At 36.0% G+C, this 288,358-nt stretch overlaps 2 non-coding genes across 2 annotated transcripts; both read left to right on the top strand.

Annotated features, from left to right (window-relative positions):
* The first annotated feature begins 94,962 nt into the window (after positions 1-94,962).
* TRNAN-GUU (transfer RNA asparagine (anticodon GUU)) lies at positions 94,963-95,038 on the top strand. Its single transcript has one exon. It is a non-coding gene; the product is annotated as a tRNA-Asn (tRNA).
* Positions 95,039-131,714: 36,676 nt separating this feature from the next.
* On the top strand, positions 131,715-131,790 carry TRNAA-CGC (transfer RNA alanine (anticodon CGC)). Its single transcript has one exon. It is a non-coding gene; the product is annotated as a tRNA-Ala (tRNA).
* The last annotated feature ends 156,568 nt before the right edge of the window (positions 131,791-288,358 follow it).

Genomic DNA, 288,358 nt, shown 5'->3' with positions numbered 1-288,358 from the left:
GAGAGGAGCACTGTATGTGGTGGCCCTCCAACGGTCTGAGGGACAGTGAACTGGCCCTCTGTGTAAAAAATTTGGGGACCCCATGACATGGTCACTTTACTCCAGTATTTGGACTGAGCCTTAATAAGCAGGCAAGACAAAATTGTGTTGTTGCTAAGGGGCCCCAGCATATAGAAAGAACAAGAAAAGAGGTTGTCTTTGTGGGCCCAGGTACTTTTGTAGGGAGAGTAGAGAGAATGCAGAGTGCTGACGAATAAGGCAGTTTTGCAGAGAGAAAAAAGGAGTGCAGATGGGCAACCAGAGGTGAGGGGTTTGGGGAGCCCTACTGAAAGTTGTGGTGAGGAGAGAACCCCCTGAAATAAAAGCCTTCAAGGATATTTTATAATTTAGGCAAAGTGTTCAGATATAGTTTGTAAATATGATTTTTTGTGTAATTTACAAAATCTCAAAATGGCTGATCCTATTCCTGCTTAGGAAGGGCTGTTATAATGTAAATAAAGAGGTTTTTATACTTAGAAGGTTTTGAATAGAAGAAGAAAGGAGGCTTGGACCCCCTTTCATCTCCACACCTGGGTGAAAGAAGGTAAAACAGTCTGGAATATAGGAGGGGGAAGGGAGACTTGAGTAGCCTTTCTTCTTACCCCTTCTTTCTCCTTAATGGGCGATTTACAAATGATTATCCTCTGGTATCCTGTAAGTCCCCTCCCATCCTGAAATCATGTAATTAACAACAAAGGAATCATGTGACCCATAATGTAAACCTATGTTCTGTAAAGGGTTATAAGATGTAAGAAATCTAATTTCAGGGAGCACATGTCTTTGGAGCTATAGTCCCGCGTGTTCCGCCGGCTTAATAAATTCTTTTTTCCTCTTATATGTTGTTTGAGTGTCAATCCTCCGAGTTTTTGCTCTCCTGCAACAGTGGGGGCCTTTGATTCTAGTAGGAACCAAAGAATGCATAAGGGCTTTGGGAACTCTGAATGAGAGGAAAGTGGTCTTCCCTGTGTGTTTGCTGGTTGGCTGGTGCAAGACTTTAATAAACGGAGTGGCCCGCCATTTTCTGGCTCCACTGTTTCTTTACCATCTGCCCAAATCCAATGTGAAACTGCATGTGCATGGCCATGACAGCAGCAGCCCCTCGCCTTAAAGAGGTAGTTTAATTAAGTAAGGTTGCCTTGAGGAGGGAAATGTTTTAAGCAAAACAACAGTTTTAATTTAACTTAAATACTATTTTAATTTAAGCAAGTGTTTAAAATTTGTGGCTCGATGATTTTGATCACATTTGAAAAGTTCATAGCCAGTATTTCTTCTATTACTGTCTGCCCTATTATTTCTCTCTCCCTCTAGTGCAAATCCAATTATAAGTGGCAGACCATTAGTTCTTTTGTTCTTTTCTGTATTTTTCTAAATATTTAGTGCAATACTGACTTCTACTTAACCACTCTTCTCTTCTGTTTGCAATTCTGCTTTTAAATCCATTCCTTAAAAGTTTAATTTTAGTTGCTGTGTTTCGCAGATTTAGAATTTCCAAAGATTTTCTAATTTTATAGATTCCACTTCTCTGATACTGTTAAGCCTAATCTGGAGGGACTCGAAACATTGAAGACATGGACAAAATCCGTTGGTTCCACACCAAAGCTTTATTGTCTAGCTTGGCCAAGCGGTGGCAACTCCAACAGAAATCTGAGGGAGGGCATGCCGGCCCTTTGTTCTACATAGTTTTTATAGTTTTGCAAGTGGGAAGTATAGAAGCAAAAATTGCAATTAGGTGTCCTTTATCACTATTGGTTATAGTAGTATGCCCTTTAACATGATAGGACCATGTTCAATTTGCAAGCCATACATCATTTTGGAGAAAACAAAATTTACAAGTCAACACAATGGTAGAAAGATGTCTCTTTACATATTAAGAGACATTCCTATATTTTCTAATGTTTATCCGCCATCTCTCTGTCCAGAGTCACACACATTAACTACATGCATTCACATGGGAGAGGTAGTTTCCTTGGGGATAAATGCCCGCAAATGGCTCATTACTATAAGAAAAGGTTTATTTTGGCTTTTCTCTTCCTGCACCTGGCTAGCCATTCACCCCTTTCCCCACAGGTGTGGTGGAATGTCAGGGAATCCATGTTTTCCTTCCCTTTGCATTTACAACACAATGCCAAGGGCCATCCTGGTTTTATGCCAATTACATAGTAGAGATTATTCACAAAATTTCTCTGCATACCTTAACCCAAATTAATAAAATGTTTTTTAAGCCTCTTAAAATATTAATATTGATTCTGTAGCTTTTGGTACTTTACACCTGCGGGTGAGGTGGCGCAGTGGCTCCTCAGGGCTCCTCATTCCCCCCTCTGAATGGGAGGATAAGATGTGATACCTACCAAGGGGAGAGGTTGGTAGGTGGGCTGAAACGTAGGTCGAAGGACCAGGAGGTTGGCGGCCCCTAGCTGGCATTTGACCAGGGTGGCCACCATGCGTAGAACACAGGGCCGATCAGGAGCACGGCAAGGAGCACCAGAATGGGACCTGCAAGGGAGGAGAGCAATGTAGTAAACCCGGGACCCAAAGACCATGTGCTTCTCTGTCTGAACTGCGTTTATCCAGGCGGTCTCCGAGGAGGTCCAGAGATTGGCGGATGACTCCGGAATGGTTGGCGAAGAAACAGCATTGTTCTTGGAGAGCTGCACACAGTCCTCCTTGGGCAGGAACAGCAGGTCGAGTCCCCTTCGGTTCTTTCTGCAGTGCAACTTCTGCCAGGAAGCCCAAGGATTTCTCGAGAACTCGGATCGAGCTCTCAAGGGCGGCAATGTCCTGGTCAATGAGTTCCTGAAGAGCCCTGAAACCAGAGTCCTGGATGACTAGGGCCGAGATACCTGTTCCTAGAGAGGCGGCCCCTAAAAGGCTGGCCAAAACTACCGCCCAGGGCCTATAGCCCTTTTTCTTTGGTGAGGGGAATCAGAGTGTGACTGGTCATAGAGAGCCTCTAAGTCCTCCTCTGATAGGTAGGTTACTCGGGGAAAGATATGGACTAGAACACAAGCCTTCTTCAAGATTCTGAGGATGAGAGGGTTCAAGCAGGAGGTTAAACCCGATGGGCAGGCCCACCAGGACCCTGTAGGGGCTAGATAGTAGGTTGAGTTATCTTCCCGGAGGGGGTACTGGCTGGCACAATGAGTCTCCAAGAATTTGGCAGTCTCAAAGCCGATACAAGTACCCTGTCCCTGGACTAAAGGCAGGGTGAGTTGGGCAGGGTTCCCTTGGCAGCTGTCTGCAGTGGAGCTGGTACTGATGGAGGCATTGAGGCCTACCCCTTCATAGTATGGGGGCCTGCTAGACAGGCATAGCCAACAGTCACTGGTGAGATTCGGCAGGGAGTTATTAAGAGCCTCATTTGCCAGGTGGATAATGGACAGGGGAGCTAGGGGTCCTGGGGAGGGAATAGTTGCTGTTTTCAGCCCTGCTGATGGCCCTGTAGTAGGTTGAGTTCCTAATTTTGGGTGGGGCTTTGGCTGCACTGGGTACAAGCCAGAGTTTGGTCCAACTGCTATAGGGGGCGCATAAGGTGTTTCTGTCATGCGGATGCTAAAGGTGAATCCGTAACGATACCCTTTCCCACCTATGGTTCTCCATGAGTTCTTAGGCCGTACTCGGAGATCCCATGTTTTTGGTGTGGCCCACAAGAGTTGTTGCCCCTCTGTAGAAATGCTAAGAGTAAGGGAATTGCATCCGTTCTTACAGTCAGAGTTGGTGGCTCCCCGACGGATCATTATGCCATCGGGTTGATAAATTATGGTGGAGGAAGGGGTAATCTCAATTGTGGCGCATTTGGGAGTATAACAGTAACACTGCTTGGGTCCTCTGCAGGCTAGCTTGCGGAAGGGGGACCCATACCCAGGGCAAATGTAAAAGGAGTGGCGCTGTAGCCTCTTCTGCCCACAAGTGTTAGGTATGCAGCTCCAGCCAACAGCACAGTCAACAAATTGAAACTTTCCACTGATTCTGCCTCCTTCTAGAGAACAAAAGTCAAAAACAAAAGTGGGCCAGTTGGCCATTGCAGGAGCCACCTTGGTGATGGAGCTCACAACCCGGTTAGTATCCGGATTTACTAGTTCCCATACTCATCTGATGGGGAGATGAGGGCTCCCTGTTGTTGTTGCTACCAGCAGGGTTAGGACCCAGATGTAGTAGGTGTGACACGAGTAAATCTGACCTTGAGTGGATCTTTGGGGTCCGGTTGAGCCCTCCATCTAGCTGTGTCAGCTTGATCAGGAATTGGCTTGATGTGAGCTCGATGAATCCACTCTGCGTGGCCAGCAACCTTTACAGCCATGGGGGTACTGAGGACCACCGGGAATGGGCCCTTCCACCGAGGCTCAAGGCTCGAAGCTGTATACCTGCGGATGAGGGCAAGATCCCCAGGATTACATGGGCGCGGGGAGGTGGCCCCTAGGGGGCGGGCTTGCCTCACTTTGTCATGGATTTCCTGTAAGTCTTCTTCAAAGGCCTTCAAGTGAGAAATAAGTTGTGATTTAGTGAGTGCTGGAGTTAGCTCTAGGCCTACATAAGGGACAATTGAGGGGTCCCTGCCAAAGAGGATTTGGTAGGGAGAAAACCCATGTGTCCCCGGGGTGCACCTAGCCCTCAGGAGAGTGTAGGGAAGCACTTCCACCCAACCTAAGCCAGTCTCCAGATGAATTTTTGTGACCATTTCCTTTATGGTCCTATTACACCTTTCTACCTGTCCTGAACTCTGAGGCCTATATGCACAGTGTAATTTCCAATCTATTCCTAACACCTTAGCAAGGATTTTTGATATTTCGGCTGTGAAGGCCAGGCCATTGTAGGACCCCAGGAAAAAGGGAAGGCCAAATCTGGGGATTATTCCTGTAGCAGTGCCTTTGCTACTGTGGATGCAGTCTCTCTCCGAGTTGGGTAGGCTTCTGGCCATCCTGTAAAAGTGTCTATAAGCACTAGTAGGTAGCGGTACCCGTATTTGCTGGGCTTCATCTCAGTGAAGTCCACTTCCCAGTGTTCCCCCGGGGTTGTTCCCCGATACCTGATTCCAGACGTCCCAGGGCCTCTGCCAGCATTGACCTGTAGGCAGGCCTGACATCAGCGAGCAACTTGTTCGGCCAGTCTGCGTACATGTGGAATCTGGAACCGGGGTGACACCAGGGTTTGCAGCTTCTTTCCACTTAGGTGCGTTGCTCCGTGGATTTCCTCGAGAAGCTTTTCACCTAGGGACTGTGGTAGAGCTACCTTACCTTGGGAGTTCTTCCACCACCCGCTTCTGAAAGTCCAACCCTCTCATTGGTATGTCTCTTTTTCTTCTTTGGAGTAAGCTGACTTTTCCTGGATGGTGGGTTCTATGGCGAGGAGGAGAATTCGAGCAGCCACCTCCCTGGTGGCGGGGTCTGCATGCCTGTTACCGTGAGCTTGAGGGGAGATCCCTTTTTGATGTCTGGGGCAATGGATGATTGCCACTTGCTTCGGGAACCAGAGGGCTTCTAACAGGCTGAGGATTTCCTCTTTATTATTGATTTCTTTTCCTGCTGAGGTGAGAAGCCCTCTGTTCTGGTAGATTTGTCCATAGATGTGGGCTGTGGCAAAGGCATATCAGCTGTCTTTGTAGATGTTGGCTACTTCGCCTCGTGATAGTTCTAAGGCCTTGGTCAGGGCAATTAATTCTGCCTTCTGGGCTGAGGTACCTTGGAGTAGGGCTGAATTCCAGAGGATTGTCCCATCTCCTGAGACCACAGCCACTCCTGCCAGTCGATGGCCCTCCCGGACAAAGCTGCTACTGTCTGTATAAATGTCCTTTCCCCCAGGGATAGCCTCATCCTTAAGGTCCTCTCTGGTTCCCTGTGCCCCATTCAGTACCTCTATGCAGTCATGTTCTGGTTGGTTCACGGTTCCTTCTGGCAGCAAAGTAGCTGGATTCAGTCCTCCTACGGTCTCGAAGGTGATCCGGGGCATTTCTAGGAGCAAACCCTGATAATGAATGAGATGGGAATTTGAGAGCCATTTCCCTGATGCCTGGGTGAGAATTGGTGCCAGCGAATGGGAAGTGATGATTGTGAGGCTCTGCCCTAAGGATAACTTGTCCGCCTCTCGCGCCAGGACTGCCGCCGCCGCTAGATGCCGCAACAGGTTGGCCAGCTTCTTGCGACGGGGTCAAGCATTTTTGAGAGGTAGGCTACGGGACGCTTCCAGGGTCCTAGCTTTTGGGTAAGCATGCCAGCAGCGGACCCTCCTTTTTCAGTCACATAGAGATGGAAAGGCTTTTCTAAGTCAGGCAGCGACAAAGTGGGGGGCTAACCAGAGCCGTTTTCAGATCCTTAAAAGCCTGGGCACACTCCGGGGTCCACCGGAGAGGCCCATTCCCTTTCGTGGCTTCGTACAGGGGTTTCGCTATGTGGACAAAACCAAGAATCCAGATTCTGCAGTACCCCACTGTGCCCAGGAATTCCCGAAGCTGTCACTTGCTCGCAGGGACCTGGAGGGCCTGGATGACTCGAGTCCTTGACTCAGCTAATGCCCGCGTTGCTTGGCTGAATACGTATCCTAGATATCGGACAGTGTTCTGGCAAATCTGGGCCTTTTTCCAAGAGACCCTGTATCCCAGGTCCTGTAGGGCCTGCAGTAGCCCCTCTGTAGCCCCCGTGTATTCCTCTAGGCTTGGTGCTGCTACCAGCAGGTCATCTACATACTGGAGGACAATTGCTTTAGGGTGTGCCACCCAGACTGGGACCAAGTCTCTCGCCAGTGCCTCTCCAAACAAGGTCGGAGGATTCTTGAACCCTTGAGACAATTGGGTCCATGTTAATTGACCAGAGTCACCCGTGTCGGGATCTGCCCACTCAAAGGTGAACAGGGCCTGGCTCTGCGGAGCCAGGGCTATGGTGAAGAAAGCATCCTTTAAATCTAGGACCAAGAACCATGCTAAATCGGGTGACAACTGTCCCAGGAGGGTGTGTGGGTTTGACACCACTGGGTGGATGGTTTCTGTCTAGGTGTTTACTTCCCTAAGATCCTGGACCGGCCTGTAGTCATTTGTGTCCCCTTTATATACCAGCAGCAGCGGAGTGTTCCAGGGGGATTGGCATTCAGTTAAAATCCCCGCCTCTTTCAGTCGGCGGATATGGACGGCTCTCCCCCGCCTGGCCTCGGGCCTAATCGGGTATTGGGTACTCGCACCGGACCGCCTGGGCTTTCAGAGCCACGATGACGGGCGGTGGTGGCTCGCTAGCCCAGGCGGGTTATCCTCTGCCCACGCTTCGGGGAATTGAGTCCTCCACTGTCCGTCCGCCCGGGCCCCGTTACCGGTTCATTCAGGCGGTGCTCCTCCACCAGCGGCAGGGTGAATGTAATTGTCTCCTGTTTTGTTGAAAGCGATGGCTCCTGTACCCCCTTGGAACGTGATGGAGGCACTCACTTTCCGCAGTAGGTCTCGTCCCATCAGGGGGTAGGGGCAGTTGGGCATTACTATGAACGAATGAGTGACTAACCCTCGTCCCAGGTCCATCGTCCGGGCCGTGGTCCAGGGATATCTGTCGGCTTTCCCTGTAGCCCCTTGCACGGAGATCATGTTCTTGGAGGGGTCCCAGGGGTTCTTTCAGGACAGAGTATTCCGCCCCCGTGTCCACAAGGAAGGATATGGGTTTTTCCCCGTACTTGGACTGTGACTATGGGCTCAAGGAGGTTTAGCGGAATTGAGCCCTGGTCCCATCAGTCCTCTTCCTCAAACAGAAGGGCTTTGGGTTTTGTCCCTGGCTGCCCGTTCCTTTTCCTTTCAACTTGGGCCAATCCTGCTTGAAGTGGCCGTGCTCGCGGCAGTAGGCACATTGATCCTTTCCTAGGGGCTCTCACGGTTATGCAGTTTCCAGCGGTTATGCTGCTTTCCATCGCCCTGCTTTGTTACAATCCCTTGTTCTTGTAGGGCCATCGCTAGGGACCAGTTTGTTTCTTTTGCCACTTTTATTGCTTCAGTCTTCCTATTGTTATACACCCGAGTGGCTATGCTTACTAATTTTTCCCTAGTTTCCCCATCAAACCCCTCTAATTTCTGTAACTTTTTTCTAATATCTGGGGCTGACTGGCTAACAAATGCTAGGTTAACCACACGCCTATTGGGTTCCGCATCAGAATTGATGGGAGTCCAGATGCGATATGCCTCTAGTAGCTGCTCTAAGAATACAGCAGGGGATTCCTGCGGTCTCTGCATTACTTCACTTACTTTGGTCAAATTTGTGGGTTTGTGAGCTGCCACTCGCATCCCGACCAGGAGATACCGGTGGTCAGCTGTGAGCGCATCCCTACCACCTCCGTCGTTGGGGTCCCAGTTAGGTCTCTCGGTGGGGAGTGCTGCTTCTAGGGCTGCCCGGCCCACCAGGGTATCTGGGGCTTCCTGACCCGCCAGGAAAGCGCATCTTGCTTCGGCACGGATACGCTCCCGCTGCTCCGTTGTGAACAGGACCTGCAACAACTGCTGGCAATCGTCCCATGTTGGTCTATGTGTGTGAAAAATAGACTCAAGAAAGGCAGTTAATGCTTGGGGTTTCTCCTCAAAGGAAGGGTTTTGGTGCTTCCAGTTGTACAGGTCAGAAGTGGCGAAAAGCAAATACACGAAAGCAGCCCTGGGGACCTCTCTAAGGGGCAGGAGGGTGGACTCCTGCCTCCCGACAGGGCTTACCTCACTGTCCCTGTCCTCCCCTTGGTAAGGGGTGCCCTGCCTAGTGTGCACGGGGGAAAGGAGGGGCTCGGGACGAGGCTCCCTGTTCTCCTCAGCTGGAGATTCCTCTCTGGCTCATCTGGGTGATTCGGGGTTTCTTCCTGTGGTGGAGGCTCCCGATACGGAGGGGGCTGCAAAAGGAGCTCATCTTCTGGTGCGCTAGGCAGGACTGCCGGCCTGGGTTCCTCTAGGGGCCTGGCCACTCTAGTTACTAACAGCCTACTACTTCCTTTCAGGGAGCATTTCTGCATCCACGGAGGGGCTTGCTCACAGAGAGCGACCCAAACGTCAATGTAGGGGAATTGGTCTGGATGCCTGGGCCTACCTGTTATTACTGACCATACCCTCTGGGCCAGGACTGAGTCCAACGACCCTTCAGTGGGCCAGCTTACCCCAAATGTGGGCCATCTGTGTTCGCACAATGTGCGAAGGCGGCCCTTGGAGAATTTCTCCTCATATACATCCTCCTGTGGAATATAAGCCAATTTAAACTGAGAAATCATACATTCAAGGGGGGACTGCGGACCTTTGCTGCTTCTGCCACCCATGTCTGGCTGTGGGGAGAATAGGACCAAGACGAATGCAGTGACAAAAACAGACAAACAGCAAAAACAGATAGACAAACAGGCGCCACTCTTCCCTTGAGCTCAGAATATCTAAACTCAAATGGAGTTCCCTAAAAGTGGGATGCCCTCCCAAATCTCCTAACCTCACGTCGGAGGGGAGACAGCCACCGGCCCCTTCCCGGCTCGTCAGCCAAGGCTTGCGTGGCAATCAAATGGTCACGACCTTGTTTTACTTACCTGGAGTTGAACAAGAAATCTCCGGTGTGCAGACTGACAGCAGTCCCTCGATCCCGGACGAGCCCCCAAAATGTTAAGCCTAATCCGGAGGGACTCAAAACATTGAAGACATGAACAAAATCTGTCGATTCCACACCAAAGCTTTATTGTCTAGCTTGGCCAAGCAGCGGCAACTCCAACAGAAATCTGAGGGAGAGCGTGCTGGCCCTTTGTTCTATTTAGTTTTTATAGTTTTGCAAGCAGGAATTGTAGAAGCAAAAATTGCAATTAGGTGCCCTTTACCACTGTTGGTTATAGTCATATGCCCTTTAACATGATAGGATCATGTTCAATTTGCAAGCCATACATCATTTTGGAGAAAACAAAATTTACAAGTCAACACAATGATAGAAAGATGTCTCTTTACATATTAAAAGGCATTTCTATATTCTTTAATGTTTATCCGCCATCTCTTTGTCCAGAGTCACACACATTAACTATATGCATTCATATGGGAGAGGTAGTTTCCATGGGACAAATGCCCACAAATGGCTCAATACTATAAGAAAAGGTTTATTTTGGCTTTTCTCTTCCTGCACCTGGCTAGCCATTCACCCCTTTCCCCACAGGTGTGGTGGAATGTCAGGGAATCCATGTTTTCCTCCCCTTGCATTTACAATACAATGCCAAGGCCATCCTGGCTTTATGCCAATCACACAGTACAGAGATTATTCACAAAATTTCTCTGCACACCTTAATCCAAATTAATAAAATGTTTTTTAAGCCTCTTAAAATATTAATATCAATTCTGTAGCTTTTGGTACTTTACAACACCTGCAAGTGAGGTGGTGCAGTGGCTCCTCAGGACTCCTCAATAGCAATCTCTATTTTTTCCTTTTTGTCTTGAGCACACTGATCACAGTAATTTAAAAATTCTTGTTAGAAATGCTAATATCTCTATCATTCTGTGTCTGGCTTTTTGTCTTTTTTTTTTTTTTTAATATTTGTTATTTCTATTCATTCTGCTGATAATCCATCAAACCATTTATTTAATGCCAGCATTGTGTTCAAAAAATTGTGGAGGTTTTGAAAGATCCTATCTTTTCTGCACTGTTTTTACTTTAATTCTAAAATGCAGCCAGAAGTAGGAACAACATTTTCTATTCAAAATAGGTATGGGGTATTTTAATCAAAATATAGGTTAGTTAGTTTTCTGTTGGCTTTTATTTAAGGAAATCCTAATTTATTTCTCTTTCCTAACATAAATGTTAAGAAACTGTCCTCTATAATTAAAAGTGTTTGATAGAGGCTTGGGGTCAGCAAAATTTTTCTATGAATATCCAAAAAGTTAATAGGTTAGCCTATTCTGGTGATATGGTCTCTGTCTTAACTACTCAATTCTACTTTTAAGTCACAGAAACATCCATAAAATTAAATAATTGAGTCTGTCTTTGTTTTAATAAAACTTTATTTACGTTAATATATTTTAGGTTGAATTTAACATGATTGTTGATATCTGGTTTAGACTACACATATAAGATCCCTCAATTTCTTAGCTTTTGTCCCATGATTTTAAGAAATAAATATACTTCAAGTTGAAAAGCAGCACAAAATGTTAGTATCATCTTTCTGCAGTTCTCTTTTCTACATATTCTTTCTCCTTCAGAATTAGAACACTTTGTGGCTTTGAAATGAAATTATTTGTCACCCTGATCCAAAGAGATCACCATCAGTTCTGGGCTTGTTTATGCTTGTTTACTAAGTTTCCTACTGTTATTTAAAAGGAAATAGATGGAAAGAAAAGTAGCAGAAAAATATCTGGATATATTTAACACTTTTGTTTCTCTCTGGGATCTTTGCCCTGTAAAATTCTGGCTTGAAAGAGCCAGGGTTTTTTTTTTTTGTATTTTCTATAGCTTTTATACTTATACTTGAAAGGACAAGTAAGTCTAACACAAACTAATTTATCATAGTGTGAAGCAGAAATCCTCAAAGGGAAAAAAGAAAATTTGTAGGCTTTTGGATAAATCACCAAAATATAGAAGTGAAAAACATGATAACAATGAAATGACATAAGAGCAAACATTAAATATGAAAGTAGAACTAAAACCAATCATATCAAGTATTATACTACATACAGAAAACTAATTAATCCTACTCAATAATGAAAAACATTTGAATAATAAAATGGCATACCATACTATTGATAGGAAGATTAATAAAATAATCAATTTCCCCTGAACTATATTATAAATTTAATGTAACTATCGATGGAATCACAATAGCGTTATTTCTTTAGTTAGGTTGAAATGATCTCAGATTCCTTTCAGAAAATTAAATGCTTAAGAATAGCCAAAACAATTATAACAAAAAAAAATAAGAATGGAAAACTAGTTTTATAGGATACTGAAACAATATAAAAATCACTAGAATTAAATACATGATATTGGTATAAGAATAAAAAAAATCAAAGACTAAAACAAAGTGAATAACAAATAAATTCCAGTGTTTACATAATTGAAATTTTATCTCACTAGTGTGCTTTACTTTTGAGGGAATATAATAGCTGATTTAATGAATGTATTGACTTAAGTGACATTCTAGGAGAATAAAATAGGAGAAAATAAATACTATTGTTTCATACTACTCTCAAAATAAATTTTAGATAAAACATAATGTAAACATAATACTTAAATATTTTATAGTAAAATATAGGAGATTAAATAACTTCCTATTCATTAAGAATGATTTTAACAATGTCAAGAGACTTGGAGCTATGAGAAAACAAAGATAGACATATTTGACACTATGTTAAAAATATGCTGCATCATAAAATGCACCATAAAGAGTCAATATACTTAATGTTAATTAGTATTAATATTTGAAACTGAGATAACACCTATAATATAGTGTAGCTGCAAATCCTGGAAATAGGCAAATGTACATAATAAATGACTTACTGACATTGCATTAACAACATATGACCCAATTATTGTTATCATGTTAGCAACACATTAATGGAAAAAAGGAAAGTATTATAATATATTACTAGTAGAAATATTAATTTTGCAGTACTTGGAAATCTTTAATGGCAAAATCCATTTAAATAAAAATGTGCATATTCAATATTGCTTCTGTGAATATACCCTATGGAAATACAAGCCTCACTAATATAACTCATATAACTACAAGAATGCTTATTGTAATTGTGTTGTGTAAATGAAATAAGATGATTTTTCTAACTACCTGCTTTAACCACCAGATTCTACCTATTTAAGAGGTTGCTTAAGACTCAGATATTTTATATTATTAATGATGAAGAAGTTTATTATTGACAAGAAAGACATACAAGGTCTTATGGAAAATGTGCAAAAATTTTTCAATAAAAGGCAGTATGTCTTTGAAACAAACTACTTCTAATACCCCTGTATATTTCAAAAACATCTATTCTATTAAATACAAGCACCATGAAAGCAGTTTTTCCCAGTTGTTTACTGCTCAATCCTAATCCTAGATGATTGCCTGACAAAAGGTAAACATAATATCTGTACATGAATAAATAAACAATTAAATTGCTTTATAATTTATAGGCAATAAAATTCTTTTAATAATTTTTAGGATGTTTTTGACAATTTAATAAGATTTTATGCTGCAGCCCTTACTTTTCAAATATTGTGTTTTTCTTTTTTTTTTTTTTTTTAATTATGTGAGAGGCTGGGAAGTAGAAACAGACTGCTGCATGTACCTTGACTGGGTTCATAGGGAAAGCCCCCTACAGCAGAATGCTCTGCCCATGTGGGACCCCTGCTGTGTTGCTTGGCAACTGAGCTATTTTAGCGCCTGAGGCAAGTCATGGAGCCATCCTCAGTGCCCTGGGCACAATTTGCTCAAAGCAATCAAAACATGGCTATGAAAGAGGAAGAGAGAAAGATAGAGTGAGAGAGGGGAGGGGTGGAGAAGCAGATGATCACTGCTTTTTCTGTGTGCCCTGACCCAGAATCAAACCCAGGACTTCCACAGGCCAAGCAGATGCTTCTCTGCCGAGTCAACTGTCCAAGGACAAATATTGTATTTTTCAAATATATTCCAGCATGATGATTTCAGTTTCTATTTCAGACAATACAAACAACCTCTTTTTATAAGGTTTACTTTATTAAACTTCATGTGATTAAAACCACATTAAAAATTAAGAGGGTTTAGTTTGTGGAGAATATGTACAAATAATTTTTAAGAAGAATATTTGGAGAAGCAAATAGTTCAGTTTACTTTTTTGCATTTTTGTCTTTGAAATGAGTCTTTGCAATTTTCTTTTCTCTCTGAAGACTGATGTTTCTGTCATAGTTAACTGGGCAGAAATTTATGAAATTTATCCAAAAATAAGTACAAAAATAAATCCTTTTTAGGGTTGTGTTTCTTCTTTGGAGCCCCACCAGATTTGATTAATATTAAGGAACTGAGACAATATTTCTGTTTTTCACACATACCACATTTGCCACAAGCGCTAAAGTAAAGCTTCACATTGGCAACAATAGAATTTGGCCTTGCGTTTCCAGCCCTGATGCTCTCAGCTGCATGGTACAGCACCCAAAGAAATGAGCAGCTATTGTTGTCTCTTGCCAAGACCAGAAATTTGGATTGTAACCAGGAAGACGTATTTTTCCCAATTATATGCGCACTGATAATTAGGCTCAAGGAAATGAAGTGCATGGAATGAAAATTGAGATTTTGTTTTCTAGTGTAAACTTGTTTGATACCAGTTTCCGCTCTTCTGACAGATGGATTCTTTTTGGCAGGTGATTATGTAAACTGTTCTTTTCATGCCTGTCTATATGAAATGTATTCTATAAACACATTGAAGCATCTTGCACCTCAGAGTCTTTAGTGCTTGGGAATATATTAGCACCGTGATGATTTGGATGACAGGATTCAAAAGTGTCTGAGAGTAGAAGCTGGGGAAATACTAGTGTGATTGCTTTGCTTCTGTCAAGGGCCCTGGTAAATAGTAATGTGGCTCCCTTGAAATTTTATATAGGGCATTGTCATGTCAAAGGAAAAGAAAGGAACTCATGGATAATAGAGGAAATTCCAAACAAGCAAATTGTAAATAGTTTTTAATAGGTGATTTAACAGATACTAGGAAACTAATGCATTTGGAAAGTAGTGCTCAGGCAAATTTAAAATGCATGTCAAGTACTCACAAGAGATTATCCTACCACTCATGATCTAATGATCAGGGTTATATTTCTTCATGATTTAACAGTTTGAGGAAGTACTCTAATATTTTGTTGACAAAGAGAACTTCCTCTATGTATTTCTGCAATCGAGCATATAAGACTTGACTCCATAGTACTTTTGCAATCCAAATTTTACCATGGGTTTTCTTTTCTTAAATTTTTATTCTTTATTAAAAATTAAATTTATTGGGGTGACATTGGTTAATCAAATTAAATAGGTTTCAAGTGTACAGTTTTATAATATATCATCTGTATTGTGTGTCCACTACTCATAGTCAAATCTTCTATCACCATACATTTGACCCCATTTACTATTTACTATCTTTCACCCCCCTTCCCTCTGGTAACCACCATACTGTTGCCTGTGTCTATGAATTTTTTCTTTTTTAATGAATTTATTGCAGTGACACTGGTTAAGAAAATTGTTTTTCTTGCTTGTTCATTTGTTGCTTTCATTTTTATATCTCACATTATCGGTGAAATCATATAGTTCTTGACGTCTTCTGCCTGACTTATTTCACATAGAATGTTATCTTAAGGTCCATCCATGTTGTCGCAAATGGCAGTATCTCATCTTTTCTTTTTTCTTATGGCTGAGTAGTATTCCATTATATATGTGTTTCACATTATCCTTATCCAGTCATCTATCGAAGGACACTTCTGTTGTTTCCTTGTCCTTTCTTGAGAAACAAACACACAAACACATCTACATTTTAAGAGAAAAAAAGGATTGCTTCAACAGGGTCATGGATAATTTGTGTTAATTAAACAAGTCTGGCTATTCACTTAGGCAGTATAGGACTGCTACATCATACTTTCAGTGGGTCAGTAGGATGCTAACTCATGTTCTGGCCTATCATCTTACCTAAAATCTTGAAAGCTAGTCTTCTTGCGGGCAGTATAAGAATCTTAATATTTTAATACAGAATTGTAGCCACTTATTGGACATTTTCTTATGATTGAATTAGGAATTTTGATGTTGTTGCTTCCAATTAATTACTACACATTCAGGAAGGCCAGTTCAGATTGCATTGGTTTGTGATAAACTGAACCAACATTACAGCTATTGGGAGTTTTGGCTTATAGGTGTAAAATGTCATTGTGACTGACTGGCGATTGAAATCTGATTCCATTAGAATCTAGTCTCAGTTTGGTGGCACAGAAACAATGAGGAAAACATTTGGGTAAACAGAATGAATCTACAAGCTTCTAGTACTTTCCACCTCTATTACTGCATAATCAGATCCTCCTTGATAGTGAAATTAGTACAACCACATTTATTTAATAAATATTTATTCAATAAGTATTGAACAAATATTTAGTAAGCACATGTATATTGAGGTGTTGCTTTAGGTGCAAAGAGATCTAATAAAAAAACAAGTCAAGCAACTTTTAAAAAATGTATGTAATTTGTAGTCTAATTTGAGTGGGATTGGATATTTACAGATAATAAACAAAGAAATAAGCAATGCAAGGATAATGTGACAGGTTTGAGAATATAAAAATGGCTAAGTCTGGGAATGCATTTCTTAATACATTGTGTTTAAGTGAGCACTACATGCTGAACATACGTTTACTCTGCAAAGATAGTGTGAAAATCATTCCCTGTGGAGGAAGCAGACACACTTTACATGAGAATAATCTGGAGTTACAATTGTCTATTCCTATGTAACAACAACAACAACAACAAAGCCAAAACTTAGTAGCTTATAATATAAATTTCATTTTACTCCTGACTTTCTCAATGAAAGATATAGGATAGATTCTATAATGTGCAAATCTCTGCTCTACATGCTATCAGCTGTGACCTGTCAATAGGGCTGCAAGATCCACTCACATATCATATAAATTTCTGCTGACTGATAACAAGGAGCTCAGCTGCAGCTATTGGTTGGGAACTCAATCCATCCTCATGTGCACCTTTGTAGGGGCTTCAGTGTCCTCAAAGCACAAACACTGGCATCTAAAAGTAAGTTTTCTAAGAGACAGAAAGTGGAAGTTCCCAGTCTGTTAACATATTACTTCTGTCATACTCAAAGTAGTCCCAGAGCCCACAGACTCAAGGAAAATGGATATAGACTACAACTGTTAACAGAAGTGTAAAGAATTTATAACCATCTTTAATCTATCACAGTTTTCTTTTCTTCCAATAATGCTTTATGTTACTTCACATGCAAAATATACTCACCACCTCCCACTTCCCAAAACCCTAGACCAGGGGTCCCCAAACTACGGCCTGCGGGCCACATGCGGCCCCCTGAGGCCATTTATCTAGTCCGCGCCACCCTTCCGGAAGTGGCCCCTCTTTCATTGGTGGTCAGTGAGAGGAGCATAGTTCCCATTGAAATACGGGTCAGTTTGTTGATTTAAATTTACTTGTTCTTTACTTTAAATATTGTCTTTGTTTCCATTTTGTTTTTTTACTTTAAAATAAGATATGTGCAGTGTGCATAGGGATTTGTTCATAGTTTTTTTATAGTCCGGCCCTCCAACGGTCTGAGGGCCAGTGAACTGGCCTCCTGTGTAAAAAGTTTGGAGACCCCTGCCCTAGACATTTTATCCCAATACAGCATTTGGTTCAGTATTAGGATCTAGGATTTCATCATTTAAATCAGGTATAGGTGTTGAGGAAGCTTTTCATCTGGAATAGCAAGTAGGTGCGGACTGCTGTCTGGGAGCACAGCCAGGCTCGTCCTCTCCAGGATGCAGCTTTGGCTTTCTCACATCGGGGTGGCCAAGTTCCAGCAGTGAGTGTTCCAAAAAACATGAAGTGGAAGCTGCCAGTCTCTCACGGCCTGCAGCCAGAAGCAGGCACAGCAAAACTTCCCGTATATCCTATTAGTCAAAGCAGTCACAGAGCCCACCCACCTATTGGGAAGGGCATCAAGGAATTTGTGGCTTTCTTTAGTTTTCACATCTGGTGTTTTCAAATGTCGGAAGATGAATATGCAGTCCTTTGTGTATGTGTCTAATTTAAAATCAAATCCTTTTAAGAACTTGGAAAATGTAGTAGTAAGGAGCAGCAGGGGAAGCAAAGGGAATTAGAACTCAGTACTGAACTAAGTGCTGAAATTAGAGAGAGTCAGCTTAAGCACCCATTGGATGAGACCCAGGCCATGTGGCTCAATGGATAAAGTGTTGTTCATATGCACCAAGGTAGTGGGTTCAATTCCCAGTCAGGGGGTTAAGCAATCAATGAATTAAGAACTAAGTGGAACAGCCAGTTGATGCTTTTCTCTCTCTCTCAATTCATGGGAAAATAATAATAATAATAATAATAATAATAGTAATAATAATAATAATAAACATTGAATGAACAGAAGGAGTAGGTTATCAATTGAGTAAAAATTACAGGTTAGGGGTCAGGTTCCACTGGGATACAACAAGAAGTGAGAATAAGGAGAGGATGGAAGTAAGAGAATTCTTGTTCATTGTCATAAGCAGGACTGTGGTAGCAGCTTTCCAATATTGCCTCCTATTTCCACTATGAATGGTTAGACCGGCTTTTAAATGCACATTGTCATGGCAGAAAGAAAAAGGAATGATTTTCTTCCTCTTGCCATTAAAAATAAATAATTGTATATTTCTTGTTGTAAAACATTTCTTCAAATATCATGTGGAAAATGTATATTCTCAAACTCTAAAATATTTACCTGTATTTTGTTTTGTATATAATGGGAAACTGATTTTATTATTTTGGTGAATACTCTTTAATCTTTTCTGTGGGATCTCCTGATGTTTGCTTTCTTGTACACAGAACTGTGCAACTGGAGAAGAAACACAAATACTAAGTACAGTAAATAGAACAATCTATTTTGAAAATAACCATGATTATTATAACTTATTTCCTTTGCAAGTGCAGCCAAGGATCTAGTTGGTTCTAACTTCTATTCATCCAATAAGACAACTGCTTTTCTCCCTTTTTAATCAGTTAAGAAATTTTCTGTTTCTTTAGCCATCCTATATGTAATATTATGTTTTTCATACTGTTTTTTAAGAATTATATTTACTTATTTTCTTACAGTATTGTGAAAATATGAGTACAGTAACTATTTCTTACAGCAGTAGGTCTGCTCTGTCCAATATGTTAGTCATTAGACACAGCTGGCTATTCTTCAGATTTAACTATAAAGTTTTAAACTTACACAAAATTCAGCCACATTTCTGGTGCAAAATAATCTCATGTGGCTGGTGGCTACCACATTGGAAGGCATAGATATTAAACATGCCCATTTTACAACAATTCTACTGTACAGTGTTGTTCAAGATTTTTAAATACTTTTTTGGAATGAAGGAAAAATATCTATTACTGAACATTATTATTGTCATTTGGCTTCAAGTAAGAAATTGTGCAAATATACACAAAATATTGTCTGTATATATTAAGCTTCAGTTTTCTTAGCATAGCATTGGTAGCTGTTCATGAAATATAAATTAAAAATTGATAATGCTAAATAGAAGCATTTTAATTCACAAGAAATCCTTAATGACCACATAAATTCTACTTGTCCGAAAAATTATTTAGGAAGTCTGACTTAGTTAGTCACTGAGATAAACTCTTGAACTCTTTAATGGCCCATACTGAGGACCCATAGTGAGGAAAACGAAATGGGATAGAGCATGGATCTATAATATCATCAACTTAAATTTTAGTTACACTGAAAGGTACTTATATGTTGTGGACCATAAATGGCAAAAAGTCTTTGTAGATTCGAGGCTTAGTAAAAGGCTAAGTTCTCCCCCCTTCACCTCCATATTGGCTATGATGCTGAGTGTTTGCACCCACTTCACTTGCTTCCTTAAGTTGCTAGAAGCAATTTACATGCCCTTCCTCTTACTCTTTGTTTGTTTAGATGTTGGTTGATTTCCCTTATGCATGGTAGGGGGATTCCTGTTTATGACTTGGGAGAGTTCCTGTTTTAGCCTTTATGTGTAACTTTGTATCAAGGACTTCCTTGATTTGCATATGGCTATATAATAAAGCAAACTGGGGCCATGGGGCACTCGGATATTGCCATCAGCTTTTGAAGAGTCCTCCCGGTCCCATTTTTTCTTAATAAGTGTGTTTCCTTAATTCTGCCCCGTTATTAGGAGCCGCACTGATCCACGGCACTTATATATTTATTTAAATCAATCATGAGAATTACCTTCAAGTATAGAATGCTTTAAAGAAGTAATCAGAGCCTTGACTGGTTGGCTCAGTGGTAAAGCATCCAACAGCATGTGGATGTTCTAGATTCGATTCCCAGTCAGGGCACACAGGAGAAGCACCCATCTGCTTCTCCATCCCTCTTGGTCTCACTTCTCTCTCTCTCTCTCTCTCTCTCTCTCTCTCTCTCTCTCTCTCCCCCCAACCCCCAGCCATGAATCAACTGGAGTGAGTTGGTCCGGGGTGCTGAGAATGGCTCCATGGCCTCCACCTTAGGCATTAAAAAATCACTCTGGTTGCAACTAAGCAGCAGCCCCAGATGGGCAGAGCATTACCCCCTAGTGGGCTTGCCAGGTGAATCCTGATCAGGGCACATATGGGAGTCTGTCTTATTGCCTCCCCTCCTTTCACTGAATTAAAAAAAAAAAGGAAGTAATCAGAGAGACAATGATATAATTAAAACTGTACTTAGAGTTATAACAGTGCTTTCCAGACAAAAAGATCTACATCATGTTAAACAGACAATAAAAATCAGAAACTTAGATAAAATAATTTTTAATGGTCTAATTTATAGCTGTTTGGAAAATTACAGAAATGATCTTATAAGCTGTTCTCTTCGTTGACCCACATAAATAAGACAATAGTGAAAAAACAGTTGAAGGAGTGGGCTCATTAGCCCTCAGTGGGGCCCGGGCTTCTCTTCAGTGATTGTTCAGATTTATGCATTTTGCTTATTCAGCTGACAAAGCATTCCAGAATCTCAATTTAAATGAAGAGGGGAGAAAAAACTCCGATGCTTTGGAAAAAATGAGAGAAAGGAAATTAAATATTGACTGAAGAGGATCATTTCTAATTGGATAGGAAAAGTTAATTCATTGTGGAATAAAAAATGAAGCTATATCTCAAAATGGTCTCAGATACAGGAGCATTTTCTGGTCATATTTCTCCATTATGGATTGACATGTATGACATAATAAATTTTTCATTTTCCCTATATTGCATGCTTTCTCATCTCTGATATTTTTACAAACAGACTGAAGAAAGTATAATCCTGCTTAAATAAATACATAAACTATCTCTAATTGTAATAATTATGCAGACTATCATACTTTTGCTTACATTTGACTAAATTCATATATTCAAATCTTTATTTTGCTTTCTATATTCTTAATTCTTATTTTATTTTAATTTCACATTTTATTTTTTGCCTCCTTGCTCCTTCCTCCTGAGCTACAAAGTAGTCATTAGCTGTATTAAACTTTTTTTGGAGTATTTGGGTGGTGAAATAATAATATCAAGGACTCTCTGAATAAAAAAGAAAAATTAAAAGCAAAAGAAGAAAATCCATGAAGTTTATCCTAACACAAAATTCAAGTCTTATCTTTTTTGGGAAAACAATATACATAATAGGACCAAAAAGAGAAATTTGTTTTTATTCTTTGCAGCAAGATTATTATATCTAACTTTATTATATCTGCTAATTTGTTAACTTTCTTAATATGACTAAGTGTTATTAAGATATATATATATATTATATATATATAATATATATATATTATATATATATAATTTGGTCATTACTTTTAGTTGATTTGCATGATTACTTGTATAATGTGCTCTATTATTAGGTCCAGAATTCTGGAATTTAACCTGGTTTGGTTCTTTCTACTTACTGCTATAGAAAGAATCAAATTCTGCATTTATCATAGATGTCATAAAATTTTAATTGGTTTTAGCCATCAAATCTGATTTTGAACATTGATGGAATGACTCTATCATAAAACCTTCTTGGCTATAACAGATTTCCTTTACATGATGATCTTATCAGAATATTTTCAAGGTCATTTTTTATTATAGCAAATTTGGAAGCAGAGGTAATTGAACATTTAGGTGGTGAACTGTTACCTTTTGGACCTTTTTACCAAAGAGTTTATGAAGTTGTCAGTATTTAATAAGAGCAGAGTAGCTCTTTGAATCTATTTTCAAACTGCAGTTTCAATGATCTTTCTAAAACACAAACAAAATATGAGCATAATACAATTTCACTTAAAAACGTCCAGGGAAGCCCTGGGCGGTTGGCTCAGTAGTAGAGCGTTGGCCCAGCATGAGGAATTGGGTTTGATTCCCGGCCAGGGCACACAGGAGAAGTGCCTATCTGCTTCTCCACCCTTCTCCCTCTCCTTCCTCTCTTTCTCTCTCTTCCCCTTCAGCAGCCAAGGCTCCATTGAAGCAAAGTTGGCCCAGGCACTGAAGACGGCTCCATGGCCTCCACCTCAGGCACTAGAATGACTCCAGTAGCAACAAAGCAATGGCCCAGATGAGCAAAGCATCACCCCCTGGTGGGCATGCCACGTGGATCCTGGTTAAGTGCATGCAGGAGTCTGTCTTACTGCCTTCCCACTTCTCCCTTAAGAAAAAAAAAAATGTCCAGGGATCCATAACACTCCTAGCATAAAGTCTCAGTTTTACAGCTTGGTTTACAAGGTTTACATGTGTTCTCTAATTATGTCTCCAACTATATTTCCCACTATTCCTTGCCTCTCATATGCTATTCCTTCCATAATAAGCAACATGTAGTTCTACAAATTACCATATTCTCTTTCTTTCTTTTTTGTCTTTTTAGGATCTTAGGTGTAGAATTCTATACTATATCATCTGTATATTGTATTGTGTGTTCACCACCATAATTCAAGCCTCCTTCCATCACTGTTTATTCCCTCCTTTACCCTCTTCTATGTCTCCTGCCCCCCTTTCCCTCTGATAATCACCATGCTCCTTTCTTTGCCTATGAGATTTCTTTCTTTGCTAATCCCTTCACCTTTTTAAGCCACAGTCTTTCATTCTTAGGCCTTTGCCCAGGTGCTTTCCCCACTGCTCTAACAATTCACTTACATATTCTCCCCATGCCCAGGCATGTACCTAGCTCTGCTCTTTTATTTGGTTTTCAGATATCTATTTAGCCTTTTTTTCTTCCTCTGGGAGAACTCCCTGATTATTCCATCCTCTATACACATCTAAATAACTAGAATTGACCCATGTGAACCAAGAATATGTATAAGAAAAGGAAAAGTATAACTTTTTAAATCAAACTATAAGCTAGAAATCTATGATTATTGTATCAAGATAATCTATAATTCCTTCCAAATAATTTGACCATGGAATATCGAAGAAGCACTCTTCCATTTATCTCCTCAAATATTCCATGTGGTAGAACAGAGATGTACTGCTCATAGTCTCCTTCAAAGAAGGACCTGCTTCAGGGAGTGTGGCCAGCACACAGCCTCCAGTTGTGAGCTTCTTCAAGGTATGACTTAAGTGTAGAAAGTCCCCTTGCCTGAGGTTGTACCTTTTCCAAAGTCATATTGTTGGGAACTTGATTGAGGAATGGCTATGTAGGCCCAGACATTTATTCAGATAACTCTGCATCAAGTAAAGGGGGATAACCAAACTAGGACATTGAGGACAAGAGGACTAGAATAGAAGCATATAATGAATATATGAGAGTGGGCGCAATGTGAGGTCTTTGTATCACATGTTCATGACCACCAGAATGCAACTACGAAAGAGGCTCTATAAATATCCAAGTGGATAAAATGGACCAATTGGATGTGTTTTTTTTGTTTGTGTCTGTCAGCTGAGCTCCCAGTGCCAGCACACACATAAAGTCTTTATGGAGGTGATTATGAAGGCCTTGCCTAATACAAATAGCACTAGCTAAGTTTGATCTACTAGAAGTCAGCATCAGATTCCAATGCTGAGTCCTTGGTAGGGACCATTTTTCGAGACGACTAACTGCTACCTGGTGTCAAGTTAACTGCACTGTTTCCTTACATTCTGACAGGACCAGTGGTTCATCAGAAGAATAAACATGTTCTGAGTTTGTCCTTTTTGTCCACAAGTTCTCAGCCAGCACTATTGTTTGAGGGGTAACAGAATATTTTAGTGACTGACAATGAATGTCACAAAATTTTATGCCAGATTAAGTGACCTATTTTATGCAAAAGAGGGAAGAAATGGGTCTATCATTTTCTTACCACCCAAGCTGCCAGCATAATAGAGCTTTGAAATGATTTACTGAAGATCCAACTGGTGGTGCAGCCTGGTGGCTATATGCTTCAATAATGGGATGCCATATTTTAATATGCAGTATATGCTTTGAATTAAAGATTTTTATTTGGCTCTGCACTTTCTTTTTTTTTTTTTTTTTTTTTTTTCATTTTTTCTGAAGCAGGAAACAGGGAGAGACAGTCAGACTCCCGCATGCGCCCGACCAGGATCCACCCGGCACGCCCACCATGGGGCGATGCTCTGCCCACCAGGGAGCGATGCTCTGCCCATCCTGGGCGTCGCCATGTTGCGACCAGAGCCACTCTAGTGCCTGAGGCAGAGGCCACAGAGCCATCCCCAGCACCCAGGCCATGTTTGCTCCAATGGAGCCTTGGCTGAGGGAGGGGAAGAGAGAGACAGAGAGGAAAGCGCGGCGGAGGGGTGGAGAAGCAAATGGGCGCTTCTCCTGTGTGCCCTGGCCGGGAATCGAACCCGAGTCCTCCGCACGCTAGGCCGACGCTCTACCGCTGAGCCAACCGGCCAGGGCGGCTCTGCACTTTCAATAAAAATACATGGCTTCAGGAACCAGGGATGAATATAGGAACGGCCCCTTTAATTTAGTCCCAGTAATTCGTTGAGTGTTTTTATGATGGGGTATGGTAGATGTGGTGATGTGCAGCCCACATTCCCTTTAAAATTAAAGTTGCTCTCCAGAAGCAAGGAGTACCTTCAAGGCAGTGTCCATGTGTCAGATGTTCAGTGGCCGCCAGGCTACAGAGAGCACCCTTGTCCAAGGCTACATGCTTTCTTATGCAGCCTGCATCTAGTGACCGACTGAGGTTGAAGTATAAAGGCTTGGCTGTATCACTTCCAGGCAGGACTATGATGGTCAGTATGTGCTCCACAGCTCTACTGAGTGGGCCAAGGCTTTGATGACCTTTATTGTAGTTCGACTTCCTCCACTGGTGAGCAAATCCTGATAAACCATTCTCTTTATTTCACAATTTTGGTTCCTCATAAACAACTTATACTCTAAAGTCTGTCTCAGCATATATACCTGGAGAGCCCAATTTGTGACAGTATTATAGTAGCTTTTTATTATTTGTAGAGGATGTACAGTTGTGAAGGTGAAGTTGCATGTTTTTTACTCTTTTATCTCTGGAAACTATTGCAGTGTTTGGCATGTCATATGTTGTCAGTGAGTATGGAAAGAATGAACAAGTTTAAAATATGCATAAAGATGAACAAACATGTATGTGCTGCAGAGTAACACTTAAATTAAAATTCTAAGGAAATTGCATTATATTGGTCCAAATAGAAAATAACTTTTAAAATGATGACATTACTTACTATATAACTTACTTTACATGTTCATGTGTATTACTCCATAATTTTCTTCTATCTCTACTGTAATTACATAAACAATAGATCTCTCTAAAATTCATAATGCTTTAGTGATAACTCTGCTATTTTTCTTGAGATCATTTTACTTTTAAATAATTAATAGCCAGAATTGTCGAATTCCAATCCACAAGTGGAAAAGGATGTGATAAAATCATTTTAAATTCTTGCTAATTTTTCTTGTTTTCAAATACTTTAGTTTTGGGTGCCTTATATAGCAAAGAAAACAACATCTTCTATCACTGTCAGAAAACATGAATTTTTGCATTGGATTTGAATTTGCATTTAATGTAATTTTGCATGGCATAGATTACTACAGCAAAATCTATTCATTGTAGGAAAAAACAGGTATAATTATGCCTTGAAAATTTTTCTTGTTAAAAAAATATGAGGCCTGACCTGTGGTGGCGTAGTGGATAAAGCATCGACCTGGAAATGCTGAGGTCGCTGGTTCGAAACCCTGGGCTTGCCTGGTCAAGGCACATATGGGAGTTGATGCTTCCAGCTCCTCCCCCCTGTCTCTCTGTCTGTCTGTCTCTCTCTCCCTCTCTCCTCTCTAAAGTGAATAAATAAAAATAAAAAAAATTAAAAAAAATTCATTTAAAAAAAAAAAAAAAAAATATGAACACAAGAGTGACATCAGAGAAATGGCACTGTGAGGAGTGCTCCTGATAAATCTCCCCAAAATTTCAACAAGTTCTTCAACCAGAGACAGAAAAAAATCTATCCTTGGAGCATCTGGAAGTCCCATACACTAAAAACGAAAGTATGATCGAGTGAAAAATTGACTAAATATATAATCAACCCTGTAGGAAAAAAGATGGAGACAGGAACACTCTGCCTTCGCCACTAACCGGAGCAAGGGCTGCTTTCACTTGGAACTGAGATAGAGGGCTAAGGGTGTGGAGGGAGCCAGGCTGCGGCACAGATGTCTAAGCTGAGGAAAGAGTGTGCCTGTGGTGACTCAGCCAACACGAGCTAACGCCCACGCCAGACCCCGGCAAAGACAGGTGAGCAGAAGCCGCCATTAGCCCTGATATCCTGGTCAGCAAGTGCGGATAGTGTGCAAGAGGTTCCTCCTAGCTCCCCGGGAGTGGGCACTCATGTTCCTGGATAGAGGAGCAGGGTCAGAGGCCTCTGTGTGGGCTGTGACCAGAGTATCGGTGTGGTCCCTGCACCCTGAACAGCGGTGCACAGGGAGTGCATGAAAGTGAACTTTCCTACACCCGAACTTCTCTAGGCAGGTGGGGCACCTCACCCAGCCATTCAATCTAACATCCCCGGGAAGAAAAAATAGAAAAGCGTTAGGGGCAGGGGTGCACAAGCAGCTTGCAGTCTGTCTCTGGGGCAGATCTGCGGATCCAATCACTGAAATTAGCTTAACCCACAGTCTGCTCTCCTCCCAACTGACCTACGCTGCTCTAACTGAGAAGATCTCTCTCAGTTCAATGATCTAAGACAAGAGGCGTGATATGTTTGAGTGCCTCTTGCTATGCACGTAGGGGTGGGGGAAACCTCTGATTGGCAGAGCTTTCATACTCAGGGCTATACATTAAAAAGAGGGACTTGGAAGCTTTTAAGACCTCCTGTTCCGCAGACAGCAACTAGGGCATCTTCTTCCCAGCCAAAACAGGTTAAAAAGTGCAAAAAGCCTAGGGATAGTGGTCCCACAGAGGGTTGAGGCATACTGGACATGCCTGGAGGCTCATAGAAAGGCACCTTGAGAGCAGTTGGCTCCCTGCCCCTGCCTGATTATGCTGCTGGCTCTGACTGACAGAGCCTTACCCAGAGCCCTGTGCAGAGTGGGGATAGAGTGGGGATTTGCCAGCTCTTTGAGCCTCTTACTCTTCAGGATCCTCATAGCTGGATCATCAGGCTGCTAATTCAGGAAGGAGAAACTAAGAAACTAGGAGAGAGGCTCCAGGAAAACAGACTCTCTCATTGTTGAAGCCTGCAAATGCTAAGAAGCCTTGACTACCAATGAGACTGAAGCCTAATATATGAAATCACCATAAAGACTTATCAACTGCAAATCTTTAACTAAGCATGCCACAGGGGCAGAGTCTGGGGTACAGAGTCACTGACCAGGAAGAGGGAAAGGAAAGAAAAAGTAAGAAGATAAATTATCAAAATCAAGAAAAATCCACAGACTTTATAACTTTTTCCATTTTTTTTGTTTCTTTCATCTTCTTGTCTTTATTATTTTTTTTCCTCTTCCGCATTGGTTCATTTATTCTCTGCCCATCTTATTCTTTCTCCTTCTTGAACTACACTACCCATAAGTGTTACATCTCCCATTTTCTTTCTTTTCTTCTTCCTTTCTCTCTGTGAGGGTTATACTCCAAAACCCTTAACTCTCACTCTCTCTCTATCTTTTTGTTCTTTTTTCTTCTTTTCCTTTTTCTCTTTCTCTTTTTTCTCCCTCTCTTAGTTTCTTCTTTTCTCCTTTACTTTTTCTCTCATTCAATCCTCAATCATGAACAAATTATTTTATTTGGGACTCAAATTTTTTTTCTTTGTGGCATTTTGGGTGCTTTTGACCTTGCTTTTTAACTCATTAGCATTCCCCCTAACCTCAGCTCTCCATTCTACCTAGTTTTTGCTCCACTTAATAAAATAGTATTTTTCCCCTTTTTCCTGTTTCCCTCTTATCCCTCTCATTATATCTTTTAGTTCACCATCACTTACAAGCAAATCATTTTAATCTTGACCCTAATTTTTTTCCTTTTTTGCATTTTCTGGGTCCCTAATTCATTTTTTGCCACTTTATCACTTCTCCCAACTCAGGCCCTCCATTATAGGTAGTTTATGTTCCATTTAACAAAATATAATTCACAGTTCATCACAATATTTTCTCAAGGAGGAGGGGAGAGGAGAAGAAAAAAAGAGAGAAATAATACATTTTCTTTTTTTTCTTTCCATTTTTCTCTTTTTTTTACTTTTTATTCTTTATTAATTCTCATTAATGCTATCAACAAAACCACCCTCAGATGCCATTATGGAAAAGGAAATCGAATATCATAGATACAAAAGACAGACATGTAGCACAGATAGATGAGAAAAAAATCTATTAAAAATTTTTATATATTGGAAACCTTGGAGCTATATGACAGACAATTTAAAATAGAAATCATAAAAATACTCAGAGATATACAAGAAAACACAGAAAAGCAATTTAGGGAGCTCAGAAAAAAACTCAATGAATACAAAGAATATATTACCAAGGAAATTGAAACTATAAAAACAAATCAAAAAGAGATGAAAAACTCAATTCATGAACTGAAAAATGAGGTAACAAGCTTAGCTAATAGAACAGGCCAGATAAAAGGAAGGGAGGATTAGTGACATAGAAGACAAACAACTTGAGGCACAACAGAGAGAGGAAGAGAGAGATTCAAAAATTAAAAAAAAAATGAGAAAGCCTTACAGGAACTGTCTGACTCCATCAAAAAGAATAACATAAGAATAAAAGGTATATCAGAGGGAGAAGAGAGAGAAAATGGAATGGAGAACATCTTCAAACAAATAATAGATGAGAACTTCCCAAGCCTGAGGAAAGAACTAAAGCCTCAAATTCAAGAAGCTGAGTTTTCTTAACCCCACAAACCTACTCCAATGCACATCATAATGAAATTGGAACAAACCAACAACAAAGAAAAATTCTCAAGGCAGCCAGGGAAAAAAAGAATACAACATATAAAGGAAGGCCTATTAGATCATCATTGGATTTCTCAGCAGAAACTCTACAAGCTAGAAGAGAGTGGACCCCAATATTTAAAGTCCTGAAAGAGAGGAACTTTCAGCCTAGAATACTATATTGAAATACAAAGGAGAAATAAAAACATTCACAGATACAGAAAAGATGAGGCAATTTATCATCAGAAAACCCCAACTCCAGGAAATACTAAAGGGGGTTTTCTAACTCGATACAAAGAACAAAACAAAAACAAAACCACAAGTGAAAGTTCCACCAAGAACATAATAAAACCAAATTTAAACTGTGACAACAAAAACAAAAAATTAAAGGGGGAGAGGACAGAGATCAATAGTAGCAAGGGATGATGGAGTGCAGAAGCACTCATAAGATAGTGTACTACAATGAACATGGTAGGTACACTTCTCATTACTTAATGGTAACCACCCTTGAGAAAACCACCACAGAAGCACATGACTTAAAAATGGTAGGAACAGAGGAAAGAAGTATGGAATACAACCAAACAAAATCAAATGAATCAAGTGATAGAAAAACAAAAGAGAAGAATCAAACAAGATAAAAAACTAACAGAAAGCAATTTATAAAATGGCAACAGGGAACCCACAAGTGTTAATAATTACACTAAATATAAATGGATTAAACTCACCAATAAAAAGACACAGAGTAGCAGAATGAATTAAAAAAGAAAATTGAACTGTATGCTGCCTACAAGAAACACATCTAAGCAACAAGGATAAAAACAAATTGAAAGTGAAAGGCTGGAAAACAATACTTCAAGCAAATAACATCTCAAAAAAAAGCAGGTGTAGCAATACTCATATCTAATAATGCTGACTACAAGACAGCAAAAGATCTCAGAGACAAAAATGGTCATTTCATAATGATTAAGGGGACACTGACTCAAGAACACATAAAAATTCTTAATATATAGGCACCAAACTCAAGGAGCACCAAAATATATAAAACAGCTACCTATTGACCTAAAAACAAAAACTGACAAAAAATACAATCATACTTGGAGACCTCAATATGCCACTGACAGCTCTAGATCATTCATCCAAACAGAAAATCAATAAAGATATATATGCCTTAAATGAAACACTAGAGCACCTGGATATGACAGACATCTACAGGACATTTCATCCCAAAGCAACAGAGTATACATTTTTATCTAGTGTATATGAAACATTCTCAAGAATTGACCATATGTTGGGCCACAAAAATAACATCAGCAAATTCAGAAAAATTGAAATTGTACCAAGCATATTTTCTGAACAAAAAGTCTTGAAACTAGAATTCAACTGCAAAAAAATGAGGGAAAAAACCCCCACAAACTGTGGAAACTAAACAACATACTTTTAAAAAATAAATGGGTCAAAGAAGAAATGAGATCAGAGATCAAATAATATATACAGACAAATGAAAATGACAATATGACATATCAGAATCTCTGGGATGCTGTAAAAGCAGTAATAAGAGGGAAGTTCATATCACTTCAGGCCTATATGAACAAACAAGAGAGAGCCCAAGTAAACCACTTAACTTCACACCTTAAGGAACTAGAAAAAGAAGAACAAAGACAACCCAAAACCAGCCGAAGAAAGGAAATAATAAAAATCAGAGCAGAAATAAATGAAATAGAGAACAGAAAAAACTATAGAAAAAAATAAAACAAGGAGCTGGTTCTTTAAAAAGATCAACAAAATTGACAAACCCTTGGCAAGACTGAACAAGGAAAAAAGAGAAAGGAATCATATAAACAAAATCCAAAATGAAAGAGGAGAAATCACCATGGACACCATAGATATACAAAGAATTATGTAGAATACTATGAAAAACTATATGCCACCAAATTCAACAATCTAGAAGAAATGGATAAATTCCTAGAGCAATACATCCTTCCTAGACTGAGTCATGAAGAAGCAGAAAGCCTAAACAGACCAATTAGCAGGGAAGAAATAGAAAAAAACTATTAAAAATAAAAATAAAAGTCCAGGCACAGTCATTTATACTAGTGAATTCTATCAAACATTCAAAGAAGACTTGGTCCCTATTCTACTCAAAGTCTTCCAAAAAAATTGAAGAAAAAGCAATACTTCCAAACACATTTTATGAGGCCAACAGAACCCTCATACCAAAACCTGGCAAGGACGTCACAAAGAAGGAAAACTACAGACCAATATCTCTAATAAATAAAGATGCTAAAATACTAAATAAAATACTGGCAAATCGAATACAACAACATTTAAAAAAAATAATACATCATGATCAAGTGGGATTTATCCCAGAATCTCAAGGATGGTTTAACATATGTAAAACAGTTAACTTAATACACCATATCAACAAAATAAAGAACAAAAACCACATGATTTTATCAATAGATGCAGAAAAGGCATTCGATAAAATATAACACAACTTTATGTTTAAGACCAGCAGTTCTCAACCTGTGGGTCGCGACCGCAACGGGGTCGCCTAAAGCCATTGGAAAATACATAATGCATATCAGGTATTTACATTCTGAATCATAACTGTAGCAAAATTACAGTTATGAAGTAGCCACCAAAATTATTTTTTGGTTTGGGGTCACCACAACATGAGGAACTGTATTGCTGGGTCACGGCATTAGAAAGGTTGAGAACCACTGTTTAAGACACTCAACAAAATGGGTATAGAAGGAAAATATCTCAACATGATAAAGGCCATTTATGATAAACCATCAACTAATATCATATTAAATGGCATAAAACTAAGGACTTTCCCCCTTAAATCAGGAACAAACTGAGTTGTCCACTCTCTCCACTCTTATTTAACATGGTGCTAGAAGTTCTAGCCAGAGTAAACTGACAAGATAAAGAAATAAAAGGCATCCATATCGGAAAAGAAGAAGTAAAGGTATCACTTTTTGCAGATGATATGATCCTATACATCAAAAACCCCAAAGACTCCGCAAAAAGATTACCAGTAACAATAAACCAATACAGTAAAGTCGCAGGATACAAAATTAATATACAAAAGTCCATAGCCTTTCTATATGCCAACATTGAAAAATTAGAAACTGAACTGAAAAAAATAATCCCCTTCACGATTGCAACTAAAAAAATAAAATACCTAGGAATAAACATAACAAAGAATGTAAAGGACCTATATAATGAAAACTACACAGCATTGTTAAGGGAAATCTAAAAAGATACAATGAGATGAAAAAATATTCCTTGTTCTTGGATAGGAAGAATAAATATAATCAAAATGGCCATATTACCCAAAGCAATATACGAATTTAATGCAATTCCCATCAAAATTCCAATGACTTTTTTAAAGAAATGAACAAAAAAATCATCAGATATATGGAACTATAAAAACCCCAAATAGCCAAAGCAATCCTAAAGAAAATGAATGAAGCTGGGGGCATTACAATACCTGACTTCAAACTATATTATAGGGCCATGACAATCAAAACAGCGTGGTATTGGCAGAAAAATAGACACTCAGACCAATGGAACAGAATAGAAAGTCCAGAAATAAAACCACATATATATAGTCAAATAATTTTCAATAAAGGGGCCAAGAACACGCAATGGAGAAAAGAAAGCCTCTTCAACAAATGGTGCTGGGAAAACTGGAAAGCCACATGCAAAAGAATAAACTCGACTACAGTTTGTCCCCTTGTACTAAAATTAATTCAAAATGGATCAAAGACCTAAATATAAGACCTGAAACAATAAAGTACATAGAAGAAAACATACATACTAAACTCATGGACCTTGGTTTTAAAGAGCATTTTATGAATATGACTCCAAAGACAAGAGAAGTGAAGGCAAAGATAAATGAATGGGACTACATCAGACTAAGAAGTTTTTGCTCAGCAAGAGAAACTGACAACAAAATAAACAGACAGCCAACTAAATGGGAAATAATATTTGCAATCAACAGCTCAGATAAGGGCCTAATATCCAAAATATACAAAGAACTCATAAAACTCAACAAACAAACAAACAAACAACTCAATAAAAAAAATGGGAAGAGGACATGAACAAACACTTCTCCCAGGAAGAAATACAAATGGCCAACAGACATATGAAAAGATGCTCATCTTCATTAGTTATTAGAGAAATGCAAATCAAAACTACAATGAGATACCACCTCACACCTCTTTGATTAGCTATTATCAACAAGACAGGTAATAGCAAATGTTGGAGAGGCTGTGGAGAAAAAGGAACCCTCATTCACTGTTTGTGGGAGTGTAAAGTAGTACAACCATTATGGAAGAAAGTATGGTGGTTCCTCAAAAAACTGAAAGTAGAACTACCTTATGACCCAGCAATCCCTCTACTGGGTATATACCCCAAAAACTCAGAAACATTGATACATAAAGACACATGCAGTCCCATGTTCATTGCATCATTGTTCACAGTGGCCAAGACATAGAAACAACCAAAAAGCCCTTCAATAGATGACTGGATAAAGAAGATGTGGTACATATATAGTATACTATGGAATACTACTCAACCATAAGAAATGATGACATCGGATCATTTACAACAAAATGGTTGGATCTCGATAACATTATACGGTGTGAAATAAGTAAATCAGAAAAAACCAAGAACTGCATTATTCTATATGTAGGTGGGACATAAAAACGAGACTCAGAGACATGGACAATAGTGTGGTAGTTACCCGGGGGAGGGGGAGAGGGAGGGACAGTGGCAGGGCAAGGGGGAAGGGCACAAAGAAAACTAGATATAAGGTGACAGAGGACAATCTGACTTTGGGTGATGGGTATGCAACATAATTAAATGACAAGATAACCTGGACATGTTTTCTTTGAACATATGTACCCTGATTTATTGATGTCACCCCATTAAAATTAATAAAAATTTATAAAAAATATGAACAAATGCAAGAAACACCCATTACTTAATATTCTGTTGAATTTAAGAAAATTTACAAAGAGCCTCATTTGATTTCTTACATGAAAAAATTTCCCATATATATATATATTAGAATTCTGTATAATTTTATAATGAAAGTTCTTTTGAAAGAATGAGTCACTGTATTAAAATTTATTTAATCATTTAATGAAATGTGATTGCAAAATATTTTTAAAATGCACTATCAATATCAAAATGCTAATATAAAAACTTATGAAAAAGCAACATAATTAAAAGGTATATCTGGTTAAAGCTATTGAAAAGAAAAATATCTTAATTCACTATGGCTTTTATGAAATAAAACTGTGTCCCTTTAAGTACATATTATGTAGTCACATTTTGGGATATTTTAGAGTATGTTGGAAGTAGAAAACATAATCTTTATATATAAGAACATTATTATTTATTTGGCATGGTGGCTTCACAAGATACTGGAAAGAGCACACTTTTACGTCAAAAGTACCAGGGATCAAATTTTGGCTCAGACTGTCCCTAGCTATAATATTTTGGGCAAGTTGCATTTTTCTGGTGCTCAGAGTCTTTCACCTGAAAAACATTACAATAAAATTACCTAACTGTCAGGGCTATTTTATTTCTTCTCAATCTCTCTTTTTATGGTTCCTTGTTTTGCCCTATAATCTAAGCAATAGAGTTTGTTTCTTAAACATTTATACTTGGTTCATTTATTTTCTCTCTCTCATGTTTGTGCTGGTTGATTCCATTTGCTCAAAAGTTTTTTTCTGTGTATTTGCTGATGAGTTGCCAAGTGATGTCACCAAGTTGAACGACTCCCTGACTTTGAAAACTCTTTTTCACTGCACCTTATCACTTGATTGATTCCACAAGAACCTCATATTGAATCTGCTTAAATCAGTTTTTTTTTAAAAAAATTTTTAAATTTAATTTATTGGGATGACATTGATTCACAAGATCAAACAGGTTTCAAATGCACTACTCAACAATCCACCACCTGCCCACAGCATTGTGTGCCCTCCGCCCTTAGCAATGTCTCTTTCTGTCCCCATCCCCCTCTGTCCAATTTATGCTACACTTCATTCCCAAACTTTCTCCATGCTATAGACACCATTATCATCACTTTACCAGGAAAATCTCTCTAAATCAAATGGTATCCCTTATAGCTCCAGGAGTTCCAGCTGCTCCTTTACTCCTCACCCACCTTGCTTTCATGGACTGTCAAATGCCATCCATCACTATAGCTACCCATGTAAACTAGGAATCAGGCTGTCACACTCCAGGGTAAAGCTTTGAAAACATCCTGTTTCACTAAATTCAGGTACTGTCACTTAGTTTGGCCATAAACCCTTGTATGAGCTAATCTCTACTTCTGTCAGTAGCTCTTGACTCTCATCCTCTCTCTTATGCAATCTGGTAACATAAAGTTTATAAAATTATTTTGTTTCTTCTCACTGGCCTTATTTCATACCTGTATATGTGCCTGTGCTTTTACCTCTACATAGAATATTTTTTTCTAGGATTCTTTGATTAATCCTTTGCAATTTAATTAAAACATCTTCTCATTCAGAATGCCTTCTCTGAATCTCCCAGTTGTGCTTAGATCTCCTCCTTTTAACATATATTATATTTAATGAAATCATTTGTTTATGAATTTACTCTCACCCAAGTCCTCACATATGAGGGTTTGTATTTGATGTACAGTTATGTGTCTCTTATTTCATGTCTACTCAGCATCTAGCTAACTGCCAAGTAGTAATTGGTACCATGTAGGGAGCTCAATCATTGACAGAGTTGCAACTCTAAGAAATGATAGAGTGAGAGATGGCTGAGGTGAGAAACTTTATCTAATCCTATCTTCATTAATTTCTCTCAAAAATCACCCCAATAAATACATTAACTAAGAAAAAATAGTTGTTTCCAGACAATAATTGATCATAGAGAAGTCCTGTTGCCTTTAACTTTCAACCAGAATGTCATTTATGCACCTTTGAAATAGGAATTGAGGAGATACCACTGAATATTTACTATGATAATTACTTGACATAATTCTAAAATAGTTGATAAAACAAAGATTAGCTGCTCTTATAATTATCACACTGAGAGTTTCCATTGTTCCAAATCACAAATTATTTTTAATCAAATATTTTAAGGCAAAGAAGCGACACTATAAAATAATAGGAAACATTTCTACTCACAACACTTCATCTGTTTTAGACAATTTATTTCTGAGGATATTTTCTCACTTCATTATTTCAATAATGCTGCATCACCATGGAAGTGCTCTATTATTTATGGATAAGATAGTAAGACAAAAGGGAAGAAAAATAAGTAATTTAACAGCTTTAAAACTTTATTACAAACTTAAATTACTTTCTGTTTACCTTATATTTTGACTTATATTTTGCACAATTAATCTGGATTCTGGAAAAATTAGTAACATGTTATAATCTTTTTTTTTTTTTTTTTTTTTTGTATTTTTCTGAAGCTGGAAAAGGGGAGAGACAGTCAGACAGACTCCCGCATGTGCCCGACCGGGATCCACCCGGCATGCCCACCAGGGGGCGATGCTCTGCCCATCCGGGGTGTCGCTCTGTCGCGACCAGAGCCACTCTAGTGCCTGGAGCAGAGGCCAAGGAGCCATCCCCAGCGCCCGGGCCATTTTTTGCTCCAATGGAGCCTCGCTGCGGGAAGGGAAGAGAGAGACAGAGAGGAAGGAGAGGGGGAGGGGTGGAGAAAGAGATGGGTGCTTCTCCTGTGTGCCCTGGTTGGGAATCGAACCCGGGACTCCTGCACGCCAGGCCGACGCTCTACCACTGAGCCAACAGGCCAGGGCCAACATGTTATAATCTTAATAAAAGTTTACATTCATCAGTTTCAATCAATCCTATTTTGGTTCACTGTGGCAGGATATAAACAAGAGAATAAAAATAGCCTCTATTTTCTTTTTAGTTGCTTTTTAAAGTCTCATCAAAGAAAAATTTTCAAAGCCTCAATAATTTCCAATGGATTATTTACTTTGCTAAGTAAAAGTATTTTTACACAGCCTTCTGCAACTTTTTTTAAAGCTAGCCCTTAATGAACTCACAGCTTACACTTCAGCTATTTTTAGAGATATTTCTTTACAGAAGGACAAGGCTTGACCAGGCATGTGGTTCATGCAGCTCAAGATTCCAATTATAAGATGTCAAATACAATCTCTTAATCAATTAGTTGGAAAAAAGAAGCAGAATAATTTTAACAGTACTTATCTTGATTGTAAAGGACAATTTATTAGCTGCAATGAGACAGCATACCTTGTTTATCTCACTCTTAATGGGAACATGTTATTATATTGCAATTGTTACCAAAGTACACAATCCTAATAATACTGAAGTAAATGATAATTTATTGACATTAATGACTCTACTGAAGACACAATTATTTTATTTCAACAAACAAATCACTGAACTGATTATAAAAATAAATATCAACATGCTCACTTATATAGATAATTTTGATAATTTCTTACTCAACATATTAGTTCCTAGTTAAACTTTTAGATATAACATTCATCAATAGCTATGCTTTTAAAACATAAGTTTATATTTAAAATGATAATGAGATCACATGTTAAAAAAAACATTATACTATATACCATGGCAAGATTTTAAACTTATTTTCATAAAATTAAAATGTGATTTAAAATGTCAGGCTTTAGATGTATGAACAAGCTTCCCATAATCCAAATAAATTACATCCAAATAAATTACATGATTTAGAAACTTTGTGATGGAAGACAAATTAAAATCACAATTCATTTATGAAAGGGGTTTTAGTAAAGTGTTAATCTGTCAAAAAGTCAAGTGAGTTTTAAAGATGCATATGTGGGCTGGTGTTTCTTGTTTAGTGCTAATTGTAAGGTATTTTTCCCCACCAAGGAAGAACGAAGGGCATAGCCATGAAGTGTGGAATAATTAAAGATTTATTCAGAGCGCTTCCTGGACGATGCTCTCTGTCTGGGGGCCAGGGGCCAGAGAAGTTGTGCGGGGGGGGGGGGGGGGGGTCCACATGGGGGTAATTTATAGTGTCTGTAGGGTGGTCGGGTTAGTATGACATGGCAAAAATCTCACTGGCTGACAGACAGTTGCTCTTTTCCACAGGATTCCTGGGAAGTTTCTTTTGGCACGTGTTAGGCAGATAAAATATATTATGCTCACTTTGTTAAAGACGTTGCTGCCCACGAGGAGGCCGTCGCCCAGGTGATATTAATGTGTGTTGGCGGTGGGCTAAAGGCAGTCAGAATCCTTGTAGCCTGGGGCTTGGTTTTAGGATTAAGCCTTTCCCACCCGTCTTGATGTGGGGTGGTACAATCCAATCATGCCTCAGAGAAGTGACTTTGTATTAGAGACTTCCCTATTTTGTATATTGGATTAAGGGTTTGGATTTCTACATTATAAAATGGGGATGGAGCGGGAGCTTGCGCTCTTGGTTCCTGGGATTATTAGAGGAGAGAGCAGAGCAGAGAGCAGAAGGAGGCCACGTGGAGTAGGCCAGGAGAAGCAGCCAAGATGGCGGAGTACTGAGTGAGATGCCAATTTGTGTAGAGTTTGTATCTGGGATAAGGAAGGAGATGGGGAACTGAGGAGAATAAGGCTGGTGAGCTAGAAACCTTTGATTCTAGGAAACTCGGATAAGTCAGTGGCTTTGTGAGCACTGAGTGTGAGTGGGTTTTGGAGCCCAGTGTGTGTTTTTACTTGCCCGCCGGGTGCAAGCTAGAATTAAAGACTATGGCCCACCAGTTTGTGGCTCCGTTGTTTCTTTACCGACTCTCCGAATCCAATGCGAACCTGCAAGGGCTGGGCTGCTCTGATGGTGGCCCTGGCCGTGGCTACTGGCTTTACAGCATGCATGGGTGTGGGCGGTTTCACCCAAAGTTCCTGGGTCTGGTTCCTAATGTGACGTTCTCCCATTGCCGACCAACCTCACACTAACAAAATGGCACCATACTTTCAAACTCTTGCTCCCAAGGCCTACTCTGGTTTCTACTAAAATCAGAGGTAGGTTAAATAAATTTGATGGGAATCTGTATAAACAGTTTTGATAGGGGAGAAAAGAAAGTTATTGAGTAGTATATACAGGATTATTCTATATTGAGGAAGTTGGTAAACAATATACAATTTTGAATTAAAGGCCTCTTTCATGTTTTATGTTACACATGCCCATGGTGTTTGAAAATTTTCGAGAAGATTGTAAAGCCAGGAGCTGCCATTATGGCCATTCATTTGCATTGGATTCGGACAGACGGTAATGAAACAATGGAGCCAAGAACTGGTGGGCCATTATCTTTAATCCTAGCTTTCACCCGGCAGGCAAGTAAAAACACACTTGGCTCCAAAACCTACTCATTTAGTGTTTTCAAAGCTACTGATTTATCAGAGTTTCCTAGAATCAAAGGTTTCTAATCTTACCAGTCTCATTCACCTCTGTTCCTCATCTCCTCTCTGCACAAACTGGCTTCTTCTTCAACACTCCGCCATCTTGGCTGCTTCTCCTGGCCTCCTCCCCATGGCCTTTCTCTGTTCTCCTTTTCTTCTCTCTCCTCTAATGCTAATCTCAGGAACTAAGAGAGCAAGCTCCCCATCTGCCTCACTTCATAGTGCAGAAATCAAAACCTTTAATCCAATATACAAAATAGGGAAGTCTCTAATACAAAGTCACTTATCTGAGGCATGATGGGATTGCACCACCCCACATCAAAAAGGGTGGGAAAAGCTTAGTCCTAAAACCAAGCCTCAGGCTACAAGAATCCTGCCTGCCCACAGCCCGCCCCCAACACACAGTAATATCACCTGGGTGACAGGCCTCCATGTAGGTAGCGCCATTTTTAACAAAGTGAGCATAATATATTTTATATGCCCAACAAAGATCAATCTAAATTACTTCTGAAATTAGGAAATTTAGTACTCCAGCCCACTGGGAACTACCAGTGTCGCGTGTAAAAGACCTACTCAAGACACAAACTTAAGTCAAGAGGAAGAGGGGGAGGCCTGCCAAGGGAGCCAAAGAGAGACCTCCTGAATCTCCTTCTCCCTCAGCTTTTATTATCAGAAGCAGAACAGATGTAGCAGAATTACAAGGGAGGGAAGCCAGGTGATAAGGGGAAGAATGATTTATGGATTTCTTTGCTGACATGGAGAAAGGACTAATTTGGTCAGAACGTTCCTTTTCTTTTGCTAATTGATAAGCACAAAGGAAGGAGCAATCTAGGACCTCTAGGGTAGGCTGATTTTCTAAAGCTCTTCACATACATTCCTTTGGGTCTGCACAAAGGTCACTCACTCATACTTTCTTGGTGTTCACATCCAAGAGACATTCACTCAGGGCTTTTAATTAAAGTTCCCCAATCCAAGGCATAAAGGGTTTAAGGTTAAATGGGTTGTTGGGCAGATAAAATATATTATGCTCACTTTGTTAAAGATGGCGCTGCCCATGTGGAGGCCAAGTGATATTAATGTGTGTTGGGGGCGGGTTATGGGCAGGCAGAATCCTTGTAGCCAGGGGCTTGGTTTTAGGACTAAGCCTTTTCCACCCTTTTTGATGTGGGGTGGTACAATCCAATCATGCCTCAGATAAGTGACTTAGTATTAGAGACTTCCCTATTTTGTATATTGGATTAAAGGTTTGGATTTCTACACTATAAAATAGGGACAGAACCAGAGCTTGCTCTCTTGGTTCCTGAGATTAGCATTAGAGAGCAGAGAGCAGAGAAAGGCCATGTGGAAAAGGCCAGGAGAAGCAGCCAAGATGGTGGAGTGTTGAGTGAGAAGCCAGTTTATGCATAGTTTGTGCAGGAAGAAGGAAGGAGATGGGGAACAGAGGTGAATAAGTCTGGTGAGCTAGAAACCTTTGATTCTAGGAAACTCGGATAAGTCAGTAGCTTTGTGAGCACTGAATGTGAGTGGGTTTTGGAGCCCAGGGTGTGTTTTACTTGCCCACCGGGTGCAAGCTAGGATTAAAGATGTTGGCCCACCAGTTTTTGGCTCCATTGTTTCTTTACCGATTGTCCGAATCCAATGCGAACCTGCATGGGCTGGGCTGCTGTGATGGTAGCCCTGGCTGCTGGCTTTACATGGGTGATTCCTTACAAGGAAAAAAACCACATTTAAAAAAAAAAGAAAGCTCTGGCCAAACTAGTGGTGGTGCAGTGGATAGAGTGTTGACCTTGGATGCTGAAGTCCCAGGTTTAAAATCCTTAGGTTGCTGATTTGACCATGGTCTCAACAGCTTGAGTGTGAGGTCTCTGGTTTGAGCAGGGTATCATCAAAATGATCTTGTGGTCACTGACATGAGCCCAAAAGTCACTGCTTTGAAGCCCAAGATTTTGACTTGAGCAAGGGGTTACTGGCTCAATTTGAATATTCCCCCTTGTCATCAAGGCACCTTTGAGAAAGCAATCAATGAACAAATAAAGTGATGCAACTATGAGTTGATGTTTCTCATCTCTCTCCCTTCCTCCCTTTTTCTCTCCCCCCCTCTCTCTCCCTCTCTTGCTAAAAAAAATAAATAAAAAAGAAAGCTCTGTATATATGTAAATATTAAAATTCACTCATATGAAAACATATATGTTATATAGAAAGTATCTTGGTCTCTTGCTTTTGTGTAGTCCCCTAACTGCCTTTTAAAGGAGATAAAGAGATACAAAACCCCCAAACTTCCAAACACGATGAAGAACACTGTCTATGTAAATAACTGCTATTTTTAGGATATATAACAAAGTTGAAAGAGAGCTCTGTGAGAACATTTGAAAAATAATCTTTGAAAAAACATAAGAACAAATGAGGCATTTGATATATTTATGATTGCAGGCATAATTGTGGCTGCCAAATATGCATAGATCTGAGTTTTTAAAATTCATTTCATTTCTATTACAGTCTTGGAAAATAAATCAATTTTCCATGATGCACTGTTTGCATCCTGCTGAGGACAAATGTGTATACAGAATGAAAAACATTTCAAACATCAGGAAAGTTGCCCTTTCTCAGAATCATGAACCTTTTGAAATTAAACTGTGAAATTAATTAACAAACACTCTTTATATACCAACAGAAGTAAAAAGTTAAGATGAGTTTGTTGAAGTCAGAATCACACGCTGACCTTAATAAGAAGATGCTACCTGGTTATCTCTTCTTGCTAGAGTAAATAATTTAAACACTTTCATAAAAATTATTATAAACCAACCATATACAAGACACCACAATAAACAATGGAACAAAAAGATGAGAACCATATGATCTTTTCCCAGTGATACCACCACCAAGCACAAGTGTTGCTGCTTACTGAACACCTCCCATTTACTGGACACTGTAAGAGGCATTTTATTTTTACAAATAAATTTCTTGAAACATCCTTTTAAGCAATGTGTGGTAATTATTTTATAGAAGAAGAAATTTGGATTCAGTGACGTTAAGTAATTTGTTTCAAAATTACCAGATATTAGTCACTTTTTTGGAATATGTCCCTATTGTTTTGAGAACTTCTTCCTCACCCATAACAGATTTGAGTTACACTTGCCATGATTATAATGTGTGTTCCTTTCTCAGCTATAATTTGTTGGATCAGGAATAGACACTAAAACCCATGTATTAATATTCTCTTAGGAATCTAAAGTTGTGATTGAGAGAATCCAGTTCAGTTGCTCAGAATACTTAAACTCAACTGAAATAAAGTCAGGATCTGTTGGATGACACTTCATCTGCAAATCCATAAGGAGGAGAATGAAGCAACTATGTAAAGGAGAGGTGGGATACCTTTGAGGATATTTTTTATTAAATTTATTGGGATAACACTGGCTTACAAAACCATACAGGTTTCAAGTGTACAACTAAAAAAAAAACCATCTGTCTAATGGGCTGGGTGCCTAAGACAGAGTGGTGTCTCTTTGGTCTTCATTTCCTCCCCTCTTTTCCCACCTCTACTTACTCTACACTCTCTTTCTCTCTTACTATTACCACGTTGTTGTCTGTGTCAATATGTTTTATACACACACACACACACACACACACACACACACACACACGGGTTCCTTGGGTTATGACACAGTTCTGTTCCTATGAATGACGTAACCCGAATTTTGGTATAAGTGCAAACACACCCTAACCTAACACAAATGAAACATTTGCACTTTTAACAATCCAAAATGGCGTAGGTAAGTGTACTGGGGGATGCCAACTCCCTCACCCATATACCACATTACTGCGGTTTCTTCTGCTGTGTGCAGCCAAACTAGTTCACCCACAAAGTTCGTAGTACCATGCTACCTAGAGGCGATTTAATGGCAGGCCCACCGGGCTCGTGCCCTGGGCCCCGACTTCTGAAGGGCCCCAGAAAACCCCAAATTTATGCTTTTTTCTAATGACAAGGGGCCTAATATTTTCCTCTGCGCCCAGGGCCTCAACCTACCTTAATCTGCCTCTGATGCTACCGCAGAAACTGAAACACTCATCTCTCAATTTTTTAAGTTTTTATGGAAGTGAGCATCATAAACTTGAATCAAAATGTTGTATGTCAAAACTGTTATAACCTGAGGACCCTTGTATGTATGTATATATGTTCATATACATATATATGTACATACACATATACATATATATGTCTTTTGCTTAATTTCTTCACCTTCTGTCATCCAGCCCCCGTAACCCCCCCTCCTGACAGCTGTCAATCTGTTTCATATATTGATGTTTCTGTTTCCATTTTTGTTCATTTATTTTTTCCATTAGATTTCACATATAAGTGAGATCATATGGCATTTGTCTTTCTCTGACTGGCTTATTTAACTTAGCATAATTTCCTTTGGTCAAAATAAGGTTCATTTGATCACTTGAGTACTTTCTTATGTTGAGAAAGGTCCAAGAAAATTGTTACACTGTTCAAAAACATCTACAGCCGTGTGTTAGTGATTTGCTAGTATATAAAAAAAGCTTCCAGTCCAGTGTGCTATTGCTTTTATTTCTAATTACTGATCATTTTAATAAGGAATTAAATCATTTAGCATGATCAGTAATTTTTCTCCATGTTGATACATGTTCATCATGATTGTTTATTTAATTTATAAATAAAAGCATTCATGAGTACTGAAGAGTTTATTATAGATCAAATTGGGATCCTTCTAGCATATAATTATAATATTATATCATCTTTAATTCAATGCTATCACATGTATAACCTACCTACCCATACTGTTATGAAATAGAGACATTTTTATGGTGCTGAATCTAATTAAAAATCAGTAGCCCTAACCAGTTGGCTCAGTGGTAGAGTGTTGCACTGGTGTGTGGATGCCCCGGGTTTGATTCCCAGTCAGGTTACACAAGAAAAGTGACCATTTGCTTCTCCACCTTTCCCCTCCCTTTTCTTTATCTCCCTGTCCTGCAGACATGGTTTGATTGGCTCTAATGAATTGGCCCTGAGCAGGGAGGATGGCTGCTTGGCCTCTCCTCATGCACTAAAAATAGCTCAGTTGCCAAGCAACAGAGCAACACCCCAGTTGGGCAGAGGATGGCCTGATAGGGGCCTTGTCCAGTGGTTCTCAGTTGGTCCACATGCAGGAGCCTGTCTCTCTACCTCCTCTCTTTCACTTAATAAAAAATAAATTAATTAATAACTAAAATATACTTTTAAAAAAATATATTTGGGGATGGGAAAGATGGCAGCAGAGTAGGCGGTTGCACAGATGCCCAGCTCTCACCACCAAACTGGAATACAAATCAATTTAGGAAAAATCAGCATGAAAAACCAACTCTGAACTGCAAGAATGGCTCTCAAAAACCAAGGAGCAAAGAAGAAACCACAGGAGTCCTGGTAGGCAGCCCCTGAACCTCCTCTGCTTGCCGGAATGGAGGGTGGGGGGTGGGGCTGAGAGCCCAGAGAGGATCTCCGAGGGAGGGGAGCAGAAACTACTGCTCACAGCCACTTGCCTGGTGACCAGGGAGCTAGGTGCGTTGAAAGGACCAGCTTATCTCCCAGGTGGAGAGGACAGGGAGAGGGACAGACTGTGAGGGGCTAAGGAATGCAAGAGACGAGCTAAAAGGGCTGACTCATCCATGCTGGAGGCTGCCATAGCTGGGGGAGAGCCTGAACCTTTCACAAAACAGAGCTGAAGTGCTTCTGGATCAGAGATCTCTGGACATCTCTCCAGCTCCAATCAGCGCAACAAGACACAGCTGAAAACAAGAAGTGGGGAGGAGGGGCAGTAACTCAGGGCTCAATGGAGATCTGAGATACACCTCCCCCTACTGAAGCTGAGAAAACACCCTGTCCCCAGTGAGTTTAGCTGGCTAAAGAGGCCTTCAGAGTCTCAGGTTACACCCATCGCATTCCTGGATACAGTTTCAAGGAAGCCCCCTGCTGAGATCAGTAAACAAGACTATCACCTGTTAAGAAAACAAACAAATCAAGACTTCAAAGCTGCCCAAATCCGAAAGTGGATTATAGATAACAACTGATACCAACCCAAGAAGACCTAGAAATAACACAACCGAAAACTGGAGGCAGACAACACTAAGCCTAGACTCAACCAATTCTATAAATAAAACACCCAAAAAAGAGGATGAGAAGACAAAGGAGTGCAATCCAAATGAAACCACAAGAGACACCTTCGAGAGATGAACTGAGTGATATGGAAATAATCAAACTTCCAGATGCGGAGTTCAAAATAATGATTGTAAGGATGCTTAGGGATCTTAGAACAACAATGGAGGGTCAGTATAAAAACCTAAATAAAGAAATAGCAAATATAAAAAATAATCAGTTGGAGATGACAAATACAATATCAGAAATAAAGACCACAATGGAAGGAATTAAAAACAGGATAGATAGAGCAGAGGATCGAATCAGCGAGTTAGAGGACAACTGGAATGAAGGCATGAAAGCAGAGAAGAAAAGAGAAAAGAGACTCAAAAAGTCAGAGGAAACTCTTAGAGAGCTCTGTAACAAGATGAAGAGAAATAACATCCGCATCATAGGAGTTCCTGAAGAAGAAAAAGAACAAGGGATAGAGACTTTGTTCAATCATATCATAGCTGAAAACTTCCCTAAATTAATGCAAGAGAAACTCTCACAAATCCAAGAAGCACAGAGGAATCCATTAAAGAGAAACCCAAAGAAACCTACACCAAGACACATCATAATTAAAATACCAAAGCTAAGTGATAAAGAGAAAATATTAAAAACTGCAAGAGAAAAACAAGTCATCATCTACAAAGGAGCCCCCATAAGGATGACATCTGACTTCTCAACAGAAACACTTGAGGCCAGAAGGGAATGGCAAGAAATATTCAAAGTAATGCAGAACAAGAACCTACAACCAAGACTACTTTATCCAGCAAGGCTATCGTTTAAAATCGAAGGAGAATTAAAAAGCTTCCCAGACAAAAAACAACTCAAGGAACTCATTACAACCAAACCAATGCTGCAGGAAATGTTAAGGGGCCTGTTGTAAACAGATCAAAGTGGGAAAAGAATACAGCAAAAAAAGGAATACACCTTTAAAGAAGAAAATGGCAATAAACAACTACATATCAATAATGACCTTAAATGTAAATTGATTAAATGATCCAATCAAAAGACATAGGGTAGCTGCGTGGATAAGAAAACAGGACCCATACATATGTTGTCTACAAGAGACACACCTTAGAACAAAAGACACACATAGATTGAAGGTAAAAGGATGGAAAAAAACGTTTCATGCAAAGAGAAATGAAAAAAAAAGCTGGGGTAGCAATAATTATATCAGACAAATTGGACTTTAAAACAAAGGATATAGTAAGAGATAAAGAAGGCCACTACATAATGATAAAGGGAGTAATCCAACAGGAAGATATAACTATTATAAATATCTACGCACCGAATATAGGAGCACCTAAATATATAAAGCAGACTTTGATGGATTTAAAGGGAGAGATTAACAGCAATACTATAATAGTAGGGGATTTTAATACCCCACTAACATCACTAGATAGATCCTCAAGAAAGAAAATTCACAAAGAAACAGCAGACTTATTGGACACACTAGATCAACTCGATTTAATAGATATCTTCAGAACCTTTCACCCTAAAGCAGCAGAATATACATTCTTTTCAAGTGCTCATGGTACATTCTCTAGGCTAGACCACATGTTAGGGCACAAAAGTGCTCTCAACAAATTTAAGAAGACTGAAATCGTATCAAGCACTTTCTCCGATCACAACGGCATGAAACTAGAAATGAATCACAACAGAAAAGCTCAAAAATTCTCACAAGCACATGGAAACTAAATAGCAGGTTGTTAAATAATGAATGGATTAAGAATGAGATCAAAGAAGAAATAAAAAAATTCCTAGAAACGAATGACAAGGAGCATACAGCAACTCAAAATTTATGGGACACAGCGAAAGCAGTGCTGAGAGGGAAGTTCATAGCACTACAGGCACACTTTCAGAAGCTAGAAAAAGCTCAAATAAACAACTTAACCCTGCATCTAAAAGAATTAGAAAAAGAACAGCAAGTAAATCCCAAATGTAGTAGAAGGAAGGAAATAATAAAGATCAGAGCAGAAATAAATGATATAGAGGCTAAAGAAACAATACAGAAGATCAATGAAACTAGGAGCTGGTTCTTTGAAAAGGTAAACAAGATTGATGAACCTTTAAGTAGACTCACCAAGAAAAAGAGAGAGAGGACTCAAATAAATAAAATTAGAAATGAGAGAGGAGAAGTAACAACTGACACAACAGAAATACAAAATATTGTAAGAAAATACTATGAAGAACTGTATGGCAAAAAACTAGACAACCTAGATAAAATGGACAAATTCCTTGAAACATACAATCTTCCAAAAATCAATCTGGAAGAATCAGAAAACCTAAAGAGACCGATTACAACAAAGGAGATTGAAACAGTTATCAAAAAACTCCCAACAAAGAAAAGTCCAGGGCCCGATGGCTTCACAACAGAATTCTACCAAATATTCAAAGAAGAACTAACTCCTATCCTTCTCAAACTATTTCAAAAAATTCAAGAGGAAGGAAGACTTCCAAGCTCCTTTTATGAGGCGAGCATAATTCTGATTCCAAAACCAGGCAAAGACAACACAAAGAAAGAAAATTATAGGCCAATATCTCTGGTGAATATAGATGCTAAAATCTTTAACAAAATATTAGCAAACCGGATCCAACAATATATAGAAAAAATCATACACCATGATCAAGTGGGATTTATTCTGGGGAGGCAAGGCTGGTACAATATTTGCAAATCAATCAATGTTATTCATCACATAAACAAAAAGAAGGAGAAAAACCATATGATAATTTTAATAGATGCAGAAAAAGCATTTGATAAAATCCAGCACCCATTCATGATCAAAACTCTCAGCAAAGTGGGAATACAGGGAACATACCTCAACATGATAAAAGCCATCTATGAGAAACCCACAGCCAACATCATACTCAATGGGCAAAAATTAAAAGCAATATCCTTAAGATCAGGAACAAGGCAGGGGTGACCCCTTTCACCACTCTTATTTAACATGGTCCTGGAAGTCCTAGCCACAGCTATCAGACAAGAAGAAGAAATAAAAGGAATTCAAGTGGGAAAAGAAGAAGTAAAACTATCATTACTTGCAGATGATATGATATTGTATATAGAAAACCCTAAAGTCTCAATCAAAAAGCTACTGGATCTGATAAATGAATTCAGCAAAGTAGCAGGATATAAAATCAATACTCAGTAATCAGAGGCATTTTTATACACCAACAATGAACAGTCAGAAAGAGAAATTAAGGAAACAATCCCCTTCACAATTACAACCAAAAAAATAAAGTACCTAGGAATAAACTTAACCAAGGAGACTAACGACTTGTACTCAGAAAATTACAAAGCATTGATAAAAGAAATCAAGGAAGATACCAACAAGTGGAGCATATACCGTGCTCATGATTAAGAAGAATAAACATCATTAAAATATCTATATTACCCAAAGCAATCTATAAATTCAATGCAATACCAATTAAAATACCAATGACATACTTCAAAGATATAGAACACATATTCCAAAAATTTTTATGGAACTAAAAGAGAACACGAATAGCCTCAGCAATCTTAAAAAAGAAGAATAAAGTGGGAGGTATTACACTTCCTGATATCAAGTTATACTACAAGGTCATTGTACTCAAAACAGCCTGGTACTGGCATAAGAACAGGCCTATATATCAATGGAACAGAACAGAGAACCCAGAAAAAATCTCACAGTTCTATGGACAACTGATATTTGACAAAGGAGGCAAGGAAATACAATGGAGTAAAGACAGCCTCTTTAACAAATGGTGTTGGGAAAATTGGACAGCTACCTGCAAAAAAATGAAACTAGATCACCAGCTTATACCACTCACAAAAATAAACTCAAAATGGATAAAAGACTTAAATGTAGGCCGTGAAACCATAAGCATCTTAGAAGAAAACATAAGCAGTAAGCTCCCCGACATCTCTTTGAGCAATATATTTGCTGATTTATCTCCATGAGGAAGTGAAATAAAAGACAGGATAAACAAATGGGACTATATCAAACTAAAAAGCTTTTGCACAGCTAAAGACAACAAGAACAGAATAAAAAGACAAACTACACAATGGGAGAACATATTTGACAATATGTCTGATAAGGGGTTAATAACCAAAATTCATAAAGAACTCGTAAATCTCAACACCAGGAAGACAAACAATCCAATCAAAAAATGGGCAAAAGAGATGAATAGACACTTCTCCAAAGAGGACATACAGATGGCCAACAGGCATGTGAAAAAATGTTCAACATCACTAATCATTAGAGAAATGCAAATTAAAACCACAATGAGATATCACCTCACACCAGTCAGAATGGCGCTCATCAACAAAACAACACAGAATAAGTGCTGGCGAGGATGTGGAGAAAAGGGAACCCTCCTGCACTGCTGTTGGGAATGCAGACTAGTGCAGCCTCTGTGGAAAACAGTATGGAGATTCCTCAAAAAACTGAAAATCGAACTGCCTTTTGACCCAGCTATCCCACTTTTAGGAATATACCCCAAGGACACCATAGAACGGCTCGAAAAGGAGAAATGTACCCCCATGTTTGTGGCAGTATTGTTCACAATAGCGAAGATTGGAAACAACCCAAGTGTCCATCAGAGGACGAGTGGATTAAAAAGCTTTGGTACATATATACTATGGAGTACTACTCAGCCATAAGAAATTAAGACATCGGATCCTTTACAATAACATGGATGGACCTTGATAACATTATACGGAGTGAAATAAGTAAATCAGAAAAAAAACTAAGAACTATATGAATCCATACATAGAAGGGACATAAAAATGAGACTCAGAGATATGAACAAGAATGTGATGGCAACAGGGGTGGGGGGTGGGGGGAGGGGGGATGGGGTGAAGAAGGAGAGAGGGGTTGGGGAGGGGAGGGGCACAAAGAAAACCAGATAGAAGGTAACAGAAGACAATTTAACTTTGGGGGAGGGGTATACAGCACAATCAAATGTCAAAATAATCTAGAGATGTTTTATCTCAACATATGTACCCTGATTTATCAATGTCACTGCATTAAATTTAATAAATAAATAAATAAATATATATATATATTTGGAAAGAAGTTCATAGTCATGTATTTCTCTTGACTGGAAAATTTAAGGACATAAAAAAACTTTTCCTTTTTTTTTGTTTTACTGTTTATTATTTTTGAATTATCTACTTTCTTTGAGCTGTGGCTCTTTTTAAAATTTAACTTTCTTAAATTACAGTTGATATTCAATATTATTTTACACATCACAAACAAGTGTACATCTTAGTGGTTAGACATTTATATAATTTATGAAGTGATCTGCCCAATAAATCTAGTAACTCACCTGACATTACATATAGTTATTACAATATTATTGTTGACTATATTTCCTATGCTGTTCTTTAAATCTTATGGCTATTTTGTAACTAACAATTTGTCCTTTTTCATTCCTTCACCTTTTCACTCAGCCCTCCAATGTTTCTCCCACCTGGAAACCATCAGTGGCTTCTCTGTCTGTGTCTGTTTCTGTTTTTTTTTTTTTTTCTTTTACATTAAATTTATTGGGATGACATTGGTGAACAAAATTATACAGATTTCAAGTGCTCAGTTCCACAACATATCATCTGTACAGTGCATGGTGTGTTCAGCACCCAAGTCCAGTTGCCTTCCAACACCATGTATTCCACTGTATCCGCCTGCACCTCTTCACCACACCCCGGCCATCACCACACTTTTTATCTGTGTGTGTGACTTATTTCTCTTTTTCTTCTTTATTTGCTCAATTCTTCTACCAATCCAATGCCTTAACTCCTCCCCCCAAAGTTCTCAGCCTGCTCTCTCTCTGTGAGTCTGTCTCTGTTCACTTGTTAGTTCATTTTGTTCATTAGGTTCCACATATGAGTGAGATCATGGTACTTGTCTTTCTCTGATTGGTTTTTTTCACAAAAAGCTTTAAAATTGCAGTTCTATGTTTTACAATACATATGGGAAGTGATGCAGTTGAACATTATACTATTATCTATTACTTACTGTTAGTACTATTACTAGTAATAATAAAACCATTCTACCAACATCATCATCAGCACTACAACTATTACCGTCACCATCAAAATCACTGCTGCTAGCATGCCAACATTTCGATAACATTTATCAGCAGTGTTACAAAAATTAGCTCACAGCTCTGGATATAAAATCAGACAATATTAGTTTATGTAGTTCTTAGTGTTGGTAATGTGTTATCTTTGATTGGGGCAAGTCATTAAAATTATTGAGAGAAATCGTTTCACCAGTATAATTTCAGAAGTTTTAAAACAATCAAATGAGATGAAGGACATGAAAGTGCTGTCTGAAATGTACATTATACACATTTAGTTATTTATACTATACTTTAAGTAAATTCCTACTATTGGGGTTATTCATTTTAATTAATAGTAAAAAAGTTACATTTGTGATAATTGGGAAGTTGTACACTAATGATATAATTTATGTTTCAGTAATTGATTATGAACAAAATGTTCCACCACTTATGTCTCCCAGTGTATTTATTTTTAATTCACTAAAATGTTGAGAAAATCAGTCTTGCCATATATTGAATAAATACTATTATTTTAATGTCTTTTATATGTGATAGCACATTTAAATCTCCATTTCTACCAATGTACTTTTGGTGTAACAGATCCCTGAGTTTCTTCAATATGTTTCACATCTATTCACATGAAATGAGCAACTCTGTTTCATAATTAATGAGGCAATATGCTCCTTTCAAATAAAGGTTTTATCAGCCTACATAACTAATGACAGAGTGGCCTAGATGACCAGCTTGCATCACTAAATTTACCAAATATGGTGATGTCTTTAATTCCAATAAAATTCTAAGTATGTCTCTCACTAACATGTATTGTATATACATTTTTTAATTAAGAAGTACCAACATGAGTGAATTCAATGGTGCTAAGTTGGGCATTTAAGTGATTTAATAGTTTCATGGGAAATCATTTGGTTGTGAAGGTATTCCTTTATCTAACCCTCACATTTATTGCAGTTGGGACTATCCATGCGTAAATGACTTCTAGACAGACTGAAACTAGTCTCATACAAAGCAAGTTTATTACATTTAGCAGAGATCTGAAGTAGGATGTGTTAGTACAACAGCTGAATTGAAGTTATGAAACCCTAAAGGAAGATACCGAATAGTTAATATGAGTATTTGGAACAAATGAAATTATAAGGGGTTTGACTGGCAATAGATCCTGCAGAATTATTTCTTCACATGAGGTATCAAAAATAAATAAATAAATAAAAGTTGAACAACCATCGGGCCTTTACTTATTGGCTTGTTTATCCTCAGCACCTAGAATACTGTCAAATACGTAGCAGAGGTTTGCTGATCAAAACTGAACCGTAGAAGTAGCTCGGTGTCATTTTCTGTGTTTAAGCATCTAAGTAGAGGATTGTCAATAAAAACAATAGCATGTAAAATGTACTGAGCTAATTATGTTTTGAGAATTGGAAGAAGAACGTTTCACTTGCTGTTTATTTTGATGTTCACAATAACCAAAAATGGAATCAGCCAGGATTTGGGACAGAAACCAGAAACCATTCCGGATCAGTGATCGTCAACCTCTTTCATATCATGGCACACATAAACAAATTACTAAATTTCTGAGACATGCCAAAAAATGTATTTTTTGCCAATCTGACCAAAAAAAATAGGTATGATTTTTATTAGTTTATACCAGATGGCTATTGTTGCTTCGGTGTTGTCATTTTTTTTATTTTTATTTGACAATATAAGGGAAAAGAGGTCAGTGCTCTGATCTCTTTTCAGATATTGCATGTTTTAAAAATTCTTGTGGCACAACTGTTTAAAATTGCTGTTCTAGATATTTGAAGTAAAAAAGAGTTAAAGTAAAGAATTAGGTTCTTCAAAACATTGTTAGTGTTTAGCTGTGGGCTCCAGGATGGCTTCCAGGAACAGTGCCAAGCCTGTAACTGAACCCGACCATTAGAGCAGAGAGAACTCTGCACAGCTGCCTTCAGCAGCCTCAGAGCTGGAGACAAGCACGGACACCTCCACATCTTTACTTGTCAGCAGAAAACAGTCACGGCAGCTGGGAGATAGCTTATGCTCATTTATGCTTTCTAACTCTCAGAGAAGTATATTTAGTTTATAGTAATTTTTTCATCCAGGACTTCAGCTGCAAGGAAGAAATGTTTTTTTGCTTTACAGCCTTTTTTTTTTTTTTTTTTTGTATAAGAAGAAATGAGGGAAGTAGGTAGGAAAAGATCCTGAGTACCACCAAATATATTTATCACAAACTTTCTTTTTGCTAAATCCAGATATGCAAATTAAGAGTCAAATAGTTTAACTTGCTCATGATCATAGAGCTAGCTAGCATGCAGTATAGTAAGGATTCAAATCCAGGCATATTAGTTAACATTTGCTCACATAAGATGTGTAAAGAACAACATAAAGATTTCAAAATATCAGAGTCCTATATTGACAGATAAATTCTCTTCCTTATTTTGGAATGGCCACAGCCTGGAAACTTTAGGTCACAAGGATGGGAGGAAAAAAAAATGTGGTGAACACACTGTTGTCTCTTAAGTTTCTTCCCAGAAGTGACACACATTATTATTTTCTCTCATGTTTTATTGACTAAAGCAAATCCCAAGGCCATGTCTCAGTTCACTAACACAGGATTGGGAGTGTACAACTCTTCCTCAGCAATGGAACCAAATATTTGTGAACAAGACAGTCTATCATGACAGATCTGTCTGACTGTAAACCCTATGCCCTTGTCTACTGAAAATCCATTCTTCTTCCCTAAAGACACTGTAAAAAAGATCCAGATAAATAGAAGTCCTGGCTTCATAGGGAGATACCCACATTGCTATTGGCCATTTCAGTCTGGTATCAAATGTTTGCAGTGAGGTGATGCCAGCAGCTACTTTTCTTTCTCCTGGTGCCAGCACTTTTCTCACAGACTCTCTGGAAACAACAAAGATTGGTGAAAGTTACTTTCCCTAGAATATTGAACTACAACAGGAGAAATCACTGTGTGGTTCTGTGTGTGTGGGGGGGGGGGAGTGTGGCATACTGAAAGTATAATATCACAACATGGAAGGCCGGTGAAAAATTATGTTGACATTTGCAGATCAGACACCAGTGAATATGTATGAGTTCCATTGTGTCACAGAGACAATAATTACCAGAAAGGTAATTTCACACTGAGCCTAGTGTAGCCATCATAGAATTGTAAATAGGGTGATGAGGGAAAGAGTAGAGTTAGATTAGACATAACCAATAGAGTTTGACCAAAGCAGTAATTCATTTTTCTGGAGCGCTGCAAATAAGTAAGATTTGGTGAGGAGGAACCAGAGGCAAACTTTTAACTAAAAATGGCGACATTTGCTTTCTTTTCAGAAAAAGAATTATTAAACTGTTAGAATCAGACCCCAAATGTTAAATTAGGATTACAAACTGCTCTATTTTGACTTTTGTGAATCCACAAACACACATTTGCCTATAGTTCTTGCCAGAAACTATGTCTTTGGCTTGAGTTATTTTAAATGATCTCCTCCTCTGAATTTTGGTTGCCCATAACATGTTTTGGTAATTGTTTTTAGCTGAGGGGAAAGAATGAAGTTATTGGAAAATGGAACTCAGGAATAATTATAAAGTCAACACCAAGATGGCATGAAAGCAGTTAAATCTCAGGAACACCTGGAAGCTAGAAATCAGAGGCCACCAGGATTTAGTTTGTTTCTACTTTTCCCCCCACTGATTTAAAAGAGAGTAAGGGAGAGAAGAGGAGATGGGAGAGAGAAAGAGAAAGAGTGAAAAAGAGAGGGAGAGGAAAGGAAAGCCTATACTCATTGTTCCACTTTTTTTTTTATTTTTTCTTTTTGTATTTTTCTGAAGCTGGAAATGGGGAGAGACAGTCAGGCAGACTGCCGTATGTGCCCGACCGGGATCCACCCGGCACGCCCACCAGGGGGCGACGCTCTGCCCACCAGGGGGCAATGCTCTGCCTCTCCCGGGCGTCACTCTGTCGCAACCAGAGCCACTCTAGCGCCTGGGGCAGAGGCCAAGGAGCCATCCCCAGCACCCGGGCCATCCTTGCTCCAATGGAGCCTCGCTGCGGGAGGGGAAGAGAGAGACAGAGAGGAGGGAGAGGGGGAGGGGTGGAGAAGCAGATGGGCGCTTCTCCTGTGTGCCCTGGCCGGGAATCGAACCCGGGACTTCTGCACGCCAGGCCGATGCTCTACCACTGAGCCAACCGGCCAGGGCCCATTGTTCCACTTTTGTTGGTCCATTTAATTGTGCACTCATTGATTGTTTCTCTACATGCCCTGTGCCCTCACCGGGGTCAAACCACGACCTCGGTGCACCAGAACAATGTATAGCTTTCTTCCCTAAGCCACCTGGCCAGGGCCTTAACTTCCTTTCTTAGTTGCTGATCTCTGTTCTCAGATTGGCTTTATTAACTTGTCAGGAAATATGGCCAATAGCTAAATTGTATTATATTTCCATCCAATTCTAACCACAGGAAATCTTTCATTGCTTTATGATGACAAATCTCAAAATTTGGGTGAAGGAATTCATCAGGTTGAATCATTGCTGCTAATCCTGACCATGAGATCACAGTCACATGTATCATAATGTGACTCACAAATATCCATGTGAATGGTATTTGTAGTGAGAGAGCTTTTAGCTGTGAGAAGAAAGAGGCTCCTCATCAGAAAAATATATAATTTTTCATTTGACCAAGATATCTCTTTTTCATCTTTCTTATTTTTCATCCTTGCTAAGACATATTATCTCTCTCTCAGCAATCAAGATTAGAGTACATATCTTTTCTGTTGTTCCCATACTTACCCCAGCCTTACAAAATAATATGTTTTTTTTGAGGGCAGAGACTTTATGTTGATAATCTGATAACATAGAAACAGGCATTGACCTTTATTCTAATTGGATACATTTTTGCAGGGAGTGCGCTGATAAATTTTTATGGAGATTATCACATTTATTTCTGGCACTAACCTTGTGAATCAATTAGTATTATCATCTCCATGTTACATACAGGAAAATTTAGACTTTGAGAGGGCATGAAGTTCAAAGTCATGACTAAAGTATGTTATAGCTGGCATTTGAATCCAAGAAATCTGACATTAGAGTGCTTACTTTTAATCATGATGCTACAACTCATTTTTTCAGCTTTGGAAAACATGGACATTATATGACATAAATCTGAAACATCTTATTTTGTTTTATGGCAGTTTTAATCATGAAAATATATTATTTATTCAAGGAAGATAACTTGAATAGCTCTAAAAAATGATGGAAAATAGCATCAGTTTAGACATAATGAAGAAAAAAATAATTATGTGCATAATATAGGGGAAAAAAAACAAAATAACAAGCAATGATTTTTTTGGAAGTTTATGTCATTCACTGAAATTTAAACATATGTTAGAAATTTAAACATGTATTTAAATATATATTCTCCTTATTCTTTCCAACAAAACTGTTCACTAAATGATGGTTAAATTAATGTTAAGATAGACATAGAAATGAATCTAAAACAACAGAGCTAAACAATAACATTGCGATTATATCCACATTTTGTCATATGATAATGATAATTCATAATCAGTTTCCTCTACCACACTAGTTATGGAAGTATAAGATACACTTATTTGCAGAGTTAAAATAAAATAGATAATTTCACTTGGCTACAAGAATGATAGATAACAAATGTATATAGTAAGTCTTACTGTGGTTTGGCCAAAATATTCTACAGATAATATGTATGTCTCTATAGTCATGTATTTATAAGCTCTACTGATTGCTAAGTTACTTAGAATGGATATAGCTGCAGTGCCAATGGTCATTGATCTCCAGGAATAAGCATAGAAAAGTCATCACATTTTTAGCTCACTTAAATTGTAAACACAGTATTTTAAATCGATACAAGTAACTCTTATAATAATGCAACTTAAAAGTTATATGTATTTTTGAAGGTAGTAAGTTTCCCCAATAATAGCAATTTCTGTAATTGGAAGACAAAATAATTTTGATTAATAACCCATAGGTCATGAAATATACTAACACTCAGTTTAATCTATAAATAAATCCCTCAGTTGGAATTCACACTTTCAGATAACAAAAACAAACTATTTCTTTGGATTATTTTTCTAGCATTTTACCACAATGATGTAAAAAATTTTGCAGAAATTTTTAAAATTGACTAAATTTAATTGGAGAGATTATAAATAGAAATCAGGAATTTTTAAATTTTTTAAACAGAAAGGAAAAGAACAAATGAAGAACTGTTGGAATATCAGAAAAAAACAGAATAGAAGGGCAAGCAAAACTCAGGCTGAATACAAAAGATTTTTCATCTCCTTGTGAGTTTTAAAATTATGTTTTATGGCTCAAGCAATAATTTAAACACTGTCCAATATGATTCAAAATATCTGGATAGAAATATTTAATATATTTGCATTAAAATGGCAAAAGGTAGAGGCATATAAAAAGAGGTAAGATTTTGTTACTTTACTAGAATTAGTAAAATGATGATACTAGTAGACTTTAATATATATACTATATAATAAATTTGATATTTATAAATATATTTACATATAAATATATTTAATATATATAATATATGATATAGATATAATACCTAGAGTAATCCTAATAATGCTATATAAAATGACATTCAAAATCATTAGAGAATATTAAAAGTGCAATTCTGAAAAATCACTGCCATAAGTAGGAAAAGTAAAACACAAATGAACAAAAATAACTAAAAAAAAATCCCAAAATAAAATTGCACACTTAACACCTAATATATCAATAACTAAGATATATGGTCAAACTGCACCTATTATAAAACAGAGATTGCTAAAGTGAATGGAAACAACTGTTTACTGTCTATAAAAACTCATTTAAATATTTTTTAATTTTTATTAAATTTATTGGGGGGACACTGGTAAACAAAATTTACAGGTTTCAGGTTTACAATTCTAAAATACATGATCTGTCCACTGTATTTTGTATTTACAACCCCAAGTCAAGTCCCTGTACATGTAACAACATAGGCTGAATGAAAGCAACAGGATGCAAAGTCCATATGGAAACATTAATTTTAAAATGTTGTAGTGGCTATATAATTGTGAGACAAAGTAAACTTCAGAGCAAAGAAAACAGTGGGACGTTGTACAATGATAATGCACAGAATTTTGACAACTTAGATCAAATGGACCATTTATTTAAAAATTACAAATTAACTGCAGTTCACCAATATGAAATAGATATTTTTAATAGGTTTATAATTATCAAGGCCAAGTAGAGCAAGTGAGTGCTGGAATCTCCAATGTGAAAGTCTTATATAGAGGCCCTCTGGAAGGATGATGTAAACTTTAGTTGGTGGATACAGCCATCCTAAGCTGATAATAGAGGGAGACAGCCAGAGGAACATACATCTAACGGTGCTCATTTCTCCCTCTGTCTACTGATGATCCCATTAGCCAAACCCAATGGAAAACCAGAGCACAGGGCCAATTGATAATAACAGACAATTCTACCTCTTGTGGCAGAAAACATAAGGGCAAATTGAGATATTTAGTAAACTCATTGAGATAAAATATAAATATTATTTCTAATTTTGCTTCCTATTGCTATTTGTATCATTATCTTATTCATATTGTAGAATATAAGCACCCCATTTTGTATACAACTTTAAAATATAATATTCTCTCTTTAATTATACTGAGAGTTACCATGTAGCATATGTTGGAGAAAACATCTAAGCAATACATATTTCATTATCAAACCTGAAAATAATATTTTCTACAGAAATATATGGCCTCCTTGTGTGTCTCTCTCTCATACATATATAATATATTGCAAATCTATCTATCTATCTATCTATCTATCTATCTATCTATGCACATTATATTGGTTTATATACACAGGAAGGAAGTAAAATATGCAGACTTAGCAATGACAGGAAAAGACAGGAGTATAACAAATATAATTTTTTACATCTTGTTAACTCCTGTCTTTCTTAGGAAAAGACAGGAGTATAACAAATATAATTTTTTACATCTTGTTAACAGGTAAATTTAATTGTGTTTGTTTTTGTGAGTACAGGCATGTGTGTGTAAAAATGCAAATGAATGCATGCTTTCTATAAAGTATATTCATTTCTATTAAGTTATCTTAATGATCTAATTAAAGGTGTGTGCAAAGATTTAATTACAAGAATATTAATGACTGCCATTTATGATAAGGAAAGATATGAAACAAGTTAAAAGTTCTTCTACAATACAGGACCAGTGTAGGATGTTTGCATATCTATGAATTGAAATATTAGTTAATTGTAGAAATTATACTTCAGTGTGTTGTTTATGGACAGCAAGATGATTGTACTATGTATAGCTGAATCTGTTAAAGTAATATGATTATTTATTACAGTGTCTAAAATCATGTCTTTCTGAAGTTTACATTTCAACTCTACCACTTATTAGCTCTTTAACCTAGGCTATCTATAAACAACATAAAATAATAGCAGATATAGTATAGATTTATTTTCTATAAATAAAATAAATGAAAAAGTTTAATGAAAAAGTGAATACAAAATGCTTAGTGAGCAACTGCCACATGTATGCAATAAATCAGCAAGAAAACTGATCAGGAGATACTATTTGTTCCTTTTTAAATAATTTCTTTTTTAAAAGAGTTTTATTTATTTATTTTAGAGAGAAGAGAGAGCAGGAGAGAAGGGAGGGGGAGGAGCAGGAAACATTAACTCCCATATGTGCCTTAACCAGCCAAGCCCAAGGGTTTTGAACCAGCGAGGATAAAAATGCAACAATTGGATTGATTGGTTGTTTTGTCGTGTTACATGACTGGACTTACTAGTATTGATGCTAGGTGTTGAGCTAAATGAGAGCTGGCAGACAGAGTAGAAGCTAAGCTAATGTTTAACTCAAGTAAGTATTTAATATAAGGTATAAATACATGTGCTCACGTTCTGAGAAAATCCAGAGCATATTGATTCAGAAGAGAATTACCAAGTCATCATAATACTGCAAAAATATCTTTTAGCCATAAAAATATATTTTATGTACTTCATATTGCAGACAATGATCCTGATTGAAATTATAAATTGTTATTTAACAGCCAATCTGTAAGGTGGGTAGAGCAGACATCTATTTTACATATTAGCAAACCAAGTCAACAGAAAACCAGAATTTTGTCCAAAGTCAGACACTGATTTACTTTTGGGGTTATGTTTGAAATGAATTTCCAGACTCCCCACCCACCATTCTATCTTTTATATTATGTCCCATATCAATAGTTATGATGATAGCCATATGATGAACCTATGCTCTTGCTCAAATGATTATATTAATATAAAATTTATGTACAAATATACATAATTAATATAAATTTATGTAGAAATATTTTTCTTTGCTAAAAATAAAACATTTTGGCCTTAATAGTGCTAATACTTTTTGTAATACTGATTCTTTTACACTGCACATGACTTAGCTTGTTGTTCAGCATAGTAAACAGACCATTACATATTGTATATAATTGAATTTAAATAAGTTGTTCTTTATCCAAGTTTCAGTGGGTAAGCATGATTGGCTTTATTAACAAAGACAATTTATGATAATAGTTAAGGATGATGTGTGTAACCTAATTTTTCACCATAAATATTTAATCAATGCTTTAATTAAATATTTTGATTTAATGAGAGAAATAATTCAGGGTAAATGTATAATTATCTTATAAATATTCAGGTAAAATTAAAATAACAGATGATTTTAAATGTTTTCATTTATAAAATATATAAATGAGTGACCCTCTGAGGCATCTTTGCATTAAAATATACATAGTTATAGATACATGGAATTGACAGAAAGTAAGTGAATAAAAAATGATGAGAAAAACCTGCAGACACAGTAAAATCTATGTAAAGAATGGGATAGATGAGACGTAGGATGAGAAACCAAAAGTGTTCTCATTACTAATCTGCCCAAGTTTAACTGAGTGAAGAGGAGACAGGGCATTAAAGCCACTTCAATTAATAGTAAAAAAAATTCTAAGGACTTTACTTTTCAGCATTGTGGGTTATAAATAGTAGCATTCAATCAATAAATTGTTTTATCAATTCTCTTAACATAAAAACTTCAACTGATATAACAATTAAATAAGATCAAAATGAATTTATTGAATAGTATAAATGTCTAATAAAAAGGATCAAGTTGAGTTGAACTGAAGCATCTCTTATAATGACAGGAAAAAATACATTATCTTACTAACGTAGTAGAAAATCACTCTAGAGTATCAGCCCCAGATTAGATTATTGAGGACATCTTAAAAAAAAAGACCTTAAAATGTAGTAAAATGACTTAGAGAAAAGATTAAGTTTTTGCCAGGTATAATAATGACTTTCTAAAAAATGTGTGGTTAATCAGAGTAATTGTTATGTAAAAATTATCCTTTGGGTTTATTTATTTTGAAATTTTAATTGTATATCTTTGGCTATTCTTATTTTGATATTTCAATTACATTTTTAAATCATATTTCAATATAAAATATTCAATAGCACAAATTTATTTTGACCTATTTTTCATATGATGGAACAAAACTAAGAATGTATTAAAAAGGCTTGAAAATTAATTTAAGAATAACTTTTTGTGTGTGTGTGTAACAGAAACAAAGAGAAAGACAGTAAGAGGAACAGATAGGGACAGACACACAGGAAGGAAGAGAGATGAGAAACATCAATTCTTCATTGCAGCACCTTAGTTTTTCATTGACTGCTTTCTCATATGTGCCTTGAGCTGGGGGCTACTGCAGACCAAGTGACCCCTTGCTCAAGCCAGAAACCTTGGGTTCAAGCTGGTGAGCTGTGCTCAAACCAGGTGAACCCGCACTCAAGCCAATGGCCACAGGGTTTTGAACCTGGGTCCTCTGCATCCCAGTCTGAAGCTCTAGCAACTGCACCCCTGCTTGGACAGGCAAGAATAACTTTTTGATAATCCTCTTTTTATTCTTTTACTTAAAATAATCAAATTATATAAACATATTTTTACTTAAGATGTCCTTTCTCAGTATGTAGGTTCCTCAAAAAATTAAGAATAGAATTACCATATGACCCTGCAATCTACTGGGTATCTACCCCAAAACTTGAAAACGTTGGTACATGAAGACATATTCACTCCCATGTTCATTGCAGCATTGTTTACAGTGGCCAAGACAGTGAAACAACCAAAGCCTCCCTTGATAGAGGATTGGATAATGAAGATGTGGCACATATATACAGTGAAATACTACTCAGCCATAAGAAGTGATGGCGTAGTGATATTTATGACAACATGGATGGACTTTGTGAACATTATACTGAGAAAAATAAATAAATCAGAAAAACTAAGAACTCTTATGATTGCACACATAAGTGGGATATAAAACTAAGATGCAAGGGCATAGATAAAGGTGAAGTGGTTACCAGGAGGAAAGGGCCATGGGGGAGGGGGAAGCGGTTGGGGGTGTAAAGAAGGACATATATAAGGTGATGGAAAATGATTTGATTTTGGAAGATTGGTATACTACATAATCAACCGTTCAAATGCTATAGAAATGTTTATCTGAAACCTGTGTAGTCTTATTGATCAATGTCACCATGTTAAGTTAATTTTATAAATAAAATTTAACTATTAATAAAAAAAATGTTTTTTCTCAAAAATCTGTCCCCAACTATTAAAAAAAGTCACTAAGAGCTATATTATAGTTCAGCATATCTTTTTATTTACTAAGGTTTATTGATGATTTATAAAGTTGGTGTATTATTTCTTCAAGTTCTGTTGAGAGAAATTTTTTTATCCATTTAAGCCCATTTTGTATCAGTAATTTATAAGTAAAGACAAACCAAAAAATATTGTGACATTTAATAAGGTTTTTTTCATGTTATATTAATATATATTACTAGAATAATTAGACATACCAAGGTTTCTTAACCTGGTTATTATGGATAGAATTCATAGATTACTAAACATGGATGAGAAATATACTGTATTCCATATTTATTTTCAGTAACTTCTAGTAAAAATTAGCATTTCATTCAATAGCAAGTGTAGACAAAAAACCATGATGGGGTTAGCAGTACTGTACCTTTATCTTTCAAGTTACGATTGTGGCAGATACCTTCTAATAATATTTATAATCACCGTATATTCACAGTTATTCACCTAATTGCAAATATTTCTCTCTTCAAATACTTTGTCAAGCTACTGGGAAAATCTGAAACTAGATCACCTTCCAAAGTTTCTGGCTCCCACACTAAAGATTCAGCTATTTCGGGGATTTTTCTCTTCTTTTTATATCTGTCATTGTTTGTTAACTAATATATGTAAAGAGAAAAATCATTGGCTGTGCATATTTATTTATTTCAAGCCTAGATAATAAAAATGAGAATTACTCATACTCTGTAACAAGTTTTGTTACCTGGATAAGTAAATATAACTTTTAGACTGGGAAAATTCAAATATGCCTAATTTTTGAGAAAACTATGTTTGTTAATACAGTATTTAATTTATTTGAGTTTATTTTTTAACTTTACTGAGGTATGATTGATATACTATCAATGTATATATTTAAGTACAATGTGATATTTTAACATACATATACACTGTGAAATGATACTCCAGTGAAGCTGACTTACCTATCCATCACCACACATACTTACCTTTTTATGTGTTTTCATGTTGAGAACTACAGTTAGTATATGTTAAATACTTGAAATATTCTAGAAGGGAATATGTTGAAAAAATTCATTATGAGTTTGCTTTAAAGTACTGTAATATGAAATAATTGATAATACATGATGCCATATGAGTTATTTATTATGCTGTAAGTTCTAAGGGTTCTTTTTAGCATTTAGTCCTTGGCTTCCATTTTTTGTTTATCATCTATGTTATGAAATAAAGGGGGTTTTATTCAACATAATATGTAAATAGTATCTTTGCATTATAATTTGAAAACTTAAACATTAAATGACTTTGTAAAAGGAGCTACAGAAGATATCAGAAATTATAATTATTATAGCCTGACCAGGCAGTGGTGCAGTGGATAAAGCATTGACCTGGGATGCTGAGGCCCCAGGTTCAAAACTCCAAGGTAGCCAGCTTGAGCGCAGGGTCACCGGCTTGAGTGGGGGATCATAGACATGACCATTGGTTGCTGGCTTGAGTCCAAGTTCACTTGCTTGAGCAAGAGGTTACTGGCCCTGGTCAAGGCACATATGAGAAGCAATTGATGAAAAACTAAAGTGTCACAATTATGAGTTGATACTTCTCATCTCCTTCCCTTCTTGACTTTCTTTTGCTCTGTCCTTCTTTCTAGGAAGAAAAAAGAAAGAAAAAAATTATTATTTATGGCAAAGCACAAAACATATATTTATCTGTGTAACTTCTTAATCCTAACAACATAATTTCATTTATATTGAGCTTTACGTGACTTTTTTCCATGTTATATAATTTTGGAAAGAATAATGTAAGTAAATGAGGGTCATTTCATCTAAATATAACCTACATGTATACTTAATAACCTTAGTTTTAAGGAGGCAACAATAGTGAAAAATGCACTGTAATGATAATACTATCTTGAAATATAATACTATTAAAATAAATTAATAATTTGGATGATTTTATAATTTTAAAGTCTTGATGTAATGTGGCTGATACATTAAATCAGTGGTCCTCAACCCCTGGGCCGCAGACCGGTACCAGTCCGTGGGCCATTTGGTACCGGTCCTCAGAGAAAGAATAAATAACTTACATTATTTCCGTTTTATTTATATTTAGGTCTGAACGATGTTTTATTTTTTTTAAATGACTAGATTCCCTCTGTTACATCCGTCTAAGACTCACTCTTGACGCTTGTCTCAGTCATGTGACACATTTATCCGTCCCACTCTAAAGGCCGGTCTGTGAAAATATTTTCTGACATTAAACCGGTCCATGGCCCAAAAAAGGTTGGGGACCACTGCATTAAATAACAAAAGATGAAAGAAAAGGACACATTGATAAATGATAATATGTTGAGAATTTTAAAAGACATAAAAATAATAAGATTTTCATAAAATTTGAGCTTTAGAAATACATAGGTTTTATTTGGTATGCTTAAAATATATTGAACTATTCTTTTGATATACATCCTGTTATTTACTCTAAGATAGCACTTAAAGAGTAAGAAGCCATAGGGTTGATATCTAATAATCATTCATCAAGTTCTAGTGTGACTATTATTAAAACAAACTTTTTTGTATATGTAGGTTGATTCAATTAGTTTCAATTAACAAAGTCTGTCAGTCAACTAATAAAATACATGGAAAGGACATTCTTATATTATTTTAATAATTTTACTTAGAAGTCAAGATTAAACAAAGAAATTTAGTTTGTTCAGATCCTAAGTAAGCAAAATAATGCAATGAACATACAAATAACTGGTGATATTATAGCATTTTATTATTTGGCATATTTGATAATGCATTATATTACTTATCATAATGCAAGACTTACTATTTCAATAATTGACAAGAGATAAAAGACTATTGGCATATGGAAATGAGATTTGGATCAGGCAGAAGAATGCAGTTCCAGTCCCAGCTCTGTTTAATTGTGTGACAAGGACAAACTCATTTAAGTATAGGTCACTTACCTATCGAGAGGGAGAGAGAGAGAGAGAGAGAGAGAGAGAATGTGAGTGTGCTATATAATAAATGTGTTTTTTATTCTTTTTGGTCAAGGTCTTTTTACAGAGTCTGATAAAATACTATAAGCCAGTGGTTTTCAACCATTTTACACTTGAGGACTGATGACTTAGCCAGCTAGAAACAGAAACAGGCAATAAAGTTTTATCTTACTTTCATAACAGTGCAACATTGTAGAAACTGAAGCTTGATTTCTGAAATCCACATGTGTGTTGCATTGGTTACTACAGAAGTTTGTCCAAATGATTTTTGTCTATTGCACATGATTTGTAAATGCTGTGTGGTGCAAAATGTGTTCAGAAAATATCTAAGACAACCTCAATAGTATTCTCATTGATAACACAGGCTGATAAATGACAATCACTATGAGCCTAAGAAAATTTGACTAAGATCATTTGGTCTATAACTTTCATACAACGTCAGGGTGGTTAACTCTTTCATGGGCACGCACAAAATTTCTGGCACCCCAGAACCAGTTCACAAACCAGCAGTTGAAAAACAGTGCTAACGGCCACCTGCCTACAAAAATGCACCCATGTAGACACACAGTCTTGCCTATAATTTTAGAAGTTCAAGGACACCAAGAAGATTTCCATGGATCTCTAGTTAAAAGAAAGAAAGAAAGAAAGAAAGAAAGAAAGAAAGAAAGAAAGAAAGAAAGAAAGAAAGAAAGAAAGAAAGAAAGAAAGAAAGAAAGAAAGAAAGAAAAAACCCTCTGAACTAAATTATAACATTATTTCTATTGGAGACTTATAGTCTTCCTATGTCAAGTTCTAATATAAATGTATTAATAATTTACAGGCTATTTTAGTCAGATATCCTAGTGTGACCCATGTTTATTTCATATGCATCAGACTTTATGTCTTTATTTATAATACTGTACTATCATAGAACTAATGATGCTGGAATACTTTTCTCAGAACCCAAGAATGATGGTGACCCCTAAAACGGTAAGTCAATTAGTTATTTGTATATAGTATGCAGATTGGTTTCTATTTTAAAAAATCAACATTAAAAGTAGTTAGTCTGGGCCAGCCCCTTTGGAAAACAGTATGGAGGTTCCACAAAAAATTAAGAATAGAGTTATCATATGATCCAGCAACTCCTCTCTTAATAACTACCTCCAAAATTGAAAACATTTATTTAGAATCATGTAGAATATTTCCCTAATTATAGTAGTTAGAAATTCTATTCCTGTCATGTGTTTCCAATTATCTGCAAGAAAATCAGTTTCATTTTTCCTTTAATCATAACTCATAAATTATAATGTTACAGTACAAAGGTGCATAATCATAAGTTGTTTTCTATTTAAAAAATGCAAGTGAGCATGCACACAATCAAAACCTAACAATATTAGTCATAGATGAATTATTTTCCACACCGTCTCATGCCTTGTTCATAGTCTTCATCAGCCTAAACATTGCCCTCTTATTCTTCAATAGAGAATATCAACTTTCTCAATCTAATCTGAAGAGTCATAAAACACATTCAAATCTATCCTTTTCTAGTGAATTGTTGGACTCCTCTCTAGAATTTCAGGAGCTTTTTTATAAATTTATTAAAATTTTCTGCATCACATTTTCTAAAAAGCTTTCAAAACATAAACATCTTAATACATATAGTATTATTCCAAAAATATTATTGCAGACATATTGGTGAAATTCTTCAGTAGCAAAAAATCAGCTTGTATTGTCTAGAGACAATATATCAGTGAATAGTATTAAAGAAAGTATTAAGAAAAGTCATGGTTCCATATGTGAAAATATCAGCTGCAACATTCAAAGCCATCTTTATGTAATTCACCCAATAGTGTATCAATAAGATCAACTAACATATTGACCTAAACATTAAAAAGTCAAAATGAGAGGTAACAAATATTTATTTGAGATCAAAGAATTGCAATTTTGGGTCACAAATTTAGGTAGAAACCCAAACTGTGTATGTCCTGATTACTGAGTGATGGAAGGGGTTTGCATGAGGAAGGAACAGACATGATTACATAAATAGAAGAAAGGAATTTCTATCCATGTTAACAAACTGAGCTACTCTTTAGTTATACATGACTGGTACTGATTCTATCTTCCAAAAGATAATTAATAATTATCAGTTTTTGTGGTAAAGATGTCTGCTTTCCTGTTTGGTTTTATAAACAATTGTAAGGCAATGCTGCTTTAGCCAAGTACAAAGTTTATTTTACCCACTTTAAACATTCCAAATGTTGAAGGAGCAAGACAAGTAAGCAGTTCCTCTGGAAAGACTGCTCTGCTTCTATTTTTAAGTGGCTCCACTTAAGTCAACTCTTCACAACAGAGATTAATCTAGAAAGTTACCGAAGCAGGGATTACAAAACCAGGGAGTAGGTAAAAATAACAGAAAGAAAAGATATTACAATTTACAAAATCATTAATAATTAAATGTTTTTCTAAATATGTGTGTATTCCAAACATTAGTTGAATTAGAATGGAAAGCCCTAAATCATATGAAACAATGTTTTTACCTATATTTTCATTCATTAATCCTGGAAGGAAAACTAAATAAGTACCAGGTTTGGGAGTAAAAATTTTTATTAAGCAAACAGTATTTGTTGCTTTTGTTGTTGTTGTTGTTTATTACAGAGTCATGAAATTCAGATAGAAAGATACTCAGTTAATATTCATTTTCAACATTGCCACATGCATGATTTTTATTGCTTTATTTTGTATCTCCTCTATCTACCACACTCAGTTCAATTTTTATACTTTACTCCTCCTGACTCCAAATAAACAATTAGGAATAGTATATTTACATGCCTATTTTCCATTAAAGGTGTAGGCTAAAAATATTTTTCCTTGTTTTTTGCCTAAGATGATGTTTTGCAAACTATTAATGTTGCATTATGTAGATAGATATATTTCTTTTAGCACTGCAGAATAATGCATCATCAAATATGTCATATTTCAATTAAGAATTACTTTATTAACAGATACATAGTGTCTTGTGTCAAGCTTCTAAGAAGCAGAGCTTGAAATAAAAATTTTTGTGTGAATAATTTATTCATGGGATGCTCCTAAGAGAAACTATGAAGGAGTGAGAAAAGCTAGTATAAAAGGGATTTCAGGACTCATCTAGCTACACATTGATCCCAAGGGAACTCTTGAATCAATTACACTTAAGAAATTGTCTTGCCCAGAAGCAGAGTCTAGGTTATTTATCTCTACATTAGTCCATCATACATAAACTTTTGGGACAGAATTAGGGCAATAGGAGTGAGAAAGGTGGGTGTGAAAATCTTAGTTTGATGCTTCTGTCAACCAAGGTTGATCGTCAGGAGAAAAAGGCAGGTGTGAAGCTAGAAGCCTAGAAAAGAGGAGATGTTAGGGCATCAATACCCTCTGCTGCAATTAGGTTACTTATATCTCTTTATTATCAAAATAATAATAGAATGGATATTTTGTTCCTGTTCTATTTTGTACTGTTGAAAGCATTTTATACCTAGTAGTGAAATAGCAAAAGAGCATTTGAAAGTGATCCAAGGAAAGTGATTCAATGTCTAATAATACATTGACTGTTGAATGGTTTACACTACTGCCAACTTGGTATGAGGAGTCCTACCATTTCCTACATCTTTACTTGCAATTCATATTATTCAATTTTTGAAGTTTGAGAAATAATGAGTGTTAAATTTCATTATGAAATATGCATTTTATATGAAAATAGCAATTTATTATGGTTTTAATTTTTCCAATTACTACTGAAGTTGAACATCATTTCATATAGACAGTGGTTTACCCTTCTGTTAATTATATATTCATATTTGACCATTTTTTCTTCCAAACTTGTGGGAATTCTTTATATTTATATAAATTTTAAACATTGAAGGCAACATAGGAAACATGTAATTATTGTGTCTCCACTCAAATATTTAGGTGGTTATCAGTCAACATAAAACATTCATGTAACAGAATATCAATACCATTGTTAATTTTCTTTTTTACATAAGATTGATATTACTATTTTCTAATGGAAGCTATCTCTTAGTATTGCAAGTTGAAGCTCTATTGTATCTTCTCATATCAAAGAATTATATCCATTTTTGTGATAGAAATGAAAAAAGTGATTAATGGACCATTTTTATTTGGCAACAGCCTCAGCTTACATTAACATAGAGAACTTTAATCAGTCTAGAAATGATAGACTTTGATCAAAAAATATATGACCCTTTGGTAAGTGTATGGCTCAAGGATTTAAAATGTATTTGTTGACAATGTACCAATTCAATTCTTTTAAGAATTACCTGACATATAACTCATTTTTACATCAAATATTAGGTGGAGATACGGTATCTTTGGATTCCTTAAAAAACATAGCAAGTGAGCCAAATGCTTCTCTTAAATATTTCACTAATCCTTGACATGAAAGGCATTTGTCTGAATATTAGTTAAATATACATTTATACAGCAAAGTATTTTTATTACATTCTACATTAGAGTGAACTGAGTCTTAGAGAGGTGAAATCAGGTTTGTAATATCAAAGTCATGTGCACTGTTCCTCTCCTTTCAGAGGACTGAGATGTGTGGATCTGGGCTGAGTGGAAGAGAGCACTGTTCAGAAAGTACTTTGAGGAAAGAAAATTCATTCATCATCTATCCTTTTTGGGATTCTGGGTACTAAATCTTTATAGCTTGAACAAAGATATATATATATTGCCTCAGATAATCTAAGAGATTCATTTTTATTTTTGTAACTTTAAAGCAACTCATTTCTTGTCACAAATTCTCAGCTAGAGAAAAGAAAAAGTTTGAAGACTATTAGTTCTTTCCAGGGCACTTGCATAACTCTGAACCAAATTTGAAAATGGAAACATGTAAAAGTGGAGTGTGGATCTATTTTATTACTTCATTACTTCATATTCCTTCAAAATAATCACATCAGCTTCAGCAGAACTTTTGAGAGACTAATTTACTACGGTACGATAGAATGCAATAATGTGCCAATGTAAAGATACATTATAAATCTCATCTCGTCTTTATAGATGATTCAAAAGCTATTTTCAAAATTTAAAAATCAAAACAATAAAAGCTTATAGTAAACTAAAATACCAAATAACTATTACATAAAAAGTAATATGTATATGAAATAATGATAAAGATATGACTTTATTTTTGAAAACTAAAAGGTATCCCCAATAACTCCACAAAAAAGGAGTCACTTGTTAACATTACTTTACATATTTTGAAAATTTTAAGTAATAAAATACAAAAAGATCTAGAAACACTGACATAAGTTTAGACAAAATTTTAACACAGAAGAGAAATTTTAGTCAGATTCATATTAACATCTGTTAGAGAAAGGATAGATTTCTCTTTCTCTCTCTTTTATTAAGTGAGGGGTGGGAGGCAGGGCGGCAGGGAGGCAGAGACAGACGCCCACTAGTACTCCAGTCAGTATCCACCTGGCTAGCCCCTAAGGGCGATGGTCTGCCTATCCAGGGCCGCTGCTCTGTTGCTAGGCAACTGAGCTATTGCAGTGCCTGAGGCAAGCCGTGGAGCCATCCTCAGTGCCCAAGTTCCCAAGGCCAAATTGCCCAAAACATTCAAATTATGCAGAGGGGAGGAGAGAGAGAGAGAGAGAGAGAGAGAGAGAGAGAGAGAGAGACAAGGGAGAAAGATGGGGCATTCAAATTATGCAGAGGGGAGGAGAGAGAGAGAGAGAGAGAGAGAGAGAGAGAGAGAGACAAGGGAGAAAGATGGGGAAATGGGAGGGTTGGAGAAGTAGATGGGCGCTTCTCCTGTGTGCCCTTACTGGAATTCGAACCCAGGACTTCCACATGCCAAGCTGACGTTTTATTGCTAAGCCAACCGGATAGGGCCAGATTATTCTCTAAATGGAGCAGTAGTTACTGATTTTCTACTTTACTTAATTTACTTATTTATTTATTTGTTATTATTTATTTTTTAAAGAGAGAGAGTCAGAAAGGGAGAGAGTGAGGGGGAGGAGAGAGATGAGAAGCATCAACTCCTAATTACTTCAATTTAGTTTTTCTTTTTTCTTTTTTTATTAATTGATTGCTTCACATACGTGCCTTGAGTGGAAGACTTAAGCCAAGTTAGTGATCCCTTAATCAAGCCCATGGCCTTGGGCTCAAACCAGCAACCACTGACAAGATCTCACACACAAGCCAGCAACCCTGTTCTCAAGAGACAACCTCAGGATTTTGAACAGGGGACTTTAGCATACTGAGCTGATGCTCAACCCACTGTGCCACCACTTTTCAGGCAAAAATTATTTATTTTTTAAAATGCCAAAATTTTTCTCAATTTATACAAAATATATTTTAGAGGGATTTAATATTAAAACAGGAATGAATTATAAAATAATTAGAATGTAGCTGAACGGTTCACATCTTTTTTATTTTAATTAATTTATTTTTAATTTAGTGAGAGAAGGGGAGGCAGAAGGACAGTTCCCACATGCACCCCACCTGGGATCCACCTGGCAAGCCCACTAAGGGGTGATGCTCTGCCCGTTTGGGGCATTGCTCTATTGTTCAGAAACTGAGCTCTTCTTAGTGCCTGAGGTGGAGGCCATCAAGCTATCCTCAATACCTGGGGTCAACTCACTTCAATCTAACCATGACTGTAAGAAGGGATGAGAGAGAGAAGTGAGAGGAGGAGGGGTAGAGAAGCAGATGGCTGTGTGTCCTGACTAGTAATTGAACCTGGGACATCCACACGCTAGGCTCACTCTCTACCATTGAGCCAACCAGCCAGGTCCAAATGAGAAAATTATCTCTAAGCATAAAAGCAAGCAACTAAACAGTAGAGCAGGGGTCCCCAAACTATGGCCTGAGGGCTGCATGCAGCCCCCTGAGGTCGTTTATCCAGCCTTTGCCGCACTTCCAGAAGGGGCACCTCTCACATTGGTGGTTAGTGAGAGTAGCTGGAGTACTGTATGTGGCGGTGCCACAAAGCATGGTATCGCTCACGTATAGTACTACTTCTGGTGATGCCAGATGCACGTCATGGCTCCAGAAGCGGGTCATATCACTTGTTCCAGCTAGCAGTGACAAATATGGAACCAGACATTGACCATCTCATTAGCCAAAAGCAGGCCCATAGTTCCCATTGAAATACTGGTCAGTTTGTTGATTTAAATTTACTTGTTCTTAGGCCCTGGCCAGTTGGCTCAGTGGTAGAACATCGGCCTGGCATGCAGGAGTCCCAGGTTCGATTCCCGGCCAGGGCACACAGGATAAGTGCCCATCTGATTCTCTACCCTTCCCTTTCTCCTTCCTCTCTGTCTCTCTCTTCCCCTCCCGCAGCCAAGCCTCCATTGGAGCAACATTGGCCCAGGTGCTGAGGATGGCTCTATAGCTTCTGCCTCAGGAGCTAGAATGGCTCTGGTCGCAACAGAGCAACAGCCCAGATGGGCAGAGCATCCCCCCCTGGTAGGCATGCAGGGTGGATCCCAGTTGGGCGCATGCAGGAGTCTGTCTGACTGCCTCCCCGTTCCCAACTTCAGAAAAATACAAAAAAAATAAAAATAAAGTTGTACTTAAATTTACTTGTTCTTTATTTTAAATATTGTATTTGTTCCCGTTTTGTTTTTTTAATTTAAAATAAGATACGTGCAGTGTGCATAGGGATTTGTTCATAGATTTTTTTTTATAGTCCGGCCCTCCAATGGTCTGAGGGACAGTGAACTGGCCCCTTATGTAAAAAGTTTGGGGACCCCTGCAGTAGAGATTGACAAAATTATTTTTTCAATTTCTTTACATCAAAAGATATGATAAAATTGCAATGCAAGTAATAACCTTGCATCTAACTGCCCAAGAGATGCACATAGACTTGAGTATTCTGGCTAATAAAACAGTCCCTAGAGGCATCCACAAAACAACAAAGGCAAAGTAACTAGACCAGACTTATTCTGAGACAGTAGTTTTTGACATTGCTTAACAATTCAGTTGCTCTCAAATGTAACAATCACCATGTCTATAGTAAGTGCATGTCTTTTATTACCTAATAGCTGAAATTTTTAGAAGAAAAAAAGTTAACGGCCAGATATTTACCCTGCTAATTAGAGAATCGGATCAATTAACAGCTACAATTCCCTAATCCATCTTTTAAATCACCATTGAAGTGACTGTGCCTAGAATTACAATGTACAAAGCAAAATCTATTTCCTTACTAAATATGCTGAATTTTACTAATTTTACAATAAAAATGGATCCAAAACATGTTAAGACTCCCAAAATTAATGAGTATAAAAAGCGTAGAAAAATTTGACTTGGTATTGGGAACAAATGCTAAATCTGCAGAAAGTCAAGTACAAAAATAAAGTGAGACAGACATCAAAATTACATAGTCAAAATCTACATACATTAAATGTTGCTTGAGATAGATAAAGTTCTAAAATGTTATTTTGGAAACAAAAGTATAAAACTTACCTTTATCTTACTTAGGATTATTTTTTAAAAAGAGAAGAAAGGAATATATAGAATAGGCATACATTTTTACTTTGGCCATAAATGCTTAGACAATATGAAAAAGTCTTTATTTTATTTATATATATTAAAATTTAATGTAAATCTTGTAGGAATTTTTTCAGCATTACTAAATTAATATCAATATATGATACTATAAACAAGTCATAATATCTCAATGGTTCTCTGTTTTTCTTTGAGCTTAATTTTTCTCAGGTTCTTAATTTAACATTTTGTTTTATTTTCTATATAATAATTGGTATGTGCTAAACCATGGTTTTAATTAGAATCTTACAAATTCAAAGATAATTAATAAATTTGCCATAAACACTATAGTGCCAAAGGGTAGTTTGCATCTAACAAAATTTTGTTAAATTCATTGAGCTATCATGTTTAATATAACCACAATTAATTTAATTCAAATTACTTCTAAATGCTGCTTTTATTTCAGTATATACAATAACTAGTATTTTTAAGATAGTCCATTTTGCAGATGAATTTGAATTTTTAAAATGAGGTAACAATTGAAGGAGTCAAAAATTAGCCAAGGCTTTACAAATAGATTATCTACAATGGAAAATTTACTCTATTAATCAATATTTTTAGATATGTGAAACTTAGAACAAAAATAACTAAAAACAAGAACAGAGAATGTAGGCTAAAATATGGTGGATTCTGAAGTAAAACATCATGTTTCTATGCACAAGAAACTTAAAACTGCATGTTCCATAAAGATATTGATTCATAGAGCTCCAAGTTGATGTTTACATATTCCAGTGGTCAGTGTGTGCAGAATAGTTTTAAATTCCTAAAGGAGGGTGATATTTTTCATCCATAAAGCCAACCTAGAAATAATTAAATCATGTGATTTTCAAGTTCTTGTCTATAATGATCATTCCTTAATGCTTCATATTCAGTGCTTTAAGTTTATCTGTTTTAGGTTATACATTGTGTTTTTCTATGTATACTATTATTTTTTGAAATTTCACATTAAATTATTTTATATCACAAAATATAATTTTAAAAAGCAGCTGAAAAATTTAAATGACATACTAGAATAAATTTGTAACATATTTGACAGATAAATAGTTGAAATATTAAAAATATTTATTTATATGGAACTATAAAAAACCCCAAATAGCCAAAGCAATCCTAAAGAAAAAGAATGAAGCTGGGGGCATTACAATACCTGACTTCAAATTATATTATAGGGCCACGACAATCAAAACAGCATGGTATTGGCAGAAAAATAGACACTCAGACCAATGGAACAGAATAGAAAACCCAGAAATAAAACCACATATATATAGTCAAATAATTTTTGATAAAGGGACCAAGAACACACAATGGAGAAAAGAAAGCCTCTTCAACAAATGGTGCTGGGAAAACTGGAAAGCCACATGCAAAAGAATAAAACTGGACTACAGTCTATCCTCCTGTACTAAAATTAACTCAAAATGGATCAAAGATCTAAATATAAGACCTGAAACAATTAAGTGCATAGAAGAAGACATAGGTACTCAACTCATGGACCTGGGTTTTAAAGAGCATTTTATGAATTTGACTTCAATGGCAAGAGAAGTGAAGGCAAAAATTAATGAATGGGACTACATCAGACTAAGAAGTTTTTGCTCAGCAAGAGAAACTGATAACAAAATAAACAGCCAACTAAATGGGAAATGATATTTTCAAACAACAGCTCAGATAAGGGCCTAATATCCAAAATATACAAAGAACTCATAAAACTCAACAACAAACAAACAAATAATCCAATAAAAAAATGGGAAGAGGACATGAACAGACACTTCTCCCAGGAAGAAATACAAATGGCCAACAGATATATGAAAAGATGCTCATCTTCACTAGTTATTAGAGAAATGCAAATCAAAACTGCAATGAGATACTACCTCACACCTGTTAGATTGCCTATTATTAACAAGACAGGTAATAACAAATGTTGGAGAGGCTGTGGAGAAAAAGGAACCCTCATACACTGTTGGTGGGAATGTAAAGTAGTACAACCATTATGGAAGAAAGTATGGTGGTTCCTCAAAAAACTGAAAATAGAATTACTTTATGACCCAGCAATCCCTCTACTGGGTATATACCCCCAAAACTCAGAAACATTGATACGTAAAGACACATGCAGCCCCATGTTCATTGCAGCATTGTTCACAGTGGCCAGGACATGGAAACAACCAAAAAGCCCTTCAATAGATGACTGGATAAAAAAGATGTGGCACATATACACTATGGAATACTACTCAGTCATAAGAAATGATGACATCGGATCATTTACAGCAAAATGGTGGGATCTTGATAACATTATACGAAGTGAAATAAGTAAATCAGAAAAAACCAGGAACTGCATTATTCCATATGTAGGTGGGACATAAAAGTGAAACTAAGAGACATTAATAAGAGTGTGGTGGTTATGGGGGGAGGGGAGAGAGGGAGAGGGAAAGGGGGTGGGCAGGGGCACAAAGAAAACTAGATAGAAGGTGACAGAGGACAATCTGACTTTGGGTGATGGGTATGCAACATAAGTGAATGACAAGATAACCTGGAGTTGTTATCTTTGAATATATGTATCCTGATTTATTGATGTTGCCCCATTAAAAATAAAATTATTTAAAAAAATAAAAAAATAAAAAAAATAAAAATATTTATAAGAATTTGCCCTGGCCAGTTGGCTCTGTGGTATAATGTTGGCCCAGCATGTGGAAGTCCCGGGTTTGATCCCCAGCCAGGGCACACAGGAAATGTGCCCATCTGCTTTTCCACCCTTCCCCCTTCTCTTTCTTTCTATCTTTCTCTTCCCTTCCTACAGCCAAGGCTCCATTGGAGCAAAAGTTAGCCCGGGTGTTGAGGATGACTCTATGGCCCCTGCCTCAGGTGCTAGAATGGCTCCAGTTGCAACAGAGCAATGCCTAAGATGAGCAGAGCATCACTCCCTAGTGGGCATGCGAGGTGGATCCCAGTTGGGTGTATGCGTGCGGGTGTCTGCCTCTCTGCCTCCCCACTTCTCACTTCAGAAAAATACAAAAAAATTATAAGAATTTAAATGAGAACAATTTGTATACTTGTACTAGGATACAGGCTAAGATCACAGATGGGGAATTTAAAAATAAATATTAATGTCGAAAGAGATTTTGAAAAACTATCCAATTTTATTAGACAACAAAAATTCAAATGACTATAAAACACAATTTTTTTAGCCATTATATTGGAAAAGATTCAAACTCAATAATTGTGCCAGTATATGCAAGAAAGATCTAAAATTGCCATTTTCACATTGAGTAATGAGAGTATGAAAAGAAAATTTAGGTATATATCAAAAAACCAAAAGAATATTGTTTATAATTTTATCTACTTATTTTAGTACTAATAACTTTTTTTTAGAAAGGCAGGAAGAGAGAAATAGGAACATTGAGGGGCTCCTGTATGTTCCCTGACCAGGGAATCAAATCAAACCAGCAACTTCCATCCTCCAGGAGGATGCTCTAACCAACTGAGCTCTATGGCCATGACTTATTTTTTTTCTTTTCTTTTTTTAGAGACTGAGATAAAAAGGGACAGAGAAAGGAGGGTGAAGGGAAGCACCCATATGTTCTTCCACTCAGTCACGCATTCATTGGTTGCTTCCCATGTGTGCCCTGACTGGAGATGGACCCCACAACTTTGTTGGTTTAGAACGATGCTCTTAACTAACTGAGCTAATCAGCCAGGGCCAATAATTTTCTTAAGATATAGAATTAGAGATATAGGGAGTCCTTGGGTTTGATACATTTTTGTTCCTACGATAATGATGTAACCCAAATTTTGGTGTAAATCAAAACAAACCATAGCCTAAGTCACTTACCTATCCTAACACAGTTGTAAAATCATAATATAGAACATAAAAATACAACTATGCCACAGGAAAAGGTAAAGAACATAAATATAAGAGCCATGACATGGGCCAAAATGTCACCAAACAAAGCAAAGCAAACAAAACACGTGTGCTTTTAACAGTTTAAAATGGCATAGGTAAGCATACTGGGGGACACTAACTCCCTCACTCATATACTGTATTACTGCGTATTCTTCTTCTGTCACATGCAACCGAACTAGTTTGCCCAAATAGTTCTTAATGACAATACTAACAACGTAAGCTGAAACACTCACATCCCATTTTTTTAAAGTTTTTATGGAAGTGAGCATTGTAAACTTGAAATGTTATAAGTAGAGACTATCGTACCCTGAGGACCCCCATATATAATATATTTTTTATTTAAAATTTTTTTTAATTTATTCATTTTAAAGAGGATGTAGAGGGATAGTGAGAGGGAGGGAGGGAGAGAGAGAGAGAGAGAGAGAGAGAGAGAGAGAAAGAAGAGAGCAGAATCATCAACTCCCATATATGCATTGACCAGGCAAGCCAGGGGTTTTGAACCGGCAACCTCAGTATTCTAGGTTAATGCTTTAACCATGGTGCCACTATAAGTCAGGCTACAATATATTTTTTAAATGCGCTTATTAAAAATATTCTTTCAAAGAGATTCCAAGATGGCGATGTAGTAGATGGACATTCCAACTGCCACCTACCTGGACCAAATAAGATTACAACTGAATTTAAGAACAATTATTCTGAAAAACCAACTTTGGACTAAATGAAGAGAAGCCCATAACCAAGGAGTCACAGAAGCCACACAAGACTGAAGTCTCAGTGGGAAGATCAGACAGATGCAAGAAACGTGGAGCAACTGAAAAGTGGAGGCAAATCTTCCAGTCCTTGGGGCATTTATGGAGCTACCATCATCTTTAAGCAGGAGAAAACTGATTCTTATACACAGGTTGGTCCCTCCAACAATATCCAGGCACAGAAAATGCAGGCACAAACCGTGAACAGAGCAGAAGCTCCAGATAGGTAGCCTGTGGCAGGTTGCAAACAACAGCTGATGCCAACCCATAAAGACTCAGAACCAACACAACCAGTGGTGGGTGGCAGACAGCACCAATCCTAAACTCAGCTAGCTACACAAGCAGCACACCCAAAGGAGAAGTACAGAAGGCACCAGACATTGTGGAGTATAGATACACCCAACAACACAGACACTGCACAGTGTCTAATACACATGATCAAGGTTGACCCTTTAAGCCAGTCAGCCAGAAGGAATAACTGCACCCATGAAAGAACCATTGCATTCAATACTCACCTATAACAGGAGGGTAAATACCACACTCAAGAAGAATTCCTAGAGTAAGGAATTCAGGTGGCTTGGAGGTCAGTACCACCAAGTCCATCTTCTTCATAAACTCACCACAACAAATTTCTAAGTAGAACAGTGATACCTAATACACAGACAAAATGGGCAGACAAAAAATACAACCAAATGAATCAATAAGAGAAATTGACAGAAAAAGAACTACCAGATGCAGAGTATAAATAATGATTTTTATGATGCTATAGGATCTTAGAGCAACAATGGATGGTCATAATGAGAACTTAAAGGAAGAGATAGCATGAATCAAAAGGACACTGAAGTCATAAAAAAGAACCATTCAGAAATGACAAATACAATATCAGAAATAAAGACTGCACTAGAAGGTATCAACAGCAGGCTAAATGAAGCAGAGGATTGAATCAGAGATTTACAGGACAAGATAAACAAAAGCACAGAAGCAGAGCAACAAAAAGAAAAGAGGCTTAAAAAGACTGAGGAAACTCTAAGAGAGCTCTGTGACAACATGAATAAAAACATCCACAACATAGGGGTTCCTGAAGAAGAAGAAGAGAATGAACAAGGGATAGAGAACAAGTTTGAAGAAATCATAGCTGAAAATGTCCTTAAATTGATGAAGAAAAAAAGTTACACAAGTTTAGGAAGCACAGAAAGTCCCATTAATGAGGAACCCAAGGAGACCTCTACCAAGACACATCATAATTAAAATGCCAAAGTTAAGAGACAAAGAAAAAATACTAAAAGCTGCAAGAGAAAAGCAGTTAATTACCTAAAGAGGAGCTGCCATAAGGATGACATTTGACTGCTCAACAGAAACACTTGAGGCCAGAAGGAATAGGCAAGAGATATTTAAAGTGAGGCAAAACAAGAACCTACAACCAAGACTACTCTTTATCCAGCAAGGCTATTATTTAAAATTGAAGGAGAAATAAAAAGCTTCCCAGACAAAAAACAAAAACAAAATCCCCAAGGAATTCATTACAATCAAACCAGTACTGCAAGAAATGTTAATGGGCCTGCTGTAAAAAGAGCAAAAAAAAAAAAAAAAAAAAAAAAGAAATAATAGAGAGAAGCAAGATTGTATATTTAAAGAATAATATGGAAATAAGTAAGTTACATATCAATAATAACTTTAAATGTGAATAGATTAAATGCTCCAATTAAAAGATATAGGGTAGCTGCATGAATAAGTAACAGGACTCATATATAGTCTGTTTACAAGAGACCCACCTCAGAACAAAGATACACATAGATTGAAATTGAAGGGATGGAAAAAATATTTCCTGCAAATGGAAATGAAAAAAAAAAAAAAGCTGGCGTAGCAATACTTATATCTGACAAAATAGCCTTTAAAACAAAGGCTATATATAGTAAGGAATAAAGAAGGTCATTACATAATGATAAAAGGAGCAATACAACAGGAGGACATAACCATTGTAAATATTAAGTGTGCTTAATATTGGAGCACCTAAATATATAAAGCAAGTTTTGATGAAAATAAAGGGCGAGATTAATAGCAATACTATAATAGTAAGGGATTTAACACCTCACTAACATCAATAGATAGATCCTCTAGACAGAAAATTAACAAAGAAACGTTGGCTTTTTTCTTTTTTAATATTGACCTTAAACAACATACTGAATGAACTGTATTTAATTAATGTCTTCAGAATATGTCACCCCAACTTCATAGAATATACATTCTTTTGAAGTACTTATGGTACATTTTTGTAGGATAGACCACATGTTGGGACACAAAAGTCTCAATAACTTTAAGAAGATTGGAATTATATCAAGCATCTATTCTGATCACAATTGCATGAAATTCAAAATCAACTAAAATAGAAAACTGAAAATCATTTTAGCACTTGGAGGCTAAAGAGCATGTTATTAAATAATGAATGGGTTAACAACAAAATCAAGGAAGAAATAAAAGTTTCTTTAAAACAACTAAAAATGAACATACAAGAACTCAAAATTTATGGAACACAGCAAAAGCAGTCTAGACAGATAAGTTCATACTATTTCATGCATACCTTAAGAAGCAAGAGAAAGCTCAAATAAATAACCTAACCCTGCACCAAAAAGAACTAGAAAAAGAACAACAAATAAAGCTTAGGGGAAGTAGAGTAAAGGAAATAATAAAGATCAGAGCAGAAATAAATAACATAGAGGCTAAAAAAAAAATACAAATGACCTATGAAACCAAGAGCTAGTTCTTTGAAAAAGTAAATAAAATTGATGATCCTTTAAATAGACTCATCAAGAAAAAAAAAAAAGAGAGGACCCAAATAAATAAAATTAGAAATAAAAGTGGAGAAGTAATAAATGACACCACAAAAATACAAAGGATTGTAAGAAAATACTATGAAGATTTATATGCCAAAAAATGGACAATTTAGGCTAAATAGATAAATTCCTAGAAACATACAATCTTCTAAAACTCAATCTGGAAGAATCAGAAAACCTAAACAGACTGAGTACAACAAATGAAATGGAAACAGTTATGAAGAAACTCCTAGCAAAAGTTCTGGATCAAATGGCTTCAGAGGTGAATTTTACCAAATATTCAAAGAAGAACTAACACCTATCCTTCTCAAACTACTCCAAAAAATTGAAGAGGAGGGAATGTGGGTGGAGCGCAAAGCGCATTCCTTGCGGCTGTGGCTGATGCAATGCTGTGAGAATACTCCAGTTCCCAGAAGCCTCCTGGGCACACCCAGGAAGGAAGCTCACCCGCTTTAAGGAAGTGACTTACTGCCAACCACGCAGCTCCCTGGTCTTTCAGTCATGGGCTATGAAGGACATGCTGTAACATCCTATTGGCTGAACCCATGTATATGGTTCAGCTCGCTTACTTCCTGAATAAAGTGGATCTGCATCACTGAACCTGGTCCCTGGAGTCGGTTCTTTGCATCTCCATCATCCTCACGCCTGGCAGGACTTGTCCACAAGGGAAGACTTCCAAGCTCTTTTTATGAGACAAGGATTACCCTTATTCCAAAACCAGATAAAGACACTAACTACAATTAAGAAAATTCTAGGCCAATATTGATGAACATAGATGCTAGAATTCTCAACAAAATATTAGAAAACCAAATCCAGAAATACATTAAAAGATCATACAGCATGATCAAGTAGGATTTATTCCAGAGAGGCAAGGCTGGTACAATATTATCAAATCAATAAATGTGATTCATCACATAAACCACATGAAGAATAAAAATCACACAATTATATCAATAGATGCAGAAAAAGCATTTGATAAAATCCGGGACCAAGTCACGATCAAAACTCTCAGCAGAGTGGGAATTCAGGGAACATACCTCAACATAATAAAGGCCATATATGACAAACTAACAGTCAACATCATAGTCAATGGGCAAAATTAAAAGCAATCCCCTTAATATCAGACATGACAAAGTTTCCGCCTTTCACCACTCTTATTTCAGCATAATTCTGGAAGTCCTAGCCACACCAGTCAGACAAGAAGAAGAAATAAAAGGCATCTAATTTAGAAAAAAAGTAGTAAAATTGTCATTATTTGCTGACGACATGATACTGTACATAGAAAACCCTAAAGTCTCAGTTAAAAAACTACTCGACCTAATAAATGAAATCAGAAAGGTTGCAGGATATAAAATTAATATTCAGAAATCAGTGGCATTTACTTTGTGTGTGACAGAGACAGAGAGAGGGACAGATAGGGACAGACAAACAGACAGGAAAGGAGAGAGATGAGAAGCATAAATTCTTTGTTGCAGAACCTTAATTGTTCATTGATTGCTTTCTTATATGTGCCTTGACTGAGGGGCTACAGCAGACTGAGTGACCCCTTGCTCAAGCCAGCAATGTTGGGTTCAAGCTAGCGAGCTGTGCTCAAACAAGATGAGCCCATGCTTAAGCTGGAGACCTAGTCCTCTGCATCCCAGTTCCACGCTCTATCCACTGTGCCTCCACCTGGTCAGACTCAGTTGCATTTTTATATACCAAGAATAAACTGTCAGAAAGAGAAAGTAAGGAAAAAAATTCCCTTCACTATAGCAACAGCAACCAAAAATAAAGTACCTAGTAATAAACTTAACCAAGGAGGTAAAAAACTTGTACTCAGAAAATTATAAGACATTGGAAAAAGAAATCAAGAAAGATACAAAAAATTGGAAATATATACCGTGTTCATGGATAGGAAGAATAAACATGATTAAAATGTCTATACTACTCAAAGCAGTCTATATGCTCAATGCAATTCTTATTAAAATACCAGTGGCATATTTCAAAGATATAGAACAAGTATTCCAAAAATGTATATAGAACCAAAAAAGAACCCAAATACCCTCAGCAATCTTGAAAATACAGAGTAAAGTGGGAGATATCACACTTTCTGTTATCAAGTTATACACTACAAGCCCACTGTAATCAAAACAGTTTGGTACTGGCATACAGATCAATGGAACAGAACAGAAAACCCAGGAACATACATCTTTATGGTCAATTGATATTTGACAAAGGAGGTTTAAATGGATTAAAGACAGTCTCTTTAATAAATGGGGTTGGGAATATTGGACAGGTACATGCAGAAAAACAAAACTAGACCACCAACTTACATCATTCACAAAAAACAAATAAATAAACAAAAAAAACAACAACCCCCCCCAAAAAAAAACCACCAAATAGATAAAAGACTTAAATGTAAGTTGCAAAACCATAAACGTCTTGGAAGAAAACATAGACAGTCAACTCTGTGATATCTCTTGTAGCAATATTTTTGCTGATGTATCTCCACAGTCAAGTGAATTAAAGGACAAAATAAACAAATGGGACTGTATCAAACTAAAAAGCTTTTGCACAGCAAAAAACATCATTAACAAAATAAAAAGATAACCCATAAAATGGAAGAACATATTTGCTGATACATCTGACAAAAGGTTAATAACCAAAACTTATAAAGAACTTTTAAAACTCAACACCAAGAAAGTAAACAATCCAATTAAAAAATGGGCCAAAGAACTGAATAGACATTTCACCCAAGAGGACATACAAATGGCCACCAGGCATTTGAAAAAATGTTCAAAGTCAGTAATCATCAGTGAAATGCAAAGTAAAATCACGATGAGATACCACCTCACAGCTATCAGAATAGCTCTGATTAACAAATCAACACAGAACAAATGGTGGCCAGGGTGTGGAGAAAAGAGAGCCCTCCTGCACTGCTGGTGGAAATGCTGACTTGTGCATCCACTGTGGAAAACAGTATGGTACTTACTCAAAATATTAAAAATGGAACTGCCTTTTGACCCAGCTATCCCACTTTTAGGAATGTATCTTAAGAATCCCTAAACACTGATTCAAAAGAAGATATGCACCTCCATGTTTATTGCAGCATTGTTTACAATAGTCAAGATTGTGGTACATATACACAATGGTATACTAGGCAGCCATGAAAAAGGAGGAAATCTTACCTCTTGCGATGGCATGGACAGACCTGGAGATTATTATGCTAAGTGAAGTAAGCCAGGCAGAGAAAGACAAATATCATATGATCTCACATATATGTGGAATCTAACAAACAAGGAGAACTGAGGAACAGAATAGAGGCAGAGGTGGGGTCACAGTGAGCAGAGGGACAGCTATTAGAGAGGTGGGAGATGAGGGGATGGAATTAGAGAAGGTGAAAAGATTAATGAAATTATATATACATAACACATAGATACAGATAACAGGACAGCAAATCGCAAAGGGAAGGGGGGGAAGGATTTAGGGGGAGGGAGACAAAGAGGGTGTAGTAGGGGGCACATGGCTGGGGGGGCGAGGATGTTATATTGAATAGGACACTTGAATTCATGTTAACACAATAAATTTTAAAAATTAGTAAAAAATATTTTAAAAAGTCACAAATAAATGAATAAATAAATAAAAATGTCCTTTCATTAAAGAGAAACATTGAAAATATAGCATGAATTTAAAAGGATTTCTACCACTTTACAATGAATAGAATAAAGGCTATGTATTTTTTTATGAAGTTGATGTTGATATTTTCATTTAAAATTACAACTGCAGAATACTTTACTGTGAATGTAACATGTTTAATTCATTAGTTCCCATTGAGGGTCAATTTATGTTACCTTCAAGCTTTAATTACTTAAGATAATGCAGAACGAATATCTTTGTGTAAAGGCCATTTTGTATTTTTGCAATATGATAAAAATTTCTAAAAATGATATTGTTGGATTAGAGGTCAAATACACTTATTTTTAAACATTGTGTAATCTCCTTATGAGTTACACAGTTTGAATTCCAAACAGAAAAATATGATACTTCTTTTTTCCCATTATTTTTTTCTAAAACATGTTTTTAAACTTTAAATATTTATAACTATGAAGACTATTTCTTTTATTTTTTCTTTCTTTTTGTTTTTGCTTATGAGCAAGATTTAGCATTTAAAAATATGTTAAAGTGATTTGCATTTATTGTTTTTTGTTCATTTATTTTGCTAGTATTCTTAACAAATTCTTGGTCTTTTCTATGACCTTTTTTTTTTTTTGTATTTTTCTGAAGCTGGAAATGGGGAGAGACAGTCAGACAGACTCCCACATGCGCCCAACCGGGATCCACCCGACACGCCCACCAGGGGTGATGCTCTGCCCACCAGGGGGCGATGCTCTGCCCCTCCGGGGCGTTGCTTTACCGCCACCAGAGCCACTCTAGCGCCTGGGGCAGAGGCCAAGGAGCCATCCCCAGCGCCCAGGCCATCTTTGCTCCAGTGGAGCCTTGGCTGCGGGAGGGGAAGAGAGAGACAGAGAGGAAGGAAGAGGGGTGGTGGAGAAGCAAATGGGCGTTTCTCCTATGTGCCCTGGCCCGGAATCGAACCCGGGTCCCCCGCACGCCAGGCCGACGCTCTACCGCTGAGCCAACCGGCCAGGGCCTATGACTTTCTTTACAGTAGGTTTACAGTTGTTTGCATAAAAAAGAATGTAGTAATTAATAAATAATAATATAAGAATAAACTCTGTGTACTCACAATTGTTAATTTACTTTTGCCACATCCTGTATATTAAGTGCACCTACATTTTACCTCTGAGTTAAAAATATTTTTTGTTTATTTTTTAGAGAGAAGCAGGGAGAGAGAGACAGAGAAAAAGGAATGTCAAGCTGTTTCTGTGTGTGCCCTGACCAGGGACTGAATCAGCAACCACTCTGCTTCAGAAGGACACTCCAACCAACTGAGCTATCTGGACGGGCTTATTATTATTATTTTTTAATTTATTGATTTATTTTTAGAGAAAGGGAGAGATAGGGGAGAGGGAAGGGAAGCATTCATTTGTTGTTCCATTCAGTTGTGCATTCATTAGTTGCTTCCTGTATGTGACCTGACTGGGGATTGAACCCTCAACCTTGTCAATTCGGGATGATGCTCTAAGCAACTGAACTGACTGAGCTAATGAGCCAGGGCCAAAAAATATATTTTTTCTTTTTTTGTACTTGCTTGTCAAACCAAAGTTTTCTTTCCTTATTCTTTTTCATTTCTATGAATCTACTACCAATAATTTCTTTATTTCTTCTGAGTTATGAATCATAGTTAAGAAGATTTTTCTCTAATTCTACATTAAAAGGAATTTACCTGTTAACTTCTTCTAGTACATATTTGTCTTTTGAATTAAACATACATTTGAATTTATGCTGATTTTTGCTGGGAAGAATGGATCTTCTTTTAACTGTTCTCATGAAGATATAAAGTTGTTGCAATATGGTTTGTGTAAACGTCTATATTTTTCCTACTGATTTGAAATGTCACCTTTAACATATTCTAAATTTCCTTCTTCCTTGGGTCTGTTTTTAGATGTGTGTGTGTGTGTGTGCTTTATGCTGCACATCCATATTCCAAAACATAATGCTTCCTATGTTCCCTTTGTTAGAGGTAGGACAGGCCTGTCCTCATTGCTTTATTTAAAGGTTTTCTTGACTATTCTTCCTTCAAATCTCCTTTTATAGAAGTCTTTTAAGAGGGATGTGATAGTTTTCCTTAAATAAACATTTACTTATACACATATATTTTAAGCTAATGCCTAGTTATTTTTTTTTCCAATTTCAAACAGTGTTTCTAGCATTTCTCTAATTGGCTATTTGTCTATTTGAAGGTTATTGATCATATATATAAGACATTATTTTGATTATTTATTGATTGATTTTAGAGAGACAGAGAGGAAGGGAGAATGATAGAGGAGCATTCATTTGTTATTCCATTTAGTTGTGCAATCACTGGTCACTTCCTGTGTGTGCCCTGACATGGGTCCAACCCACTGGTGTTTCCAGACAATGCTATAACTGATCAGGCAGGACCTGAGACATTCTTAAGTACATTTCTTCTGTGTAACAAGAATAGTACCTGGTTGTAATATTACACTATAGTTTTGCAAGATGTTATTATTGGGGGAACTGCATAAAGGATACATGTTATCTTTCTGTATTATTTCTTACAACTGCATATAAATTTATAGTTGTCACAAAATAAAAAATAACTTAAAATTTGATAGTTGTATTAGACTTTAATTTTGATATAAAGACTTGTTATCAAGACTAATTTAGATAATGAATGTTTAAGTAATTTTTAATATAGAAAATTTTATAGAGATACAAGACACAATTATTATTACATACATTTTTTTTACAACCTAATTTTTGTTTGCATTTACAATAATGATTTTATTTCCTTCTTTTGTGTTATGTAAAGGATAATTGAGCCATAAGTCTACAACTTAGAGAAAGACCTTTACCTACCTATTAATGTTGGCTCTTCCAAAGTTGCTTTTCTCTCTAGTATTCCTTAGTTATGTATGCAGTGAATGGAGTAGGAATGTCTACTGGTATAGTTTCATTACTTCTTAAGATAACACTATGGTGATTTAGAAAATTAAATATTTATAGATAAAGGAAACCAAAAGTGTTTTGTGGTGAAAATAATATTTATAAACAACATGCAATTCCTAGAATCTGTGAAAAAAACTATTCAGGACATAAAAATTACTGTACAACAAAAATACTATAAAGTGATAATATAAATATAAAATAAAGGGAAAACGTCAGTATAGTTACAGATCACAAAGAGAAAAAAAACCTAACACCTATATATAAAATATAGAGGATGTGATTTGTATTAAAATGTAGGTAAGCTAGTGCTGTTTTTCTTTCACATTGTTAAAGTCCAGTGTTTGTTCACACAGTGTTCCAAGGGTGTAAAAAAAACTATTACTATAAATGCAAATTGATTTGACAAGTTTGGAAAGTAATTTGGCAATACTAATAAAATACATAATCACAATATCTTTTGATCTAGTGTTTTTGTTTTTGTTTTTAGAGAGAGAGGCAGACAGACTGGAAGGGAGAGAGATGAGAAGCATCCACTTGTTGCACCACTTTAGTTGTTCATTGATTGCTTTCTCATATATGTTTTGACAGAGGGCTTCAGCTGAGCCAGTGATCCATTGGGCAAGACAGTGATCCCTTGAGCAAGCCAGTAACCATGGGGTTATGTCTGTGATCCCTTATGGGGCCCCATGCTCAAGCTGCTGAACCTGCACTCAAGCCGGCAACCTTGGGATTTCGCACCTGGGTCCTCAGCATCCCAGGCAGATGCTTTATCCACTAACTTCCTGGTCAGGCCTGGCTGGATGATGCTCTTAACTGACTGAACTAACCTGCTAGGGCTGATCTAGCTATTTTAATTCTATTTTTTATCATATAATATAAATGTATATGTACTTGATAATACATAAAAATCTTTGTTGCTTCAGTGTTTATAATATTAAAAGACTAAAAAGCATTCAAAACCCTGTAATAGAGGATTGATTATAGTCCTACATGGAAATATCATGTAGCCAATAAAAACTGAAAAAAATCTCTACATACATACACATTTATATAAAACAAAATATATCTTTGACGAAAACATGTTCCAAAATAATGTATCCATAACATATTTATTTGTAGTTTATTCATTTGTGTGTACCTGTACATATAGAACACAAGAAATTATTAAGAGTTGTTATAAATGGGGAGGAAGATTTAAGGCTCTGCAGCCCAGGAGGGGAGCAGCCCTGCCAGCAGGGGAAGGAGTGCCCAGCACTGCCTCAGCTCACACAGCCACACCCGGACTATGACACCTGCTGCCCTGGTTAAGCCTCCTTGAGCCTGGGCCATCCCAGGTCCCACAATCAGGCGCGAGAAGATGCTAATGGACACATGCGCTGGAGCACCTTGTTGTGGGAGCAGGGGTTTCCAGAGGGTCTGCGAGGTTCCGCGCTGGCCTTCACGCTGAAGTTTTCAGGAAACCGGTTTCTGGGAGCTTGCTGTGCAACTGTCTGCTCGTTACTTGGCTCTTGCCCCAGCAAGGATGGTATTGTACTTTTGATTTGATTTCCAAGTACTCCTTTATAGGATCTAAAAATTTAACAGATGTTGATTTTGTACCTTGCTGATTTAACTTTAGTTCTAGCTATTTGTTTATAGATTCTTCAGAATTTTCCTGTGAAGACCTTCTTGGCCCTGGCCAGCTGGCTTAATGGATAGAGCTTCGGCCTGGCATGAGCTGTTTCAGGTTCGATCCTGGGTCAGGGCACACATGAGAAGCAACACTAGGCTTCTTTTCTCCTCTCTTTCCTCCTTCTCTCCCTTTTCCCTTCTTGCAGCCATTGGCTTTATTGGTCTGAGCATTGGCTTCAGGCACTGAGGATAGCTTGGTGGATTAGAGCATTTACCCAAGACAGGGGTTGCTGGGTGAATCTGTTGGCGGGGGGGTGGAGGTAGGGTGGGATCTCTTTATCTTCTCTTCTCTCCAAAAAAAAGAGACCTTCCTTATGTTCTGTTATCTTCCTTCATATGTAATCTAATTGTCTTAAATGTTTTCTTTACATATATTTAGATATACATTAGAGCAGTGTTTTTCAACCAGTGTGCCGCGGCACACTAGTATGCCATGAGACATGGTCAGGTGTGCTGTGGGGAAATTAAACATGGGTCCCCAAACTACGGCCTGCATGCCGGATAAGGCCTGCGGAGGCTATTTATCCAGCCTGCCGCCAGCTGCCTCCATCTGAACATAAACATTCCCCTCACAATCCCTCCAGCTATCAACGCTCACTGACCAATCACCTTCTAGGATTCATCCCGACAACTAGCGATGAACCAATAGTAGGCCACCTCTCCTCCACACCCAGGAAGGTCCCTGCTTGGGCTGCCGCTCACTTGTCATTGTGTGGCTGAGGTGAGTAGTTAAAGCTGGTACTCCTCCCCATAGTCCTGATTTCTAATCCTGGTCAGGACTGGAGGTAAATGTTGCCACCACTAGATGAAGCCTCAGCCTCAGCTGGTTATATCTATCCTGATGGTGTATATAGATATTTGACCTTTTTCTTTTTAAAAGAGGCCCCCACGGAGGGTGATATACAATGCATCACAATGTTATCTAACTTTAAAGCTAAAGTTTGCTGATCTTCCTTTGGACAGTTTTTGGTTATCTGTTGCCAAGGAGTTCCCCATTCCCCATTCCAAAATACCAACAAAGGTATTTTGACATTGCTCCCGTTTTCAACCACATATCTATGTGAGCTGGACTTCTCAAGCTTGACTGCAATAAAAACTAAAAACAGAGAAAGACTGAGAACTGTTGAGGAAGAGCTTCGTGTGTGTCTTTCTACCATTCCTGCCAGGATATCCCTTTTGTGTTCATCGAAACAGGCCCAGGTTTCACACTAAGTGAGTATAAATACATTTAGAAACTATATTATTAACTATATGTATAATATGTACTGTGTTAAAGTGTCATTTTGTGTCATTTTGGTAGGTGGTGTGCCCCAGGATTTTGTAAATGTAAAAAATGTGCCGCGGCTAAAAAAGGTTGAAAATCACTGCATTAGAGTATTGTAAATTTTTTCTGTAATCATCACACATATTTAGAAGAGTAAAAAATAAAAATAAATAAAAAGTCACCCCGCCTGACCCGTGGTGGCGCAGTGGATAAAGCGTCGACCTGGAAATGCTGAGGTCGCCGGTTCGAAACCCTGGGCTTGCCTGGTCAAGGCACATATGGGAGTTGATGCTTCCTGTTTCTCCCCCTTCTCTCTCTCTGTTTCTCTCTCTCTCTCCTCTCTAAAAATGAATAAATAAAATTTAAAAAAATAATAAAATGTGTTTTAAAAAAAATTAAAAAAAAAAAGTCACCTCACCCCCCCAAAAAAAGAGAAATATTTATTGTATGTACTCATACTTTGCTCTTTTCCTTATTTTTTATTTCTTTCTGATGTTCCAACTTTCTTTTATTGTTTTCTTTCCATTTAAAGAATTTTTAGGCATTTTTTAAGGATAGGTTTAAGGGCAAATATTTAGTATGTTGTTGTTGTTTTTTAAGGTTTATTTTATTGATTTTTTAGGGAGAGACTGGAACATCAATTAGTTCTTGTATGTGCCTTGACTGGGGATATAACTAGCAACTTCTGTGCTTCAGGACTATGCTCTAACCAACTGAGCCATTTGGCCAATTGTTATTAAGTTTTCTGTACTTGCAAATGTCTTGATTTACTGCCTCTCCCCCTTTTCTTTCTTTCTTGCTGCTTTCATCAGTTTTTCCTGGTCTTTAATTTTTGGAAGTTTGACTATGATGTGTAATGGCCTGTAATTTCTTTTCTTTTCTTATGACTGCCAGATGTAATTAGATTCTAGGTTTTCTACTCTCCCCCCTTAACATCCAGGGTAGAGCAGAGAGGAACTCCCCAACTTGGATGCCATGCTGGTTTGCTAGTTTAGGCATCTAGGGGACCTCTGTTGATAGTATCCTACCTGAGAGGAAGAGGTCACCTCATAACTGCTGAGCAGTGGTGGAAATCCTGATTTTTCTTTGACTTGGTCTGAAGCTACCTCTGTGGAGAAAGAAGGGAGACTTTCTCACTGACACATGGGGCTAGAAATATAGGCTCCCTCTGTGTTGTCCCCTGATGTCACATTAGGGGCAGTAGGGGCAGTTTCCACTCATTTGGGATAAGCATCCCAGCTCTATACTCTGACACCACCCTGGTGGATTTTTGGAGTGGATTATTATAGCCTGATTAGTGTGAATGTGTAGGCTCTTGACTTAGACTTTCCAGGGGGCTAGTGGCAGGGCCGCAGTTTTTCTTTGGTGCTTGCCTGAAGTCAAGGGTTTATTGTTAAAAGTCTTCTGTTTTGCTAACCTGGTATTTTCTGGTCTTTTGATAACATAGAAACTTTTGTTAGATTTTGTTTGTTTGTTTATGTCTACACCCATTGATGTTCCTGGAGCCTTCACCAGTACCCAACTACACAGTCTGATATGAGGCAAAATCCAGAGAAATCACTACTGTTCTCAGGTCCTGAAGACCTAGTTTACCCTATTTTCTCCACTTTGTCTTATGATTCTTAAAAAAAAGCAAAGAAACAGAATAAAACTCAAACATAGTAAGGAAAGAAGATAGTTCAATTAAATAATGGGTAAGGACATGAGAGAGATTTACTAAGGAGGATATATGGATGGCATATAAGCACATGAAAGGTTATCCAATATCACTAGTCATGAGGGAAATGCAAATTAAGACCGCAAAAAGATAGCATTACTTATCTATTACATTAGCTAAAATAAAACATAAGACAATATCAAATGCTGGCAAGGATGCAGAGAAACTGCATCTCTTATGCATTCCTGGTCAGAATATAAGGTTTTGTAGTCACTTGAAAAATAATTTGCCAATATCTTTAAAACAAATATTAAATATAGACTTGCCATAAGACCCAGGAGTCAGTCCTAGACATTTATTCCAGAGTACTTAAATTACACAGAATACCTGTCCATGAATATTCATAGCAGCTCCATTTGTCATAGCCCCAAACTAGAAACAATCAAAATGCCTAGATATGTGAATGAACTGTTGATACATGAAACATTGTGGATGATATCAAGGAATTATTATCAGGGAAGAAGCCTATTTCAAAAGATCACATAGTACTTGATTTTATTTATATAACATTCTATGAATGACAGATTTATAAAGATAGAAAGCATACTGCTAGTAGTCAGGATTTAAGGATGGTCTATTTCAGGGGTAGTCAACCTTTTTATACCTACCACCCACTTTTGTATCTCTGTTAGTAGTACAATTTTCTAACCACCCACCAGTTCCACAGTAATGGTGATTTATAAAGTAGGGAAGTAACTTTACTTTATAAAATTTATAAAGCAGAGTTATAGCAAGTTAAAGCATATAATAATAATTACTTACCAACTACTTTATGTCGGATTTTTGCTTAATTTGGCAGAATAAATCTTTATAAATAACTTACTATAGTTAAATCTATCTTTTTATTTATACTTTGGTTGCTCCAATACCACCCACCATGAAAACTGGAATGCCCACTAGTGGGTGGTAGGGACCAGGTTGACTACCACTGGTCTATTTAGTTTGTTAAAGTTGCTGTAACAAAAAGTCCCACAAGACAGATATCTTAAAAACAGCAAAAATTTACTCTCAGTTCTGAGGGCTAGATTTGAAATCAGTTGTGGGGAGTGTTTCCACAATGGACTGAAAAGAAATAATTTAATGCCTCTTCTAACTTCTGGTGCCTGTGACAACCCTTGGCATTCCTTGACTTATTGCTGCACAACTCCTGTCTCTGCCTGTATTTTTGCATGACCTTCTTCTCTGTGATTTTGTGTATTTTCTAAACTTCATATCAGGACAACAATCATTGGATTTAGGTTCTATCTTAAATATGGGCTGATTTTTATCCCAAGAGCCTTAACTCTTTCTGCAAGGACCTTATGTCTAAATAACATCACTTTCTGAGGCTCTGGATAGAACTGAATTTTTGAGAGATGCTATTCAACCCACTCTTTATCATCAGGGGCAGAATGTGAAAGTGGCCATAAAGAGTTAGCCAAAGACCTTCACACTGGGCCCTGGCTGGTTGGCTCAGTGGTAGAGCATCGGCCTGTTGTGCAGGAGTCCTGGGTTCGATTCCCAGCCAGGGCACACAGGAGAAGCACCCATCTGTTTCTCCACCCCTCTCCCTCTCCTTCCTTTCTGTCTCTCTCTTCCCATCCCGCTGCCAAGGCTCCACTGGAGCAAAGTTTGCCCGGGCGCTGAGGATGGCTCTGTGGCCTCTGCCTCAGGTGCTAGAATGGCTCTGATTGCGGCAGAGCGACGCCCCAAGATGGGCAGAGCATCGCCCCCTGGTGGGCATGCCAGGTGGATCCTGGTCGGACGCATGCGGGAGTCCGTCTGACTGCCTCCCCATTTCCAGGTTCGGAAAAAATACAAAAAAAAAAAAAAGACCTTCACACTGATGGAATAGAGCTGTATCTGGATTATATTGAGCATTACATGAGCAACATTTATGATGATAATATAAAAATTTAAATATTTATTGTACCAATATCAATATTCTGGTTTTGATATTCTAGTATAATTATGAAATATATAACCATTGGGGCAAAGGGTAGAGGGTACATTTAAACTAATTTAAACATGTCCTGACTGGTAGATCAGTTGGTTAGAGCTGGTCATCCCAATACCCCAAGCTTTTGGGTTTGATTCCTGATCAGGGTGCATACAAGAATCAACCAGTGAATGCATAAATAAGTGGAACAGCAAGTTGATGTTTTTTTCCTCTCTCACTTTTTCTCTCTCTAAAATCAGTTAATATATAAAATTTAAAAAAATAAGGGGTGAAAATATGTTATTGTCAAAGAATCATTTGAAATAGATTTTTCTTAGTAAAAAATGTTTAAATAGATAAAATATGCAAAAGGCTTTCTTCATGACATAAATCCATAGCATAGTTATATTTAGGTAACTGACTGGCAGGTATATATTCTGTTAGCAATGAGATTCCTTTTCTTTTGTCCATGTCAAATATATCACCAAATATGTTATGAAGAAGAATTTGGACCTGGTTAAGATTGACACTTTTGTTCAGAGAAAAGCTCCCTAGGTGAAATCAAAATGTCATAAAGGAAATAAAGCTGTAACAAAAAAGAACTGCAAAGAAAGGAAGAAATAACCGCAATGCTGGCTACAGATGTCTGTAAGAATGATGATGCTATGTTTTAATTCAACTTGACTTTCAAATTTTGTATTTACAGAAAGAAATAAGACATGAATTATTATTTTAAAAATATTCTTCTTCTCAATGATAGCAGCAGGCTTACACTGAATTTTTAATGATATAGTCCCATCCATAGTGTTATAGCATAAATATTAATATCAAGAATAGTATCCTACACTTACCTAGTAACTTTAATGTCAAAACATCAAAAGATATTTTACAGATTAATTGCCTCACCTATGTGGTAGAACTCAATAGAAATTTAAAAGTAGTTATAATACATTGCAACTTGCTCTCATATGTGAAGTACATAATTTATTTTCAAAATGAGGTTAAGTTTAAATGACCAGGATAAAAAAATAAAATAAGGAAAAAATTTAAATAATTTTAATAAATATTTACCAAAATATGAAAACCATTGCATTAGATAGACTATTTCAAATTCAGGGTATTATTCAGGATTTAAATATGTTTCAGTACAGTGGTCCCTCTTCTATTGCGGAGGTTAGGTTTCAGAACCCCCCCCCCCGCCCCCCCGCCGCGATAGGCAAAAATCCATGAAGTAGCAACCTTATACAGTGGTACCTTGAGATACGAACAGACCAACATGCAATTTTTTTTAAAGATATAAGCTACGACTCGGTTTGTATTTTTTTTTTAAATTTTTTTCTTATTTTTTTTTTCTGTATTTTTCTGAAGCTGGAAACGGGGAGAGACAGACAGACTCCCGCATGCGCCCGGCACGCCCACCAGGGGCGATGCTCTGCCCACCAGGGGGAGATGCTCTGCCCCTCCAGGGCGTCGCTCTGCCGCAACCAGAGCCACTCTAGCGCCTGGGGCAGAGGCCAAGGAGCCATCCCCAGTGCCCGGGCCATCTTTGCTCCAATGGAGCCTTGGCTGCGGGAGGGGAAGAGAGAGACAGAGAGGAAGGGGGGGGTGGAGAAGCAAATGGGCGCTTCTCCTATGTGCCCTGGCCAGGAATTGAACCCGGGTCCCCCGCAAGCCAGGCCAACGCTCTACCGCTGAGCCAACTGGCCAGGGCCCGGTTTGTATTTTTGTTCGAGATCCAAGTGAAATTCTAAGATAGGAGTCGTGACTTGGGAGGCTGCCGCTAGTTGGCGCATTGGTGCATTGGTCCTGTATCGGCAGTTTGATATACGAGTTAACTGACTTATGAGCTCGGTTACAGAATGAATTAAATTTGTATCTCAAGGTATCACTGTATTTATTTTATTATTTATATATACAGAACACAGTGCTCTGGTTGGTCACCTCCCACCCATCGGCCAATAGTGTGCTGTGTACAATCTCACGTGGGCGAACTAGCTAAAGCAGAAGCAGCTGTAGCTGCATTTTACATAGGTGTGAGTCTTTGTCTACTCATCTGCTATACGCTACATATTTTATTTTTATTTAATATTTTTAATATGTTTTAATTAATATTGTTTATATTGTTTTCAATTAGGCTAGAAAATGCTTATTTTACCACAAAATTAATAAATATACAAAAATACCTATATATCGCAAAATCCCATGATATAATAAAAAATCCACAATACAAAATTAGATATATACAATTTAAAAATCCATGATACAGTGAGACTACAAAAAGTGAGCCACAGTATGGCAAGGGATGCCTGTACCTTATTATTTATATTGACCATCTTAGTTAATTCTGGCTGCTATAAGCAAACAAATGACCATAGACTGGTCAGTGATTTAAATAACACATATTTGTTTCTCTTGATTCTAGAGGCTGGACAGTCCAAAAACCAAGTACTGACAGATTTAGTCCTTCATGATGGCCTTTTTCCTGGCTTGTATAGAGAGCCAAACCTTTCTCTGCGCTCATATGGCCTTTTCTTAGTACTCACACACAGAGAGTTAGATCTGTCTTCTTCCTCTTAAAACATTGAACCCATTATGAGGTTACCACTCTCATGACCTAATCTCACCTCCAGATGCCAACACATTGGGGGTTAGGGGCTTCAACAAATGGGTTTTGAGGTGACACAAATATTTAGTCTATAACATTGACCAGTACACAGTGTGATGTTGAAAGTGATATGATGAGTGAGTTAGTCAGAAATGAGACTTTGCAGTTTCTGAGCTTTTCTTTGTGAATTATATTATAATGCAATAAACTGAGAGGGAATGTTTATTTTGAAAACAATGTTTTAAGAGGACTGTGCATATTAACTTAAATTTTAGGCTGCTCCAAGCCATAGGAAAAGTTAATAACAGAATTCAGAGTATATTAAAGCCAGACTCTGTGTTGTGTCATTTTGGCCCCTTTATTCTTATTAACTACAGTATTTGTACTTTATTCCTAACCTTCAGCCCAAACTCTCCTCCTATCTAAAGTCCTTTTTGACTTTCCATTACAGGATGAATCTCTCAATTCATAATACTCTGTATAACAATTAAGTTATTGATTGTAATAAACTTATTTAAGTATTGATCTCCATCGCTAGTTAGTTAGTGCCCATTGGCGCAGCTGACAGCCTTTTGTTCCAGATCGCTTTCTCAAAGACGTTTTGTAGCAAACAGAAAGAGCATAAATTTTTACTGTTCAAGATAATAAAGATAATGTCTCTCTCTCAGGCAAAGGACAGATTTGGTTATAGTTCATTATAAAAAATTTGACTCCCCTAAATCTAGGGTTCTTCAGCTATGATTCAAACCCACTACATACACAGTATCTATCTGGACCACATAATGTTGTACCCATGGGATTTGGGGTTTAAGAAAAAAATGATACAAATATAATGTCCATGCAGTTCTTTGTGCCCCTGTGTAATCAAGTGCTTTGGCTCTGTCCTGGGAATCTCGAGTCTCTTCTGACGGCATCCATGAAACTAGAGCATGCTAACTTATTAACATTCAAGTAGAGTAAACTCTCAGAGCCTGAACACTTATTGATATTAAGTACTCAATAGTTGTAAGTTAAATACATTTCAGTGAGTTATAGATGGTAAAATAAAAAAGTAAAAGCCTTACCAATTATCTAGCCTAAAACTTTTTTTACCCATGTAGTACATGAGGAATCTGAGGTCACAGAAATTAATTGACTCATTCTCTGAGGTGATGATTAAAATATTTTTATGTAAATACTCAATCCATGTGTATTTATTAAATTTTATCATTTTTGTTTTATTCATAACATTTAAGAAAATTTATGATCATTAGATAATGACTATAAATGCATATTGCCATGTCATGTCAGTGGTGATATTTACTACTTGCATTTACAGCCACATTGGCATGATGATGTGTGTCTTTAATTATTCAGAATGATGAAAAATAAAAATAATTCCAATTTCTTTAGAAGGTTAGTTAGAAAAATAAACTTGAATGAATTTTTCAAAAAATCCCTGGTAGAATAAACACATACATTTTGGCAAATCTGTATTATCCAACACATTAAATCAAAGTTAATGATTTAAATTTTATTGATTTTTAAATTATGATCATATATAATTGGTAATTCTGTTTTTTAACATTTTATGAGCTAAACATAAGATATCTATACTTATATTTTTATATGTAAATAATATAATATCCAAATAATCTAAATTAACAGGGAAAACTCATAAGAACATTTATTAAAGAAATCTGTACATGTGCATTAATTTACTTATCAGTAACTTTGCACCAAGCCATAAAGCCAAATAAAGACAAAATATAGATTATCTTAAAGCCAAGATCATTTAGATCTCCTTTACTGTTTTTCTACAGAATAATAAAAAAAAACAAAACTTTTCTCCTGTTTATGAAACATTGATCAAGTAAAACTTTTACTTTTGGTTCTAAAGGATAGTAAGTGATCCGATAATTGTAATTCAAATATTTAAGTTTCCATTGGCAAAAATATATGCCAAAACTATAAATCACTGCCATATTATTACTGATTCTGTACTGCAGTATACTTAAAAGCAGCTTTGTGAACAAAAATGTTTAGCTAAATTCATACAAAGTATTTTCTTATGATAAAATCATAACAAACATAATGTTCTCACGTCTTCTCAAGCACTCAAAATATTAACATCAAAAGTGATAGTTTTGCATATAATCTCACCCTCTAGTAAAGTTTGTATAGTTTTCCTTTGGTTTATTTATTTAAATTATTGTTTTTCAAGCATCATTTAGTTACTCCATGTTCAGTTATTATGATACAAGTTATTTATCCTCAGATGTCTTCCTGCATGTCTCTACTGTCCTCTTCTAAACTTTTCTTGTTACTGTAATTATAAAATGGCAGTATAAAGCTCAACAGTCCCGAAAGTGAGTCTTAATTTATATAAAATGGATAAAAGTATAATTTCAACTTCTGTGTATTTTAAATTGATTTTACATTTTGAAATTTAATTCGAGTTGTTTTAATCTGACCTAACCCATAGTAGTTATGACTCTTCTCATTGACAGAGCCAGAATTTTGGTTTTTTTGCCAAATATTAAACTTTAATATTTATTTTTCTTATAAAGTAATTAAAATACTTTTTTCTTTTAAATACTACAGATTTTTGGAACAGACCTCTGAGAAAGAATGCCAGATTAACTTCACGTTGTGTGGAGAACTAATCTGACACATACTATATTGGACTAAATCTGGGTTTCTTAAGGGAATATGTATTGGTAGCAATAAGAAGGCATTTAAAAGGAGCAAAAACTAACTACATCTTTTTTTGAATAAAGTGGTATAATACATTAACAACCCAAATTTTAGTGTTTGTGATTCAGAACCTATTTAGTGCTCCTTATTATGGCAATCTTTTTTCAACAGAACTGATAGAAATAAAATTTAATAATTGCTAAATTCTGGAATGTGGGTAGAGGAATGATCTGAATTGCTCTGGGGCTCATTTTCTTTCTCATTTTGAGAGTTTAATGGAGAACCTGGTCAATAGGTCTGAGTTAGCTCAACAGGAGAATAGGCTGATATTAGTCTAATCAGGCCACTTTTTTTTATTTAAAAAATATTTTTATTGATTGCTTTTTTTTTTGTTATTTTGACATTTAATTATGTTGCATACCCATCACCCAAAGTCAAATTGTTTTCCATCACCTTCTATCTGGTTTTCTTTGTGCCCCTCCCCCCCTTTCTCTCCCTCTCCTCCCCCCATCCCGTAACCACCACACTCTTGTCCATGTCTCTTAGTCTCATTTTTATGTCCCACCTATGCATGGAATTATACAGTTCTTAGTTTTTTCTGATTTACTTATTTCACTCAGTATAGTGTTATCAAGTTCCATCCATCTTGTTGTAAATGATCTGATGTCATCATTTCTTATGGCTGAGTAGTATTCCATAGTATATATGTACCACACCTTCTTCATCCAGTCATCTATTGAAGGGCTTTTTGGTTGTTTCCATGTCTTGGCCACTGTGCACAATGCTGCAATGAACATGGGGCTGCATGTGTCTTTAGTACCAGTGTATTTGAATTTTGGGAGTATATACCCAATAGAGGGATTGCTGGGTCATATGATAGTTCTATTTTTAGTTTTTTGAGGTACCAGCATACTTTCTTCCATAATGGTTGTACTACTTTACATTCCCACCAACAGTGAATGAAGGTTCCTTTTTCTCCACAGCCTCTCCAACACTTTCTATTACTTGTCTTGTTGATAATAGCTGATCTAACAGGTGTGAGGTGGTATCTCACTGTAGTTTTGATTTGCATTTCTCTAATAACTAATGAAAATGAGCATCTTTTCATATATTCATTGGACCAGGCCACTTTCTTTTCAAGTAAAAGGAAGGAAGATAGAGAGACAGACTCCTGGTTGTACTTCCACCCGGATCCACCTGGCAAACCCCTTTAGGGGCTGACACTTGAATCACCCAAGCTATATTTAGCACTTGAGGACAATGCTTAGACCAACTATGCCACTGACTGCTGGAGGGAAAGAGAGAGAGAAGGGGGAAAAGGAGGGGAAGAGAAGCAAAAGGTCACTTCTCCTGTGTGCCCTGACTGGGGATAGAACCTGGACATCCATATGCTGGGCCCATGCTCTATCCACTAAGCAATCGGCCAGGACCACCAGGCCACTTTTTTGATGAGGAAACTTTCAGTCTCATAATTCACATACATTCCCCTCCTCCACCTGTTCCTATAAATATGTAAAATAGTATGGGAACAGGATTCTTTTCCACTGGGACACTGGCCATGATGCATGTGGATTACTTTTGGCCAGCATAATGTATAAGGTAGATTTCCTGGAATACTCTATATACTTCTATTTTAATCTGATAAAATTCTTTCATAGCTGCATCATACACAAGTAACACACGACCACCAACAAATACAAATTGGTGTTAGAATAGAAAAATATTATAAATTTTTTCTTTATATACATAAATAAAATTATATGTTGCTTTTATCTAACTTTATTAAAAGAAGGCATAACAATTGATATGTAACTTATTTCAATCCTGGAGATGTCCAGGCAAGGGAGAAATTATGAGGTCAGATCTTATAAACATGCTAATCAGAATTTCAGATATTATTAATTGTGGAAATATTACTTTATCCTTGGAATTCTTTTATTTGAGTATTTCTAGATTCCTCACAGTAAATATTTGGAATTAATAGATTTATGGAACATGACCTATTAGAAAATATTGGTGTGTATTTTGTAATTGTCTAAGTACAAAATAAAAACATTTTATGGCTGAAATAACTCTCTGTGGATTTGATGCCCTGAATGCACTACTTAGAATTTCAAATATTAAATCTTGGCCAGAGCTTATCTTTATGTTCCAAGAAGGATCTTGACAGTCCCAGATTTCTATATGCTTTGCCTGTGCCTCATTCTTTGCTGTATGCTTTGCATTTTTAGTCAAGTTTGATACTAGAAAACATAATCTGATTCTTATGAGTGTAATTTGACAGTCTGACCCTTTGTACTATTTCAGTTATATTTTGAGAGTCTTTCTTTCAAAGGATAATTGTTCTTTATTAGAGAAATGATTGCAATGTTGGTATTCTAACTACTATGGCATCCTAAAGGGATGCCTTACTAAGGGAAGTATTTTGATATACAGGAATGGAAACTACTCAATATTGTAACCATGCATGTCTTGAAAATCCTCTAACTTTTGGAAAAAAATATCTACAGTTTATTGAATCCTTATTGAGTAGAGCATAGGCCAAGTCTTTTCCCTGTATTATGTCATTAATTCATAATATGAATACATGAATCATATAAAAATATCCCCTTTTGAGGGTTAAGAAAACTGAGGCTTAGAGAGGCAAGAAAACTCTCACTGGGAAGTGTTCATTGCTATCAATGAATCTGAGGCACTTCTATTCAATGACATTCAACTTCATGTGTCAACTTGACTGAGTCATTGGGTGTCCAGATACTTGTTTAAACAGTATTTCTGGTTTTGTCAATAGGCAGTATTTACAAATTTTATTACCTTTACACAAAAAAAATATATAGTTCATATAATGTGGACTTGATTTTTAGCAAAAATTTAGGTCTTAACAAATTTTTTATTATTTATTTTTCCTCTCTTCTGTACATTTCTAACTTGGACAAAGTAGCATTTTACAGTTACTGTTTATATAATTCCAATTAAGATATAAATTCTGCAGTAAGAAGAAAAATAGTAAATTTTTTGTTGAAAGATAAATTTCAATCTTGACATTTTCAACATTACTAAAAAACCAATAAAAATTCCATATTGTAAATTATAATGAACCTTTTTATTTATAACTACTCTGATTGGATGGTTATAAATTTTATAGAAATAAAACTGTATGAATGATTCATCTGTCCAAGAAGAATGTCAAATGATCTAACAATTCTTTCTAAAATTAAAAAAATTGAGAGTTTCAAACTGAATCTTTAAAAATTCTACTTAAAATGAAATGTTTACATTCTAGCTATTATTCTTTCTTTGTCTAATAGAGGGCATAAATTTAATACATTAATATTAGCCTTCTCCCTTCCAAAGTAAAGGCAAACAAACACTCTCAGATGTAGGAAAGAATCACTAACAGGAGAAACCATCTGAATTATGTATTTTTTTCTCCCTGAATATACTAACTTTCAGTGGCTTTTGTGGCTATTAGCTTAAAACATACTATATGTGGTCAAGGTACATGAGGAACTGCAACATGTAAGATGCATGAATAGTAGTGTGCTCATATTTCATGCAAAGTAAATCTTAAAAACAAAAGGAAAAATTGGTGCATTGTATATTGAGAACATCTGACAAGCTTTTAAAAAGCCCCTGGGATTTGATTTGATTGGTCCTGGGTGTTGACTGGACATCAGGACATATAAAAGGCTTCCTGGTTATTCTACTTTGTGTCAAGGTTGAGAACTACTGAAGTCATATTTAATTTGTATTATTTCAATTTCAGTCTAAACATTTTTTTTTCAGTCTAAACATTTTAGATGAAGGATAATTATAATTGTAAATGGAACATATCTCATTTTCACATGTAATTAAGTTTCAGCTTAAACCTAAAATATGATTAAAAATAAAGTCCCAAATAAATAATATTGTGTCTGTTCAAATAAATTATATTTAATAAAAGATCACTCAGATTTTAAACATATTAATTTATACATAAAAGCAAATATGATCTTATTTATGATAATTTCTTTCTAAATGTTGAATATTGGTGGGTAGTAATTTATAGTTCTTTAGGTGAAAAGTTATTTGTGGCATACAGTGGGAAAAAAGGGACTATAAAGCAAAGGAAGAAACAAGGTTCAATTGGTTATTGTTAACCATGTTCACAGGAGAGATCCTTTGTAGTTTGGTTTATGGCAGTGTATATAACTAGTTAAACCTCTGTCAGAGCCTGGAAAAATACAATGCATTTTAATTTTGACTTATTAAAATAAGTTGGTATATTTCCTTGCAGTTCTACTTTAATTTTATACTCTGTATACAATTTGCAGCCCAATAAAATAATTTATATTAAATAGTGCAGTTAACAATAATGCTCTAGAGAACTATAGCACAATTTATTGAAATGGTTGGGTCATAATTTAATATGAAATCAATTTACCAACTATTTACACTTGATTAGATGACTTGTAGGTCATTTTGAATATAAAAACATTTTTAAAGGATAGTTTTTAAAAGTTTTTTTTCTATTGCTTTTCATATATTCACTATTATTTGCAATATATTTAGAACAGAAGTAAGTGATCAATAGAAATAAAATCAATAGAAGTTATGGAAGAAATAAATATACTTAGTTCTTAATGATCCATGAACCATACCAAATAACTTGGCTGTCTATATTAGAAAAGTGTTTTCCATAAAGATGAGCTCCCCACTATCTCCCTCTGGCAGAAATGTATGTATATATATATGCATATATACATTTATATGTCACATACATTAAACATGAAGGATTTAAGTAATATGTTATATTTTATGCATGTGTTTTGGTATTGATTGATTGATTAAATGGAAGCATATGATTATACACACATTACTATGCATTTTGTGTAGCTTAGCACCAGGTAAATATATACATATATAGATAAGTACTACAGTGTGTCTGTAAAGTCATGGTGCACTTTTGACTGGTCACAGGAAAGCAACAAAAGATGATAGAAATGTGAAATCTGCACCAAATAAAAGGAAAACTTGCCCAGTTTCATAACTATTCAGTGCAGTTTGATGTGGGCTCACGCATAGATTTTTTATGGCTCCTTAGGTAGCTATCCCGTATAGTCTACAGATTCGTCACTGACTGATGGCCTACCAGAACGGGGTTTCTCCACCAAACTGCCACTTTCCTTGAACTGCTTATCCCACCGAGTAATGTTATTCCTATGTGATGGCACTTCATTATAAACGTGCCAATATTCACATTGCACTTTGGTCACGTATTCGAATTTAGCAAGCCACAGAACACACTGAACTTTCCTCTGTACCACCCACATCCCGACTGGCATGGCCGTGGGCTGCTCTGTTGTATACACGGTGTTATGTAATCATCTGCACATGCACACATGCTGCCACATCATCCTACAGAAACTGGGAGGGTTTTCATTTTATTTGGTGCAGATTTCACATTTCTATTGTCTTTTGTTGCTTTCCTGTGACCAGTCAAAAGTGCACGATGACTTTACAGACACACTGTATATTAAGAAAACACAAGGCAGTCAAAGAAACAAGATTGGAGAAATAAAATAATTTTTGAAAGAAATGGAGTAGAAGAGGAGAGCAAACGAGAGAGACTATGTAAAGTGAGTAAGGGAAGTGAAGAATATTTATGTAGTGAAAATGACAATAGTTTACTGAGATGCTTCGGGCCATCTGGTCTTGAAGCAGATTCCATTCTGACAGATTTACTTGTTTTAAACACTTTAAAAAATGGGGAGAGGACCTGAACAAGCACTTCTCCCAAGAGGACTATACAAATGGTCAAGCGATATATGAAAAGATGCTCATCTTCACTAGCTATTAGAGAAATGCAAATCAAAACTACAATGAGATACCACCTCACACCTATTAGATTGGGTATTATCAACAAGACAGGTAAAGACAAGTGCTGAAGAGGCTGTGGAGAAAAAGGAACCTTCATTTGCTGCTGGTGGGGATGCAAATTAGTACAACCATTATAGAAGAAACTATGGTGGTTCCTCAAAAAATTTAATAATAGGACTACCATATAACCCAGCAATCCCTCAACTAGGTGTCTACCCCCCCAAAAATAAAAAAAATTGGTATGTAAAGACACATGCACCCCCATGTTCATCACAGCATTATTCACAGTGGCCAAGACATGGAAACAACCAAAGTGTCCCCCTATAGAAGATTGGATAAATAAGATGTGGTACTTATATATAATGGAATATTATTCAGCCATAAGAAATAATAATGTATTGCCATTTACAACAACATAGATGGACCTTGAGAACATTATATTGAGTGAAATAAATCAGAAAACATTAAGAACTGTATGATTTCACACATAGGTGGGATATAAAACTGAGATTCATGGACATCGATAAAAGTTAAGTGGTTACCATGGGGAGGGGGACATAAGGGAGAAGGAGCTGGGGTGAAGGGTGTGAAGAGGAAAAATATAAGGTGACAGAAAATAATTTGATTTTGGGTAATGGGTATACAACATAATAGGTCAAATGAAATAAAAATGTTTACCTGATACCTATGTACTCTTATTGATCAATGTCATTGTTAAATTTAATTTTCTAAATAAAACTAAAACAAAAAAAATCATAATATTTTACCACCAACTCTGGGTTCTCAAAACAGCAACATCCACTTAGATTCCCATGACCACTGATCAGACACTTTCCACATTTTACTGCCATTATCCAAACAAATAAATGCTCTATGGATATTAGTCATGCACTGCATAGTGATGTTTCAGTCAAGGACAGGCTGCGATATGATGGTGGTTTCATGGATTATAACGGAGCTAAATTTTCTCTAAGGAATAGGATATGTAGCTCAGGAGGAATATATTTTTTCTCTGATGGAAGAAATATGTTTAGAGCTTGGCAGTAGATTCCCTTGGACTCACAGCACCTCAATTTTGAGTGCACAGATTACATCCCGACTGCTGACCTGTTCCAGCATGGAGGAGCAGTCCTCCAGTGCTACATATTCAGATGGCACTACAGCCCTTTTAGATCTAGCTTAATGGTCAGAGTATATTGCTGTAAATTCTTTCTTGAGGACCTATGATCCTGTATAAGGACACAGGTCCACAAAAGCTACCTTAATAAGTCTTCATTGCCATTGCCACTTTAGTTAAGGCTTTCTGTGGTAGTATGGAGCCAGCCTGTCCTGCCTTGGAAAATGTTTTCAGGTGTAATGATGTAAAACATAGTAAGTTTTATTTCTTCCATCAGCTGATTTAATGCCAGAGAGAGCCCTTTGGCTTGACAGGGTCTATGGAACCAAAACCAAATTCCAAAGACAAAATATTGAGCCCTCAGTCTTACACCTCATTCATTTTTATTTTTATTTTTATTTTTTGTGACAGCTACAGAGAAGAGGGACAGATAGGGACAGACAGACAGGAAAGGAGAGAGATGAGAAGCATCAATTCTTTGTTGCAGCTGCTTAGTTGTTCATTGGTTGTTTTTTCATATGTGCCTTGACCGGGGGGCTACAGCAGACCGAGTGACCCCTTGCTCAAGCCAGTGACCTTGGGCTCAAGCTGATGAGCTTTGCTCAAACCAGATGAGATCTCTTGAGTGAGATCCTTGAGGCTGGCAACCTTGAGGTTTTGAACCTCTGCATCCCAGTCCAACACTCTATCTACTGCGCCACTGCCTGGTCAGGCCGCCCTCTTCACATTAAACATTCTCTCTCTCTTTTTTTCTTTTATGAATACACAGTTTCTTAATCTGACCACTGCTCCAACAAGCAAACAATAGGCAAAACAATATTTCCATGACAATTTCTGTGATCCTTTATCTTGCCATCTTGATGTCTTATTCTTTCTGATCTTCAGGCCACCTTTCACCCTCGCTAGACAGTCACTACAATGTTCATTCATGTCTTACCCAGCCAGTTTCTCTTCAATGTCATCAATCAGTTCTGCTCACTTGTTCAAGTGGTATTGACAGCTTCAGTGTCTGACCCTGTCAGAAGGAAGCTGGGGGAGTGTCTTTGGACAGTGTTTATAAAGTCTGCAGTAGTGTACAGGAATATCTTCAGCCTTTGTAATCCCTCACCAACTCACCCAGAGCAAATGCCAGTCCTGTAGGCTCTGTTCATGATAAGTGCTCTATGCAGGTGTACCATTTGTTATCTTTTATACTGTATTTTTACTATACCATTTAAAGTTCAGGTAAGTTTAGATACATAAATACCATAGTGTTAGTTATCTATAGTATTCAGTTCAGTAACCTGCTGTGCAGGCTTGTAGCCTAGATGGTAGGTTATACCATCTAGATATGTTTATGTGTACTCTGTGATGATCACACAATGATGAAATCACCAAATGATACATATCTCCGAACATATCCCTCTCACTAAATGATGTATGACTGTACTAGAATATTTATAGGATGCTTGTGAAAAAAAACTTACAGTAAAATAGTTTTAGTTCTTTTCCACTGTGAAGGAGAGCACTTAAGAGGATATGACAAATTTATTAATATTTTTAACTTGGCAAAACTACAAGTGACTATGGTAGATGATAATTATGTTGGAAAAATAGCAATAGAAAGCACAAAGCACAAAGTTTAAGTTATAAGACAGAACCAGCTTTATTCATAATTTGTGCAGCTTGTAATTAATTTATTCAAATCTTTTAGAAGAAATTATAACAAAATATTTCCATAATTAATAGATCCTTTATACTATTTAATATATCTAAGAATAGGTACAGTAGGTACACATAAATATTGATATTACTCATACTATTCTCAGACACTAAAGTTAGGGTATAATTTTTTATGGAAGAATTTGCATTCTTTAACTTATGCTTGATTTTTGTCATAATATTTTGTATTTCAGACACTTTTAAAATAAAGTACATTTATCTACAAAGAAGATCAAAAAGTAATTTAACTACAAAATTTATACTATGCTTACTGTGTGACAAACACTATGGCCTTTGTATTGATTTTCAATCTTTTATACAGCATTATAACAATCTCCTTAATACCTGTTTAAAGGTCATTAAAATATGAGGGCATTACATAATTAGAAAATAAATCATATGAAGCTTGTCAATTCCAAGAAGAAAAGGATTATATGTATTTTTCATCTAGATATACTTTATTTTTCTCCTAAGATTTGATCATTAGTATCAGATGCTGTTTTATACACATCAAAGTGAGAATCTTGTCTGTGTTTATAAAGACATATTGAATTATACTCTAGAACTGTAAATTACGATTTAGACAAAATGTCTGACAAGGTTTCCTTTCATTGGGGAGATGTAACTTCAACTTTATGAAAATGATGAGAATTAAAAACAAATAGGAGACATATTTTTATTTTAAAAACATAGAAGAATGATTTTAAATTGAATAAAATTCAAGTAGAAGAATTACAGCATTTTCTACTCAGCTTTCATTTTTTCACTTATATTTATAATTCTTGATGTAAGAACAATGGGAAGATGTCAAAGACAGTTGACTAAAATTTATAAGGCATGAATTTCACACCTGAAATTTCAGCCACCAGCCACTATTAGGCTCCATCATGGACAAGGGTGTAGATTCTGAAGAAATCATTTTCCTCAAGTGTAAAAAGAGAGGATTGAACAATGACTCAAATGATCTTCACGAGCTATTATAGTTATACTATAATTATTTTATGTTTGTCTTACCAATGTGCTAGAGTGATCATTTAAATTATAATTTTTTTAGTTATACATGAGAGTGACTTTTTCAATGCCCTAAATATTTTATTTATTGTATTATTAAAGTGAAATTAAGGGCTAATTAAAACCTGGCAGCATATAAATGGGAAGATCTCTAGTCAGTGAACAGGACAGAGTATCACATGGATATATTAGTGGTGCACAGTGTTGGGCTCATAGACACTCAATAGGTATTTTTAATCATTTGAATAATCCTAACTCTATGACTCATTTGTACTGTGATCCATCCTGTTTTTTTATTAATTTTTTATTGAATTTATTGAAGTGATACTGGTTATAAAATTGTATAGCTTTCAGCTGTACAATTCTATGATACACCATCTGTATTGCATTTTGCATTTACCAGCCCGGTCCAGTCTCCCTCCATCTTCATCTATCACCTCTCTTCCCTCTTCCACCTCCCCACCCTTCCTTTTTCCTCCGTCAATCATAACACTGTTGTCTGCATATTTTTTTCTTTGCTTAATCTCTTCACCTTTTTCACCCAGATCCCTAATACTCCTCCTTTCTGACAGCTGTCAGTCTGTTCTCTGTGTCTATGAACCTGTTTGTATTTTGTTTGCTAGTTTATTTTGTTCATTAGATTCCACATTTAAGCGAAATCATATTGTACTTGTCTTTCACTAACTGGCTTATTTCACTTAGCATAATAATCTCTAGGTATACCCATGCTGTCACAAAAGGTAAGATTTCTTTTTTGAGGAAATGAGTTATTTTATTTGTTGCCACAAAATGTTAAACATGTCACTGAGTGATGACTTAGATTAGGTCTGAACTGATGACTTAAAGCTAAAAGGCTTAATATCCCACTATAAATCAACCCGAGTCTTCTTTCGTTCCATTTGTGTTTTGTTTTTTAAGCTATTATGTGCATGTTTGAGTAGTTATTTAAAGATACATTATGCTCTAAAGCATTTACTACTAAGCAACTCTACTTGCTTTTTTGTTTCCAGGAGGATATATATTAAATATTTATAATCAGAATAAATAAAAACTGCTTACCCTGTAATTGTTATTATCTTAAAATAAATTGTATCAAAGGAGTATACTGAACCACCTGTCAGCACTCAGATTTATGTTTTTATCTGCAGATTTAAAACAAAATTGACAATAGTGTAACATTTTTAAAATGTTATTTTATTTAGGAAACAAAATTTTGTCATTTTTTAACTAAATTAGCAAGGAAAAGTTGGGATATCTCTATTTGCCAAGAGTAAAATCAGAATGTAAAAATGTTTTGAAAGGATCCATCATTTGTCTCTCTATCTATCCATCCACTGATCTAAGAAATATTTGTTCATATCTGCCATGTCCCCAAGTATAGGAACAAAATAAAACCTTGCTCATATTAGAACAATATGTTTCCCATAATTTTACTTTTAGATTGATTAGAAAGAATAGGCATCTACTCCTTTCAATATAAAGAATTCTAGGTAACTCACAAGGTTATTGGATATCCTGGATTTATTTTACTTATCTTTTTATCTTTTCCCTTTCTTTTCTCTAACTCTCCTCCTATGCCACACCATTTATATTTTTCTGCTGCCCTCTGATTGCATTATTCTAACTTACCTCATATTTCACTAATTTATTATACTATTTATAGCCTCTATCATTTTATTTTTACTTTTAGCAACTTTTTAATTGCCATACAAAACTTTTCTTATTATAAATTTTTTATTTTAATTTGATTTCATTTTATTGAAAGTATAAATTGATTATAGTTAGGGATGTTGAGGTAAAAGAAGTAACCTTTTCTGTCTTCTCTTAAAGTAATTGCTAATTTTCAAAGCATATTAAAATATAGAAGAGAAAACTATAATAAAAATACTATATATTAGTTTTTAAAAATAGAGGGACAAATACAGCATGGTATAAAGTGTTTATCTAGAGTTGTACAGTTCTTACAAGACTGTATTGTTAATCATGCATAGAAATTTTCTCCAATTTATGTACTGATGTCAGATAACTGTGTATTTTGGAACACTGAACTCATATGTCTTTGCAGTTGACCTTGAAGGCAAGCTTAAATATGACATAAATTCCATCAGTCATTTTCAGGACCATATTTCCCTGCTGAGAATGTTTCAGCCAGGGGTGACTTGATACCATATGGCATTTGATTGTTTGTTGGAAAACAAATGGGGAGATTCTTTTTCTTCTTCAAAAGAAACATTTAAAATAGTTTCTCTTGTCGTTCATATGGCCATTCGAACCACAAGTCTTAATATTGCTGCTCAGTGCATACATCTATCATTAATAACTATGAACAATATTTCCAAAATTTACTACTATGTATATCCAAGAAAAGTGTGATGACCTAGTTATGTTTTGCAAAATTTGTGAGAGGAGACCTTACAGGGTAAGACTCAATAAATCATTTAATTCTAATTTTCAAAATGTAATGCATAGTCATTTAAACATTTTTGGTTTGTTTGTTTTTAATAGAAACATACATCTGCCCTGACAAGATAGCTTAAGTGGTTAGAGCATCATCTCAATAGACAAAGTTTGTGGGGCTGATCCTTGATCAGAACACATATGGGAACATATTGACATTTCTGTCTTGCTCTCCTTTTCTTTCTCTCTCAAATCAATCAATAATAATAATAATAATAATAATAATAAAAAGAAATATGTCTGTTTTTTAGTGTTATTCAACAATCTTTTACTGACTGTCTTAGTTGGGATACTTATTTAGTCTTGAAAAATTCAGGTGTTTGGAGGCATCAGTAACCTTTAATGATTAGGATGAAGCACAAGTACTTCATATTTAAAGCTGTAAAACAAATTATTTTTAGGAGAATTGCATCTTTTGGTATCAGTGCATTAACTCCTGCATAGCTCTTTTTACCTAACTTAACACACCATTATATGATGCTATATTGCATTTATATGGTCTCTACTTGCCGATGTGTCTACATGGAGCAAAATATTTTCATTTAAACTTAAAAAGATAAAGAAGTTGTTAGTAAAAGTCCATGATTTGCAGGAGAGAACTCAAACAACATATGAAATCACTATTGAAATGAAAAAAAAAAATAAAAAAAAAAATTTGTCCAAATACTCATTTATATTAATGTAAAATAGTTTATATTCTGACAAAGTATAAATACCAGCATTTGTCCATGTCTCAATCCCTAAATTTGGTAGTCTAGCCTAGTTTCTGTAGATCAGATAATGGTCAACTCTAGAACTGAATTTTGCACTAAATTAAGCAGATGAGCATTATGGCTAAATCAGTTTTCTCTTCTGGACATGCAGTTAGCCAACATTTTTTTACTTTCTCTGTAGTTAGATATGAGCATTTGACTGAGTTTTTGTGTTTGCAATATGAATGGAAGTGGCGATCTAAAATATCTATTAGAGTAGATAGATTATACTATCTGGTAAAAAAAATTTTTTTCACTTTTTTAAAGTTAAGGTTACTGATATAACATTTATGTCTCCCAAAAGCTATAAAAATTTAATGTCACTGCAAAAACCTCATACATACTTTCTTTTTTTCTCTCGTCCAACTTAGTACAGATAATGACGACGCAGGGGATGTTGGAACCTCACTTGAAAAAAGCATACTAAATTTCTTCATGGAGAAGACCCTCTCAACAATTTATAACACCTCTTTTGTACTGTATTTTTTTAACCTTTTGTTTTTATTTAGAAAATTAATTTAACAGGGTGACATTGACCCACAAGAGTACATAGGTTTCAGGGAAACATTTCTATAGTATTTGAACAGTTGATTATGTTGTATACCCATCACCCAAAGTCAAATCAATTTTTGTTGTCTTATATACTGTTTTTAAATAAACAATCGTCCATTTTGTTTGAGTCATTGTACATTTTATGAGATATTTGAAATAATAATTTTGCCAACCTTGATGAATACACACCATTTTGGCTAAAGAGAGGTTTCATTACAAGTTCAACTTCCTTTTATTTTAGTCAGCTTCCATAATCCTAGTTGTTTTTACCAGTTTTTGGCCTTGTAAGAGAGCTTGTTCTGTGGAACATTCTTATCTGTTTTCTGATAACTTTTCTGGTTCTTAAAAAACTGTCTCACCTCATGTCTTTTATGTTTTTGACTGTCTTCTAGTAATTGATTAATGGTCTGTTTATACATTAATAGCTTGACTCTTGATTCTTTAACTAGATTCTTACTCTGAACTCCACAGTAACTGCAGACTACAGGGACTCTCCACAGTCTGGCCAGTTTCTAAACCTGGGCTGTATATTTGTAGCCCACTTAGCTCTGTGTGGAAAAATGTGTCTAGAAAACTGCTTTAGTCACTAAAGAAATATTCATTCAAAGAGTTCACAGATATACAAGTTCTCTTCTAGTTCAGCATTCTTAACTATATTTAATTTGAGCCATTTTAATGATTTTTAATGTTATCTTTTTAAGAGTAGTGTTTATCAGCTCCTCTAATATCTTATTAAATGTTTGGATAAAATAAAAACATAGTAATGAGAAAACAATATAAAAAGAATTGAAAATGCATATTTTTATTGATATATAATTGACATCTAAAATTATATTGCACATTTGTATTTATAATCTTCATAATATTATTGCATCTCCTTTGGAGTCATCCCAAATGTTTAAATGAATTAATAATACATTTGAAACTTATTAGGAAATTGATTGGCATGTAATTGGTACCTGTTAGAAAGTAAACTACCTTGCTGAGCAAAAAGTAAAACAAAAACATAAATAAACAAAAACAAATGTCTACAAAGTGGTTTGAAAGTAATAGAAGTTTATTTCTAATACATGTAACAGTGCTGGGCAAGTACAAAGGTTGGCAGAGTGGTTCTCATTCCAGTGATCATGTGTGGCTAACATTGGCTTTCAGGGTCACTTTCAGAGTTATCTCCGTTCCAGTTACTGAGAGGGCAAGTGATCTTGTAAAAGCTTCCAAAGAAGTTGTTTTATGTCTAGCCTGGAACAGGTGCACATTACTTCTGCTCACATTCCAACTGGCCCGAAGTTCTAAAACCTTGGAAACCCACTCTTATCTTCTTCCAGAAAAAAGAAAATCTGGATTTTGGAGAGTAGCTAACAATTTCTGCCAAAAATATCTTTTTTACGTTTAATTTATTTTCTAGTGAGTCCTACTCCACAGAGAATTAGTCCAATTAATTTGCATGTTAGTAATCTAAGAGTTGTCAAAGAGTTCACAACATGTGAATCCAGTAATCAAATGGAGAACTATTTAAGCAAATTAGTATGGTAAACAATAATGTCCTCTTTGTCATTAAGAATCTATTCATATATAATCTTTTAATTATAATCATAATTATTGAGTGATAATTTAAGCATATCTCATGTATTTATTGTTTAACTATTTTCAATTATTATAAACAATTTAAATTATAAGATACTTTAAAAGATTTTAAATCTTTTTTACAATTTTGATGAGAGATTCTTCTGCATGTCTAGGTGGTATTTCAATTTTGTGGAGAAATAAATTATTTAGTAAAAGTTACTGACACAAGTGGTTAGTCATCTGGAGAAAATATACTTAGGCTATTGTCAGACATATTAAAAAATAAATTTTGATGGATAATATACAAGTTAACAAAACCATAGAGGAAACTTTGGAAGGGAAATTATATCTATGTTAAAATAAAAATTAAAAAACCTGAACCTGTGTAAAAATGTTTTCATAAAAAGTATACCATTAGCTGGACCAGGTGGTGGTGCAGTGGATAGAGCATCGTATTGGGACACAGAGGACTCAGGTTCAAAACCCCAAGGTCACCAGCTGGAGTGCAAACTCATCTGGTTTAAGCACAGCTCACCAGCTTGAGGCCAAGATTGCTGGCTTGAGCAAGAGGTTACTCGGTCGGCTGTAACTCCATGATCAAGGCATATATGAGAAAGCAATCAATGAACAAGTAAAGTATCACAACCAAGAATTAATTCTTCATATCTTTCTCCCTTCCTGTCTGTCTGTCCTTATCTATCCCTATCTCTGACTCTCTGTTTCTGTCAAAAAAAAAAAAAAGTGAGGGGCAATGTCAGAGAAATGGTGCTGTGAGGAGCGCTCCTGATACCTCTCCCCAAAATTTCAACAAATTCTACAACCAGAGAAGAAAAATCTATCCCTGGAGCATCTGGAAGTCCCACACACTGAACAAGAAGGTATGATTGGGTGAAAAGATGGCTAAATATATCATCAACCCTGAAGGAAATAAGACGGAAAACGGAACACTCCGCCTTCATCACTAACCTGAGCAAGGGCTGATTTCACTTGGAACTGAGAGAGAGTGGGGGTTGGGGGCATGAAGGGAGCCAGGCTGGGGCACAGATGTTCAAGCCAAAGGAAGAGTGTGCCCATGGCAACTCAGCCCACGCAAACTAACGCCAGCACCAGACCTCCAATATCCTGGTCGGCGAACGCGGACAGTGTGCGAGAGGTTCCTCCTAGCACCCCAGGCATGGGCGCCCATGTTCCTGGACAGATGGGCAGGATCAGAGGCTTCTGCGTGGGCTGTGACTAGAGTATCAGTGTGGTCCCTGCTCCCCCAGCAACAGCATGCAGGGAGAGCAGGAAAACAAACTTCCCTATGCCCAAACTTCTCCGGGCAGGCAGGGTGCCTCAGCCAGCCATTCAGGCTAACATCCCTGGTAAGAAAAAAAACAGAAGCGCTGGGGGAGGGGCATGCAGGCAGCTTGCAGTCTGTCTCTGGAGCAGATCTGTGGATCTAAACACTGAAATTAGCTTAACCCACAGTCTGCTCACCGCTCAACTGGCTTACGTGGCTCTAGTAGACAAGGTCTCTCTCAGATCAGTGATCTAAGACAACAGACATGATATATTTTAGTGCCTCTTGCTATGCACATAGGGGCGAGGGCGACTTCCTGCCAGCTGATACAAGGTGAAAAACACATTCCTACAGAACAAACCTCAGAGGACACTGAAGAAGTTAGGCTAGGCTGTAGGCTTTTTAACAAGGAAGAAGCCTGCAGAAAGCAATCCCACAGAACAAATTTAACTAGATATACCTGGGTAACTGAACAGAAGTCAACACACCCCTTACCTGTTTAAGCTGGTGGCTCTGATTGGCTGGGCTTTCATACTGAGGGCTGTGCACTAAAAAGAGAAACTTGGCAGCTTTTAAGACCTCCTGTTCTTCAGGCAGCAAATAGGACATCTTCTTCCCAGCCAATACAGGTTACAAAGTGCAAAAAGCCTGGGGAGAGTGGTCCCACAGAGTGCTGAGGCATACTGGACATGCCTGGAGGATCATAGAAAGGCACCTTGAGAGCAACTGGCTCCCAGTCCTGCCTGATTACGCTGGCGGCTCTGACTGACAGTGCCTTACCCAGAACCCTGCACCGAGTGGGGATAGAGTGGGGATCTTCCAGCTCTTTGAACCTCTTAATCTCCAGGCAGTGGCAGCAGTAACCTCATAGCTGGATCATCAGGCTGTTAATTCAGGAAGGAGAGACTAGGGGAGAGGCTACGGGAAAACAGACTCTCCCATTGTTGGAGCCTGCAAATTCTAACAAGCCCCGACTACCAATGAGACTGAGGCCTAGTATATGACATCGCCATAGAGACATATTAACTGCAAATCTCTACCTAAGCGTGCCACAGGGGCAAAGCCTGGGATACAAAGCCACCAACCAGGAAGAAGGAGAGGAAAGAAAGAGAAGAAGAGAACATCTCAAAATCCAGAAAAATCCACAGTCTTTATAACTTTTTCCACTTTTTTTGTTTATTTCATCTTCTTATCGTTATGTATTTTTTTCTTCTTCCACCTTAGTCCTTTTATTCTCCACTCATCTTATTCTTTTCTCTTTATCTTGAACTACATTACCCATAAGTGTTACATTTCCATTTTTTTCTTTTCTTTTTTCTTTCTAATAGGATTACACTCTAAAACCCTTAACTCTATCCTTTTTTTTTTCTTTTTTATTTTTTCTCCCTCTCTCCTAGTTTTCTCTTTTCTCCTTTACTTTTCCTCTCATTCGATCCTCACTCACAAATTATTTTATTTTGGATTCAAATTTTTTCTTTGTGGAATTTTATATGCTTTTTACTTCACTTTTTAACTCATTAGAATTCCTCCCAACCCCGGCTTTCCATTTTATGTAGTTTTTGTTCCACCTAATACAATACTATTTCTTTTCTTTTTCTTGTTTCCCTCTTATCCTTTTCAGTATACCTCTCAGTTGACCATCATTTACAAGCAATTATTTTATTTTTGACCAATTTTTTTTATTTTTTGCATTTTGTGGGTTTCTACCTCCTTTTTTCCCCTTTATCACTTCTCCCTAACTCATGCCCTCCATTATGGGTAGTTTTGTTCCATTTAACACAATATAATTTTCAGTTTTTCATGGTATTTTTTCAAAGAAAAAAAAAAAGGGAAAAAAATAAAATTTTTAATTATTTTTTATTGTCTATTTTTTTTACTTTTTATTCTTTATTAATTCTCATTAGTGGTATTAACAAAACCACCAACAGATGCCATTAAGGAAAAGAAAATCGAATATCATGGATACAAAAGATAGAGATGTAGCACAGATAGATGAGGAAAAAATCTATAAAAAAAATTTAATAGATTAGAAACCTTGGAGTTAAATGACAGAGAATTTAAAATAGAAATCCTAAAAATACTCAGAGATATACAAGAAAACACAGAAAGGTAATTTAGGGAGCTTAAAAAACAACTCAATAAACACAAAGAATATATTACAAAATAAATTGAAACTATGAAAACAAATCAAACAGAGGTGAAAAACTCAATTTATGAACTGAAAAATGAGGTAAAAAGCTTAGCTAATAGAACAGGCCAGATAGAAGAGAGGATTAGTGAAATAGAAGACAAGCAACTTGAGGCACAAAAGAGAGAAGAAGAAAGAGACTCAAAAATAAAAAAAAATGAGATAGCCCTACAAGAATTATCTGACTCCATCAAAAAGAATAACATAAGAATAATAGGTATATCAGAGGGAGAAGAGAGAGAAAATGGAATGGAGAACATACTCAAACAAATAATAGATGAGAACTTCCCAAGCCTGTGGAAAGAACTAAATCCTCAAATTCAAGAAGCAAACAGAACTCCGAGTTTTCTTAACCCCAACAAACCTACTCCAAGGCACATCATAATGAAATTGGCAAAAACCAATAACAAAGAAAAAAATTCTCAAGGCAGCCAGGGAAAAGAAAAATACAACATATAATGGAAAGTCTATTTGAATATTATCGGATTTCTCAGCAGAAACTCTACAAGCTAGAAGAGACTGGACCCCAATATTTAAAGTTCTGAAAGAGAGGAAATTCCAGCCATGAATACTATACCCATCAAAGCTATTTTTCAAATACAAAGGAGAAATAAAAACATTCACAGATGCAAAAAATATGAGGGAATTTATCATCAGAAAACTGCCACTTCAGGAAATACTAAAGGGGGTTTTCCAACCAGATACAAAGAACAAAACAAAATAAAACCACAAGTAAAAGCTCCACAAAGAACACAATTAAACCAAATTTAAACTGTGACAATAAAAACAAAAAAAAGGGGAGAGGATGAAGATTAACAGTAGCAAAGGACTATGGAGTGCAGAAGCACTCATAAAATAGTGTACTACAATGAACATAGTAGGTACCTTTTTCATTACTTAATGGTAACCACCCTTGAAAAAACCACCACAGAAGCACATGAGATAAAAAAGATAGCAACAGAGGAAAGATGTATGGATTACAACCAAACAAAAACAAAAGAGAAAAATCAAACAAGATACAAAACTAACAGAAAGCAATATATAAAAAGGCAATAGGGAACCCTAAAGTGTCAATAATTACACTAAATGTAAATGGATTAAAATCACCAATAAAAAGACACAGAGTAGCAGATGGATTAAAAAAGAAAATCGAACTGTATGCTGCCTACAAAAACACATCTAAGCAACAAGGATTAAAACAAATTGAAAGTGAAAGGCTGGAAAACAATACTCCAAGCAAATAACATCCAATAAAAAAGCAGGTGGCGAGAGACAAGATGGCACTGGAAAGGCAGACGTACCAACATCTACCTCCCAGAACCAAAGTGGATTACAAACTAATTCTAAGAACTATCATCTGGAAAAACCAACTTTGGACTAAACTAAGAGGACTCTTCAACCAAGGAACACTGAAGAAGCCACACCGAGACTGGTAGGAAAAGCAGAAATGTGGAGAGGGCTGCCTAGCTCCCCGGAGTGAACGGCAGCAGGGAGAGACTCGCGTGGCGGGAAGTGAGTTTAGCAGAGGGGGAAGGGTCCTGAGCCCCAGGAACAAAGCCCCAGCCTGCAGCCCCAGAACCCAGAAGAGGCGTAAGGACAGTATTTAGCTGGAAACAAGTCAGGATACTGTTTGTGAGAAAGAGTCTGATTTCTCATACCCAGGATCCCTCTTAAAGGGACCGCGCAGAACATCTATCTCACAACTACTCACCTGGGGCTCCTGGGGACAGGGAGAGAGGAGAGGACCAGAGTAACAGGAAGAGAGTGTAATCTAGGAGGCACAGGGAGAAACATTTTGGGAGATAGCCACCCTAACCCCTGGGACGAGTCACTCCCCAAAGCTGAAGTGAATATTTCCTCTGGAAACAGCATTAGCAGCAAAGGGAAGCAGGAGAGCAGCCAAAAAAGCTCCCCCACGGCACTCAGAGCAGAGTCTCATAGAAGGAGGGAGCTTTTGGGTCTACAGTAGTGAATCTTAGGGTCCGAGCTGCAATGCCCCCACCAACGCGGCTAAGGGCTCGCCAAGAGACAAAAGCGTGGTTCTGCTGGCAGGGGTGAAGCCAGCTGGCCACCACTGGGCTCAGGTGTGAGCTCAATCTTGCCCGGCTGGGGAGAAGAGGACGTGCAAAAGCGGTCAAGCTGAGCTGCCAGCAGCCTGTAATCCAGCCTGCGGGAGAAGGGCAGGAACCCTGGAAAGGGTGAAGACTAGCCCCTGAGCAAGGGCACAGGAGCACAGCCTTGCCCCGCCCGTGTAACTAAGGCTTGCGGTCTGACTTAGTAGCCAGCTCCTCCCATGGGGGTGGAGCCAAAAGCCCAGAAGAGGCGGAGTTCCGCTACTGAGCTGAGCTTGGGCACAGAGTCCTGCCCGGTGGTAGAGCCAAGGCTAGCAGCCATCAAGGAATTCACTGCAACCAAACCAAGGCTGCAAGAAATGCTAAGGGACCTGTTGTAAACAGATCAAAGGAAAAAAAGAATATAGCAAAAGAGAAATACAGTTTTAAAGAAAAAAATGGCAATAAACAATTACATATCAGTAATAACCTTAAATGTTAATGGATTAAATGATCCGATCAAGAGACATAGGGTAGCTGCATGGATAAGAAAGCAGGACCCATACATATGCTGTCTACAAGAGACACACCTTAAATCAAAAGATGCACACAGACTGAAGATAAAAGGATGGAAAAAATATTTCATGCAAATGGAAATGAAAAAAAAAGCTGGGGTAGCAATACTTATATCAGACAAAATGGGCTTTAAAACAAAGACCATAGTTAGAGATAAAGAAGGTCACTACATAATGATAAAGGGAGCAATCCAAAAGGAAGATATAACCATTATAAATATCTACGCACCTAATATAGGAGCACCTAAATATATAAAGCAGACTTTGATGGACTTAAAGGGCGAGATCAACAGCAATACTATAATAGTAGGGGATTTCAATACCCCATTAACATCATTAGATAGATCCTCAAGAAAGAAAATTAACAAAGAAACAGCAGACTTAAAGGACATATTAGATCAACTCGATTTCATAGATATCTTCAGAACCTTTCACCCTAAAACAGCAGAATATACATTCTTTTCAAGCGCTCATGGTACATTCTCTAGACTAGACCACATGTTAGGGCACAAAAGCGATATCAACAAATTCAAGAAGATTGAAATCATATCGAGCACTTTCTCTGATCACAATGGCATTAAACTAGAAATCAACCACAATAGAAAAATTGAAAAACATTCAAACACTTGGAAACTAAGTAGCACGTTATTAAACAATGAATGGGTTAACATTGAGATCAAAGAAGAAATTTAAAAATTCCTAGAAACAAATGATAATGAGCATACATCAACTCAAAATTTATGGGACACAGCAAAAGCAGTCCTTGAGGGAAGTTTATAGCATTACAGGCATACCTCAAGAAGCTAGAAAAAGCTCAAATAAACAACTTAACCCTGCACCTAAAAGAACTAGAAAAAGAACAGCAAGTAAATCCCAGAACTAATAGAAGGAAGGAAATAATAAAGATCAGAGCAGAAATAAATGACATAGAGGCTAAAGAAACAATACAGAGGATCAATGAAACCAGGAGCTGGTTCTTTGAAAACGTAAACAAGATCGATGAACCTTTAACCAGACTCACCAAGAAAAAAAAAAAGGACTCAAATAAATAAAATTAGAAACAAGAGTGGAGAAATAACAACTGACACAACAGAAATACAAAATATTGTAAGAAAATACTATGAAGAACTGTACGCCAAAAAACTAGACAACCTAGATGAAATGGACAAATTCCTTGAATCATATAATCTTCCAAAAATCAATCTGGAAGAACTGGAAAACCTAAGCAGACCAATTACAACAAATGAGATTAAAACAGCTATCAAAAAAACTCCCAAAAAAGAAAAGTCCTGGGCCTGATGGCTTCACAAGTGAACTCTACCAACTATTCAAAGAAGAACTAACTCCTATCCTTCTCAAGCTATTTCAAAAAATTCAAGAGGAAAGAATACTTACAAACTCCTTTTATGAGGCGAGCATAATTCTGATTCCAAAACCAGGCAAAGACAACACAAAAAAAGAAAATTATAGGCCAATATCCCTGATGAACTTAGATGCAAAAATCCTCAACAAATACTAGCAAACCAGATCCAGAAATATATGAAAAAAATCATACACCATGATCCAGTGGGATTTATTCTTAGGAGGCAAGGCTGGTACAATATTTGCAAATCAATCAATGTGATTCATCACATTAACAAAAGAAAGGAGCCTGACCAGGTGGTGGCGCAGTGGATAGAGCGACAGACTGGGATGCAGAAGGACCCAGGTTCAAGACCCCGAAGTCGCCAGCTTGAGCACGGGCTCATCTGGCTTGAGCAAAGAGCTCACCAGCTTAGACCCAAGGTCGCTGGCTTCAGCAGGGGGTTACTCGGTCTGCTGAAGGCCCGCGGTCAAGGCATATGTGAGAAAGCAATCAATGAACAACTAAGAAGTCGCAACATGCAACGAGAAACTGATGATTGATGCTTCTCATCTCTCTCCATTCCTGTCTGTCTGTCCCTGTCTATCTCTGCCTCTGTAAAAAAACAAAACAAAACAAAAAACAAAAACAAAAAAAACAAAAAAAAACGTATGTCAAAAGGTAGTTTAAAAAAAAAAGAAAGGAGAAAAACCACATGATAATTTCAATAGATTCAGAAAAAGCATTTGATAAAATCCAGCACCCATTCATGATCAAAACTCTCAGCAAAGTGGGAATACAGGGAACATACCTCAACATGATAAACGCCATCTATGATAAATCCACAGCCAACATCATACTCAATGAGCAAAAATTAAAAGCAATCCTCTTCAGATCAGGAACAAGGCAGGGGTGCCCCCTTTCACCACTCTTATTCAACATAATTCTGGAAGTCCTAGCCACAGCAATCAGACAAGAAAAAGCAATAAAAGGCATCCAAATTGGAAAAGAAGAAGTAAAACTATCATTATTTGCAGATGATATGATATTGTATATAGAAAACCCTAAAGTCTCAGTCAAAAAACTACTAGACCTGATAAATGAATTCAGCAATGTGGCAGGATATAAAATCAATACTCAGAAATCAGAGGCATTTTTATACACTAATAATGAACTGTCAGAAAGAGAAATCAAGGAATCAAGCCCCTTTACCATTGCAACCAAAAAAATAAAGTACCTAGGAATAAATCTAACCAAGGAGATTAAAGACTTGTACTCGGAAAATTATAAAACATTGATAAAAGAAATCAGGGAAGATACAAATGAGTGGAGGCATATACCGTGCTCATGGTTAGGAAGAAAAAACATCATTAAAATGTCTATATTACCCAAAGCAATTTATAAATTCTATGAAATACTGATTAAAATACCAATGACTTATTTCAAAGATATAGAACACATATTCCAAAAATTTATATGGAACCAAAAGAGAACACAAATAGCCTCAGCAATCTTGAAAAGGAAGAATAAAGTGGGAGGGATCACACTTCCGGATATCAAGTTATAGTATAAGGCCATTGTACTCAAAACAGCATGGTACTGGCATAAGAACAGGCACATAGATCAATGGAACAGAATAGAGAACACAGAAATAAACCCACATCTCTATACACAACTGATATTTGACAAAGGAGATAAGGAAATACAATGGAGTAAAGATGGCCTCTTCAACAAATGGTGTTGGGAAAATTGGACAGTTACCTGCAAAAAAATGAAACTAGACCACCAACTTACACCACTCACAAAAATAAACTCAAAATGGATAAAAGACTTAAATGTAGGCCATGAAACCATAAGCATCTTAAAATAAAACATAGGCAGTAAGCCCTCTGACATGTCTCACAGAAATATATTTGCTGATTTGTCTCCACAAGCAAGTGAAATAAAAGACAGGATAAACAAATGGGACTTTATCAAACTAAAAAGCTTCTGCACAGCTAAAGACAATAAGAACAGAATAAAAAGAAAAACTACACAATGGGAGAATATATTTGACATAGCGTCTGATAAGGGGTTAATAACCAAAATTTATAAAGAACTTGTAAAACTTAATACCAGGAAGACAAACAATCCAATCCAAAAATGGGCAAAAGAAATGAATAGACACTTCTCCAAAGAGGACACACAAATGGCCAATAGGCATATGAAAAAATGTTCAACATCACTAATGATTAGAGAAATGCAAATTAAAACCACAATGAGATATCACCTCACACCAGTCAGAATGGCGTTCATCAATAAAACAACACAGAATAAGTGCTGGTGAGGATGTGGAGAAAAGGGAACCCTCCTGCACTGCTGGTGGGAATGCAAACTGGTGCAGCCACTGTGGAAAACAGTATGGAGATTCCTCAAGAAATTAAAAATAGAACTGCCTTTTGACCCAGCTATACCACTGTTAGGAATATACCCCAAGAACACCATAGCACTGTTTGAAAAGAAGAAATGCACCCCCATGTTTATGGCAGCATTGTTCACAATAGCAAAGATCTGGAAACAGCTCAAGTGTCCATCAGAGGACGAGTGGATTAAAAAGCTTTGGTATATATATACTATGGAGTACTACTCAGCCATAAGAAATGATGACATAGGATCTTTTACAACAACATGGATGGGCCTTGAAAACATTATACTGAGCGAAAGAAGTAAATCAGAAAAAACTAAGAACTATATGATTCCATACAGAGGTGGGACATAAAGATGAGACTCAGAGACATGGACAACAGTGTTGGGGTTACAGGGTGGGGGGAAGAGAGGGAGGGGGTTGGGGGAGGGGAGGGGCACAAAGATCATGGCTTTTCAGCATTTGCCATATTCCCCCTTTAATCTATAGTCAGACAGCAAATATTTACGTATGGTGTTTCCACTATAAAGACTGCTGTCTTAGGGACAAATGGTGATGAACTATTTCAGCAGTTCTTCAAAGACTTATATGTCAACATAGAGCTCCATGTTTCATAGGACATACTCAAGCTCACTCCATGCTCCCTGGAGCTTTAACACAAGTGAATGCCGTTATTTTTTTCTTTTCTTTTCTTTTCTTTTTTTTTTTTGTTTTTTTTTTGTTGTTGTTGTTGTATTTTTTCTTTTATTTATTTATTTTTGTATTTTTCTGAAGATGGAAATGGGCAGGCAGTCAGACAGACTCTCGCATGCGCCTGACCGGGAACCACCTGGCATGCCTACCAGGGTGGAATGCTCTGCCCATCTGGGGTGTTGCTCTGTTTCAACCAGAGCCATTGTAGCGACTGAGGCAGAGGCCAAGGGGCCATCCTTAGTGCCTGTGGTGGCTTTGCTCCGGTGGAGCCTTGGCTGTGGGAGGGGAAGAGAGAGACAGAGAGGAAGGAGAGGGGGAGGGGTGGAGAAGTAGATGGGTGCTTCTCCTGTGTACTCTGGCCGGGAATTGAACCCAGGAATCCTGCATGCCAGGCAAATGCTCTACCACTGAGCCAAGCGGCCAGGGCCTAGGAATGCCCTTGTTGATCAAGCTACCCAAAAGAAAATTATATAGAGCAACCATGACAGACCGAGCAAGTCAGTCTTATATTATTCATCACCAGAACGCTGTAGCCCGGTGTAAACTGTTTCAACTTTCTCAGGAAGCAGCATGGCAGATTGGGAAATCCTGTCCAAGGGGTCCTATACTGCCCCTTCATTTGGAGTTAACCCTCAAGGACTCCTACCAGGACAACTTTGGCAGATGGAAGTCACTCATATACCTTCATTTGGCAAACAGTCGTATGTCCACATTACAGTGGATACATATTCCGGATCTATAGTAGCCTCTGTCAGAACAGGAGAGGCTGCTAAGCATGTTATAGCTCATGGTCTGTATGCATTGTTCTATTATTGGATTTCCTAAACTGGCTAAACTGAAAATGCTCCTACATATGGAGTAAAAGCATTTACTGTATTTTGTCATGCTTACAATCTTTAAAGTTAAGGTATTATTAAAGTGTGCTCAGCAAACATTTTAAGGTCAATTTAAAAAACAAAATTTAAAAGGGGGTAGTCATAGCCTGGAACTCCTACGGGTCTACCATATCATGCTTTTTACTTAAAAAAAAAATTTACATTTCTTTTGAATGCTGATGAACAGGAGACACCAAATCTTTTTCGCCTGCAAACTACTACCTTCTTTATTAGATCCAGCTAATAACACTATTTTGTCTTTTTCCAAATAGCTCCAGATATATGGAAAAGATTTATATAGGCAGATGGGGATCCTCAAACCCCTCAGTGAGATCTTCTGAGCATGGGTTTTAAGATACCTAGAGGCAGAAAAAGCCCAATAGAGATCAGGGGAACTACCAGCTTTTAGGATACACCCTTAAAGGCTCCAATGCCCCAAAGGGGTCTCATAGAATGCCATCTGGGTCCTGCTTCAATAGTGGAAAGGAAGGTCATTGAGCTAAAGCCTGCCAGGCTTACATGCCTCTGCTGTGAGGAAACAGGGACACTGGAAGGTAGGCTTCCCCCTTGCTCCTCTAAGGGAGGGTTCAGTCTCTTCCAGCCCTGCTCCAGCCACCTATGACCTAACCTTGCCCAGAAAGCTGGGGTTTGCCACTAAAGGCTGAAGGTGCCCAGGGCCGTTGGCCCCATCTACAACACTGTGGATGAGCCTAGGGTATTTCTTCCAAGAAGCAGGTAAACTGATCTCATTCGCACAAGGGCCACTTAACTATGTTTTGCCTGAATAATCAGGTTTTTTATTCTTCCCTCAAAGATCTCTGTTGTGGGTGTTGATAGTCCTATTTTCTGCTGCTTTGCTTAATATATAGTGTTTTCTTTATCTCTCCTACCTCAATTCCCCCCTCATACTTCAGGCTGGGACCTACTCCTAATTTAGAGCTCTCCTTCTCCCTCTTGCCAACTTCTATTATGAATCTACCTTTGCCACCCAGCTTAGTGTATCCCAAGGTTCTCTTTTGCCACAGTCACAGAGCTCCAGAGAAAAAGCAACCTGGTCTCATCTCTCCAGGCAGAGGAGAACAGAATCTCCATATCCATGCATGCTGCAAATGGCTTTTCCAGTCTACCTGAATCATCACCAGCTAGAAGCAGTGGTCACTGGGACTAGGACATGAGCTGCAAAGTATAGAATGGTGACAACCATTCCAGTGCCATGCGGACTTTTCATGGAGGTGGACTTTTCCTGGACTCCTGTTCCCTGTGATAGCTCCTAACAGACTGAACTGTGGTTGGCTTGCATTTTCATGGGTTTGGCATGGTGATGGGGCAAACTTGGACTTGGTGAACATGTTAAGGCACTTCTCTTTTATGGATTCTTGCTGTATTGGCCAAGAGTTTGCTTAAAGGCTTTTAATCATTGTAAAAAAAAAAAAAATAGAAGACTGGATAAAGAAGATGGGGCACATATACACCATGGTATACTATTCAGCTAGAAGAAATGATGACATCAGATCACTTACAGCAGAATGGTGAAATCTTGATAACATTATGCAGAGTGAAATAAGCGAATGAGAAAAAAACAAGAACTGCAGGATTCCATACATTGATGGGACATAAAAGCGAGACTAAGAGACATGGACAGGAGTTTGATGGTTATGGGGGGTAGGGTGAGAGAAGGAGGGAGAGGGGGAGGGGGGGGAGGGACACAAAGAAAACTGGATAGAGGGTGACGGAGGATGATCTCTCTTTGGGTGATGGGTATGCAACAGAACTAAATGAGAAGATAACCTGGAAATGTTTTCTTTGAATATATGTACCCTGATTTATTGATGTCACCCCATTAAAATAAAAAATTTATTTATAAAAAAAAGCAGGTGTAGCAATACTCATATATAACAATGTTGACTACAAGATGGCAAAAGTAATCAGAGACAAAAATGGTCATTTCATAATGATTAAGGGGACACTGAATCAAGAAGACATAACACTTCTTAATATATATGCACCAAACCAAGGAGCACCAAAATATATAAGACAGCTACTGACTGACCTAAAAACAAAAACTGACAAAAATACAATCATACCTGGAGACCTCAATACACCACTGACGGCTCTAGATCGTTCATCCAAACAGAAAATTAATAAAGAAATATTGGCCTTAAACGAAACACTAGAGCAATTGGATATGACAGACATCTACAGGACATTTCACCCCAAAGTGACAGAGGACACATTTTTCTCTAGTATACATGGAATATTCTCAAGAATTGACCATATGTTGGGCCACAAAAATATTATCAGCAAATTCAGAAAAATTGAAATTGTACCAAGCATATTTTCTGATTATAAAACCTTAAAACTAGAATTGAACTGCAAAAAAGAGGTAAAAAAAACCAACAAAAAATAAAAAAACTAAGCAACATACTTTTAAAAAATGAGTGGGTCAAAGAAAAGTAAGCACAGAGATCAAAAGATATATACAGACAAATGAAAATGAAAATATGACATATCAGAATCTCTGGAATGCAGGAAAAGCAGTAATAAGAGGGAAGTTCATATCACTTCACGCATATATGAACAAACAAGAGAAAGCCCAAGTGAACCATTTAACTTTACACCTTAAGGAACTAGAAAAAGAAGAACAAAGACAACCCAAAACCAGCCGAAGAAAGGAGATAATAAAAATCAGAGCAGAAATAAATGAAATAGAGAACAGAAAAAATATGGAAAAAAGTAATAAAACAAGGAGCTGGTTCTTTGAAAAGATCAACAAAATTGACAAACCCTTGAAAAGACTCACCATGAAAAAAGAGAAAGAACTCATATAAACAATATCCAAAATGAAAGAGGAGAAATCACCACAAATATCAAAGATATATAAAGAATTATTGTAGAATACTATGAAAAACTATATGCCACCAAATTCAACAATCTAGAAGAAATAGATAAATTCCTAGAACAATACAACTTTCCTAGACTAAGTCATGAAGAAGCAGAAAGCCTAAACAGACCAATAAGCAGGGAAAAAATAGAAAAAACTATTAAAAACCTCTCCCAAAATAAATGTCCAGGCCCAGATGGCTATACTAGTGAATTCTATCAAACATTCAAAGAAGACTTGGTTCCTATTCTACTCAAAGTCTTCCAAAAAATTGAAGAAGAAGCAATACTTCCAAACACATGTTATGAGGCCAACATAACCCTCATACTGAAACCTGGCAAAGACGGCACAAAAAAAGAAACTACAGACCAATATCTCTAATGAATACAGATACTAAAATACTAAACAAAATACTAGTAAATTGAATACAACAACATAATAAAAAAATAATAATTCATGATCAAGTGGAATTTACCCCAAAATCTTAAGGATGTTCAACATACATAAAACAATTAACATCATACTCCATATAATAAAACAAAGAACAAAAACCACATGATCCTATCAATAGATGCAGAAAAGGCATTTGATAAAATACTACACAATTTTATGTTTAAAACACTCAAGAAAATGGGTATAGAAGGAAAATATCTCAACATGATAAAGGCCATTTATGATAAACCATCAGCTAACATCATATTAAATGCATAAAACCGAGGACTTTCCCCCATAAATCAGGAACAAGACAGGGTTGTCCACTCTCTCCACTCTTATTTAACGTGGTGCTAGAATTTCTAGCCCAAGCATTCAGACAGATAAAGAAATAAAAGGCATTCATATCGGAAAAGAAGAAGTAAAGGTTTCACTTTTTGATGATTTGAACCTATACATTGAAAACCTTAAAGACTGTACAAAAAGATTACTAGACACAATCAACCAATACAGTAAGGTCGCAGGATACAAATTAATATACAAATGTCCATAGCCTTTCTATATGCCAACAACAAAATATAAGAAAACAAACTAAAAAAAAATAATCCCCTTCACGGTTGCAACAACAACAACAAAATACCTAGGAATAAACATAAGAAAGAATGTAAAGGACCTATATAACAAAAACTACAAAGCATTGTTAAGGGAAATAAAAAAAGATACAATGAAATGGAAAAATATTCCCTGTTCTTGGATAGGAAGAATAAATATAATCAAAATGACCATATTACCCAAAGCAATATACAAATTTAATGCAATTCCCATCAAAATTCCAATGACTTTTTTAAAGAAATGGAACAAAAAATCATCAGATTTATATGGAACTATAAATAACCTGAATAACCAAAGCAATCCTAAAGAAAAAGAACAAAGCTGGGGGCATTACAATACCTGACTTCAAATTATATTATAGGGCCACGACAATCAAAACAGCATGGTATTGGCAGAAAAATAGACACTCAGACCAATGGAACAGAATAGAAAGTCCAGAAATAAAACCACATATATGGTCAAATAATTTTCGAGAAAGGGGCCAACAACACACAATGGAGAAAAGAAAGCCTCTTCAACAAATGGTGCTGGGAAAACTGGAAAGCCACATGCAAAAGAGTGAAACTCTACTACAGTTTGTCCCCTTGTACTAAAATTAATTCAAATGGATCAAAGACATAAATATAAGACCTGAAACAGGCCCTGGCCGGTTGGCTCAGTGGCAGAGCATCGGCCTCGCGTGCAGGAGTCCTGGGTTCGATTCCCGGCCAGGGCACACAGGAGAAGCGCCCATCTGCTTCTCCACCCCGCCCCCTCTCCTTCCTCTCTGTCTCTCTCTTCCCCTCCCGCAGCCAAGGCTCCATTGGAAAGATGGCCCGGGCACTGGGGATGGCTCCTTGGCCTCTGCCCCAGGCACTAGAGTGGCTCTGGTCACGACAGAGCGATGCCCCGGAGGGGCAGAGCATCGCCCCCTGGTGGGCAGAGTGTCGCCCCTGGTGGGCGTGCCGGGTGGATCCCGGTCCGGCGCATGCGGGAGTCTGTCTGACTGTCTCTCCCCGTTTCCAACTTCAGAAAAATACAAAAAAAAAAAAAAAAAAAACCTGAAACAATAAAGTACATAGAAGAAAACATACGTACTAAACTCATGGACCTTGGTTTTAAAGAGCATCTTATGAATTTGACTCCAAAGGCAAAAGAAGTGAAGGCAAAGATAAATGAATGGGACCACATCAGACTAAGAAGTTTTTACTCAGCAAGAGAAACTGACAACAAAATAAACAGACAGCCAATTAAATGGGAGATGATATTTTCAAACAACAGCTCAGATAAGGGCCTAATATCCAAAATATACAAAGAACTCATAAAACTCAACAACAAACAAACAAACAATCCAATAAAAAAATGGGAAGAGGACATGAACAGACACTTTTCCCAGGAATACAAATACCCAACATATATATGAAAAGATGCTCATCTTCTTTAGTTATTAGAGAAATGCAAATCAAGACTACAATGAGCTACTACCTCGTACCTGTTATATTAGCTATTATCAACAAGACAGATAATATCAAGTGTTGGAGAGGCTGTGGAGAAAAAGGGACCCTCCTCCACTGTTGGTGGTAATGTAAAGTAATACAACCATTATGGAAGAAAGTATGGTTGTTTCTCAAAAAACTAAAAATAGAACTAGTATATGACCCAGCAATCCCTCTCCTGAGTATATACCCCCAAAACTCAAAAATATTTGTACGTAAAGACACATCCAGCCCCCTGACCATTGCAGCATTGTTCACAGTGGCCAAGACATGAAAACAACCAAAAAGCCCTTTAATAGATGACTGGATAAAGAAGATGTGGCACATATACTGTGGAATACTACTCAGCCATAAGAAATGATAACATTGGATCATTTACAACAAAATGTTTGGACCTTGATAACATTATACGGAGTGAAATAAGTAAATCAGAAAAAACTAAAAACTGCATGATTCCACACATGGGTGGGACATAAAAACGAGACTAAGAGACATGGACAAGTGTGTGGTGGTTATGGGGGGGGAGAGGTTGGAGAGGGGGAGGGGACTGGCACAACAAAAACCAGATAGAAGGTGCAGAGGACAATTTGACTTTAGGTGATGGGTATGCAACATAATTGAATGACAAGATAACCTGGAGATGTTTTCTTTGAACATATGTACCCTGATTTATTAATGTCACCCCATTAACATTAAAAAATTTATTTAATAAATGCAGTGTGCCATTAAACAAAGTGAAGTAAAATTAGATTGATATATCAAAATATTGTAACTCTAGGTAGATAGCTAGATTACAATGTAAAATTCTTTGAACTTAATTAAACAAAAAACAAATCTACAAGATGTTGATGGAAACAAAACAAACTCAAAAGATAGGTATTTAAAGAACATCAAATATAAGTGATCAATAATTATAAAATCATATACAACAATAACAGGGATATCTATTGTGAAATAATTTATAATCTCATAATTTAGAAAGTTCAGGTGTGAAAATACTTAGAGTTCTAATACTTTGTAATAATACATTCTCCTAAATGCATAAAGTATACATATTTAAATTATACTTAGTTTGTGGGTATTGTGGCAGACTGTACCTATAAGCAACAAAATAAGATAAAAATTATATTCATGTCAATATTGTATTAATTTTCTGCATAAAAAATAAATCACAAAAAAATTAATGGTTTAAAATACCATATTTGTATGATCTCACAGATTCCATGGTTCAGTGGTTTGGGTAAGGGACAGCTATATCCCTTGGTTGGAGTCTCACCAGGCTACAATTGAGGTTTTGCGTTGTGCTATGCTAACTTCTGGTGTTTGGGTTCTTTTCAAAGCCATGACTACTGACAGGATACAATAACTTGTAGCTATAGGACTAAGGTCCTTGTTTAATTAATTTATTTGGTTTTGTTACTTTGCTGGCTGTCAGCTGGGTACTTACTCAGGCCTTGGCTGTCATCTATGTTTCCTTGCCAAGGGTCCCCATAGTCAGCTCATGATATGGTGACAAGTTGATCCTTCTTTTAGACCTGTAGGACAACATCTTTCTGATGTTCACTTTCTTCCAGACAGTTCACATTATTATGTTAGACCCACTCAGAATCTCTCTCTTTTGCTTCACCTGAAATCAACCATCTTAATCATAAAAGTGATATCTCATCATATTCACTGGTCTTGCTCAGATTCAGGGGGAGGGGATTATGAAAGGTATGTATAACAGAAGGCAGGAATCATGAGGGCCGTCCTATTCTGCTTACCACAACTACCCACAATAAACTATGTTTATATGATCCAACTTTGATAGCAATGCACATAGATACACATATAATTAAATAAAAATGCATGAAAGAATGGTCATTAAATGTCATTGGTAATTGATTTGAGGTAATGAGTTTTTGTTTTTGTTTCCAGATAATTGTTATATTCTCCGCTAAGCTGTAGTATATAATTTAAATTTTTATTTTGATTTATAGTGAGTATATATTATTTATATAATCAGAAGAAAGCTATTTTTAGTATTAAGATAGAAAATAGCCTTGTGTGTTATGATTACATTTAAGTTACAAATATTGTTTTAGGAAAACATTTCATTGGTATAAGTGGACTATTTTGAGTAACATACTTTGGTAAATTGTAATATTATATAATTGTGTTTTTATTTAATTCAGAAGAAATGAAGAGTTCTATTTAGTTTATTTCTGCTATTTAATCATAGTAGTTCTCCTCTACATCTAAAATTCTGATCCTTATTCTACATTAACAATTATGACATAAGATTCAAGTACCATTTAATATAGTCTTAGTTTGTTTTGATATTTGTTGGCAAAATAGTGCTTATATATTGTTTTTCTAAAATTGTGACCATTTAGTTATTTCTCAACAGATGGCAGTTTAGACATGATTATATATAGAATTTTGGTCATACAATTTATTATTTACTTGCAGGTTTAGTTTGCAGTACATAAAACGTTTATCATTATAAAGACATTATATTTATTAAAATTAGACCTCTTACAATATTTAGTAATAGATATATCTATATATATATTTAGGATGCCATGTATATAAAGTAAACTTAAAAAGTAAAATATTTTTTTCTGAGATAAAAGTATTCATTTTCCTGACATAAATAGATATGTGGTTGTATTTAAATAGAAAATTATTTGTACCAGAGCATATGTATGTGTGTTGGGGGTGTGGGGGAGAGGTATGCACACAAGCTGTATTCCTAGGTGGAAATAGATCAATTTTTAAAACAGAGTTAATTTATATATTGCAGTTAAAAATTTGGCATGAATCTTTTCTTATATTATTTTCAACCTATATTTAAATTTTTGTTTGCTTCTGTGCTGATCTAGAAAGGAAATGACCTGAGGAGTAGAAGGATTTCTAAACATCTATTGTTTTCATCTACTGAAGAGCCCTTCTTCACACTTTTGGTCCTAATATCCTAAGTCATGCTTTGGGGAAACATCTCCCCATGGATGTTTTGGAAGGGAGATAAATCAAAATTCACAGTCCTCTACCTCTCAAGGGATGCAAGGGACCAAACTGCCACCCTATGAAATTTACCTGGAATACTCATTGCAGGAATGGAAGATCATGAGAATTTAATCTCCCAAACACAAGGGTCACAGCCTATAACTTATTTCTTCTCTAGTTTCTTTATTTTTCTGTAGAATCAGGCTCCTTATCTCTTCCTTCAATGACACTAAATCAATAAGTTCTATTTTGCTTATGTTTCATAGTCCATTATTAATAAAGAATCTTGTCTGAAATAAGATGTGCAGAAGATACTTTGAGTTCAAATAAAACATATCCAGTCAGAAAAACTTGTGTACTTCTGAACCGAAAGAGATCCAGGGATCAGTTATAGTTGTCATGCTCTAAGTGTACCTCCAGTCCTAAATGAATGTTGCCGTAGGATTCTTTCTTCAAAAGATAGTCATTTGTTTCTTTATTATATATAGAGATTAACAAATAAAATACTAGGACTGCTTTATCTACAAGCATTGCTGTTATCACCATGTGCATGTGCAACAGAATTGATTGCATTAGGGTTCTGGTTTTTGGTTTTGTTTTGTTTTTTTTAGCTATGCTTTGGGATATTATATAATCATTCAACAGCATGACAATCTTCAAATGAGTCCCTTAAGGATACTTTCAAATAACATGTGTTATCTTTTACATGTCATAATTCCCTTAGATGTAGCACTTAGTAAAATTCATAGTGCCTCATTTTATGTTAGAATACTGAAAAGAATAAGTGCAATTTGGAAAAGAATTTTAACTTCATTCAACTAAGGGTATTTCAGATTTTTCTCAGGAGGCATACCAATAGACATAATTATTTTAAACAATTATTTACACAAGTAACTTCAAGCAGTTTTATAATCAAGTCACACATAGCAAAAACTATTATTTAAGTAAGAATTAAACCATGAAGACAAGCTCTTTTGAAAATCAATTTCTCAGTAACTCTCTAGTGAATCATTGTTTTTGCCAGATTCAACTGTAGAAAGGAATATGAACATTTCAGCTTAAAGTCCTGGAAGATATATCTACTAACAAGAGAATGTTAATTTTGTGTGTTATGAAAGAAATATGAGTCAAGCAAGTCTTGTCACAGAAATTATAGAATAATTTATTTTTATAATACTGTATTTCATTCATTTGTCAGTTACTTTTAGAGGGTCTCATAAGTCATTGGATCAGTTGATTAAAGAAAGGAGTTGATGTTGAGATAGCTAAGCTGCAATTCAAGTCCAGACTTTTATTGATATACTTAATCTTATTTGAGATACTTTTCTAATATATAGAATATTTTTGTATGCATCTTTCTGAGAAAAATCTCTTTCAAGAACTATAAATCATAAAACAAATACAATTTGGGTAGAGAAAGTAAAATTAAATGCATATATCAGTGCATTTTTAAGAGTATGTTTGTTTGCTTTGGGAAGAATAATAACTCTATTTTACACTCTGCATTTCCTCCTTATGTCTTACTTCAAAGATTACTCAAGAAAAAAAGAGCAAAAAAAAAAAAAAAAAGAGCAAAGAGCATTCCCCAAAATGGGTTTTTAGTATATTTCAAAAATGCCATTTAACTCATGCCCTTAATCTTTAGTTGTAAAATGAAAAAGTAGAAATAATCTATGTAGTGTAAATGAACAGCTAACACATACCATGTTTTTATTTAATTTAATTTTTAAGTTATTACTAACTTTTTAATTTTATTGGGGTGACATATAATAAAATTATATGTTTCATATGTACAGTTCTATAATAAATGGTCTGTATATTGCCTTGTGTATTCACCACCCTAAGTCAAGTCTCTATATTTTCAAAACAAGAATGCTGTCATATTCAGAAAGGACACTTATTCACTCACATAGTCATTTTCCATAAGCCTGTCCTGTACCCTCCTAGAATGATAATATTTTTAGAAAACCATGGCACAAAGCAAGAGATAAATAACAAGTACTAAGTAAACAGAGGTGATAAAAAGGTGTGGACATTTTAAGAACTCACTATAATGACATTTTCTCACTCTGGGTAACTGAATCTATATTTCTTGTGGGTTTAATATTTAGACAGTTATATTAATTTTTTGGAGTTATAATTCTAGAATAATAAATAATAATGTGAAATGAATTCTACCTACCTTTTAAGTTAAATATTTAAGTTAAATATTTAAGTTAAATATAACATAATTATATTTAGTAATTATCATATAAACCCAATATTTGTGGCTAATTAAACAACCTTCCATTTTCTATACACTATCCAGAAAAGACTTGCTATCTTAGGTGTGTTTAAAGCACTTTTGAATGCAAAATTTACTGTTTTATTATTCAAACCTAAATAAAGCAAAATCAAAAAATTTAAATAAGTAGGTTGTCAAAATTAGGAGACAATTAGATACCACAATTTCCTGTTTTCAGGCTGTTTATGTTAGTAATAATTTTTACTGATAAATATTCAGAATGCTATTCTAAAACTTGACCCTACTGTTGAAAGGGCAAAGTGACTGCAGTTATCTTAGAAAGGCCAGATTATATTATAGCTCATGGTTCTTCACTGACATGACAAAGCACATCTTCTGCCAACCTGAGCTACACCAGGAAACAGTGATTAGAATTGCCATCAAAGAAGTCTTTCAGTCTTAAAGCCACAACATGGACAATTCTTTAATGTCTTGCTAATTTTTATAAAGGGCACAAGTATTGCCCTGCAGCATAATGGAAACCACTAATATAGATTAGTAAGTACTAGTTAGAATTAGAAGCAAAAATTTAGGGAACAATGGAGTAGAGAAACCTGACAAATGAGTCTCTCTTACATCCTAAATAAATCATGTAGGATTACCTCCCACTGCACTATATATGGTCCTTTATTCTAATATTTAAGTCCTCATCAGTGTACAATGTGATATAAAGAGCTAGGTTGATGAACTAGATTAATTTCATGTAATATACTGGGAATATGCGTTAAAAGCAATTAAAATAGGCCCAGGCGCTGGGGATGGCTCCTTGGCCTCTGCCCCAGGCACTAGAGTGGCTCTGGTCGCAGCAGAGCAACACCCTGGAGGGGCAGAGCATCGCCCCCTGGTGGGCGTGCGGGGTGGATCCTGGTCGGGCGCATGCGGGAGTCTGTTTGACTGTCTCTCCCCGTTTCCAGCTTCAGAAAAATACAAAAAAAAAAAAAAAAAAAAAGCAATTAAAATACACAAAAGCTTTGAGCATCCTTTCATCTTTTCTATGATTTATAGGGAATTCTTTAAAACTATTGCTATCTCAAACTGCACAACATAGTAGTAAATACAAAGTGGTATGAAATTCCTGTGGGTTCAAGAGCAGATATCTAAAATATTGCTCAATAACTTTTTGTGAATATACATTAATTTTTACATAGTCAATACTAAGTGAAAACAAGTTTTTAACATACTATAACAATAACACTGATTTATCTGTAATAATTTTAATATTTTTATGCAATTTTGCTCTAACAAAATTATTCCCTCATAACCACACAAATGGCCAATTTTCAACCTTCACTCTAAATACAGATTGAAAATGTGGCCGAGAATTCACTCTTTATATGCCTGTCCAGTACAGTTTTATATGTGGGTACATCTCAGGAAGAATACCAGAAAGAATAAGTCTGATGACTATCTTTGTAATTGTATCTCTAATCTTGCTTCATATATCTCTGTGACACGTGAAGCAACATTAAAATGTAAGCTATCAGAATTTTAAAAAATAGATTAAATAAAAGGAAGTAAGTTATAATAACAAATTGCTGTTTTGCTTTGAGAAGTGGTTCTGGAGTCTGTGTGTCTGAGAACTGATTTTAAAATTTGTTTAAAAATTTTAAAATATGATGCTTTGTAACCAGCATAGTTTTCCAGAGGGGAGAGACTGTTTTAGAGTTTTCATCTTTTGTGAGCAACGCTTTGATGCCAGGGACTCTCTTACTGCTTCCTTTATATTTTTTTAGTGAACAGTCTCCTGGCTGCTGTACCCTAGTGAGATGGGGGCACACCTCCTCTGCTTTGCCACATAAGCCAGCCAGGAAATTAGGTCAGAGTTATTATGCTGCATCTCTCATTTAGGCCCAGAAGAATATAGAATATAGAACTAAAAATTTAGTTCTATAAATTTAGTGTGGAAGAATATAGAAGTAAATATTTAGCCTGAGGCACAGATGAAATTGATTTCAGTTTTGTAAGGAATTAGAAATTGCTTTAGGATAGATAGATTTTATCCAGATAAGAAATAAATGTCCTTAAAGAAAAACTAGCCTACAGAAGGATAGGGTGTAAAGCATGAGGAGAATGCTGGCAGAAGGATGAGCACACAAGCAGAATGAGAATGACGAGGAGGTGGATATGGAAAACTATTAAGGCAGATCATGAATGTGTGCATATTACAACAAACAGCAAATGCAGTGCTAGCAGTTTGAAGGAAAATAATGCTCGTATGTCTGGCAAGAACTGCAAAAGGAATTAAAGATAATTTATTAATTTTGTAATAATGTATACAGTAAAATATGTGAGATTTGTAATCACATGCTGCACTTTTTTATAAGTGTGATTGTGTGAGAGTAACTGAAATTTGAAGAAAAACAACTAGAGTATCAATATAGCAAATATAAGCTATTTTGGAAATACTAGGGAGTAATGGGAAGATAATTCAAAGAAACTTACTCTTCTCGTGGCTATTGCTTTCATATAAGAAAGGATAATATATATATATTATATATATAATATATTTCATTATATATATATATTTCTTCTTTTCCAAGTGAGAAGAGGGGAAATAGACTCCCGCATGCACCCCAATCAGTTCAGCCAGCAACCCTGTCTGGGGTCAATGCTCTGCCCATATGGGCCATGCTCACAACCGAGCTAGTTTTAGTGCCTAAGGCAGAGGCTCCATGGCGCCATCCTCAGTGATGGGCTCATGTGCTCAAACCAATCAAGCCTGGCTGAGGGAGAGGAAGAGAGAGAGAGAGAAAGAGAGAGAGAGAGAGAGAGAGAAAGAGAGAGCATGGGAAGAGGGAGGCATGGGGAAGCAGATAGTGCTTTCTCTTGTGTGCCCTGACCAAGAATCTAACCTGGGACATCTACATGCTAGGCTGATACTCTACCACTCAGCCAACTGGCCATGGCTATACATATGTTTTATACTCAACTGATTGCCTTATTAAATAAAAACTAGAGTTAAATTAAATTGATATTCTTGGTCAAAGTTAGATAATAAAAGGAACCAATACCCTCAGGATACATTTAATGGGAATGCATTTTGAGTGCTTCCTAAAAAGCGCATTGCAATTTTTCTATTCCTGTAATTTATGAATATTTCTTTTTCCTTTCTTTTTTTTGCCATTTATTTATCATCATTTTACAACACATAACATGGCGTGGTAAACTCTGGTTTAAAGCTTTCAATCCATCATTTTCAGTTTGAGTGAAGGAAGTAACTTCACCCATCTATATCTCAGGTTTCATTATATGTAAAATAGAACATATAATAAAAACTATCTTGAAATATTTTTAGTAAAATAATAAATGTTTTTAGCACAATGCCTACAATGTAAAAAGTATTCAATGAAAGATAGCTATTATTATTATAAGATGATATACATATATATAATTACAAAGTATACGGTATTTTATCTTAAAAATTTAGAATATTTCACTTAGAAGTAAGGGAAATGTTGAGGATGTTTACAGACATTGGCAGAAAGCTGTCTAGAAAGCAGGGTAGATGAGATTGGTATAGTCAGAGAAGAATGTGGAAGGTATTCTTAGCAGAAATGAATACAAGGTGGAAAGTGCCACAGAGACAGTTTCATGTGCTGAAATTCTAAAAGAATGAGTATGCAGAGTGTTTTGGTTTTGCAGCTGATTTGATTGCTTTAGATAAATTAAGTTTTTGAGTTTAGTGATTGTATGTATTCTGACAATTTTGATTTTTTTTCTTTGGGTGAGCCCAGCTGAAATCTTTTGTAGCATGGTCAGTAGTGTCTTTTGACCTGAAGGACAGATGAAACAATTTTTCAATTGTAGTAGTAAGATTTTCTTTTCTTTAACAATTTTCAGTCTGGCCATATTTTCCAAAACAGGTTATTTGTCATCATAGTATTGTCCACCCCAAAATTTAAGTAAAAGGTCACATTTAAGCTTTTTGCTTACTATACTTTTTTTCCTGTCTTCTTGAAACTCCTCCAAGGCATGTCTTAGGGTTTCCTTGAAATTTTCTGTATTGTGAAAAGTGATCTTTGCCAGAAGTGAGACTCAAGAGGTTAAGCTGTGTGTTAGAAAATTCTTGGATATTTATAATCTCGTCAGAATTTATAGACACTGTTGAGAAAAGGTGTAAGCAATATTTCAATTAAAACCACCCTGAAAATTTCTCCTTTTTTTGTGGTATGAAAATGGTTTCTCGTTTCGTCACAATAGTGATAGCATTAACCCTTTCTCTAAACTCTGTATTTAAAAACCCTTTCTCTGTGGTTTGCACTCTGGTGTGGCATTATTTGTGAAAACCTTAATGTTGAAAGCAGATCGAGAAGTATTGATTCAGCATAGGCTTACAAAGAGAGTAACTTATAAAAATAAAATTCATTTGATTGAATTATAGATCTTTGTTAAAATGCAGTAAGTTCTTTTTTTTTGAACTAATTTATATTCTAAAACAGGTTTGAAATAATTCTTAATATAGACTTCATAGGCTCTGTTTTTCTAATGTAGAGACACTGTATTATATTGATTAAATTACTAATGTTTAAGTACAGTATTCAAAAATTTTAAAGCAATTTCTATTTTCTCTTTAAAATGAAAACTTTTTATATAATATATGGTGGCCAGATGTAACAGTTTGCCTGACACAGAGAGATTTCCAGGACTTGGGTTTTATTGTCAAATGGGATAGTCCTGGGTAAACCTGGATGGTGGTTTACCCTAAATGTATTGCACAGAAAACAGGTGGAGTATATAAAATAAACATCTATGCGGCCTGCATCTGCCTTATAACCACAATTTAAATTCAACCAATAATAATTGTTTCAGATTCTCAGATAAGACTCAATACATTCAGATTATTTTTTTCTGCATGAATACATTTCTATGAAGAGCAACTACTTGGAGTATTATGTTCATTTTTAAATGAAATATATATGCCCTAAGAAAATGACCATTTAGCATTAATGGTGATATTCATAAAGTTTTATTTTAATTAAAGTGAGATAATTATTGAGTTATAAATCAGATTAAAGGGGAAAGCAAATGCAATATGTAATCTGTGGTTACAGATACCAAAGGGAAAAAAAAAGTAATAAAGAAAATAATACAGTTCAGATTTATTTATTTTCTGTTTATTTCTAAACTTTTATTTCTTGAGTTCATTAAAAATTTAAGGTAGCAATTTAAGAAAAGCTAAGACAATCAGATGGTAATCTAGGATAATTTGTCTCAGGTGAAATATTGAGCCATACAGTATTTGTAGGTAAATACTTTGCATTATTTATGAGCATTTGTTACTAAGCATTTATGTATTGCTTCAACTACATTAACAGGAAAAAAAATCAGAACTACACTAACAACAGTTAACAGATCCTGAGAAAGTTCTGAAAGTCATTTGAGATAGAAATTTTTAAAAAAATAAATCTCCCTTTGACATCAATTAATATCTATACATTGCTCTATTTCTTTGCTTTCTATCACAACAAAATTTTGTATATATTCATAGATAAGTCAACATTGTAAAGATAGCAGTTCTCCCTAAGTTACTTTGTAAATTAAACATGATCCTAAAAAATATACCAAAATTTTTTCCTAGAGTTAGATAAATTGATAATAAATTTTATATTAGAAAACAAGAATGAAAAAGTAGATAGACTACTCAAAAAAAAGAGAAACTTTGAGAAGGAACTAAACCTAGAAAATATTAAAACACACTCTGAAGCCTTTATAGTTGGAAGTTAAGTAGTGATTTATAAAAAGAAAATAAATTATTGGATTTAAATAAAATGGCCAGAAGTAAACAAAAAAGTATGAAAATTGTGTATATCTTATACGTAAATTCTCAAGTCATTGGAGCAAAAAATTATTTTTAATAAATTTTTTTTAATTTATTTTATTTTATTTATTCATTTTTAGAGAGGAGAGAGAGACAGAGAGGGAGAGAGAGGAGAAAGAGACAGAGAGAGAGAAGGGGGTAGGAGCTGGAAGCATCAACTCCCACATGTGCCTTGACCAGGCAAGCCCAGAGTTTCGAACCGGTGACCTCAGCATTTCCAGGTTGACGCTTTATCCACTGCACCACCACAGGTCAGGCTATTTTTAATAAATTGTATGTGATTTATATCTCATATCACATAAAGGGATAGAGATCTAAGGTAAAAAAATTAAAGTATACAAAATCCTGGGTGAGTGTCTCTTTAACGTAAATGTAAGAAAAAGATTTTTGAGTTATTACTCAATGTTCAAGAACAAGAAAATAAAATATTGATATATTTTGCTACATTAGAAAGTTACATTGCAAATAACACCAAAAATAAAATCAAAAGACAACAGAACACAGGGAAAAATAATTAGAATATTAACCACAAAGTCTTCATGTCTCTAAAATATAAAATCTTTTTTTAATAAGACTTTATTTATTTTAGAGAGGGGAGAGGGAAAAGGGGGGAGGAGCAGGAAGCATCAATTCCCATATGTGTCTTGATCAGGCAAGCCCGGGTTTTAAACCGGCAACCTCAGCATTCCAGGTTGATGATTTATCCACTGAACCACCACGGGTCAGGCTATAAAGAAGTCTTAAAAACTGAAAGACATAGGAACAAAATCCAAAAATAAAAATAGGGAAGGAAAAAGACATGAACAAGAAATTTATGTTTACCCACAAAAAAAGGTGTAGAAATGGTTCTTAAATGAAAAAAAAATCTCAAATTCTTCTAACAGAATAGATTTCAAAGTATGTCAGTTATGAAATTGTAGGCAAACAGTCATACTCATATTTTTCTACCAGCAGGTGAAAATGAACTATAGTAGACCTTTCTGGAGGGAAATTTGTAATACTAAACAATCTATATATGTCCTTATATAAAGGAACTAGACATGGAATCTCACTTGCATAGCAGTTATTGTTAAAACCCTGGTCATGTTCCCTACTTTTCATATAGAAATAATTAAAATCAATAAGGATGAGAAAAAGGATTTACCCAGAATTGAATATATATATAGTAACCAAAGAACCTAATTACATTATAAGTGAATAATAGAGCATAATGGAGAGTTGGGAGAAGAGCTAACCTATGTAATTTTGTGTATTTTAAGGCTTAACATTTAACATATTAAACTCAGATATTTTACTGTAGTTCATAAATTCATTTCGTACAGGGGATGTTGTTTGTGGTTCTGAAACACCCTCATGTACATACTACATGTTTACTTATCTGTATTACTACAATAACTTAATATTGTGCATAATGATAGCTAGGTTTCCCACTATGAGAAAAAAACAGTACAAATAAAGAAAGGAGAAAGGATAGAATGATCTTGGTGATTATGGATTGGAGCCAGAGCTAATAACATGATATTTTCATATTTATAAAACATCTATTATAAAAATATGTATATTATACAGACATAGAGGCTCACAGCGTATGTATTTATTTATGTATTGTATTTTACAGATATCCATGGATGGGTGGATGTAGAAATACATAGGTATATTTGTCAATATACAAGACCTAGTACCTAGTAGCAATGAGTACAACTACTATCCAAATTTTGGTTTCCAAATAAAAAAACAAAACAGAGTTATTTAGAAAAATATTTTATTCCAGGATAAGTTTAAGGAAAGTGGAAAATGAGCCTGGAACATCTTGTGATACTACTTAATGAAGTGCTCAAAAATATGCTATATTCATATAAAAACATAAACACTAACATAAAGAAGCTTCCAATAGCCAAATATGGGCTGATTTGAGCAGGAAAATAAGTAACAATATTAATTTATGGATAGTTTGTGATGAATTATGGATATGTAAATTATAGATAAACTGTGGAGTAATTTAAATATTCATCATTATTCTTATAGAAATTAATACTTGAAAAAAATTAATAAATGGAGAAGAACATCTTTTTTTAAAAGTAAAATGGAGACAAAATTACCATTCAGCAAACACCAGAGAAATAAATATTGCAGTTAAGATTCATTAATGATGCTAAAATTAATGGGTGAAAATATGATATAGAACAAAATATTGCATACTATTGTATTCAGGGGCCCTGAAAATTTTACTGAGGGAAGAATGAACAAAGCTAAAATTTAAGTAGAAGATATTGTGAAAATTATTATGAGGAAAATGTTTAATCAATTATGTGATAATGTCCTAGTATAATTAGACATGTATATTTGGAAATATTTAAGTAGAAAAATGGAAACACCCTGGTATGGAAATATCACTTAAAAATATATACCATTTTTATTCATGGGGCTGGACAAAAAAGATTTCATACTCAAATATCAAAGGGTAAAAGAAAATGCTATCTACCTTTAGCTTTTCTTAGGTCAACACTGCTATGAGGAACTGTGAAGTGATAAATACAAGAAAATTGTGAAACAAAATTTTAACATCTGCTTTCCATATTTTGTTTAACAATCTTTGAATATTTGGTTCTTCTTTTGTGTGCAATGTATTTTTGTAAGAAACTGTCACCTTAATTTTTTAAGCATTGCAAATGAAAAAAATAAAAGATGTATATAGACAATTGCTCTCCCTTTCATAAAAACTATCTGAAATAAAAATGCATTGGAATAAAATTACTTAAGCGTATCTGAAAGTTAAAACACAGTAAATCATTCTTTAAACATATGAAGATAACTTCATTTACAAGAAAAATAAAGAAGTAAAGTGGAGATAATATTAATGAATTTATCTCATTCTCTTCTGACAAGTAAAGTGAAAATGATTATAGGGAATTTGTTTAAAAGGATATAGTTTATTTTTTTCCATATTAAAAAAATACTTATCAATGAGTTAAGCCCAAAGTAAGCTCTATTATAATATAAGTCTGCCAAGGTACTGTAAGAATGATACGTCAGAAGACTGGAAGGGATAAGACATAAATTTAAAAAAATCAATATTAAAATATTACACCCAATTTCCAGTAGGAAAGTCCAATACCTGAAAATCCTATTGAGTATATAAATAGTAAGACAATTTCTTATAGAATTAAACTACAATAAGTCCTACTAGAAGGGAATAAAAATGAAAAGACATATAAACTGAGCAAATAAATATAATATTAAAAAATTAAGACTAAATTAAAATGGCAATAAGTAAAATAATCAACAGATACAAAACAAGACTGAATATGGCATATTTGTTTAATAGAGAATATTTATTTATATTTCATTTAAATGATTAGATTTTCTTTATAAACTATCATAGTGCATTCAGTATCTCTTATCAACCTCCTACCATAAAAATAGCTAAGTCACAGATTTAATGCTATTAACTCCCTAGTGAAAAACTTGTAAAGCCTCATCTTGTCCTGAACAGCCATGTCAAAAAGGTTTCTATTTGGGGGTTAATTCCATTACAGTATTTGTTCAGAGACCATCTTGGCTCAGTGTGAAAGTGTACTTTGATCAGTGACAAATAGTTAAGCCTATGTGGTAGACTGGAGCAGGCAGTGATAGCATGAGTAAAAGTATATCATCTTTATCCTACAGGAGTGGATTTTCAGCTCCTTACCCAGGGACACATAGCCTATGACATTTTGGTGTACACCTTGTCCACCTCTCTGTCTTCATTTGCAGGAACGCCATGTCAGGAACTATATCACCCTCAACAACTCCCACCTCTCCTGCTTCACACCTTGGCTTGTGATCTTTACTCAGTCTGATGTAGCTTGTCACAAATATCCTACCTTGTCCTTCTTTCCCTCAACCTTACCCTTCCCAGAAAACATTTTTGCCCAGTTAATTTAACATCCTTGCCCAGCTGATCACAACTTAGGCAGAACTCATATTACTTGTGATGTATTTAATTAACAGAGTTAGTTAAATACCATACTGGACCCTGGAGGTAAAACTGTCAAAATAGACTTTTTTTGCTGTCTTCATAGACCTTGCAATCTGAAAATAATAAAATTATGTAAGTAATTATACATATATACCTGAGATAAATTTTACTAATGAGAAAAGGTCATATAAAAATCATTTTGAAACCTTCCGGGGTATGCGAAGAGTGTCTCTTCTCTGCTCACATATTTCTCTGTTTTCTCACTAGAATGGACTTTTCTGGGGCAGGTATACAGTACTGAGTACAACACTTCATCACTAACAGGTATTTAATAAATGTTTGTTCAATTTAAATATGTGAAATGATCATCAATTAACCACATGTAAATTAATTTCCTCAATGTCTTTCTAATAAAAATATTTATACCTTAAAAAAATCTTTGCAGATGACACATTCAATTTCACTTAAGTGGATTTTCACTCTTCACTGAGTCCTGGGTGGAAAAAAAAATTGCCAGTCTCCCCTATGGTGTTTTCCCACTAAATGAAACTTTCTATCAAAGACAGACTTAACACAATTCTCAAGATATGGACACCTGGAGCATTACAGAAACAAAAAAGCATGTCAGAACATAGCAATATTTATAATAGCTTTAAAAAATTATTTAGATGCAATTTGGTTTATTGCCTGTGGCATTAGAGACAAATATCTGAAAAAACATGAAAAAACTCTGAACATTTATTGAGTTTTTCTTTACTAATTCATTAGATGATGTCACAAAATGAGCTTCACTATAATTATTAAGTCTGTGCAGGGTTGTCACTGGCTATTCTCAGTTTACATACATGGAAAATAAAGAACACTATATACATTTGTACATTTCTCTAAAAAAATTGGTCCTAACCTCCAAGTGCAAGTTCACAAATGCATGCGTACAACTGACTAAGAGAATGAAATAAATTCAGCTTGTTACCATGGTTCAGATATGATAAAATATTTGCCTGATATTTGATTGGTTCTTGCATCCATATCCATATTTGAAAGAGATCTCAGACTAGAAGTACATATGATCTCTTACAATAGAGTATTGGCAGAAACTAATCATACAGTATTGGGACATTTCCCACAACCATAGGGCTGATTTTCTATGGTGTTTTTATTTCAATGTAAAACTGAACTCTTAGGACACACCAGAATTTGATACAGCAAACAATACAGACTGCAACAATGATGCAAAATGTACACTATCAAATATAGCTATAATTGCAAATTTTTAAAGTGTATTGAGTATTAGGTGAAAATGTTATATAATAAGTTTAGTGCATTCTGATTATAGGTGTGATAGTAACATTTAGGTACTATATTTGTAGGTTCCATTTATAATCTTACTTTCTTATGTGTATGTTCTTATATACATTTATTATATATTTTTGTATAGATTTAGTTGTTTTAATTATAGACTGTAATACAACATTTCTATTTTAGAACTAAAATAGGTGGTATTACATTATTGTGGAATTGGTTCATTTGTGTTAAAATCCATTACCCACCTAGATTCCTAGTGTCTTTCAGGAGAGAAAATTGTTCATGCTACTGAAATATCTGACAAAAGTTATCATTCTATTTTATCTTTAGAATTTTTTTGATTGATTGATGCATTCTTCTTAACAATTCTTACATTAATCCTCCCACTACTTTATCAAGTTTCTCTCCCAACTGGACTCTCATACATAAAGAATAACACTCCGGAGAACAAGGGCGTATTGCCTCGTTAATTAATTCCAGGCAAATTTTCAGGCAGAAGAGAGCAATGGCCCTTGATCACCCTTAGAATATCTCTATAGTTGATAACCAAGTATTTTGAAGACATGCTGTCCCTCCCCCTCCCCCTTCCTGGTAGGGGCACAAAGAAAACTAGATAGAAGGTGACGGAGGACAATCTAACTTTGGGTGATGGGTATGCAACATAATCAAATGACAAGATAACCTGGACATGTTTTCTTTGAATATATGTACCCTGATTTATTGATGTCACCCCATTAACATTAATAAAAATTTATTTATAATAAAAAAAAGAAGACATGCTGTAAGAAAACAAAACTATGGTTCTATCACTATGGTTTAATTATACTAGGTAAAATGTTACTTTTGATACTAGTGAATACATAAGAAATATATCCAAGCTCTAAAGTGCTTTTAAGACTTTAAATGTCCTCTTTCCACTAAGGATCAGGCAGGCAAGGCAGCTCCAGAAGAGTTTGCAGATCTTCATTCCTTTGTGGTTACTATTACAAAATGACTTTCAATAATAAACAATAACATTAATTTTAAGTTCAACTATTTAATGTAAACTTCAAATATCTAAGTATATCATAGGCCAGGATTGTGCTAAGGGCTCTACATGCATTATCACATTTTATTCTGATACCATGTGGTAGGTACTATTAGCTTTCATGAGTGTTCAAATGTGACATGGACCTAAATTTTATGAGAGTAATTGGTCATAAAACATAGATTTCTTGAACTCATTCAACAAGCATTCAATGAATGAGTCCTTTTATATATAATGTACAGAAATAATGATTCTAAGCTCTTGAGGCAACCTAAAATATGTTCAAAACCTTTTATCTCACCAAATTAGTCACTGTGACAGCCACAATGCTGTATTCATAAAAGACAAGGAGAATGGTGACTTATGTTGACAAATGCAGCTGACCTCCTTAGTTCAGTCCATTAAGAAGAACTCAGAATTGATATGAAAAATGAACATAATGATACTTATAAAAACTCACAGATTGAATGATAGGATACATAGTATAAATCATTATCCAAATAATCAGGGCAGGGATTTAGCTGAAACAGGATTGGCCATGATTTATTATTGTTGATGCTGGATACTTGGTATATTTATATAATTTTCTACACTAAAATGTTAAAAATTAGTAAAAAGATAAATAATTTTGCAATTTAAAACTGATGAATTCACAAGAAAGCAAATATTTTTTGTGTTAATATTATAGTTCAATTCATCAAGTACATAAATTTCTTTCTCAAACAAAATACATTTATCACTTATAAAATTATACAATTTTCCGTTTGCCTTTGCCTACCTAAAATAATTGTGGCTAACGGCCACATAAATTATTCATTTTATATTGTGAATAAGTGATTATTCTTAAAACAGATTCAGTGCTCTTTAAAGTTGCTTTTTTTCATTCTCTAGTTGGCCCAGACCATTACTGAGTAAAATGTTCCTTAATGAAGAATACTACCTTACTGAACTTGGTTTTGTCTGCAAATCGGAGGAGTAATTTGAAATTCCTAAAGTCCAGAAATGAAGTTCAAAATGAGACAGCAAAATGCTATATTTATTTTTTAGTTCAGCCTTGTTACAAAAGAAATCAAGACGTTACAAAACAAGTTTAGTCAAAAAGACCAAAGCCCTGTTGTCATCACTCTCCTTAGATTCTTCTTTCCTTGTTTCCATTTTTTCCTCCTCAGCTGGGGCAGCAGAGGTGGAGGGGGTGGGACCTCCTGCTGGTGACCAGCTGCTGGGGCAGGTCCACCAGTCTCTATTTTGGAGGTGAGGCTCCCGATGCTGACAATGGCCAGAGCCTTTGCAAACAAGCCTGGACAGAAAAGTTCAACATTTACACCAGCTGCTTTAATCAGGACATTGATTGTATCATCGTTCACTGTCCCCTCACCGTTGTGCAAGATAAGGGCCAAGTAGCTGTGGTGAGCTTCAGACAAAGGCCATGGGCGTGGGGGCGCTGGGCAAGCAGAGGACTTTTCTCAGGGAAGGAAGGCCCGCCCCCGAGGCAGCCTTAGGCTCCTGGGAGGGACGTAGCCCCTTAGCTGCAGCTGGGGAAAGGCAAATGCTAAAATGTGCTTATTTCTTTGCTAAGGGCCTTTTTTCTGAAGTGCTTTTTTTCTTTTTCTTTAGAAACAATGCATTGTCAGAGGACATATTTTAAATCTGTGAACCTGGACATAAATAATCTGCACGCTGACTATTCTATGAAAATTGATTTCATCAATTAAGACAAATGAATTGATGAAGAGAAAAATATCATATTGGGAGGAGAGGGTCAGAGGAGAAGGTCAATAAAGAAATTGAATAGTGTTTCTGCTTTCTACCCCCCACCCCAGCACTTTCTGTAGAGAGGAGAAGCTGCTAATCAAGTTACCCGAGTCCAAGGCACTGAGAGGGTTGTTCTCGGTAGGTGAGATCACTGTCCTAAAGCCACTCACTTTGCTTCTTCCATTCGCCTCTAGATTCTTCTTCCTTTTCACTTCCATATCATTAAGCTTGGCTGACGCTGGCTGTACATAGTTGATGGTCTCCCTTGCCCTTTTACTTTGATTTCCATTAGGGAAGCAGATGAAAAAAATAAAGCCAAAGTTTAAGAAGACGGCAAATAAGAGGTTTTCCTTTAACTATGTATTACATCATATTCTTTACCGGACGCTGTGTCATACTTTGGTTTTAATCTATATGCTAATAATTTGGAATTTTAATTTGAATATTTTTCTTTTTATATATCCTACTGTTGGGCAAACAAGTGTGTTAGGCTTGCTTGCTTGTACTTTGTTGCCTACTGCCATTGTGAAGGGCCATTTTTTGCTATTGTTTGCTGAAGAAGGAATTTTTTCCTCAGCCTGTTTGCTAATCAGCCTTGAGAGAAAGGAGCGGTCTTATCTGCCTGCTTGCTCATGCGCCCTTGTGAGACTCTAATAAACAGAATGACCCACCATCCTCTGGCTCCACAGTTTCTTTACCTACAGTTTGCCCGAACCCAATGGGAACCTGCATGGCCAGAACCACCAGTTTTACGCCCTCTCTTCATGGTGTGTATGTGTGTGTGTGTGTGTGTGTGTGTGTGTGTGTGTGTGTGTGTGTGTATTTAAGTGAGGGACATCAGATGTGATTGTTGAAATGTTCCTGGTATCCAGGGTCAAAGTACCATAAAACTACCACCAGAAACCTTGACTATAAGAATACACTCAGCAACGGCATTAATTTAACATTATGTTATTTTTTGATTTAATGGCTAAAAATTTGGATTATTTTACAGAATTACTTTGGTGAGCAAATAATTATTTTTAAATTTGTGGGCCTGACAATGGCTGTATAAATAGTTGGTGCAAACATACCAAATTAGAAGTTGAAAGTTACAGAACCCAGAGGTATTTAATTTCACCTGTGTTTGCTTGAGCTTCTGGTTGACACGGCCTTTCTCGAAGACATGGAAATCCCTTTCCCTCCCTGCTCCCCACAGCTGCCAGGATTGATTTTGCAGCCACAGGAGCACCGTGCACAGCTGTGCCCTTCTTCACTTCAGCCTTTACCTTACACTTAATCTGAAAGCGGTTGCATAACCTCACCAGTGTCAAAACTTTAGTATTCTTAGTGTCTCTGCTATGCATCTTCACATTTCCCCAGACCTCCTGACTCTTTCTATGGTGAAGGACCCATATATGCTTAACCAAGTGCCTTCATACAGAAACACTCATTTAGCTAAATTCCAATGTATTATAAAAGAAACTGATTATTTTAATGCAAAACTTCTCACTGTAGTGCTAACATAAAGATTGATATATTTAAATATAAAGTAAAATTAAATAAACATGTGGACACATTTATGATAACTGATGAGTATGATAAATTAGCATTCTTCAAATATACAATTTTTAAAAGAGGTTTTTCCTCTACTTTGGTTATACAGGTAATGAATTTAAACTTGGTTTACAAAAATAAATGTGAAGGCATAATCAAGTATAAAGTTTGGGTTCTAAATTTTAGAGTTCTTTTATCCACATTCATTGTCACTTATTTTTAACCAGAGCAAATACCTGAGTAAATAGACCTGAAATAAACAATTTATCAGCTTATATGGATAATAGTACTGAAAATCCTGTGGTGGCCAAATGTACTGCATTGTCTAAAGTATTTTTAGACTTATATGGAGAAGGATGTATTTTAGGATTGTGGATACAGAAATCAGATTTTGTAACTCTCAGATTAAACCAGGTAAATGAAGTGTGCTGGTGGAAGGTATAAACAGAAGGCAAAGGGGGCCACAGCTGCTAATATTGATTCTTCAAAATATATTGGTAAGTCTTCTTCTAAACCCTCTAGAGTTGCTGAGTAGGAATTCATTGTCCTGTTTATATGTATTCTGATTAAAAAAATTAAAAAGCCAGAAGTCTGCACTTTACAATTGTGATACCAGAGTATGCCTACCAATGACTTGGATTGTGAGAGTATTCTCAGTGTGATAGGTGTGATGGAAAGTAAGAGAACTAACGTGTAGGGAATATACAAGGCTGGGCCCTTGGTTTTATTACTGGGAAGTAGTCAAGTTGTTTTTAATTTATAGGTTGAGTTAAAGCAACTGCTGTACTTATGCTTTAAGAACTGATTGATCTTCCAGGAACTCTCTATTAAAGAAATGATTCTTAATATATGCACCTCATATCTGTTCATTTACATATTGCCATACCTATGTGGTTAGCTGTACCCTTAAAGTGTTAGAGTGACGACTGTTGGCTGTCATATGAAAAATATAGGTTCTCCTTGGTTATTTTTTAGTAGTACAGTACTAAAAGAATTTTATGCCTATTGTTTGTGAAAGGGATATTATCCCAGAGAATCGTGTCTTACTCCATGCTATAACTGATTCGGACTCCAATAGCTTCCACCAGATCAAACCACTTACTTCCTGTCTAGCATCCTTCCTGTCTAGCATACTCCATGTGCAGACTCCAGAATCATCCTTTAAAAATAAATATTGATCATGCTACTTCTCTGCACTGAGGCCTCTCGTGGCTTCTCATGAATTTTAGAATGAATTCCAGTTCCTTACCAAGGCATTTAAGAATCCAATAATATGAATCTAATCTACCTCTCTATCATTATTTTTCTCCTGCAATCCCACTCTGTTGGACAGATTCGTTGTCTTATCAAAAATATTTTGAAAATTTATCAGTCAGGGTTTAAATCAAGTAAGAGAATGCTCTGTAGGTATTTTAATAAGAAAAAACATTCAGTACAGGGAATTAAGTGACTGTAAAACTGATGAAAATGCTGAAGGCCAAAAATCCAATTCTAACTCAAGGTTCAGTACTAATATTCACAGTAACGATGACATTCACTAGGGCAGCCACTTCCTCTGATGCCACACCACAGGAACTATGTTAGGATCAAAAAGCCTCTACCAGAGATGACAACTGATTCAAGAATACTGAAAAATGGGCTCTGGAACAGAACTGCAGAAACATCACCACTGAAATTGGGATGAAATGTGGTTTCTGCTTCATTTTTTTTCTTTCGATTGTCATTTCCATTATCACTCTGGGGAAAATCAGCTTCTTTCTTTGGGCAAAGAACAGTCTCTGGAACACAGTGGTTGTTCTTTTCTAAACTTTCCTATTTTATTTAGAGAGTTTCTTTTTCAGATATATCAACATTTAATTGAGAGAGGTTTCAAAATTATTTATTTACTTATTTATTTACAGAGACAGAGAGAGAGAGGGATAGACAGGGACAGACAGGAATGGAGAGATGAGAAGCATCAATCATTAGTTTTTTGTTGCGCATTGCAACACTTTAGTTGTTCATTGATTACTTTCTCATATGTGGCTTGACCACAGGCCTCCAGCAGACCGAGTAACCCCTTGCTCCAGCCAGTGACCTTGGGCTCAAGCTGGTGAGCTTTTGCTCAAACCAGATGAGCCCGTGCTCAAGCTGGCAACCTCGGGGTCTCAAACCTGGGTCTTCTGCATCCTAGTCCGATGCTCTATCCACTGTGCCATCGCCTGGTCAGGCGAGGTTTCCAAATTTTTATTTTTTTGTATTTTTCTGAAGTTGGAAATGGGGAGGCAGTCAGACAGACTCCCGCATGTGCCTGACCGGGATCTATAGCATCCACCGGGTATGAGAACAAACGTCAGAGACTTTCAGGAGTTAAGATGTTACTTTATTGGCCAGTTTAACCTGCGCAGGGGTGAACTCCCAAGATGTCCGGAGACACCGTGCCCACAAGGAGCTGCAAACGGAAGCCGCACCTGGAGCTTACAGCCAGGCCCTTATATATCCTAAGTGAGCAAGCATAGTACATAAGCAGATGTGGCAGTTTAGCTATTGGCTAGGGAGGTCACACGCAGCATAGCAACAGGGGCCGGTTTTAGCTTAGTGGCGAATTTCAAACAAACTTCTGATAAGGGTCTCTGACCTTCTTTGTTCTCAGCCTCACAGGAGCCATATCAGCACTTACTGTTCCTTCAATAGTTACACTCTTTGCAACACTCCCTGTTCCTTCAATAGTTACACTCTTTGGCAGCCCCAGTACTCCCTGAATCTAACAGGATCCACCCAGCACGCCCACCAGGGAGCGATGCTCTGCCCATCTGGGGCATTGCTCTGTTGAAACCAGAGCCATTCTAGCGCCTGAGGCAGAGGCAATGGAGCTGTTCTCAGCACCCGGGCCAACTTTGCTCCAAATGGAGCCTTGGCTGCGGGAGGGGAAGAGAAAGACAGAGAGGAAGAAGAGGGGGAGGGGTGGAGAAGCAGATGGGCGCTTCTCTTGTGTGCCCTGGCCGGGAATCGAACCTGGGGCTCCTGCATGCCAGGCTGACACTCTTATCACTGAGCCAACTGGCCAGGGCTCCAAATTTTTTATTATATATTATCATTATTTTAAATGGAGAAAGTATTCTCTGGTGAACTCATTAAAAGATAAGTAAAGATAACTTAGGAGACTGAGAGATCAAGAAACAATTCATATATGAAAATTTGAACTTATTGTATGGATTCTATTTATGTTTGATAATAATTGAGTACTATAAACGACCATCTGTGACCTAACCACTTTATACATGTTACTTCTTAATATTTTTAACCACTTCCTATCCACCAATGTTGTAGTGATTCTTATTCCAATTTAATAGATAAAAAGATAAATGTTAGTGCTGTACTGCGGTCACTCATATATTGTGGGGATTAGGTTCCAGAACCCCCCGCGATAGGTGAAAATCCGCAAAGTAGCTGCCTTATATTGATTTTATTATTTATATATATTTTAAGGCTTTATAAACTCTCCCTACACGCTTATAAACCTTTTCATTTTTTTAGGCTAGAGAATGCTTATTTTATTGCAAAAATACTTAAAATAATAAATATATAAAAATACCTACATACCACAAAATCCCATGATATATCGAAAAATCTACGATACAATAATAGATATATACAATACAATTTAAAAATCCGCGATATATTGAGACTGCAAAAAGTGAACTGCGATATGGTGAGGGATGAAGGGAGATATGTGTATCTGAATAATTAAGGTTAGCATTCAAAACTAATTATGATTGCTACCAAGGCTTTTTTTTTTGTCTGTAAAATAACACCAAATTTTTGTTTAAAATTTATGCCCATAAGAAACATTAAAAACTTATAGTTTCCATTGTTTAAAACTATGGAAGGAAGGTAAATAGAAATAAACATACTTCAGTTAAGCTTAATTTAAAGTAATTCTAAGTACATATTATTGTGAATAATTTAAATTATTTTATTTTGTAATATTAAATAAATATTTAAATGATGTAGAGAGCATTATTTGGCAAGTATGCAAGTTACTCACAAGGGAAAAGCAATAGTAAGTCACATTGTGGACAATTATTGGCACAATGGGTACTTTTCTTTCCTTAATAAATTTTATGTTTCTTTTGTCACATCTGCACAAGACAGACTAATTAAAGTACATTAGCTGCATTGTAGAAGGGACATTTGGCTTTAATTAACATTGGACAGTAAGAAAGACAATTTGCTTCATATTACCATTCATTGTTTGATGCACACATACACAGTTTAAGTCAATTTTTTATGCAAAAAAAAAAAAATCCTTCTCTTTGACTTTTTAGTCAATTGTATGGCATTCCATTATAAAATGATTTAAAACCAGAAGTCAGTTTTATAATGATAGTTTCAAAGGAGAATTGGACAATCAAAGCCACCTAGAGTTCATATATTAGGAGCAAAATCCAGAAATCACTGGAGATTAAAATCACATTGTATATTTATTTTATGATAAAGCATAAAGTTGCAAGACTCAAACTATAGACTTGACTAATACATTTGGTAAATAAGTTTTTTTTATAATTGAGTAAGCTTAATTAAACCTATTTTAGGCCCTGGCCGGTTGGCTCAGCGGTAGAGTGTCAGCCTAGCGTGCGGAGGACCCGGGTTTGATTCCTGGCCAGGGCACACAGGAGAGGCGCCCATTTGCCTCTCCACCCCTCCGCCGCGCTTTCCTCTCTGTCTCTCTCTTCCCCTCCCACAGCCAAGGCTCCATTGGAGCAAAGATGGCCCGGGCGCTGGGAATGGCTCTGTGGCCTCTGCCTCAGGCACTGGAGTGGCTCTGGTCGCAACATGGCGACGCCCAGGATGGGCAGAGCATCGCCCCCTGGTGGGCAGAGCTTCGCCCCTGGTGGGCGTGCCGGGTGGATCCCGGTCGGGCGCATGCGGGAGTCTGTCTGACTGTCTCTCCCTGTTTCCAGCTTCAGAAAAATGAAAAAAAAAACAAAAACCTATTTTATATAGGGTAAAAATGTATTTAGATTACAGTCATCTCTTGCCATATTATGGTTCACTTTTTGTAGTCTCACTGTATCACATATTTTTAAATTGTATATATCTAATATTTTTAAATTTTTAATTTATTGTTTTTACATAGATTCAACTGTCCTTCCGAATGCATCACTCCTCCCCCATGTTCCCCACAACATACTCCTTACCCCTCTCCCCACAATGCCTTCCTTTTTTCCCTCCAGGATTAGCTTTTCTGCCTTCTATAATGTTGTGTTATATGTGCATAATTTCAAGAATTGCTTTCCCTTTTCTGATTTCATCCTCTCATCCCTCTGTCTGCTTTACCTCTGGTCCTTTTTTTTTTTTTTTTTGTATTTTTCTGAAGTTGGAAATGGGGAGGCTGTCAGACAGACCCCTGCATGCGCCAGACTGGGATCCACTGGCATGCCCACCAGGGGGCGATGCTCTGCCCATCTGAGATGTAGCTCTGTTGCAACCAGGGCCATTCTAGCACCTGAGGCAGAGGTCAAGGAGCCATCCTCAGTGCTTGGGCCAACTTTGCTCCAATGGAACCTTGGCTGCGGGAAGGGAAGAGAGAGACAGAGAGGAAGAAGAGGGGAAGGGGTGGAGAAGCAGATGGGCGCCTCGCCTGTGTGCCCTGGCTGGGAATCAAACCCAGGACTCTTGAATGCCAGGCCAACACTCTACCACTGAGCCAACCAGCCAGGGCCCCGTCTGCTCCCTTTGATACTGCCTCTGTCTCTCCTCTGTCCCTCAGTTCATATTGTTCATTGGATTCCTCAAATGAATAAGGCCATGTATTTTTCTTTCTCTGCCTACTTATTTCACTTAACATAATAGTTTCCAGGCCCATCCATGTTGTTGCAAAAGGTAAGATTTCCTTCATTTTCATGGCCGCATAGTATTCCATTGTGTATTTGTGCCATAGCTTTTACCACCAACTTACATCATTCACAAAAATAAACTCAAAATGCATAAAAGACTTAAATATAAGTCATGAAAGCATCCTAGAAAGAAATAGTCAATAAGCTCTCTGACAATATATTTCCTGATTTATCTCAACAATATATTTCCTGATTTATCTCCACAGGCAAGGGAAATAAAGGAGAGAATAAACAAATAGGACTATATCAAACTAAAAAGCTTTTGCACAGCTAAAGACAATATGAACAAAATAAAAAGGCAAATCACACAACGGGAGAACATATTCAATAATAAGTCTGATAAGGGGTTAATAACCAAAATTTATAAAGAACTTATAAAACTCAACACCAGGAAGATAAACAATCAAATAAAAAAATGGGCAAAAGGGTCCTGGCCGGTTGACTCAGTGGTAGAGCATCGGCCTGGTGTGCAGGAGTTCTGGGTTTGATTCCCGGCCAGGGCACACAGGAGAAGTGCCCATCTGCTTCTCCACCCCTCCCCCTCTTCTTCCTCTCTGTCTCTCTCTTTCCCTCCTGTAGCCAAGGCTCCATTGGAGCAAAAGTTGGCCCGGGCACTGAGGATGGCTCTGCGGCCTCTGCCTCAGGCGCTAGAATGGCTCTGGTTGCAACAGAGCAGCACCCCAGATGGGTAGAGCATTGCTCTCTGGTGGGCGTGCCGGGTGGATCCCATCGGGCACATGCGGGAGTCTGACTGCCTCCCCGTTTCCAACTTCAGAAAAATACAAAAGAGGAAAAAAAGGAAAAAAATGGGCAAAAGAAATAAATAGATACTTCTCCAAAGAGGAAATACAGATGGCCAATAGGTAGATGAAAAAATGCTCAACAGCAGTAATCATTAGAGAAATGCAAATTAAAACCACAATGAAATATCACCTCACACCTGTCAGAATGGTGCTTATCAACAAAGCAACACAATAAGTGCTGGCGAGGATGTGGAGGAAAGGGAACCCTCCTGCACTGCTGGTGGGAATGCAGACTGGTGCAGCCACTGTGGAAAACAGTATGGAGATTCCTCAAAAAATTAAAAATAAAACTGCTTTTTACCCAGCCATCCCACTTTAGGAATATATCCCAAGAACACCATAGCACTGATTCAGAAGAAGAAATGTACCCCCATGTTTATGGCAGCTTTGTTTACAATAGCCATGATATGGAAACAGCCCAAGTGCCTGTCAGTGGATAAGTGGATTACGTATCTAATTTTGTATCACGAATTTTTCACTATATCATGGGATTTGGGGGTATATAGACATTTTTACATATTTATTATTTTAATTATTTTGCAGTAAAATAAGCATTTTCTAGACTAAAAAATTGAAAACAATATAAAAATATAAAAACTATTAATTAAAACATTTTAAAAGACTATTAAATCAAAATAAAGCCTTAATATATATATAAATAATAAAATAAATATAAGGTCGCTACTTCACAAATTTTTACCTGTCAGAGGGGATTCTGGAACCTAACTCCCACAATAGATAAGAGACCACTGTACCTATGTGATAAACTAAGATAACTTTATCCATCTGTCAAGTGAATGTATTTTTTAATTTATTTTTTTATCTTATTTTTATTAATTTTAATGCAGTGACATTGATAAATCAGGGTACATATGTTCAGAGAAAACATGTCCAGATTATTTTGAGATTTGATTATGTTGCATACTCCTCATCCAATGTCAAATTGTCTCTGTCACCTTCTATCTGGTTTTCTTTGTACCCCTCTCTTCCCCCACCGCCTCTCTCCCCTTCCTCGCCACTTCCTCCCCTCCCCACCCCGTTACCATCATATTCTTGATCATGTCTCTGAGTCTCATTTTTATGTCCCATCTATGTATGGATTCACATAGTTTTTAGTTTTTTCTGATTTACTTATTTCACTCTGTATAATATTATCAAGGTCCATCCATGTTATTGTAAATGATCCAATGTCATCATTTCTTATGGCTGAGTAGTATTCCATAGTATATATGTACCAAATCTTTTTAATCCACTCGTCCACTGATGGACACTTGGGCTGTTTCCAGATCTTTGCTATTGTGAACAATGCTGCCATAAACATGGGGGTTCATTTCTCTTTTTGGAACAGTTCTATGGTGTTCTTAGGGTATATTCCTAAAAGTGAGATAGCTGGGTCAAAAGGCAGTTCGATTTTCAATTTTTTGAGGAATCTCCATACTGTTTTCCACAGAAGCTGCACCAGTCTGCATTCACACCAGCAGTGCAGGAGGGTTGCCTTTTCTCCACATCCTCATCACCACTTATTCTGTGTTGTTTTGTTGATGAGCGCCATTCTGACCAGTGTGAGTTGATATCTCATTGTGGTTTTAATTTGCATTTCTCTAATGATTAGTGATGTTGAGCATTTTTTCATCTGCCTATTGGCCATCTGTATGTCCTCTTTGAAGAAGTGTCTATTCATTTCTTTCTCCCATTTTTGATTGGATTGTTTGTTTTCCTGGTGTTGAGATTTACAAGTTCTTTATAAATTTTGGTTATTAACCCCTTATCAGACGTATTGTCAAATATATTTTCCCATTGTGTAGTTTGTCTTTTTATTCTGTTCTTGTTGTCTGTGGCTGTGCAAAAGCTTTTTAGTTTGATATAGTCAGATTTGTTTATCCTGTCTTTTATTTCACTTGCCCGTAGAGACAAGTCAGCAAATATATCACTGCAAGAGATGTCTGAGAGTTTACTGCCTATGTTTTCTTCTAAGATGCTTATGGTTTCATGGCTTACGTTAAAGTCTTTTATCCATTTTGAGTTGATTTTTGTGAATGGTGTAAGTTGATGGTCTAGTTTCATTTTTTTGCAAGTAGCTGTCCAATTTTCCCAACACCATTTATTAAAGAGGCTGTCTTTACTCCATTGTATACCCTTACGTCCTTTGTCAAATATCAGTTGTCCATAGAGCCGTGGGTTTATTTCTGGGTTCTCTGTTCTGTTCCATTGATATATATGCCTGTTCTTATGCCAGTACCAAGCTGTTTTGATACAATGGCCTTGTAGTATAACTTCATATCAGAAAGGGTGATACCTCCCACTTTATTCTTCTTTTGCAAGATTGCAGAGGCTATTTGTGTTCTTTTTTGGTTCCATATAAATTTTTGGAATATGTGATCTATATCTTTAAAGTATACCACTGGTATTTTAATTGGTATTGCATTGAACTTATAAATTGCTTTGGGTAATATAGACATTTTAATGATGTTTATTCTTCCTAACCATGAGCATTGATTGTATCTTCCTTGATTTCTTTTATCAATGTTTTATAATTTTCCTAGTGCAAATCTTTAGTCCCCTTAGTTAAATTTACTCCTAGGTACTTTATTTTTTGAGTGTAATAGTGAAGGGGATTGTTTCCTTAATTTTTCTTTCTGACTGTTCATTGTTTGTGTATAAGAATGCCTCTGATTTCTGAGTTTTAATTTTATATCCTGCCACCTTGCTGAATTCATTTATCAGGTCCAGTAGTTTTTTGACTGAGACTTTAGGGTTTTCTATATACAATATCATATCATCTGCAAATAATGATACTTTTACTTCTTCTTTTCCAACTTGAATGCCTTTTATTTCTTCTTTTTGTCTGATTGCTGTGGCTAAGACTTCCATGACTATGTTGAATAAAAATGGTGAAAGGGGGCACCCCTGCCTTGATTCTGATCTTTAGGGGATTGCTTTTAATTTTTGCCCATTGAGTATGATGTTGGCTGTGGGTTTGTCATAGATGGCTTTTACCATGTTGAGGTATGTTCCCCATATTCCCACTCTGCTGAGCGTTCTGATCATAAATGGGAGTGTTCTGATCTGGATTTTATCGAATGCTTTTTCTGCATCTGTTGAAATTATCATGTGGTTTTTCTCCTTCCCTTTGTTTATGTGATGAATAACATTGACTGATTTGTGAATATTGTACCAGCCTTGCCTCCTAAGAATAAAATCCACTTGATCATGGTGTATGATTTTTTTCCATATATTGTTGGATCCAGTTTGCTAATATTTTGTTGAGGATTTTAGCATCTATATTCGTCAGGGATATTGGCCTATAATTTTCTTTCTTTGTGTTGTCTTTGCCTGGTTTTGGAATAAGAATTATGTTTGCCTCATAAAAGGAGCTTGGAAGTCTTCCTTCCTCTTGTATTTTTTTAAAGAAAGCTTCAGAAGGATAGGAGTTAGTTCTTCTTTGAATATTTGGTAGAATTCACTTGTGAAGCCATCAGGCCCAGGACTTTTCTTGGTTGGGAGTTTTTGATAACTGTTTCGATCTCATTTGGTGTAATCAGTCTGTTTAGGTTTTCTGATTTTTCCAGATTGATTTTTGGAAGATTGTATGTTTTAAGGTATTTGTCCATTTCATTTAGGTTGTCTAGATTTTTGGAATACAGTTCTTCGTAGTATTTTCTTACAATTTTTTGTATTTCTGTTCTGTCAGTTGTTATTTCTCCACTCTCATTTCTAATTTTATTTATTTGAGTCCTCTCTCCTTTTTTCTTGGTGAGTCTGGTTAAAAGTTCATTGATCTTGTTTACCTTTTCAAAGAACCAGCTTCTATCAATAGTTTCATTGATTCTCTGTATTGTTTCTTTAGCCTCTATGTCATTTATTTCTGCTCTGATCTTTATTATTTCCTTCCTTCTACTACATTTGGGCTTTACTTGCTGTTCTTTTTCTAGTTATTTTAGATGTAGGGTTAAGTTGTTTATTTGAGCTTTTTCTAGCTTGTTAGAGTGTGCGTGTAGTGCTTTGAACTTCCCTCTCAGTACTGATTTTGCTTTGTCCCATACATTTTGAGTTGTTGTATGCTCATTATCATTCATTTCTAGGAATTTTTTTTTCTTCTTTGATCTCATTCTTAATCCATTTGTTATTTAACAACTTGCTATTTAGTTTCTATGTGTTTGAGAATTTTTGAGTTTTTCTGTTGTGGTTGATTTCTAGTTTCATGCCGTTTTGATCAGTCAAAGTGCTTGATATGATTTCAATCTTCTTAAATTTTTTGAGACCACTTTTGTGCCCTAACATGAGGTCTAGCCTAGAGAATGTACCGGAGCACTTGAAAAGAATGTATATTCTGCTGCTTTGGGGTGAAATGTTCTGAAGATATCTATTAAATCAAGTTGATCTAGTGTGTCCTTTAAGTCTGCTGTTTCGTTGTTAATATTCTTTCTTGAGGATCTATTTAGTGATTTCAGTAGGGTATTAAAATCCCCTACTATTATAGTATTGCTGTTGATGTCACCCTTTATATCCATCAAAGTCTGCTTTATATATTTAGGTGTTCCTATATTAGGTGCATAGATATTTATAATAGTTATATCTTTCTGTTGAATTGCTCCCTTTATCTTTATGTAGTGGCCTTCTTTATTTCTTAGTATATCCTTTGTTTCTTTGTTTTAAAGTCCATTTTGTCTGATATAAGTATTGCTACCCCAGTTTTTTTTTTCATTTCCATTTGCATGAAATGTTTTTTTCCATCCTTTTACCTTCAGTCTATGTGCTTTTGTTTTAAGTTGTGTCTCTTGTAGACAGCATATGTGCATATGTACATGTCCTGTTTTCTTATCCATGCAACTACCCTATGTCTTTTGATTGGATCATTTAATTAATTTACATTTAAGGTTATTATTGATATGTAGTTTTTTATTGCCATTTTATTCTTTAAAGCTGTATTCCTTTTTTGCTATATTCTTTTCCCACTTTGATCTGTTTACACCATGCCCCTTAACATTTCCTGCAGCATTGGTTTGGTTGTAATGAATTCCTTGAGATTTTTTTTCTGGGAAGCTTTTTATTTCTCCTTCAATTTTAAATGATAGCCTTGCTGGATAAAGTAGTCTTGGTGTAGGTTCTTGTTCCGCATTACTTTGAATATTTCTTGCCATTCCCTTCTGGCCTCAAGTGTTTCTGTTGAGAAGTTTGATGTCATCCTTGTGGGTGATAGCCTATTTTTCTCTAGCAGCTTTTAATATTTTCTCTTTATTGCTTAGCTTTGGTATTTTAATTATGATGTGTCTTGGTGTAGGTTTCTTTGGGTCTCTCTTTAATGGAGTTCTCTGTGCTTCTTGAACTTGTGAGAGTTTTTTCTGCATTAATTTAGGGAATTTAATTTAGTTGTTAATTAATTAACTAAATTTAATTAATTAACATTAATTTAACTAAATCTAATTTAGTTTTTCTTTGGGTTTCTCTTTAATGGAGTTCTCTGTGCTTCTTGAACTTGTGAGAGTTTTTCCTGCATTAATTTAGGGAATTTTCCAGCTATTTTATGATTGAACAAAGTCTCTATCCCTTGTTCTTTCTCTTCTTCAGGAACCCCTATGATGCAGATATTATTTCTCTTCATGTTGTCACAGAGCTCTCTAAGAGTTTCTTCTGACTTTTTGAGTCTCTTTTCTTTTTTCTTCTCTGTTCTCATACCTTCATACCACTTGTCCACCAATTCTCTGATTTGATCCTCAGCTCCATCCATCCTGTTTTTAATTCCTTATCTTGTGGTCTTCATTTCTGATATTGTATTTGTCATCTCTGACTGATTCTTTTTTAATATTTCAATATCCTTTTTATACTTGCTTTTTCTTTATTTCGGTCTTCATATTGACTGTCTATTGTTGTTCTAAGATCCCTAAGCTCCTTACAGTCATTATTTTGAACTCTGCATTGGAAGTTTGGTTATTTCCATATCACTCAGTTTATTTCTTGGATGTTTCTCTTGTGGTTTCATTTGGATTGCACTTCTCTGTCTTCTCATTATGTCTGTGTGTTTGGTTGTTTTGTTTGTAGAGTTGCATGAGTCTAGGCATGGTGTTGTCTGCCTCCAGTTTTCAATTGTGTTATTTCTAGGTCTTCTTGGATTGGCATCAGCTATTATTTTTAATCCACTTTCGAATTTGGGCCACTTTGAAGTCTTGATTTGTTTGTTTTCTTAATAGGTGATAGTCTTTTTTACTGATCTCAGTAGGGAGCTTATTTGAAACTGTATCCAGGAATACGGTGGCTGTAACCTGAGACTCTGAAGGCCTCTTTTACTAGTTACTCTCTTTGGGGGCAGGGTGTTTTCTCAGCTTCAGTAGGGGGAGGTGTATCTCAGATCTCCATGGAGACCTGAGTTACAACCCCTCATCCTCACTTCTTGTTTTCAGCTGTGTCTTGTTGTGCTGATTGGAGCTGGAGAGATGTCTTGAGATCTGTGACCCGGAAGTACTTTAGTCTTTTGTTTTGTGGAAGGGTCAGCCCCTCCCCCAGCTATGGCCACCTCCAGCACTGGATGAGTCAGCTTCTCAGGTCGTCCCCTGCATTCCTCTGCCCCTCACCATCTGTCTCTCTCTCTCCTCTTTCTTTTTGGAATGCAAGCCGGTCCTTTCCACAGACCTCGTTCCCTGGTCGCCAGGCATGTGACTGTGAGCAGTATTTTCTTCTCTTTTCCTTGAAGTGAGAGCTACTCTGGGCTCTCAGCCTCACCCCTTCCTTTGTTTCTGTAAGCAGAGGAGATTCAGGCGCTCCTTACCAGGTTTGTTGTGGCTTCTTCTTTGCTCCTTGGTTTTTGAGAGTTGTCTTGTAGTCCAGAGTTGGTTTTTAATGCTGTTTGTTCATAAATTAGTTTGTAATCTGTCAAGTGAATGTTGACCATGCATATCAGTTAGCTTTTGCTGCATAACAAACCACTCCATATTTTAGTGGTTTAAAATGACAAGCTTTATTTAACTCATTATTCTGTGATTTGACATTTGGTCAAGCCTTATTTGGGCAGTTTTTATCTCACTAGGGCTCACTCAAGTGTCTGAGCCCAACAGTGTAGCCAGCCAGGAAGTGGTTATATGGAATGACTGCAGCTGAGAGATGTCTCATCTCTCACTCTTCGGAAAGTCAGCCTGGCCTTGTTTACATGACAGTTGGGCAGAGTAGACTTGACTCTGGACTCCTGAGCTCTAGGCTCAGCATTGGCATGCTGTCATTTGCACTACATTCTATTGGACAAACAAGTCACACAGCCAACTCATATTCAAGAAATGAAAAGAGTAACTCCACTCCTTGATGAAAATGAATTCAAAGTCACCTTAAAGGGCATAGAAATAAGGAGACCTGAAAGACTGTGGTCAGTTTTTTCAATCTACTATACCGCACTAGGATACACATTTTGTTGGTGAGGTAATTCTCTTGATAATGAAGGGTCCTACAAACATAAATAGGCTTCAGAAAAGGGAGGTATATATAATATATTGCTCTTCCAATTCCCAGAACTTTTCTCAGTGTCACTCTGGCTTAACATAAGTATCTCCTATAACTCCTCAGTGAGATTTCATTCCAAGTACTATAGGCTGTTGTGCAGTTCTACATTTTATCAGTTTAACTTGTTTAACATTCAAATTTTCAACCTAAACATTTTAAGTATTTTTTTCTTCCCCGCAAACATTGATTTCCCTGAAAGTGTCTTATGAAAACCTAGATTATTATGTGTGTTTCATGTGTTATTTTTATGTAGTATTATGTTTCTCACATCTGTAGTATTCTCAAATTTGTTTCATACTTTGAGTTATATTCTCTACATCTAAGGTCTTCCCAACATAAGACTTATTGTCTTGAAAAATGTCTTCTTTAATTAGCTACACATAATTGATACATTCATTTGAATTCACTTAAAAAGTATATATATAATATATAAATAATGTGTTTTAAATATGTGTTGATAGCGATGACTTTGTTATCTTTTTAAATCCATTATTATACACTATAGGCAAGGATAACTTTGTTTCCATTGTAGCATTTATATAATTTACTACACTAGGTATCTAATTCTTATTAGAGCAAAATTAATGTCTGTCATCTCCCTCTGTCAATATGTGTATGTATATACACACTTGTATTCAGATGTAAATACTTATCTACATACATGCATACACCTATAAATTATGATATATTATGTATGTGTGTATAAATGTTCAGATGGTTATATAGTTAAATAGGAAAATAAGTGTATGTTGACATTTAAATCACCCATTTGAATGTCATAAATAGCCTACATAATCTTAAAATTTTAATATATTTATACTCATAAATTATTTTATTTTTCTCTTTTTATATCTTGTATATTACTGAATAACAGTAATCAGTTATATGTGTGTGCATAACTGTCTTCATGATGAAATTTTTAAAATTGTTTTTGATAAGGGTGGCACTAAAATTTACATTCTGGAATAGGGAGTTAATAAAGGACAATGAAATGTGGAATTAAAGTAGTAAGATTCTCAAATATTAATGTACTATTTTATGAATTTTTTTTAACTTAGTGCTCCAGACATAAATGAGAATAAAAATGAAACTTATATTCATTCAGATTCTTCCAGAAAAAAATGTTTTCAGCTAATTTTGAATCTCTATAATAACAGAAAATAGGTATTATAGTAGTCATGACTTTATTATACTTCAAAGCATTAGGAGTTCAAATATTGTTTATTAAAAAATCAGAGATATTAATTCATTTGTTTTAAGATTGGAAAGGAGTCTTATTTTTATCTTGATGATTTGCAGTTATATTGATCATGCTTAAACTGTAACACTTGCCGCCTTCAAAGATATTAATAAAGATGTTTTTAGGAGTTGAATATCTTGTGTCAAGTGATCCTGGGGTTAAATCCTTCTTCTACTACTTAAATATTTTGGGGGGTGATTTTGGTTAATAAAATTACATAAGTTGTAAGAATATAAGTCTATGAGACATTTGTGTACTTTTAGTAATAAGATACTTAAACTCTCTTGTGCACCATTTTCTCATTTGTAAAATATGAATAAAGATCACACCTATTTTACTGGTTATGGCTAAATGAAAAAATTGTATGCTTTATAAAAATGGTGAAAATTATACAACTCAAGATGATGATATAACCATCAGATGAACTCCCTTATTTTATCTATGTAACAGTGTGTGTGTTTCTGTGTTATAAGAAAAATCAGTAAATTTTTCTTAGGCTTCTTTTATTTGAAAAACAGGAATTAAAAATAACTACTTTCTGATATTATGAATATACCTTAATAAATAATATGTATGTATGAACCTAGAATGGTTTCCAGTAAATCAACATTCAATAAAGGTTAGCTTCCTAGTAACAAAAAAACTTGAAGCCAAATTGTAATGGTAGACTATATAAGCAGAACACATAGTGAGGACAAGGTCAGGTGACCATGAACAATCTATGGCATTCATTATAAATATCCACGTGCCACAAGAGCCATGAGAACTGGAACATAGTATGCTTGGCCAGAGCCACACAGATGGATAGTAACATTAGTGAGTAAGTATTTTACCATTTTAAAAGTGAAAAATCCAAGTTCACAGAGCTCAGCATGTCCAAGGGCATCCAGTTCTGATTCCAAAACTTATATTTTCCTTCTATTACCCTACTCTCCCTTTTATACACACACACACACACACACACACACACACACACACCTTAGTTAAAACAGTTATGTTTCAAAATGACAAAAACAGGTTAGTTTAACCTCTATGACTACTGATTTTCATATTGCTGATCTATTTTTACCTACCAGTATATGACAAAAGATATAATTGGAAAGTTTTTAATTTTTTTTCCTTTTTTTTGTATTTTTCTGAAGTGAGAAGCGGGGAGGCAGTCAGAAAGACTCCACATTCTCCTGACCAGGATCCACCCAGCATGCCCACCAGGGGATGATGCTCTGCCCATCTGGGGTATTGCTCCGCTATGGCCAGATCCGTTCTAGTGCCTGAGGTGGATACCACAGAGCTATTTTCTGCGCCTGGACCAACTTTTCTTCAGTGGAGCCTTGGCAGTGGGAGAAGATGAGAGAGAGAGGAAAGAGAGGGGGAGGGGTGGAGAAGCAGATGGGCACTTCTCCTGTGTGCCCCAGTTGGGAATCAAACCCAGGACTTCCACACGCCGAGATGCTGCTCTACTGCTGAGCCAACTGGCCAGGGCAAAAGTTTTTAAAATAAGCATATTTCAAAGAGGACTCATAAAGTAAAACATCTACCACAGACCCTTGCTGGGTAGATCAGTGGTTTAGAGCATTGCCCCAATTTGCCAAGTTTGTGGGTTTGATTACCTGTCTGGACACATAGAAAGATCAACCAATGAATGCATCAGTGGAACAACAAATCAGTTTCTCTTTCTGTTTCTCTCTCTACCCCCATTGTTCTCTAAAAATCAATAAATTAAAAATAAATAAATTTAAAAAATTTATCACTATATTTACAAACTCACATAAAATAAAAAACTTTTATCACCCAAATATTATAGCCCATTCGCAAAGCAAAGAATTTCTGAGAATTAATGCATACTTCTGTATATTCAAGTTATTTTATTTTTTTTTGTTGTATTAGCTTTTCTTTGATGATAGATTTTTTTATTTTTAAGAGAGGAAGAGAGAGAGAGGGACAGGAGCATCAATCTCTTCCTCCCATACATGCTGTGACTGGGGAGCAGGTCGGCAATCTCTGCTTTGGTTTGATGCTTAACCAAATGAGCTATTCAACCAGGCTTATACTCAAGTTATTTTTAAATTACATTTTAATAATAAGCCCTGTTAGGCACTTGACTTCAAATGTTATATGGAAGAGTCCATCCTTTCTGGTTTTAAAAATTATTTTTGCTTCTATTTTATTTAATTAGTATAATAATTTTTGAAAGAGTAATGCATATATATATACAAACATGCGTTTTGTGGAAAACTCCATCTTCTCTAGACAGTCTTCTGTTATCATCCATCCCATCAGTACACAGAGCAAAGATTTTCTGTCTCCTCAACAGTGAGCTCTCACATCACTATGCCCTCCTCTGCATCCCTATTTTTCTGCAGCCCTTTTCTGGTTCCAACCAGAGCCAAAGTGTTACAGCCACTTATAAGCAGTCTGATGGCAGCTTCCTTCACTGCATATTGTCATCACAGCATGATGGCAGCAGCAGCAAAAGTCCTTCCACTGTGGACTTTAACAATCATGAGTACATGATAAGCCAGCCCAAACTGCACATGCTAGATCAATACCAAGGACTCCTAATCATGAATATACAGGACCCAGAACAAAAAAGAAGTTTTGATTGAAGATTAAGATTTAGAGGGGCCTTGACCAGTTTGCTCAGTGGATAGAGCGTTGGCCTGGCATATGGATGTCCTGAGTTTGATTCCTGTCAGGGCACACAGGAGAAGCAACCATTTCTTTCTTTCTCTGTCCCTCTCCCCCCTTCTCTACCTTTTCCCCTCTCACAGCCACTGGCTCGATTGGTTCAATCATCAGCCCTAGTGCTGAGGATAGCTCAGTTGGTCTTAGCATGTCAGCCTCAAGTGCTAAAAATAGCTCATTTAACTCAAGTATCAGCCCCAGATGGGGGTTGCCAGGTGGATCCCATTGTGGTTCATGTAGGAGTTTTTATATCCCTTCCTCTAAAAAAAAAAATGAAGAAGAAGATTTGGAGAGAGCTGAAATATAAACGCAGCCTTCTTCTAGGAGAGAAGATAAATAACATTTTAATATTTAGGGTTGACATTATGATGCTTTTCATTTATTATCTTATTTGGCTTTCAAAATATTTTGCAAGATAAATATCATCCCCACTTTACAGATGAAAAACTAAGATTTAGAAAACTTAAGTCACTTTTTCTACAGGATGAATCTGTCACTGGAAGTGCTAGGATTATTTCCTACTTGGCATAATTCAAAAATGAACGTTCTGATGTCATACAGCCTTTTTTTTAAAAAAAAAATTCCATTTGAGAGAGAGAAAGAGAGAGTGAGAAAGAGAAAGAGGAAGGGAAACAGAGGGCGGTGAGGGGTGAAGAGAAACATCAACTCACTGTTTCTCTTAGGTGTTCCATTTAGTTGTGGACTGATTAATTGCTTCTCATATGTTGCCTGACTCGGTATTGGATCCAAATCTCAGCAAGCTGGAACAATGCTTTATTCACTGAGCATCCTGGCTAGGGTCTCATACAGCCTTCTTAGTGCATACTTTAAAATTTTTATTTTGGTTCTTAAAGTCATATTTTCAAAATATGGTTATGATAGTCCCAGTTGAAATTCAAAGGGCATTGACAAACAAGAGATTTAGGCAAACTCAGTGAACACTGAACATAAAATCTGGTTTCTTTTTAAATTACCTTCTTGAAGTTTCTTTTAATGTTTATGAAACCATGTCTACATACATCTGTTATAAAAATGAATGGTTTTAACCAGTCACATTCTGTAAAACTTTGACTTGTTTGAAAAATTATTGTACTCTTTGGTCCCACAGTATCTTCAATTTATTTGACTTTCCCTCATGCTTATGATAATAATATCTTATTTTTTATTGCAATGGAATGTTATAGGTACTTCTACTTGTAGTTATATCACTGTGATATAATTATTTATGTTTTTCTGTCACTTTTTTTCAGGGTGTGCTTATTGAGGGCAGGGGCTTTATGGCATTTCTTTAATGTATTTACTTTATGGACAAATTGAAATGTACCTCAAGACTTTTTTATTTTTCCTAAAGAATTGTTGATCCACAATAAGTGCTCCGTAAATATTTATTGAATTGACTCTATCTCTTTTATTTTTATTGAAGAAAATATAATGAAATTTGGAGCAGTTGACTACAATGGCTATAAATATTAGATAAGAGACAACCTTCTTCTAAGGGAACACTTTTTCCAGCCTGTCTTTCAAGATACTAACTTCACATACACTTGCTTTCTTTGAAATTTTTAGTCTCCTGTATTCTATAACAGAAATTATTTGCATAAATTATGTTCATTTTCTTCTTTTTTTATTAACACCAAGCTATTGTGGAGAAGGATGCAATGTATCTGGATAAGTTTCCCAATTTCTCAACTTTTCTTGCAACTAGGGGTGGCCTGTACTGCAGTATTGCCATTGGAATACGAGCAGGAATTGTTAGAGCTCATGAAATCATTTTAAAGGAAGACTAAGTCAACTGGTTTGGATTTTTGTTTCTGTAGGTAAATATATTTCAGTAGGAAGATAAAAGCCTGCAGCGTGAAGCTTCCATTTCACAATTGAACTGGTCTAAATACTTGGTAAACCAATTATACCTAATCAGAGTAAAATGTTTTATATTTTATAAAAATAACCAGAAAAAATATGTTGTAGTAAAAAGCACATTTACTAGAATGATAAATTCCAAAATCTATTTTACAGTTAAAAATTTTTACCTCTAAATAATTTCAACCTGATAGTAAATATAATCTTGAGAGAAATGCTTGCAGTTATGCTTTTATATTTGATAATAAAAGACTATCATTTACATTCTCAAGAATATTATTCATAATATTTAATAAGATTTACAATTAGCATAGAATATATATTAGAAAACATTTAAAATGAATATATAGATATTTAATATATTGAAACAGTTTAGCATAATTAATGTCAAAAGGATAAAAGTGACTTTATTTAACAGAAAATACCAATAAAGCACTAATTGCCGTTGTAAAATTAAGTTGTGCAAAACACTACAATGGAGAAGCTATTCCAATAGCTGTAGGGGGCTGAAACTATTATAACAAGAGAAATGGCAAAAGACCCAGGAATGAAAGGGGGAACCTATGTAGATATCATATTAGATGCTATCTGAAACATAGATAACCTGGTGATTCTCTAAAACAGCCCAGAGACATAGTACCATCATAAAAGATGCCCTGTGGCTCAAGTTTTACAACCTCTCTGACGCCTATCCAGTAAATTAATAGAAGTCTATTAGTCTATCTGTTCTATCAAAATATCCTTTATATTTTTTATTTCATTGTCATAGAGGAAATATGAATGACTCTTTGTTCTCAGAATAAACCATTTTAAAAATTATAAACAATGACCATATTTCCCCATGTATAAGATGATCCCATGTATAAGACACACCCTAATTTCGGAGCCTAAAATTTGAAAAAAAATGTATTATATAAAGTTATTGAACTCAAGTTTTATTCATCATAATATTCATACAACTCCTCATCGCTGTCAAAACTCCCATCCTTGTCCTCGTCAGCGGACGCTTGTCCTCGTCAGCGTCTGATGACGAATCACTGTCTTCACCAATGAGTGCAAAAACAAGCACCAAAAAGCAGGAAATGTAATTTACAACCATTGTATAAGACTCACTTAGTTTTTAGACCCCAAATTTTTTGAAAAAGAGTGTGTCTTATACATAGAGAAATACAGTATTTGGTCTCATATATATCAAGAAATATGAATCAATTTTCTATTAAAAATTGTTACATTATTCTTTCTGTCAGTGTTCTCTTCTGATAACTTTTTAAACATGTCATTAGTAAAAGACTATAACACTATAACAGAATATTATAATTCTAGGCTTAAATATATCATGAATGGTTATTTGAATTTGTCTCTCATTCTACCACTGAGAAAACATCAATTAATAGTTTTTACCTTCTTCATGGATTATTTAATGAAAGATTATGTACTGTTCTCAATTTTTAATTAATCGAATAAACTTTTTGCTTCTCGGTTTCTGCTCTTACTCCCTTTTCACATTAGCCCTCTACCTACTTCAAGAATTGCCGTGATCCCTCTGAGGACTTCCTTCTATTCTTTAAATCTCAGGCACCTAAAATAGCTCTAATATGAAATGGTTTAAAATTTTTTCAATGTAACAGTGGCCCTTCTGGAACAAATATGCATCACTACAACTTTTTTTAAGTATGTCCCCTCCCACCCCCAACACTAAAAAACTGCATGCTTACAGCTGATTGCTTGACCCCAAATATGGTACTTTACATGAATCACACTTTTGTTTTTTGAGAACTCTATATTTTTACTGTTAGCAGCACATGGAAAGCCTTCAAAAAACATTGCTGAGGCCCTGGCCGGTTGGCTCAGCGGTAGAGTGTCGGCCTGGCGTGCAGGAGTCCCGGGTTCGATTCCCGGCCAGGGTACACAGGAGAGGTGCCCATCTGCTTCTCCACCCCTCCCCCTCTCCTTCCTCTCTGTCTCTCTCTTCCCCTCCGCAGCCAAGGCTCCATTGGAGCAAAGGTGGTGCGGGCGCTGGGGATGGCTCTATGGCCTCTGCCCCAGGCGCTAGAATGGCTCTGGATGCAACAGAGCGACCCCCCAGGGGGCAGAACATCTCCCCCTGGTGGGCATGCCTGGTGGATCCCAGTGGGGCGCATGCGGGAGTCTGTCTGACTGCCTCCCCGTTTTCAGCTTCGGAAAAATGAAAAAAACAAAACAAAACAAACAAACAAAAACATTGCTGAGTAGAGAAATGAATGGGTAGAGGAATTAAAAAGATACATTAGTTTTCTATGACCATCTGCACATAAAACCAAGTTGGCTGCTCTTCATAGTTTTAACCCTTTCTAAGGAAAAGATTATTTTGAATTATTCACTACAGAATTCTCCTTGAGAATAACAAAATTTCAAAATTTGTTTTTTGGAGGTTACACTTTTTTGTGTGTATTTTTCTGAAGTGAGAAGCAGGGAGGCAGAGAGACAGATTTGCACATGCACCCAACTGGGAATCACCCGGCATGCCCACTAGGGGGTGATGCTCTGCCCATCTGGGGTATTACTCCATTGCAACCAGAGTCATTTTTAGCGCCTGAGGCAGAGGCCATGGAGCCATCCTCAGCACCCAGGCCAACTTTGCTCCAATGGAGCCTTGGCTGCAGGAGAGGAAGAAAGAGAGAGAGAGAGAGAGAGAGAGAGAGAGAGAGAGAGAGACAGGAGAGGGGGAGGGGTGGAGAAGCAGATGGACGCTTCTCCTGTGTGCCCTGGACGGGAATTGAACTTGAGACTTCTACATACCAGGCTGGCGCTTTACCACTGAGCCAACCGGCCAGAGCCTACACTCTGTTTTAATCAGGATTCTCTTCAACTCTAGTCTTCATCTAGCTCTCCCATTCCCTAATGTCGTCTTAGTTCTCAGTTCAGGCATCTGATCTCAAGATAATAATGATATTGTGGGAATGTAATTTGCCCAAGTCAATATGTCCAAATCCATATGTCTCTTTTTTAAAGCCCTTTGGAGACTCGAGCTCCCCAAATAATATTTGTTATCTCTTTTACAGCTTTATGAATATTCTTCAGGAATGAAGAGGCAAATAAAATGGGAACTGAGGAATTATTGTTTTCTCTCCTGTTTCCTTTAATTACAGCATTTATTCTAAGCTGTAGACAGATAATTCTGTGAGAACATGCTGTGAAAACATGCAGAGTTTGGGTAACAAAGACAGCAGGGCACTCTAGGGTGAAAGCCCTGAGCAGATAAGAGTCCAGGGGCCTCTGTGACCCTGTACTGGAGACAGCGCGTGCTGGAAACAGCAAAACAGCTGGATAAGATTTAGTAACAAAAAATGTTTAGGGTCTCAGAACAGAGATTAGGAGTCAGTGTGTTTCTTGCCCTTTACTTCACCCCTTGAAAACTTCTTTCTACTTCCTTGAGTTATTTGTACTTTCTAATAAACATCTGAGTAAGGCTGGAGACAGGGCTTTTGTCCTTTGATCTGCTGACCAGGACTGTTGTCTTCCCTCAGCTCCTCGGTACGTTTCATCTGGTCTCTGAAGTTTTTTTCGTGGAGACAAGTGGTGCTCCTTGTGAGGAACCAGAATAAACGACCTCCCAAAGGCTGGCAAATGAAAAGGACGTCTGCTCATCCCATTTGGTAAGGGACATAAGCAGCAGGGGAAAAGCCCTTGAATGCTTGCAGCAAGGTCACTTTAGGGATCAGGCCAGGGGATTTCCCTTAGGTTTTTCTTCATCTTTCATTCATCATGAGGGATTTCCTTTCCCCTGAGCAGCAGAGTCACAAATTATAGCTATAGGAACTCCTCCCCCTTCTCCCTCTCTCCTTTCTCCCTCCCTCTCCCTCCCTCTCTCTCTCTCTCTCTCTCTCTCTCTCTCTTCCTTTTCCACAGCCATGGCTCAAATAGTTTGAGCAAGTTGGCCCCAGGCACTGAGGATGGCTTCATGGCCTCGCCTCAAGTGCTGAAATGACTGGTTGCCAAACAATGGAGCAGTGGCACCAGATAGACAAAGCGTCTCCCCATAGGGAGCTTGCCAGGTGGATCCTGGTCAGGGCACATGCAGGGGTGTAGCTCTGCCTCCTCGCCTTTCACTTAGTAAATAATAATAATATAATTTCTGAAAGTTATTTCTGAATAGATAAGAAAGTTTATAGAAGTTGCAGAAGGTTTGTACAGGTTGTAGAAGGTTTATACATAGCAAAAGAAAACAAACAAACAAAAAAAAACAAAAAGAGAAGGAACTAAGAAAGTAGACAAAGGTGAAAAAAGGAGAGAAAGAAGAACTTTAGAAGAAAAGTTTTACTGAAATGAAAATACAAAGAAACATTAGAACATTCTTAAGGTTCTTAGAAACTTGAGAAACTCGCCCATATTTACAGGTATTAAAGAGCCAATAACCTTTTTAAGCCTCAACTACACACAAAAAAATGGGGAGTCAGGAGGAGAGACTCACCCCACAAGAACAATTGATTAAGGCTTTTTTTACTTTTAATTTTTTGAACATTTTCTCATCTAGACTTACTATAGCTGAGTAGCATTTTATATCAGCTGAGCAATGGCCTAAACCTATTGAGTTTTACTGGGATATATTAGCTGACCCCGGGTGGCAGAATGCAGTCAAATTGATAACCTGGGGGCAAGGGTATGTTATAATTTTGTCATCAACAGGTCCTATTGGATACCAGCGAGAATCATGAAGCCTTATCATGAGTTGGCATCAGCCCCTAGAAAACAACCTGGTTTTAGAAATCCAGAAGGTGTAGTGAATTCATCTCAGGAAATGAACCTAGCTCGCTCCCAAACACTCAGGCAACACCTGACATCACCTATGGTGCTTTGAAGTATCTAACTGGGCGTGGTGAAGTTTTGCAAGAGCCCTGGCCAGTTGGCTCAGTGGTAGAGCATTGACCTGGCGTGTAGGAGTCTGGGGTTTGATTCCCGGCCAGGGCACATAGGAGAAGCTCCCATCTGTTTCTCCACCCCTCCCCCTCTCCTTCCTCTCTGTCTCTCTCTTCCCCTCCCGCAGCCAAGGCTCCATTGGAGCAAAAGTTGGCCCAGGCACTGAGGATGGCTCCATGGCCTCTGCCTCAGGCACTAGAATGGCTCTGGTTGCAACAGGGCAATGCCCCAGAGGGGCAGAGCATCGCCCCCTGGTGGGCATGCCGGGTGGATCCCTGTTGGGCGCATGTAGGAGTCTGTCTGACTGCCTCCCTGTTTCCAGCTTCAGGAAAAAAAAAGAAGTTTTGCAAGATACAGACACACTTGTGACCCCTGAAAACCTGTTTATCTCTATGATTGCCCTCATTTTCCACTACCCACCACCACCCGTTGACAAACCTCTCATCACTGAACCACCTTACCATCTTACCCTTTGTTAATCTTTACTAAAACACAAAAGGGGGATATGTGAGAACATTCTGTGAAAACATGCAGAGTTAGGATAACAATCAGAGACAGGAAGGCACCCTAGGGAAAAGCACTGAGCAGGCAAGAGTCCAGAGGCCTCTCTGACTATATGGGAGACATTCCATGATGGAAACAGCAATATAGCAGGATAAGAGTTAGCAACAAAAAAATGTGTAGGCTCTCAGAACAGGTATTAGGAGTCAGCATGTTCTTTGCCCTTTACTTCACCCCCTAAGGACTTCTTTCTACTTCCTTGAGTTATTTGTACTTGCTAATAAATATCTGAGTAAGGCAGGTTACGGGACTTAAGTCTTTGATCTGGTGACCTCTTTGTACATTTCATCTGGTCTCTGAATAGTTTTTGTCATTGCAACAGAATTCTTTATGTTCTCCTTTCTAGGAGGCTAACACACTGCATACTTCAGCTTTCTTGTTAATTTTCTTATATGTTAAAGACAATCATCTCTTTTGTACCTGAGATTCACCATCTCTTTTGATATTTATTCAAATTGCTCAACATTGATATGCTATGCCAGGTTGCTCATCAATAAGAGGAATATAGTGTATAGGATTTCCAGCTTACCCTTATATTATGAATTTACTTCTCTTTCTACTTTTATTTTAACTCAAATAGTGTTTGACATTTCTTCAAACTCCTATTTTTGACATATGTCAACATTACTCGTAATAATTTTATTTAACATAATATACTTCTTAATTGCTTCATTGCTTTTGTTTTCAGTCTCTTTGATAATTTGCATTTACATTTAATGTCTTATTGAGTGAATAAATTTTTGCATATGTGAACATTCAGTGACTAATAAGATGGGTTTATTTAATATTTAATTTATTAAATAATCTTCACTGAACACCAATCATGTGTTAGAATTTTATAAAGTCAGAGTCATAAAAATAAAAATGACAAAATTTCTGACCTTAATTATCTATTACAATAAGATATAAAATTTGAACAAATATAATAAGTGGCTTCTTTCTGTTGAAAGAATGTTTTCTTTCCATTCTAGGTTTTATTCTTATTTTTCTGACTTGACTCAGTTTTAGTATAAATTCTTAGAATCCATTTCTCTCTCAGACTGAGTTTAATGGTAGAAAAAACTGACAACATCTAATGTATAATATAACTAAGCTACTTATTATGAAATATTTTAATGTCTGCCTTGCTTGTCTATCCCCCTTAGGGCTGTGGGCTCCTGGAATACATAATATATCTCTGTATTCCCAGTGCTTAGAGTACAGAGAAGATACTCAATACATTACAGATGGCTAAAATAAATGAATGACTATCTACTGTAATAAAGGTTTTAAGTACACACCATTGGGAAGATGAATCAATTATTTTCATTTGCACAATATTTTTATTTGCTTTTTATTAGAGTAAGTTTTTTATTTAGCTCATGATCATACTTTTACTTATCCATGTTAAATTTAAGAAATATTTTTTTCAAATTTAAAAACTACATTTTGTGGAACAGAGATTTGAAGATGATTTATATTCTCCTTAGAGTTATAACATATTTTAGATGAATTAATCCTTAGAGATTTTGAATGTTATTCTATTATTCTACAAAATTATGATTTAAATTAGGTGTCTACATTTACAATTATATGAGCCCCACTCAAATAAAACTCTCTCTGTTGTTTAGGTGGGTTTCAAGACTGTTAGTCAAAGATAAATGGTGATTGTATATTAATGTCATCATATTAATTTCCATTTAAGAAAACCCTTTCAGCAATTATTATAATAACCCTTAACCAAGCTCATCTTACTCTGTCCTGAATTATATAAATGTTTCTTGCATATTTTATATCCCACTAATGTATCATTAAGTTGCTGGCTCAAAATTAACTTGTTGCTAAGCATTATACTAAATGTCCATTGCAAAATGTGCTTTTGTGACTTTCTGTCAAGATATCTGAATGTAAACTCTTAAGAAACATAAGGGGCTCCATGGTCTGATGTTTATAGAGGTCAGAATGGAATCTTGCTAGGATGAACAAATTAATTTTAGGTTTTTATAAAAAGGAATATATTTTAATTCCCAAGATTTAATTTTATCACTTAAAGTGTAGGTAATGAGTAAAGTAAAATGATGGTGATTCATCCTAACTCAGTTGTACCTCAGATTTAAAAAGTAAAGTTATTAAGATAAAACAATCTATGTATTGTATCTTACCTCTTCAGATATTTAGTTATATATCTAAATATTGTTTTTTGCAAAATGAAGTATCTGGATATCCTGAAGCTATCACTGAATTAACTTAGTTTTCTGCCTTGCTACATTGAAAATCAATATCTAAGTTAAAAATTAGTAAAGAAAGGTAACTCAGGCTCTTGACAGAATGATTTTCATTAGCTCAAAGGTTCGGAGGAACTACTAGAATACCAACAACTCTTGAGCACTTGGTTCACATGTTAGGCACTGGGACTTTTTCTTCTGCTATCACTAACCCCTTGAGAAAGTCAATAGTATTTTAAGAGAGCAATAGCAGGAGAGTTAAACTGCACATTAAGTTAAGAAGAAGAGCTGATGTAAATAGATTGTTTAGAGTCCAATTCTTTATCCAACTCTGAGCACAATGTTCTATCTAACAGAAATGGGAGACCAAGTTTGAAGATAATTAAATATTTTTTTCTGCTAGGGAAATCATCAATTAATGGGACAAAATGCCAGAGAGCGTGTTCCTGTCTTGAGGTTTTCACAAATATAAGAAACAAGAAAAGTAAGCAAATTTCCTAAACTTTAATTTAAAATAAGCATGAATAAAATTGGATATTATTAGCCTTTCTGCCCTACTACCTAGAAAATAGAACTAATATTAATACTACTCCTAACAAAAAAATTAATTATACTATACTTTATAATTTATGTCAGAATTATATGAAGCCATAGTTTTAGCTTATGACATTTTGCTTGATAAACTTATAAGCACAATAATTTTTATTCATTTGAGTCATAAATTTTAGTAATAACTTTTTAAAAATTTTATATAGAAAATTAACTTTAATATGGTGACATTGATCAATAAGAGTACATAGGTTTTAGGTAAACATTTCTATACCATTTAAACTTCGATTATGTTGTATACCCATCACCCAAAGTCAAATCATTTTTCATCACCATATATTTGTTCCTCTTTACAGCTTTTCCCTCACCCAAATAACTTCTATTAGTTCATGTGTTTTTATTTATTTTTTTTTTATTTTTTTTTATAATAAATTTTTATTAATGGTAATGGGATGACATTAATAAATCAGGGTACATATATTCAAAGAAAACATGTCTAGGTTATTTTGTCATTAAATTATGTTGCAAACCCCTCGCCCAAAGTCAGACTGTCCTCCGCCACCCTCTATCTAGTTCTCTGTGCCCCTCCCCCTCCCCCTAACTCTCTCCCTCCCTCCCTCCCATGTCCTCCCTCCCCCCACCCTTGGTAACCACCACACTCTTGTCCATGTCTCTTAGTCTCATTTTTATGTTCCACCAATGTATGGAATCATGTAGTTCTTGTTTTTTTCTGATTTACTTATTTCACTCCTTATAATGTTATCAAGATCCCACCATTTTGCTGTAAATGATCTGATGTCATCGTTTCTTATGGCTGAGTAGTATTCCATAGTGTATATGTGCCACATCTTCTTTATCCAGTCTTCTATTGAAGGGCTTTTTGGTTGTTTCCATGTCTTGGCCACTGTGAACAGTGCTGCAATGAACATGGGGCTACATGTGTCTTCACGTATCAATGTTTCTGAGGTTTTGGGGTATATACCCAGTAGAGGGATTGCTGGGTCATAAGGTAGTTCTATTTGCAGTTTTTTGAGGAACCACCATACTTTCCTCCATAATGGTTGTACTACTTTACAGTCCCACCAACAGTGAATGAGGGTTCCTTTTTCTCCACAGCCTCTCCAACATTTGCTATTACCCGTCTTGTTGATAATAGCTAATCTAACAGGAGTGAGGTGGTATCTCATTGTAGTTTTGATTTGCATTTCTCTAATAACTAATGAAGCTGAGCATCTTTTCATATATCTGTTGGCCATTTGTATCTCTTCCTGGGAGAAGTGTCTGTTCATGTCCTCTTCCCATTTTTTTATTGGATTGTTTGTTGTTGAGTTTTATGAATGAAACTCGACTACAGCCTGTCCCCGTGTACTAAAATTAATTCAAAATGGATCAAAGACCTAAATATAAGACCTGAAACAATAAAGTACATAGAAGAAGAAATAGGTACTAAAATCATGGACCTAGGTTTTAAAGAACATTTTATGAACTTGACTCCAATGGCAAGAGAAGTGAAGGCAAAGATAAATGAATGGGACTACATCAGAATAAAAAGGTTTTGCTCAGCAAGAGAAACTGATATAAAAATAAACAGACAGCCAACTAAATGGGAAATGATATTTTCAAACAACAGCTCAGATAAGGGCCTAATATCCAAAATTTATTTTTTAATATGTAAGTTTCATATTTTTATCTATAAGATATATTTTATTTAATTAATTTATTTTAATTGAATTTATTGGGATGACATTGGTTCACAAAACAAGTCAACAAAAAATCACCTGCACACTGCATCAAGTGCCCATTGCCCCAAGCAAAGTCTCCTTCTGTCCCCATTTATCCTCCCTTCCCCCACCTCCATCTACCCTAGCCCCCTTTACTTCTGGCTATCACCATGCTATTGTCTATGTTATGTTTTATATGTGGGTTTTTATATATGGGTTGTTTTTTTTTTTGCTTAATCCCTTCATTTCTTTTTCTAACCCCCCACTGCCTTCCTTCTGACAGCTGTCAGCTCCAGGTATCCATGCTACTTTTCCTCTTTTTCTGTTTTATTCATCAGTTTATTTTATTTTGTTCATTAGTTTTTATGTGTAAGTAAAATCATATGGTATTTGTCTTTCTCTGACTGGCTTATTTAATTTAGCATTATAATCTCTGGGTCTATCCATGCTGTCACAAAAGGAAAATGTTCCTTTTTTTTTTTTTCAGCTGAGTTGTATTTCATCATGTAAAGGTACCACAGCTTTTTTCCCACTCATCTACTGATAGACACTTAAGCTGTTTATAGATCTTGGCTATTGTAAATAATGCTGCAGTGAACATAGTGGTACATTTATTCTTTCAAATTAGTGTTTCAGGTTTCTTTGGATATCTTCCCCTAAGAGGAATTACTGGGCCATAAGGCAGTTTCATTTTTAAGTTTTTGAAGTAACTCCATACTGCTTTTCACAGTACCTGCACCAGTTTGCATTCCCACCAACAATGTATGAGGGTTCACTTTCCTGCACATCCTAGCCAACACTTGTTTGTTGATTTATTAATGATAGTCATTCTGACAGAGATGAGGTGATATCTTATGGTGATTTTAATTTACACCTCTCCAGTGAGTAGTGATATTGAACATTTTTTCATGTTTATTGGCCATCTGTATATTTTCTATGAAGAAGTATCTATAGGTCCTTTACTCATTATTTAATTGGGTTGTTTTCTTGGTGTTGATGTAGGTAAGTTCTTTATGTATTTTGGAAATTAACCTCTTATCAAAAAGTCATTGATAAATATGTTCTCCTATTCAGTTTTGTTTTGTTTTTCATTTTGTTAATGGTCTCTTTTGCTGTGCAAAAGATTTTCAGTTTGATGTAGTCCCATTTTCTTTATTTTTATTAAGTGAGAAGCAAGGAGGCAGAGACAGACCTCCAATGTGCCCCCACCAGGATCCACCTAACAAGCCCCCTACCAGGCAATGTTCTGCTTGTCTGAGATGCTGCTCCACTGCTTGGCAACCAAGCTATTTTAGCACCTGAGGCAAGGCCATGGAGCCAATCCCCAACTTTGCTTGAGAACCATTCAAGTCATGGCTGAGAGGGAAAGAGAGAGAGAGAGAGAGATGGGGAAAAGGGATGGAGAAACAGATGGTCACTTCTTCTATGTGGCCTGAATGGGAATCAAATCCAGACTTCTACACACTGGGCTGACTCTGTGCCTATGAGCCAACCAGTCAGGGCCATCCCATTATTTTTTTTTCCTTTGTGTCCCTTGCCCAATGAGATAGATAAGCAAAAATATTGCTATAAGAAGTATCTGAGATTTTACTGTCTTATGTTTTCTTCTAGGACTTTTATGGTTTGGTGGCTTACATTTTATCCATTTTGAGGTTTTTTTTGTATAGTATAAGTTGATGGTATAGTTTCATATTTTTCTTGTATCTGTCTAATTTTCTGTAATGGGATATACATTATAGCAAGTTGGGAAAAGGAGAATATCTTAATGCAATTAAGGTGATAATTTTTATCTACACACCTTCACAAACACTTTCCATCTTAGCTCGTAACTACTTTTTGAACATTCTTCTTTTCCCTAAATATTATTCCACTTCTCACTTGGGCTTATTTCCTTTTAATTTTACCTGACATATGTACGTGTGCGCACATGCACGCACACACACATACACACACACACGCATATATATAGATAGATAGATATATAACAAAATCCTTTAAATTTTTTAAAATAATTTTTATTTATTTATTCATTTTAAAGAAGAGAGACAGAGTGAGAGAAAGAGCGAGAGAGAACGAGAAGGGGTTGAAAAGCAGGAAGCATCAACTCTCATATGTGCCTTGACCGGGCAAGCCCAGGGTTTTGAACCAGAAACTTCAGCATTCCAGGTCGATGCTTGATCCACTGTGCCACCACAAGTCAGACCTAAAACAAAATCTTTTAGAATAAAAAAGATAAATCTTTAATTAAACTTTAATTATAAAAAGTTTCCATGTTCTTTTCTATTTGTTAAAGGAATATAAATCACTTTTTCGAGTAAATCACATGACAAGCATTGATAAGTGATAAATTTAGTACATAATTTATTCTGAAAATATTTTTAAATATCTATCAAAATAACAAGGATTAAAGTGATTCTCAAATCTGTTTTTGATGGAATTATATACAGCTGCCAATATTTGATAACTTTTAACTTACAAAAGTAGCACATTTACTTTATTTAAAGTAAATACATTTATATTTAGGAAAAATAATAAACTTGATATTTCAAAATATAATAGGGGACCCTAGTAATTTTTTCAGAGTGTAATATAACTATTGCAATGAGAATACTGTGTAATTTCTTTTACTATAAAAGTTCTCCAATATTTAAACAGAAAGTTTACCCATCTAAAGAAAACTCTGTTACCAGTTTCACACATTTCTGAGCATCTTGGTATAAAAGAAAGGGCTTGGTCTCTGTCATCAGAGAAAGACAGGATAGGATGCTTCTTCTGCCATTTTGTACATTTCGTCTCCATAGTCTTTTTTTTTTAATTATTATTATTAGCTTTAGAGAGAGGAAGGGAGAGAGAGAGAGAGCAAAAGAGATAGAAACATTGATCTGTTTCTGTATGTGCCCTGACCGGGGATGGAACCAGCAACTTTGCATACCGGGACAGCATCCTAACCAACCGTGCTATCTGGCCAGGGCTGTCTTCCATAGTATTGACCTCTCTGAATTGCATTATCTCCATTATTTGTTGAAAAGATACTGGAATTTTTCTCTGGGATTAAAAGAAAGAACAGATATACAATACCTGGTCCCATGCCAAGGACAGTATGGACACTGCATCCCACTGACTGAATTTGTAAATGTGTTTTTGTTGTAGTCCATGCCTTCTATCAGATTTTGTTTTGGCAAGCTAGGATCACTCTGTGTATGGCTTTCTTTATAATAGAATACATATAAAATTTTCTAAACTGGCATTTTTTGTTTTATTTTTGTCTAATTTATTTTTTTACTAAGAGCAATTACCCCTATTGCAACTAATAGCAAATACTATCAAGTAATCACTATGAGCTAACTTCTATATTAAGGTATTATCCCACTTAATCATCACAAAAGACTTAGGAATTAATTACATTATTATTATGTTAAAGAGCAGAAACAGAAACTTAGAGAGTTTAATCAACTAATAGCATCAGAATTTTAGCCCAGGATGACCTGACATCAAAATAACCAGCTCTTAATTATATTCACTTTCTTAATACAATTGCATTTCTGGATCATAGGTAGAGAAAGAGTATTTCTCTTCAGGGATGGCTTCAAATTAATCAGAAGAGAATAGGTTTTGCTTAGTTTTATTCTTTTAGGAAAAGTTTAAAAAATAAATTTATACTGGGACCACATTTTCATATTCCAAGAAAAATAATGAATTTGAATGTTGCTTAGAAGAAGCTATGGTATAAGAGAGGCAATGTGTTTAGCCTTACTCCATTTTACTTAAGAAAACATAATTTTATTAACAATTTGGAAATTTAAGTAAGTTTAGCAAAGAGGAAAACTCCCCCATGTTTCTAGTCTGTTCTCCCAGATAGCTTTCTAAATAATAGCTGCTGAAGCAACTCACCTTAAATATGACAGCTACACCACTTTGCAACTCTCCATATTGCTAAATCTTTTAAGCCAATAGTTTAAAAATTTATGTGTGTTATTTTTAATAGTGATCATATCAGAATGTGTTAGAGTTTGGCTAATAGATATCCCTTCAGAAACTATATAATACACATATTTTTTGGTTCTCTAGGAATTAACTTGAATGTATAACAGCTTGCCCCTCGGTGTTCCGAGGAACCAAGATGAAAGGGATGGTGTGTATTTTCCAGGTCCTGACACAGTGGTGAGACAGGCTTCCTTCCCAGTGCTGACTCTGGAATCCTGTTAGCGGAGAGCTTCTTGGAGAAATTCTAGATCAATAACCTTTGCTCTTCTCTGTGCTTGTAAGTCAATCTTCAGGCATAAGGTGATCTGTCACTGTAACAACAGAAACAAAGCCAATGGAAGTGTGAGGAGACAGATATATATGATCCAGGCTAGTCCTGCCATTTGTTAGTGGTGTTCTTAGTTTTCTTATCTTTAAAGTGATGATAATAGCATCAGCCTTACAGGAGTGTGGTGGGGAAAGATAGATAAAAAAGGTAGCAAGAAGTTAACAAACAGCAAGTGTTAGTGAGGATGTGGAGAAAAGGGAACCCTTGTACCCTGTACGTGGGAATGCAGACTGGTGCACTCACTGCGTAAAACAGTATGGAGTTTCCTCAAAAACTTAAAAATGAAACTGCCTTATGATCCAGAGATTCCACTTCTGAGACTGTATCTAGAGAAACCTGAAACTCTAATTCAAAAGAATATATGCACCCCTATGTTTATTACAGCATTATTGACAATAGCCAAGATCTGGATCAGCCCAAGTGCCAATGCTGGTGAGTGGATGAAAAACTGTGGTACATTTACACAATGGAGTGCTACTTGGCCGAAAAAAGAAGGAAATCTTACCTTTTGCGACAGCATGGATGGACCTGGAGACTATTGTCTTAATTAAATAAGCCAGTCTGAGAAAGACTGCACCTTATGATTTCAACATGTTGAATCTAATGAACAAAATAAACAGACAAAACAGAAACGCTCATAGATAGGGAGAACAGACTGACAGATGTCAGAGGGATGGGGCTTGTGAGGCTAGGTGAAAAGGTTCAAGGGATTAAGCAAAAAATAAAAACAAAACAAAAACACTTATAGACCTAGACAACAGTGTGGGGATTGCAGGAGGAAAAGGGTGTAGAGGGAGGTGGAGGAGGGTAGATGGGGGTCAAAAATGAAAGAAAGAAAGAAAGAAAGAAAGAAAGAAAGAAAGAAAGAAAGAAAGAAAGAAAGAAAGAAAGAAAGAAAGAAAGAGAGAAAGAAAAGAAAAAAAAAAGACCAAAAGAAAAAGGTAGTAATATTTATTGATTAGATATACACTCCAAGTAATTTTTCATGGATTATGGATTATATCATTTTTATAACCGCCACATTTGGCAAACACTATTGTCACCCACTTTTATAAACAAAACTGAAGATCAAAGTTATATAGAGTCTGTTTCTGGTCATATGCTAGCAAGTAACAGAGGTAGGATTTAAACCCAAGTCTTTGAGACTACAACTAATGTTTTCATTGCTAGGCAGCATAGGGAATTATTGTTAAACTCTGTGAGCAAAGGCTGCATTTCTGACAGAGGAAAGGGAGTAATACTTTTGTGAACAGCTAAGATCCTAAAGTCTTTGTCAGGACTGGAGCCAATCACAGAGACCACTGGATTCTTGTCTGAGAGGTTATGGCTTAGGGAAAAGTTTAAAAGTATAATTTTAGGGCACTAGTTATGTAAATCTCTTTGTAATCTGTTTAAAGCAAATATTTTAAATTTTAATCTGCTTTTTAAGCTTTAATAAAACATCTTCTTTGAGAGAGTGCCTAATTTTCAAAAAACAAATCAGTTAACATTATTCAGTGACTGGCACCAGTAAGACTTATGCCTTGTACATATTTGTTTCCATAAAAATTCCGGACTCCCATTTTATCTCCCATCTTTATAGGGCTCTGAGAAACCTGTTTTCTCAGCCCTCATAGTCTCTAACTTCTAGAATGCTCCTCTGTATGATCTAGAAGTCAGTAAACTTCCAGAGATCACCAAAGCTCTAGAAAGTTTTGGACCTACCCTAGGAATAGACATCATTTTTTCTTACTCCTCTTTCTGTCAAATGTTTTGGTTATTGTGTTTATTTTCCCCACATTCCTCAGTCCTCAGTGTCGACAGTGGAGTAAGAGACCCTTTCATTTCTCGTTGATGCCCTAAGCCATTCTCTATCTTGCGTATTCCAAAAACAAAAACAAGACCACCCAGCTTTGAATCGATTGCCATCAATTGTAAATTTACTAACTACCCACCTCCGGATCACTGATCTGCTTTTAGAGCTGGATCATTTCACCCTGGCCAACATTTGTCCTGTTATAATTCTTGGTGCTTTTAAAGTCTCGTTAGATACGGAACTGATTCTCTGGTCTCAGTTTCTACATGATTTCAACCTCCATCTTACCCCTGCCATTTATTCTCGTGATCATATGCTAGGATAGGTTTTCCACTTAATGAGGATATTTTTTTGGGGGGGTTGTTTGTTTCTGATGCAAATTTGAATAATCTGGGAGCAATTAATAAATAATTATTATTGTTGCCCTGACCAGATAGCTTGTTTTGTTAGAGCATCATCCTGAAGTTTGATGGTTTGATCCCTGGTCAGGGCACATACAGGAACAGATCAATGTTTCTGTCTACCTTTCTCTCTTTTTTCTCCCTTTCTCTTTCTCTAAATATCAATAAAATGAACATTAAAAATATTACAAAACCAATTATTATTTTTATAATTTACCCAAAAATAATAATCACTGCCATTCATATTATCATCATATACCTCTAGTTTTTCTTCTAAAGCATTCTGTTTTCATATATCAGACAGAATTTTATAAATATGATTCCTTAGAGAAGTGGACAGTTTATAAGAAGGAAATGGAGATTGCTTCTGAAATTTCAATGGGACATGATGTTGGCATTTTAAACTGGAGCTGGTCAGAAAGCAGACATAGTTTTAGAATAAAAAAAAAGTGGGTCTGAGAAACAGCAGATATCAGCAGGATTGGAGGAGGATGTTAAGTATCTGAGGGCTTTCAGCACATAGCCACTCGAGGAGAGTGTAGAAGGTGAGTCCTTGAAGGCTGGACTCCATATCTAGATAAAGGATGAGCTTTTCTAATAGGGACAGTGTGGAAAGATGAGGGACAAAACAACACAATTATTTATTATTTGGGTCTTTTTGTTGGTTTAATGCTAACAGTGGATATTATAATATTTCATATAATGATTCTTTTGTGACTTGTTAAAAAAGCAACCCAATACACTGCCATGAGTTTAGGCTGGTAAAGAAAGAAGTTTGTGATGGTCAAAAGAATCAAAAGCAGTGTGTATTAGGGAAAATCTTGCAAATAAAAACATTATTTTCACAAACTACATCTGTCTTTAAAGTTCAGTAATTTCCGAGCTTAAATATTTTTGTTACCAACTTTCATTCTGGGACAGTGCAGGTTATAATAACAAGGATCTCAAATTTAATATCATTCTGGATATTAATTGACCAGCAGTCTGTTTGGTCATGAAGAAAACTAACATAATATTACAGTAATAATGATCACAGCAAGAGAAAGAAGACTAGGGAGAATATTAAATGATTCTGAGAAAACTCATTATAATTATATTTAAAGAAGATTAAATTTCCACCAGTTAACTTATTTATAGAGCAAAAATTATTATTTTCACTTTACCTCATATCATGGTGGCAAACAGTTATTCTCAATTTTCAATATACATATATTATTTAACAGCAAGTACAATTTGGTTCATGCTTTGTTTCATGTGCAAAACATCTATATGTCTGATAAATAGGCATTTGGATAGTTGTGCTTTGATAATTTAGAATTTTTATATTCATTGGAAAAAGAAAATATCATTTTTAAAAAATAGTATTAATTATCTCAAAAGACATCTTATTGTATGGGTATATATTGATTTATTTTCCTTATCAGCGTGTATTCTTATACGTGCTTTTTCTTAGCTGAGGAAAATCTTACTTGATCTGAATATTACAAGTTATCCTCAAACTCATATCTTATTTTACCTAAAGATTACATTCTCTTGAACAATTTAGCAAATCTTGTATTGAATATTAAATATAACATTTGCAGGATTATTTAGTTATGCAAACTAACATTATTGAAGTACAAATGAATATGTGTATTTATTATCCTGGAGAATTATTGGTGAGTTTATATCCAGCTATATCTATATTTCATCATATAAACTTTCCCTGGCCAAAAGCCACTATACCAAATCCTTACAGATACCTGGCAAGAAATATGTATGTGAGATGTGGTCAATGTTCAAGAAAAATCAAGCAACTCTCTCACTATAACTTTTGTTTGTCTCACTTTTGGTAAAGATGTGGATATAGAAATTGTTATGCACATTCCAAAATTGTGCCACCATCCAAAAGAAAGTCCTAACACCCAGTGCCTTGAAATGTGGCCTTATTTGGAAATAGGATTACTATTGAAACAATTAATTAAGATTCAGTTATACTGGATTAATCTTATACTTTGATTTCAGACTTCTAACATGCAGAACCACAAGACAATAAATTTTTGTAGTTTTAAGACACCCATTTTGTGTCACTTTGTTACAGCATTCCTAAAAATACTAAAAAGATTTTGGTACTAGGAAGTGGAATGCTGTCGTAACAAATACCTAATAATGTAAAAGTGTCTTTGGAAATGGGGTATGGGTAGACGCTGAAAGAATTTTTATTTGCACGATAGAAAAAGCCTAGGTTGCCGTGGTGAGACTGTTGGCAGAACTATAGATGGTAAAGGTGGTTCTGCTAAAAGACCAGATGGAATTTAAGAACATGTGTTTGGAAACTGGAGGAAAAAGTGATGCTTGTTATAAAATGGCAGAGAACTTGCAAGCAATAAACTTGGATTTAGAACTGAGAGAAATTCCAAGCAAAACTTTGAGGGCAGAGCACATTTTTTTTTGTTTGATTGTTTTTGTTTTCTTCCTGAAAAATAGTAAAATGCAAGAAAAAAGAGATAAATTGAAGAAGGAACTGCTAAGCAAAAATAAGCCAGCACAGGATGATTTGGAAAATGTCAGCTTACCCAGAGAGTAGGATCTGGAAACAGTGCAAAGAATATGGCTCGACAACAGTTCCCTAAAGAGACGAGGTTTGTGATTTATGGATCCTATCAAACATTTCAGCAGAACCCAGGAATGGAGTTGGGAAGCATATGTGAAAAATCTCTCTTGTCTGATAGCTGGGACTCTCAAGAATTACACAGAAGGCTGACATGAAATTTTGAGAATGTTTTATCAGAAGACACGGAGCTGGATGAAAGGAAGGAAGGATGAAACCAGGGCAGCTGCTGCTATGGAGGCCCAGGCTGTCAGGACCTCTGGCTTCCGGGTGATGAGCTGCTGACCAGGCACAGAAGGGCAGGGCACCCCTGCAGGTACAGAGAAGGGCTCATCCAGCCACAGATAATTATTTTTAAGCCTTAAATCTAAATGAAATTTGACCTGCTGTGTTGGCAAGTTGCTTTAAACCAGTGATATCTTTTTTTTTTTCTTTTCTAATTTCTCCCTTTTGAATGGAAGGGTCTGGTTTAACAGGTTTTGTTTTTTGGTTTCAGAGGTTTACAAATGGAGTGGCATTTTGCCTCAGGATAGTGCATACAATTAGACTCACCCACCTGATTTTTATAATATTTGGTTAAGGTTTAAAGTTGATACTGGAATGAGTTAAAACTTTGGGAGTTACTAGGACAGGATGAATGTATTTTGCAGGTAGGAAAGACATGAACTTGGGGAGGCCAGAGAATAGACTCTTACAGGTTGAATTGTGTGTCCCTCACCCCCAATACACAAAAAAGAAGATATTGTGAATTCTTAACCTAAAGTACCTCAGACTATGACTTTATTTAGAAATAGGATAATTGCAGGTATAATTAGTTAATTAAAGTCTTACTGGAGTAAGATGGGCTCCTAAGCTAATATGTCTAGTGTTATAAAATGATGACCCGGTGAGAACACAGTCACCTAAGGAGACTATTGTAGGACAACAAAGCAGAGTGATTGGAGTTCTGCACCTGCAAACTAAGGAATGCCAAAAATTGTTTGCTACTCACCAGAAAATAGAAGAGGAAGGAAGGATTTCTTTACAGGTTTTAGAGGGAACACAGTCCTTGATCTCGGATTTGTAGCTTCCAGAATTGTGAGGTGATACATTTCTCTATTAAGCCACCCAGTTTTGTAATACGTTGTTACAGCAGCCCTGAAAAAGTCATACAGAAGCTATACTCTTCTGTTATAAACAAATTCATACAAGAAAGGTGATGTATGCCAACAACAGCTAGTCTTAGTGGGAGGAACCTATAGGAACAGACATAGACTGTGGCAATGAAGAGAACAAACTCTTTGGCTAATGGGTATACCCTTTATTAATCTCCTAGCACATGAAGGTTTGGGTATCAGCTCTCCTGTTTGTCAAGAAAAATTGAACATTTGGGACTTTTAAATGAGATCTTTTAAATTGTAAATCATCAGTTAAAAAATTATTATCAACCAGATTAAACAAAACAGGACTCAATATTTAGGTCATAGATGATTGACTGGCAACTTCCAAAACTAGTGTTTAAGTAATAGATCATCAAAACAGTTCTAGATCGTGACCATGGCTATTATAATGTGCTGGTACTATACAGCTAGGATCATTTTTTCCATAGAAGGCAAACTATTTTTTAGCCAATAAAAAATACACAGTGGTTGGCAAGGTGGTTTTCAGCAATGGGATAATGTTTATAAATTGTAAATCTGTAGCTCTTCAAACAATTAACATTCAAACTAGTTGTAGAAATGAAAGGTTAAATATTAATTCAATTTTCTTTGAATTTTTAAGGAAAAGTCCAGTGGCTGGCAAGCATTTTATTTGATTTGGTTTCAAATACTTCTTCTTTGTTTTTTGTTTTTTTCATTTTTGCAAAGCTGGAAATGGGGAGGCAGTCAGACAGACTCCCACATGCGCCCGACCGGGATCCACCCGCATGCCCACCAGGGGGTGATGCTCTGCCCCTCTGGGGCGTCGCTCTGTTGCATCCAGAGCCACTCTAGCACCTGAGGCAGAGTCCACAGAGCCGTCCTCAGTGCCCGGGCCATCTTTGCTCCAATGGAGCCTTGGCTGCGGGAGGGGAAGAGAGAGACAGAGAGAAAGGAGAGGGGGAGGGGTGGAGAAGCAGATGGGTGCTTCTCCTGTGTGCCCTGGCCGGGAATCAAACCCGGGACTCCCGCACGCCAGGCCAACGCTCTACCGCTGAGCCAACCGGCCAGGGCCTCAAATACTTATTCTAATAAATCAACTTTTATTCATGAATATTGATTTGGGCTTTGTTTTTGAAAAGGGAGAAAATGCATTTAAGTGAGAAAAGCAAAGAATTTACAACCCATACAAAGGGAGAGAAAATAAATAGAGCATAAAACCAAGTCCCAGTGCAAAAGCCATTTATACTATGGTTGAAACATACTTTGTAAGTGAAAACATTCTATTTATGACACCTGTAAAAAGAGAACAAAGCCCTGGCTGGTTGGCTCAGTGGTAGAGCGTCGGCCTGGCGTGCAGAAGTCCCGGGTTCTATTCCCGGCCAGGGCACATAGGAGAGGCGCCCATCTGCTTCTCCACCCCTCCCCCTCTCCTTCCTCTCTGTCTCTCTCTTCCCCTCCCGCAGCGAGGCTCCATTGGAGCAAAGATGGCCCGGGCGCTGGGGATGGCTCCTTGGCCTCTGCCCCAGGCACTAGAGTGGCTCTGGTCGCAACAGAGCGACGCCCCGGATGGGCAGAGCATCGCCCCCTGGTGGGCAGAGCGTCGCCCCCTGGTGGGCGTGCCGGGTGGATCCCGGTCGGGCGCATGCGGGAGTCTGTCTGTCTCTCCCCGTTTCCAGCTTCAGAAAAATACAAAAAAACCCAAAAACCAAAAAAAAAAAAGAGAACAACATTTGTAGAAACTATTTATTAGGCATGTCTTAATACTTACTGGAGGAGAAAGGTTTATGGATTTCTCTCAGAAGGGGCAAACTCCTCTCTATCTGTCCTGTTATAAACTGTTGGTAATTAACAGGTTGTCAGTAACTCCTCTAACATTTCCATTTCTCTGGTTCCCATGAGTACCACTCAGTATAATTCCCTATTTCAAAGACCCAGATCCCATTATAAAAAGAGCCATGTTTACTTGCCTGTATGCTGGTCTCTGATTATCAGCTCTTCTAAAATAAATTTTGGAATATAATTTACAAATGATCTTTTGCTTTGATTGCAAAAATGTATCCACAGAAGTAATATCCTTTTAAAAATTAGTAGTTACGTATACTCTAGGCTCATGCTTATGACAAATCATGATATATTTATTCTATAACTATAATAATAAAAAGAGGATCATTCTCAAAATTCTATACTATTTACTTTCTTTCCATGGTAATTTTTTTCCCATCCCACCTCAGGGTATAGCTATAACCTAGCAAATAACTATAACCTTAAAGTATCTTTAGGAACCCACTACCATCATCACCCAGTGACTCTTGCAGTAGGATTCTAAGGAGTACTTTTGCCCTGCCTAGCATTTTATACAGAACTTAAACAATTCAGACTTTGAAAGTATCTCTGAATGAGGCCCAACTCTGCATGTTTGCATGTGTGCTTGGGTTTGCATGCCATTAAATAAAAGTTAAGATAGATTACAATATATACAATACTATTTGACAGATGATAGATGATAGATAGAAAGATAGGTAGATAGATGATAGATGAAAGATAGATGATAGATAGATAGATGATAGATAGATAGATAGATAGATAGATAGATAGATAGATAGATAATAGATAGATAGATAATAGATAGATAGATAGATTATGGATAGATAGATAATAGATAGATGATAGATAGATGATAGATAGATAGATAGATAGATAGATAGATAGATAGATCAACTTTCAAAAAAGGAAAGGAGGGAGGGAGGGAGGGAGAGAGGGAGGGAGGAAGGAAGGAAGGAAGGAAGGAAGGAAGGAAGGAAGGAAGGAAAGAAAGAAAGAAAGAAGAGTGTGTGGAAGTACATAGCTCAGGTCATTTTGACTTATTTGAGCTCCTGCCCCTTATATTAATTCTTTCTTGATATTTTGTTTGGTATCAGCTTTTGTTTGTCAGGGAGAAAATTTTAAGAATTAAATTGACATTAAACAAATTAACAGAAGAAAATCAGATCTAATTTTGCACATACAGGGGCTCCATAAGAATATGGGGTCCCGAGGTAGTCAGGTAACTGAGGCTTATCTGCCATTCTGAACTAAAGAGAAAGGCTAGGAATCTTGGACTTCACCAGGAGAAAGGTAATTCACATGGAGATGGAAAAACAAATAATCGGTAAGTGACGTGAGCTGCACCATGCAGAGACATGGGGCACAAAGAGAGATTTGGTCTCCCAGCCCTGCCGAGTTCTCCCTCCCACACCTATCCCATATTTGTTGAGCTCTCGTGATAGCTCATTTTCCTCAAACAAGCCCTTTGTCTAAATTATTTTAGGCAGTTAAGAAGAAGTCAAAGAGCTCTTCCTGAGTTTTTTATTTCTTGAAAATAAGCATCCTGGTACAATCTTCATGTCAAAGAGACATATTTTGGGGTGGAAAAAATACTTCTCCGTTATAGTTTCATACACAAAGACCCCTACTTTCCCAACCACTTTGGAGAGATATTTATGTTTATAGATAGGCTCTGAATTGTTGCAGGAGTTACTTCCCAAGCTGTTGCTTCTCAGAAATAACAATTTATCTATTAACTCAAAGCAACATATCATGAGCTGGTGGCATGTTCTTCCCTTGTGTTGTCAGAAGGCTTTCAAGAAATTGCACTGGCCTTGAGCCTTTCACTCCCATATAAAGATGGAGATTTGACAGTTTACTAAAAAATAACAATAAGAATCAAACTATAAATCAAATTTTAGTTTAAAAAACTATCATTCTATCTGAAAAAATTACAGCAGAAAACTAAAATTTCATTTACTCTTAAATGAGAAAGAAAATTGAAAGCACTTAATGCAATGCAAGCACACAAAAATTTTGTTCCATCACGTTAAAGCTTATTCTTTAGGGGTTCAAGATGTAAACATCAAGAAACAAGAAACCTATTGCATGGCTGTAAATGTAACCTTCATCTTTGTTTCAAGTGTCAATCATTCCAGAAGCTATATAGCAGGGGTCAGGAACCTTTTTGGCTGAGAGCCACGAATGCCACATATTTTAAAATGTAATTTCGTGAGAGACATACAATATGTTTAACACTAAATACAAGTAAATATGTGCATTTTATGTAAGACCAACACTTTTAAAGTACAATAAGTCTCTGAATTCTTTTTAATAACATTGTTATGCTGTTGCTAACCAATGATGAATAAAGTACTTCTTACCATTAATGTGACTTCTGGTGCTGCATGGTTTTGCTGATGGCTTTGTAGTCTGGTTGATATGTGGTGAGGTTAAGCTTAATGCAGGCATTGAGACTTCCATCCATTACATGTGTCTGTAGGTTGGTCTTAACATTCTTTAGATGTGAGAAAGACTGCTCACATGCATACATAGAGCCAAACATTGTCAGTACAGCAATACTCACATGCTGCATTGTGTGGTATATGATGGGAAGCGCATTCCAAGTTTTGACAATCAGCTGGTTTGTGGGTTGAAGTTTTTTCATTTCTCCCTACTTATGTTTGCTTGCCAACTCTGCTTGCTGTCATGCAAGTCTTTCCAAATCTTCATTCAGTGACTTGAACTTATTCACCTACATGTTTCAACAGCTTGTAGCTCAAAATCTCTGACGGAGACACCAGGGATGTAACTCAGGTCGGTGCTGTCCATTGCACATTTGTGTGGATGGGAGCTGAACTTAAAAAGATGGGTGCTCTCAAGAAATTCTCCAAAACGTGCTTTGAATGACTGCAGGAGATTAGATGTGAAGCCGCTAGCTGCTAGAGATCAAGATGTTGAGCAGGGTCACTTGCTATGCATGCATCTTTAAACTCTCCCAGTTTTTCAAAGTGTAGTAAAGGACCTGTTTCAATGTCGGCAATGAAGAGTTCCAGCTTGTTTTCAAATGCAAACACTGCTTGTTGAAGGGATAAGACTGTATTTCCAACGCCTCGCATTTTCACACTGATCTGGTTCAGATGTTCAGTCATGTCCACGAGATAGTAGAACTTCAGGAGCCACTCAGTGTTAGCTATCACAGGATGCTCAACATTTTTTATTTCAAGAAAAGTCTGGATTTTGCTCCGACAAGACATGAAATGGCTGAGCACCTTCCCTCTTGCAACCAATGCACATTGCTGTGCAGAAGCAGACCGGGATAATTATTCCCAACTTCATCCAGCAGTGTTTTAAACTGGCAATCATTTAAAGCTTGGGCAACAATAAAGTTGACCACCCAAATGACAAGCGACATCTCTTCACCAAGCTGCTTGCCACACATCTGAGAACAAAGTGCTTCCTGATGTAGGATGCAGTGAAAACTTAGGATGGGTCTCTTTTCATGTTCATGAAGAAGCACTACAAATTCTCTGTTTTTCCCCACCATGCACGGAGCACCATCAGTACACACCGGAATAAGTTTATCCATCGGGAGATTTTTTTTCTTTAGCGAACTCAGTGAAAGACTTGAATAAATCCTCCCCTCTTGTCTCTTTCATACGCAAAACAGCAAGACTTTCCTCACATAGTGTGTCACTGACAGCATACCTTGCAATCACGCTGAACTGGGATAAATGGCTTACGTCTGTTGACTCATCCAAAACGAGAGAAAAGAATGGTGCTACATTTATATTCTTCACTTGTGTTGTTTCAATTTGATTTTCCATCATGATGGTACAATCGTGAACAGTTCTTGCCAACAGAGGCATATCTTTTATTCATTTGATTATGTTGTCTTTATCCAAAAAGTCATCCAAAAGTTCATTGCCAACATCAAGCATGAATGTTTTGGCATACTTCCCATCTGTGAATGGCTTTCTGTTTCTCACAATTGCTAAAGCACCAGCAAAGCTAGCTGAATTCCAGTTGGGTCCAAACACGAAGTTGCTGCTGACTAGCTTGCACTCTGCACAGTAGCTCTTGACATGCTTTCTTCCTGCTGTCCCCCGCTGGATATTTCGATGTAAATGTAGTATGGCGTGTGTTGAAGTGCCGCTTTATATTTGACTGTTTCATCGATGCAATTTTATCATTGCATATTATACACACTGCAGAACCTGCTCTCTCCACAAAGGTGAATTTCTCTGTCCATTTCTGCTGAAAAGTACGATACTTCTCATCTGTTTTTCTTTTAGCCATCTTCTTCGTCAAAAGGGTTTCTGCAATTAGCTGCTGACTACTTGATTAAAAGGAGTTAAGTTTACTTCCTGACCTCACAACGACCTGTGTATGTTATGCATTATTCAATAAAAATTTGGTGTTGTCCCAGAGGAGAGCTGTGATTGGCTCCAGCACATGCAACCATGAACATATGCGATAGGAAATGAATGGATTGTAATACATGAGAATATTTTACATTTTTAACGTTATTATTTTTTTATTAAAGATTTGTCTGTGAGCCAGATGCAGCCATTAATAGAGCCACATCTGGCTTGCGAGTCATAGGTTCCTAACCCCTGGGCTATAGAAACAACACTGGGTAGGGCCACAAAGCAAATACAGTATGTATAGAGGTTACAGGTCAAATAGAGATCAATTAACAGACTACCCTAAATTAATCGGTGATTTTTTGTTTCACTTTCATTATGTTTTATGAATATGGACTGCAGTGCAAAAAGCAGCTCTTGATATGATGAGGCAATCCTCTTAAAAACAATTAAGCAATGGAATAAAACTCAAAATGTGGACATAATGGCATAATTATACATCCAGTACATTGTCAAGACTTGACATGCACTAATATGTTCTAAACCTTAGGAGAGTGATTAATATAATTTACTTGATAACCTTATCCTCTACTGTTCAAAGATAAGGAATGTAATTACTAGAGACAAATATTATACACAAAGTTAAAGAGTTAAATGTATAGAGGGCTACAGGTCTGCGTAAGAATTTGAGATCTTCAGTATAATATTGCTGGATGGATAATGGATTTCACTGATTTGGTGTTATAGGATACACCCTCCCATTTAATTGAACAGTGATTCACATTCATAAAACATGTGAAAATCCTGCAGAAATTGTTTTATTAATATCCTAGAATTCTACCTTTGAGAAACACTCACTTTCCCTATAATAGCATGCTATTATATGCAGTTACCTTAGGTTTTAGAGTCTGCACACTGAGAAAATTGTAAATTTCCTCCAGTTTCCTTGTTACAAATCTTTTCATCCTATATAAGTATTTCTCATGCCTCTAGGCTGTAAAGCACTCTTGAGCACAGGTAGAAAACCGTGTAAACAAACATATGTTTTTCTAAGAGTCCCTGAGGTTTTGTAAGCTATTTTTCTACTTGTTTGTGCAGATTTATCCTTCACTCTTACTAAATAGTATAATTCACAAGAAATAAAGTGGTTTAGTTCTTTTAGTGTATTGGACGTTTATCCACAAGCATGCCTTTATTTCTACTGCTCTATGTAACTGTAAATATTAAATAATAATTATGATTAAAGAATGTACCCTCAAATGGATAGTACCTATGGATTTTGGGAACCTAGGACTGAAGTCAAGCAGTTGCCCTGTTAGAGAAATTATGGGTTATAACAAACTGTAATGTCTAAGACTGTTTTCAATACATACATTTAGAATGTATACCTTTTGAACAACTTCCCATTTCCCCTTCCCCCAGACTTTGGCACCTATCATTCTACTCTCTAATTCTATGGGATGAATGTTTTAGATAGCTCATGTATGTGGGACCCTACAGTATTTGTTCTATGACTGACTTATTCACATAGCATGATGTCTTCCAGGTTCATTCATGTTGTTGCATGGCAAGCTTTCTCTTATTTTTTTTAAAGGATGAATATTAGTCTATTATATGTATACACTACACTTTCTTTATCCATGTATACACTGATGGAAATTCAGGCTGTTTTGCCATGACCAGATGGCTCGGTTGGTTGGGCATCATCCTGAAGCACAGAGGTTGCCAGTTCAATCCCCGGTGAGGGCACATACAAGAACTGACTGATGTTTCTCTCTTTTTCTCTCCCTCTCTTTCTCTAGCCCTTCCTCTCTTGCCATCAAAAATAAATTTTAAAATAAGAAAGAAATTTAGGCTGTTTCAGTCTTGGCTATTTTGAGTAATGCTGAAGTGAATATGGGAATATAGATATCTCTTAGTGCCTATAGTTAATATTACTGCATTGCACACTTACAGTTTTGTTAAGAGGATAGATCTCAATTCAAGTGTTTTTATAGCAAAGCAAACAAATAAACCAAAGGGGTAAGAGAAAACTTTTGGAGGTGAAGGATAAGTTTAATACCTTGATTGTTATGTTGGTGTTATAGGTATATACATATGTCAAGGCCATCAAATTGTATAAATTAAATGTGCATTTTTGGGTATACCTCAGTAAAGCTGATAAATACATGTAACACTCTACTTATCATTTGCATAATGTATAACTAAAATTTTTTGAAATTTGTCATGACTCATTTCTATTCACTCAGTTCTTTGTTTTTGGGATTAGTTGGTTTTAGAATTGACAGATAAGAAAAGAAAAAATAAAGAAGTCACTTAGGAGACATGTGAATTAGGATTATTTTAGTTATAAACACATGATTCAAGAATGAAAAAACTTGATAAAGTGGACTTTATGCCAATTGAGAACTTCTGTTGTACAAAAAACAGTTATTTTTAGGAGAATTAAAAGATAAACCAGAAACTAGAAGAAAATATTTGCAAAACACATATCTGATAAAAAAAAAAACTGTTATCCAAAATATACAAAGAATTCTTAAGATGCAACTATAAGAGAATAAACAATCCATTTAATTTTTTTAAAAGATCTGAGCAAATACCTTACCAAAAAAGATCAACAATATACAATATTTGAGAAGATTACATGTTGTTACACAATTACAAATTATGACAACAGTAAGATGCCACTCTGTACCTATTAGAAGGCAAAACTCCAAAACACTGACAACAAATACAGGGGAGGAGCACCAGGTACTCTTATTTATTGCTAGTGGGAATAAAAAATGGCACAGCCACTTTGGAAGATAGTTTGTTAATTTTATACAAAACTTGCCTGACCAGTGGTGGCATAGTGGATCGAGCATCAACCTGGGATGCTGAGGTTTTAGGTTCAAAACTTCGAGGTTCACCAGCTTGAGCACAGGGTTGCCAACTTAAGCGTGGGATCATCAAAATGATCTCATGGTCACTGGCTTGAGCCCAAATGTCGTTGGCTTGAAGCCCAAGGTTGCTGGTTTGTGTCCTCTCTTAGAATGTCATGTAGTTGGAATGACTTAGAAATATGCATTGAACTTTTCTATATCTTTTCTTCCCTTCAAACTGATTATTTTTTTTATGTGTGTGGATAATAGTAAGATGTATTTAAAGTTCTTTCAATACATATTTTTACTAGGCTTAGTAGATCATTTCCTTTTAGTGGTAAATATTTCATGGTCTGGATGTAACAGTTTATTTATCCATTTCCCTACTAAAGGACATTTTGGCTGCTTCCAAGATTTGGCAACTATAAATTAAGCTGAAATAAAACACATGTGTGCCAATTTTTAAGAGCACATAAGTATTCAATAGAGTTTTTGATAAATACCCAGGAGTGATATTGGTAGATTTTATAGTAAGAATATGTTTATTTTGTTGTTGTTTGTTTGCACAATAGAGATAGAGGAGGGGGAGACAGACAGACAAAATGGCAGAAAGATGAGAAGCATCAACTTGTAGTTGTGTCACTTTAGTTGTTCATTGATTGCTTGTTGTACATGCCTTTACCAGGAGGTTCCGCCAAACCAGCAACCTTGGGCAGGCACAAATCAGCAACCTTGGGCTTCAAGCCAACGACATTTGGGCTCAAGCCAGTGACCATGAGATCATTTTGATGATCCCACGCTTAAGTTGGCAACCCTGTGCTCAAGCTGGTGAACCTCGAAGTTTTGAACCTAAAACCTCAGCATCCCAGGTCGATGCTGGATCCACTGTGCCACCACTGGTCAGGCAAGTTTTGTATAAAATTAACAAACTATCTTCCAAAGTGGCTGTGCCATTTTTTTATTCCCACTAGCAATAAATAAGAGTACCTGGTGCTCCTCCCCTGTATTTGTTGTCAGTGTTTTGGAGTTTTGCCTTCTAATAGGTACAGAGTGGTATCTTACTGTTGTCATAATTTGTAATTGTGTAACAACATGTAATCTCAAATATTGTATATTGTTGATCTTTTTTGGTAAGGTATTTGCTCAGATCTTTTAAAAAAATTAAATGGATTGTTTATTCTCTTATAGTTGCATCTTAAGAATTCTTTGTATATTTTGGATAACAGTTTTTTTTTATCAGATATGTGTTTTGCAAATATTTTCTTCTAGTTTCTGGTTTATCTTTTAATTCTCCTAAAAATAACTGTTTTTTGTACAACGGAAGTTCTCAATTGGCATAAAGTCCACTTTATCAAGTTTTTTTCTTACTATTATCCACACACATAAAAAAATTAATCAGTTTGAAGGCAAGAAAAGATATAGAAAAATTCAATGCATATTTCTAAGTTATTCCAACTATATGACATTCTAAAAAAAGAGAAACTTATAGAGTCAGTTAAAAGATCATTGATAGCCAGGGGTTGTGGGAAGGGATTAATAAATAGGCAGAGCATAAAGGACTCTGAAAATACTATGTGCATTTTCATAATGATGGGTACATTTCATTATATATTTTTTGCAAATCCAAAGAATATAAAATAACAAGAGTGAACAACTATGGACTTTGCATGATTATGTTTTCTTGATGTAGGTTCATCAATTGTAACACAAACCATTCTGGTAAGTGATATTGATAATGGAGGAGTCTATCTTCTGAATTATGCTGTTGCTAGCATTGCTCTAAAAAAATAGTCTTAATTAAAAAAAAAAACCCTGCTTTTATAGATCTGACATCATATAGTAAAAAAATGTTTAATATTTATTAGGAGATCATTTTTATACACGGAGCAGTGTTACAAAGATTTCACTAACTTAAGTCAAAGAAAACATTTGTGAGGAGATGACATCTGAGTTAAGACGAGAAGCGTATGGAAAATCTGGCCATGATATTATTTAGAGAATATCATTTCAGGCATGGAAATTGAGAATCACAAAGTCCTAGTAGAATGAGCAGAAATAATAATTCATGTACAAAAAGCTAAAGAAATCTAGTTTTTAAGTACAGTTATTTATATGAAATATGAAAGTTTTGCAGCTTATTCTATTTCTGATAACTGTTTTCAAACTGCAATAGTTTTTAAGAAAAAACTATTGTGGAGGCAATTCCATTTATTTGTTCACTTTATTTGGTGATATTGGCAAGCTCAATTATTGTACTTGGTAAAGGTGTATTAAGAAAGGAATATTATCTGACTTACTGGAGATGAATTTAAGACATATACAAATTGGTACAAAGAGAAAAATGTAACTTGTTGAACTTATAATTTAACATTTTTGCTTCTGTTTATATTTGTCTATATTATCTGTCCCCCCCCCCCAATTATAAAATAGGTGAAATGTGAAAGTTAATGAAGACTTAGACAGACTCTGATATTATTTACTAACTGGGTTATATTCAGAATTTTCTGCGGGGGATTTTTGGGTTCACTCTTTTCTGAAATGAACTTCAAGGCTGTCTTGAATCTCAGGCAGGATAAATGAAGTCAGTACACTTGAGAAATAGATAGATGACAGCAGGTATTTACTACCTGAGTAGTTAAATAGATATTTGTAGACCAATTTTCTTTTCACTGTGCTTCACCAACAGTAATTTATAAAGTGTAGCCATTGATTAATTCAAATTGCACATGTCAGGTTGAGAAAAATATTATTTCATCAGCTTCTACCACTGACATCTACAATGTGGAACTGTCTCTTAAGAGGCTAAAATGGATTGTAAGACTATTTTAAGGGTATTTTAAACAAAAAAGCAATACTTTTAAAACAAAGTGTTTTAAAAAAGAAATTCTAACCATTTTTTAGACTTTAAAAGGGTTTTAAATATTATAGACAATAACAAATTATATAAAATATGTAGTCTGATTATGCTCACTTCTCTTTTAATATATTAAATCAGTAGCCTGGTATACAGTAAGTCATATGTATTTATATGTGTATGTTTGCATCATATACATTCTATAAATGTTTTAAATGTTTAATATTTTTATTCATATTTAAATATTTAAAAATCTAGTTATGTTAAAAAGGCTCCTACTGATCATGTATTAATTATTCTGCTAGAAATTACTTGTAAACAAGTATGAGGAAGAGATGGATTAAGTATAGTAATAAATTTTGAATGGATGGATGCAAAAATAAATAGATTTCTAGAATAAAAAATAGGTTGCTTTGTATTTTTTTTTTGTATTTTTCTGAAGCTGGAAACGGGGAGGCAGTCAGACAGACTCCCGCATGTGCCCGACCGGGATCCACCCGGCATGCCCACCAGGGGGCGATGCTCTGCCCATCCAGGGCGTCGCTCTGTTGCGACCAGAGCCACTCTAGTGCCTGGGGCAGAGGCCAAGGAGCCATCCCCAGCGCCCGGGCCATCTTTTGCTCCAATGGAGCCTCAGCTGCGGGAGGGTAAGAGAGAGACAGAGAGGAAGGAGAGGGGGAAGGGTGGAGAAGCAGATGAGCGCCTCTCCTGTGTGCCCTGGCCGGGAATCGAATCCGGGACTTCCGCACACCAGGCCGACGCTCTACCACTGAGCCAACCGGCCAGGGCCTGCTTTGTATTTTTGATTACTATTTATAGATGGAATACAATTCTGAGATACATACAGTAACCATGTAATTTTGCTAATTTTTCTTGTTGTTTTCATTTAATTATAATAACTAAAATTTTTACTATATTTGCAATAGTAAACAAATATGGTAATAAATATTATCATATAGAAAAAAAATTAAATTATGAGTATGATATTTTTAATGTCTTATATTTATATAGAAGCTTGATTGATTTAATATCAATAATTTTATTTGTTTTTTATTTCTAGTATTTCTACATTAATAATCCATGTACAAAATTAGTATGTAAAATAGTAAAACACATACATAAAAAATGTTTAGAAAATATTGAAATGCATAAATGATTTGTTAAATAATTTAAAATTATAGTATTATAAATCATTTTCTATAGATTACAAATAGTGAAATTGAAGGAGGTATCAAAACACTCTCAACAAACAAAAGTTCTAGACTGCATGGATTCACAGTTGAATTTTACCAAACATGCAAAGAAGAACTAAAACCTATTTTTCTCAAACTATTCCAAAATATTGAAGAGGAGGTAAGACTCCCACAATCATTTTATGAGGCCAACATCATCCTAATTACAAACTAAATAAAGACAATACAAAGAAAGAAGATGAACATAGTTGCTAAAATCTTCAATAAAATATTAGAAAAACAAATTTATCAATATATTAAAAATATCATATACCATGATCAAGTGGGATTTATTGCAGAGATGAGAGGTTGGTACAGTAACAGCAAACCTATAAATGTGATACATCACATAAACAAAATGAATAATAAAACCACATGATCATATCAATAGCTGCAGAAAAAACACTTGACTAAATCCAGCACCCATAAAATATCAGCAAAGTGGGAATAGAAGAAACATATATCAATGTACTCAAGGCTATAAACCCAAAAGCCAAACCCAAAGCCAACATTATACTCAATGGGAAAAACTACATGCATTTCTTTAAGATCAGGAACAATTCAGGGATGTTCATTTTTACCTCTCTTATTCAACATACTGCTGAAAGTTGTAGCTACAGAAATTAGACAAGAAGAAAAGATAACAGGCATCCAAATTGGAAAGGAAGAAATAAAAATGTAACTATTTGCAGATGATATGATGCTGTATATAGAGAACCCTAAAATTCCACTAAAAAACTACTAGAATTGATAAATGAATTCAGTTAAATAGCAGGATACAAAATAAATATCCAGAAATCAGTTGTATTTTTATACACTATTAATGGGCTATTAGAAAGGAAAACTAAGAAAACAATCTCATTCACAATTACTTCCGAAAGACTAACATACCTAGCAATAAATTTGACTAGGGATGTAACAGACCTGTATGCAAAAAATTATAAGACATTGAAGAAAGAAATTGAAGAAGATGCAAATAAGGGGAAGCATATATCGTGTTCATGAATAGGAAGAATTGACATCCTTAAAATTTCCATACTACCCAAAGGAATTTCTAGATTCAATGAAGTTTCTATTAAGATACCAATGGCATCTGTCACAGAACTAAAACAAATATTTAAAAAATTAAATAGAACCACAAAAGACCCCGAATAGCCATGGCAACCTAGAGAAAAAGAAAGAACAAAATGAAAGGAAACATGCTTCCTAATATTAAACTATACTGCAAGGCCATAGTAATTAAAACAATGTGGTACTGGCACAAAAACATATATATCTTGATGGAACAGAATAAAAAGCCCAGAAATAAATTTATAACATTATACTTAATATTTGACAAAGGATTCAAGAACATACAGTGGGATAAAGATAGTCTAGTCAGATACTCTGAGAAGAGTAAAATGTGACAGAAAATAAACATAAAAATAGGTGGGACATAAAAGTGAGACTAAGAGACATTGATAAGAGTGTGGTGGTTACGGGGGGAGGGGGGAGAGGGAGAGGGAAAGGGGGAGGGGGAAGGGCACAAAGAAAACTAGATAGAAGGTGACAGAGGACAATCTGACTTTGGGTGATGGGTATGCAACATAATTGAACGACAAGATAACCTGGATATGTTATCTTTGAATATATATATCCTGATTTATTGATGTCACCCCATTAAAAAAATAAAATTATTAAAAAAAAAAAGATTTTGTTGTTCAAAGGGTTTATCCAAATGTTATATATATATATATATATATATATATATATATATATATATATATATATATATATATTGTATTTTTCTGAAGCTGGAAACGGGGAGAGACAGTCAGACAGACTCCTGCATGCACCCGACCGGGATCCACCTGGCACGCCCACCAGGGGCAACGCTCTGCCCACCAGGGGGCTATGCTCTGCCCCTCCGGGGCATCACTCTGTTGCGACCAGAGCCACTATAGAGCCTGGGGCAGAGGCCAAGGAGCCATCCCCAGCGCCCGGGCCATCTTTGCTCTAATGGAGCCTCGGCTGCAGGAGGGGAAGTGAGAGACAGAGAGGAAGGAGAGGGGGAGGGGTGGAGAAGCAGATGGGCGCTTCTCCTGTGTGCCCTGGCTGGGAATTAAACCCAGGACCTCTGCACGCCAGGCCGACGCTCCACTACTGAGCCAGCTGGCCAGGGCTAAATGTTATATTTTTGAATCACAAATAAGATAGCAAATTTTATCACATTTTAGGCATAATTAATTCACTTCATTTTAAATAAAATAAAAATTCATTAAATATTTATTTTAATGATAATATAGTTTTAGAAAATGAGGAAATGGCTAAAGATGAAATTGAGAAAAATTTCAAGAACTAAAATTATTTGTAAAAATAAATGCCATTCTTATTTCTTAAGACAATAATAATTAAATATATATATATATATTGTGTTACTTTTTTTTCTTTCTTAAGTGAGAAGCAGGGAGGCAGAGAGACAGACTCCAACTATGCCCCAACTAAGGATCTACCCAGCAAACCCCCTACAAGGAGATGCTCTGCCCATTTGGAGCCATTGCTCTGTTACTCCACAACCAAGCTACTTTAGCACCTGAAGCAAAGCCATGGAGTCATCCTCAGTGCCTACGGCCAACTTGCTTCCACCAAGCCATGGCTGTGGGAGGGGAAGAGAGAGAGGAAAAAAAGAGAGAGAAGGAGGCTGGAGAAGCAGATAGTCGCTTCTCCTGTGTGCTCTGACTGGATATTAAACCCAGGACATCTACATGCTGAGGAGACACTCTACCACTGAGCCAACTAGTCAGTGCTGTGTTACTTTCTATTCTTGCCATAACAAAGTAACACAACAAGTTTGGTGGTTTGAAAAAACAGAAATTTATTCTCTTACTTTTTTTGAGGCTAAGTCTGAAATTCAAGTCTTTTCAGGGCCCATGTTCCCTCTGAAAAATCTAAACAAGAATCTTTCCTTGCCTCTTCTCGCTTCTGGTTGTTGATGGCAGTCAACATTCCTTGCATTGTAGAAGCATCATTTCAGTATCTGCTTTTGTATTCACATAGGTGTATACCTTGGGCACCTGATTGTCTTTTTGACACCAGTTATTGTATTTGGAGCTCAACCTAATCCAGTAAGATGCCATTTTATCTTGATTACATTTGCAATGATGCCAATTCCAAATAACATCAAATTCATAGCTATAAAGAATTAGGACTTCAACATACCTTTTAAGGGAACACAATTCAAATTACTATGCATACAAAGGGCTTAACTTTCACATTAATGCATAACATAAATAATGTTTAAAATATATTAATGTGTGATATATATCACACATATATAATATATATATGACACACATATATATATGACAAAGTAACTGAATTTTTGGAAATATTGGCATGCATTATTAAGGTAGTATACTATTTAGTCTTAGGAGTGATTCCATTGGTAGCCTAACATTACACTTGTCATGTAATCTCAGGTTAATCAACATTTGTGCTTCAGCAATGAAAAAAAAAGTAACCAAATAAAACTACCACTATTTCCCATTTATTTATTTGTTGATTATGGCTGCTATTTCAGTACTGACAAAGTCATTATTTGTCTTACTTGAAAAAAGAGTAGATACTGTGAAAAGTTCAGAAATAGCTGAAATAAAACCAATGAATCACTGAAATAGCAGTTAGTAGAAGTTATGTCTACACAGCAAAGGGACAATTTGCTAACCAGAAGCACTCAAACAAAAACATGGAATGAAGTTCAGGGTATATTGGTATAAAATAGATTATATAATGAGAAGGCAATGACTGTCTATTTTTTAGAATGATTGGTTATAATATTAGAATTTTTAGTGGTTACCTTTGGTCAACCTTGAAGACCAGTTTGTTTTATGATTTCCAGAGGTATAAGCAAAAAATGACCCAGGTCAAGCTTGTCTTGCAAAATAAGATAAATTAAACTTTATTGTATGACTAAACTGGTTTTGTCTGCTAAGGGAATTTTTTTTATTTAATTATATTGTAATATATGGCTTATTTAATATTATAAATGATGTGTAAAATATATTTGACAGATTACAATATATATTTTCAGAATTTTTAAATAGAAACAAAGTGTCTCACTTTATTTAAATCACACATGTACATGCCTTTACATTAAACTTTTTTTCAAGAATATCAACAGAAAGATTATGAGTCTCTAAGTAACATTAAGACCTAAAACTTAGGTGACAAGATGGCGCTGGAGTAGGCGGACGTACCAGCATCTACCTCCCAGAACCAAAGTGGATTACAAACTAATTTTATGAACTATCATCTGGAAAAACCAACTTTGGACTAAACTAAGAGGACTCTTCAATCAAGGAACACTGAAGAAGCCACACCGAGACTGGTAGGAAAAGCAGAAACGCGGAAACGCGGAGAGGGCTGCCCAGCTCCTCGGAGTGAACGGCAGCAGGGAGAGACTCACGTGGCGGGAAGTGAGTTTAGCAGAGGGGAAAGGGTCCTGAGACCCAGGAACAAAGCCCCAGCCTGCAGTCCCAGAGCCCAGAAGAGGCGTAAGGACAGTATTTAGCTGGAAAAAAGTCAGGATACTGTTTGTGAGAGAGTCTGATTTCTCAACCCAGGGTCCTTCTTAAAGGGACTGCGCAGAACATCTCTCTCAAAAATAATCACCTGGGGCTCCTGGGGACGGGGGGGGGGGGGGGAGAGAGGAGAGGAACACAGTAACAGGAAGAGAGTGTAATCTAGGAGGCATAGGGAGAAACATTTTGGGAGATAGCCACCCTAACCCCTGGGACGAGTCACTCCCCAAAGCTGAAGTGAATATTTCCCCCAGAAACAGCAATACCAGCAAAGGGAAGCAGGAGAGCAGCCAAACAAGCTCCCCCGTGGCATTCAGAGCAGAGTCGCATAGAAGGAGGGAGCTTTCGGGTCTACAGTAGTGAGTCTTAGGGTCCGAGCTGCAACGTCCCCACCCACGCGGCTGAGGGCGCACTGGAGAGCGGGCAGCAGTGGGAGACAAAAGCGCGGTTCTGCTGGAAGGGGTGGAAGCCGGCTGGCCACCACTGGGCTCAGGTGTGAGCTCAATCTTGCCCGGCTAGGGAGAAAGGGGCGTGCAAAAGCGGTCAAGCTCAGCTGCCGACAGTCTGTAATCCAGCCTCCAGGAGAAGGGCGGGAACCCCGGAAAGGGTGGAGACCAGCCCTGGGGCAAGGGCAGAGGAGCACAGCCCTGCCCCGCCGCCCGTGCAACCCAGGCTTGCAGTCTGACTTGGTAGCCGGCTCCTCCCGCGGGGGTGGAGCCAAAAGCCCAGAAGAGGCGGAGTTCCACTACAGAGCTGAGCTTGGGCACGCAGCCCTGCCCAGCAGTAGAGCCAAGGCTAGCCGCTGTTCCTTGAGTGGGATCCTCCAGCAAGGGCAGGGCGAAAGCTCGGAAAAAGGCGGAGACCCGCAGCTGAGCAAAGGTGCTCGCCAGTGCCCTCAGGACTGAGCATAACGTCACACATGGGGGCAGGGTAAAGGCCAGGGCCACCAACATTTGTGCACCTGAGAACATGATCACAGCCACTCCCGTGAAGAGAAAATGCGGAGGCAGAGAAATACAACACAAATAAACCAAGAGAAATCCCCAGAAAAGGACCTAAGTGAATCAGATATAACCAAATTACCAGATACAGAGTTTAAAATAACGATTGTTAGGATGCTCAAAGAGATTAGAACAACCATAGATGGCCATTACGAAAACCTAACTAAAGAGATAACAAATATAAAAAAGGACATTGAAATAATAAAAAAGAATCAGTCAGAAATGACAAATATAATATCTGAAATAAAGAATACAATGGAAGGAATTAAAAGCAGAATGGATGAAGCAGAGAATCGAATCAGCGAGTTAGAGGACACGATAAATAAAGGCACGGAAGCAGAGCAGAAAAAAGAAAAGAGACTCAAAAAGTCTGAGGAAACTCTAAGAGAACTCTGTGACAACATGAAGAGAAATAACATCCGCATCATAGGGGTTCCTGAAGGAGAAGAGAAAGAACAAGGGATAGAGACTTTGTTCAAACATATTATAGCGGAAAACTTCCCCCAATTAAGGCAGGAAAACGTCTCACATGTTCAGGAAGCACTGAGAACTCCATTAAGGAGAAACCCAAAGAAACCAACATCAAGATACATCATAATTAAAATACCAAAGCTAAATGATAAAGAGAAAATATTAAAAGCTGCTAGAGAAAAAAAGACTATCACCTACAAAGAAGCCCCCATAAGGATGACTTCTGACTTCTCAACAGAAACACTCGAGGCCATAGGGAATGGCAAGAAATATTCAAAGTAATGCAGAACAAAAACCTACAACCAAGACTACTTTATCCAGCAAGGCTATCATTTAAAATTGAAGGAGAAATGAAAAGCTTTACAGACAAAAAAAAAAAAAACTCAAGGAATTCACTGCAACCAAATCAAGGCTGCAAGAAATGATAAGGGACCTATTGTAAACAGATCAAAGGAAAAAAAGAATATAGCAAAAGAAGAATACAGTTTTAAAGAAAAAAATGGCAATAAACAATTACATATCAGTAATAACCTTAAATGTTAATGGATTAAATGATCCAATCAAGAGACATAGGGTAACTGCGTGGATAAGAAAACAGGACCCATACATATGCTGTCTACAAGAGACACACCTTAAATCAAAAGATGCACACAGACTGAAGATAAAAGGATGGAAAAAAATATTTCATGCAAATGGAAATGAAAAAAAAGCTGGGGTAGCAATACTTATATCAGACAAAATGGACTTTAAAACAAAGACCATAGTTAGAGATAAAGAAGGTCACTACATAATGATAAAGGGAGCAATCAAAAAGGAAGACATAACCATTACAAATATCTATGCGCCTAATATAGGAGCACCTAAATATATAAAGCAGACTTTGATGGACTTAAAGGGCGAGACCAACAGCAATACTATAATAGTAGGGGATTTCAATACCCCATTAACATCATTAGTTAGATCCTCAAGAAAGACAATTAACAAAGAAACAGCAGACTTAAAGGACATATTAGATCAACTCGATTTAATAGATATCTTCAGAACCTTTCACCCTAAAACAGCAGAATATACATTCTTTTCAAGTGCTCATGGTACATTCTCTAGAGTAGACCACATGTTAAGACAAAAAAGTGGGCTCAGCAAATTTAAGAAGATTGAAATCATATTGAGCACTTTCTCTGATCACAATGGCATTAAACTAGAAATCAACCACAATAGAAAAATTGAAAAACATTCAAACACTTGGAAACTAAATAGCACGCTATTAAACAATGAATGGGTTAACATTGAGATCAAAGAAGAAATTATAAAATTACTAGAAACAAACGATAATGAGCATACATCAACTCAAAATTTATGGGACACAGCAAAAGCAGTCCTGAGAGGGAAGATTATAGCATTACAGGAATACCTCAAGAAGCTAGAAAAAGCTCAAATAAACACTTAACCCTGCATCTAAAAGGACTAGAAAAAGAACAGCAAGTAAAGCCCAAATGTAGTAGAAGGAAGGAAATAATAAAGATCAGAGCAGAAATAAATGACATAGAGGTTAAAGAAACAATACAGAGGATCAATGAAACCAGGAGCTGGTTTTTGAAAAGGTAAACAAGATTGATGAACCTTTAATGAGACTCACCAAGAAAAAAAGAGAGGGGACTCAAATAAATAAAATTAGAAACGAGAGTGGAGAAATAACAACTGACACAACAGAAATACAAAATATTGTAAGAAAATACTATGAAGAACTGTACGCCAAAAAACTAGACAACCTAGATGAAATGGACAAATTCCTTGAATCATATAATCTTCCAAAAATCAATCTGGAAGAATCAGAAAACCTAAACAGACCAATTACAACAAATGAGATTAAAACAGCTATCAAAAAACTCCCAAAAAAGAAAAGCCCTGGGCCTGATGGCTTCACAAGTGAATTCTACCAAATATTCAAAGAAGAACTAACTCCTATCCTTTTCTCAAGCTATTTCAAAAAATTCAAGAGGAAGGAAGATGTCCAAACTCCTTTTATGAGGCGAGCATAATTCTGATTCCAAAACCAGGCAAAGACAACACAAAGAAAGAAAATTATAGGCCAATATTCCTGATGAACTTAGATGTAAAAATCGTCAACAAAATATTAGCTAACTGGATCCAGCAATATATGGAAAAAACCATACACCATGATCAAGTAGGATTTATTCTTGGGAGGCAAGGCTGGTACAATATTCGCAAATCAATCAATGTGATTCATCACATAAGCAAGAGAAAGGAGAAAAACCACATGATAATTTCAATAGATGCAGAAAAAGCATTTGATAAAATCCAGCACCCATTCATGATCAAAACTCTCAGCAAAGTGGGAATACAGGGAACATACCTCAACATGATAAAGGCCATCTATGACAAACCCACAGCCAACATCATACTCAATGGGTAAAAATTAAAAGCAATCCTCTTAAGATCAGGAACAAGGCAGGGGTGCCCCCTTTCACCACTCTTATTCAACATAGTTCTGGAAGTCCTAGCCACAGCAATCAGATAAGAAAAAGCAATAAAAGGCATCCAAATTGGAAAAGAAGTAAAACTATCATTATTTGCAGATGATATGATATTGTATATAGAAAACCCTAAAGTCTCAGTCAAGAAACTACTGGACCTGATAAATGAATTCAGCAATGTGGCAGGATATAAAATCAATACTCAGAAATCAGAGGCATTTTTATACACTTATAATGAAGTGTCAGAAAAAGAAATCAGGGAATCAATCCCCTTTACCATTGCAACCAAAAAAATAAAGTACCTAGGAATAAATCTAACCAAGGATATTAAATTCTTGTACTCGGAAAATTATAAAACATTGATAAAAGAAATCAGGGAAGATACGAATAAGTGGAGGCATATACCGTGCTCATGGTTAGGAAGAATAAACATCATTAAAATGTCTATATTACCCAAGCAATTTATAAATTCAATGCAATACTGATTAAAATACCAATGACTTACTTCAAAGACATAGAACACATATTCCAAAAATTTATATGGAACCAAAAGAGAACACGAATAGCCTCAGCAATCTTGAAAAGGAAGAAAAAAGCGGGAGGTGTCACACTTCCAGATATCAAGTTATATTATAAGGCCATTGTACTCAAAACAGCCTGGTACTGGCATAAGAACAGGCACATAGATCAATGGAACAGAACAGAGAACCCAGAAATAAACCCACAGCTCTAGGGACAACTGATATTTGACAAAGGAGGTAAGGAAATACAATGGAGTAAAGACGGCCTCTTCAACAAATGGTGCTGGGAAAACTGGACAGCTACCTGCAAAAAAATGAAACTAGACCACCAACTTACACCACTCACAAAAATAAACTCAAAATGGATAAAAGACTTGAATGTAAGCCGTGAAACCATAAGCATCTTAGAAGAAAACATAGGCAGTAAGCTCTCTGACATCTCTTGCAGCAATATATTTGCTGATTTGTCTCCACAGGCAAGTGAAATAAAACAAATGGGACTTTATCAAACTAAAAAGCTTCTGCACAGCTAAAGACAATAAGAACAGAATAAAAAGACAAACTACACAATGGGAGAATATATTTGACATAGCATCTGATAAGGGGTTAATAACCAAAATTTATAAAGAACTTGTAAAACTTAATACCAGGAAGACAAACAATCCAATCCAAAAATGGGCAAAAGAAATGAATAGATACTTCTCCAAAGAGGAAACACAGATGGCCAACAGGCATATGAAAAAATGTTCAACATCACTAATGATTAGAGAAATGCAAATTAAAACCACAATGAGATATCACCTCACACCAGTCAGAATGGTGCTCATCAATAAAACAACACAGAATAAGTGCTGGCGAGTATGTGGAGAAAAGGGAACCCTCCTGCACTGCTGGTGGGAATGCAGACTGGTGCAGCCACTGTGGAAAACAGTATGGAGATTCCTCAAGAAATTAAAAATAGAACTGCCTTTTGACCCAGCTATACCACTGTTAGGAATATACCCCAAGAACACCATAGCACTGTTTGAAAAGAAGAAATGCACCCCCATGTTTATGGCAGCATTGTTCACAATAGCAAAGATTTGGAAACAGCCCAAGTGTCCATCAGAGGACGAGTGGATTAAAAAGCTTTGGTATATATATACTATGGAATACTACTCAGACATAAGAAATGATGACATAGGATCTTTTACAACAACATGGATGGGCCTTGATAACATTATACTGAGTGAAAGAAGTAGATCAGAAAAAACTAAGAACTATATGATTCCATACATAGGTGGGACATAAAGATGAGATTCAGAGACATGAACAACAGTGTTGGGGTTACAGGGTGGGGTGAGGAGAGGGAGGGGGATGGGGGGAGGGGCACAAAGATCATGGCTTTTCAGCATTTGCCATATTCCCCCCTTAATCTATAGACAGACAGCAAATATTTACGTATGGTGTTCCCACTATAAAGACTGCTGTCTTAGGGACAAATGCTGATAAACTATTTCAGCAGTTCCTCCTTCTTCCAAGACTTATATGTCAACATAGAGCTCCATGTTTCATAGGACATACTCAAGCTCACTCCATGCTCCCTGGAGCTTTAGCACAAGGGAATGCCCCCCGTTTTGGGGGGTTTTTTTTGTAGTATTTTTTCTTTTATGTATTTTTTGTGTTTTTCTGGGGATGGAGATGGGGAGGCAGTCAGACAGACTCCTGCATGCGCCTGACTGGGATCCACCTGGCATGCCTACCAGGGGGCAATGCTCTGCCCATCTGGGGTGTTGCTGTTACAACCGGAGCCATTCTAGCGACTGGGGCGGAGGCCATGGGGCCATCCTTAGTGCTCGGGGTGGCTTTGCTCCGGTGGAGCCTTGGCTGCGGGCGGGGGGAGAGAGACGAAGAGGAAGGAGAGGGGGAGGGGAGGAGAGGTAGATGGGCGCTTCTCCTGTGTGCTCTGGAATCGAACCCAGGAATTCTGCACACCAGGCCAATGACTCCGACGGGTCTACCATATCATGCTTTTACTTAAAAAAAAAAAAATTTACATTTCTTTTGAATGCTGATGAACAGGCAACACCAAATCTTTCTCGCCTGCAAACTATTACCTTCTTTATTAGATCTAGCTAATAACACTATTTTGTCTTTTTCCAAATAGCTCCAGATATATGAAAAAGATTTATATAGGCGGATGGGGATCCTCAAACCCCTCAGCGAGATCTTCTGAGAATGGCTTTTAAGATACCTAGAGGCAGAAAAAGCACAATAGAGATCAGGGGAACTACCAGCTTTTAGGATACACCCTTAAAGGCACCAACACCCCAAAGGGGTCTCATAGGATGCCATCTGGGTCCTGCTTCAATAGTGGAAAGGAAGGTCATTGAGCTAAAGCCTGCCAGGCTTACACGCCTCTGCTGTGAGGAAACAGGGACACTGGAAGGTGGGCTTCCCCCTTGCTCCTCTAAGGGAGGGTTCAGTCTCTTCCAGCCCTGCTCCAGCCACCTATGACCTAACCTTGCCCAGAAAGCTGGGGTTTGCCACTGAAGGCTGAAGGTGCCCAGGGCTGTCGGCCCCATCTACGACACTGTGGACGAGCCTAGGAAATTTCTTCCAAGAAGCAGGTAAACTGATCTCATTCGCACAAGGGCCACTTAACTATGTTTTTCCTGAATAGTCAGGTTTTTTATTCTTCCCTCAAAGATCTCTGTTGTGGGTGTTGATAGTCCTATGCTTTGCTTAATATATAGTCTTTCCTTTATCCCTCCTACCTCAATGCCCCACTCATATTTCAGGCTGGGACCTACTCCTAATTTAGAGCTCTCTTTCCTCCTTTTTCCAACTTGTATTATGAATTTACCTTTGCCACCCAGCTTAGTGTATCCCAAGGTTCTCTTTACCATGACACAGTCACAGAGCTCCAGGGAAAAGCAACCTGGTCTCAACTCTCCAGGCAGAGGAGAAGAGAAGCTCCATATCCACGCATGCTGCAAATGGCTTTTCCAGTCTACCTGAATCATCACCAGCTAGAAGCAGCGGTCACTGGGAGTTGGACATGAGCTGCAAAGTATAGAATGGTGACAACAATTCCAGTGCCATGTGGACTTTTCCTGTGGGGAAATTTCCTGGACTCCTGCTCCCTGTGACAGCTCCTAACAGACTGAACTGTGATTGGGTTGCATTTTTCAGGGATTTGGCATGGTGATGGGGCCAACTTGGACTTGGTGAACATGATAAGGACACTACTCTTTTATGGATTCTTGCTGTATTGGCCAAGAGTTTGCTTAAAGGCTTTTAATCACTGTAAAAAAAAAATAGAGGACTGGATGAAGAAGATGGGGCACATATACACCATGGTATACTATTCAGCTAGGAGAAATGATGACATTGGATCACTTGCAGCGGAATGGTGGAGTCTTGGTAGCATTGTGCGGGGTGAAATAAGCGAATCAGAAAAAAAACAGGACCTGCAGGATTCCATACATTGGTGGGCCATAAAAGCGAGACTAAGAGGCATGGACAGGAGTGTGGTGGTTACGGGGGGTGGGGGGAGGGAAGGAGGGAGAGGGGGAGGGGGAAGGGTACAGAGAGAACTGGATGGAGGGTGGCGGAGGACGATCTCTCTTCGGGTGATGGGTATGCAACAGAACTAAATGACAAGATAACCTGGAAATGTGTTCTTTGAATGTATGTACCCTGATTTATTGATGTCACCCCATTAAAATAAAAATTTATTTATAAAAAAAATTCAAGTAGATTGACTTAAAGGGGAAGATGTACAATCAAATCATTGAAGAATGGAAGCTTGTGCCTCAGTAAAATTATTCAAATATTTAGATATAAAATTATTTGATTTTTCCTAAGTACAATATCTGAGTAAATATCAACTTGGAGTAAAGTGATAATCATGAAAAATGTAATCATAAACTTCAAGAAAGTATTTTAATAAATACCTAATTATCCTAGAGATTATAATTTTTTCTATGTATAACTACAATGAAACAATCACTAAGCCTAACTATTGATATATTTGGCTAAATGAAAACTTCAAACATCATTGTGTCAAAATAACAAACATGATTTAAAATGTAACATATGAGCTAGAAAAAATTGATAAAATTTGAGATTTAAAAATTTTCCATCTTAATCAGGAAATTATTTTACACAAACCAAATTATAAAAGTACAGTTTAAAAAGGAATTAAGTATGTGGATGGATAATTTACTTCAAAAATACTAGTAGCAAATGGAGGTTTTTATATTTTCACTAATACACCAAGAGATGAAGAGTAAATAAATAATATAGCATACACAGTGTTTTTTACAAAAGCTTATACTCTATTGGAAATCATGTTTTAAAAGCTTTAAGGAAATAAATTTTCTGTACAGAAAATATGTTCATATATACCAAGGATTTTAGACAAGGTCATAGTCAGGAAATCCCCTTATAAATATCCTTTATTAGATTCTTTTAAAATTTCCCATGTTATGATGTTCTCTAATGACAAAAAAAATGTATTAAAGTAACAGGTGAAAATAAATAATACAAACAATCCAATAAACTGTTGTATACTCATGAGATAACAAACTATGGTAAGAAAACAGGCATTTCAAATAAATTAATGAAATCAGAAATGAATTTCTATATCATGGTAAATGGAACATGCTGAATAGAAAATATTACTAAGAAACTAACTACATAATAAATGGTATGTTGTTTCTACAAAAAAAAAATTAAACTATTTACATGATTAAAAAAAAAAAAAGACCTAAAACTTAAAGGAGAATCTGAATACATGAATAAAGTTCCTCCCATGAAAACACAGGGAGATCTTTTCTAACGTTGTTTTAAAGCAATAATCTTAGATGAATTCATCATGAAGAAGTGTCAAAATTATATTTCTTTTTTTCATATTTTTTATTTTTAAATTTTTTAAAATTAAATTTATTGACATGACATTTGTTAAAAGTATATATGGATTTCATTTATAAATTTCAATGATCCATGATCTGCATATTGCATTGTGTGTTTAGCAACCTAAGTCAAATCATCTTCTGTCACCATGTGTTTGACCTCTTTTATCCTATATTACCTACCCACTACCCTATACTCTGTAAACTACCATACTAGTGCCAGCATCTATTAATTTTTTTGGTTTGTCTTTCTTGCCTGCTCATTTGTTAATTTCAGTCTTATATCCCACATATAAATAAAATCATACGGTTCTTAAGTTTTTTCTGACTCACTTAGCATATTTTCTTTCTCTTTTTTTTTCTTCTTTTTCAGGTGAGAGGAAGAGAGCTAGACAGAATACCGCATACACCCTGACCGAGATCTACCCAGGAACCCGCATCTGGGTCCTATGCCCTGCCCATCTGAGGCCATGCTCACAACCAAAATAATTTTTAGAGCCTAAGGCAGAGGCTCCATGGAGCCATCCTCATCACACAAAGCCAATGATCTGGAACCAATCAACCCATGGCTGTGGGAGGATAAGAGAGACAGAGAGAAAGAGAAAGAAGGGGAATGGGAAGGATAGAGAAGCACATGGCCTCTTCTCCTGTGACCCCTGACCAGGAATCAAACCTGGGACATCCACATGCCAGGCTGACACTCTACCACAGAGCAAACTGGCCATGACCATGCTTAGCATATTTTCAGCATTCATTCATGTTATCGCAAATGTCAGCATTTCATTTTTACTTATGGTTGAGTAGAGTTCTGTTCTATATGTATATATAATATATATACCACATTTTCTTTATTCAATAATTTATCGAATGTCACTTTGATTGTTTTTATGTTTTGGTCACTGTGAATAATGCTGCAATAAGGATGCTTATATCTTTGTGAATAATTTTTTTCAGCTTTTGGGGGTAGATACCATGCTGTTTTTTGTAGTGGCTGTAACCAGTCTATATTCCAACCAGCAGTGAATGAGAGTTCCTTTTTCTTCCCAACCTGTCCAGCACTTGCTATTACATTTCTTGTTGATATTAGCTATTCTAACAAGTGTGAGGTGATATCTCATTGTAGTTTTGATTTCCATTTCCCTAATAGCTAGTGAAATTGAAAGTATTTTCATATATGTGCTGACCATTTGTATATATTCTTGAGAGAAATGTCTGTTCAGATCATCTTCCTATTTTTTAATCAGATTGTCTATTTGTTGAGTTGTATAAGTTATTTTAATAGTTTGGATATTAATCCATTTTTGGAACTGTTATTTACAAATATCTTCTGCCATTTGATTTTCTGCTTTTGTTTTGTTGGCTGTTTCTTTTGCTGTGCAAAAGCTTTTTATTTTAGTATAGTCTCATTCATTTACTTTTGCCTTTACTTTTCTTGCTGTTGGGGTTAAATTCATAAATTCTTTTATAAAACCAATGTTCATAAGTTTAGTACTATCTCTGTATGTAATTTATTGTTTTAGATACTATATTTAAACATTTGATTTATTTGAATCAATTTTTGTAGTTGGGGACAGACTGTAGTTTAGTTTTATTCTTTTTCATGTGGCATTAATTTTCCCAGGACTATTTATTAAAGAGGCTTTCTCTCTCCATTGTGTGTTTTTGGTTCCTTTGTCAAAAAAATTTGCTCATATACATGTGGTTTTTTTAGGGGGGCTTTCAATTCTGGTCTATATGTCTGTTTTTCTGCTAATACTTGCTGTTTTGATTGTTGTATCTCTGTAGTATAATTTGAAGTCAAGTGGTGTGATACCTCCAGTTTTGTTCTTTTTTCTTAGAAATGCTTTGGCTATTTGAAGTCTTTCATGATTCCATACAGATCTAATGATTATCTTATTTTATTTCTTTAAAAACTATCATTGGGTTTTGATGGAATTGTATTAAATCTGTATATTGTTTGGGTAATATGGGTATTTTAACTATGTTAATTATTTCTAATGCATGAACACAAAATATCTTTTCATTTCATTGTGTCTTTTTCAATCTCTTTTAATAATTCTTGTAGTCTTTAATATATAATTCTTTACATCCTTTTTTTCAAGGCTGGTCTCTGTTTATTTATTTGATTTTATTTTTACTTTTTATATTTTGTGTGACAGAAACAGAGAAACAGAGAGAGGGACAGATAGGGACAGACAGACAGAAAGGGAGAGAGTTGAGAAACATCAATTCTTCACTGCAGCAGCTTAGTTGTTCATTGATTGCTTTTTTATATGTGCCTTGGCCAGGGGTCTACAGCAGAGTGAGTGACCCTTTGTTCAAGCCAGTGACCTTGGGCTCAAGCTGGTGAGCCCACACTTAAGCCGGCAAACTTGGGGTTTCAGATCTGGGTCTTCTTCATCCCAGTCCGACACTCTATTCACTGTGCCATCACCTGATCAGGCTGTTTATTTTTTATTTTAAAAATGTTTAATACTTGAGTTTTTGAGAGTTCTACATTCACAGGATTTGTGCATGTAAATGAGACATTGCTCTTCAGATATCCTAGTTGAATCTCCGAAGTTAACTGTGCTCTCACTTCTTATGGTTCTTTTAAAAACATTTTTTTTGCATGTCTCAGTCCCCATCAAAAAAGTTTACCCTGAGTAGCAAACATCTAGCATCAAAGTACCAGAGAATATATGCTACCAACCCTTTCTCAGATTATATGTTTGCTTTCAGATTGGGTTGTGTTAAAATTGTGCTACTGAGACTATACCAGTGATACTGATGCAATCAAACAGAAAAAAATAGTTTTTAAAACTTTTGGTAGAATACCTTTTAATATACACATATTTTTCTTCCTTTATAATATTTTTGTAATTTTCTAAAGAGGAAAGCTATCTTAAACTATATATTAGTACCTGTGTTGGAGAAATAAATGCAGAGGAATATATTCTACATATATTTAGCCAATATTCTATGGTATTTTTTATTTTATTTTATTTTATTTTATTTTATTTTATTTTATTTTATTTTATTTTATTTTATTTTATTTTATTTTATTTTATTTTATTTTATTTTATTTTATTTTATTTTATTGTATTGTATTTTTCTGAAGCTGGAAACGGGGAGAGACAGTCAGACAGACTCCCGCATGCACCCGACCAGGATCCACCCGGCACGCCCACCAGGGGGCGACGCTCTGCCCACCAGGGGGCGATGCTCTGCCCCTCCAGGGCGTCGCTCTTTTGTGACAAGAGCCACTCGAGCGCCTGGGGCAGAGGCCAAGGAGCCATCCCCAGCACCCGGGGTCATCTTTGCTCCATTGGAGCCTCGCTGCAGGAGGGGAAGAAAGAGACAGAGAGGAAGGAGAGGGGGAGGGGTGGAGAAGCAGATGGGTGCTTCTCCTATGTGCCCTGGCCGGGAATCGAACCTGGGACTTCTGCACACCAGGCCGACGCTCTACCACTGAGCAAACCGGCCAGGGCTTGTTCTATGGTATTTATAATAATCCTTTGTATGTATTCAATTTCATCCACAAAAACAAATTTATACAATAAACTATCTAAAGTGGTAATTCAACAAAATAATATTTAAACAAAGTTTAAGTTAGTATTCATTCTTAATAATTCATGTGGTCATAAGCATTAGGAAGATATTTATATAGATTTTTTTTATTAGGTTTATTATATATTTTATCAGGGCAATATTAATACAAAATAATTTACATATCTTAGTGTTAAGTTAATCTAATAACAAATATAAATTAGGTAGTTTATATTCCCTGGTAAACACCACTCAAATCAGGTGAGATAGTATTTTTGTTACACTAGAAATGTTCCTCTGTGTCCCTTTCCAGGCAATTCCACTTCAACCTTGGATCCCAGCAAATATTTTCTTTGTGATTTCTATCCTGATGGATTAGTTTTGTCTGATTTTGGTTTTCATATACCATAAATGAACTCATAAACTATGCACACTTTATGTATTTGACTTTTTTGCTTAATATAATGTTTTGAGATTCTTTTTTTTTTTCTATTTTTTTGGACAGAGACAGAGAGTCAGAGAGAGGGACAGAGAGGAATAGACAGATAGGAAGGGAGAGAGATGAGAAGCATCAATTCTTCATTGTGGCACTTTACTTGTTCATTGATTGCTTTCTCATGTGTGCCTTGACCAGGGGGCTATAGCAGAGTGAGTGACCTTTTACTCAAACCACCGACCTTGAGCTCAAGCCAGTGACCTTGAGCTTCAAGCCAGTGACCTTAGGCCGAGCCAGTGACCATGGGATCATGTCTGTGATTTCACACTCAAGCTGGTGAGCCCATCCTTAAGCCAGATGAGCCCGCTCTTAGGCTAGCAACCTTGGGATTTTGAACCTCGGTCCTCAGTGTCCCAATCTGATGCTCTATCCATTGTGCCACCACCTGGTCAGGCTTGAGATTTTTAATATATGGTTATTTGAGATGACTGTTTTATCAGTAATTCATTATTCATTATTGACTAGTATTTTATTATATTATTATATTATAATTTTTCTATTCTCTTATTGATAAACATTTCTTTTTCAGTATTTTTCTATCATGAGTAAAAATGCTATGGACATTCTTACATAAAGATTTTCCTGAGCGTAAGATGTCATTTTTACTGAGTAAGAAATTTGTGGGTCATGGGGAAGATTCATGTTTAACTTCATAAGAAACTACTGACCAGTTCTTCTGAGTGGTTATATCATTTTACCTTCCATCAATAATGTGAGTGAGTTCAAGTTGGTGTATATCTTCACCAAATTTTGATGTTACCATTGAGATATATATATACAGAGAGAGAGTTTTTACATATTTTGAATAATAACCCTTTAGCAAATATGTCTTTTGCAAATATTATTTTCCAGTTTGTGACTTCTTTGGCTTGTTTTATCATTGTCTTGACAGTATCTTTTACAGAACAGAGGTTCTCAATCTCTGCAATAAATTGCATTTCTTTAGATGTTTAATTCTTTGTGTAGTGAATGCATCGTAGCATAGTGTCAGTCTGTCAGTGTTAACCCTTTCTGTATTTGTTCACATATTCAGTAAATGACTTATTATGATGAAGCTTTTGATTTCCACCTTTCTGTGTAATCTTTTTTTCTAAAAGAAAACAGGATAAGGAAAATATCTAACAAACCTGTTCCCTCATGATGACATACCCTGGGCTTATTTTACATGAAATCTACAGTATAAAAACCTACATTTTGTCTGTGAGCATAAGAAATGGAAAAATAACAATGACCAGAACCTCAGAGGAAGAAAGCATAACAACGCTTTCTGGAAAACTGGTTCAAACAAGTAGAAAAATAGATGTTGGCAGTTTCTGACTTAATGGCAATACCAGGAAACCAATAAGCCCAAACTGGTTCTCCCAAGCTTAAATTGGCCATGAAATGGGCTGTGGGTTTTGGCTTTAAGTACAAAGTAATCTCTCCTTTTCCTAAAGGCTCCAACATGCAAAGCCTAAGTTCTCTCTGTCAGAGCACGTTTCTCTTCTCTGGCAGATGGTAAATACTGCTTAGATCTTTCTATGTATCACTCTTCATTTTCATAATCAGTGAGCCATGGCAATACTGATATATACATATCAGTATATATCAAATTAAAGGTTTATCTACTTAAATAATTATAAGGGATTCTTATATAAATGACATTATATACAACTGGTCAAAAGTTTGGAATGGTATAGCGAAAAGGTGACTATAATAATTTCATTTTTGTTTACTACCTTTGTCTCCTACTATTTGTTAAAATTTCTTCTGAACCTGAAATATCTTAAATTCTATTCCATAAATAATAATTAATAAGGAACAATAAAAGCAATGATATTGTCTATAAAAGAGTACTAAATTATTAGTAATTGTACAATATACAAAGGAACCAAATACATTTTGGAGGGAGACAAAGCATTGATATAATATAGACATTTTACAAAACAAAAAATTACTTTGTTTTTTTTTTATTAAATTTAATGAAGTGACATTGATAAATCAGGGTACATATGTTGAGAGAAAATATCTCTAGATTATTTTGACATTTGATTGTGCTGTATACCCCTCCCCCAAAGTTAAATTGTCTTCTGTCACCTTCTATCTAGTTTTCTTTGTGCCCCTCCCCTCCCCTAACCCCTCTCTCCTTCTTCACCCCCTCCCTCCTCTCCCAACCTCCCGCCCCTGTTGCCATCACATTCTTGTTCATGTCTCTGAGTCTCATTTTTATGTCCCTTCTATGTATGGATTCATCTTAGTTTTTTTTTTTTTTTCTGGTTTACTTATTTCACTCCGTATAATGTTGTCAAGGTCCATCCATGTTATTGTAAATGATCCGATGTCATCATTTCTTATGGCTGAGTAGTATTCCATAGTATATATATACCAAAGCTTTTTAATCCACTCATCCTCTGACGGACACTTGGGCTGTTTCCAGATCTTCGCTATTGTGAACAATGCTGCCACAAACATGCGGGTGCATTTCTCCTTTTCGAGCCGTTCTATGGTGTCCTTGGGGTATATTCCTAAAAGTAGGATAGCTGGGTCAAAAGGCAGTTCGATTTTCAGATTTTTGAGGAATCTCCATACTGTTTTCCACAGAGGCTGCACCAGTCTGCATTCCCACCAGCAGTGCAGGAGGGTTCCCTTTTCTCCACATCCTCGCCAGCACTTATTCTGTGTTGTTTTGTTGATAAGCGCCATTCTGACTGGTGTGAGGTGATATCTCATTGTGGTTTTAATTTGTATTTCTCTAATGATTAGTGATGTTGAGCATTTTTTCATATGCCTATTGGCCATTTGTATGTCCTCTTTGGAGAAGTGTCTATTCATCTCTTTTGCCCATTTTTGGATTGGGTTGTTTGTCTTCCTGGTGTTGAGTTTTACAAGTTCTTTATAGATTTTGGTTATTAACCCCTTATCAGACGTATTGTCAAATATGTTCTCCCATTGTGTAGTTTGTCCTTTTATTCTGTTCTTGTTGTCTTTAGCTGTGCAAAAGCTTTTTAGTTTGATATAGTCCCATTTGTTTATCCTGTCTTTTATTTCACTTCCCCGTGGAGATAAATCAGCAAACATATTGCTCCGAGAGATGTCCGAGAGCTTACTGCCTATGTTTTCTTCTAAGATGCTTATGGTTTCACGGCCTACATTTAAGTCTTTTATCCATTTTGAGTTTATTTTTGTGAGTGGTGTAAGCTGGTGATCTAGTTTCATTTTTTTGCAGGTAGCTGTCCAATTTTCCCAACACCATTTGTTAAAGAGGCTGTCTTTACTCCATTGTATTTCCTTACCTCCTTTGTCAAATATCAGTTGTCCATAGAACTGTGGGTTTATTTCTGGGTTCTCTGTTCTGTTCCATTGATCTATATGCCTGTTCTTATGCCAGTACCAGGCTGTTTTGAGTACAACGGCCTTTTAGTATAACTTGATATCAGGAAGTGTGATACCTCCCACTTTATTCTTCTTTTTTAAGATTGCTGAGGCTATTCGTGTCCTCTTTTGGTTCGATATAAATTTTTGGAATATGTGTTCTATATCTTTGAAGTATGTCATTGGTATTTTAATTGGTATTGCATTGAATTTATAGATTGCTTTGGGTAATATAGACATTTTAATGATGTTTATTCTTCCTAACCATGAGCACGGTATATGCTTCCACTTGTTTGTATCTTCCTTGATTTCTTTTATCAATGCTTTGTAATTTTCCAAGTACAAGTCTTTAGTCTCCTTGGTTAAGTTTACTCCTAGGTACTTTATTTTTTTGGTTGTAATTGTGAAGGGGATTGTTTCCTTAATTTCTCTTTCTGACTGTTCATCGTTGGTGTATAAAAATGCTTCTGATTTCTGAGTATTGATTTTATATCCTGCCACTTTGCTGAATTTATTTATCAGGTCCAGTAGTTTTATGACTGAGACTTTAGGGTTTTCTATATACAATATCATATTATCTGCAAATAATGATAGTTTTACTTCTTCTTTTCCAACTTGAATGCCTTTTATTTCTTCTTCTTGTCTGATTGCTGTGGCTAGGACTTCCAGGACTATGTTAAATAAGAGTGGTGAAAGAGGGCACCCCTGCCTTGTTCCTGATCTAAAGGGGATTGCTTTTAATTTTTTCCCATTGAGTATGATGTTGGCTGTGGGTTTCTCATAGATGGCTTTTATCATGTTGAGGTATGTTCCCTGTATTCCCACTTTGCTGAGAGTTTTGATCATGAATGGGTGCTGGATTTTATCAAATGCTTTTTCTGCATCTATTGAAATTATCATATGGTTTTTCTCCTTCTTTTTGTTTATGTGATGAATCACATTGATTGATTTACGAATATTGTACCAGCCTTTCCTCCCCAGAATAAATCCCACTTGATCATGGTGTATGATTTTTTTTATATATTGTTGGATCCGGTTTGCTAAAATTTTGTTGAGGATTTTAGCATCTATATTCATCAGAGAATGTGGCCTATAATTTTCTTTCTTTGTGTTGTCTTTGCCTGGTTTTGGAATCAGAATTATGCTCACCTCATAAAAGGAGCTTGGAAGTCTTCCTTCCTCTTGAATTTTTTGAAATAGTTTGAGAAGGATAGGAGTTAGTTCTTCTTTGAATATTTGGTAGAATTCCATTGTGAAGCCATCGGGCCCTGGACTTTTCTTTGTTGGGAGTTTTTTGATAACTGTTTCGATCTCCTTTGTTGTAATCGGTCTGTTTAGGTTTTCTGATTCTTCCAGATTGATTTTTGGAAGATTGTATGTTTCAAGGAATTTTTCCATTTCATCTAGGTTGTACAGTTTTTTGGCATACAGTTCTTCATAGTATTTTCTTACAATATTTTGTATTTCTGTTGTGTCAGTTGTTAATTCTCCACTCTCGTTTCTAATTTTATTTATTTGAGTCCTCTCTCTTTTTCTTGGTGAGTCTACTTAAAGGTTCATCAATCTTGTTTACCTTTTCAAAGAACCAGCTCCTAGTTTCATTGATCCTCTGTATTGTTTCTTTAGCCTCTATGTCATTTATTTCTGCTCTGATCTTTATTATTTCCTTCCTTCTACTACATTTGGGCTTTACTTGCTGTTCTTTTTCTAATTCTTTTAGATGCAGGGTTAAGTTGTTCATTTGAGCTTTTTCTAGCTTCTGAAAGTGTGCCTGTAGTGCTATGAACTTCCCTCTCAGCACTGCTTTCGCTGTGTCCCATAAATTTTGAGTTGTTGTATTCTCATTGTCATTCATTTCTAGGAATTTTTTTATTTCTTCTTTGATCTCATTCTTAATCCATTCATTATTTAACACCCTGCTATTTAGTTTCCATGGGTTTGAGAATTTTTGAGCTTTTCTGCTGTGATTCATTTCTAGTTTCATGCCGTTGTGATCGGAGAAAGTGCTTGATATGATTTCAGTTTTCTTAAATTTGTTGAGAGCACTTTTGTGCCCTAACATGTGGTCTATCCTAGAGAATGTACCATGAGCACTTGAAAAGAATGTATATTCTGCTGCTTTAGGGTGAAAGGTTCTGAAGATATCTATTAAATTGAGTTGATCTAGTGTTTCCAATAAGTCTGCTGTTTCTTTGTTAATTTTCTTTCTTGAGGATCTATCTAGTGATGTTAGTGGGGTATTGAAATCCCCTACTATTATAGTATTGCTGTTGATCTCGCCCTTTAAATCCATCAAAGTCTGTTTTATATATTTGGGTGCTCCTATATTAGGTGCATAGATATTTATAATAGTTATATTTTCCTGTTGGATTACTCCCTTTATCATTATGTAGTGGCCTTCTTTATCTCTTACTATATCCTTTGTTTTAAAGTCCAATTTGTCTGATATAAGTATTGCTACCCCAGCTTTATTTTCATTTCCGTTTGCATGAAATGTTTTTTTCCATCCTTTTACCTTCAATCTATGTGTGTCTTTTGTTCTAAGGTGTGTCTCTTGTAGACAACATATGTATGGGTCCTGTTTTCTTATCCACGCAGCTACCCTATGTCTTTTGATTGTATCATTTAATCCATTTACATTTAAGGTTATTATTGATATGTAGTTGTTTATTGCCATTTTCTTCTTTAAAGGTGTATTCCTTTTTTTGCTATATTCTTTTCCAACTTTGATCTGTTTACAACAGGCCCCTTAACATTTCTTGCAGCGTTGGTTTGGTTGTAATGAATTCCTTGAGTTGTTTTTTTGTCTGGGAAGCTTTTTATTTCTCCTTCGATTTTAAACGATAGCCTTGCTGGATAAAGTAGTCTTGGTTGTAGGTTCTTGTTCTGCATTACTTTGAATATTTCTTGCCATTCCCTTCTGGCCTCAAGTGTTTCTGTTGAGAAGTCGGATGTCATCCTTATGGGGGCTCCTTTGTAGGTGATAACTTTTTTTTCTCTTGCAGCTTTTAATATATTCTCTTTATCGCTTAGCTTTGGTATTTTAATTATGATGTGTCTTGGTGTAGGTTTCTTTGGTTTTCTCTTTAATGAAGTTCTCTGTGCTTCTTGGACTTGTGAGAGTTTCTCTTGCATTAATTTAGGGAAGTTTTCAGTTATGATATGATTGAACAAAGTCTCTATCCCTTGTTCTTTTTCTTCTTCTTCAGGAACCCCTATGATGCGGATGTTATTTCTCTTCATGTTGTCACAGAGCTCTCTAAGTGTTTCCTCTGACTTTTTGAGTCTCTTTTCTCTTTTCTTCTCTGCTTTCATTCCTTCATTCCAGTTGTCCTCCAACTCGCTGATTAGATCCTCAGCTGTATCCATCCTGTTTTTAATTCCTTCCATTGTGGTCTTCATTTCTGATATTGTATTTGTCATCTCTGACTGATTCTTTTTTAATATTTCAATATCCTTTTTTATACTTGCTATTTCTTTATTTAGGTTTTCAAACTGTCCCTCCATTGTTGTTCTAAGATCCCTAAGCATCCTTACAATCATTATTTTAAACTCTGCATCTGGAAGTTTGATTATTTCCATATCACTCAGCTCATCTCTCAAAGGTGTCTCTTGTGGTTTCATTTGGGTTGCACTCCTTTGTTTTCTCATAATGGTGTTTTATTTGTAGAGTTGGTTGAGTCTAGGCTTGGTGTTGTCTGCCTCCAGTTTTCAGTTGTGTTATTTCTAGGTCTTCTTGGGTTGGTATCAGCTATTATTTGTAATCTACTTTCGGATTTGGGCAGCTTTGAAGTCTTGATTTGTTTGTTTTCTTAACAGGTGATAGTCTTGTTAACTGATCTCAGCAGGGGGCTTCCTTGAAACTGTAACCAGGAATGCTGTGGGTGTAACCTGAGACGCTGAAGGTCTCTTCCACCAACTAATCTCACTGGGGGCAGGGTTTTTTCTCAGCTTCAGTAGGGGGAGGTGTATCTCAGATCTTCATGGAGACCTGAGTTACTGCCCCTCCTCCCCACTTCTTGTTTTCAGCTGTGTCTTGTTGCGCTGATTGGAGCTGGATAGATGTCCGGAGATCTCTGATCCGGAAGCACTTCAGCTCTGTTTTGTGAAAGGTTCAGTCCCTCCCCCAGCTATGGCCGCCTCCAGCATGAATGAGTCAGCTTTTTTATTTCGTTTCTTGCATACCTTAGCCCCCCACAGTCTGTCCCTCTCCTTGTCCTTTCCACTTGGGAGATAAGCTGGTCTTTTCAACCCACCTTGCTCCCTGGTCACCAGGTAAGTGGCTGTGAGCAGTAGTTTCTGCTCTTTTTCCTCTGTGAAATCCTCTCTGGGCTCTCAGCCTAACCCCTCCCTTCCGTTCCTATAAGCAGAGGAGATTCAGGCACTCCTTACCAGGATTATTGTGGCTTCCTCTTTGCTCCTTGGTTTTTGAGAGCTGTTCTTGCAGTTCAGTGTTGGTTTTTCATGCTGATTTTTCCTGAATTGATTTGTATTCCAGTTTGGTGTTGAGAGCTGGGTGTCTGTGCGTCCGCCTACTCCACTGCCATCTTCAAAAGCCCATAAATTACTTTGTTTTATAGTCAATATTCTTTTTACCTCAACCCTAAAGTCTTGCATTGTACATGAATTTATATTGGTATTTAAAGTATATATATTTATAGGAAATAAGTAAAATAATATGTGATCATGTCAAAGACTGAGATATATATTAAATGTTTTAGTCACTTATTAAAACATTTTAAGTAGATACAATTATGGTATTAAATAAACTAAATATTGACTTGACTGGTGAAATATTTTATTTTTCAGATTGAAGATGGTTGGTCTATACTAACGGATCAACAAAATACATTATCTTAAAGATTATTCCACTAAATGTAAAGTAAATAGGTACATATACATATTTCTGATGATTTGACAGTTCACATAAAGTTATTCATTATTGTTTTATAGAAAAATACATATTCATGATCTACTTTAGAGTCATTTAGAGGAATCAGTGATTTAGAATACTTCTTATTGGAACAGATTACATGCTATAAAATAATATTTGTGTTAATATAGGTTATTGAAGTGACCAATAGAGAAATGCTGGTAAAAATCCAACATTAAACATAAAATCAACAGGCATATAATTTTTCTCATATATTACAGTGGTTTTCTTTCATTTTATACTTATTATCAGAGACTGTTAAACATATAGTTATGTCTATATTTTAAGAACATATCTGAAAGGTAAATATCTTATTTAACAAAGAAAGTTGGATAATAAAATCATTGCTTTTCCACAAAAGTACAAAAATTATCTGATTTTATTTTAACCAGTTTATGTAAATCATCCTCGAATCTTTTGGAATGTTAAATTGGCAGGTGATTTTACCAGTATAGAAAACTATTAACTCTATCAGCCTTGGAGAATATACCTTACTTGGGGGGAAAAAAAAAGACTACTGAGTCCTGTTATGGAGATAAAGGAATTTTTAACACAGAGATTGCAGTAGTTATTCATTTTGTTCCAACATGTGTTTCTACCAACCAGCCATATGTGATTGTTAAATGGGAAATGGTATTAGAATGACAAGAAAGTTTGTTGAGTCATCAACATTTTGATTTAGGCATAACAGAGCATTTAATGATTTCTTTTGGCAGTCAATAAAAAAAATCTTTGACTCTATACATAGACATGAATCCTTTTAACTAGAATGGGAAGAATAAATAGAAATTTTTTAGTTCTTTTCTTTTTAGAAAATTAAAAATTGTTGTCTGATATATCCAATTCCAGCTAGGATCTGAGATTTTGCTCATCATCCAAAAATAAAAAGTAAAAAATAAAAGAAAGAAAAACACTGGATAAAAGAAAATATTACTTGACTTTAAGGCCATCTAAATGTATTGGATGCAATATATAAAGTACACAATTCCAAAGAGAAATGAGCCTTTCATAAATGACAAATGACCAGGGGCTACAAGCTAAGGGAGGGTAAAGAAAGGGGCATGCCATGAAGGAGAAACTTTTCTGGGATGAGGAGCAGCAAGTTAAACTTTTAATGAAAACTTGGGCTAGTATTACTGCTTGGAAACTGGAAGAGCCCCAGTGCAAAAATAAATCACGTGGCCAGACAGTTATAACCCATAAGAATCTGCTAAGTAAGCATCTGTAGGTATAGAGTGGAAAACATAGAGAGATATCAAATTGTTATCAGAAGCTTAGGTTCAATGGCCTAGCTGGAATTCAATTCAAGTTGAATTGAAATTAAATAAAACTTCAACCCAGTTCCAGCTCAGCTAGAGTTATGATTAACTTCTTCTTAACTGTCTGAAAAAGGAAAGGACAAGCCCTTACTGGGAAAAACAAAACAGAATAAAGCAAACATATTAAATAGTTTAATACTTCTTACACTGTTATTTTAAAAAGTTGAGAGTATTAAAAATTAAAATGTATGTAAAAATGCAAGAAAACGTGAACATCTGATGAAGATAAAATAATAATTAGTAGAGGGATTCTCAGTTCAGCATAGGATATAGAAATATGGAAAGAATGCTGCTGTCATTTTTATAATGTGTAAAGGTAAGATGTTCTATAAAATATAATATTTTTTAACACATCAGAGAACTGAGGTCACAGGACAAGGAACTTATCTCAAATCCAAGGAAAGACAAATGTTTCCATGGATAAGTGGGACATGAGAACTTCCTTTCCTGAGGAGGTTGAAAAAATTAATAATTGGTAAGAATTCTGTAATATCCTAACACATTGCCAATGGCAATTGTGGTGCAGTGTAAAGGCATAGACTCTCCAGGAGCAATGGACACAAATAAAGGGAGTTTGCTTCCACTAGCAGGCTCTGCTCCACAGATCTACTGGGTACTCAGGAGAAAGGAAGGGGTCATCAGAGAGCTTGGAAAAGCCTTTCCCCAGAAGAGGGGTATTAAAAAGGCACGATGTCCCATCTGAATCTGTCTCCTGGACAGCATTACATCCAGTGCTCTTAGATATCTTTTTTTGTTCTTTTTGGGGGATGAGGGCATAGGTGAAGAATAGATGCAAGTAGAGAAACAGAAGGGACCAGAAATCTCTTCTATATTTGAGGGACAGAGGAAATTTTCATGGTCCCAGAATATTAAAGATACTTTACAAGTAGGGGGAAAACAGGATAACTGAAATGCTCCCTTTGAGAGTCAGGAACATAGTGCCTTCTTATTACTGATAAGGACCGGAACAGAACATGCACTGTGTCTCAGCCCAGCACAACCAGGCTAGCAAGAACTGAGGAACAAATGACACCAGAATACTACTGTGGTAGGGGAGAGTGTGTGGAGAGAGACCTCTCTGAGGCACAAATGTAAAGAAGTCTTTAGTTGTGGGACAGCTGAGTAAGAAAATACTAACAAATGATCAGACCACGATTCAAACTCAGGATTGCATGAGAAGAATATGAAGTCTTTGGTATACTCAGTGTAATTATAAGAAGAGTAAAAATAAAACAGCTCAATTTCTGGCTATATTGACTAAATTCTCCTAACCAAAGGGAAATTCTAGGATTGAAAAAGAGAATATCTCAACTGAAGAATTTATCAGATAAATTTAATAGCAAACAGATCTCACCAGAATTATAAGGCCCCTAAACTCAAAGACAGGTCAATAAAAATGTCCAAATTGAAGCACAGAAAGAGAATGATAACAAATAGATTCATCAAGCCTGACCAGGCTGTGGCGCAATGGATAGAACATCAGACTGGGATGTGGAAGACCCAGGTTTAAGACCCTGAGGTCGCCAGCTTGAGCGTGAGCTCTTCTGGTTTGAACGAGGCTCACCAGTTTGAGCTCAAGGTCGCTGGCTCGAGCAAGGGGTCACTTGGTCTGCTATTAGCCCCCGGTCAAGGCACATATGAAAAATCAATTAATGAACAACTAAGGAGCCGCAGCAAAGAATTGATGTTTCTCTTCTCTCTCCCTTCCTGTCTGTCTGTCCCTATCTGTCTCTCTCTCTCTGACTCTCTCTGTCTCTGCCACACAAAAAAAAAATTCATCAACATCCATTACCTTTAATATTTAGATCTACTATTCAACTGGACTTAATTTTACATAATGCATTATAAGGTCAATTTTCACTGTTTCCCCCATGGATATTCAATTGACCTATTGAAAAGATTCTCTTCCCTATCACACTCTGCTGTGATGCCTTTACATTAACATATGCATGGAACTGTAATTTATAGTGAACTTTTAAAATTATACTACCTGCAGTTCTAGATATTAACAAGTAGAAGAGAGTAGCTTAGAAATTTATAGGACCCTTTACTGTTATTCAGGTACTGACTTGCAAACCATTGTCACAATACTGATTAAAGAAAGCCGATCTGAGACTCTCAGCTAATCAAAGTCCTATGTGTTTTTTATAGTAATTGGTTTTTATTTTCCTGGGTGCATATGTCTCATGATTCAGTTTATGGATTGGATAATATAAGGGGATATTAAAAGATATTAAACAAATTTTTAAGAACACTATTTCCATTATAGTAGTCCATGCATTAGGCTTTAATTTTTATTGTTTGAGTAGGTATAACAGAAGTTAAATTGAAAGTCACATGTGAGAAATTTTATGAAGACATGCAACAGAGAATAATATTGTTGACAGGAAAGCTCAATATTGTTAAGATATTAATTCTTTAAAATTTTTCCACAGATGCAATGCAATCTTTTATTTTTATTTTTTATTTATTCAAATTTTAGAGAGGGGAGAGAGACAGAGAGACAGAGAAGGGGAAGGAGCAGGAAGCATCAACTCCCATACGTGCATTGACCAGGCAAGCCAGAGTTTTCAAACCTAGCAACCTCAGTGTTCCAGATCGACCCTTTATCCACTGAGCTACCACAGGTCAGGCCATATGCAATGCAATCTCAATGAGAAATACAAAAGTTATTTAAAATAAAAATTTATAAATTGGTTATTTTATATGGAAATTCAAAAAATTACCTATAATAGCCAATAAAATATTGAGAAGAACAAACTGAAGGTGTAACATGACCTGATATCAACAATTATTTTATAACTAAATCTGTAATAATCAGGAGAGAATGGTATCAGAGTAAAATGATAAACCTAGATGAATGAAACAATAGAAAGTCCAGAAACCTATACATTAAGCACCACTGATTTTTGACAAAAATGCAGATAGTAAAAAACAAGATTAGTCATTTTAAAATGCCAGGGCACTTATACATTTATATATACAACCAATCAAACCAAGATTTAGATTTGTACCATACACCAGACATAAAAGTTAATTCAAAGTCTATTGTAAAACAAAAGTGAAAACCTGTTATAAAAATTCTAAAAGCATGTATAAGAGATAGTCTTTGTAAAGTTAGGAACAGATCATATACATATATGACACCATAAGCATTAATCATAAATAAGAGGACAAATTGGACTTTGACAAAATTCTGAACTTCTGATGTTTTATCAACTGTTTCTTTTCAAATGTTCTTATTGTAGCACAATTTCATTCAAAACATTTCACTCATTTTTAAAACAGTGATTTTAACTTAGATTAATTGTTTTTTCCTCTTTAAATAGGTGTTTGCACCATTTACTGACAGTCACTTTTCATCATAATGTAGGTCAGCAAATTTAAAACAGCTGTTTTGAGTGGAATACTGAACAGAGAGCTGTGCAGTGCAACCATTTTATGTTTTGTCCCCTTTTCATAGAAAGTTTTTCCAAGATTGTATTTCATTCTAAATGTCTTGAGCATTAAAAATTAATCATGATGAAAATGTGTAACACACCAAGAACAGTGGCTCATTGTCTTAGAAGTATCATTTCATTATGACTCATTTAGTGAATAACTGACAAAGGCAGTACAAACTCAGTACATTTATCACTGAGTCATTATAATGCCAGTCAAATCAACCAATACATCACTGTTTATATTTTTCTAATTTTTATAGGCCATTCTATTATTTTTCAAAAATAATTTATTATTGGCCCTGGCCAAGTATCTCAGTTGGTTAGAACGTCATTTCAATATGCCAAGGCTGTGTGTTCAATCTCTGGTCAGAGTACATTCAAGAAGCAATCAGTGAGCCTAACTGGTGCTGGTGTAGTGAATAAAGCATCGACTGGGAATGTTGAAGTTGCTGTTTCAAAATTCTGAGCTTGCTCAGTCAAAGCACATAGGAGAAGCAACTACTACAAGATGATGTTTCAAATTGATGTTTCTTTCTCTCCATTCCCTTCTATTTCTAAAATAGTTTATTGTTGAGTATATGTCTCTTATGAGTTGTTTTCTTTCTGTAACTACTAAAAATTACAACTTTGGGATATTTCATTTTTTTAAATAGTCTGCAAAGATTTCCATAATATTCCTGGTGTTTGACATTTTTGTGTCTTTTAACATCATTTACTTAAAGAGAAATGCATTTTAGTTTATATTTATATTTCTATATATTTTATTTATTTTTGTATAGTTATAATGCAAAAATTTTTCTCAATTGTATGTATTTATTTGGTCATACATAACAAAAAGTTTTCAAATATTTAATTTTAAAATATGAAGTATTAAAATATTGCTAACTGTAGTGAAATTTGTAAAATATTGGAATACAGAATATACTTCTTTGAATATCAATGAAATAAATGGTAGACATGTGTCTTCACCTTCTAACTGCAAACACATATCTTAAAGAACAATATCTAACAGGATAACATTTATTATAAGTGATAGTGGGTTAAAATAATTATTTCCAATAGTTACTACTTTAATTTTAAATATTTTTGCTGGCTTTTTGTCATATCTGATTTGATTTTATTTATTTTGACTTCTTAATATAAATTATGGTATACTCTTAATAGGATTAGAATAAACATTAAGTTGCCATGTTTTCATTCTATTGAATATTTATTAGTAATATTTTAATATATATAATTTCAAGAAAAAATTTAAAATTATTTTATATTTTGAGTATTTAACTAAAGTTAGACATACATATTAAATACACATACTAAATATAAAATTATTTATATAAAATATGATAGATATAAAATAATTATATATTAAAATATATTTTATGTAAAGTAAAAATGCACTGTGTATAATATAATAAATATAAAATTATTATGTAAATACTAAATATATTTTAAATATATAAACATATATTTTAACCTCACACTAATGTATCTAATATGCCTAAATTAATATATATTTCTAATTTCAAATATATACAATAATTTGTCCATATATTTAATTACATAAGTATGTATATTTTTAAGTTTAATTATTTGGGCATGGGTACATGACAACACATATTAATAGTATCACTTTTAAGATGAATATTTGCACTGTTTTTACATAATGGGATTAACACATATCATACTATTATATGTAATAATTATTCCGTTGCTTCACAATATCAACCATACCTCTAGACCCCATTCAATCTGGCAACTGCTAGGTTTTTTTCTGTACCTATGAGTTTGTTTCTGTTTTGATTGTTTATTTTGTATTTTAGATTTCACATATAAGTGAAATCGCATGATATTTGTCTTTGTCTGACTTATTTCACTTAACATAATACAGTCTAGGTTTTTATGTCGTTGCAAATGGCAATATTTCATCATTTTTAAGGCTGAGTAATATTTCATTTTTTTAAATTCATTTACCTATCAACAGACGCTTAGGATGCTTCCATATTTAAGCTGTTGTAAATAATGCTGCAGTGAATCTAAAGGTGCATCTATCTTTATGAATTATCATTTTAGATTTCTGCAGATAAATACCCAAAAATGGAATTAATGCATTATATGGTAGTTCTATTCTTAATTTTTTTTGAAGAGTCTCCATACAGTTTTGCACAGAGGCTGTACCAATTTACAGTCTTACTAACAGTGCATGAGGGTATCTTTTTCTCTACATCCTCACTTGATTTATTGATGAAGGCCATTTTGACAGGTGTCAAGCGATATCTCATTGTGATTTTAATTTGTACTTCCCTAATGATTTGATTAGTACATGCTCTCTGCTAGATACTACATAGCAATTAATAAAAGACAAATTTTCTTTCATAATGGAGCTTACATTTTAGGAGTTCATAGGAAATAAAAAATAAATATATTATAAAATATCAGAAAATCTTAAGTCTTATGAAGTGAAATAACACAGATAAGGAACACAGAATGAGGTATAATCAGGTATTTTTAATAAGATAGGTCAGGGAAGACTTTTCATATCAAGTGACATTTTAGCCTGCATCTGAATAAAGTGTGAATAGGTGCTAAGCCAATATTTGGGAGACGAGTGGAAGAAAGAGCAAGCTCAAAACTTTAAAGCAGGTTTGGCTTGGTCCATTTAAAGTACTGTTAGAGATGCTATCTTGACTGAAATGACATGAGCAAGGGAAACAGATATAATCCAGGAGCATTGGGGATGCAATTCATTATAGTGAGGTAATCATTGTAATGTTGTCACATGTTATTCAATGTGTTATAAAAATCTTTTGGAAAAGTTTAATGGAGAAGTGATATGGTAAGACTGACATATTAAAAAAGGTCACTGAGATTCTGTGGAGGAGACTATAGCTAGGAAAGAGTGAGAAGAGTGTGGTAAGATGGTTATAAAAGTAGTCCAGGCAACAAAGGCTATTGACTGGAATCTGTGACTGAAAAGCAAGATGTGATAATGTTTTTGATATGAAACAAAGACATGGTTCAAGAATCGCATTAATTTTGGGGGGCAAGCATGTGAATGGGGATGAGGAGGGCACCAGGTAGAGAAGAGCAGATTTGGAGGCAGAAATGTGTATTACAGCTTGAAGTAATATCTGGATACTTATTATTCATTTAGGTGGAGATATCAAGCAGTTACATGGATAACTGATTTAAGGTTTCAGGAGAGCAAGCAGAGCTATAAATAAAATTTCAAAGTTATAAAAGTAGGAATGGTGTTTAAACTTAAAGAATGAATAAGTTCACCTAGAGAAAGATACAAAGAAAGAAGTTACCAAGAACAAGTAAAAAAGGCACAACATTTAGAAATTAGAAAGAAGAAGAGCTAGTAAATGAGAATGAAAAGTAGCAAAAATGGCAAACCAGGACAGTGAGGTGGAGGAGAAATCAAGAGCAGAAAGTGTTTAAGAACTAAGCAATGGCCAGCTATAATTATTGCTGCAAAGACTGTAACACAATGAGGATTGAAAAGTGATCCATGGAATCTGGTACTGTGCAAGTTGTCAGTGATCTTGTTAAGAACTATTTCAGAGAATTTTGGGCATAAAAGTTTGATTAGAGTGAGTTTTTTTTAATTACAATATATTTTAATAAGAGGATAGAGATTCAACCCAGTGTGTGGACATCCCAGGTTCAATCCTTGGTCAGGGAACATGAGAAACAACCATCTGCTTCTCTTCCCCTCCCTCTCCCTCCCTCCTTCCCTCCAAGCACCCAGTGGCTCAATTGGTTCAAGTGTTGGCTCCAGGTGCTGAGAATAGCTTGGTTGATTTGAGCATTGACCCCAGATGGGGTTGCCGGGTGGATCCTGTTTGGGGTGCATGTAAGAGTCTGTCTTTCTATCTGCCCTCCTTTCACTTAAAAGATAAAATAAAATAAAATTTAAAAGTTATATTTTCTTTCTACACCACCAGGGATCATTTGATGCCATCCTTAAATATATAGGAGTGGGCAAAAGGTAGGTTTACATTGTATGTATGGAAAATAATACAATAATAAATAATAATACAAAAATAAACTCTGACCTCGAATGCTGAGGTTGCCAGTTTGAAACCCTGAGCTTGCCTGGTCAAGGCACATATGAGAGTTGATGCTTCCTGCTCCTCCCTCTTTTCTCTCTCTCTCTCTTTTTCTCTCCCCTCTTTAAAATGAATAAATAAATAAACTCTGATTTTCGTGTGCTCACAACTGTTAACCTGCTTATGCCGCACCCTGTATACTGCCTTGTACTCACTGAGATGCTTTCTTCACATGAACAACATCTATATCTAATTTTATTAACTACTATATATACTCTATTTCTTGAAATGTTGGCAGTTACATTAATGTTTGTTTAATGAAGTTACAAAAAGTATCAATGTTAAGTAAGGTTTTACATTTTCTTTTATTAACTAAGAAATTATGATGTGGGGGAAAGTTGAAAAGACTAAATTAAGTAGGAATTTGGACAACATTTTGATCCAATTTTCCATTACATAAGAAACTATATAAATTTCTTGCCCATTTCTTGATTATCTTCTAGGAACTAAGAGTGATTTATTGTTCCTCTGAGTTGAACTTTCAAGTTAGTAATAAGAATGTAAGTAATATTTACAGCTTCTCATACATTGTACCAATAGAAACATCAATAAGCTTGAATTTATAACTCTGGTTTAATAACAAATTTAATATTTTCGTAATAAGATGTCAAAAGAGTGGGTTGGTTTTTCTAACCCCTAATATAGGAAAGAAGTGATTAACAAGACTTCATTCAGTGTTTTTATAAAGTTTTCAGTTTCACAATTCCATGTGAAACTCATTATATTACATTGCTTGAACTCTTGTGATTGTTGTGAAACCATACAGAAAACACATATATACATAAGACTAAAAATCGCTTTAACTTCTACAAAAAGTATTCTGAAGAGCAGCTGCTTTGATTCTAGCCTTCTCTAATTTTACTTTTCTTCTACATTGAAAAGCTCTATTACCTAGAAATATTCCTGATATCATGAATATATTTGGTAGATTTTGATTTGTATTATAAGGCAAATTTAGGATTTCTGTCATTAATGTTTGTTAGCCAGATAAGAAAAATAATTTAGGTTAGGAGAGAAAACCAACCTATTTTGTATTAAAAATATTTTTCCCTTAAAATATTTATGTGTATTTTGATACCCAAATATTTATTTGTATTTTATTTTCTATTGTAACCAACACATTGAACAAGCATGAATCATGGAATATCATTAAAAAAGCTTTATTATTCTTTCTCATTGACCATTTAATATTTATTTAATACACACAGTTTTTGTTATGACAGTGCTAGAAAACTGTGGGACAAATCATGACTTTCTTCATTTTTACTAAGCTATATATTAGTTTCATGTTTATAGTATGATTTAATATTTGTATAAATTGTGAAATGATCATTGCAATAAGTCTACTTTACATCTATCACTATACAAAGTTACAATTTTTTTCTTGAAATGAAAATTTGAAGATTTATCTTCTTAGCAACTTTTAAATATGCAATACAGCATTATGTATTAATTATAGTCACCATGCTGTATGAAATCATGATTTTTATGGTTACTCTAAAGTAATAAAAACAAATTGCAATTAAGTACTTAAAATCCCTAGTTTTTGTAATGAATCATAACTACAATCTTAGTTTGAGGTTAAGTCTTCTCCAATCTTCCCAATGAGTCATATTCACATAGGCTATATACCATCTGCTAAGGTTGGATGGATTGAGGGTTATGGACAGTTACCTCTTCCTCTGGCTTGCTTATCATGTTTTTTACCCCTCTAGGGTTGAGAAGAATATGGGTAGAAAATAGGGGAAAGTAAAGACTTCTTTGACTTTGTAGTAACTTAAGATGACCTCAAATACTCTGTCAAGGCTAGAGCTTAAACTTGATTCTAATGTGAAACATTTATGATTTGTAGAAATTTCTTACTGTTCCCTTCCACCAGTAACTTACATTTCACAGACAATAAAGATTTTATTGCTCTAGCTGTTGCTCATTCCTCCGCTCCTTAGTAGTTTTTGCATTCTCCCTTGTCATCTGGAGATTTGGGGAGATTGAATATAAATTCTAAAATTTTTCTTATACAACTCATGTCAGTCCATAGGAAATACAATTTGCCATGCTGCTGATAATGCTGCTTTTTCAAACATTCCATCTCCTTTATCTTCCTCCTTCTCTCTCTCCCTCACACTCTCTCCTTCTCCCCACCCCCTTCCATATTACCACATGCCAATAGTGGTAGAATCTAGTCCTAGATTCTTCTGGCACAAGGCCAAAGCATCCCACTGAATATGGGAGACAAGTACCACTCTTTCTGACTTGTCTCACTACTGCAGTTCTCATTAGCTCTGAGGTGAGCACACATACCTCTTTCTCCTTATGAATGTTGAAACTCAACAAAGTAGCAATTTATTGCAAATACATTTTCCTTTAACTTTTTTCCATAAAATCTCTTTTAAATGCTTTGTATATGCATAGAGTTAATGAAAGAATTCAAGTCATCTAAATAGTTCTAATTTATTTTATTTATAATCTGCATGTTGGTTCACCTCCCATCTCACTTTGATATCTTATATATAACACATCTCAGATACCAGTTGAACTTTAACATCGAGTAAGATTGTCATGATAATTCTTATGTTTATGCTGTCATTTCCTTATCATTTGAAGACATAAAACATAGCTGTGTTGTGTTTGTTTGCCATTCATGCCACCACACTTTTTATGTTATCTTCTATTATATTATATTTTAAGTAAAATTATTTTACCATTAACCTAAATTTATTTTTATAAATTTTAATCATTTAAACATCGTAATGTAAAAATGGACATTTTAGGTCATTAAACAATTACAAATTACTGATACTAGGTATATAAGCAAAGAATATAAACTTAGGATATTTAAGAAATGATTACAACTTTATTTCATGAAATCCAGTATTACTAATTAACATATACAGCACATCATGCATCTAAATTCGGGTGTTTTGGCTGATAAGCAGGTGGACATGACTCTTCCAGGAAGCTTTTTCCCAAGATATTATACCACTTTGAAAATGTAAAATTTAATATGTTACAATGGAAAAGATAGTTCCTGTAAAGCTTCCATCATTTTGTGAACATTACTTAATGGTATAAAAATCTGAATAGAAATGCTCCAGTGAAGAGAACAAATGTTCAAGGAGAATATTAAATATTTTCCATCTTTATGTGGATATTATTCATTCTTAAAATATTCTCATTTCTGTGAGGCTGTGGTTTTCATAATAAATGCATCTTTTTATTATTAATTTTAATGGGGTGACATTGATAAATCAGGGTACATGTGTTCAGAGTAAATGCATCTTATGTGAGATAAGAACAAACTTGGGCATTGTCCTTAGGTGAGGTCATCAACTTGTTTGTCGTTATTGGTTTGGGTTTTTTGCCATTTTTAGGCAAAATAATTTGTTTTCCTAAAGTATATTTCATGGGTGAAAATAACTAATAAACTAAGAATTATCTTTGGCATGGAAATAAACAGGAATGCATCCCCAAGTAAGGGGTATATCGATTTCAAATGGAAGAATTTCTCTGCAGAAGAAAGGATTTATTATTCTAGTTTGCTTAATGTAAAATTTTGACTAAAATATTTATTTAAGTAGGACATTCTGGCAATTTTTGTGTATATCAAAAATAAATAATGTGAGCTATTAATTTGTTTTTGCAGGTGGGGTTCTTTAAGGCAATTATAAGTTTATTAAATAATAGCATATGGTAGATATTAATATTTAAAATTAAAAAAATAAATTAGAATATTTTAAATGAATATTAAAATTACATTTACTTTATATGATAATAAAGAAAAAAATAAGAGTGCCTGAATAAAATGGTGTCTAAAATTGTGCTTTTAACAAGATGAAAAAATTATTGAATTATGAAACACATATAGTAAGTCACTAATCTTTAAGTGCTATCAATCTGTGACCAAATAAATCATTTTAAAAATGTAAATTCTATACTTTTAAGGGATCATTTAATATATATGTTTTAACAAGCTGATGCACTTAAAGTTTTAAGGAATTTAAATATAAAAGTGAAATTACTTGTATGTGGTTAGCTTTGGCAACTTTGAATTTTCCCAGAATTTATTTTATGTAATTCATATTGTGAATCTTATTAATGACTTTGTTTATGAAATATAAAACCTGTTTTCACTAATTTTGACTTTGTTCCAAAGAAAATGATAAGTTATGAATGTTGCTTTTTGTTAATAGCTTCAATTTGTTGACTATTAATTATTCCCTAGTACTGATGCCAAGTACATTATAGGCAGTAATTAAGATTCTCCTATTTCACCAGATACACTAAATATTGAAAATATAAGAGTAGTTTTTATCATTGAAGGGGAACTCTTGCTAACTGAGTTGTCCAGCCAAGTTATTATTTGGTCAGCTGAGATACATGTTTGGTGCTATGGCTTCAAAGAAAAGTAATTCAAACACACCTTTGGGTATACTTTCATTCTTGAATACTTTTTACCTTTTCTAATTTTATGTTATTGTATCATTCTTTCCTCATATCATATATTTTAATTTATATATATATATGAGAGTTATAATAAATTAAACAGCAAATGGTGCTCCTTTATTATTTTAAAGGAAACATGATTCATACAAGGGCATTTATAAAAAATACTTTTTTTTCAATAAAATTAAAAACAAGAGCCAGATATTCAAAGTTACCAATTTTAGGTATTTTACATGCAACTGTAGTCAAAGAGATGAATCACTTTATTACTACACAAGATAACTTACTCCTTTTTCAAATTTGTGAGGTATTTTAAAATAGAGCTCTAAAATCTAACCTCACATATAATGATCTTATACATATTGTTTTCACTAAGTCCTAAGATTATTTCAAGTTCTAATAAATTGTCTTTCAAGTAAAAGACGAAGGCTGATTCTTCATGCATATAGACATCATAATTATCTTTCTCATATGTTTCAGTTTTATAAATACATTCAGTTGTTCCCAGTTAAATTGTCAGAGGGATTTAACACAGGAGCTCTTGGTAGAATTATGCTGTAAAATTTACTTTGACTTACATTTCAGTCTAGAATAAATTATTTCCTTTTTAATATGCAGACACCTTCAGGGTATAAGAGTCTTGGGAGAAGAACACCAAGGATATTTCTCTGTATTTTTTCTTACCTGTGACGATCAAGTTTCATTCTTTTTTGTATTCTAAAATGTTAATAACAGCTGATTTAGATTTAATTTTATATTATCTTTCAATTGAATTTTAAATTTTTCTTAATATTTATGGACTATAAAGAAATCAATATATAAAAGAGAGATATTCATTATCCAGAATCTTCACAGATACAGCCTGCTTCAAATTCATATCGTTGTGCAATTCACATTAGTCTACTTTAAAGGATGTCCTGGTGAGAAGTTCTGAAGAGTTGTAAGCTCCCTCCTTCAAGATTAACATTGATGAACCCAAGTAAGTGAAGGAAAAGTCTGCAAAAGATAATTACGAAAATGACGAAATATCAGAAACCTCTGGGAAACAAATCTCTTGTGAACTAGCGTGTGGGGGGGGAGAGGGGGTGTATTCATGGTTACAAACCAGTCTGAAACACATCTAGGGGCAGCAGTGAGATTATTGACTGACGAGAATTCTTGAAGATTGGTTCTGCCCATTTCCCCATACCACCATTGTCTTCTAATTATAATTTCCTGCCTCCTTACCACAGAAGTTGCAAACAGCTGTTCAGGTCTCCAATATAATACCTACCAGGTAGGTAAAACCCTGAAGAGATGAATAATTTTTAAAAACATTTGAAGACTGATCAAACTGACTTGAGTTCTTGTTTCACAAGTGCATTATTCCCCCTTTATCTTTAACCCTTTGTACTCAAAGGGTTCACGAGTAGTTTTTTGTACTCAAAAAATTACTGTGAGGGCCCTGGCTGGTTGGCTCAGTGGTAAAGCGTCGGCCTGGCGTACAGAAGTCCCGGGTTTGATTCCCGGCCAGGGCACACAGGAGAGGCACCCATGTGCTTCTCCACCCCTCCCCCTCTCCTTCCTCTTTGTCTCTCTCTTCCCCTCCCACAGCCGAGGATCCATTGGAGCAAAGATGGCCGGGGCGCTGGGGATGGCTCCTTGGCCTTTGCCCCAGGCGCTGGAGTGGCTCTGGTCATGACAGAGCGATGCCCCGGAGGGGCAGAGCATCGCCCCCTGGTGGGCAGAGCTTCGCCCCTGGTGGGCGTGCCAGGTGGAACCCGGTCAGGCGCATGCGGGAGTCTGTCTGACTGTCTCTCCTCATTTCCAGCTTCAGAAAAATACAAAAAAAAAAAAAAATACTGTGAGTTTTTTTCATGCTCACTGACCCCTGGGAGTGAGTTGTTTTTTTTCAAAAAATAAAATTAGTTCTAGTTACAGTTTTATTAACCTAAAATCATGTTTGTTTGATAACCAATTTGTGGAAACAAGAAGAACATACATTTGCCTTTTTTTAATGTTGCCTTACACATGTAGGATCATACTCTGGATGGTCAGGAGGCATGAGGACGTACATGAACTTTCGTACTACTCAAAGGGTTAAGGATATTGGTTTACAATATGAGGTGACTATTTACTTCTAATTCTTCATGTTTCTAAGTGGTAAATAGAGACAAAAGTGCATGAGTAAATATACATAAATAAAATTTAAAAAACCAAAAATGATATCAGCCTTGAACAAAATAATGATTATAATATTCCATGAACTGTATGATTTACTCCATCCTTTATACATACATGAAAATAATAAATTTAAAAAATAAAATATTAATTGTCCCCACACATTCAGCAGTTACTGCTGTTATAGACCTGGTCAAAGCCATTATAAATCAACTAAAGGTATATTAGCCTTATTTTACTGGTTCTATTTGATGCCATTTTTCAGTTGTTTATAACCCCAGATTTAGCAAGGCAGGTGAGTTTACTTAGAGTAAGTAGAGGAGTATGAATAGTCTGTATTCTAAGAAGTCCCCTTGTTAGGGAAACATGCTAGGACCAGATAAGGTCTTGTATAAACACCCATGAGATTAACAATTCTTTCTAGAATTTTTCAAGAAGTTCCTATTGTTTCAAGAAGCAACACCTGACAGAGGATAAAAGACACTCAGACAACTTAATAGAGGAAGGAGAATTTATTAGTAGCTGGCAGGGCACGTGGAGTTAGTAGCACAAAAGAATGAACTCCCTGAAGTTAGATTATTTACTTCTTATATACTTTTTACAGTGTCCATGCAAGGAGCATGCATTCCTTTGTCTCAAGTCCTATGTGCAAAGTCCTATGTGCACCTCATGACTCAAGGTGGTCAGGAGGAATTTCAGTGGGGCAGCAAGGGGTAAGGTTTCCAGACCACTGCTCCTAGCTATATACAGATCCTGTTTTACTTGTGAGTGTTATGAGTCTCCAGGAGACCAGATAGAGATCTATAGGATGGGGTATTGCAGGAATCAAAGGAGGACAAAAACACCCAGATAACTTGATGAAGGAGGTAGGATTTATTTAGCCAGTGGAGCATGACCCCCAAAAAGGCAACCAAACATGTACTCCCCAAAGTTAAATTTCTTGCACCTTTTATACCTTTATAGAATACAGATTTTCATGCAAGGGACTTGTGATTCCTTTGTCTATAGGTATATGTCACTCTCATGACTTCAGGATGGGAGGGTGAGTTTAGGTGGGTTCAAAGAATAAGTGTTGGAATTTTTTAATTAAGGTATGTAAACATTGTTTCTTAAAAGCTTTTGAGAAAAGAAAAGTAGAAGGGGTTTTCAGATAAGTTCTATCTTCTTTGTGTTGTGTAGCCAGCCAGTGGCCCCAATCACCCTTTCAGAGAACTATAGAAAGTAGTTCATCTATAACTGGCTGGCACAGTTGCCCTGTAGGCTCCCTTCCCTTGAATTCTTCTTGTCTCTTCCTCCTCAGGGATGAGAGGTAGGGTGCCTAGCTTTTCCTTCCTTAGTGGTTAATCTTTAACTGGCTGAGTCAGTCATTCCTGCAGGCTCCATCTGCATTTTTTGGTTTCTCCTCTCTCACTATATCTGGTGCAGCATATATTCTTCTCAGAAGGACCCAGATGCAAGAGAAGAAATCTTGGTATAAATAAATGCTTCAAACAAGAAATGTGCCTAGAGAAGGAGATAAAAATCAGGGAAGCTGGAGGTTTAGAACAAAAAAGCTTTCTGCAGTTTTCCCCCTGTTGACTGCTGGGACATGGGAAAATTAGAAAGAGCAGGTAAGATCTCAAACTCAGTTGAGTTGTGCCAAACTCACAAAAGTCTGAGGAAACACAGAGAGAATGGAGCTCTTTTTCTTTTTTTCCATTGGCTAGATGAAAACTCTGACGACTGAGTGTAGTTTTTTTGCTACTGTGTCACAGCTACTATTGATACTTTCAGTTAAATATCAAGGGACATAACTGAGCTGCACAGGGATTGTGATAGGCATTCAGAACTCCTGGCAGTGTTCTGTCTTTCACCTGCTTCTTTACCTCCAGATGTCCTTGATAAAGGAGATAAAGGACAGAGCTTCTTTACAAAAGGCTCTCCATCTAAGAATTCTTTAAAAAGTAAAATCTTGTATATTGTCAGCAATGTCTCCAAAAATGAGGAACATGGAATAGATGCCAAAGTCTTTAGGAATAAGAATAGGATGATAGTGGAGGAGAGTGACTGCAGAATTAAGGGAAAAAGTTTCTCTGTGCTAAGTTTCCCTGAAAAATGGGCTAAAATATAAGCGAGGTATAGGAAATTTATTGAGAGGGGTATAAACCAGTGTTGGGTGTGTTTCATTCTGGTGTTTGAATGGTGAGTAGATATGCTATGACAAATGCATGCACTAAATCTCTTTTCTTACAAGTAATGGTATCCTGAAGACTTCAAAATGTGTGGAAGTTTTGAAAGCTGATTTGTTGATAGTTATCATTCAGAGAGGTCAGAGAGTACAGCGTACTTAGATGTAAATAAGGCTTATTACCAAAAAGTTCCTGTTAGAAAAATTCCTTCATAAATATTCTCTTACAACATGTCAGTGGGTGTGCTAAATAAAGTGGTGTAAAGCCAGTAGCCATGGCCACCATCACAGCCGCCTGACCCATGCAGGTTCGCATTTGATTTGGACAGATGGTAAAGAAACAATGGAGCCAAAAACTGGTGGGCCATAGTCTTTAATCCTAGCTTGCACCCGGCGGGCAAGTAAAAAACACACACTGGGCTCCAAAACCCCCTCATTCAGTGCTCACAAAGCTACTGACTTATCCGAGTTTCCTAGAATCAAAGGTTTCTAGCTCACCAGACTTATTCACCTCTGTTCCCCATCTCCTTCTCTCTGCACAAACTCTGCACAAACTGGCTTCTCCCTCAGCACTCCATCATCTTGGCTGCTTCTCCTGGCCTCCTCCACATGGCCTTCCTCTGCTCTTCTCTCTAATGCTAATCTCAGGAACTGAGAGAGCAAGCTCCCGGTCTGTCCCATTTTATAGTGTAGAAATCAAAACCTTTAATCCAGTATACAAACAAGGAAGTCTCTGATACAAAGTCACTTATCTGAGGCATAATGGGATTCCTCATGAGAGTGCACCACCCACATCATGCAACAGTCAAGGGTGTGGGGAAAAGCTTAGTCTTAAAACTAAGCCTTAGGCTATAACCACCCTGCTTGTTTACAGCCTGTCCCCCACACCCAGTGTAAACTATAAGCAAGCAAACATATATCATATTTAAAAACTTATTTGACCAACAAGTGGGATATTTAATAAAGATATATGAGAAATCTAAAAATAATAACTTGTGTTAATGTAAGAAACATTCTAACATGCAGTGAATTTTTATGAGTTTTTGAGCCAAACTGACAACAGTTGTTGGGAAGCAAAATCTCAAGAGATTGAGAAAGTGCTCCAGATAATGGCAGTTTTACCACTTATTTTATACACGAGAATCAAAGGGGAAAACTTAAGATGGTTACATGAAATTCATTGGTGATAGATTAGGGCAGTGGGAGAAAGCAAAGTGCGGACATCTTTGGGATGGATAAAAAGTAAAAGAAAAAGACCTGTATTCTTTTACAAGGATGAGTATAGGATAGTAAAGAGTCACAATTAGCATGATAAAGTAACAATGTGGGGATTTGTGGTCTCTCTTCTGGTGCTGTGCTTGTGCTTTGAGGGGTCCAGAAAAAAGGAAATTACCCTGACATTCCAAGGGTATGTTATCACAGATGCAAAGACAACAGATAGGCTCAGTTAAGGTAAAGCTTTGTTAGGGAAAATACCGGCCTAGGACATGACTATCTGCCATGAACTGCTTTTAGTTCGAGAATTTTCATTTCGGATCATCCTCTGTGGTTACTATTGGTCTCTGACTTTGTAAGGCTGCCATGCAGGCCTCCCCTGAGCTTGTCAAGTTTTAGTATGTCCCCCTTTTTTTTCATTCACATATGTATTATTTTCAGGTTGTTTATAGTTCACAGTATCCTAACACCACTTTTACCTCTATTAAATGAGCTGGCTACAATATAAACTGTGTATATATCTATGCATGTACCTGAAAAAGCCATTATTTTTATAACAATAATTAAAAATATTAAATTAGTCAAATGCAAACAAAAGTTCTTTTTAAGAAAGACATTCTTTTAATGCAAAAAAAAAATGACTTTGATGCTTAATCTGTTTTTCTGGTCATTACTTTTTAGAAATTTACAGTATGAGTATGTTGGGCAGATAAAATGTATTATGCTCACTTTGTTAAAGAGGCCGTTGCCCAGGTGGTATTAATGTGTGTTGGGGTGGGCTAAAGGCAGGCAGAATCCTTGTAGCCTGGGGCTTGGTTTTGGGATTAAGCCTGTCCCACCCTTTTTGGTGTGAGGTGGTACAATCCTATCATGCCTCAGAGAAGTGACTTTGTATTAGAGACTTCCCTGTTATGTATATTGGATTAAGGGTTTGGATTTCTACACTATAAAAGGGAGGCAGAACGGGACTCAGCCCTTGGTTCCTGAGGTTAGCATGAGAGAGCAGAGAGAATAGAGCCAGCAGCGGGAGGAGGCCACGTGGAGGAGGCCAGGAGAAGCAGCCAAGATGGCGGAGTGCTGAGTGAGATGCCAGTTTGTGTAGAGTTTGTATCTGGGATAAGGAAGGAGATGGGGAACTGAGGAGAATAAGTCTGGTGAGCTAGAAACCTTTGATTCTAGGAAACTCGGATAAGTCCGTGACTTTGTGAGCACTGAATGTGATTGGGTTTTGGAGCCCAGTGTGTATTTTTACTTGCCCGCCGGGTGCAAGCTAGGATTAAAGACTATGGCCCACCAGCTTGTGGCTCCGTTGTTTCTTCACCGACTGTCCGAATCCAATGCGAACCTGCATGAGCCGGGCGGCTGCTGTGATGGTAGCCTTGGCCGTAACTACTGGCTTTACAGAGTACTAAGACAATAAATTGAATTATTAATCTACAAGTTTTAGCCTACCTCTTCAGTTGATAGTCTGATATTTCCTTATTTAATAGGACTGGGGTACAACAAATACTTATTATAATGAAGCATCTTGAGAGTTTTAAAACACAGATATGACAGAAAAATATTTACTTTTTATATTTCTTTGAAATTATCCAAGCAGCTATTGCCACTTTGCCCAGGAATAGATCAATGAATTCTTCTCATTAACAGATCTCTATATAAACACATTAATTATTTTGGCTAGGTGACTTTGTGCCAATGTGTAGGAATCTCAACATAATTTAGGTTAGATCTATAACTGGTTCACTACTTTTTCTTCCTCTGTTTCTATTTAATAAGTTTTTCATACTTGGAATATCCATTAAGTTTCTCTGTGGATTATTGCTATGATTATGTCTAACCACTGCTGTGTAGTGATTCTGATAAGATTATCTCTTGTGTCTGCTATAATGATAAATCCAGTTCACTCTAAGCAATGTTTGGAAGTTTCAGTTTAAAATGTTTTATAATTACTTGTAATTATTTACATGTCATCATAGCAAATAATTCTTAAGAAGCATATAAAACTGTCACTTGTTATGTAAAGTTTGTAAGATAAAACTGCTGCCTCTACCTGCTATTATACTATCTAGTTACAGATGTAGATATATAAATACACATATAGTCATATATGTAAGTCTTCCCTTAATGTCTTTGATAGGTTTTTCAACTTTAAGGGAAATGTATATGAAAACCACTTTTACCAAAAACTAATTGACATAATTAAGTTCCTACAGCCACTCACCTATATTCTAGTGACAAGACTTTGACAAGGTGACATTTTTGAGGCCCTGCTGTATAGATATGTAGATATATAGTCTTTATTCCTTTTCTCTGGAGGACATTTGGGCCTATTATTGTTATCATATAATTTACTGCTATATCCTCACATTTTAAATAATTCCTGGCATTGGATAATATGTTTTATTGATGGGTACTGAATTAATTATTTAACTAACCTAGTATCTGCTAGCATCTTTCAGCAATAGTTACACAAATGAAAAAAATAAGTTTGAGGTAATAAAAAGAAGGGTGCTAGCTTAGTTTTCCAGCCTAAGATTGCTGAGATATCTCTGCTAAATGAGGAGAGAAAGAAGGAAGAGAAAAGGGGAGGAAGGAAGATGAGGAGTACAAATAAGCAATGGAGGAGAGCTTCTTTATAAGGGCAAATCAAAGACTCCTCAAGTACCTGGCTCTTTTTCTGACTTACCTACTTTCTTCTTCCAGGGCAAATTTGATATTATAGTTGCTACATATGTTCATAGGCAAGCTCTGCTTAATTCATGGTATATCACTTTGGGCACATTGCTTAACTTCTACAAGCTTTTTCTTATTTTCAAAATAAGGATTTTAATAGATTCTACCATCTAATAGAAAAGTACTTAGTACAGAATAATCATGAAGAGAGTGCTTAAAAATGACTACACATTGTTAGATCTACTTGGGAACCTTAATTCAGATAGATCAGGAAATCGTGCAGGTCAGAAAACATGTGCAAAATAAAAAAAAAAAAGAGGGGGTAATAGAATTTCTAAAAGACAACAAGGATGTGGTGATAGAATATAATAGAGATCTAAGAAACACTTAATAGGCAATGATGCCTATCATGAGCATCACAGTGGAGCATGACCTAACTATTTAAAATTAAAGGAAAATAATTGCAGCTCTCAAAAAAGTTAACAGTCACCAGGAAAGTGTCTTTTGACCAGAGTAATTAAATGAAAAAGTAGAAACTAGAGCTATATATTCATGTTTTAAAATTGTGAATATGATCCTCTTAAATGTTCCAGACTTGATTCTAAGCATTTTACAACTAAGAATCCATTTCATTTTCATATAATCCCATGAACTAGAGTTAATATGACTATCCTTACTTTATGAATAAAATAACTGAGTTACAGAGGAATTAAGTGACTTGTCCAGGGCCACACAGCCAGTGAAAGAAGGAGCTGGGGTTCAAATCCAGCTATTGATCTGCGGAGTCAAGAATCTCTGTCACACTACTTGTTGCTTCTTCTTTTGTTGAACTATAAATAGAACTGGATTCCAAAAGCAAATACAATTGTATTGTGTTAAATTACATTGCATTGTGTCAAAATTTATTTTTGCCTCTCACGACTGAGTTTAAAGATAGCAGACAGAGGTGATTATATTTTGAAGGTCACAGATGTGTGGAGAGTGTTTCAAGAATGTGTAAACTGTGCAAGACCAGAGGATTAGATTGTGAGTACATTGAAGAATATTACTACATTACATAGGGAATTCTATAAGGCAAATTTAGAAATAACTGTACATAACATTTGTATTCTCTATATTAGCAAGTATTGTTTTTAAAAAATAACTGATAATATTTTCTACCACAAATACTTTTATAAATACTAACATTCACAGTTTATAAATACTTTATTACCTTTTATGAGCTGTGGACAATTGCACCAAAGTCATAGATACCAAAATAAAATTAAATAAATTAAATGAATTAAAATTTATAAAGAAGTCCAATTGCAATGCATCAGCATGAAATGAATCATTCATTACTATCATTCACATAAAGCTCATCATGTTTTCTGTATATTCATTATATGTAAAAAGGCACATTACAAATTAATTTTCAAAACCCCATGTGCTTGCATTTCTATGAGTTCCAAGGTTAACTAGACATATAAAATAGTCTGTTTTTCCCTACCCAGATTCTTGGTAATGTCCAAAAAAAAGTAAGATTTCTAAAAATTCCCTGGTAATTTGTAAAATAGATACATGATAGTGCTTGCCATAAAGTAAACTAAAACTCAGTACATTATAAAAAGAAACTGAAAGTTCGCACTTAAATGTGAGTTTAACATGAGGCTTTCTGTCAAGATGGTGGCATAAGAAAATGCAGTACTCTGAACCTCTCACAACCACATCAAAATTATAATTAATTATAGAACAATCACCATTTAGAATGCTTAAACTATAGCTAAACAGACATTCTACAACCAAGGATATAAAGAAGAAGCCATTTGGAGATGGGAGGAGAGTTGGAGACATGGAACCAGCTGGTCCCACAGCCATGTGTGGTGGATAAAAATTGGAAGGGATCTCTCAACTGTAGAGATCCCCTTTGAGGAAGAAGGGGGTCCCAGCCCCACTCCCAGGCCCCCCCCCCAACTGCAGGTTTCAGTGTCAGGAAACAAAGTCCCCTTAACTTCTGGCTGTGAAGACCAGCAAAGATTGTCACTGAGTGGGACAGAGGGCTACTAGAGTCCCAGGTATTCCTCTTTCAGGGCCCACACATGGACTTACTTGGACTCACTGGCTCTGAGTTCCAGCAATGGGGTGGCAACTTAAAAAGAACCAGGGACATAGGGGAGGAACTGAATTGTCAGGCTTCAGAAAGAGTACTAGAGGGGCAATTTTCTCCCAGACAGAAGCCATTGTTTCTTTGGCTTCCCCTGGCAAAAGCCATTGTTTCTTTGTTCAGCCCTTTTCCCACAGAACCTGCAGGCAGGTGTCATATCTGAATCTCCATAAACTTTTCTAACACTGTTCTGCCAACCCTGATGATTCCCTGAGACCCTGTTACACATAACTTTCAGGTACACTGAAGCCATTACCAGTGGCTTTTAAAATTTTAGTATATGCACTGCTGAAACAAGAACCAGTGGCTCTATCACACAAACAGCCTATCTTGGCTCATGCTGAAGATTTTCATAGAATTTCTCAAAAGTTTACAGACCACATGCAAGAAGCATCAGGCCTTGGCATTCCCCATACCTCTTTCTAAGTGGCCCTAGACCCAGAACTACCTGCATCTGACTATGGTTTAAGCGTGGTCTCTTCTGGATACTTCCAGCTCAGCATAGTAGCAGCCACCTGTAGATCAGTTTATAGCCATGCCAATGGCCTTATGAAGGTCCAGGTAGAAGCTAACTTGTCCTGCACTGACTGGGAGGTCCCAGAGCCAGTGCACCTGGTAGACAGCTTCTGACTTCACTCAACCACCTCAACAATTGACACACTAAAAAGGTGGACTCAGTGGGCACCAAAGCCCTGCTGAAGCTAGTCTTCCTCCATGTAGTCAGTCTCTGCACAGCAGGTCCTCAGCTGTGGCCTCCACTGGTCCTCATAGCCAATTGGCCTATGGGACTAAATACTTTCCATTGACAGCAATTAAGGCTCAACTGTAAGAGAAGGGTGTACAAGCATACAGAAAGGGTGCTCCTGAATGACCATCTCTTATGACCATGGAGACACTGCCACTGGGCCCAACAGAGCACTTACTACATAAAGCCATTCTACCAAGATGGTAGATGTAGCAATTCTACCTAATACATAGAAACAAACACATGGGAGCAGCAAAAATGAACAGAACATGTCCCAGATTAAAGAATAAAACAAAACTTCAGAAAAAAATAACTAAACAAAATGGAAACAAGCAATCTACTAGATGCAGGGTTGAAAACACTGGTTATAAGGATGCTCAATGATCTCAGTAAAAACTTTAACCAAGATATAGAATACATTTAAAGTGTACTCATCTGAAATTAAATATAGATTACTGGAAAGAATACATTACAGAGAATCAACAGTAGAGTAGAAGGAGTAGAGAGTTGAACCAGAAGTTTGAAAGATAAGGAAACAGAAATCACCCAATCAGAACAAGAAAAAGAAAGAATTTTTAAAACTGAGGATAGTTTATGGAGCCCCAGGGGCAACTTTAAGCATACCAACATTCATATCATGAGATTACTAGAAGGACAAGAGAGAAAACAAGAAATTGAAATGTCTTTGAAAAAAATTATGACAAAACTTCCCTAACCTGTTGAAGAAATAGACATACAAGTCCAGGATGTGCAGAAAATCCCAAACAAGATGAATACAAAGAGGCCTATACCAATAAACATCATAATTAACATGCCAGTGGTTAAAGACAGGAGAAAAAAGCAGCTAGATAAAGAAAATCAGCTAGTTGCTTACAAGCCAGCTCCCATGAGACTGTCCATTGATTTCTCAACAGAATCTTTGCAGGCCAAAAAGGATTGGCAAAAATATTCAGTGATGAAAAGCAAAGGCCTACAATAAAGATTATTCTACCCAGCAAAACAATCATTTAGAATCAAAGAACAAAGAGCTTCCCAAACAATCAAAGAAAGCTAAAGGAGTTCATTACTGCCAAACCAGTATTACATGAAATATTAAAGGATCTTTTTGAAGAAAAAGAAAACAGAGAAGAAGAAGAAAAGATTAAAAAAAATATGAAAACAAAATGTCAGTGAATACATATCTATCATCCATATGTTCATTGAAGTATTATTTACAATAGTTGAAATATGGAAGAATCATGTTCATTATTAGATGAATGGATAAAGAAGAAATGGTGTATATATGTAATAGAATATGACTCAGCCTTAAAAATGAATGAAATTTTGCCAGCTGGAACAACATGGATGGACCTAAAGGGTATTGTGCTGACTAAAATAAGTCAGAGAAAAACAAATGCCATATGAGTTCAGTTATGTACAATATAAAAAACAAGATAAACAACAAGAATAGAAACAGAGGAATAGATACTGAGAACAATTTGATCATTTCCAGCTGGGAGAGGGATTGGGGGAGGGGTAAAAAAAGTGAAGAGATTAAGAAGTACAAATTAGTAGTTACAGAACAAATATGATACCTAAAGTACAGCATTGTGCCTGACCAGGCGGTGGCGCAGTGGGTAAGTGTTGGACTGCCAAGGACCCAGGTTTGAGACCCCGAGGTTGCCAGCTTGAGCGTGGGCTCATCTAGTTTGAGCAAAAAGCTCACCAGCTTGGACCCAAGGTCGCTGGCTCGAGCAAGGGGTTACTTGGTCTGCTGAAGGCCTGCAGTCAAGGCACATATGAAAAAGCAATCAATGAACAACTAAGGTGTCGCAATGCGCAATGAAAAACTAATGATTGATGCTTCTCATCTCTCCGTTCCTGTCTGTCTGTCCCTGTCTATCCCTCTCTCTGCTCTCTCTCTGTCTCTGTAAAAAAAAAATAAAAATAAATAAAGTACAGCATAGGGAATATAGTCAATAATATTCTAATGACTATGCATAGTGTCCAATGGGTACTTAGGATCACTTCCTAAGTTATATTAATTTCTAATCACTGAGTTGTATACCTGAAATTAATATAATATCAACTGTAATTGAAAAATAAAAAAATTATTTATAAGAAAAAATTAATAAGTGTGAATTTAGGAATGCCTTTTGCCATGTTTTATTTATTGAAATTCCTGGGGATCTTCAATTTGTCTCCTACATTGATTTGCATTTCAAACTTCTGTTCTTTCAAATTCTCCAGGCACTTAATACTCTGCATCAACTGCTAGCTGAGTGAAATGGGAAAAAAGTCTACTTCTCTGGCCCATTCTAAATTATATCCTGGTCCTGAATATTACTGGAAAACAAAGCAAGACAAAACAAAGTAATTGTAGGTGCTTTCTTGAATTAAATCATTTTCTTTTTAATGTTGTGTCTTTGCTCACTTCCCTATTTTATGGTAGAGTCACTTTTGCTTTGTGTTAGCTTTCATTAACTAGTTGCTTATTTCCCATTCATTTGCCTTTGAACTTCTGACTAATGCAAATAAAAATATAATCTCTATTAGAGTGATTTTCTAAATCATATTTCATTTAAGATATACCAAGGAGGCATTTGTTTATCAAACCCATGGCTTTGTCATGAATTAAAATTAAAATTTTATTTTATATATATATAAATTAGCATTGTAATTGTTATATAAAGGGCATTGCAGTGCTTTGTTCGTTTTCCTGATGCTCTTGATCCATAAACTAAGGAAAGATTGGTTAAATGTGTTTCCAGTTCAAGAGGATATCATTTCAAATGCAATATATATTTCTCAGTTAACCTGATTCAAATACTTTCACTTTCTATGTTTAGAAACAAAGTATATGTTGTTAAGCATGCACTTAAAATACTAAGAGCATAAATCCAACCTTTTAAATTATGTGAATTTTCACCTCATTTACATGATCTGTATATTGCATGTGTGCCCACCACTCAAAGTCAAATAATTTTTCATCACAATGTATTTGGCCCCCACAACCCCTGACTGTTTCCTAACCCCTTCCTTCTGGTAACAACCATACTGTTGTCTGTTTCTATAAACCTTTCAATTTTTGAACATCTCAAGTTATTTTTCTAATTCATCTGTTTTCACCACTTTAATTTTAAATTCTAATATACAGTAAACAAGTGCAAAATAATATAAAAGATTAATTATAAAAAAAATTGAGGCACACATTTAAAATTAAAATATATTTGCCTTATTTGGCCCAGTTTTGATCATTATAAGAATATACAGATAATGCTGGCCAGTTGGCTCAATGGACAGAGCATCAACCAGGTGTGCAGACATCCAGGGTTCAATTCGCAGTCAGAGCACATACAAGAAGTAACCATCTGCTCCTCTTCCCCTCCTTTTTTCTTCACTCTCTCTTCCACTTTCCGAGCTAGTGGCTCAATTGATTCAAGCGTTGGCCTGGGTGCTGCGGATGGCTTTGTTGGTCTGAGCATTGATTCAAACACTGCCCCAAACTGGGGTTTGCTGGATGGATCCTGGTCACAGCGTAAGTGGGAGTCTGTCTCTCTATATCCCTTCCACTCACTTAAAAAAGAAAGAATATACAGATAATAATTTAAAGATATATTACTCTTACCTTCATATTCTTATTAACATTTACTATATTTATTGTACTAATGAATTTAATCACATTAATACCTTCTAGTTTCACTGTTAATTTACTCATTGCTTTTCATTTAGTGAATATTTTAATTATATATGAATTTTTAAAAACTGGCATATATGATAAATTATAATATTTAAAATATAAAGTTTTTATTGCATTAATGCCATTTATTACACTATGGTATCCTAAATTTAATTGGTACATAATGTCATTGGACTGATTTTAAACTATTTTTTTTCAAGAGAAAGTGAGAGAGAGAGAGTAAAAGAGAAGCATGAACTCATTGTTCCATGTAGTTGTACATTGATTGTTTCTCATACATGCCCTGTCCAGGTCTTGAAATGGCAACCTCAGGGTCAAGCCAGCACCTTAAATATTAATTTGGCAACCTGGGGATCAAGCCAGCAACCCTAGATTTAGCTGGTGACCCCACGATTAAGCCATTTCCTTGGAGCTCTGGGATGATGGATGCTCTATCCACTCTGCTAACGGCCAAGACTAAACAGTTGTTATGATTTATAATAAAGTATTGTCTTTTATATGCTTGCAAGTAAATTAATTTACTGAGTTTTTTAAAAAAATGATTTATTTGCCCTGATGGGTTGGCTCGGTAATAGAGCACTAGCCCAGGTGTGGAAGTCCAGGGTTGGATTCCCGGTCAGGGCACACAGGAGAAATAACCATTTGCTTCTCCACCTCTCCCATTCCCTTTCTCTCTCCATTTCTCTCAACATTCCACAGCAACAGTCATGGCTTGATTGATTTGAGCAAGTTAGCCTCAGGCACTGAGGATGGTTCCATGGCCTTGCTCAGGCGCTAAAATAGCTCGGTAGCCAAGCAACAGAGCAGTAGCCCCAGATGGGCAGCCCATTGCTCCATAGGGGGCTTGCTGGGTGGATTCCAGTTGAGATCATACAGAAGTCTGTTTCTCTGCCTCCCTGCCTCTCACTTAATAATACTAATAAAAAAATAAAAAGAAAAGAATTATCAACTTATACAAGATGTTTAGAAAATATAGACATATACCAAAACATAAAGAAATGTTTATCAGCTGCTCATCCAGTGACCATCATTATTAAGTATTGGTACATTTATTTTAGTTATTATGGATTTCTTAAAATTTTCAGTAATAAAATATTTATTTAAAATAACATGTTTTTTTTTTCTTAAAGCACTTAACTTGTCTAAAAATCTCCTGAAGTTGTAAACTATTTCTTTTTTGAGCTATAATTTTTAAAAGAACCCAAGAGTATGCGTTGAGATATGAAATACTTCTTCTAAATTGCTTTACATGTACTTCTAATGTATCTTAAAACACATTGTCTTACTTTTATACATAATATGATTTGAATTTTTGTATTATGTAGTTTAATAACATCTGCTAAAAACTAATGTTTAAAGTGGATTGTACATGTTAGTTTAATCAGATTTAGTATAATTATCTTTTTCAATTCTGAAAATCTTGGATGTTTATGTTTTGTCTGATTTTTAGGTTTTAAAATTTGATTTGCAATTTATAAAGTTTTTCAGCAATTTATTAAAATGTGGGCAAGTATGACAAAATGAATAGAACATCTTTTTTATTTATTTTAATTTATTGTGTTTACATAGATTCTAGTGTAGCTCTGAATGCATCTTCCCCTCCCCCATATTTGCCTCAACATCTCCCTTGCCCCCCTCCCCACAGCGCGTTGCTCCTTCCCTTAAGGTTTATCCCATCCTATCATCCCCTTTTCCTCTGTCCTTTTTTCCTTTGGTCCCTTTCATCCCTCCTCTGTCAATTCTGTTTCTCAGTTCACATTGTTCATGGATTCCTCAAATGAGTGAGGTTATATGATATTTTTCTTTCTCTGCCTGGCTTATTTCACTTAACAAAATAGTTTTCAGGTCCATCCATGTTGTCGCAAAAGGTAAGATCGCCTTCTTTTTCATGGCCCCATAGTACAGTGTTACCTTAAGATACGAGTTTAATTCGTTCTGTAACTGAGCTTGGAAGTCAGTCAACTCATATATCAAACAAATTTCTCCCACTTAAATTATCTGAAATAGATTTAATCCATTCCAGCCCTGTAAAACATCCCTAAACTATCCTAATTATGAAAAAAGACATGTTTTTAATTAAGAAACATGCATGTATACTTTACCAATGCATAACAAAATATATGAAATAAAAGAAAAAAGTGTTATTTATTACTGTATTCTTACCTTGGAGACAGACGAGTGCAACTAACAAAGGTGAATGGTGGAGGAGGAGGGAAGGAGAAAGAGATGCAGGCACTGTAAACATGTAAACTAAAACTGCACTTTCTTAACACTGAATAAAAACTAAAACTGCATTTTCTTTAAACAAAACTAAAATTGCACTTTTTTTACTTAAAATAAAACCACAAAAACTTAATTGTAAAAAAAAATGCACTTTATTGCCTGACCAGGCAGTGGTGCAGTGGATAGAGCATCGAACTGGGATGCAGAGGACCCACGTTCGAGACCCTGAGGTCGCCAGCTTGAGCACCAGCTTGAGTAAAAAAAAAAGGTCACCAGCTTGGTCCCAAGGTCACTGGCTTGAGCAAGGGGTTACTTGGTCTGCTGTAGCTACTGGTCAAGGCACATATGAGAAAGCAATCAATGAACAACTAAGTGTCGCAATGAAAAACTATTGATTGATGCTTTTCATCTCTCTTTGTTCCTGTCTGTCTGTCCCTATCTATCCCTCTCTCTGACTCTCTCTCAGTCACTGTAAAAAAAATGCACTTCCTTAACTTTAAACTTAACCTAAACTTAACATTATGTCTTTTTCATTTAATCATCACCTGTTTTTGCCTTTTTGGCTGCACTTTTGGCACTTTCACTTGCAGGACTTTTAAATAAAAATCTATCCAAACAGGTTTGCTTTTGCCTGCCTTTTAAAATGTTACGGAAATGTGACAAACAAGTGTCATTAAAAAGTGCTGAATCACGACCAGTTGAAACTTTTTCTGGGTGTTTCTTTTCAATGAAACTTGAAAGCTTCTCCTACATTACCAGCATGTCTTTAATTTCACTTGTAGAACTCACTTCCTCTGACTCTACCTCCTCGCACTACTAATCTCTTGCAGAAGCTTCATATGTTGCAACATCTGTAGCTCCTTCAACTCCTCAGTTGAGAGTTCCTCCTCATGTTCCTCAACAAGCTCGTTTACATCACCTCATCTACTTCCAGACCCATTGACTTTCTGAGGGACACAATCTCCTCCACTGCTTCTACCTCAGTCTCAGTCTCTGGTCGAATCCTTCGAAGTCCCTGTCTGCAACAACATCAGGCCATAATTTGTTCTATGCCGAGTTCAAGGTTCTTCTTGTAACCTCTTGCCATGCCAAGTCAATAATGCGTAAACATATCACTATGTTGTAGTGATCTTTCCAAAACTCTCGAAGAGTTAGAATTGTATTCTCAGTCACCTCAAAGCAGCAGTGGAACAAGTGCTTTTGTAAAGCTTTTTAAAGTTGGACATGACCTGCTGATCCATAGGTTGCAAGATTGAAGTCGTGTTGGGTGGGAGGTAGAGGACTTTTACGAATTTGAACCCATCAAGAATGTCATCTTGAAGACCAGGTAGGTGGGCTGGAGCATTTTCAAGGATTAGTAATGCTTTCATTGGGAGTTTATTTTCTTGAAGATATTTCTTCACTGCAGGACCAAAGACGTGATTTATCCATTTAATAAAAAACTGCCATTTAACCCATGCCCTAGCATTGGCACAGCACATAACCTGCAGTTTTTCTTTAAGAATCTTTTGAGTATTAAGCACTTGAGGATTTTTGGAATGATACACTAGCAGTGGCTTTACTTTACAGTCATCACTAGCATTTGTAAACAATGCTAGGGTCAGATGGTCCTTCATGGGTTTATGGCCTGGCAGCTTCTTCTCCTCTGTGGTGAAGAAAGTCCTCCATGGCATTTTTTTTCCCCAAAACAATCCTGTTTCATCGCAGTTGAACACTTGTTGGAGGATATGGCCTTCCTTTGCGATAAGCGCAGCAAAACGTGCAATGTACTCCTCAGCTGCCTTAATGTCAGCACTCACAGCTTCACCATGCCTCACCACTGAGTGGATGCCAGATCTCTTCTTGAAATTTTTAAACCAGCATGACTTGCCTTAAACGTATCTTCTGCTGCCTCTTTTGAGGTTTATGGTTCTTTCTTCTTCAAGTTGCAGTAAATACATGCCTTTTGGCATATTATAGTTTCCATCACTGTATCCTAACAGCTCTTTCTCTTTTACCCACACCAGCAGAAGCTTCTCCATTTCTTCATGAATATTTGTCCTTAATTGGGACAGAATTGTAGTACCATTTGCTGAATTTGCACTTTTGATGGCATCCTTTTGTTTAAGAATGGTACAAATAGTAGATGTATTATGGTTGTACAGCCTTGCCAGTTCAATCACTCGTATACCACACTCATGTTTTTCTATTATTTCGTACTTTACTTTTATCAAAATAATTCTCTTCTTCTTCTCACCACTATCCTTTACACTCACTTTCTTCAGCCCCATGATAGCACACAAAAAAAGTTAGTAAAAAATGCAAAAATGATGCAAGAACGAGTACAGCACACAAGATTCAACCTGATTCTGCAGGTAATACATGAGAAAAAACAAGATGCTGCCATTGTGCTGCCAACACTGGACCAGTGTACCTGCGCTCCATCTAGCAGCAGCTTTCCAAATCATGACTCATATCTTGGAATTTCACTCGGATCTCGAATAAAAATACGGACTAAATCGCAGCTCATATCTTAAAAAATTCATATGTTGGTCTGCTCATATCTCAAGGTACCAATGTATTCCATTGTTTATATGTACCATTGCTTTTTAATCCACTCTTCCACTGATGGACACTTGGGCTATGTCCAGATCTTCACTATTGTGAAAAAAGCTGCCATAAACATGGGGGTGCATTTTTTCTTTTGAATCAGTGATATGGTGTTCTTGGGATATATTCCTAAAAGTGGGATGTCTGGGTCAAAACACAATTCCATTTTTAATTATTTGAAGAATATGATACTGTTTTTTATAGTGACTGCACCAGTCTGCATTCCTACCAGCAGTGCAGGAGGGTTCCCTTTTCTCCATATTCTTGCCAGCACTTATTATGTGTTGTTTTATTATTGAGCACAATTCTGACTCTGTGAGGTGGTATCTCATTGTGGTTTTAATTTGTATTTCTCTAATGATGAGTGATGTTGAACACTTTTTCATCTCTCTATTGGCCATCTGTATGTCCTCTTTAGAGAAGTGTCTATTCATTTCTTTTGTCCATTTTTGATTGGGATATTTATCTTTCTGGTGTTGAGTTTTACAAGTTCTTTATAAATTTTGGCTATTAACCCCTTATCAGATGTATTGTTGAATATGTTCTCCCATTGTGTGGTTTGTCTTTTTATTTTGTTCATATTGTCTTTAGCGTTGCAAAAGCTTTTTAGTTTGATATAGTCACATTTGTTTATCCTGTCTTTTATTTCACCTACCCATGAAGATAAATCAGCAAGTATATTGCTGCAAGAGATGTCGGGGAGCTTACTGCTTATGTTTTCTTCTAAGATGCTTATGGTTTCACAACTTACATCTAAGTTTTTTATTTATTTTTGTGAATGGTGTAAATTGATGATCTAGTTTCATTTTTTTGCAGGTAGCTGTCCAATTTCCCAACACCATTTGTTAACGAGGCTGTCTTTACTCCATTGTATGGTCTTACCTCCTTTGTCAAATATCAATTGTCTATAAAGGTGTGGGATTATTTCTGGGTTCTCTTTTCTGTTCCATTGATGTATGTGCCTGTTATTATGCCAGTAACAGGCTGTTTTGAGTACAATGGCCTTGTAGTATAACTTGATATCAGGAAGTGTGATACCTCCCACTTTTTTTTTTTTTTTCAAGAATGTTGAGGCTATTCGTGTTCTTTTTTGGTTCCATATAAAGTTTTGGAATATGTGTTCTATATCTTTAAAGTATGTCAATGGTATTTTAATTTATATTGCATTGAATTTGCAAATTGGTTTGGGTAATATAGACATTTTAATGATGTTTATTATTCCTATCCATGAACATGATATATACTTCCACTTGTTTGTATCTTCCCTGATTTCTTTTATCAATGTTTTATAATTTTCTGAGTACAAGTCTTCAATCTCCTTGGTTAAAATTACTCTTAGGTACTTTTTTTTTTCTTGCAATAGTGAAGGGGATTGTTTCCTTAATTTCTCTTTCTGACATTTCATTGTTGGTGTATAAAAATGGCTCTGATTTTTGAGTATTAATTTTTTATCCTGCCACTTTGCTGAATTTATTAATCAGGTCCATCTTTTTTTTTTTATTGAGACTTTAGGATTTTCTATATACAGTATCATATCATCTACAAATAATGATATTTTTACTTTTTCTTTACCAATTTGGATGCCTTATATTTCTTCTTCTTGTTGATTGCTGTGGCTCGGACTTTCAGAACTATGTTAAATAAGAGTCGTGAAACGGGGCACCCCTGCCTTGTTCCTGAGCTTAAAAATATTGCTTTTAATTTTTGCCCGTTGAGTATGGTGTTGGCTGTGGGTTTGTCATAGATGGCCTTTATCATGTTGAGGAATGTTTCCTATATTCCCACTTCACTGAAAGTTTTGATCATAAATGGGTGCTGGATTTTATCAAATGCTTTTTCTGTATCTATCATGTGGTATTTGTTCTTCCTTTTGTTTATGTGATGAATTACATTGATTGATTTGTGAATATTGTACCAGCCTTGCCTCCTCAGAATAAATCCCACTTGATCATAATGTATGATTTCTTTTTCTATATTGCTGGATCCGGTTTGCTAATATTTTGTTGAGTATTTTAGCATCTAAATTTATCAGGGATATTGGCCTTTAATTTTCTTTCTTTGTGTTGTCTTCTTCTGGTTTTGGAATCAGAATTATGCTCGCCTCTCATAAAAGGAGCTTAGAAGTCTTTCTTCCTCTTGAATTTTTTGAAATAGCTTGAAAAGGATAGGAGTTATTTCTTCTTTGAAAATTTGGTAGAATTCAGCTGTGAAGCCATCTGTCCCAGGGCTTTTGTTTGTTGGGAGTTTTTTGATAACGGTTTTGATCTCATTTGTTGTAATCAGTCTGTTTAGGTTTTCTGATTCTTTCAGATTGATTTTTGAAAGATTATACGTTTCAGTGAATTTGTCCATTTCACCTAGGTTGTCTAATTTTGGCATACAGTTCTTCATAGTGTTTTTCTTACAATCCATTGTATTTCTGTTGTGTCAGTTGTTATTTTTGTACTCTAATCTTATTTATTTGAGTCCTCTCTTTTTTTTTTTTTCTTGGTGAGTCTGGTTAAAGGTTCATCAATCTTGTTTACCTTTTCAAAGAACCAGCTCTTGGTTTCATTGATCCTCTGTATTGTTTTTTAGCCTCTGTCATTTATTTCTGCTCTGATCTTTCTTATTTCCTCCCTTTTATTACCTCTGGGCTTTACTTTCTTTTCCTTTTCTAGTTCTTTTAGATGCAGGGTTAAGTTGTTTACTTGAGCTTTTTCTAGCTTTTTAAGGTATGCCTATAATGCTATGAACTTCTCTCTCAGTACTGCTTTTGCTGTGTCCCATAAGTTTTGAGTTGTTGTATGCTTATTATCATTCGTTTCTAGGAATTTTTTTATTTCTGCTTTGATCTCAATGTTAACTAATTTGTTATTTAATAACATGCTATTTAGTTTCCAAGTTTTGAGTATTTTTTAGTATTTCTGTTGTGGTTGATTTCTAATTTCATGCTATTGTGATCTGAGAAAGTGCTTGATATGATTTCAATCTTCTTAAATTTGTTGAAACCCTTTTTGTGTCCTAACATGTTGTCTATCCTTAAGAATGTACCATGACCACTTGAAAAGAATGTATATTCTCCTGCTTAGGGTGAAAGGTTCTGAAGATATCTATTAAATCCAGTTGATCAAGTGTGTCCTTTAAGTCTACTGTCTCTTTGTTAATTTTCTTTCTTGGGTATCTATCTAGTGATATTAGTGGGGTATTGAAATTGCCTACTATTATAGTATTGCTGTTGATCTTGCCCTTTATATCCATGAAAGTTTTTTTTTATATATTTAAGTGCTCCTATATTAGGTTCATAGATATATATTGGATATATCTTCTGTTCAATTGCTTCCTTTATCATTATGTAATGATCTTCTTTATCTCTTACTAAAGCCTTTGTTTTAAAGTCTATTTTGACAGATCTAAGTATTGCTACCCCAGATTTTTTTAATTTCCATTTCCATGAAATACTTTTTTTCCAACCTTTTACTTTCAGTCTATGTGTATCTTTTGTTTTTTTCCAACCTTTTACTTTCAGGCTATGTGTATCTTTTGTTTTTTTCCAACCTTTTACTTTCAGGCTATGTGTATCTTTTATTTCTCTTGTAGAGAAACACTCATATGTATGGGTCCTTTTTTTTTTTTATCCATGCTGCTACCCTATGTCTTTTGATTGGATCATTTAATCCATTTACATTTGAGGTTATTATTGATATGTAGTTCTTTATTGCCATTTTATTTTTTAAAGCTACATTCCTCTTTTACTATATTCTTTTCCCCCTTTGTTCTGTTTACAACAGGCCCCTTAAAATTTCTTGCAGCATTGGTTTGGTCGTCATGAATTACTTGAGATTTTTTTTTGTCTGGGAAGCTTTTTATTTCTCTCTCAATTTTAAACAATAGCTTTGCTGGATAAAGAAATCTTGGTTGTAGGCTCTTTTTCTGCATTACTTTGAATATTACTTGTCATTTCCTTCTGGCCTCAAGTGTTTCTGTTGAGAAGTTGGATGTCATCCTTATGGGGGCTCCTTTGTAGGTGAAAACTCCTTTTTTTCTCTAGCAGTTTTTAATATTTTATCTTTATCTCTTAGCTTTGGTATTTTAATTATGATGTGTCTTGTGTAGATTTCTTTGGGTTTCTCTTTAGTAAAATTTTCTGTGCATCTTGAATTTGTGTAACTTTTTTCTGCATCAATTTAGGGAAGTTTTCAGCTATGATTTCTTTAAACAAGGTCTCTATCTCTTGTTCTTTCTCTTCTTCTTCAGAAACCTCTATGATGTGGATGTTATTTCTCTTCATGTTATCACAGAGCTCTCTTAGAGTTTCCTCAGACTTTTTGAGCCTCTCTTCTTTTTGCTGCTCTGCTTTCATGCCTTTGTTTATCTTGTCCTCCAACTTTCTGATTCAATCTTCATCTTCATTCATCCTGCTTTTAATTCTTTCCAGTGTGGTCTTTATTTCTGATATTGTATTTGTCAATTCTGACTGATTCTTTTTTATTTCAATGTCCTTTTTTATACTTGCTATCTCTTTATTTAGGTGTTTGTTATGTCCATACATTGTTGCTCGCAGATATTTGAGCATGCGAACAATCATTATTTTAAACTCTGCATCCAGTAATTTGTTTATTTCCAACTCATTCAAGTCATTTTCTGGGGATTTCTCTTGATTCATTTGGGTTATATTTCTCTGCCTTTCCATTTTGTCTGTGTATAAGAAAGGTGTGGCCACAAAAATCAGAGGGTGTGGCTTCTGTGTTCCCTAGGTATGGTCTGCCTGCAGGCCTGCTGCTCTTCTGCTGCTGCTTTAGGCATTTGGATATGGGCATTGCTGGCCCCAGTCTGCTGTGGTGGTCACTGTGGTTTCTGCCTGGCTTCTGTGGGTGGGGCTTTATGTGCCTGACCTACAAGCCTTGGCCGGCATCAACCTTTGACCTGCCCCCGTGGGCAGGGCTGCACACCTGCACTCAGTCACAGGTCTCAGCTGGTTCCCCAATTTTTGTCTTGCCCCTGTGGGTGGGACTGCTGACAGGATTGCTCTTGCTCACCCAGCCTGCAGCTGTGGGTCAGACTGGTTTTGTGCATCCCTTCCATCACCATGGCTGCCCTCAGCCTTTTCCCCTGCTAGGCAGGACTCTGCTTGCATCTGGCCACAGTTGAGGCCAGCTCCTGTTTTCTGCCCCTGCCAATGGGACCACGCTTCCTTGTCTCACTGCTGCCTGCCCTTCGTTGAGGACCAGCAGTGTGTGTGTGGGGGGGGGGGGGGGCGATGCAGCTCAGACCTTCACACTCAACACTGTATCTCTGATGGCTCACTCCTTCTAAGCAACTCTGCTCTAAGTGCCACAGGAGAGCTTTTGTTTGGCTGCTTACCTGCTTTTCTTTGCTGGTATTGCTGGTTCCAGAAAAAATATTCACTTTAGATTTGGGGAGTGACTCAGCCCAGGGGTTAGGGTGGCTGTCCCTCAAAGTGTTTCTCTCTGTGCCTCCTCATTTATGCTCTCTTCCTGCTACTTTGGTCCTCTCATCTCTCCCCATCCCCTGGAGTCCTGGGTGAGTTGTTGTGAATGAGGTTTTCTTCTTGGTCCCTTTAAGAAGAAACCTGGGTCTGAGATATCTGTCTCTTTCTCGTAAACAGTATCCTGGCTTGTTTCACAGCTAAATACTGTCCATATGCCTCTTCTAGGCTCTAAGGCTTCAGGTTGGGACTTTGTTCCTGTGGCCCAGGACCCTCCCCTCTCCACTAAACTCACTTCCCTCTGCACGAGTCCTCAGGTCTGCTGTTCACTCCTGGGAGCTGGGCAGCCCTTTCTGTCTTTCCAATTTTTCTACCAGTCTCAGTGTGGCTTTTTCAGTGATCTTTGGTTAAAGAGTCCTCTTAGTTTAGTCCAAAGTTGGTCTTTCCAGATGATTGATCTTAAAATTAAGTTGTAATCTCCTTTGGTTCTGAGAGGTGTAAGTTGGTACGTCTGCCTACTCCATTGCCATCTTGCTGCCTCTCCTAAACATCTCTTATATGTCTGACATTGATATAAATGTTAAAAAAATTAATGAAATAGAAGAAAACATCCCAATTCATTTGCATTATGTGTGGGTTTGTGTGTGTGTGTTTGCAGGTGAAGAAGATGAACTAGGTGAGATCTCTCACAATTCTTCTTTGGAAAATACAAAAACAAAACAAAAACAACAACAAAAACTAAAAGGATGCATATATGTGTAATAAAGATCTTTTTAAATACTTACAAAAAAAGGAGAACAAGTATTGGAAGAGGAACATAAAGGGAACTTTACAAAGGAGTAGTGTAACAGAGAAACTAGAGAAGGAAAAACGCTGAAAGTATGTCATCACTATTTGAAGAGAATGAAACATCATTTCTTTAAGTCCTGACAGGCGAACAAATTTGTCCAAAAGTTTAAGCATATTAGCATAAAATTAAATCACAGTAGTTTCAAGGCAACTGTGCACTATCTGATTGCTGGAACATTACTGTTCTGTTCTTCATGCCACCTTTTGATATTAATATTAAAGAATGACTATGAATAGACAGTGTGACCCAGATAGAGTAGGATCTAGATTAAAGTATGAGTACAGTTCAAAGGAGATGAACAGTCTAAAAGATTTTTAATGATACAAGAAATTCTCTCAAATCTGAAATGTCTGTTCTTCCAGTGAAACACTTATTATAGCTATTGTTATAAAACTATTTTTGCAGTATAATTATATATTTTTCTAAAAAACAATATATTTTTATAAAGAATATGTGACTTTGAATGAATAAAAAATCCAGGTATTCTCAGTATGTGTGACACAAGTAATCACAGAAAATCAAACTGATTAACATTAATAGATCCCTTAATTTTTGAAAAATGATTTTTGAATAATTAAAATCCTGCAAGGGTACTCTATAAAGAAGAGCAATAACTCTGGAAAGAATTAGATAAAAGTTTCTAAATAATAATAAAGATGATGGAAGAAATAAGGACAGCATTGCTATGTTATTAAAGTGAAAAAAAATTTTAATGTAAAAGTGAGTGATAGTCTTAAGAAATACGTTTGTTTTTCAGTACTTTCAAGTTGAAGAGGTTACCTAAATCTAAACTGCATTTTTATCATTAATTCAAAAACACCAATTTAAGATAAGGTACAAAAGCCTTGGGAAAATATCGATTCAGGTCCTAAAAGTTAATTTAAAGATAAGATTGATAGAAAAAAAGAGCTTTTAAAAATAAGGTAAGCCATAAAATTTATAGTTTGTCCTTTATTTGTTCATTCTGAATTTAGAACTATAGAATGTTAAAATCTATATAGGTATCTATATGTGTGTGTGTTTATATATATGTGTGTGTGTGTGTATATATATATATATATATACAGACACATATGTATATGTATATAATACCAGAATAAGTGGTATTTATATAATATAAATATAAACATACAGCACGTCATTCAGTTTCACCAACCCCATGTTTTGGGCACACAATATAGGCTCTTCATTAAGTTAATTTTTATAGGAGAGGAAACTATTTTAGGTTTAAAAAAATGTCTCTAGGCCCTGGCCGGTTGGCTCAGCGGTAGAGCGTCGGCCTAGCGTGCGGAGGACCCGGGTTCGATTCCCAGCCAGGGCACACAGGAGAAGCGTCCATTTGCTTCTCCACCCCTCCGCCGTGCTTTCCTCTCAGTCTCTCTCTTCCCCTCCCGCAGCCAAGGCTCCATTGGAGCGAAGATGGCCCGGGGGCTGGGGATGGCTCTGTGGCCTCTGCCCCAGGCGCTAGAGTGGCTCTAGTCGCGACATGGTGACGCCCAGGATGGGCATAGCATCGCCCCCTGGTGGGCGTGCCGGGTGGATCCCGGTCGGGCGCATGCAGGAGTCTGACTGTCTCTCCCTGTTTCCAGCTTCAGAAAAATGAAAAAAAAAAAAAAAAAAAGAAAAAAAAAAGTCTCTAATGTTAGCCAAATTTTTATAAAAGAACTATAAGATGTATCTTTATATCAAATCAGAACAAATATTATCAACCTTCTATTAGTCAATATGTGAAAGAAAAATTACATAGAAAATTGTCTACTTATAGGGTTCTTCCAAAGTAAAGTTTATCAGATGAATGTAAAGTTTAAAATACAAATCAAAACCCAAGTCCATCAATATTGTATTGTTTCTCTACTAGTCATAATTATTATCAACTGAGGAAATAAAAGTAGTTTAAAATACATATTTAATGTGTTCATTAGCCATTCAGGGCTTACATAAATTATAAAACACCTTTGTGCCAACTCCTTTGATAGAGATGCAAAGGAATCGCTACCAACAGAAAACAAAGTTCTAATAAACACAATGGATTAATTAATAAGCTAAAGTTATACAACAACATAAGAGTGTCTTTTGATATATATACAGTCATGAAGAGCAGAGAGAAGGGGCATCCAAAAAAGTTTGGGAAATCAGAGGGGGGTTATAATAAAAGGCATTATAAAGAAAGTATAATTTTTGCTTAATATAGGAGGATAAATTGACAAAGCAAAGAATGATGTTTCAGAAGGAGAAAACAATGGCAAACATACAGAATGAGAGGGAGCATACATCTAGGGAAGAAGAAACAGTTTGAATAGAAGGTGATCTAAAAAGTAGTACAGGCCCTGACCTGTGGTGGCACAGTGGACCAACCATCGACCTGGAATGCTGAGGTCACCAATTCAAACCGGGTTTGCCCGGTCAAGCACATATGGGAGTTGATGCTTCCTGATCTTCCTCCTCCTTCTCTCTCTCCTCTCCTCCCTCTCTCTCTCTCTCTTCTCTAAAATGAATAAATAAAAATAATTAAAAAGAAAAAGTAGTACAGGACTTAAAAATACAACATTCAGTATTCGATGTTAAAGAGAATAAATCATATTTTGTAGTTGGCTGGGCTATCACTGAGGACATAGAGATAAAATCTTATTTTGCATTAAAGATATTTTTACTCTTTCTCATTGTTTGGAGTACATACTTGAGGGTACAGTACTAGGAAAGGAGACTTCAGTTAACAGATATGTCTTTGACATAGTCTAGAATTGATAATGACTATACTGATGCAGGATCAATAGAGATGATAAAACTAGATGCATTTTTATATAATTAGAGGTAAAGCTAAAAATATTTAAAGGATAATCTATGAAAGTAATAAAAATAGTATCCCCAGAGAAGCAGACTTTGAGATTGTGTTCAGGTTGTTTCTCAAAGATCAGACTGACATCAATACCCTTAGCAAGGGGAAGGAGGAAATAGGGATGGGCAGAGAGAGAAATTGAGCTCAGATTTAGTCCACTCTTAATAAACTAAAAAGGAGATTAGAGTACTGAGGCTGAATTTGCTGGTCAGAGATATCCTGCATTGGACTAAAATAAATTAGTCATTGTATGTGGGCCACACACCCAATAGAATGACTTTAGCTGAGGCAGCTCACAGTAGCCATGGCAATTCTTGACAGGGTGGATGGCTGCAGACTGTTTACAGCCTTCCTAGTACCCGGGACACAAGACTCTGCAGAGATTTGGGAGAACATCTCTCAGTTCATCACAGTAGGGGTGAAGGAGGAAGAGCATCTAAGGTTTATTCTAACATTTACAGTTTGAGAAAAGGATACTGGAGTGATTCAATAGAAGAGGTTTGTAGAAAGAATGACTGTGCTGGTGAGGGATTATATCTGGTTTAGAGAACTCAGTTTGAGATCTATTAAATTTGACTAAATATTTTTAGGTAAAACCATTACATTATAATATTTATAATAAATACCTTTATAATGGGCTGTATCTCTGCATGTCAGTAGGTTAATTTTATTAAATAAATCTCAGTTGTCAGCCAGTATAAATTAGTAATACATGGTCAAGGAAAGTGACTAAAACTGAAATGCGTCTCTTTTACTAACAACAAAGCTAAATATATGAAGGGAGTCAATAACATCTTCCTCATTAAAAATAACAGGTTAGTTTGCATGTACACTGAGAAATTGTATGAAGTCTTTCACATAAATGTTAATCTAAAAAATACAAAAGACTAAAATGTTCTGCATTAAGAAATAAAATAAAATTACTCAACAAGATTTATTTTATATTTTTGTTGTTGTTGCTGTTTCCTAAAAATGGCTGTAGTTCACTTGGGATTTTAGTACTATAGCTATTTACAAACTCATCTTCAGGAGCTCCATGCAGAAAGTAGCCATTCTTTAGTGCTTTGTCATGACATTTCATGCAATGTGGCATGATACCTTGTAATAACTTTATTTTCTCACAGGAAAAATAATTTAGGCAACTGCACAGTGAGAATTTGCAGTAAATCTTACAAGAACTCAGTAGTTTGGCGTTTATGGCCCATCGCTTCCTTTTGATTTAGCAGGTCTGCCCTACAATATTTCTTTTTTCCAAATACTTGCCCAACTCTGTTTTAAAAACAATTTATACTGGTGGCATATTTTACAGCCCTTGGTACTTTGTGGCATATGTTATTGTGTCAGAATGGTCCCACTCTGGTGTATTTAGAGAAACTTCAGATATCTTTGGTAAAACTCAATTATTTTAAGAGTTTATATCCAAGAAGGAAGTTCATGGTACTATCTTGTGTTATTCCACATGGAAAATTTTTCTTTAAATGTTGCTATGTATTTCACTTTTGGTTTGACAGAAAACAATAGCTGGAGGTAGATTGCGGAATTTTTTATTCTTTACTTTTAACCTTATTGGTTAGTATAAATGCTAAACGAGGAAGACATGCATTTTAAAAATAAAATGATCAATAATTTTATCATAGGCTTGAATTACTACATTTTTAAGAGTATCTGAAATATGCTATATATTGAACTTAGACTTACTTTTGAGAATTGCTCTTTTTTATTTGAGTGTACATCTTTCTTGTCTCTTTCTAAATATTCACTAAAGTTTCGAGGTGATTTTTAACATCAAGTGACTCATAACTCTTTAAGATTTTATATTAAATTCCATTGAAATTGTTCTAGTAATAGAAGTTGATTTGACCTGAAGTCCTAATTATTCAGAATTTCAAAAAGACCTTTATTCAAAGATGGCAGTGGCCCCATGATCTTATCACTAAAAAACCATTTGAAATATTGAGAGCAATTTTTAAATACATATTAAGGAATTTTTTCTCATAGTTACCTTATATGGTATAAAGTAATGCATTTTCTTGTAAATATAAAACATGCACATAAAATTAGAATGGAAAAAGTGCCCTTTACAATTTTATAGTAACTCTTCCCCACTACAGAGTTTATTAGGTTTTTAATGGTAAGTGTGAATTCTAGTATTACACAGACTACAATTAATACATATCTTGTTTTTTGAATTGGTGAAATATGATTCAATAACTACTTATAGTTAGAATGTCCCCAAAAGAGTTTACAAATAAGAATGGACAATGTTTAAGATAACTAAAAAAGATGGAAGGCATTATTTTAACTGTATGCACAATCCTCTGTATCCATATGTGATCTTATAACATTTGAGTGGATTGTTATGTAATCTATAAAAACAACTCAGATAATAGTATGAACTCCCTCATTATGTGGAAATTCCTTGGCCTAAACTTCAAAGACTGATCACCATAGGGATTTTCTTCGAGCATATAACCAATCATGATTTGCACACTATTTTTTTATCTCTTAAAAAATGAGATTACTACTTCATTACCAACATTAAATCTAAGGTATAAACTGACCAATGTAACCCTACAACATTCTGTGTTGAGCAAGGCTAAGCATTAGAGAAGTATTATTTAATTTTATCTGCATGATAAAACTATAAATAAGTATTATTGTATCTACTGTTGTGTGATGAAAAAATTGAAATTCTAGTGAAGGCCAGAGTTTGTTTGTTCTTTTAGTTTGTCCTGTCTGAATCCAGATAGAATGGCAGAGTGTAAGATGCAAAGTAGTTTACTCAGACACATTAAAATTCCTGTGTCCATGGAGCTTACATGAGATAGGTTATTTTTTGTTTTTTCATTTCTGTTTTCAAAGTAAAAAGTACATGGAGAGAATTTAGACACTGATAAGTGTTTTGAGGATTTTACTAGTTTAAAGTCAAAGAAACAACTTATGTAAGGAGATAACATCTGAGTCTTAACTGAGACCAAGGGTAATCTAGCCATGAAAATATTTAGAGAATATTACTACAAGCAGGGAAATTAGGAATAGCAAAGGTCCTAATAGGAATGAGCAGAAATAATGAGTCATATTCACAATGGGTATCATAGAAGAATCAAGAATGGCATGATAGGGCCTGACCAGGTGGTGGCGCAGTGGATAGAGCATCAGACTGGGATGCGGAGGACCTGGGTTCGAGACCTCGAGGTCGTCAGCTTGAGCGCAGGCTCATCAGGTTTGAGCAAGGCTCACCAGCTTCAACTCAAGGTTGCTGGCTCAAGCAGGGGGTCACTTGGTCTGCTGTAGCTACTGGTCAAGGCACATATGAGAAATCAATCAATGGACAACTAAGGAACCACAACGAAGAATTGATGTTTCTCATCTCTCTCCCTTCCTGTCTGTCTGTCCCTATCTGTCCCTCTCTCTGCCTCTCTCTGTCTCTGCCATACACACACAAAAGAATATTATGATAGGGTAGGTAATAGTTAAACAAGATATTTGAGGTGTTTACCTGGTAATAATAGCTATAAATTTAATACTATAAGTATGTTTGAATTTTAATACTTAGTTTACTTTTTAATTTAAGTATTCTTATTAATAAGGATGATAAATGAATGGAAACAAGATAAATTATATTTCCTTCAATGGAAATAAAACTAGTATTCATTTACAATATTTTCTCCCAGCCATATATATATATATATATATATATATATAATTTTGTTTTTTTGTTTCTGTTTTCAAAGTAAAAAGTACAAGGAGCAAATTTAGACACTGAAAAGGGTTTTGAGGATTTTACTACTTTAAGTCAAAGAAAAAACTTATGTAAGGAGATTACATAGTCTATATTTGACTTATACTTAACCCAGTAGTGTATATATATGTATGTGTCTTGCAAACTTAGAAATCATCAGTAAAGGGCTACCCACTGCCATTTGGTTTCCAGGTTGATCAAATAACAAAAATTTAAATTGGAACTTTCTTTACCAATCCTGACACCATTAGTCTAAGGTCTGCTTTCTGAAATGGAGATCTGTGGGCAGTAAGTTTATTGGGAAGTGAAAACATATATAAATGAGAGAGAAAAGCAGGATTGGGGAAAATTTTTAATTGTGATGTGGTTTCAGAGCCTTCAGTTGATTTAACGAGATGTGAAGCTGAAATGGACCAGCTGTTTTTTCCAGTTGAGACAAGGATGCTGAACCTTCCTACTCCTCTGGTGCCTGTTATTTGATGCCAGCTGCCCAAGGGGGAAAAGGTATGCCTTCACCAAAGCAATTCATTTGACTGAAGGCTGTTGATTGAGCTGGCTCCAACAGGGAACACACCATAATTTATTACATGAGTAAATTTTAGCTCTGGATCTAAAGCAGACAAGAATGTTTATCTATAGGCTTCTTTTGCTGGCAAAATAAATTTATTTAGATTAGCTTTTCATTGATGATATGAACTCAAGTGTCCTAGCTTCATGTTAGAATTTTGGGTATAACTGCCATCCAATAGAGCCTTCTTCTCCCATTTCTTGATTGGTTATTGGTTTAAAATCCCTGATGTAGATATTTGTAGTATATCATCTGATCCCAAAATCACTATTTTCCACAAGTTGTCTGTGTTTTATTTTTCACTTGCACTTGTTTAATTCATTTACTCTTATAAGCACTATTCTCTTTTTCAATTTTCCAAAAAAATAAGTATAGATTTTAAAAAGCATAGATTTTTAATAAATCACAATTTAGAAAAATTAGATAATTTGTATAGACCTAGGGTTGAAATTGTAAGACTCAAGTTTTAATAGCACTTAGTAAGTAGATGACATACATCAAAAACAGTGACTATTCTGAAGGAATTTTGTAAGTTTTGTAAATTATTTTACTTGTGGTGTGAGGATTTGTCAGAATATATAATCTGTAACTTCTGCTTATTGGTAATCAAATCCATTGAACATTAGGAAATCTATTTTGCTTTCCTTTAATTGACTGGACCATGTAAACATCACTTTTTTGTGCACACTTTACTAACTTATTCTTTTCCAAATTTACTGGTCACTTTTTAGAGTTTTTATGCAAATTGTGATATGCACATTACCTTTCTTATTATTAATGACCCATTTATTTATTCTTATTGAATTGCATAAAATCAGTAGATTCAGTTTCATTTTCAAAACTGATCTTTACTTCCTGATAGAGACAGTTTTGAGTGAAAGACTGTCAGGTTTTAAAAGTGAACCATTCAGATTCTGTGAACAAGTTCTCAGAATCCTTTTGGAAACACACACAGACACCACTTTTATAAATCACTATCTTTGTGGTCATTAACAATCCCTTCCACACCTGCCCATGAATAAACCACAACATCAGTGGTTCCTCCTTCATGACTCAGGATAAATATCATCTTCTCTGTGGACTATCTCATGCGATTTATATCTCATTGCATGATAATGGTAATCACAATATATTGAATATTTTTACTTTATCTATCTCCTTTACTATGTAGAGTAAGAACATCTAGCCTGACCAGGTGGTGGCGCAGTGGATAGAGCATCGGAATGGGATGCAGAGAACCCAGGTTCGAGACCCTAAGGTCGCCAGCTTGAGCATGGGCTCATCTGGCTTGAACAACAAAAAAAAAAGGTCACCAGCTTGGTCCCAAGGTCACTGGCTTGAGCAAGGGGTTACTCAGTCTGCTGTAGCTACTGGTCAAGGCACATATGAGAAAGCAATCAATGAACAACTAAGGTGTCGCAACAAAAAACTGATGATTGATGCTTCTCATCTCTCTCCGTTCCTGTCTGTCTGTCTGTCCCTATCTATCCCTCTCTCTGATTCTCTCTCTGTCCCTGTAAAACACAAAACAAAACAAAACAAAACAAAAACTAAAAAAAGCAAAAAGTTCTAAGTAAATTTTTTAATCATTTTTTATTAAATTTAATGCAGTGACATTGATAAATCAGAGTATTAATACATATGTTGAGAGAAAACATCTCCAGATTATTTTGACATTTGATTATGCTGTATACTCCTCACCCAAAGTCAAATTGTCTTCCATCACCTTCTATCTGGTTTTCTTTGTGCCTCTCCCCCCCACCCCTATCTCCTTCCTCGCCCCATCCCCCCCTCCCTCCCACCTCCCCACCCCCATTACCATCACATTCTTGTTCATGTCTCTGAGTCTCATTTTTATGTCCCATCTATGTATGGATTCATATAGTTCTTAGTTTTTTTCTGATTTACTTATTTCACTCTGTATAATGTTATCAAGGTCCATCCATGTTATTGTAAATGATCCAATGTCATCACTTCTTATAGCTGAGTAGTATTCCATAGTATATATGTACCAAAGCTTTTTAATCCACTCATCCTCTGACGGACACTTGGGCTGTTTCCAGATCTTCGCTATTGTGAACAATGCTGCCACAAACATGGGGGTGCATTTCTCTGACCTGTCGTGGTGCAGTGGATAAAGCATCAACCTGCTCTAAGTAAATTTTTATGAAGAAAATACCTAGCATAGTTGCTATTACAAGGTAGATACTCCTGCTGAACATTGAATGACTGACCCATTTCCTCATTTTTATATGTTTTCAATGTACATATATAGATATTCTGTAGATATTTCAGAATTTGATTTCTTTCTTTTTGCACTCAAGTGAAGGTAACCACTCAATGTGTAAAGCCATAGGCAGAAATTGGAATGATACAGCTATAAACTAAGGAATACCAAGAATCAATGTATACCACAAAAAGCTAGGAAAAGGCAAGGAGTGTGTCTCAGAAGTAGTATGGATCTACTGATAACTGATTTTAGACTTCTAGCTTCTAGAACTGTAAGAGAATAAATGTCTGGTATTTTAAGCCTGTTGTTTGTGATACTGTGTTAAAACCATCATAAGGGCATATGTTTAGTGTGTATAGTAAAATAATAATGATAATAATAAAAAGATAAATATTCCATAAAAATACCTGATTTTTAGAAACAGATATATCATGATATGCATCTATAAAGAAAGATTGCTTTGGTCAAACAATCTGAGAAATAGTGCATATTACATCTATCTTTTGTAAATGTTGGTGGTTAATTTTATGTGTCAATTTGATTAGGACATAGGTGCCCAGATATTTGGTCATACATTCTGGGTATTTCTGCAGGGGAATTTTTGGCTGAGATTAACTAAAATTAACTTTTTAATTGGTAGAGTAAAGAAGATTGTCTACCATAGATTGAGCAGTTCCATCCAATCATTTGAAAGCCTGAATAGAACAAAAAGAATGACTCTTCGCTGAGTAAGAGAGACATCTCCAGCTGACTGCCTTCCGACTGCATCTACACCACCTGCTCTTCTGTATCCCAAGCCTGCGGGACCACAATTCAGATTTGAATTGGCCAATCTTTGCAGCCAGGTGAGCCAATTCTTTATGCTAAAAAGGTATATCTTTCTTCTCTTGTTATATTTCATATATTGACCCTGAACAGTTCTATAGTAAGATCACTTAAATAACTCTGTTTAACCCACCTTTTTTGAAATTTGATTATTAAAAGACTTATTCACTGGATTCCTATAACATCACATAAATCCAGTGTGCTGTGATTTGCACTTGGGAAATGCATATATTCAAAACATAAGTTATAGCTATAATTACAGGGACCTTGTAAAGCAGTGTCACATAACCAGTAACCCTTAAAATTATCTGTGACACTGTTCAATGCAGCTGTTCAATTGCTACTTAAAAGCCACAACTGCCTGAATGTATATAATATTATGTCTTTTCAAGTGACAGAATTTTTGTTCATTCTGACCAATTCATGCTACCATGTTCTATCCTTTCTGACCAGCATATGAACCCAAAATATAATTTCAATTGATTGTTCTGAGAGATTAGAAATAATGACCTCTAAGGAATAAATGTAACAAGCTAACAGGTCTACTTTAATGGAGTTATTAGCTATACATTCATTCAAGTTATTTTAACATAGTTAACAGTGGAAAATCTTTGATTAGAGAGTATATTCGTACATAAGATTATATATAAGTAATTATACACAAAATTACTTATAAATGCAAGTGACATAAAATGTACCATGTTAGTATTTATTTAAATGGTCATGCTAAATAGTACTATGCAAAAAACAATTTTGGTGGTTTCACAAAAACATATTCAGTTGATAGAAATGAGAATTTTATAGAAGTGATCAAATTAAATAGATTCTGCATGCTATCTTTTGAAAGATGAATCCTATTCAAAATTATTTTATTGTTAACCAGCTTTTCAAAATTGATTCACTACTTCTGTCAGATTATTTCTGTATTTATTAAAGATTGGCTTTTACTGCATTTTTATGAAGAGACTTAGTAAGTGCCATAAAAACATATTTATACAGTTTTATAAGATTAACTTGTACTTCCTTAAAAATTTTTTTTTCTTTTGTATAAGAGGATGATTTTTTTTTAATAATTTGCTTTGATTATTTGATGTAAGTGCACATTCATTTCTTTGGGAAGATATCTGGTTTAATTTATTTCTACTTCAGGATATATTTACTTCTATTATCACATTAATCTTTTTGATTCAAGATCTTAATGGAAAGTGTGATACTCTGACCTAGGAACAGCAACTATGAAGGAATGTGGCATTCCAAAATCAAGAAACCATCAAATCACTTCAGGTTTTCAACTTCCGGAAGGCTAACTGTGTAAACCCTGAGAAGGTAATAAGCTTATACACTTGAGAGAATCTTAAGGATGAAAGATCACATTAGAAGAAACTGGTATGCCATGTAGCTGAGACAACCCTTAAAAAATAAAAGGAAGAGATTTGAGAGTATGAAAAAATTGTATCATTAAAATTTGGTCCTTTGTATTGTTTTCTCCAATTCTGATATTAAGGCTTAAATAGGAGGATTTTTTTTGGGGGGGGGCGAATTGCAGGATTGGTTTTAATTTTGATTCTTACCAATGTACTTATAAAATTTCAAAGTTGACTTATTTTCTAAATGAGATATCTTCAGTGGCTAATAGTTGATTAATTTAGTATTGGGAACTTTTTGTGATATCTGTTGTTGCAAATATACTTAATAATTTTTTCTAATTTTGAAGTTATTTAATATTAAAGAATTAAATGACTAGATGAAATAATTTTAACTCTTAAATGCCAGAAGGGAAATATTCAATGAGCTATAAATTGCTTGTTACTGCTATTACATTAAGGTAATATTCCATATGTGAGCAGTCAAGTTTTAATGTGTAATGACAATTTGGTGTTTAACAAGAAATTACAAAGAAACTTTTTTAATAAAAATGTTCAAATATATTTAGGAAATTATTCAAAAATTTTAGTGGTTGTTTAGTATCATCAAAAGGTATTTCCAGTTTATTATCACTAGTGAGAATACAGCGGGAAATTTTTCCTTTGTTGAATGTTATGTAGGTAGGCCCTGGCCAGTTGTCTCAGTGGTAGAATGTCGGCCTGGCGTGCAGGAGTCCCAGGTTCGATTCCTGGCCAGGGCACACAGGAGAAATGCCCATCTGCTTCTCCACACCTCCCCCTCTCCTTCCTCTCTCTCTCTCTCTTCCCCTCCCGCAGCTGGGGCTCCATTGGAGCAGGGTTGGCCCGGGCGCTGAGGATGGCTCTATGGCCTCTGCTCAGGCGCTAGAATGGCTCTGATTGCAACAGAGTAACACCCCAGATGGGCAGAGCATCGCCCCCTGGTGGGCCTGCTGGGTGGATCCCTGTCAGGCACATGCGGGAGTCTGTCTGACTGCCTTCCCGTTTCCAAGTTCAGAAAAATACAAAAAAAAAATGTTATGTAGCTAAAAGAAGAGGACTAGACAGAAAAATATTCTTTTTTAATTGCATTGGTTAAATATGCATTGGTTAAGAGATATCTAGATATGTTGTACTTCTCATAAAAAGAGACATGAAAGCTTAAGTATCATATTTCCCATGTATAAGATGCACCTTTTTTTGAAAAATTTGCAGTTTAAAAACTCGGTGTGTCTTCTACAGCTATTGCTTGACTTACGACCGACTGGTTGTAACACGATTTGGTCATAAGTTGAGTAGGCTATATGTACAGTACTATGAAATGATGTTATAAAAATCTTTAAGTCATATTTTATTATAATTTTCTTTCATTATTGTACCGAGTCTGGGATAACAGTTGAAATGGTGCACGTGGAGATGGTAGTGCTGCCAGAAGCTGGTCCGCACTGTCATACACCCAACTGGGCAACGCTTGTGCTGCCAGTCACAGAGTAGTCATGGCTAGCAATTGTGATCGTAAAGTCAAATGGTTGTAAGTTGCATAGGTTGTAAGTTGATCAATACTTGTACACTGGTTGTAGATTTTTTACTTGCATTTCCCACTTTTTTGTGCAGATGAGGAGTTGTGTGAATTTTATGATAAATAAAACTTGAGTTCAATAACTTTATATAAAATATACTTTTTTTCAAATTTTGAGCCCCAAAATTAAGGTGTGTCTTATACTGTACATGGGCTTGTCTTATACCTGAAGAAATACAGTAATTGAAGGAATAAGCATATAAGAATTTTGTTTGTGAGAACAATTATTTGTTTAAAGGTATTCAAGTACTGGATTTTAATTATAAAACAACAGGATACATGAGTCAACACAGCAGGAAAAAACAAAATGTGTTTATTTTTAACATATTCTTCCATGACAATATCAAATAATTAATGGTAACATACTGTATTTCTAAATTCCATCAGTTTATATTCAATTGGAAAAATATCAAGTCAATCATAAAATCAAGTGCAACTTCAATTTTTTTTAAAAACTTCGTTTTACTTAATTTCTTCACCTTTTTCACCCAGCCCCCCCAACTCCTTATCTGATTGCTGTCAGCGTGTTCTCTGTATCTACAGATCTGTTTTTGTTTTGTTTGTTGTTTATTTTGTTCATTAGATTTCACATATAAGTGAAATGTAAGGCATATGTCTTTCTCTGGCTGGCTCATTTTTTAGCATAATAATCTCCAGGTCTATCCATGCTGTTGCAAAAGGTAAAATTTCCTTCCTTTTTATGTGTAAATAAAGCTGCAGTGTATATCAGGATGTATATATTCTTGCAAATAAGTATTTTGGGTTTCTTTAAATATGTTTCCAGAAGTGTCATCATTGAGTCATAAGGCAGCTCCATTTTTTAATTTTTTGAGGAAATCTGATATTGTTTTACACAATGGCTTCACCAATCTGCATTCCATGTAACAGGGCACAAGGGTTTCCTTTTCTACACACCCTTGTCAACTCTTATTGTTTGCTAATTTATTAATGATAGCCCAAAAGACACAGACAACAGTTTGGTGACTGCCAGAGGGAAAGTGGTGTTGGAGGAGGTAGAAAAGGGCAAAGGGGGGATAAATGATGGTGGAAAGAGACTCTGGGTGGAGAGTGCATGATTTTATTAACCATCAGCAACCCCCCAAAATCAGTAAAATAATGAATAAAATCTATTTTAAATTGAATTTTTGGTTATCCTACATCCCTAACAAAGAAAGTGACCAGATATCTTTAAATAGTTAAATAGTAAAAGAACTTGATTGTATACATACCATGTAATTATGGAATACTACTCAGCAATAATTGAGAACAAACTATTATAATACACAAAAACTTGGATGAATCTCCAGGAAAGATTCATTATGTTGACTGAAAGCCAGTACCCAAAAGTTAAAATGGTGAATGACTTATTGGTTGCCTAGATTTAGTGCAGTAAAGGGAGGTTTGGAAAGGATAGCTATAAAAGGGTAATACAGGGATTCAAATGGTCAAGGAACTTTTTAGTATCTTGATTCTGGTAGTTGATACAAGAACCAGCACAGGTAATAAAACTTTGTAGAACTGAACAAGCACATGTGTGTATACACACACACAAATACAATACATAGAAATGAATACAAGTACAGTGGTCCCTCGTCTATCATGGGGGTTAGGTTCCAGAGTCCCCAGAGATAGGTCAAAATCCATGAAGTAGCAACCTTATATTTATTTTATTATTTATATATATATATTTTAAGGCTTTATAAACCCTCCCCACACCTTATAAACCTTTCCCACACTGTTATTAACATTTCCCACACTCTTATAAACACTTCTTATACTCTTAAACACTTTCTACACTCTTAAACCTATGCAATTTTAACAACATATAAAATTCTATGCTACATATTTTTTTTTATTTAATATCCTTTTAATATGTTTTAAATAATATTTTTATATTGTTTTCAATTTTTTAGGCTAGAAAATGCTTATTTTACTGAAAAAATAATTAAAATAATAAATATATAAAAAGACCTATATACCACAAAATCACACGATATAGCAAAAAATCTGTGATACAAAAATAGATATATATAATTTAAAAATCCAAGATACAGTGGGACCACAAAAAGTGAACTACAATATGGCAAGGGACAACTATAAACCTTGGAAATCTGGAAGGATTGATGGATTGCATCAATATCCTACTGAGATGTATTCATTTTTAAAAATATTTACAATGAAAAAAACAAACTGGGGTAAAGGTTACACAAGATTTCTTTGAAAAAATGTCATTAGTACTATGGGAGCTCTCTTTACAGATTCTATTTCAGTCCTCCTACTCTACTTTAGAAGAACTAGATTTAGACCTGACACCTATATATTTTTGTTAACCAATGTCACCCCAATAAAATAAATTAAAAAATAAAAATAAAATAAAGTGGAATAAATCAAAAAACAAAACAAACAAACAAAAAACAAGACAGAGATTATAAATCCCCAGAACTAGAATGTTGATATATAACAAGTATTTAATAATTCATTTTAGAAAATGGGAGTTTTAGATTTAATTTTAAAACATTCTAAAATTTTAGTACTCTGAGATATATGCAGAATTTGTAATACAAAACTTCATTTTACATTAATTTATTTCTCTATTGTTTCAGCTTTTAAAGAAATTTAGATCCTTGCTCAGTAGATAGACCATCAGCCCAGTGTGCTGATACCTCAGGTTTGATCCCTTATCGAGGCACACATAAGCAGCGACCCCATCCCACTCCTGCTTCTCTTCCTCTTCCCCACCCGCAGCCAGTGGCTTGAATGGTCTGAACATCAGCATCAGGTGCTGAGGATAGCTTGCTTGATTTGAGCATTTGCCCCAGACAGAGGTTGCTGGGTGGATCCTGATCAGGGAACACATAGAAGTCTGTCTATCTTTCATCTTCTCACTTAAAAAAAAAAGAAAGAAAGAAATTTAAACAACTTGTAAAGATTCATGTTCTTCAGCTCTTTTGATTATGATTTTGATAAAATGTCCTAGTAATTACTTACATTTCTCCCAAGAGATTACAGCAACATCATATTGCTAGGGTTTTATATTTCTTATGAAATTATACCCAAGAATTCCTAAGGAAGAAGATCCTTTGAAAATCAGATGTTCTGAAACTAATTTTTTTTAATTTTACTTTCACATACCCATCAAATCTTATTTCATGTATCTCCTAGTACATATGATGATAACCTTCAATATATTAATTTAGATCTATGGCTACTACCGATTTGTTAAGTATGCATAAGGAAGTGTGAAATAATTTTAAAATATGACCTGAATTTGAATCAGTTAGCTTTTGTTCAAGTCCAGTAGCAGGTTAATAACT

Source organism: Saccopteryx leptura, chromosome 4 (assembly GCF_036850995.1).
Source record: "Saccopteryx leptura isolate mSacLep1 chromosome 4, mSacLep1_pri_phased_curated, whole genome shotgun sequence".
In the NCBI taxonomy this organism is placed as follows: Eukaryota; Metazoa; Chordata; class Mammalia; order Chiroptera; family Emballonuridae; genus Saccopteryx; species Saccopteryx leptura.
The sequence above is the reverse complement of the archived record's forward strand: the minus strand, read 5'-3'. Positions and strand labels throughout refer to the sequence as shown.